Source organism: Prionailurus bengalensis, chromosome A1 (assembly GCF_016509475.1).
Source record: "Prionailurus bengalensis isolate Pbe53 chromosome A1, Fcat_Pben_1.1_paternal_pri, whole genome shotgun sequence".
NCBI lineage: Eukaryota > Metazoa > Chordata > Mammalia > Carnivora > Felidae > Prionailurus > Prionailurus bengalensis.
In genome coordinates, this window is record NC_057343.1 from 103,849,561 (window position 1) to 104,137,918 (window position 288,358).

General features: G+C 38.4%; 1 long non-coding RNA gene across 1 annotated transcript; it reads right to left on the reverse strand.

Moving 5' to 3' along the window:
- Positions 1–56,038: 56,038 nt before the first annotated feature.
- Positions 56,039–231,575, reverse strand: LOC122486892. The gene is made up of 4 exons (XR_006298266.1): positions 231,417–231,575; positions 209,036–209,124; positions 103,887–103,950; positions 56,039–56,327 (listed from the first exon to the last, which is right to left on the reverse strand). It is a non-coding gene; the product is annotated as an uncharacterized LOC122486892 (long non-coding RNA).
- Positions 231,576–288,358: the final 56,783 nt, after the last annotated feature.

A 288,358-nucleotide genomic window follows, 5' to 3' on the forward strand; every position in this document is an offset into this window, starting at 1 on the left:
CATGCAGGCCCCGTGATTGTCAGGGCTCCACCAGGCAGACGGCCTTCGGAACAGCAGCCAGCAGATGGCTGTGCGAGCGGCCAGCCTGCCTCTGCTCTAATGCCTGTGATCCCATTACCTCACTGAATCCGTTACCAGGGTAACTGTTAAATTGCTGTGAAAGGCATGGTAATAAAGTAACCTGTCACATTGGCAATAAAAGGAGCAGAATTTTCCTGTTCACTGAACTTTGCAGCTCATCAATACTCACTTGATGGAGAAATTCACCACTACTCCAGGGTCAGCCGCAGGAATCTTTCCATAAGGCTTCTGAAATGCAAACTAAAGTTCATGTAAACACAAGAAAGATATAATTAAAAGCTGGATTCTTAGCTGCACAGAGCTCACGCTTCTCTTTTCCGTGGAAGGTTATGGAAGCCTGAAGAACATCAGATTCCTCTCTTTGTTGTTGTTTTTTTAATTTAAAGCATGCTAGACAAAAATAACCTTTGCTGGTGAAAGACAGCTGTGATTAATTCAAGACTGGGAAAACAAAGCACAAGGAAAAAAAAATCCCTTGTTCCTAAAATCTGTCTTTTTCAGATCCTATCTTATTGGCTGTTCTCATTAAAGGGTCACGGTACTTAAAAAATGATTTGGATTTGAGTGTCTTAATAGTAAGAATGGAAAGCCTCGCTTTTAACAAACATGAGGAGTTGAAAACAACAATCTCCCCACCTCCTCCCCAGCCCAACAGTTAGGGTCCTTGAGCTGTAACTGTGAAGAGATAAATGCAAGCTGAATGGATGCATATGACTGTGTCCCCACCCCCCGCAGTCCCAGCCCCCGCCCCAACTGCTTCTGCAAATGCCCTTCAAGGGTTTCTGTGTCAAGGATGCCAGCAGTGACACTATCAGGTGTAAGATTTGCTACAATTAAGTGAGGTTCTTTAAGGGAAGAAAAAAGAAAACAGCAAACACTCAGCATTAAAGGAGAAGAAATAAGTAGAAACCCCCATTTATTTCAATTACATTCTGCAGCCGGCCCTATGAACATACATGGAAAGTGGGATATATCTATCTAGCCCTCATTATTAGCCATTTGCAGACTTCACGCTTTTGGCTCCATTTGGTGCTGTCATTAATTAGGCAGTATTAACCTTAGAATGCGTTAGAGCTTGCCTATTGAAATAACTTTGGGCACGCTTTTTTTTTCCCCCTCCCTCCCTCTGACTTGCAAGTGCTTACAGCTTGCTATTAAAAAGCTGACAGTATTTTTTTGACCAGCCGGCAGCAGACATGAACCGTTCTTCTGGTGGTAGCTGCAACCCATGAAAAGAAATGCCTCCAAGCAGGAGTTGTCCTCATTACAGAGTGCTCAGCATGGGATTAGAGCCGAGCATCTCTGGCTGGCCATGTCAGGGGGGCCTTGGATTGGTATCTTGGAAATGATGATGCTTTTCAGAACGAGGGAGCCATGCGCTGCACATGGAAAAGTGGGTGAGATTCCAGCCGGACTCAGGCAAGTGAAGGCTATGGCTTCATGATATCCTAATGGATGTAAAGAATGAAATGTGTTCTGTCCTGTTGAAAATAATTCTCAAACGTGGAGTCACAGCATACACGTATACACACACACATACACACTCACACACATACATAACTTGTAAAATGTGTATTTTACTGCCGATGCTAAAGAGGAGAGAAAGTGGAATTGCACAGGTAACTACTTGTGAACAGCCTCAAGCCGACAAATGGTGAGCTATCATGTAGGTTTTCCATGGGTGTCAGGACAGGAAAGGGCATATTTACTCCAAGGATTATCTAAGTTTGGGAGAATAAGAATATAAATAATTACCAACTCTGAATGAATGAGGCCTGTAGATCAGATTCCATAAATACCAATGGGGCCAGTGCACTGGAAGTCAGAAAATGAAAAATGGCGCCCTGTGGTCAACCGGATAATCTAGTCCCTCTCTGAAGATAATAGTATTTATTGCTCAACTGCCTTCCATTGTTTCTATGTAGCTGAGGGGAGTTCACTGTTGTCAAATATTTTGACTTTCAAGAGAATCCCTAATCAGAAGTTTTATTAGAAAATTCTTATTTTTGGGGAGCCCGAGTGGTTCAGTGGATAAGCGGCCGACTCTTGATTTTGTCTCAGGTCATCATCTAATGGTTCCTGAGTTTGAGCCCCATGTCGGGTTCTGTGCTCACAGCCTCCGACCCTCTGTCTCCTCGGATCTCTGCCCCTTCCCCGGTCATGCTCTCTCTCTCTCTCTCTGTCAAAACTAGTTAAACTTAAAAAAAAAAAAGAAAAAAAAAAAGAAAATTCGTACAGTTGCACAAAGTACCACAGACGTTGCCGTTTTAAACAACAGGAATCTATTTTTTCACAGTTCTGAAGGCTACAAGTTCTAGCTCAAGGTGTCAGCAGAGTTGATATGTTTTGAGGCCTCTCTCCTTGTTTTGCAAATGGCCACCTTCTGTGTTTTCTTCACATAGTTGTTCTGTGTCTGTGTACTAATGTCCTCTTCTTAAAGGATGCCAGTCACATTGGATTAAGGCCCTGATGACTGCATTTTAACTTAATTATCTCTTTAAGGACCCCATCTCCAAATAGAGTCACATTTTGAGGTTCTGAGGGCTAGGGCTTCTATATACGATTTTTGTGGAGGACACAATTCAGTCCAAAACACCAACGTAGGTTCAAACACAACTTCACTGCAAGATGAATCCTGGAAGCCATAATAATTATACAACGCTTACAATGTCAAAGGCACACCTGTGGGCCATTCACACTTAGGAACTTACTGGATTCTTACAGCATCCCTAGGAGGTAGGTAATACTGTGATCTCTTGTTCACAGAGGAGACAGGAAGGGAGAGAGATTAACTCACTGATGCAGGATCTGGTGGAACTAGGATTGAAATCCAAGCAGCCTCTGATGCTTCTAGGTTGTAGTTTCTGCTTAGAGATGTCAGAGCTTTCACGGTGAGAAAATACCCTACCTGGACCCTGTACCTGTAGAGCAGAGACACTGAACTGATGAGAGTCAGAATCCTATTACCCCTAAACATGGCAATCATCCTCATAAGATCAGCCTTACAGAAATGTCCCACAGAGGCACACCTGTTCTCAGACCAATGGGTTTTGTTAGGCTTTTCTGCTGAACTCGCTGGAGTGGAAGTAACAAAGCCGTCTTTATCATCTAGAGAAGGTCCAGGGACGGAAGGAAAGCAAAGTTTGATTAACTTCACGCTCCACTGAAAAATGTATCAGCGTGAGTCTCCGGGTATCTGAGATAATCACCGAGGCAAAGTTGGAAACTTTCTGGAAACACTGTAATTTGTGTTTGTTTTGGCCATTGTTGCTGCTTACCGCCACCATTAGCGGGAGAGAAAAATCTCAGTCTGTTTGTTTTCCAGACCTCTAAAGAAAGGATAATGTGGAGGTCACATCCTATTTGGAAGCTACTCTTAGGACACCAAGACCATAAGATTCGGTGGTAGCCCGAAGGAGTAAAACCGCCCAGGAGCTATCTGTAAAAATCAGAATTCTGTAAGGAAGAAGCTGGGATTTTTCTATGGTAGCTGTGGCTCAACCGGGTGAAGAAACCTTTGGGCATCTTCCTACCTATTCTCTGTGTGTGGGTGTGTGTGATAGCTTTGTGGACGGGTAAAGCAATAGAGCAAAATACAGTTAGTTTTTTTTTTTTTCCCCTCACATTTTTTCTTCCTGTTCCAATGAAATGAAGCAGTTTCTCCACAGGGCCCATTATGCCTAGTTAATTGATTTTCCTAATCAGGCCTTTTGGAAAAACTATTGAGCTCTGTGAACTTTTGGATGTTTTTCTCACTGCAGACTTGAGAGGCACACACCCATTGATCTTTGTATTTTTTGGCGATGTTATTTGAACACAGATTAAAGCAATTTTTTTTTCCTGCCTTCTATTTACATATCACTTTCTTCCCTGAGTAATTTTTCTTCCCTTCTCATGTACTTGCATTAAGACCTACCAGAGGGGGCACCTGGATGGCTCAGTCGGTTAAGCGTCTGACTTTGGCTCAGGTCATGATCTTGAGGTTTGTGACTTTGAGCCCCACGTTGGGCTCTGTGCTGACAGCTCAGAGCCCGGATCCTGCTTCGGATTCTGTGTCTCCCTCTCTCTCCATGCCCCTCCCCTGCTCGTGCTCGTCTCTGTCTCTCTCTCTCTCTCAAAAATAAATAATAAACATTAAAAAAGAAAAAAAAGACCTAACAGGAACTGCAATTCTGGGTAAAGCCTCTGAAACTTAACAGTGAGGCTCTCATGTCTGAAACTGTTATCACAGGTCCAAAAGGGAACACCCTAACAGTAATGCCTGTCAACCTAGAGCAAGCTCTCTTCTCTGAGAAAAGACATTTCATATGCCAAGCAGTTATTTGATCATCCAAATCTACATTTTCTTTAACTTGACTGCAATCATGTCAGAGACCGAAGAGGACGAAGATTACAGAAGACAATTCTGATTTGACATATTAACCTAAGGTATAGGTTATGAGGTTAATGTGTTTTCTAATGCATTTCTTCCCCTCAAATCCTCTTTGAAACAAGGTGCACTAAAACAAAAACAAAAACCCTTATTTACTAGCATTTAATATATATTGGAATGTGCATGGGTGTTCTCCTAGTCTATTATTTTTCCTTACCTCAATATGGTCACAAGGTAGTAAATTAACTCTAGGGCTTTGGAACAGTGATGATGCTAAAACATCTTAGCTGCCAGCTTACATGTTTTCAAAATGGAATAGTTACCCATGCAACTGAATGGCTGAAAAGCATGTTCATGTATGCATACCTGTGTAGTGAAAAGAGTGGAAATGTATTATTATATCATTATTTGGTTATTTCAGGATTATAGATAATTTTTCTTTTAATCTACATTTATTTCTTATTTTCAAGCAATAGATACAGATGTGAATGTAGATGACATCCACATCTGTATTTCCAGCCTCAAAATCTTTAAGCTTTCAGTTGTTTCCATCCCTCATCTAGCTATCCTAACCTGGAAAACTCTAAAGATTCCACGCTGAACTCATTATAGTGTCCAAAGATTCCTGTTTCCCCTATTTCTACTCATATAACCATAATCCTTTCAGCAGCCCAAATCTAAAGGATGTCAAATCTGGTCTCTTGCTTCTCCCAGGAGATCAGTCAAGTCTAATGGGTAGTGTCACCTCAGGATCTATATGTTACAGTCTTCCTTGTATTATCTGCAGGACTAATACCCCATTCTGTGTAATTTCTTATCCAAACTTCCACATGAGCCATCAATTAGCCAACTGGCTATATATTTTTAAAACATATTTTCCCTCTCAAGTTATGATATCTGTAAAAGGTTTTATAAATAGTTCTGTCATAACCTCAATAGGGGTGATTAAACATTATATAAAGTATTTTTCTTAGCTGTGCTAAATAATGATGAATAGTGCCCTCAACCTGTAATTTTTTTTGAGAATTGTAGGCATTTTGAGCAGTAATCTTTATCTAGGATAATTAATTCTTTGTAAAATTTAATTCCATTTAGTGCTAGTTGGCTGTATCTGGTATTCTAAGATTTTTTTTTTTTTTTTGGATTTCACATTCTTCACTAGAACTTTCTATTAAGATATTTGAACAAAAGATTAAAGGAAGTTCATACATACAGTCAAACTTAGTAACCATAGTAATTGAAATTACTTTAATTTTCAGTGGGTTTGATACAGGAAGATAAATTTACTGAGAATCAACCATGGGCATAAAATGGATTATGACATGGCCAATATGGTCCACATGAATTCTTAGGGATATGTTGGTAGAAAAGTATCTGATAAGTCTAAGTTTTATTTATGAAAACCTAAATGAGTCAAATCTTAGCTAGCCTTTTTTTTTAACCTTTAAGCATTTAATAACAAGAGATTTAAAAAAAAATATTTTATATTTGCCACACTCATAATCTTTCTAAAAGAAAAAATTTTAATCATTGAATTATTCAGAGATTGAATGGTTATATAACAATCAAGTAACAGATATTCTGGTGACTTCCTGTGTCTCTAGGGGCTATTAGGCAGGCAAGATGAAATATATCCTCCCTGTGGGATGTGCTTCCAACTTTCCCAAGGAAAATATCAAAGGAACATGTATCTATTTTCCTGCCTAAGAATCTGCTGACATCATCTGAATACAATGAAACCACAAAAGGCAGATCTTCTTCCACACTGATTAAAACTTAGCTAAAAGGAGACTCTGTAATTATTGAATTCCATCCTACCTTAAATTTCCCACACTTTTCAAATTTAGACATAAATATTATTTACAAAACCACGACACTGTTCGGATTCAACTTCTTTCCCCTCCTCTCTCTCTCTCAAACATCCAAACAAAAATCTTTAGATTCTTCAAAATTCAAGCTGGTAATGATTATTGGGTTAAAATCACATTTAGGACGTTTTTTTTTCATTAAGAAATGCTTCCTATTTCTATTTGACAATCCAGAAATCCAGAACGGGTGAATAAAACAAGTTGGAGGGGAAAAAGAAAGCGCAACTCCACAAAACATGCTTGAGGCTTTTGAGAAAATTGCCTTGGTGTCCTTATTTATTAAGAATGTTTTCTTGAAAGAAAAAGGTAGGAAGCCTTAAATGATAATTTGCTCTTCAGGCTATCAGTGAATTCTGCCCAGACTATCTTCCATTAACTTACATTTGAAGTTTCACCTCTCAGGGATGCTGATAACAAAGCTTTTTATTTTCAGAAATAATGTTCTCTCACAGCAACCTAACTTTAAAATTTATGGAGATCCTGGCTGTGTCCAAACAGTTATTTTTCTGTTAACGTCACAAGTTATTGCTTGGCAGCTATGTTTTTTACTGATTTTTTTTTAAAGTTCATTTATTTATTTTTGGGAGAGGGAAAGAGAGGGAGCGTGAGAGAGCTCGTGTGGCGCACAAGTTGGGGAGGGGCAGAGAGAAGGAGAAACAGAATCCCAAGTCGACTCCACACCATCCGCACAGAGCCCCATGCGCAGTCTGAACTCACGAACTGTGAGATCATGGCCTGAGCCGAGGTGAAGAGGTGGGACGCTTAACCAACTGCGCCATGCAGGCGCCTACTTTTGTCTTATTTACATGTAATAAAAGAAGTAGAAGTCCATGGACATGTAGGCATAGAGGGATCTCAACATTTTAAAGGCATCTCACATATCCCTCATATCTAAGGGCAACTGGTGTGGATTCTATATGCTAGTCAAGCAGTTGAAACTTTATTTTTCTACTTTTGCGTCTTATTCAAAAAGGTGCTGAAAATAATCAGGAGCAAGATCTTAGAAGGAACAAAAACGAATAAGGCTTCTAATGGTTTTAAACATAAGTGGTACCAATTTTGTGTGTGGAAACAGCAAATTTATATCTTTAAATCCTGTATATGGAAAAGTATCCATATTCTACATTCACTCTACGGTGTTAATTTATATTTGTATTTTGTGTTTTAGAAAGTCAAGTACGTACAGTGCCTCGGGCATGCAAGCATTTTGATTATTAGTGATTCTAAGGGTTGTTCAGCATATTCAACACGGAGCAGGAAGAAAAAAAAGTCTCAGGTTTTTATTGGCTCTGCTGTTTTACATTCGTTTTTGAATATGAATTCAAGCTCCCTAAAGAAATGAGATGTGTCAAGTAGGACTTTAAACACAGCCTCTTAAAAACATAGGGAATGATTATTTCAGCAAGTTTTAGTTTTTAGCAGCAACATATGCAGTGGCAGCTGGGTACTGGAGCTTGGAGACCAGGGATCCTTTGGAACCCAAGAAGGAAACTGTGACTTGCATGCAAAGTGCAAAAGAATCGCTTTTCCCTCGTTCTGAATTATGCTGAGACTTCAGGGGGATAAAAAAGACAAAGAAACATATTGCAATTTCGGTCTGATGATCTTCTACCGAAAGCTAAGCAAATTAAGATGAAATTAATTCTATGGAAAATATCCCCCACCCCCACTCCTGCAAGTCATAGTGAAAAATCTTTCTTTCCTGCAGTAGGCAGTATAGCGTCTAGCGACATTTCTTTGCTCGTTAAATAGTCTCACTTTTATGGTGTCTTCTCAACATTTTCCAAAAAAAAAAAAAAATTCAAGGCCGTGGTGAAAGATCAAGGAGAAAATTTATTCTTCAGGTGTTGACTCTGTTCTGAAGTCACTCAAGCATTGCTCCACAGCTCTGTGGCAGCCTCAGAACATTTTATTCAATTACAGGCTTCAGCCATGGGGGATCATGTTTTAATCTGTGTATAAACAAAGGGATAAAATAAAAACAGCACATTTACAAATTCTAAAGATGCTGCTTTTATAACCTGGTACCAGGAATTACTGTGATCACAGTACTCGCTTCCCATAGTGAGAAGGAATAGCGCACATCTGCACGTGAAGCCAGGCGTCCCCATCACACGTGACACACAATTAATGCGAAAATCACAATCCTCTAGGAGCAAAAGGGAGAAGTCTGTGAATAACATACAGTCACGTACTTAATGTTAACTTTCATGGATTAAAAGATGCGCCTTTGCATATTACTGCCTTTCCAAAGAACCCGATTCATTCTGTCGCCTGGAAAAAGAATCAGAAAAGCTGTGTTCCACTTCTTAGTCTAGTCCCATTTTAGGTAGGCTTCTGGAATCTAAATGAGAGGCCATAATTCTGCACGTTTTTCTTTTTTTTCAAAAATGAAAATTGCTTTGGGGAAGAGAGGTTGCCACAGTCAGTGTGCTAGTATCTAGATGCAAACTAGAGCCCATAAAATCCCCTCACAATCTAATGACTTGTGGTAACCCACCTGCCAGCTACCTGAGCCATTTAGCACACCTCAATAAAAACTGTATTACTTTAACATCAAACGTGATTAAGGCTTTATGCTGGCATTTAATTAAAGCTCTCTGCATTTTGTTGCCGTTGCCTCTCCTGGAGCATCAGCTTTGCATGTTTTGTTTTGTTTTGTTTTGTTTTGTTTTGTTTTGTTTTGTTTTGTTTTGTTTTGTTTTAAAAAACAACATGCTAACTTAAAACATCCAGGAAAAAGACACTAGAAATGGTATAGCATAGCCTATCAATGATAGTTTTTAAATGTGTAAGGTAAAGAAAAATCTTCTACTGGTTTCTATATCCCTGCAATAAACCAAATGAAGGAGAATTCTTCCTTCCGAAGACTATCAGTCTGCAGTGCTGGCATACGCGTGTTTGACCACAGAAGATTGAAGAGTCTGGTTTTTACATGACCTTTTTTCCCCCCCTCCACCAGGAGTGCTTTATTAATTTAAATTCTCATGAGAAAAAAAAAGTCCATATTACAAGATGGATGCATGATTGGATGACCTTCCTCCCACTATTCCCCTGGACAGGTCAAAAGCTGTAGTAATTCCTGTTATTGTGAAATAATCAATCAACCAGTTCCTTTAGAGTAGGACCACTGTCACTGTGAACTCATATCTCTAACAAAGAAGGGAGAATGCCTTCATGTTGGACAGACTCCTCATCAATGCTTAAATCGGCAATTGGCTTATTGGAAGACATCAGCCACGCTGGAGACAATCTTCCTACCTTTAATAGCCATCCTTTTCGACTAGAACATAGGTGTGCTGGGTTTAGGTCTCACCTACGGTCAGTCAGACCAGTTAGTTGGGCAATATTTGCTAAAGTGTAACAGGCCAGAGAATGAGACCAATGCGTGTCAACAATCCACATGTGAAATGATCTCAACTGTTACTGAGGCTTGCATCTGGTTCCTTCCCAACCGTAGGGAAATGGACTGCCTAGGGAGATTATCCAGAGATACATTTTGATATTTCATGGCCAAGAACTAAGGAGGTGTCCTTCAAACAGCTGTGTTTAAGACAGTTCATCTCAGTATCTATTTCTCTTATATATGTATGAGATACTGCTAATATCTATAGTTGATACATAACATGAATGACATAAATTAGTATAGGCATAAATGAATACTAATGTCTGTGCTGGATAGAGAAAATGAATGATTTGACTTGCGTTATTGATTGGTTTACAAATTATGTTTACTGTCATATAGAAATTGTGACTGCCTTGAACACGGCTAGTTAATTTGCTACATTAATCTGATAGCAACAGAGCTTAATTTCTCTGAGCCCTATCTAAAGTAAATATGCCTGGATTCTCCACCACTGGGGTAGTCCTGAGATGTTCCCACTTTGGCAAAACTATTAATATCTACCTGCCTAAAACATAATCATCGCAATAACACCCAACCCAGATATTTAATTAGTATTTCCAGGTAGAGGAGGGTGTATGACTTGAGCCTTTCAGCATGGCTTCAAAATCTCAGTAATGACTGGTTAAAGAAAACTTGTAATTCAAAAGCACCTATTCAACATCTTGCTAGAAATAAATTTTCCGTATCTGTCTTATCAGCAGATGGAGTTAGGGCAGAGGCATGTTGCTGTGGAAGTATGGTAAGGAACTGACTCAAGTATATAAAAGACCGCTTTTACGAGAAGTTGGATACGGCCTATGAAAATCTTTACTTATAAGTAATCTGAAACTTCTGCCCTCCGCATTGAAAACCTGTCGTACACGCACCACAAAAGATATATGGTCATCAAAAACCAAAACCCATGAACTTTGCTCAGTAAGTACAGATAATGCAATCCAACTTCTCTTGGTTGACGTATGGATAAAAATCGGAAAGCAAACCTTCCGTGAACTTGTAATTAGTTTACCATGCAAAGTGTTGACGAAAGCTTTAGTTCAACACCCTGGATTTCCCCCATGCTTGGCTGAATGAGAACAGTTCCTAGTGGCAATCATGCTGGGTCATGAAACTAATTGTGCTTTGTGAGGGTGAAAATTCTCTGTTTCCGAGCAGGGGACACTGCCGCATGACGGATGAATGTTAGAAATGTGGTATGCTGTGCTCTTTCATCTCTGTCACTGGATATTTATTCTGACTCGGCTTCTAAATTATTCATTTTCTTTAAGCAATCAATATTAATAATCTGATTTGCTCCCTGGCATTTTTAGTCACACTACTGTTTAACTGACTGTAAATAAAGGTCACTTGGAGGCTTCCTGCTGCTGTTCGGAAGGTCCTTGCCTAATTAATTCCCAACACTTTTTTCCCTATGACTGTGATTAGCAGTTGCAATCAAGTTCGGCAATTAGCTGCCTCCTTGCGCCATGATTTGCTCAGTGCAGCCCCCAAGACGAGGCTCCATTTGGTCATTCAGTCATTACTCTCAAAAGAAACCTGAGTAGGGAGGATTTATTTTTCACTTCAAGGTTTACAAATTTGCAGATAATTATAGAGGAGATTATCAAGCCCATCTGCCAGCTGCTTTAGTAATCTCCTTGTTTAGGGTCCTTAAATCCTGAGCACCTTGGGAGCAACATAGCCCGCTGATACTCTGCAACCGGAAAGTGTGGGGTTTCAACCTAGGATCCGCCACTTAGGACTTAGATCTTGAGCAAGTTATTTACTATGTCTGCCAGTGAACTGTCGTATTTCCTCAGGGTTTGTAGTGAAGACTGAAGAACACTAAATTCTAATGAATGGATTCTACGGATATCTATTAGGAAATGGAAGAGTTCTAGGCGGACAGTCGTGAATAAAATGAGTATGTGGTGGGCAGACAGAATGAGTATATAAACAAACAAGCAAACCCATAAATGTTCATAAGGAAAAGGATGGGATACCATGAGAGAGGGGCTTTCCCTTTAGATTGGGTGGTCCAAGAAAGCCTTCCTGAGAAGGACATGAGATTTCATGTGTTCCAAGAGCAGAAAGTGAGTCTGAATGTCCATAGTACAGCTTGCTAGGTGGAAGGCATGGTAGGAGGTGAAGCTGAGGTGGTACCTTCGGCCAGTTAGCTCATTTGGCGAACAGGATAGCAGAGTGGTTAAGTGACTGGGTTCAAATCCCAAATGTGCCACTTATGAAATACATGACACTGATCAAAACATTTAACCTCTTGATGCCTCTTTTTCTAACTCATTGGACTGTTGAAGGCATTCAATATGCTAATCATATATAAAGCATTCAAACAAGGCTTGAAAACAGTAAGTACCCACTGATGTTGAATATTATCATTAGGTGCTGATAATGAGTCTGGATTTCATTAAGTACAGGAATAAGGCTCAGGGGTATTTTCAAATACTTTTAAAAGTCAGGAAGACTACAGTGTGAACAACAGGATTGTAAGGAAAATAAGTAAAAACAAGGATTCTGACTGAAAAGCTACTTCAGACATTCAAATTCTTGACCAAAGTCGACAAAAGTAGACATGAAAAGATCTGCTGTGAAAAGATCTGTCTGTGAAAAGACAGAGGGCAAAGTGTCCTACATACGGTAAGAGCTCCATAAATATTATTTATCATGATTCTGATCATTTACTAGTCCACTGATCGCCCTTTCATGTACCTGCACCAGGTGATGATGGGTACCTGCTTAACCCATAAGTATAAGCATTCATCTAAGTTATTCCTTTCCAGTGATTTTCATGGTGTCAGATAGAGAAGAGCAAATGGGTTATAGGAGTATTCATTTCGGGTAGGTTTCTAAACTATACGGGGAGGCAGCCGAAAAGGAATATTCTGTGTGTTATACCAGGTTGCGGCTGGCAATGTTAGTAGACCAAAACTAGCAGAGTGGAGGTGGGCGAGGGCTTGAGAGGTTCAGGGCTTGACTCATCAAATGTTAGGTCTAAAGTCATGAGACATGGTGATCCAGGTCAGGAATAAGGCAGTAACACCACGGTTAGGGGCAGAGAAGGCCAGGGAACCAGGGTGGGTAGCAAGATGAGCAGCAAGTCAAAGCACTCAAGCTGTACAATTCATTAATTAACTTATCCATTCACTTATCAATTTATGTATCAAATGATTACTATACGTCTATTTGTTCTTCTTGGGGCTGGGGCTTTAAAGAAGGGACAAAAATCTGTGGTTGCATGCAGCTTATATTCCAGAATGGGAAAGCAGATAAATATATGGCAAATATGTCAAATAACTATTAAAAGATGATGAGGAAAACACAGAAAAATTAGATAGAAATGGAGTACTAGTAGCTTTTGATAGCTTTTATATCACCTGGCGAAATAGAAGCTACTAGAAGGTTCTGAGCAGAGGATTGACATGGTTTATCTTTTAAAAGGATCCCTCTGGCTCACAATAAAATGTATGGGGCAAAGGAGATCAGTTAGGGGGCTACTGCAAAACTCTGGAGGAGAGAGGATGGGGACTTGAACACGAATGGCTCAGTTGAGGGGCGGAGAACAAGCTGGAGTCTGGGTATGGTTTGCAGATAGAATGAATTGGATTTACATCAGAGCTAAATGTGAGATGTGACAGAAAGAGGTTAAGTGCCCAGCTCAGAGCAGCTTAGGAGAGTGGACTGTGCCGTCACTTGTGAACTCGGGACGGTCATATCAAAACCAGCCATGTGAGAACATTTACACCATGAAAATTGGAAAACTCAACAAATATAGAGAGCTACACACATACCCACATCTATGTTTATATGCACACATTTATTTACACGAATGCACACACATATATATGCACACACACACACATTTTTTTTTCCCCTTACGAGTTGATTGTGAAACATTTAGCAGCACCTCACTGGGTGATTCAAAATGACTAATGCTTTTGGCCTGAGCAAGGGGAGAGTGGAGTTGCTATCAACCGGGATGGGGCATGCTTTGGGTGGACCCACATTCTTGAGGGGGACATCTGGAGTTAAATTTCAGATATTGAATGGGGATGGAGATTTGAATTTATGAATCCGCAGCATGTACATGGGACTTAAGGTCACGGGCCTGGATGAGATCATCCGAAGGAGGCAATCACCTGGAGAAGTTCAAGGACTGGTCTCTGGAGTACTCAGACATTACCAGACGGCAGATGAGGAGGGGCTAGTAAAAGAGAATGAGAAGGAGGTAACTATGAGGGACGCGTGATTTCCAAGGTGTCTGAATCTGATTATTCAGAAAAACATCATACGTTCCGCCATCATCTTTTACACTCTGCTGGGCGTGAGAAGGCAAATGTACTTTGGGATTTGAGGGTGGTTTTGAAGGTAGTGGTCTTGGTCTGCAGAGAGCACGGGAGACAATCACATCCTGACAGAGACACACACATCCACAGGTTGGCCCTAGTAGGAAATGGGGCGTTTCCGGAGAGCACTTAACTTGTTTAGGAGGGTCTGCATATTATCAGAAGCAATTTCAAGACACAGCAAACTCTTTTTGGTGAAATAGTCTCTCTGAAGTGTCTAAATGGGCCTGCCAAAGAGAACTGCACTTTTCTAAGAAAATCATATCATTAAGCAGCTGAAGGAGGAGCCCATTTTTACTGCTGGCACCGGAGCTCCCTCCTTTCCTGACAGCTGCAAGCCAAAGCAAGTGTGCCCCTGCATGAACAGATTTCCTTTTGCCTTTCTGTTCTGTTGAGCTTGTTCATTTAATCTCACAGGGGATCTGACAGCTTTCTCCAGCTCCTAAAGCATTTCTTTAGCACTCATTGAAAAGCACACTAAGAGAGTAGAAAGACTCTTCTGGGGGCTCACACACAGAGACCTGCTATGGGCTACGCGAGCAAAGTCTGCCCGCTTCCCAAGTATCTACTGCTCAGAATTAGGACTAGAAGTAACAATTCCAGCACTCTGTCTTTATGACAGCTCAGTGAATGAATGCAAATGTTCAGTGTAACGCATTTACTGGACAGTGGATGATTCATATCATTGGGATGTGTTATAGAAAATGTCAAGTGCTTTTAATTTATGGACTGCATCTACAGTTCACGTGGCTATATTCGCTGCTTCTTGACATACAGAACAGGTGATAGGTATCTCCCCTAGTATATTCTTTGTGGATGGGAAAGACAACTTGACAATCTACACAATTTTGCCATCAGATAAGCTCATTTTTGTGCTCACCAGATAATCAAAAGATGCTCTTCACCCAAATGGACGTTTTCACGAGTGACAGTGCAAGGCAGAAGACTTGATAGAGAAGTTACTTCCACAGAGGACTCTGCAACTCAGGGAATTCATCACTGCTTCCTCACAAAGGCTGTCCACAGAGCTCATCTCCAGGGGGCTCCCCCTCTTCTGTCCTAATAGTCTCAGTCACGGACTGCTCAAGTCCGGCCCCTTCAGCTTCTCCTGCTGGCAGGGATGCACCAAGGACTCGCTCCTCCCTACCGACTCACTTGGCCTTCTTCACGAAACCCAAAGCTGTCCCGATGACCATGGGGGAAACAAAAGGCTAACTGAGATTCTGGGTTTTAGGACTAACAGAAGTTCATTGTCCCAGAGAATTTTCTGTGAGGAAGAAAATGCTCTATTTGCACTGCCTAATGAGATAGACACTAGGAACATGCGGCTATTGGGCAAATGAAATGTGCATCGTCTATGTGAGGATCTGAAGTTTTTATTTTACTTTATTACAATTAATTTAAAATTTTAATGACCACATGTGCCTAGTGGTTATTCTACTGGGCAACCAAATAGCTGCAAAGTCTCCTAAGCCTCTATCCTGAGTCTGAAAAGTTGATTTCAATTTTCTTAAAATTGTTTTAATGTTTATTTTTGAGAGAGAGAGAGAGAGAGAGAGAGCAAGCAGGGGAAGGCAGACAGAGAGGGAGATACAGAATACAAAGCAGGCTCCAGGCTCTGAGCTGTCAGCACAGAGCCCGACGCGGGGCTCAAACCCACGAACCGCGAGATCATGACCCGAGCTGAAGTCAGACGCTAACCGACTGAGCCACCTGGGCACCCTGATTTCAATTTTTAAAAAAAATTTTTTAATGTTTATTTATTTTTGACACAGAGAGAGATAGAGCATGAGAGGGGGAGGGGCCGAGAGAGAGGGAGACACAGAATCCGAAGCAGGCTCCAGGATCTGAGCTGTCAGCACAGAGCCCGACACGGGGCTCAAACTCACAGATCACGAAATCATGACCTGAGCCGAAGTCAGACACTCAACTGACTGAGCCACCCAGGCACCCCTCAATTTTTTAAAAAAAATATAACTTATTGTCAAATTGACTTACATACAACGCCCAGTGCTCATCCCAACAAGTGACCTCCTCCTCAATGCCCATCACCCTGACTTCAATTCGTTTTTTAAAAAAAAATTTTTTTAATGTTTATTTACTTTTGAGAGAGAGAGAGACAGAGACAGAGCATGAGTGGGAGAGGGCAGAGAGAAAAGGAGACACAGAATCTGAAGCAGGCTCCAGGCTCTGAGCTGTCAGCACAGAGCCCGATGCAGGGCTCAAACCCATGGACTGCGAGATCATGACCTGAGCTGAAGTCAGACACTTAACCAACTGAGTCACCCAGGCGCCCCTACCCTGATTTCAATTCTTAATGGAAGATCTCAGGATTGAGGTGTCCCCTAAAAATCTCCTTGGACAAGGCCAGGTTTGAAAGAGAAATCTGTGGTCCCATCAGCTGGGCTCTAAGGATTTGGTGTCCACTCCATCTCCAAGCTGCCACACCATTTACACATCATAGTTGTCTTAATATTAGGGGTTTATGACTTGAGGTTACATGACTGTAGGAATCCTCATTCTTACCTTATTTTGGGTCAGTTTACCTCTTGGGGCACAATTCTGTAAAATGACGCCCTCTGGAATCACGCAACTTCGGTGTTACACAAAACATTTGGCAAAACTTTCCTGACTCAAGAGAAAGAACTCTCCTGCTTTTGGGGATTCTTCTGTTGTCTCATGTGGACATCAGTCAGGGAAGGGGAAATGGTGCTAGAGGCAGCATGAGGGTGTGGGATCCAACCTAGACTAGGTCCCCACTTCATTGGGGATGTCACTTTCTAGCCACCTTCTATGTGCACATCCTGTCTCCCAAGAGAAGACCTAGAAGCCAGGTGGATCCTACTGTGTGACTCAGAGATAGCCTTGGCCCATGAGCTCCCAGAAAAGTATATCCCTTGTTCTCTAGTTCAGTCTTTTCCATTTATGACCTAGCTAAGCTTCTCTGGACTTCAAGTTGAGAGAACTAAATAAAATGATGAAATGTAATCATTAAGTACATTATTAGGAGCAGAAAAAAATATCTTCTGGGGTCATAGACTGTCCTATTCTGTTGAGGAGCTGCAGTTGGCTTCACTAGGTCCATGACAGGAGAAGGATGCAGAGGGCAGGATGAAAAAACTGGAAGGGAGCCAGGGTGAACTACACAGCCCTTACTCTCTTCACCTGTTTTGGCCTAGAGACCAGCACTGGTTTATCAAGGGGCTTTTGTGTCTCGTTTTCCCTACAGCTTTCATGGGAACCTTTACACCCTTTCACCTCCTTTGCCTCCCTCTGTCAAACTCTTCAAAACCTTTCTCTGCAGCTGTTCCACTTGGTCCTTCAACTGTTTCAACGCTTTGACCAGATGACATAAAAATGTTCAGGATGAAGACTCAGTTGCTGATGTTGAATACTTAGGCTTCACTGGGCTGAGTAGAAGCTGAATCCTTGGTACAAGGTACAGGATTCATCTGTGGAGCATGAGTTGTAGGTGTCCCTGAAAGAGACGTGCTGCCCAGTCAATGAGATCACAAAATCGTATCCCACTCCAATGGCTAAACTATTTGTATTAAGGATAACATCTACACATTATTATCAAGCATGGCTGAATAGAAGTCACAAAAGTATTCTTCTCCAGGAAGGGCAATGCCATGCCCGAGGACATCCATGCAGATATTTTCTTTGTGCTCGAGGAAAAGTCCATGAACACTTTTGCCAAGATTGGATCACGATGCTCTACAGTGCCCTGATCACACACAAGGAGATAGGGTTTGCGTCAGGGTTTGTGTATGTCTACAGAGAAAAGAGGGATGATAATGGATGATGGAGCCATTTCTATTCCTTCCCACAACCCGGTCCATTCTTTTCTCTTCTCATTATTTTGCTTCCTTTCCCACTTCCTCTACACCTAGCCTCTTCCTTATCGTTTGCCCTATTTTTCCTCCAGGAACTGTGCATCTTCACCATAAACATGTCCACTTTTGATGGCTGACAGAATCTTGTGCTCTGTAATGATGTCACCAATGCAGGCCTAATGAAAAGACTCTGTGGAGAGGCTTCCCACTTCAAGGTACCCACCCAATGGGAAGACATTGTCTCATTTAGCTATTTCCCAGAAACATTGATATAACGGATTTCTAAGCAGCACCTACCTTGTTCTTAGTCTCTGCCCTGGCTGGTTCAGTGTCCATCAAAGCAATGTGTTACTGCCTCTACCTCCAACATATATATACCCCAACCAATGTCTACCCTATTCTATGGACTCTAGCCACTTACACTACTATAAGTATATAAAAAAAAAATACTGTTTTTAGGAGAATATATCTGTCCATGATCCCCTTTAGAGCTGCGATGTCATGGGATGAGAACTGGCCTTGGCCAAGGATGAATTATCATGGCCCTGGCTTTCAATCTAGTTGACGTCCAGTAGTCAGAGAATAACCTGCATACTGCTGGAAGAGGTGGTAAGCCAGTAAATAGCTTGTTCTCCTTCCCCTTCTATCATTGCTAAAACCTTTTTTCTTCTCCTTTTTTCTCTTAGATTCTCCCCATGTGGAAAAGGAAAAGCAGAGAAGGCCTTCTTTTACCACCACCACCCTGGGGCCATAGTGTCCAACAGTCAGCCAAGGTACCCCACACATAATCGCACACAGGTACCACTCACAGAGCTGTCTGTATCTTTTCTGGGGGTGAGATAGAAGGGGAAAGATAGTCTGTGATGAGGGCCATTGAGCAGGAGTCACTTTTTTTTTTAATTTTTTAAAAATTTACTTATTATTGAGAGACAGAGAGAAACAGAGCATGAGCAGGGGAGGGGCAGAGAGAGAGGGAGACCCAGAATCCAAAGGAGGCTCCAGGCCCTGAGCTGGCAGCACAGAGCCCGACATGGGACTCCAACTCACGAATGGTGAGATCATGACCTGAGCCGAAGTCAGATGCTTAACTGACTGAGCCACCCAGGCGCCCCAAGCACGAGTCACTTTCCTTTGGTGTTGGGAAGTTGTTAACAGCCCCACAGAAACACAGCTGAGAGCTCTTCACCTGTACACACGTATCCCTGGACATTCTGAGCTTTCTACTGCTCTAGCGTATGTATGGGGGTGGAAGACAAGTGGTAAACTATTATGTGTTTTTATTAAATGTAGGCTAAGAGGTGGGGAGCAGGGCCCATCTCTTAGCTTAGTGCGGAAGTGGGGTTCTTGGGAAGAAGAAGCTATTCCCCACCATGAGATCCGGAGTCATGGGGTTCTCTCTATCTTTCTGAATGCACGCCCAAACTTCTAGTTTCCATTTTTGTGATAGGTAAAGCTACTTGGTTTCTTACCCTTGCTAGAGTCTACATGGGGAATGTGTGGCCCCATTATGTTCATCTAACCCCAGCTACCTTCTATAGCTGAACAAGAAGGAGGAAAAAGACTGTTGAGCCAGGTCTTGGGATTAGGTCTTTCATGATTTTCTCATTTGATAAGCCCCTAAATTCTTTTTATATTGAGCTTCCAAAATAGATTTTTGGGGGAGGGGATGACAGCATTATGAGAAAAAAAATAAGTATTTAAGACATAGGATGTGATCGAGTGCAAACAATTCCATGAAGCACATGACTGGGAAGGAAAATTTACGAAACTGTATTGGAGAAGGTAAAGTTCCACATTAACGTGGAATTAAATGAATTGTGCATTGTCAGTGTCACTTTAATTTGTGCTGTTTGCATAAAATATTCAAATCAATACATCGTTACATCTGGGCATACAAAAACCATTCACATTGAATCCACTGACACTGACTAGATCTGACTAGATCCAACTTAACTGGTGATGTATATGTGTGTAAAAGCAGAAACAAGTCTGACATGCACACTGCGATACAACAAGAGCATCTGAAACGAAGCAAATGTTCAAGTGAAGTGTCTTCGCGATGATAAAGTTTCATGTAATAAAAATATATTTCATCTCTGCTTCATTTGCAAATTTATTAGACAGAATTTATTTCAATTCCTCAGCCATACTAGCCACATTTTAAGTGCTCAGTAGCCACATGTGGCTGGTGGTTAGCACATTGAACAGCATTAGATCTAGAAGAGAACAGGAAGTCTAGATTGCCTCACTGACGTGTCGGTGGTGGATATGGTGGTGAGATGGGACGGGAAAGATCTTGGAGTTATTCCCCATGTTTTCATTCATGATTTCTGAGAAAGAGAAGGAAAAAAAAGCATCCTCTCTGGCATATACAGCAATGGATGGGCTACTGTCTTATTCCTTGGGTTTCTTCCCTTCTAGGCACTTTCTCATGCCTGATGTGTTTCTGGACTATTCTCAAGGAGAGGAGTGCTATTATTATCATCATTTGATAGGACAACAAAACTAGCTTATCAACAGCGAATCGCTGCACAGCCTTAGGAGCTTACTTAAATTCTCTGAGTTTGTTTATATGTAAAAATACTACGTATTTGTCTTACCCACTTCCCAGGGCTGTGTCGTACGAGGGTAATGCTTTTGTTTGTTTGTTCGTTTATTTTGAGACAGAGAACACAAGAGGGGTAGGGGCAGAGAGAGAGAGAGAAAGTCCCAAGCAGCAGTGGGGTTCAAGCTCACAAACCGTGAGATCATGACCTGAGCTGAAATCAAGAGTTGGATGCTTAACTGACTAAGCCACCCAAGACGCCCCCAGTAACAGTGCTTTTAAACATTCAAGTGTCTCTAATTATTTTGGTAATTATAACAGTATCATTGCACCAAGACAGTTTTTATTTCCTGGATATCTATCTTACCAGAAGAGATGAATTCCATTTATTTTTTTAAAAAATGTCACCTCATTGCATATTTTAAATAAACAGAAAATGGGGAAAATTACTCTGAGACACTCGAGTTAACGCAAATTTTAATACCATGTCAAATTTGCTATAGGTATTTCTTCTTCTTTCGTTTTAAGAAATAATATGCTGTTCAAAGAATAAAAGTCCCACCAATACAGCATGACATTGAACAGGACAGCCTCTGGAGCCAGCTCTGCCACTTGTTAACTGTATGACTTTGAACAAGTTATTAAACTTCTCCGTTTCCTCACTTGAAAAGTGAGCATAATAATAGAGTCTAACTCACATGGTTATTTTGAGAATAAAATGCATTTTAAGTATTTTTAAGGGCCCATGTTAAGTTCTGTATAGATATTAACGATCATTAGTAGCACAAAGGTTTGTAATATGTGTGTGGTCTCGATTTTTTTTTTAACGTTTATTTATTTTTGAGACAGAGAGAGACAGAGCATGAACGGGGGAAGGTCAGAGAGAGAGAGGGAGACACAGAATCAGAAACAGGCTCCAGGCTCTGAGCGGTCAGCACAGAGCCCGACGCGGGGCTCGAACTCACTGACCGCGAGATCGTGACCTGAGCTGAAGTCGGACGCTTAACCAACTGAGCCACCCAGGCGCCCCTAGATTATTCACTTTCCACTGACAGTCATTTTTATGGTTTGTTTGTTTCTTTCTTTCTTTTTTTTTTTTTTTTGTTATTATATCCAGGTAATTCTTGTACATCTTTCCTGGCATACATGTCCAAATCCTATTTATTTTTGTATCACAGAAATTAGTGCCATTCCAGACACAGCAGGTCTTAATGAGTCACTGTTAAAGTGAAATGGCTTTTCATGTGCTTAGATCTTGGCTCCATAACTTGATGGTGAGCTTCTTGAGCCAAGAGTGATGGGTACACTGCAGATTGTCAGGAAGTTACCATGGCCATGGTGGAATGAGGTCATGCCTGTGGCTAGTACAGCATATCTCCATTAGAGGTATTGACGATATCTCCATATCTAACACAGGAGGTTAACACAGTGAATGAGGGGCTTCGGCAGCTGTTCCGGGAGCACAGAGTAGACACGGAGAGGGAGTTTGTTTTAAAAAAGAGCCTGATACTGAAACTCATGCTCATATGCTATTTATCTTCGCCTTCTTTAATGTAGACTTTGACTCTCCAACTCAAAGAAAGGGAAATTACTCAAGTTTTCAGGACAGCTTGGAATTGGCAAGCCTCAGTGTTCAGAAGAAAGAGGGAAGCAGGAAAGGAGAAACTCTCTGCAGTTGCCCAGTGATACCTTGTCATGCCACATCCTCCCTGCCTTGCCTCATTCCACCTGCCTAAAATGCCCTTTCCCCTCCCTCTCTGGCAAACCTCTGAACATCTACAGTGTTAGCTCATACAAGAAACCTCCAAGCCTGGGTTCAGTTCTTTTCACGTCACACTGTACTTTTCATATTGAGTTAAAGAGGAGAAGGAGTCAGCCTCTGGAATTGATGGAGTAGCTCACAAGGAGCCACTTGTCCTCTCCAGAATAACTCGAAGAGCTAGATTAAAACCAACCAGACGAAAGAAACTTCTGTTTGAAGGCACTGAGGAACTCCTGAGGCGGCAAGAACTTCAAGGGTAAAGGTCCTCAGGAGAAGGAAAACTCATTAAGGGGAACGTGACATTTTGCGCCGCTTTTTCCCTTTGGAACATTTGGAGCCTTTGCCAATTTACTGCATTGGTAATAAAACTATACAGAAAAGTAAGTAGATTATAAATACAAAACTCAGGCAACTGGCTACCCTAGAGGGGAAGGCAGGATGTGTTGAAATAGGGCACATGGGTTTGGTTTGGTTTGTTTTCTGTCTCTCTTTTCTTTTTATTTTTTAAGAAACAAGCAGTATCCTATTTCTTAAACTAGACTGTGGTTACATAGCTAATAAGTTTGCTATTTTTCTTCAAATTTATATGCACATAAAGATAGATAGATAGATAGATAGATAGATAGATAGATATAGATAGATATACACATATATATCACATTATTTTGCATGTGTATTTAACATGAAGGAAAAAAAAAAAAAGGAAAGAAACTCCTAACTAAAAGCTCTTATCCACAGAGAACATATTCCAGCCCCCAGCATGATTTTGTACTTCAGCAATTTCCTCAGAGCTGCTAGAAAACCTGCTCTTCTCATCTGTCTCTAGTAACTTCTGCTATTCCCAAGTGGTAATAAAAATCTCCAGGGCTGGAAGCTAAAAAGCTGTTATTCAGAAATAAGAGTGTTAAAGAAAGCTGGGTGTGTGGCCTCATTCTAGGAGAGATTAAAAAAGAATATGAAGGAGGCAACGTTTAGGTTAGGGGGACAGAAGAAAGTGTGAGAAATCAATTTGTCTGCAGACTCACCAGTATATAAAAATTCTTACACCTGTGTATCTTTGTACACATACACATATAAACATGCAATAATGTGCACATCCGTACTGGAGCTGGGCTTTGAAGGTTGGAAAGAATGGATAAGAATAGGGCAAAATGAGATTAGGTAAAGGTGTGGAGATGGTGGCTGAGTTCATGAAGAGATAGAGTTTGTGAGTTCCTGACAGCAACAAGATGGGGACGGGTGGGGAATAAAATGTAAGAGAAAGAAAGAACCAAGGAACCAGTCAAGTTAACATCGCTTTAGGCACAGAAAACCCACAAATAGATTTCTATTGAAAATGAGAAGAGTGGCTGTGATCCCACACCCCAAGTTTCATGGGGCTTCCAGATTTTCAAATGGAGATTTTCCTTTCATGCCCTGCCTTACAACATTTGTAAAGAAAGGCCTGGAAGAAAAGTGTTACCACAAGGCAATTGCCTTTTAAGTGGGCGCACACCTTTGCAGCCTCCAAGCCTCCTTGAACACAAGATGCTTCACCTAAGACACAAGAAACTCTAAGTGCAAACGCGCATGGCGGAGTTGTGGAAATCACCTTGAACAACTGTCAAGAAGGAAGATTGCTTGATCTTACACAAAGGCCTGGGAAAAAGCATACTATCTAATATTTCAGATATTTGTCAGCCATCTATAGGCGATGCTTTTGACAAAATAGATATTCTTGGGGGAAATATGGTAACGGATCTAAGAAATATAAAAATCACCTGAACTGAATAATTTTCTTTTCCTTGAAAAAAAATGGGTGGAGGTGGGCTCCTTGAAATGAAAATATCCCTGAGGATATTATAAAACACGACACTAAAATTAATTGTATGAGGGGCAGACAGGGAAGCAATGAGACTTTCTGATCAGTAGTAAAAATACAAGTGCCTCCAACGTATATGAAGTATCTACACATAAGTCAATGAATACATATAAACACATGTGTGCGTCCAAAGAAGGAGTGTGACATCTAATTTCTTTTTTTTTTTTTTAATTTTTTTTTCAACGTTTATTTATTTTTGGGACAGAGAGAGACAGAGCATGAACGGGTGAGGGGCAGAGAGAGAGGGAGACACAGAATCGGAAACAGGCTCCAGGCTCCGAGCCATCAGCCCAGAGCCCGACGTGGGGCTCGAACTCACGGACCGCGAGATCGTGACCTGGCTGAAGTCGGACGCTTAACCGACTGCGCCACCCAGGCGCCCCTCTAATTTCTAAATAAAGACAGGTCCACATCAGAAAAGCAGTCTCATTATATCTGCTCCATCACACCTTGATAGTATTTTCTACCTGTAGGATATATTATTACACATTATCATATATGCTTTCTCCTTTTTTTCTTAGATACTTTTGGCAAGGTCAAAGATCTAGTATTACCTACTATCAGTAAGGCCTTATTTTGTGAATGATTTCAAGAGGTATTATAAAATTTCTTTAGCAATCCAAAACAAAATTAATTTACATTTGCTTTAATTTTTTAAAGCATTTAAAATATTTGCCATATTCCGTAGGCAAAAACAACAACTCATGGTGTTAAATTATTCCAACAAAGAAAGCCTGCTGCAATTCACTAAACCAGCCTCCCAACCCCCCCAGAAGCAATTCCAACAGCTATTTCCAAAATACATCTTGAATCCATGTGATCCCTTCACTTTTCTTTACAGAGATTGCCACAAACCTAATCCACACCACATTTTCTCTAGCCAGGGCTGGTCAAAACCTGCTAACTAGTCTTCCTGTTTTTGCCTCCTGTTCCCTCCAAAAATACAAATGTGAATGCTTAATAGGTTTCATATAAATTATTTATATTTCTTATATAAAGTAGTTTTAAAAATTCTTCATAGGGGCACCTGGGTGGCTCAGTCGGTTAAGCGTCCGACCTCAGCTCAGGTCACAATCTCACAGTCCGTGAGTTCGAGCCCCGCGTCGGGCTCTGGGCTGATGGCTCAGAGCCTGGAGCCTGCTTCCGATTCTGTGTCTCCCTCTCTCTCTGCCCCTCCCCTGTTCATGCTCTGTCTCTCTCTGTCTCAAAATTAAATAAACGTTAAAAAAAATTTAAAAAAAATTCTTCATATAGTACTGGATGATTGGCTTAAAGTACAAATCAGATCTTAATACTTGTAAGTTCTGAAACCTGGTAGTTATCTCCTGCATTTAAAGTTTATTGATTTATTTTGAGAAAGAGAGAGAGAGAGAGAGCTCTCTATATTTACAATCTATATTTACCTTGTTTTACTTTTAGCCTGTTTACTTGTTACTGCCATGCACACTGAAATGTAAATTCTGTATTGGAAGCTTTTTTGTACCGTGCTCAGTATTGTATTGCAAGCAGCTAGCTGGATTTCTGGTATAAATATGCATTTAATAATTATTTGCAAAGTGAATGAATAAACAATTAAAACTGGTTTATTTCTCTTTCTCCTCAGTATGTTACTTATGCTTAAAACTCTTCAATGACATTTGTGGCGCCTGGGTGGCTCAGTCACTTGAGCATCCAACTCTTGATTTTGACTCAGGTCATGATTTCATGGTTCATGAGTTTGAGCCCTGCATTGGGCTCTGTACCAGTGTGGAGCCTGCTTGGGATTTTCTCTCTCTTCTTCTGTCTCAGCCCCTCTCCTGTGCTCTCTCTCTCTCTCTCTCTCTCTCTCTCAAAATAAATAAATAAACTTAAAAACAACAAACTCTTCAATGACATTCAACTGAGTTTATAATAAAATTTAATTCTTTACCGTCTTCAGTTCCTGTATAATCTATCCATAAACTTTTCTTCAAATTCATCTTCTATCACTCTCTGTTTTACTCACAGTGTTTCAACTATATTGGCCCTGCTTCTCCTTAAACCATATTGGTATATGTATCTGCCTAACACATAATCCTCCCAAAGAGTGGCTTAACAATAACACTTAGTATATCACAACCTCTGTTGATCAGAAATTTGAGGTGGTTTATCTGGGTGTTCAGGCTTGAGATCTCTAATGGTGTTGCAATTAAGATGCTCACTGGGATCTCCGTCACTCGAAGGCTTGACTGGGGCTGGAAGATCCACTAATGCAGCTATTGGAAACAGGCCTCTCGGTCTTCACTGATTGTTGGTAGAAGGCCTATACCCTTACCACGTGGCCTTCTTCATAGAGCATCTTGAGTACTCTCATGCTGTGGCAGGTGGCTTCCCTCAGAGCAAGTGAGGAAAAAGAACAAGACAGACACTACGATGGCTTTTATAATCCAGCCTCAGTAATCAGACTCTGTCATTTCCAAAATATCCTGCTGATAATAAAAGTCAGTCCTTCTCAATGTAGGAAAGGTACTACCAGGAAGCAGAGATAATTGGGGGTCATCCTGGAGGCTGCGTTGCAAAGCCCACCCTTTGTCCTACAGTGATCCACATATTCTCTCCCTGCAAAATATACTCACTGTGCCCCACCCCTACCCAATGTCCCACTCCATTACAGTACCAGCTCAAAATCCAGAATGGTGTGGGGTGGCTAGGGTGGCTCAGTCAGTTAAGTGTTGAAGTCTTTATTTCACATTAAGTCATAATCTCACAGTCATGAGATTGAGTCCCACACTGTGCTTTGCTTTGCACTGACAGTGTGGAGCCTGTTTGGGATTCTCTCTCTCTCCCTTTCTCTCTCCCCCTCTCCTTCTCTCTCTCTCTCAAAATAAATAAATAAACATTAACAAAAAAAACCAGAATTGTGTCATCTAAATAAAGGTTCCAGTGCAGATGAGGCTCCTCAGGTATAATTCCTTAAATGCAGCTCTTCTAGTACAGTTTCTTCTGATCTTAAGATCTATGAACTATAGCAATAAGTTATCTGTCCCCTTATATGCCCAACATACAACGATGGGACACTCGGATAACCCTTTAAAAGGAAGGTAAATTGGAGACACATAGAAGTCACTGAAATCCAGCCAGACCAGTACTGGAAGTTCCCTTATTAAGGATCAGTCTTACTCCTGGTCAGGAATAACTTTGTATGGCTCCTACTTCTGACCTCTGATCTCCTGGTTCCTTTCTCCAACTCATCTTTCCTTTCCTACAAAGGTAGTCTATGTTTGCAGCTGCAAAATTTTCTGAGCCTGCTTCCATCAATAGCACTGGGGGGAGGTTTCTTTTCATTTTTATATTGTCGCTATCCTTTTCAGTCCAAGTTGTCAGTGTTTCTACCAATATAATAATTTTTAAAACTCTATGGTTTACTTGTGAATCACATTGGAATTCAAACCTTTAGATAAAATCCACAACCATAAACTTCTTTAAGATAAACCTTTCTCTACCTTGTCCTTGCCCGGATACTGCTGAGAGACAATACACTAGGTTTCTTAGCAAACCTACTGTTTGACTGAAGGTTCTCTGAGGTGCAGTGTCAGCTCTTTATCTGGTCTTGGCAAATTATCTTTACTGCCACCCCCTTGACTTTATCCTTAGACTATGTTTCCCTAGTAGGACCTTGGGTTTTACCTTTGCCTGGAAACCATTTCTTAATTTTAGCATTGTTTGCCAAATGGAGAAGTTTAGGGTTTAAAAAAATTTTTTTTTAATGTTTATTTATTTTTGACAGAGAGAGACAGAGACAGAGCACAATGTGGGGAGGGGCAGAAAGAGAGGGAGACACAGAATCTGAAGCAGGCTCCAAGCTGTCGACACACAGCTTGATGCGGGGCTCAGACTCATGAACTGTGAGATCACGTGAGCTGAAGTTGGACCCTCACCTGACTGAACCACCCAGATGCCCCCAGGGTTTTTAAATACCTTTTAAAGTCCTGTCTCTTTTTGTTTAACAATTTTTCCTTTACATTTTGCTGTAATCAGGAAAATGTCCAGAAGTTTCCTTAGCGAGATCACTTGATTCATTAACCACATTTTCTACTTTCCACGCAACTGCAGGTAACAGTGTTGCTAAACTCTCTACCAATATCCACCCAGGATCTTTTTTCCTTCATTCTGCTTTAAGCCCTCATGATCAACCTTTCGAAAGCCATCAGGCTTCTACCTAAAGTCTGTTCAAGGTACGCGATCGCTTCTTTTCTCTTCCCATCTTTTCACTGCCTGGTTCCAAAGCATACCTATGTATTTGTTACAGTACCACTACACCTCCATTACCAAACTCATTAGTTATACTAGTTATTGACGGCCATGTAACAAAGGATCCCAAACTTAGTGGTTTAAAACAACAAACACTTATTATTACCTCATGTGGCTCATGAATTTGGGAGTGACTCAGCTGGTAAGTTCTGGCTTGATGTCGCTCGTGAAGTTGCTGTCATGATATTGGTCTGGGCTGCCAGTCCATCTGGAAGCTTACCTGGTGGTAGATGATTCACTTCCACTATGGCTAATGCATATGGCTGTTGGCAGACAGCTTCTGTTACTGACTGACTCTTAGCAGGAAACATTAGCTCCTCGCCACACGGACCCACCCACGTTTACATGAGTGTCCTCACAACTTGGCAACTGGCTTCCCCAAGAATGATTGCTCCAAGGGAGCAAGAAGGAAGCCTCAGTATCTTTTTTTGACCTGGTTTCATAAGTCACACGCCGTTATTTCTGAATCGTTGTGTTGGTTACACAAGTCAGTGCTAGTCATTTTGCCAGGATGCCATACAAAGGCGTGAGAATCAAGAGAAAGGAATCATTGCAGGCTTGCTAGCACAAAGATACTGCCTTTTTCGCTTTTGATTTTATCGTTTTATCTTCTGCTTCTACCCGGGTCACTTTTGCTGTTTTCAGATCTTTGTATGGGTAACACGTAATCCTTTGAGTATCTGATCAAATGTCACCTCCTTAAACCATCCCTCCTTTCCCACCATATCTTGCATGTCCCCATAGTTTCTTTTATATCATGCTATTTTCTTCACATATTTATTATTATTTGAAACAATCATTCAAATGTATTTGATTACTTATTTATCACTACTTTCTGTTTTCGACTACCGGAATGCAAACTTTCTGAGGACAGGAATCCCGTCTATTGTTTTTATTGCTCTATCATCAGTGCTTTGAGTGAGGCTGATACCTAAGATTTATCCAATAAATTTTGTTCAGTGAATAAACAAAGCTATTCTATAAGGGTTATAAATTATTTACTTTCTTTTTAGAATGGTCTATTTCAAGAAAGGATTTCGGTCAGTGTGAAAAAACTATGGAATTATGCAATACAGAAAGACATGTAATTAACCGGAAACAGGTTCTGAGCTGCTTGGGAGTGAAATGTACCACAGTGTTAGACAGATCCTCTGTTTTCAATGGAGATTCTCTGTTTTCAAAATGGAGCCACATAAGAAGGGATTATCTTAGGCAAGCAGGGTTTAAAAGTCCTTACTTTTTTCTAACATGAACACAGGACACATACTAGGGAGCTAAGGCACAGAATTCACAGACTACAAACTCACATAGAACTGCATGTGAAGAAGGACGCAGACATGGCAGAAAGCCAACGGTTTTCAGAAAATGCCAGAAGGCCACCTGAGAGAGTCTTATCGCTTAAGGTGAATGTTTAGCGATTGTAAATGCACAGGAAATCAAAACACTACACACTACCACACAGCCGTGTGATAAGATCGAGGGCCTACTGAAGAGGTACAACAGTAGTGAGCAATACAAGAAATTCAAAATTGTCTACTTATTATCCTCTGACTCTGTATCAGGTAACTTCATCAAATAATGATATCAGATAATTTCATCAACCTAGAGGTGGAAGATTCTGTATGTTCTGAATAGGAATCACAGAAGTACACTTAAAACTAGATTAAGCACACACAGATTTTTTTGATTATTATAATCTGGAAAGACACTATGGTAGCTTCTCACTGAAAAACAAAAGGAAAAAGAAAAGAAAGGAGGGCTGCCCAGGTGGCTCAGTCAACTAAGCCTCAGACTCTTGATCTCGGCTCAGGTCATGATCTCATGGTTTGTGGGACTGAGCCGCACACTGGGCTCTGTGCTGGTGGCATAGAGCCTGCTTGGGATTTTCTTTCTCCTCTCTCTGCCTCACCTTTGCTCATGTGCACAAACTCTCTCTCTCTCTCTCTCTCTCTCTCTCTCTTAAAATAAATAAATAAATAAACTTAGTTTTTGCTTAGAAAAAGAAAAGAAAAAGAAGAAAAGAAACCCTGAGAAAATGGGCCTTGGATTATACAACTTGAGACTTCAGGCCACATATGTGGTATGTCTATTTGCCTTTCTTCTCTGATTCTGCTTCTATATATATATAAAACAGCAAAAAAATAAAAATAAATAAATAAACATTAAAAATTTATATATATATATATAAATTTTTTAATGTTTATTTATTTATTTTTATTTTTTTACTGTTTTTATTTATTTTTGAGGCAGAGAGAGACAGAGCATGAGCGGGGGAGGGGCAGAGACAGAGGGAGACACAGAATCGGAGGCGGGCTCCAGGCTCTGAGCTGTCAGCACAGACCCCAACGTGGGGCTCAAACTCATGGAGTGTGAGATCATGACCTGAGCTGAAGTCGGATGCTCAACCAACTGAGCCACCCAGGCACTCCATGATTCTGCTTCTTTTTAAGTAGTATTATACCCTTTTTCTGCTTCCTCAAAACCCACTACCACTTCTTAAGCATTTTTTTTTCAAATTCCCTATAATTTAGATAATAGGCCAAAGACACCCCCCCCTCCACACACACACATACCAATGTCAGTGATAACACTCGACCAACTAAATTTCACTTTGGAAATTTGGAATTGATACAACAAGCTTCCTTCAGTTTTGAGTTTTGAACTTGTAAGTCACGAGGCTCCAGAGAAGCCATTATCAGCTGAAGGTGAGAAAAAGGAGAAAATACTCACATACAGTGGAAGAGATAATGAAAGACAGGAGTTCTGATTCACCCAGTGATGGTGAATTAATTTGTAGCACGTCCATCTTGTAACAGAAATGACTGCAAAAAAATGGCCAAAATATAACAGTAATCTCTTTGAAATATGATTGAGATATTAAAAGAGCCAGTGCTTAATCGGTCAACATGTCTGGAAGAAGAGAAACTCACTGTAGTAAGCATGACATTCCATAATGCTTTTGCTTCAATCCATTTGCTGATTCATAAGCAGTGTTGCCTGACATACTAATAAATCAAGAGGAAAGTGATGACTGAAAGGTATGGAAGCTGAATGTAGCTGTCTAGTGTCTCATGGACCTGGGGAGTAAATTTTGATGTTTAGGGCTAACAAGGCAGCTCAACGTTGAGGGGCCAATATTTTGAAGAGAAGGGACGCTCAGAGAGGTAAACGTGACATTCTAAGTCGCTTTCCCCAGAAGCATTTGTCATTTGTAAATGAAACAGACTGAGAGTCTGGGGGCCCAAGCAAAAAACAGTTGCTAACAGGCTGAAAACTTTAGTTACCAGTAGTCTCATTGGACTGACAGATAAAAATTGGAGCTAAGAGTCTACCAAAGTCCAAAGATCCTGGTGAAGAGCTCAGCCTTCAGTTGAGATGTCTGAACAACTAGATAGATCAATCCTTAAAAAGGCTAAAATCCAGTCCCAAACCAATTCTAGGTAAGACTGGATAAAGCTGACCTACTCCATTCTAACATTCTGAAGAAGCTAAAGACAATCTTCTCTTATTTCCAAAACCTCTCATTTTTTTCTTAAAAATTCTAGCCTCCAGTCAAAATTTCCAAGGCATATCAAGAGATAGGACCAAGAGAAAGAGCCCACAATAGAAACATAGATACTCCAGACTTTGGGGTTATCTCATATGGACTTTAAAACAACTTATCATAGTTATTTATATGTTTATATATATTAAATGCATATTTATATATTTATAACTATGACAAGTTATTTTAAAGTCCAAAATAAATATGACTTCAAAAAACAAAGGACAAGATGGAAACTTCCCTCTGAGAAAAGGAATCTCTACCAAAGAAATTAAGTGACAATTTTGGACCTGAAAAATACTATAATTAATATACTCTTAATTTCATCTTGGGTATGTACTACTACAATACAGTGTAATTTTATAGTTTAATAACATATTATTGTGGTTCTAATTTGCATTTTTCTTACTGTGAGAATGCAGAGCAAGTAGAAAAGCCACACCTTGTTTGGATATCTACTTTGGAAATGTATCTAGCACGACCTACTAGAGCAGAATGTGCATATAACCTATGTCCAAGGATTTCTACTCCAAAGCATACACCCAACAGAAATGCACAAATATGGGCACCAGAGACATGTTAAAGACTGTATACAGGAGCACATTTTTTGTGATAGTGAAAGATGAAAAACAAGCCAAATTTCCAACCACAGTAGAAAAGATAAACTGTGGCGTATCTGCCAACAGAATACCACATAGTAAGGAAACCAAATGAAGCTACACATAACATTAAGGAGAACTCCCACAAAAATACTACTGGGTGACAGAGGCCAGGAATAAAAGACTACATATAACGCAGTTCCACTTCTAGGACATTCACAATCAGGCAGAAGTAATTTATGATAGTCCACCCCTGGGAAGGACAGCACTGATAAGTGGGAGAGGCAAAAGGAAGCTTCCAGCTATGGGTGCTAGTCTTCTTATTAGTCTGGACGATGATTTCACTGGTGAGTTTATTTTGTGAAAACATAATGAACTGTACACTTAAGACTTTTATACATCAATAAAATAATTTATACAGAGAAGAAGAAAAGAGTGAAGAGAGAAGTAAAGATATAAGCCTATGCAAGACCAACATGATATCCAGAGGTCATCCCAGGTTCCTACTGACTCTCCTGTTCATGCTTTGGTTGCTCTGAAGCCTAGTGTTTTCTTGACCTTTGGTTTTATGAGATCCTTTCCAACAATTTCCCTCTCCTCCGCCCCACATTTTTTTGTAATAAGCTTCCTAAAGAAGCCGTGAAAGTATTCCCTTAACATGGGAACTTTTGGAAGGAACTATGGTAAACAAAGATTTGCTAAGAAAGACTGAACCCACACACTACAAAATAGAGCTATATATATTTTAATTCCATCTACTTAATGACAAGAAGCTATAAACTCTTTGAGCAAGATTTTGACCTACAATCCCAGAATAACACAATTTTCAAGAAACTTTAATGGAAACAAGCATCAAAATGAAATGTGTGTAGAGCAATTTGCTTTTTAAGAGATTAAATAAAGGAAATTTAGTAAAAAAAAATTATACATACTCTGAGCCTTTTCCATTGAGAGACTATTTTAATTAATTCAAAATAAGCAACTGGTCTCTTGCCCAACCTCTAGAAAGAACCTCTGGAAATTCATTTCCAAAAGAACATGATTGTGATTGGAAAAGAGATCAATTAGGTAGAGATTAAAGTGCATTAATATGAACATAGATTACTATGTTCATGACACAAGGTAATTGGCAATGGCCATGAATGGTCCATAGTTCCTAAGAATGTTCAGAATCAAATAATCAACAACATTTGACTCTATTTGGTCCATATGTCTATTTGAAATAGTTTAATTCCAGTGAAGTTTACAATTGATCATGTTTGTCTAAGGAGGTCTAACTTACATAGCTTTATATAGGTGACTTTGTTGGAAACCCCAGTTGATCCTTTTGGATGAGATAATTAGAGCAAGGAAATAACTCCAGCAAGAAACAAAGGCATGTGGAAAACACTGTGAACTTGAAATTCTTGAACATCAGGTCTTTTACTTTGTAAAGGGATTAGACTGCTGAGTTGTAAGAGGCTTATTGCAGCTTGTTATTAATTTAACATTTCAAATTTAACATTTCAAAGCAACTATTCACAAGATTCTATTTAACTGAATATTAATGTGCAAATGTTTAAGGCACCTCCACATAAAATATCTCTATTAACCCTCAAAAAATTGCTGTAAAAAAGGAAGAATAAATGTCATGCTCATTTTTTTTCAGATTACAGTTTGAGAGACTGACTCTTCATATCAGCTCAGGGCGTGATCACCATCAAGAGGTCGAGTCCTGCATCAGGCTCTGTGCTCAGTGTGGAACCGTTTGTGATTCTCTCTCCCCCTCACTCTGCTCCTCCCCCACTCACGTGTGCTCCCTTTTTCTCTTTCTCTCTCTCTCTCAAAACATGTCGAAAAAATTTAAAGTTTGGGTACTTTCCTCTAAGGACAAGGTGTTTGTAATGGGTAGAACTGGACCCAGATGACAGATTTCTTCCCTTCTAATGAAATGTCCTTGTCACAACTTTGTGTTGATGGATATCAGCTAGATATTGTACAAATTCATTTAGATCCATTCTCTTTATAAGAATAGACTTTTCTCTGTGTAGCTTACATATATTATCACCACTGACAAAACAAAACAAAGTTTATATTAATACAAAAGCAAGGAAATTGTTTATTTACACTAACTCCTTTATTACTAGAACTTATAACTTCATGTCAGTAAACTTATGTTCTATATATTTCCATCCAGAAGTAGGACAATTTAATATTTTTCATATCAATACCAAACAGATTTTCTGTTGGATTTATTTTGGTCCCAACTGTGAAACTTCTGTGGATATGCAGAATGACAGGACTCTAGGACACCTGTACACTGAGGATCATGGAGTGAAGGATATTAATTAGAAAGTGAGATGTTGGTCATTCTGTTTTGTAAACCATTAGATCTCTACGCTAAGCTTCCATTTTCTTTTTTTTTTAATGTTTATTTATTTATTTTGAGAGAGAGAGAGTACAAGCAGGGGAGGGGCGGAGAGAGAGACAGGGAGAGAGAGAGAGGGAGAGAATATCCCAAGCAGGCTCCACGCATTCAGCACAGAGCTTGACATGGGGCTCAAATTCGTGAACTGTGAGATGATGACCTGAGCCAAAATCAAGAGTTGGGCACTTTTTAAAACAAAAAAATTTTTTAATGCTTATTTATGTTTAAGAGACAGAGAGAGCCAAAGTGTGAGCAGGGGAGGGGCAGAGAGAGAACAAGACAAAGAATCCAAAGTAGACTCCAGGCTCTGAGCTGCCAACACAGAGCCCGATGTGGGGCTCGAACTCACCAACCATGAGATCATGACCTGAGCTGAAGTCAGCAGCTTAACTGAAGAGTCAGACACTTAACTGACTGAAACACCCAGATGCCCCTAAGCTTCCATTTTCAACTGTTACTTTGTCATTGACTTTCTGAGTTTCTCTTCTCCCTGCTTCTCACTGAGCACTTCCTTCCCTGGTCTGCACTACAGTAGGCACACAAGGACAGGGCACAAGGAACAGGATGTTAAACAACATCAATAATAAATTGAGGGGCGCCTGGGTGGCTCAGTTGGTTAAGTGTCCAACTTTGGCTCAGGTCACGATTTCAGGGTTGGTGAGTTCCAGCCCCACATCAGGCTCTGTGCTGACAGCTCAGAGCCTGGAGCCTGCTTGGGATTCTGTGTCTCCCCCTATCTCTACCCTTCCCCCACTCACACTCTGTCTCTCTCTCTCTCTCAAAAATACACATTAAAAAAATTTTTTTAAATAATAAATTGAAACCTCCTCTTTAATGCAAAGAGACCAATTTTGAAACCAATGTCTTTCTAAAACTTGCTACCCGTTGGACTTCCCCCCCCTCAAGAAGATTTCCGCAACACGAATAGTTCCATATTCTTTTGGCTAAACTTGGTCTATCGTATATTTCAGTTATTTATATCTGTCCCATCTCATTTACTTGATGGCACAGCCACTAATGGCAGAGTTTTGGTTTTGCTCATTTTTATATCTAGCGGAAGGCCTGAGAGAGGAGCTTTAGCACAAGCCCACCTTTAAGCCTACAGCTCAAGGCCTGATGAGGTAGATTTTGTCCTGTCCAAACATTTATTTGCCATCATTGCTCACTTTTTCTCATCTCTTTTTCAGGCATCTGGCTCAGTATTTCTTACTGGTCAATTAGAGTGGCTTGAACTCTTATTATTTAATCCTTCCCAAGCGAAAAGGCTTCTGGGAATTAGGGGTGGGGTTGGGGTGGATGCTGGCAAGACATAAATCATGCATCCAGAAAATTTTAAAGGCTTGGCGTGACCAGGAAATTGTAAGTACGCCATATTCAAGTGGATTTTTTAACCTCCTAAATGTGTTTCTCCTGTTCCTAATCACAAAAGCCAGTGTAAACTATTTAATTCTGCAATTACAGGATGAAGGACTGAAAACAGCACAGCCTCAGGCAAGAACTGAGCACCCTCACACCATACCCTCATTAGTGAGGATGAATGTGCTATCTCTGGGCAACCCGTTATGTATCCTGTATTTGCGTATTAATTAAAAAGAAAGCTTGGTGGTACAGCATGAATCTATATGACAGGAAACCATACAATTCTCTAACTCCAAAAATTTTAAGGTCTAATTAAAAAGGCCTATAGTTTCGTACCATACTACGCTGCACATATGTTCAAGGCTCTCAGGCTCCCATGCTGCCTCTGAAACATGTTTTGTTTCATTCCAGGAAGATTACTGCTGTTACAACACGGGTTTTGGATGGCGTTTGGAGAGCAGAGAGAGGAAGGGAGGTTTCTCAAGAAGAGAAGGGATTTCCATTGTTTCCAGAAAATTGTTAAAATGTGCGTGCGTACGTGTGTGTTTTCTACACATTTCTCACACATTTTCAAAACTCTGTTTCCCACCTCTGATTTTACCCCCCACTTTCTGCCTAGCCTGCTCACTGCTAACATAAACAGATGGGATCCCCCAAATGCGAGGAATGTGATCAGACAGTGACTCCACAGGAAAAATGGAGGGCTTCTTTGCAAATGGCAGATAAAAGTGTTCCTAAACTCAGTTCAGAAAGCAGAGGCAAAGCTTTTTGTTCTCTCTCTCACTCAATCTCTGTGTGTGTGTGTGCGTGTGTGTGTGTGTGTGTGTGTGTCCAAACGACAGAAGCTGACTTAAAACGTAAAACCTGGCAATGTTTGGTTCCTATGATGATGCATAAAAGATTAGGACTTCAAGACTTCTATGCTTGAAGGAGGCTTTGAGACTGTTTTCCACAGGACAATTGGAAAAAGATGGAAAGGTAGTGTGTTTAAAACAGTATATACTGAAGTCGCACTGACACAGAAAGGACCCCCACGATATTGCCTGTTGCCCACTGACTCTCTTTGTACGTTTTCAGCTCCTCGTCATTAATTTGGAAAGGTTTTTATTTTCATATGGTGGCTAGGTGGGCTTCGCGACGCACATGATTTGAGAGATAAAGGAAAAGGGGTCTTCTCTCCTCCAATTTTTATAAAAGAAACATTTCAAAATAAGACAAAGTGTGAAGTATGATCTCCTTATTCTTCCCAGACCCATTACCGCCTTCCGTCAGCACAGGCAATTTTGACTGTGTCAGGATATGAACCATTTTGGCAAAGGAGAGCTAAGTGCTTTTTAGGTTTAAATATTTAAATAAATGAATGGAAATCAGGAAGGCGTATTTTCCAAGTCGGTAAGACCATCTCTCAGAAATGTTGATCTACTCAGAGCTAGAGCCTCATCCATACACCTTAAGCATTCTAGAGTTTATGGCATCTTGTGAGCAAACACAGGTTGCCTTAACGTGTGACTTGTGTAGGTAATGAGAAACTTACCAGTGAAGAAATGGTGGTGGTTTGCATCCATGACCTCCTATGTAGGGACGGCATGGTCCACTCCCCCCACACTGATTCCATCTACCTTCGGGGAGAAGCAAAACTGGCACGGCCAGCCATCCTTGAGGTCCACAGTTTCTGAGAACCAGCTTAGCTTTCCAGTTTACACATGCCCCCAGATGTTAGCTCATAAGAAAGGCATGGATAATTATGTGTTGCAATTTTTGAAGGCCATTCTTTTTTTTTTTAATTTTTTTTAACGTTTTATTTATTTTTGAGACAGAGAGAGACAGAGCATGAATGGGGGAGGGGCAGAGAGAGGGGGAGACACAGAATTGGAAGCAGGCTCCAGGCTCTGAGCCGTCAGCCCAGAGCCCGACGTGGGGCTCGAACTCACGGACCGTGAGATCGTGACCTGAGCTGAAGTTGGACGCTCAACCGACTGAGCCACCCAGGCGCCCCTGAAGGCCATTCTTCATGACATTTAATCTATACCCCTGGTCTCTTCAGTACAATACTGCTTTCAGACCAGTTACATGTGAGATCAGTAAACAGGGATCATTTAGGAGCAGGAATTTTTGGTTCAAAAATAAATATAAGGCTCGAGAGAAAGAGATTCCCCTCCCTCGCCACACACAAAATTATAGCTATTAGTGATCCTTAACCATGCTCAGCTCCAGCTCCTGCACCCCACCTCTGCCTAAGGTGCTTTAATTTGATCTTTGTTGTACACGCTGCTTGAAAGATGAAGCCCTCTGGTGATAGCAATAATCAAGATAAAAGGGAGAGAGAAAACCTGAAACCAGAGTGGGCTCTTATTGTCCCTGCACCTGTGCAAAGAAAAGAACCATGGTTCAAAGTGCACTATTAATCTTTCATATTTCCCTTTCTTTAAAACCCACCCTCCTTCCCTCTCTGGAATTTCTTTGTAAGGAAAACACCCATGTGTTCTCAGGTACCGTTTTGAGGTAAACTATTTTAAATCATAGTCACTAAAAAGAATTTTGCTCCCAGAGAAATGATATGCCGAATGTGAGTAGTCACGCGGGGCCCATTTATACAGAGCCTTCTTAGGATTCAAAACATAAACAATTCTTTAAAAAATATTAAAATTACTTGCTACAGATTCTATGTTATAAAATAAAAGGTGATCAATACCATAACCCCCTTCATTTCCAAGGCATGTGTTGCAATTCTGGAAGAAAAAGAACTCTTAGTAAAAAGTAAAACAATGCAGGGGCGCCTGGGTGGCTCAGTCGGTTAAGCGACCGACTTCAGCTCAGGTCACGATCTCACGGTCCGTGAGTTCGAGCCCCACGTCGGGCTCTGGGCTGACGGCTCAGAGCCTGGAGCCTGCTTCCGATTCTGTGTCTCCGCCCCTCTCTGCCCCTCCCCCATTCATGATCTGTCTCTCTCTGTCTCAAAAATAAATAAACGTTAAAAAAAAAAGTAAAACAATGCCACGCTGAAAAGCACGACAACTATTATTGTCTCGTGACAATTTATCTTTGCTCCTGAAGACTCCAGAGCAACAGGCAGGCCTGATTTGCTTCTGTATCTATTACCACATAACTATAGGGAAGGACTCAACTCAGCCACACAGTCTGTTCTTTTTCTTATGTAAGCTGTTTTATTGCCATCATAATCACAGAGAGTGACCCTCTCTTCCATCTGTTGATTTTTTTGCTTTGCTGAAACAGTGCTTAGGTTTCAAAAATACTGATCTCAAAATCATTAACCTAGAAAGAACCTGGCCTTCATCCACTCCATTTATGGGATGTTAAAGCAGTCTCAAGGGTTTGCTAAAATAAACTAACAGGCTGTAGAGGAAAGGAACACACCATCTGGCCAAGCCAGTGAGGCTGAGAATATACAGTCTAGGTAATTACTTCAGGTGAATCTATTTCAACACATGGCAATGACAAAAAGTTTGGGTATTTCTTTTTCTTCACTCTAATCTTCGCATAGTCTGAACGATGGACTAGTCAGATGGAAGAAAGAGGAATCCAGAGCTAATGTAAAGAAATGATATGTGAGCGGTGGGACCTTGGTGACATATAATTCCTACAGACCTCTACCGTTCAGTGAAGATCGAAATTCTTGTGGTTTATGGACAGACTTGCCAGAGGGACTGTGCATACATACATTTTCATACACTGAATCAATCAGTATACTAAGAAGTCCAGGAGTGTGAAAGGAGACCTGGGTGGAAATCTATTTATGCCCCATTCATTTACATTTCGTAAGCATGGATGGCTTACTCTCTCTCTCGCAGACTTAAGACAAAAGTTGCCCTGAGACTGAGATTTTATCAGTTAAGAAATACTCCTTGAGGGAAAACAGCTTACAAACAGCCACTTTATTTCCATCTTTCAGAATTAGGACAAATCTCTTCATATTGCCTCCATTTTCTCATCTCCCAGCTACTTATGAAGCCAAACTGCTAGGGTTCTGCACCTGTCATTCAACTGCAACAGTAGCTTCTTTTTGCCAAATATAAATTCACACAATTTCACGTTAAATTATTTAACTTCTCTGGATCATCTAACGTCACTGTCTCCTCTTTCTCACAAAATTATCTTATCCTTGATTTCAAGGCACCACAATCCACTTGTTCCTTTCTGCCAGGTTTTTTTTTTCTTTCTATCCTCTTAATATCTATTTTCACAGGACCCAGGTTATGGATTTTCCAAAAGTTAATCATCTTTTTGATGACATTAGAAATCATCACTATGCAAGACAGAAGAGGTTAAGTAAAAGTCTAGTGATTAATCTATCTACCTTCCTCCTTCCCTTCCTCTCTCCTGCCCTCTCCTCCCATCCTTTCCTCTTTCTTTCGCTCTTTCTTTTCCTCCCCTTCCTTCCTTCCTTTCTTCTGTCCTTCCTTCTCTCTCTCTTTTTCTTTCTTTCTTTCTTTCTTTCTTTCTTTCTTTCTTTCTTTCTGAGTATGCTTGACACACAATGTTACATTCAGGTATACAACATAGTGATTGAACAACTCCGTCTGTTATGCTATATTCACCACAAGAGTAGCCGCCACCTAAAAGTCCAGTAATCCTGAATTTAAAAGGACAATATCAGTATGAATGTGGGATAGCTGTAATCACAGAGACCAACCCAGTAACAATGAATACCCAACTTGCGTCCTCTAAAAATCAAGATTTTCAACCATAACGAACTGGGTCTCCTAAGAGAAATGGTTGATTTCACATATAAAGCAGGAAACGTGTCCAAATTGCCCAGAAACCAAACTGAAGAGGCTTTTTGCAACATTAAATAAAATAATGGATCTATGTGGTAATCCCCTGTGATTGCTAATATCAGAAAAACAAGACAAACAGACATTTTGTGCCTCTTCATGGAAATATCTACCACCAAGGGTAAAATATTCTGGTGCCCCCACCCCCAAAATCAAATCTGAGTCTGGAAAAATCCTATAGATCCAACTCATAACTTACAGGAAACAATGAGGAAAGAGAGAATAATGGGGTAAATGACACCATGGGGATGCAATCAGAAGAATACAGATTGTGAGACTCTCCCTAAGACCATAAATTTAGTTTATCAACAAATAAATTTCAAGGGGTAAAAAGGAGAGGAGAGAGAAAGAAACACAAGAGAAAAATCAACTAATTATAACGTATGGACATTATTCAGAACTTGATTTGTAAGAAATTTACAGATAGGCAAGGAAATTGAAACACTGGCTCAAATTTTAGAAATTTCAGAGATTTTTTTGTTTTAGTTGTGATAATGGCGTTGTGATTATATTTTTATGGAGTCCTGTCAACTTTTAAAAGTCTATACTGAGCAATTAATGATGGAAATTATATGTGATCTAGGATTTGCTCCAAAATAATCCAGTAGTGTTAGTGGTGGTGGCAGGGAGGAGGGAAGCAGGGAATGGAAGGACAGAGTTGAAACAAGACTGTCCAGGAACGAATGGGTGTGGAACTTGGGTTAAGAAATCATGGGACTCACTGTACTCATGTCTACTTCTGTGCACATTTTAACCCATAATAAAAAAAATATTTTTTAAACCCATATGCTGATGTTGACAGTATCTGTACTAGTCTTGCCTCTCATCTGCACACAGGAGGTATACATCACTATCCCTTGATACTTAAGGGCTTATAGGAAACTCAGACTTAACGTATATAAAATACAACTCAAATACCACAAGTCCCACTAAAATAATAAAATGACAAGGACAATAAAGGCTGTTTTCTGTTAGTGTTTCCCGTCACAGTAATTTTTTTTTTTTTTAATTTTTTTTTTTTTCAACGTTTATTTATTTTTGGGACAGAGAGAGACAGAGCATGAACGGGGGAGGGGCAGAGAGAGAGGGAGACACAGAATCGGAAACAGGCTCCAGGCTCTGAGCCATCAGCCCAGAGCCCGACGCGGGGCTCGAACTCACGGACCGCGAGATCGTGACCTGGCTGAAGTCGGACGCTTAACCGACTGCGCCACCCAGGCGCCCCCCGTCACAGTAATTTTTGCAGCATACACCCCAATAGCTCAACCTCGGTGGAAGTCTTGAATCTTCCCTCTGCCAAACCTCTTCATCCAGACTATTCCCATGACTCGTTAGTTCTAACTCCAGCAATTATTAGAATGAATTCAAATTAATCTCCTCTGCCCCCTTCACAATCTAAGCTACCATCATCTTTTTAAAAATTTTTATTTATTTTTGAGAGGGGGAGAGAGAGTGGGGGAGGGGTAGAGACAGGGAGACAGGGATCTGAAAGCAGCCTCTGCACTGAGAGCAGAGAGCCCAATGTGGGGCTCAAACTCACATACTGAGATCATGACCTGAAGTCAGAGGTTTAATCGACTGAGCCATCCAGGCACCCGTAGGCTACCATCATCTTTCACAGAGACTAATGCCACCTAGATATTGGTTGTGGTGAAAGAGAAGTAGAGGAATACAAGTAACAAAAAAATGCTCTCATTCTCCATCCCTGGCTCTAAGATAGAACAAGCTCCTTATCTTGGCATTTTTCATGCTGGAGGTGGCAGGTGTTAGAGTCTACGATGTGACCTCCGTTAGCCTCTAATTTGTCCAGTGCTGGACCCATATCACTAATTGCTTGCTTTTCATAAGAGAAGACAAAGACACTGAATCAGACATCAAATGTAATCCTAGCAAACAAGATGGACACGTTTGTGGTTCTACAGTTTGTCTAGGGTCCAAGGTTCCTACACTGTCTCGTCCTTGTTCTCCATCAGAACAGACCCTCACCAGTCCCTTCCCCTAAGGCTTTATATTCTGAGAAGCAAAAATCCTAAGATTATGGTCCCAACTGCTTTATCTCACTTAAAGTTTCATTTAATTGACACTGGATGTGGAAAATATTTATGGCCTGATTTTGTGAACGGGCAAAAAAGCACATCTAATTTCTTGGTTTAAAAGAGCATATTAACAACCCAAGCCTATGTGACATCACGATATTTACAATTAGTACGATTGCGATTTTGCCTTTTTTTTCAAGACAATAATCATAACTATTCATTAGGCAGTTTCTTGTATAAAGAATTAGGTGAAATTATGAGCCATTAATCCATAAAGGGTCATGGTGGGACAGTGGGAAGTCTTAGGACACAGGATTGAAATCTAACTTGAGCATCACTAGTCCCATGCATTTAGACAAGCTACAGAAATGCTCTCTGTCTCTAGTGCTAATTCGGAAAATGAAAATAATAATAAAACCACTCCACAGGTGTATAGTGAGGGTTAAACTAATTAGTAAAAGTAGAATGGTTACAACGGTGCCTGTCATCTAGTGAGCACTCAATAAGAGCGAGTTATTATTAGTTGCAGTACGACCCTAAAAGTATTTAAGACATTTATTAGAGAACAAACATGACAGTCCATAAACCATCTGTGTTACTGTCAAAGAGAAAATAATTGATTAGACCCGAGGTCTGGGCTGGTACAGTAACTCATGTGTTACTAAGTTTCCAGCCTGAAGGTTTTACATAATTGGAGCGGTCTGTGCTTCTTGTCAAAGCAGAACTTGGTGTTGTCTACCTCTCTCAACAGCAGATACAAAGGACCCCCTACCGGGAAGACACGATTTGGAGATTTCAGAGAGAGATAAAGATAGCATAGTTTATATCCCTACAGGGACGTGAATTCCCCTTTTAGGCCACTCTGATCATAATAAAGTGATACTTGCAGAAGCTTCTGATATATAGCAGGTGTAGAATACAATGGGGCATCTTTATTTTCCCATACACTTACATTTCTCAAAGCACAAATGCATAAGGAGCCTGAATAGCCACCTCCCAACAGTTTTCAAAGCATGTTCTGGAGACCACTTCTCTAATGCTTCAACCCCCACTTCAACCCTTACCCCTGCCAGCAAAGATTTCCAAGTTTTTAGCTTGGGAAAACCTGTGTCTTTACGTGTAGGAAAGAGTCCACAGCGCTCAAAAGCATATTAAATGAAGTGGGGGAGAAAGTTGCTTCCATTTTAAGTTATCTGTTTATCTCTTGGCTCCCAGCTTTGTTCTGCGTTGCTGGGAACCACATTTACAAGGCTTCCTTGCCTAAGGGCAGAGCTGCTGGAAATTGGAGGATACCAAGAGGGGAGAACCCAGTATGTTCTCACTCCCCTTCAGTCGGGTCTCCTTCCGGGGCTGTACCTCTACAGTGATTCCAGGCCCATTGGGAAAAAACCCTTCCCTTCATGATCCCAGCGCTAAAACACAGCCCCAGAACGGGTCCAGCTCCTTCTAAGTGGCCTCGGATCTAGAAGTGCCACTTGGTGGTGATGGCACTTTCTGTTGTGGCTAATCTCTGCAATACTCCACAATCCAGGGATGTTTCCTCAGCTCTTCTACAACTTGTGTTAATAAATTCCTCTATTACGGTCCTGTTGTTTTTCTATTTTCCTATCACAACACTGATGATGTTACGAGTATTTCCCAATGTATATAAGTATGAAAAAGTTTTGTGTTGTAAAGCTGTTACCACACTTAATGGGAACAGTCAGAGCTGTTGGGGAGTGTTCAACTCACTCAAAAGGCAAAGCAGATTTGGATAGGTCAGACATTTTGAAAAAAAGAGATACATTTCACTTGGGCCCCCACATGCGCGCGCGCGCGCGCACACACACACACACACACACACACACATCTTTATCTCCCTTGATGAAATTAAGAATTGCTCAGTGGAGTCCACCCCACTTTGTCCTATGTAGTCAGGACCTTTATCTCATTTCAAATAATGGCTTTTCCCAAAGGAAGTGTCTCCTTTCAGGATATCATAATAAGCTAATGGACTGAGTGATCAATGTTGTGTGCGGTGGAACATTAGAAATGTGCCATAAAATATGGAAAACAATTTAGCCACCCTCTAATGCAGGCAATTCTTGTAAAAACTATACACGAAAAACATGTACCCAACCATTTTTTTCATGCCTTATGACAAGATTAGATGCAATAAAAACCTTGTCTTAGCAAATCAGCACGTTAGAGGATGCTGTCAGCAATAACTTTGCAAAGACATGTCCATTACCAAAGAGGGGCATTATCCTAAATTTACTCTCATTGAAGATTGATGTCTGCTATAAGCCACCATCTGTCTCTAGATTCTGTGGTATTACAATGCTGTCACTCCGCACAGTGGGAGCAGTTTGCGGCTTCTTGTTTTCTTTCCACTTTTTTATCGTTTCAAATTGGAAGACAGACAGGCAATTGTCAGAACAAAACAACAAAGTATGACTGACCGTGTGAAGTGTAGGGATCAAGTCCAAAGTACTCTTTCTTCATAAGATGAACAATGCATAAAATGAATTGTTTGAATGTGATTACCTTACAGTGATTTATCCTAGTTATCATCAGCTATTTTATGACAAAAAACTCTATTTCAGCACATTTGGTCAATTTCACAAATTCCCCAAACTAAATACCTCAGTGACATTTTTACCAAGAAAATAAGAATTTTCTTCATTCGAGTGTGTTTTGTTTTGTTTTGATTTTAGGGGTAAAAAAATAGGTGTTCTTTGCCCCAATGCTGCTTATCTACTGAATAGCACAGGTCTCTCCAGTTTTTTGATTCCTTACCAGGAATAAATGTTTGACTATTCAGTTCCAATAAATATTTATAAAATATAAATAAATTCCATACAATGTATACAATGTAAAATGACATAATATAAATAGAAAATAATGGGATAAAAAGAAATGCACATAGGACTTTGATTATTTTGACCCACATTCCTTGAATCATTTCTCCGGACCACTGGATGGAGACCTCACAGCAGTCAGCCTATGTTGAGAATTCAGTTTTGATGCAGAAGTTCCACTTAAATCTTGTCTACTGGAGATAGGCTTGCCAGATAAAATGCTGAACACCTAGTGAAATATTGATGGGATGTACTTATACTAGATAATTAGTCATTATGTATTGCAAGGCAAATTTAATTGGGCATCAGAGTTGTTTGTTTACTAAATCTACAAATTCATCTAATTGTCTAAGGATCTACCTAATACTTTCCCTGCCTCATCTTGTCTACCTCTCTCCCCAGCTTTGTCACCAGGTCTGTGGTTATTGTCTATTAGCAAAGAACTGATAGGTCTAAAGCCATGTACTCTGCTATGACTTCTTTAAATGATATGCAGTGAGTTCTATGTTTTCAGGGTTATCCCACACGGTACCTGTCTAAATAGGACACCACAAAGCCAGTCTTTGTATATCATTTAATTGGTTGTGTGTGTGTACATGTAGGGTTGACTGAGGAGGTTCATTCATTAATCATTTATTCAATGCCGGCATATTTTAGGCAACGGGCCCAGGACTTGTGGTATTAAGGAGCAAAAGACGCGATTCTGTTTCCCTCAGACTAAATGCCAACACCCTAAAAACGATCTATGTGGCTTTACACTTCTGGCCCTGTGGCAGCCATGAAAATGCACCTCCCAGCTCTCAGGATATAACATTCTTCCCCAAATATCTCCATGGTCCATTCCCTCACTTCTTGTAGATCTTATTCTCAAACGCCTTTTGTGTATGTGTGGCAGAGCAGAGTGGGAGAGCTTTCAATTGGCCAACTTTTAAAATTACACTTCTTCCTTATTATCTCTATTACTTTATTTTTCTCCTTAGCATTTACCATGAACATACTCTATGGTTCACTCACAGTCTACGCCTTTCTACCCTATGGATATACAAATTCTGCAAGGGTAGGATTTTTGTTTGGTTTGTTCATAGCTAAAGACCAATGCCTGGAACAGAGTAAATGTCCAATAAAAACCTGTTGAATAAATGAATCTCTGCTCTCAAGAAGTTAGAGGTCTCATGGAGGGGACATAAACCAGGGAGATACCTTACAGGGCCCTCTTGGAGATGGGAGGGTAGAAATATAAGGTAAGGCAATGCTTGTGCCGAATCACGATAATTCAGTTTGGCTCAGGTATCCCTATGCAGGCAGAACTGGGTGTCACGCTCAGCAAACAGAACACAAGGTAACCAAAGGCAGACAGGGAGTGTCAAAAGCAGGAGAATGAAAAGGGGGAGGGGCAAGACTAGGGGAGAGTTTTTCAAAAGGGGAAACAAGAACAAATTGCCTACTAAATAAATTGATGTAGAACACTAGTGTTGGTTTCACGGCTGCTGAAAGTATTCACAGCTAAAATAATCATGATACACATTATCATTTACTTAATAACTACTATGTTCCAGGTTTACTGCTTATACACGTACCATGTGAGACAGAGAAATCATACAGAGAAATCCAAATTTATAGGTGAGGGTATTGCAACTTGGACAATCTCAAGAGGAAATCAGTGGCAAGGGACAGAAGTAGGAAGCAGATCCTGAAACAGCCTGGGAATTTTCCTTTACACTAAGCCTTTTTCCTAGATTCCTACAGTCACCTTATATGTACGTCCCTTGTTCATAGTACCAAGAACACTGTGTAACCTCTTTTTTGCTTGTCCACTGGATATAAAATGACGAAGACTTGAATTTAATTCTATAAAAAGCCAGCTGGTACAATTCACCACAGGTCACCAATCTGGATGAGAATAGCAAAGCATACTTCTGGCTTACCCCTAAAAACAAATTGAGCTTCCAGGATCTGTACTGAGCAGTGTGTTGGCCACTTGCCTAAGATCCTTCCCTAAAACCATGAGTTCTAGATTCAAAAAAGAACTGTGGGCCTTAAAAAGTTTTTCTACATGTTCTTTTCTTAATCCTTTCTTCTTCCACCTCATCCCTTACCTTGAAACTTGGAAGCCATACACGTAGTATATCTTGGCTATGATGGCGTTTCAGAAGGTCACAATCCACTCTCATATTTTACGTCTAAGATTTTTTTCAATCTCCAGGCTAATCTGGAGGTGATATAGCCCTTGTTGACAATGCATGGTCTAGGCAAATACATGTTTCTCATAGTTGGCTTTCTATACTTAAAGACATCTTAGGAATATAAAGTTGCCCTAGCAACTAATTATTGGTACAGTGGACTAGGCTGAAATCAGGAATCCTGAGCTCTTGTCCTGGCTGTGCCTCTAATAAGCTGTGTAATCTCAAGTAATTTACATTTTCTGGTCTTCAGTCAGCTTCATTCTAAAACAAGAGGCTATACTGAATTAATTCCAAAGTCCCTTCCACAGTTGAGAAACTTCATAAACGTCTGTCATGAATCCTGCTTGTTGGCTATTTTTCCCATTTGCTTTTGGAAACTATACAATTCACGGGGTTAAGACAGTATTTATGGTTTCATTTGCTGGTGAGAGATACAAAGTACTTTTCTCTTCTGTGTGACTGCACTTGCATTGTAGGACAGCAATAGTGGACTTCCACCGATGGCTTGGTGAATATCATGAACTTTTATTTCTCTGAGGGCTTCTGCAGTCTCATCAATAGAGGCCTGAATGATAAGGCAACATCAGAGAGACGGAGTTCCTTCACAGTTCTGGGTCAGAGGTACAAATATCTATGGGATCTTAGCTGTGGCACTACATGAATTAAAATGAAGTAATGAATTTGCAGTGTGTTCCATGGCTTTAAGTTACACCTGACCTTCAAATCACATTTAACAGAGTGCAATCACAGATCACAAGTCACAGAGGTTTAAGTAATTGTCTCTTCCATCAAGGAAAACTGATTGAATCAAATTTAGCTTTATATGGTGTTCAGAATTTAGAGAACTCTAGAATGTCCCTGTGAGTTACAGAAATCCATTGAAATGTGATAATGTTAGAGTTTGGAGCATTTCACAAAATTTTAATGTGCACCTATACATACGAGTTTTATTTGTAGATGATATATAACACATAGCTTTATTTACAGATATAGCTCATCTTAGGACATGAGAATCTCAAGAATTAAATGACTGGACAGTGAATCACTATGAAAGCACCAGGGTACCTCTTTGTTCAAGACAACTGTTAGGACTTCCATTTAATGATGAAGTATTTTCGTATTACGAATAATTCTCTGTACTCCATTTATTGGCTTCAAAAATTAGTGTGCTATGGCATGTTTTTGAAGAGTGGGATTCATCTTCATATTTCTCCAGTGCTTTATAACTCTGTTCTCTTCTTCATTCCTTGCTTCAAGAGGAAAGGCCAGTAGCTTTTCACAGTATTCCTTGGAGTGTGTTAGGTTGCTTAGACTTCCCAGAGCAACATATCCACGCAACAAAGAAACCTTTATTTAAATACTTATTATTTAAAAAATACTATTACATAGTTTCATGGTAACAGCCTCTCTCTTTTTTCGTGTGTCTTACCAATGACCCCATCTCATCAAGAGTTAGAGGGGAGGGAGTAAAAGTGAAAAAGGCATCAGAACCTTCATTCTACAACAGGAATATAGAGTGACGCTCACAGGAAGACTGTAGTACTGGAGATTTAAAAAACATATATATAGTACATTATTAATATGCACTGCTCATCACAGAAAACTTAATAGATGACAACATCTTTTAATAATAGTATATTATTCCACTCCCATTCTGCATAGTTGAATTTGGGAAGGAGGGTTATGAGTTATTTAAATGTGACATAAGGACAAAAATTTTCCTAAAAGATTCTTCCTGAATGCAAAGAGATTAGACCAGATATAGGCATTCATCCATTAGACAATATCAACTTTTTGTTCTAATTTCATATATTAGTTTCTATCAAATCTTAACCATTGCTGCTTTTGGAAATCTGTTAACTACTAGGCTTATTTCAAATTCAAAAAACACTATGCTAAATAGCACCTTTGTAGCTTATAAAAATCAATGCAAAACATAGACCAATTATACAAATGTAGTAAAATAACTTGACAGAAAAAAGATGGCACAGGATTGTGTGGTTGTTTGGAAAGTAGCAGGGCTAAGAAGAGGCTTTATTTATTTTAATTTATGTGGTGTAAGGTGGACCTGAGCAAACTCATAAAGGAATTGGTATAGGAGAGGAAAGGTAATTAGGGATTCAAGCGAGAAAACAAGTAATAGTTGGATCAGGTCTCGTTACTAACTGGGATGGAGATGAAATCACGGGTGAAGGTTGAGGGTCGACATTGGAAACAAGATCCAGAGGGGGAAGGCTAGATAGTGAAGACAGGGATTTTCAATAAGTATTCCCAATAATGAGCTGATATTTGGGTTAAAGTCTCAAATTCTCCATAATCACCTAAGTGCTAAAGTAGGATCTACTGGCAGAAGCTACAGGACACAGAGTAAAATGCATCCCAAGGAAGCTCTTGCTAGCAATAGGATCCGTACATGAACAGAAAGAGTGATCTCAGGAGGTACTGGATTCCAGTCCTTGCCACATGTCTAGGAAGCCTACCCGGCAGATGGCTGCAGGGAAGACACAAGAATGGAATGAGGAAGGGACAAGCCAAGCTGCATGAATAAAAGCTTTCAATTACCAGTAGAGACACTCAGAAGGCCCAGTCAAGGGGAACCCAGTCTTCTTGGGATGACCTTCTTCCGTCACTTGGAAAAAGGAGTCAGAAAGTAAGTAGAATGAGGTATTTTAGCTACAGGAATGACAAAGTGGGTACAGTAGCAATTTGTAGGGAAAACACTGAACCTAGAAAGAAAGTGATGGCCTGGAAGAACTGCGTTGGAAGGGTTAGAAGACCAGACATCTCAAGGATGTCAAGATCAATGAGTATTATCTCTCGAAAGGATCTTTCTCCTCCCTGCAACTTGCAAGTCCTACTCCCAACCAGTTACTTCCTAACCTATTTAATCAGGTGTTATTCAAGAACTTCAGGTGGTAAATTCATTGGAAAGTAGCCTGAAATGATTCTGGTCATAAGCCAAGTCAGTTACATTTTATTTTTAGGAAGAAGGCTTTAGGGACAATGATCTCCATAGTAATATCATTAATAGTGTCAATTAGCTAAAAAGATATACTCCCTCCCATCAAAAAAAAAAAAAAAGCTTTGCTACATTCATTTCTTGATAGGTTCTTTAATGCATTTTATCATACTCTGTGAGTCAAAAATTTCAAAAAAAGAAAAAAGAAAACTCAACAATCTCAAGTTATTGCTAAAATAAGGGGACAGTTTTTATAACACCTAAATTGTAAATACATTTTGAACCACTTCTGAGTTTAAGTTCCTTCCCAAATGTCCTGGTACCTAATTTTTCCCTGTAAGACAAACTTATTAAATTGGAATTAGAAGAAATGGATAGAAATAAGCTTGTATTGATAAATTCTTTCATCACTGATAACCATTAAAAAGTATTTTGCATTGGGGCACCTGGGTGGCGCAGTCGGTTAAGCGTCCGACTTCGGCCAGGTCACGATCTCGCGGTCCATGAGTTTGAGCCCCGCGTCAGGCTCTGGGCTGATGGCTCGGAGCCTGGAGCCTGTTTCTGATTCTGTGTCTCCCTCTCTCTCTCTGCCCCTCCCCTGTTCATGCTCTGTCTCTCTCTGTCCCAAAAAAAATAAATAAATGTTGAAAAAAAAAAAGTATTTTGCATTTCAACCGAAGGCAAAAAACCATGAAACAATTGTGTTGAGGAGGTGGCTCCAAGAACACTTCACCAAAGCAGAAAGTGAATCAAAGACTTTCACTGGGAGACTATACTCCCCCAAATAGTTGCCTGCTGAGTTTGAGACGGTTTGTGGAAACAAAACTCAAGATAAAATAGACTCTTGTCCTGTTACATCCATCATTAGTGAGTATTTAGTTAGATATCCACCTAAGAGAGCTAGACTTTTACTCCTACGGAGATAAAATTTGATGATATACAGAACCCGATCAGTCGAATTTTGCAAAATGCCATGGTCCATAAGACCCAATGCTGTAGATAAATCATGGGCCCTATAATAAATGACCCTTGCATCCATAGGCTTATAGATATCAATTGTCACTTTTAAAACAAATGCTTTAGTGGCTGAATGAGATAAGAGGAAAACCGATTTCTGTAATAACAATGTGCTAGTGTGTCAGCACATACTCAAACCATGATTTATAAAAAGTGAAAGTAGGGAGGGGGAAAAGGTGCTACTATGTCTTGAAGAGCTACAGAGATAAGCATACATTTGAATCACAAGGTGCCAGGATTTTACCAAGACTACAACATCATGGTCTTTCCCTGAGAAAATATATATGTCTGCATAAGAAGATGAACATTTTGTAGAAAAAACGAACAGTTGATTCAGGGGCATTTAGTTGTCACCCTTGTTGAGCATCTTTGTTTCTTCTTTTCAAAGCCATTAATCCGGTAAAAATAAGAGCTGACTACATACCTGATCAACTCAATAACAGGAAACTTTCTCTTTCCCTATAGGTAATGGGGGACTTGGGTGGAAGATGAAGACATGGAAACGAAACCGGGGAGCGGTGAATCTAGGTAGCTTTTGTCCTGACCACAATTATCAGATATCACAGAGTGTCCATATTAGTAAATATTGTTTAAATCCAATCACTGCCACAGTTATTTAAAAGAAGGCCCTTCCTACAATAAGGGCCTTTAAAAGAAGGCCCTTCCTACTCTTATTGTAGGACAAATTATCTAATAATTTGTCCAGGGGAAGCACACTTTACTTCTTCAACTAGATTATAAACGCTTCAAGGTTCAACACCTAATTATGCATTTCCCCTCCTGGTCTAGTAGTCTTGTTCATAAAAATAAAATTGCTTGAAAAACTCTTGTAAACAAGATTGGGAAGCCTGCCAAGGAAACCTCTTCCTCCAGATCACTGCTATTTCTTAGGTATCATGTTTTAGTGATAGTAAAAGCCAAGACTCAGCCTTTTATTTTGAATAATTCAGATGAATTCTTTAGTTTCTCAGAACAGATGCTTTACTAAACCCAGACGTAAACTATGAACCAAATTTTTAAGTTCTCAGTATCTTGCTAGTATAGTCCCTTGCCTACTGGGTAGGGTCACAAGAGAAAAACACCATGAGGATCATTATCTCTGACAGTGTAGAGCTGCACACTTCCTACTGAGAAGATTCTTTCTAGCTTCTCTTTATGCTATACTTTCAAGGCTGGCTCTTTGCGGTCCATTAGGATATGTGGCTTCAGAAATTTTGGTGTTAACCCTGCAGGTACAAGACCTTGCAGGTATGTGCAGGGAGTCCACAGCACAGGTAAATCAGATTGATGTTTATTAATGAGAAAGTGTCTCCTCATCTGGATTTAGCACAGAAGCCACAGTTCTTTCTAACATGTGACATACTTTTGTGCACACATAGACTTTACTCTTCTCCAGAATAGTCATTTTTAAGTCTCAGAATTTTTTCTGCATGAAGGGCAGGCTACACTGCAATCTTATTCCTGGATTAAGTCAACCACATTATCTGAATTCAGCACCCATGTGAGCACTTCAATGTGCTGTTTTTAAATGTTTAACTTTTGTGTACATTCTTCCTATATTATGTACAGAATATCATTCTATGATTAACTTAGTTTAAGATGATCCACATATAAAATCTTGACCACCTCTCTGAGACCAGGCTATTTTGGAGTAATGATATTGTTCTGAACTTGAAATCTGCTGAAGTCTAAACAATTTTTTAAAACTTTACTATACATCATTATACAATGTATTATATGATTTAAATGGTGAATTTAACGGTATGTAGAGTATATCTCAGTAAAGTTGTGTAAACAAATCACCTGGCATTATTTCCTCTTTGAGTTTGATATGAATGAGGTTTTCCCAGGTTTTACGCTGGGCTAAAATCCCTGTCTGTTGGTAGATATGCAGTTAGCGCCCCCCATAAATGAGTTTGCTTTTACATACCCCATCTCATCCAGTTTGGGGAATTCCACTGAACCACCTCCAGAAAAACCAAATAAATTTATGAGCTATCTGCAGCAACTCGGGTACCATGGAGAATAAATTAAAAGTTTTCAAATGAACGCCATTTGGCTTTAGTGGTGAGCAATCTTGCTCTATTTTAACTGAGAAACCCACAAAAGAAAATAAGGAAAAAAAAATAGGGTTTTCAAGGAAAGACTATGGATCATGCTGTGTATTAAGATGTACAATCACCTATACAAGAGTAAACCTAGATTAACAGGGAGACAGCACGGAGTTGGTGGACCCAGCTATGGCCCACAGCAAAACATCTGGACAGTAGGAGGTCCTGGGTAGAGTCTGCCAAAGGCATTAAGTGGTGAGTGTCAGGTAGGTCCCAAACTTGGGCTCACAGCAGTACTCTGGGCATTCCGGAAAGAATGGCTACTGACTAACAAGATAGGTTACTGACATAAAGATAAGAGCCCAGGAATAAAAAATGGGAAACCGTGCCAAGTGGATTAAATACCACTAAGAGGCTGACTACAAGGCACATCGACAGACTCCAGCTTCTAATACTGAGACAGAAGGTTCAAGTGAGCTAAGCCACAGGCTGACCTGAAGTTGATTTGCCTACCTAGGCTCCTTCAATTTTCCCTGATTTGTTCCAGAACCCTGGCTGGGGATTCAGGTAGGAGTAAGTGGCCCCAGCTGTAGGGAATAGAGAGACATACCCCCGGGGGCCCAACACATCATTACAGTGTCTGTAGCTGGGATGTGCAACCACTCATTCACAGACTCGGAAAATATTTAGGCTGATTGAGACCTGCTTGCTTCCCTACCCTCCTGGCAACTTGACTCTTATCTCCCCTCCCTTCTCACACATGCATTGTGGAGTCTGGGAGTGGACACTTTCTAAAGCTGATTTTGCCTACAGTAAAATTTGGGTTGGGTCACACTTGTTTGTAACATCCAGATGAATGTGCTATGTTTTGATCACTGGAAAGGAACTTTCTATGACATGGTGTTCACACTTATATCTAAAACCCAATCTTTAAAAGTTACAGAGCCATAACATGGAGCAAATTGTTTGTCCATTTATAGACTAAATTTGAAAAGATCACCCGTCTCTCTCACTCGCTCTCCCCACTAATGTAGGCGAAATGCTGATAATGAACTTCAACCCAGTACTACTTTTAAATCAGTCCTCTTCATGCACATAAACCACAAAATCTCATGCTTGCAAACAATCACATCAACAAGATGAATTCAAAAGTTTCCAATCTTACCAAAATAAGAAAAACACAGAGAAAACTAAAATCACCACAGAGTGAAAATGCTACTTATTTATAGCCTGTGAGTCCCCAAAACCAAAATGAAAATATGTAGGATGAGCTTCCAAAAACAATTCTGCAAGTCAATACAATAAATCAGGCCCAGATGTCACAAACACAATAAATCAATTGAAACTGCCAAACCACTTTTCTCAGCCTACTGGATTTAATTAAAACCACCACTCAGTGCATGAGAGGCCTTCTAATACAGAAGATACTATCACTCAGGCTCAACCATCTACCCAAGCCTGATGTAGGAGATGGAGTTTGTTAAATTTTCATCTACAGGCCTGTTGAACATGGCAGGGTTTAGTTCAATCTATGGCAATGCACTGCAGTCCTTTTGAATGTTTTTTAATGTTTTATTTATTTTTGAGAGAGAGACAGAACACAAGAGGGGGAAGAGCAGAGAGACAGGGAGACACAGAGTCCAAAGCAGGATCAGGGCTCTGTGCTGACAGCAAAGACATGAGGCTCGAACCCACAAACTGTGAGATCATGGCCTGAAGTCGGAAACTTAACCAACCGAGCCACCCAGGTGCCCCTGCAGTCCCTTTTAGAGGCTTTTTCTCAGCCTCCCAACGTGCTCATTAAGAATGCTATCAATCAGCTTTCGCCATTGGAACACAGTAATGTCAGATAAACGCTGCAGAAATACTGACTCTCTGGTCCTCGTTTTTGTGTCAAAAATACAGCACAGTCATTGAAAACAGACAAGCATATTTAATCAAATGTATAAGACAAGTGGTGACTCGGTGCTTGGTGTTCTAGATTCTTCAGTGACGCTTGTGAAGACAACCCAACTGTAGCTCATTGTCTATAAATGTCTGTTCCCAAACAACCAGTAAATGCCACTCAGGAGAAAGAAAGAATGAGGGTGGGGGGTTGGGGGGAAATGAAGCACTCACAAGTGATTATGGATTCACGAGGCTGACAAAGGGCACCGGTTTCCAGGCATCTTCCAGGACTGGAGGTGAGGCATCTCACTGGCCCTTAAATAAAAAAGATCCCTTGAGTTTAGCACAGAAAAGACAGAGAGACACCCAACCAAGAGGTTGTTTTAACTTGAAGGATCACATTATTTATCACGAACAATCTCTAAACTCAGTCAGCAGAAGCCTTCCTGGCACTCTCCTTGTGTATACTTGGCTCTATTTTATAAAGACAGAACAGACTATGTTTGGCATTTTTGCCTTGAGTTATTGACATGTTTTAAATTATGCTGTTTTATGTCCATTCTTAATAGAACAGAAATCTGCTACAAACGATCTTTATTAACAGACCGCCTCAGGTGCTGAGACTCTCGATTTAACAATGTCTCCAAACAGACAGGCAGGGAGCTTGTTAATAGGCTTTTCCAACCCTTTGGCTTCTGTGAGACGTAAGTGGATTATGGAGGTTTGTTTGTCAGGCTATCTTTTTACATCACTGTCTGAATAATTGCCACAAAGGCCTATTGCTTTGGCCTAATTAACAAAATGTACAAAATCCTGAACATAGAACTTTTATTGATTAGCCATCTCCATGGGAAGCTTTTGAACCCCCATGACTTCTGGCCCCAGACAGATGCTACTCATGATGTTACACACTGGACCATAGTCTTTTAATATAACAAGGACTCTTCTTACCACTATGGACTATTCAAAAAGTGCCACAGGAAACCACATGTATTGGTAATAGTTTAAAAATCAGTGTCCTTGGGACGAGATAAATTTTTACGTAAATGTCACCATTTACTATAAAACAATCCTGTCCCATTTTTTTTTTCATAGAAACTGATCCTTGAAGGGGTGGTTTGAATTATGAAAACTGTATGGTTAAGAAGCAAAGTCAGTTTTATCTGAACGAGGAAAAATATGTGGATAAAACATACCTTGAAGGGAAAGTCAAAAACATGGAGTAGGCATGCATTAATTTATTATTCAGTCAGTTTTCATTAACTGAATAATTATTTCAACAAATACTCCAGGGCTTGTGTTCCAGAGGACAGTTTTAGGCACTGGGACTCACCTCGAGGCAAGAAGACAGTATCTTTGCTCTTGCGGAACTTTTAATATCAAGGCTAACAGATGTTTTAAAAGCCCAGGTATGGAGGCTCAACAACTATTTACACCTTAGACTGCGCTTAACTTTTCTTTAAAAAAAGTAAAAAGCCCATGAGATAAAAAATTCTGTTTGATGACATAGCAAGTGAGATCAGCCATGGGAAATTAAGCCCTGGGCATCATTTTATGTAATATTCAGAAGGCACATATGGAAAAAGGAGCTACAAACATTTTTGGGAGTTTGAGAAGACAAAGAACTCAGTCTTTGATCGATTTAAATGGAAAGCAGGACCAATGAAAATTTCTTAATGAAGTTACACATACAGATAGGTTAGAAAGTTTGGCTTAAATTTATGTTTTTTGTTTTTTAAATCACCCAAGTAACTAGGTAATGACTGTGAAGCAACAAACATTAAATTCAAACATTTGAATGAGCTTTGGCTGGGAACTCAGCTAGAGAAACATACGTAGGGTTGAATTAATTTAGAAAGCTTCAAGACCCTAGGAGTCAATTACATGACAGCAGTAATCTCTCTTTTTTTTTTTTTTTTAAACTTGTAGATGATATCTTGTCTAATCTTGGGAATGCATGCTGAATTTCGGAGAAAAATTTACTGTGGACAAGTTTACATGTGAAGTTATAAGCATACACACGTGGGCATTTGTCAACATGAAGGTGAATTTAACAGAAATGAGATGTGCATCAGCCTCTCTGCTCAATGCTAAGTATTAAGATGAGTGTCAGCAGCTATCTTCAAATATATATAAATATATATATGTGTATATATATATGTGTGTGTGTGTGTATATATATATATATATATATGTACACACACATATATTTATATATATATAAATAAAACCCAACATCACAGTAGAGGAGGACCAAAAGGTTAGGGAGGTCAAGATCAATGTGCTAAACAGAATATGACAGCTTCTTGACTATTCTTCAGGTGAGGATAGATAATGCCGGGAAAAGACAACCTCTACTGTATCGGCGGCTCCTTCCAGAAGCCACTGGGAAATTGAAATAAAGGCAGAGATGTTCTTTTAGATCGACGGTAGTAATAATAGTGACATCGACAATTAATAGAAACCATACTTTATTAAGAATTTACCGGGGCGCCTGGGTGGCTCAGTCGGTTAAGCATCCAATTTCGGCTCAGGTCACGATCTCACGGTTTGTGAGTTCGAGCCCCGCGTCGGGCTCTGTGCTGTCAGCTCAGAGCCTGGAGCCTGCTTTGGATTCTGCGTCTCCTCTCTCTGCCCCTCCCCGACTTGTGTTCTGTCTCTCTCTGTCTCTCGAAAATAAATAAATGTAAAAAAAAAAAAATTAAAAAAAAAAAAAAAAGAATTTACCTTGTTCCCCATTTACTTTGTTCGTGGTTTACATTCATGAACGTCATTAATCTTAACACTACAAGAGTGGGTATTACTGTCAGCTCTATTTCACACGTGAGGACACAGAGCAGCAAACTGCTGCAGATCACAAAGGGAAGGAGAGGCAGTGTCAGTATTCAAACCTAGGACCAACTCCGAAGCACCTTCCCTTATCCACCGCGCTCAATCTGCCAGGGCCTTGCCTGATACACGGGCATTTTTTGGTGATTGTGGAGTGGGGGAGGCCGCGATGAATCACTCTGCCCAGCCAGTCGTTCTCCCTGTGTTTCGCAAGAGATCATGTTTAAGGTAAACTGGTTATCACGTGCCTAGACACCAGTGATTTACAATTACTTCTTTATTAAGAAAACGTTCACTGTGTGAGTGGTCTCTCTCTGAAAAAATGCCAACAAAGAGGCCTTGTCAGTTTTTTTGGCAGAGGCACATCTAAACACATAAAAACAAGTTTAAACACTATCATTTATGCATAATTCTTTCTTGGCATCATCTCCCACTTGCCACAATTTGCAGCCAGAAAACACTTATTTCTACTTTTCTTACTCTAGAAATAATCCAGCTTTAAGTGGATCTAATTCCTCCCCAGAAAAGAAACAGCCCTGTCAGGACTTGGTTGTGTGTGCCGTTTGAGACTTCAAGGTTCCCATTTACCGCACAGCTGCACGGATTCTGAAAGCTGGTGCTAAGCCAGAGCTCTGTACCCACTGAGATCTGTAGTCTGGAATGATAAACACACAGCTGCCTGTGGTGAGGGCCACAGGCATAATGGATGGCCACGTCTCAACCAGAGCCAGGCAGCACCAACACAAATCATTAATCCGACTGCTTATACGTTAAATATCACAAAATGTGTACAAAATGGGGAGCTGTCTCCATGGCAGGCAGTGACAGGTGGGGGGAGAGGTGGAAGCAATTTAAGGGAACAGGAGAAAAAAAGTGGCTCTAAGTCTTCTGTAAAATCCCACTACAGAGCTGATTTACTGCCACGCAGCCCTCTTCCGGCAAATAGTTCATAAAGCCTATGACCTGAGTACTTGCCCACGGGACCACAATAACATTTATCTAGCATAAATTAATGCGTTTCAACCACTAATTCAATTTGGCCGTCTCATTCTTTGGGTTTTGGCAAAGCCTAGCCTTGCTATAAAGCCACTTGGTGACTCACACGAATGGCTGTGTTTGCTAAGGACTCACACACCACTAGGAACAAAGCGTGCTATTAGTCGAGCAGTCATAAAAATATACCTCCAGAGCACATTTGGAGCTGTGCTAATTGAAACTTCCTCTTTAGAGGAGCCTGATCAAAACCAGCTGTAGGAGTCAAGCAGCAGCAGATTTCAACATTGCATTCAAAGCCCAGCGGATTCAGAAGGAGCTGCGGGACTCAAAGAAGAGGGCACAGCGGCCTGAACACGCGCTTTAATTGGCTCCTGACACTACACGCTGCAGAGTGAGCTTGTGACCGGAACCTGGCGAGCGCTGGAAAGAAACTTCTCCTCGAGCGAAACTTGGAAAGAGAGCCCCGTCGTGCAGTTCTCATAAAATCCCAGATCTGCCAACCTTCTCAAGGAACATGTGGGAAAACCCACAAAAGGCTAGTAAATTTAAGAAAGTGAAGTGGGATATTGTTCCGAAATGGCAAAAACAAGAGCTTAAGTATCTTCATGGGCAATGCAGCCTTTTAAGAACATCCCATTAGTATTAAAAACAAAAACAAAAAAAAAGCCCAAAACCATCCAACGCACAGAGGAGCAAACGGACAAAATCCAAATAAAAAACAAAAACCTGGATGAAACACGAAAACACAGACCCTACTGAAAGATGAGAATGAGGGCTCTGTCATCCTCTCTGGCTGTACGTGAGTTTCTCATTCCAAGAAATAAGGAGTGCATTCTACCGATGGGTGTAGAAGCAAAATCCCTCCGTAGGTTTGCGGCAGATGTGGAAAAATCACGCACTTTCTGTTAGCTTCACTTGAGGGCAGGTGAGCCACTTGTAAAGGAAGCAGTTGCCGATACATAAATATAAATAGCATATTCCACCCATCAACTATGTGAATTTTATTTAATTTAGATGAGTGGAGTGCCCGGAAATATTAAAAGCAAGTTTTGTTTTATAACACCTTTAAGTAGCATATAAATTAGAAAGGACTGCTGGTCTCTTTAATTTATTTACTCATCAATTTAATGGAGTGTCTAGTCTGGGAGCTATGTCACAGTGATTTGCAAAGATAAAGGGTGGGGAGGTTTATTTATGTAGATGTGGGAAGGATCGTTATGTTTTATGCCACAGAAGGATGAGAGTTAACTCTATGCAATATATGAAATATAATGATTTTTCTAGGCAACATAATTACAGCCCCACCAGTAACAACCATGAAAGTTGAAAATTTGCTTATTTTCACCATCTTTTTGGAATAGATTAAGCGGCTAAGCTCTTTTTTTTTTTTCCTTTTATCACATGTAAAACATATTACACTGACTCACGGGGTATAAAACCTCACAAAAGTAGAAATTAGTTATCTAAGTACGTCCCTGTTCCCTTTTCGTGCATAAAAATTTGTATCCAGCATTTAGCACTCACTGATGTAAAATGTGGCCTCTGGTGTATGTGATATGGTATTCTGAGTTTGTGTAGATATGAGCAGAAGGTAGGTCTGGTGCTTTTTTATTATTCATATGACTTGTCAGATAGTGAATCATTCTCAATGCATAATGCAATTCACAGTTGGAATGCTGTACCCTTGATTTTATTTATCTTGTTTGTCCAAGTACTATAGACATTAGGGAGGCTTCAATTTAGTGCTCTTAAAGCTGATGAAGGAGGCTGAAGAATTTGGAAAATTTTCTAAAGATAAATCAAGATTAAGTGATGAAATGAAGAAAAAAAAAACCTGTAAATAAGCCAAACACAACAATATTCTGATTTAAAATGGGGTCTGAAAAGAAGTTATTGACCCAGCTTATCCCAATTTTCTCACTAAAATATTTTCTTTAAAAGTCAGAAAGGATAAATCCTCATATGTTATCACCACCCTTGAACTTGGAGTTAACTAATACCAGAATCAAGGAGTTTCCAATTACCTAAGAATTAAGACAACACACACACACACACACACACAAAAATGATTTACAGGTTCCATACAATCAGAAACAGTGGAAATAAGTCCCTCAAAAGTAATTTAAAGCCCCTCATTTCTTTCCTATTTCTTCAGCCCTGGCTCAGAAAAATTGTCTCCAGTAACGTCAAGCCAGGCAGCTGTTCTTGGGACCGAGGGTGCTACATTCTGAGGCAGCACTATGCTGTCCCTTCCCTGACCACAAACAGAAAGAGACGGTCCACTGAAACTTACAGAAATGCAGGCAGAAAGTGGGTGGGTTGTCTGGGAAGTGGTGTTACACATTCAGGAATTAAAATACAAATGCAGGGTCAGGACCAAGCAAAGAATTCGTCTCAGATCAGTGGGACTATAGTAGACAAAAAGGTACTGAAGTCTGGGAATTAGGCTAGGAGTTGAACATGCTCTTCTCTCTGAGAGGAGGAACAGACCAGGAGCCATGAGAGTGTGCACGGGGTAAGCCCAGAGAATTCTCTCTTTACTCCAGGACAAATTTTAAAATTTTGTTATGAAGCATATAAAAAAATATTACATGACAAGAAAAAAATTTAGCTTTCTGAACACTCAGAAGAAGAGCAGATCTCTGAGATGATGAGCTACAAGAATTAAAATATTAACTTAGAATATTATTTGGTAGCCTCAGGTGGCAAAGGTGGTTGGTCCCTCATTCCTCCTGGGCTGCACAGCTACAACTATATTTCTCAAACTCCCTTAGAGAGGTGTGGTCAAGACTAAGGTTTCCTCACTGGAAGGTGAGCACACATCCACTTTTTTTTTTCCCTAGTGATTAGAAAGAGTGATAAATAAGAAGGACGAGAATAGAAGTCCAGGGACCAATGAGGGTTAGGAGACCCATGTATTTGTGCAAGGACCCCGAAAGCTACACTCTAGGAGTAAGACTGATTTGGATATAGACAAGCTGTTGCAGAAATGGACACCAGCTTCAAGTCACTTTAATGCAATTTCAGTGACTGAAATGATCGCTAGTTCTAGTAATTGTCTGTCTACTAAAACCAGATGGAAAAATTACATCATATTCATCCTTAACTGATTTTTCCCAAGTGAAGTTCATTGAGGTGAAATGTACATTCAGTTAAATTCTCTCTTTTTAGTTCTATGTTTTTTGATAAACACACTTGAGTAACTGGTCCATGAGAAGGATATAAAAGTTCCCTCGTGTCCCTTTGTGATCAATTCTGTCCACCAACCCCTTGCCCACAGCAACCCATTTGATTTCTGTCATTGTGGTTTTGTTTTTTCTGCAATGTCATGTAAACGGAATCATGCAGTGTGTTGGCTTTTGAGTCTGGGTATTTTCACTTAGCATAATGCATTTGAAATTTATCTCTGTATTTACATAAGTCATTTTTTTTTCAACTTATTGCTAAGTACTATTCCACTGTGTGGATGGAATAATAATTTATCATTCATCAGTTCATGGTCATTTTAATGGTTTCTAATTTCTGGCATTTTAAAATACAGCTAATATATATATCTTACATACCCGTTTATACATATAAATATCTCAAATTTTTGTGTGCATATATATTTTTATTTCTCCTGGATAAATTCCCAGAGGTAGAATTCCATATGGTAAGTATATATTTACCTTTTTAAATTTATTTTTTACAGTTTATTTATTTATTTTGAGAGAGAGATAAAATGTGAACGGGGAAGGGGCAGAAAGGAGAGAGCGAGAATCCCAGCAGGCGCCACACTGCCAGCATGGAGCCCAATGAGGCTTGAACCCATAAACCACGAGATCATGACCTGATCCCAAGTTCTACCCCAACCATCAGAGCCACCCCGGTGCCCTTGTATTTACTTTTCAAAGAAGCTAACTCAGTTTCCCACAGTGGCTGTAACCATTCTTTCCCTCCAACAATGAATGAGAATTCCAGTTACTTCAAGCACTCGCTGCAATTGGTGTGATCAAATTTTTCTGCTTTTGTTTTGTAATTAAAAAAAAGTTAACCACTCTAAATGTACATTGGTATCTCTATGTGGTTTTAATTTTTTACTTCCTCATGACTAATGATGTTGACTTTCTTTTCATAAGCTTATTTCCCATTACTTTATCTTCTTTGGTGTTCAAATCTTTTGTCCATCTTTTTAATGGGTATTTTCCAATTGAGTTGCGAGAATTCTTCATATGTTCTGGATACAAGTCCTTTATCAGATATACATTTTGTAATTATTTTACCTTATTCCATGGCTTGCCTTTTCAGCATGTTTCAAAGAGTACAAATGTTTAATTTTGATCAGGTCCAATCTGTCACTTTTCTCTTTTACAGTTTATGCTTTTTGTGCCGTAAGACATCTTCATCCTAACTCAAGGTCACTAAGACTTCCCTTATGTTTTTTTTTTTTTTTAAGTGATATAGTCTTAAGTTTTATATTCAGGTCTATTCAATTGAAGTCAGCTTTTGTTTATGGTGTGAGGTATGGGTTGACATTCATTTATATGCATATGTCTCAGCTGTTCCAACAACAATTATTGAAAATGGTCATTTCTCCATCAGATTGACTTGCAAACTTTGTTAAAAATCAAGAGACCATATGCGTGTGAGCCTACCTGTAGACTGCTTAGTCTGTTTCATTGATCTGTATGTCTGTCCCTTCTTTTTCCCTCACTGTCATGAGTGCTCTAGGTTTTACAGTTAAGTACTCTCTGTCTTCCACCTGATTTTTTTTTCGCCACTTCGGAGGCAGCTATTCTAGCTTCCTTGCTTTTTCCATGTAAGTCTTATAATCAGCTTTTTGTTTTTTTCACACACACACACAAAGTTTCTTGGTATTATTTTAATTGGATTCCACCGAATCTGAAGAACATTTTGGGGGAGAATTAACTACCGACCAGTTTGACTTTTCTTACCTATGACCACCATTTTGTGCTTCTTAACATACGAATCTTACACAAATTTGTTTGATTGCCACAAAGTATTCAAATTTTGGTGTTATTGTAAAAGGCGCTATTTTACTTAAGTTCAGTTTCTAACTTTTCATTGCTGGTATACTGATAATTGATATTTGTATACTGGGTTTGTCCCCAACGACCTTGCTAAATTCACTCATTAGTTCTAGTTGCTGTATTACAGAGGCTTTGTGATCATGTTACTTGTGAATAGAGACTCTTCTATTTCTTCCTTTCCAAACTAGATGACTTTTATTTCTTTCTCTTGCTTCTTGTGCTAGCTACAATCTCCCGTGGACAGAAATGGTGAGAGTAGACATTCATGCCCTGTTACCAATCTTAAAGGAAAAGAATTCAGTCTTTCACCATTAAGTATGATGTTATCTGCGGGTTCTTTAGTGTTATTTGTTTGTTTTAATCAATGTCCTTTATGTGGTCGGAGAAAGTTCTGTCAATTTCCAGCTTATTGGGAGACTTTTTTAAAACATAATTAATGAATGTCAAATTTTATTAAATACCTTTTGCGCATCTCATGAGAAGATCATGTAATTTTTTTCTTCCTCAGTCTGTTGATAGAGTAAAATTCACTGATTATATTTTAATGTTGATCCAACTTTGCATTTCGGGGATAAATCCCTCTTGGTTATGATGTATTATTTTTTTTCCATATTGCCAGGTTTGATTTGCCAATATTTTTTTGAGAAGTAAATGTTTAAAAATAATTGCTCCTATGCAACATCTGATATTCAGAAAAAGGAACTATGCCCATAAAGAGATAATTCAACTTGGATGAAGACTAAGAAAAACGATAGACGATGGAAACAGACTCAAAAGGACTGGCGTAATTTTTAAAATCTATACATAATGTATTCATTGGAAATGAAAGGATTTGGGATGATGGAGAGAGCTGAAGGTGGTGAATCTGTAGGGTTTCTTTCTATCAGCTCTTTACCCAGTAGGACTTTTGTGCTATCCTGTTACTATCCCTCCAGGGCCGACAGGGCTAGCCTGATTTACATGTGGATGCGGTGGCCAAAGACCATGCTAAGGCACCGTGGGAAAGAGGCAAGTGCATCTCTGGCAAATCTTCTACTTGTGGTTGACTTCTACTCTAGGCTGCTCACTTTATCACATCCTGTCCCCATTAACATAACACACACAAACCAGGTGACAAACGGACGTCAGCCTCCCCAAGGGAGGGTCTCAAGGTTCTCAGATTTGGGGTACCATTTAGGTTCTGCTTTCTTTCCATTCAGAATTGGTTTTGGTGGAAGTAGACGGCTGTCCCTATCAGTACATACTTTGTTAGCACTTGGGCCTTCTAGACATAGGGACTGGAATACTTTTTGTGTACTTTCTCTGAAAGATGATGGAAGATACTAGATGTTTTATTATTATAATGAATCCTCTTTGCCACCACCCCCAAATCAATATCTTTTATAGTTGCAAGTTATTTGCTGAGAGTTGCTTTTCCATTTAATGAGATTCAAATCGAATATCCTTGATTGTAAGAACTCTAGTTGAATGTTTATTTTTTTATTTCTTTTTACATCCTTGCAAACGAAAAGGAAAGGTCTACTATTTACTGGTGAGAAAAAGAATAGGTGTTGCATTCACAAAATTCCCGGAGATGTATGATAAATAAGGTACATTATTATCTATCATGGTAGATAAAATAGAAGTAAAAACAGAAGGAAACAATAAGGAGAACGGTGTGCATAATAACCAAATGACACTTCACTAATCAAGTAGTCTGGATAATCAGTAAGCTAACAACCAAATAATCAGTAGTGGTGTTAAGAGCAGTCATAACACCAAGTATAATATCAGGTATAGCACCTACAGTATCCTATGTGTTTACAGACGTGCCAGTACTAATATTAGACAAAATGGAATTTAGGGTCTGTGACAGTCAAGGAACTGTGTCTCCCAGGTTTCCTTTTAAGAAGACATGCTGCCAGGGCAAGGGGAGAGATAAATGAATGACACCCTGCAGCCGCTGCAACTTGAGATCCCTAAGGGGGCTTGTTCTAAGGTCATGTGTCCTCTGAACGGCTCCCAGCAGCCTGAGTATGATAAAGGTAGTAGAGGAGGACTATTTCTGCCCAGGGTGGGACTTCTGGATTCCATGCAGAATGTCACATTAAGCTATTTCATCATTGACGTCATGCACCTCAGGGAGGATGGGCGCAAGGTGGCTGGTCGACTTAAGGCTGACCGCAGACACAGGAGCTAGCTATAGTCCTCCTCCTTGGCTCTGAATTTCTCAGTCTCCTCACGGTTCTATTTTTACCTCATACTTTGAGGCCCTGTGGCTTTATTACTAATTATCTAGATGATCTTCTAAGTGGATTATTTCTTTGCTTAGTTGGCAGGGCCTCCCTTTTGCATTTTTAATGTCTTGACTCTGTTAGCACAGGCTCTCTGAGAAGTAAGTAGCAAAACAAAATGAAACATGCAAGACAGTTACAGAGGGAAACCTTGTGAAGGAATAAAAGAGGGAAAAGAAGAAGAAGCATGGAATGACTTTCCTATACGATACTGGTCTATCTCCTGGGAAAGGGGATAGAGAAGGAAGGAGGTTTAATTAAGTAGGAAGAGACACTGACAACAGTAAAATTCTGAGCAAGTCTCAATCATGTCAAAAGCGAGTCCTTGACAAAAGGTTGACAGTTAGGATAATTCCACGCTGAGCAGAAATAACTTGTCTCTAGCACTCCCATCGTGCTGCATCACTGGCTAGTAGTAGTTTAGTTTAGTTTAAGTGTATCCAAATGTGGCATCTGACGGCTGCCAGTCAACTATGTTTTCCCTGGCAGCTTCTTTTGAAAGAAGATATGAGCCATATACTTCCTTGAGTGCCATAGTCTATCCTACCCCTTAGACCATACGGATCTATTTCATGAATGTTGAAAGAACAGCAACTGCACGGTTACTGGAGCATCCTTTTCTGAGAAGGAAATTCAGAAGGGGGAGTTAGTGAGACAAACGACAAACCTAAGCCCAGAGGATTTACACAATAATGTCAACAAACCATCAAGGGACATGTACTTTTTATCTTACACAAATTATTTCAGTGACCAGAATAAAGGGAATACAAATGCTACAAGTACTAATAAGCATTAGGTCCAGATGTGTATAACTGAAAAATTTAAAACTATAGAAGCTTACAAAAGATAAAACTTCATCACACACAAACACTTTTTAATGGCTGACATGCCAAGACAACTTTATAGCATCTTCAAGAATCCAGGTTCTAATCTTTCCCCAGCACCATCTTTAGTAAGTGAGTTTCCATTTTCAAGGTCATGTTATGTTTCAGTATGGCTGACAGAGCTCTAATGGTCATGTCTGGTGTACCAAAAAGAAGAAAAGTAAAACAGTACGAGTGCCTTTTCCTTGAAGAACACTTCCTGCAAATCTTATAGCAACACTTCTGTTTAGATCTCCCTACCTAGAACCAGAGCCATCATATACAACTTCAATATTATGCATACATAATTCCAAGAAGACCGTTTCCCAGAGTGATGTGGCAGCCCTACCAGAATTTATTACATGGTCGCATCTAGATAAAAGTGAAAAAGAGATACGCCAGAATATCATCGGACATCTCTTATCAACAACAAAAAAAGGAAAATAAAATTGGAAGAGAGATAGGAAGGTAATTAAGTCTCTGATGCACAAATAAAATCCTTTTCTAAAACTAGCATATCATTGATACAAAACCAAAACTGAACACAGCGGTATAAGAAAAGAAAATTACAGACACATTATCTAATGAAAATGTATACAAGGGTGCCTGGGTAGCTCAGTCAGTTAAGGATCTCACTCTTAATATCAGTTCAGGCTGAGATCTTGTGGTTTTGAGATAGAGTCCTGCATTAGCAACACATGCCCCCCGCCCCGAGATTCTCTCTCTCTCTCTCTCTCTTTCTCTCTCTCTTCTGTGCCCCTCCCCTACCTACACATTCTCTCACGCTCAAAATAAATAAACATTAAAAAAAATAAAATGCATACAAATATTAGAAAAATAATTCTGTCATAACATAAAAAGCAATAAATAATACAGTTTAACCAATCAAGATTTGTCCCAGCAATTCAAGTAAAATTCATGAAATTCATCATATTAAAAGACTAAATGAGATGAAGTGATAATTTCAACAGACACAGATTTTTTTTGTTAAAAATAAAAATTGATGAATCTTTATAGATATTTACAAATTTTAAGTACAGGATTATCAAAAAGTATCTATTAAAAACCCACAAAACACATCACACTTAATGGTTAAACTTGAAAAACATTCTCATTAAAAGACAGACAAAAAAATATACGTCAACCGACACTATCCAACATTTTTGTGAAGTCACTAGCCAATGCAAAAATATTTTTAAAAAGTATCACATTGCATAAGAGAAAATGTCTGGTGATTTGTGGTTAATATGATTACTTTATTGGGGCGCCTGGGTGGCTCAGTCGGTTAAGCGTCTGACTTTGGCTCAGGTCATGATCTTGAGTTATGTAAGTTCAAGTCCCACGTCAGGTTCTGTGCTGACAGCTCAGACTCTGGAGCCTGTGTCTCCCTCCGCTCTCTGCCCCTCCCCCACTCATGCTGTCTCTCTCTCTCAAAAACAAATGAAAACATTAAGAAAAATGATTACATATCAAATCCAAGAAGAAGAAGCTGTAGAGATGAACTGTTAGAACTAAAGATGAGAATTTAGTAATTCTGATGGAATCTAAGACCAACATTGGAAAATCAAAACCATCCCTTTAGGGGTGACTGGATGGCTCAGTTGGTTAAGTGTCTTGATTTTGATCAGGTCATGATCTCATGGGTTCATGAGTTTGAGCCCTGTTTTGGGCTCTGCACTGACAGCACGGAGACTGCTTGGGATTTGGTCTCCCTCTCTCTCTGCCCCTCCACCACTTGCTCTCTACCTCTCTCTCAAAATAAATAAACTTAAAAAAAATCCCTTTATAACCTATTAATACCCAATCTAATAATGTAACAAAGACATGATGCCCTTTATAACAGCAATAAATATATAAAGATAAAAATAAACACACCTAATTACAGATGAAAAATTGTAAGGAAAGTTATAATATATTACTAAAAGAAATAATTTTTTGAAAGCCTGAATTAATGAGATATAACATGTTCATGATAGGAGGACAATGTTTAAAGATGAATACTTTTCCCCAAATTCATTTATAAATTTAAAAAACATTTTCATTTTTAAAAATTTATTTATTTTGAGAGTGAGAGTGTGAGGAGGGGAGGGAGAGGGACAGAGAGAGAGGGAGAGAGAATTCCAAGCAGGGCCCATGCTGTCAGCACAGAGCCCAACATGGGGCTTAAAGCCACAAACCCTGAGATCATGACCTGAGCTGAAATCAAGAGTAGGACGCTTAACCAAATGAGCCACCCAGTTGCCCCAAAAGCATTTTCAAAGAAAATCCCATATATTTCTTTTTTAGTAACATGGCAAGCCAATTTCAAAAATTTAGGTGGAAGAGTAAAAAGCCAAGAAAACTGAGGCCATTTCGTAGAACATTAAGAAGTGCTATTTTCCCCAGAAGATATCAAGACTTATCAAAAAATCATAGCAGTTATAATGTTACAGCATAATGACTATTTGATAAGTAAGCTTCCCTGCATTTCCAATTGCTCCTGGGATGGGCATCACATCCATTTGAGAACCTTGGCTATGAAGGATTCCTATCCCAGCACAGGCACACTAGGAAGCATGCACAAGATTTTTACTGCAGCCATAAAATGAACAAGTATATACATCAGAATGGAAAAGTCATCTAAACCTAATGTAGAGTAAAAAAAATTAAGTTGCAACAACATAAGATATACGGCATATTATCATTTATATGAGACTGAGATATGGAAAAATACTGTATGCAATGTAAATTTACAAATATCTGGCATAAGTATAAAAACCCAGATGAAGCATGCCTATACCAACTCCAGAATTTTGGTTACCTCTGGGGAGAGAGAGAGAGAGAGAGAGAGAGAGAGAGAGAGAGAGAGAGGCGCGAATGGGTGAGAGGGTTAGGAGGGCTAGAAAGGTGCCTAATACTGTTTCTTCAAAGTTTTATTGCTTTTAGAAAAAGTGACAGCGACTATGGCAAGGCAGTGATGTTTGTTCAACTGGAGTGGGAGATACTCAAGTATGTTAAATTATTGTATGTTTTAAGTTCTCCCTCCCCACCAAAAAAGAGAGTGGGGAGAGCAAGGTAATCCTGTAGTTTATTATCATATGATAGAACAACCCAAATATAGGAGCACAGTTTCCTTCCCACCAAGGAATTCACTTTTTAATTATAGGCAATAGCTGGCAAATTCGGGGAGCTATTTGGAGGATACAATTTGTTGCATCTCCCTCATTTACTCCTTCCCCTTTGTATGGACTCCAGCTAATCCACAATTCATGTGCTTGCATTCTCTGCAGCTGTGTGCTAATTCTAGACTAAACCCCTCAAATTAGCCATGGATAATAATACACTAATTCAAACTGGAACACAAAGCAATTTTTCCAGAAGCAATGTGAAAAACCTCACTGATTATTAACTGTGTATACTATAACAATTTTAGAGGTTCGTTACTGAAGCTTAAAAGAAAATATACTAAGATAAACATACTCAAAGTTGCTTCTGGAGTAGTGTTGATTCTACTTCTCAGCTTTGGAATATGTACAGATATCACTGTTTCTGGATCTTCCTCTTCCTCTTCCTCTTCCCAAAGAAGTTCCATAACAAAGACATCAAAACAACCACCACCACCAAAGCCACATAAAATAACTAATATATTTAGAAAGAACTCTTATATATTTTTTTTTAAATTTTTTTTTTCAACGTTTATTTATTTTTGGGACAGAGAGAGACAGAGCATGAACGGGGGAGGGGCAGAGAGAGAGGGAGTCACAGAATCGGAAACAGGCTCCAGGCTCTGAGCCATCAGCCCAGAGCCCGACGCGGGGCTCGAACTCACGGACCGCGAGATCGTGACCTGGCTGAAGTCGGACGCTTAACCGACTGCGCCACCCAGGCGCCCCAGAACTCTTATATTTGTACTACAAAATTACCTCCTCTGACTACTTTCTCTCTGTAAAGCTACTTGAAAATTGCATGATCCCAGGTAGATGAAAAAATATTGCCTTCTTTTTAAAATTAAGTAATTCTAAGTTGTATTACTCCTAAGTTATTGAACAATAAAGATAATTGAAAAGACACTGTTCTTCTTAGTCTTAACTAGTTGTATAACTCTGAAAGTCCTTCGATATTTAGAACATTTAGGGCTTATAACTTCATTAAACCAAAATAAAATGATACATAATTTAGCAATATGTTAGAATTAACTACCTAATCATTTTGACACAACAGGCTTAGAATTAACAGAGTTTATGCTAGAGATTATGTTTCATAGAATGGTTTCGAGATTCAGTCAATTGCACATCAAGAAACCTACTGGTGTGTTCCCTAACTGCCCTTAAATAATGAGTACGCGAGACACTTTTTTATTCTCTGAGTTTGCATAATCTGCAAGATAAAAAATGTTAATATGCCATCTCCACTCTTCTCTTTTCCTGTTTAAAAGCAGTTTAGGAAATTCTGACATTGTTCATTATAAAATGATATTCAGAGACTCCCTATTCTAGAAAGAAAGGAGAGGAGTAGGCAGGGGAGGGAGAAAAGGGTAGGTGGGACCACACAGGAGGCTACTGAAGGAGTCCAGGTTAAAAAAAAGACTATAGTTGGCCCCACAGTGTTAGCAGTGAGTGGAGACAAGAGAAGGGAAAAGACTGAGGGATAGGATGCAGATACCCAACAGGTGTGTTTTACAGATGTGGTTGTGTGTGTGTTGGGAGGGCATAAAGAGAGGAAAAAGACAAGTATACAATTATTTCGGGATTTGTTTGCCTACAGTGAGTGGGTAGTTATTTACCAAATGGAAATGATGAGAAAGAAAAGTCTGGGTAAACTGTAGAGAGTTCTGTTTTGGATACATTCATTTGAGATGCCTTTTAAGCAGTCAGGTAGGAATGACAACTGAGCAGTTGGATATTTACATTTGGAGTTACAGGGACAGGTAGGATTTCAGCTCAAGTCATGATCTCATGTTCGTGGGTTCGAGCAGCACGGCCGGCTCTGTGCTGACAGCTCAGAGCCTGGATCCTGCTTCAGATTCTGTGTGTCCCTCTCTCTCTGATCCTCCCCTGATTGTATTCATTCATTCATTCATTCATTCATTCATTCATTCATTCATTCTCTCTTTCTCTCTCAAAAATAAGCCCAAATACCTCTAGATTTGGACATCATGAGTAAAAGGTGGTATTTAAAGACATGACATTCATTAGGTGACCCCGAGAAACCCCACAGAGGGCCAAAAGCTCAATACCTTAGAGAACCATTATGTGACTCATGTATCGTCCACAAAAGAATTGCTAAACTGGAAAGGAATAAGGCACTATGGATACATGGTGTGGCTCATCCATTTAGCAAGAGTCAGTGTCTAAATATGCTAGCTTATTGTGAGTGATTAGAAAAGCATGAATTTTTCATACAATAATATTTATGGCTTCGCAATACAGCCGGATTTTTTTTCCAGTGGATTTTTAATTTTCCTGAATCCCATAAGACCAAAGATCAGTGGTCTCTCTTTTCAAATCAATTTTCAGCAATAATTTAGACAGATCTTGTACTGTTCCTTTTTTTTTTAGCTTGCAGCAGACTCTGTTCCTTTTGAAACTAGATGGTTATTATTCTTCTCTTGTCAAGTGTGCAATAGGTACCGCCACGCATTAGTGAACCACTAAACCTAACCCATTGTATCTTTTTGTCATATTGGCGTTAATGGCAAATGTGAGCAAGAACCATGAGGAGGACAGGCTGTGGGGACAATTTGGATTAATATGCTGAATTGTCTAAAATAAATAGAGACTCCATGTGTACTTTTCATTTCCTGAGCTATGCAACAATTATAGTTATTCCACTCAAATGTCTGTAGCAATGAGATCAGTGACAAAAATAGTGCTTGAAAAACAAGAGAAGAAATGGCAAACATGTTATTTATTTGCTTAAATCTATTATAATGGAGCTGACAGTGTTAGTCTCATTAACAGAGGGACCTTTCTTTCCACAAGCCAGCTGGAATAATAAAGGCAGCTATGTGACATTTAAAATGCAATTGCTCTGCTATCTGTAGATTCTGTTTCTGATGCTTACTGATCAAAGAGGAAAGTGATCTGAGTAGAATGCAAACCATCTTGTTCATCATCTGCATTCTCAACAAAGATAGCATTAGGGTTAAATGCTATAATATGGCAACAAGGATATGCAGAAAAATTATTCATGTCAAAGTGCTTGAACATTTATTTGAAGCATTTATTCAATTGTTCTTTTGCCATGTGACAGTCCAAGAGTTGGTAGAAATACATCTGTTATGTTTTTCTTAAATAGGCAAAAGGAAATTATAATTAGGGGGATACTGCCTTATGCATATAAATATACGACATCTTTTGAAACAAGTTGTTCCAAACAAGCGAGAAGCATGCATATTTCTCCCTTTGAATGGTTAGTAAATGCAAGCTTGTTTTGGTGCCTTTGTTTTAATGACAAAATAATAATCTTGACTAGAAACATGCCTTTAGAGTTTAGGCATCATATGACAAAGTGAGTTTGAAGATAAATGCAAGAATCTGAGTTATGCAAAATTCTTTGCATTAAGGATTTGTTTGAAATCTCAGACCGGCAAATATTACTCAGTGATTTTCAATCTCTCCTTAAATGTTCAAACATGGATTCCAAAATGAAGGGTTTCAGGAGAGAATCCTCAAGCCTTCCATTTTCATGGTCAGATGAAAAATAGCAAATTCAGAAGCAAATAATGGGCTATATAATATATCACTTGGGTGGCCAAGCTTCTCTATACCTCAAAGGTTCAGGCTGGAATTTTAATGGGTTCCAATTTTACTTGACCCAATTCATCCATTTCCACTAGATATGCTTATACTTTACACACTAAAACCATAGAATGAACTGTAAATCATCAGATTATAAAATTTTATTCTGACATTTTTAGGAACTACATTTATTCCACTTTCTGCCTATGTAATGAGGTCTTGCTACTTCCTTTTTTTATTGTAGAGGTGAAGAGCTATGCAATTTTGGCTCATTTGCATAGCACCTAAGTGAAATATAAGTCTAGTTTTTTATTTGAAAATATTCAAGTCTAATACTGTTAGGATGATGAGGACTATATGGTTTTTCAGTCTCCCTCTCCTTCTCCCTCCCCCCCCCCCCACACACACACCAGCAATTATAGTCAGTATTGCTGAAACACAGAGTTATATAAAATATCTCAAAAGTAGGGAAAAAAGAAATGAAAAATATTATGAAATGAGCAGAAAAAGACTAAAAAAAATAAAAGGTGGGGTGCTTGGGTGGCTCAGTTAAGTATCTGCCTTCAGCTCTAGTCATGATCTTACGGTTCATGGGTTCGAGCCCCACGTTGGGCTCTATGCTGACAGCTCAGAGCCTGGAACCTGCTTCAGATTCTGTGTCCTCTCTCTCTGCCCCTCCTCCACTTGTATTCTCTCTCTTTCTCTCTCTCTCTCTTTCTCTCTCTCTCTCTCAACTAAATAAACTTGAAAAAATAAAAGAGAATATCTAAAAACACATGTCTGTCTTATCCTATTTCCATGTCAACAGTAAGTGTGACTATCAGATTATCTTTAGGAAGTGTGCCACATCTCATCACCCCCTATGGACCAATGCCATTAGTCCAGCAAAAGGCCCACATTTTACATTCATAATAAAAAGGAGGAAATCCACAGTGCCAGACAGAAGCAGAAAGAGAACACCATTGGTGGATGTCATGATGAAGGAAGTCTATATGATGGAGGTGACATAGAACGGGGCTTGATTTTGGCAGACTAAGTTAAGATAGAGTGTCTTCTAGACCTAGGGCTGTAGGAGAGTACGGTGTGTACCAGGGGACGGGGGGCAGTAATACCGCTCAGGGCTCATTTAGAATAAGAGTAGATGTGAGAGAAGTCTAGAAAAGCAGTTTGATGGCGGTCAGATTGTGGCGAGGCCATAATGGTCTCAGGAGTATTAGCTAGACAGGGTGGATTTGGTGGAAGATGAGATTTTTTGATCTCCACTGAGATCAATTTGAATACTGAATTTAAATACAGAGATTTATGACAACTCTGAAGAGCATTCTGAATATAAAGGAGATGGTTATACTATGTGTTAGCACATAATGCTGGTTCTCGCTGATTTTAAAGAACAAGCTGAGGAAAAGTTAGAATACTATTATTTTTCTATTCAGATTTAAATTGTAAGGCTGTGGATTAAATAACCTCTCGAGAATCTTTCCATCTCAATGATCTATGAATAGCTATCTTTCTGATCTGGTTCTTCTTGAGTATGTGAAATGTTTCTGATATAGCAGAGATTAAATCTCCTGTGAGCATTTCTCTATTAAAAATCTGCAAGTATAAAGAAAGGGATGCAATATAGAACTGCTACTACAACAAATGACCAGCTACGATTCCAGAGCTTTAGTTTTAAGAGCAATGAAGGGTTATATTATATTCTGTCTACTTTGTTTTAACTTTAGGAATGGATTGTCAATGCAGTGAATTCTTCCATTGCCTGAATATAAAATTCAGTGATATTCAGGTCCTTCTGATTGTAAGGCAAAGATATAGGGGAAATGAAAAACAGAATAAAAACTTGATAAGAAAACAGAAACAAGGCCATTTTCATGAGTGAAGACACAGAGCAGTAGTTGACCAAACATAAAGTATAATGACTAACTTAGCTGAGCGTATCAAAACTGAGAGGTGACTAGACTAAACCATTACAAAACACAATGATACTTTTGCAAACAGGACATGAAAGTTATAAAATCACAGATTCATTTCTCAGATATTAGCACACATGAAGAAAGAAAAAAGCAGTTTGTGTTCCCCCCAAATGAATTTGTAATAATGTTATTAAAATAATACCTATCAATACAGGTCTAACTAAATGGCCAATAGTTTTTAGCTATTATGCAGCTTACTGCTGAGAAGTTGATTAGGTAATTGCTGAGTAGATCTAATTCCATTGTTGATTGAAATAATAAAACTGTTTCCTAAGCCGGTCATTGAGATCATCCCTTACCCAAATTGATTGCAGGATACATTAATTACAGAGTGGTTTGCATTCCAAATCTCCACCCCCACCACATACGCACAATAGAAACAACTGATCTTATAGATATGTTTCTATGATTCATAGAAAACATGCTTTACCTTGAAAGAAACTTTGTCATAATATTTGGGAATATGGGTGGGCTTTGGAGTCCTGCACAACAACCACGGATGTGAAGTTAAGTGAGTTAGTGAACATTACACATTTAGCTCAGCACCCACTACAGATTAAGAGTAGTTGTTATTAGTTATTAGCTCTCATATTTTCCCTAAAGAAAGTTATGTGACAAACAGTTTTGTAAACAGAACTATTAGTTTATAGAAAATCTGATTTTAAGAACTTTATGGTTAGTGGCCAAACTCTGGGAAACCTGGTTGGCTTCTTTACATTTATTTTCCTTCCAACTCCTTTGTAGGATACAAATAAGCAAAATCAACACAGGTCAAGGTCAAAGAATTTAGCTAACATATCTACCCAGTGCAACTACCTACACCCAACAAATATTTCTTCTACCTCTTCATGCAATGAGCATTTGGTTAGTTGTTGTTGGCTTATTTGCAGTGAGGCACTAGTGAATAATGGGTTAAGGTATGGGCATTGGAATTAGTTTACTTGGACTTGAACCTTGTCTTGAACCAGAAAATCACCTAATGCTTCTGGGCTTTAATTTCTGTTTCTTTAAAATAGAGATAAGAAGAATGCCTTAAAGGGTGGTTATGAGGATTAAATAAAATAATACAACTAGAACATTCACAACAGTGCCTTGTCCATAATAATCACTGATAAAATGTTAAGCAATTTTTACTATTACTATAATTTTTCTTCAGAAGATATGTGTTTGGGGTGCCTGGGTGACTCAGTCAGCTAAGTGTCTGACTTCAGCTCAGGTCATGATCTTACAGTTCGTGAATTTGAGCCCTGCATCAGGCTCTGTGCTGACATCTCAGAGTCTGGACCCTGCTTCAGATTTTGTGTCTCCCTCTCTCTCTCTGTGTCCCTCCCCCGGTTGTGTTCTCTCTCTCTCTCAAAAGTAAATAAATAAACATTAAAAAATTTTTTAAAAAGAAAATACATGTTTGTTTGGATATGATGAGATTATGAGTCCATAATATTCATGAACATTCTATTTGACCAAATATGGGCATTTCTTATCCACCAACTAGATTCTTATTAAGGCAAAGGAGAGCTGGGGGACAAGGAAATCTGTAAAATTTTCATTCCTGTAACCCTTTAGAAGGGCTAATGTCGAAGAAATGTTTGAAAATTGGAGCATGAATTAAAAGTATTTTGAGAGGTCTTCGTGTGGTAATTTTGGAAGTCTCATGAAGGCTAGAAATAAATGACCAAACAAAAGATGTGAAATATGTGATCAAACATCCATAATTAAAAAAATATTTTTCCATGGCTGAATTAAAAAAACCTGGCTTTTATTCATATTTTAAGTATTAGAATAAATGTGTACTTGAAAACGTATTTTTTCTAATTTTCCTTTGATTAATGTGAGTTTGTGGGCAGTTGCTTTGCTATATAGATGTCTATGACTATAAGGATGATGAGTCCTCATGTACTGTCAAATGCTCTACCACTGAGCTATATCCCCTCTCTTCTTCACCTGTAATAGGATTTGTTTATTTCAAGTAGAATTTCAACACATTGTTCTTTTCCTTGAAAATACTTTGATGAGGACTTCTGGGGAAGAGAGCAGAGTAGAAGGATCCTAAGCTCTCCTTGTCTCAAGGATACAACCCCATAACAGCCACATGAGTGTAAATAACCCAGAAAATGACCTGAAGATCGGTAGAACAAACTGCATGACAGGGAGGGATGCTGTGGGCACAGAGATAGGAAAGAAAAGGACTCTCACATCAGGCACCCAACATGGGGAGCCTGCATGGAGAAGATGAATATCCCTAATGTTTGGCACTGAAAACCAGAAGGGCCAAGTTTTAAGAGTTCTTACAATCGGTAGGGTTTAAATCCTGGAACATCACAAATCAGTAGGCTCATGGGAGAACCAGGAGGGTGAGAAGAAACAGTCCTCAACCTTAAAAAGACACCATAACAAACAGCCCCATGGAGATAGAACCATAGAAGCAGCAGTTTGAAAAACATCTGGGTGATATGGAAGGAAGATTTGTTTACCAAATTCAGAGCATGTACTTGAGCTGGCAGGTGCCATCTATCTCCCCTTCACCTCAGAATGAACACAGGGACAACTGCAGGAAAAATGACGGTGCCGACAATAGCTACTTAACTTACTAATAGTGCACCTGCCCATGAATTCTCCTGTGGATATGCTTCCTCCAACAGACTGCCAGAAACCCTGCTAACACCAGACAACACAACCCTGCATGCTTCTGTCGATCCACCCCCTCTAACCTGCCTGTGGTCCAGTGGCTGCCATTCTCCTCCCACCAGTGCAGACCTTGCTGGCACCGTGAGTCATGTCCTCCCGTTCTCCTGCAGTTCAGCACTTTACTTCTGGAAGATGCCTGGTCTGACTCAACTGAAGTCCAAGGTGGGACTATACTGGCCCACCAACACCACAGGAATGAAATACTGCCCGCAAGAGTAAGAGACAGCCACTGCAGATGACTAGACTGAAGGCAAAAGCAGCTTGCCACAACAGCAGGTCATATTCAACACACAAGAGACAATATAAGGTGCCAGGTTCTGGTGAACAGGGGACATTGCACTGCAGGGAACTATAGGACCTTTCTTCATAAAGCCACTACTTTTGAGAGCAGGGGACATATCTGATTTTCCTAACACACAGAAACAGACACAGAGAGTTAGACAAAATGAGGTGACAGAGAAATAAGTTTCAAATGAAGGAAAAAGACAAAATCACAGCAAGAAATCTAAATGAAATGCAGATAAGTAATATTCCTGATAGAGAATTTAAAGTAATGATCATAAAAATACTCACTGGATTTGAGAAAAAAGTGGAAGACTTCAGTGAGACCCTTAACAAAGATATAGAAAACATAAAAAAGAACCAGTCAGAAACGAAGTATTCAATAAATGAAATTAAAAATACATTAGATGGAATAATGTAGACTAGACTAGACTAATCAGAAGAATGGATCAGTGACCCAGAGGACAGATTAACAGAAAGCAATCAAGCTGAAGAGGAGAGAGATAAATAACAATAAATGAGAATAGATGAGGGGGACTCAGCGACACCACGAGGTGTAATACTTGCATTATAGGGATCCCAGAAAGAGAAGAGAGAAAAGAGGGCAGAAAATTTACTTTAAAAAATAGCTGAAATTTTCCCTAACCTATAGAAGGAAAGAGAAATGCAAACCCAAGAGGCACAGAGAGACCCCAAAAAAATCAACCCAAGGAAATCCACACCAAAACATGTAGTAATTAAAATGGCAAAAAGAAGTGATAATAAGAGAATTTTTAAAGCAACAAAAGGAAACAGTTACATATAAGGGAAACTCTATAGGGCTATGAGAATATTTTTCAGTAGAAACTTTTCAGAAGGGAGTGGCATGATAGATTCAAAGTGCTGAAAGAAAAAAAAAAGCTGCACCCAAAATACTCTATCCAGCAAAGCTATTGTTCTCAATAAAAGGAGAGAAAAAGAGCTTCCCAGAAGAACAAAAATTAAAAAAATTCACCCCTATAAGAAATGTAAAAGGGAACTCTTTGAGTGAAAAGTAAAGACCATAAGTAGGAGAAAGAAAAGTAAGAAACACAGAAGCAGTAAAAATAAGTGTATCTACAAAAATTAGTCAAGGGATTCATAAAATAAAAGGATGTAAAATATGAAACCATATGCCTAAAACATGGTGGGGGGAGGCAGGAGTAAAGAATGGAGTCAAACTTAAATGCCTATCAATTTAATATAAACTGCTATATGCAGAAGATGTTATATACAAACCTAACGGTAACCACAAATCAAAAACCAGTAACAGATATGCAAAATAAAAAGGAGAAATGAATCCAAATATATCACTAAAGAAAGCCAAAAAACCATGAGAGAGGAAAACAAGCGAAGAAAGGAACAAAGAACAGCTTCAATAACAACCATAAAACAAGTAACAAAACAGCAATAGGTACATAGCTACCAATAACCATTTTGAACATAAATGAACTAAATGCTCCAATCAAAAGACATAGGGTGATGGAACAGATAAAAAAGCAAGACCCATCGATATGCTATCTACAAGAGACTCATTTCAGACCTGAAGATACATGCAGATTGAAAGTGAAGAGAAGTAAAAGTATTTATCATGCAAATGGCAGTGAAAAGAAAGCCAAGGTAGCAATACTTACATCAAACAAAACAGACTTTAAAACAGACTGCAGCAAGGCAGTGACACTATATAATCATAAAGAAAACAATCCAACAAGAAGATATAACAATTGCAAATATTTATGCACCTAAAATGGAGGCACCCAAATACATAAAGTAGGTAATAACAAACATAAAGGAAATAATTGATAGCAATGTAATAATAGTAGGGAACTTGAACCCCCCACTTGAATCGATGAACAGATAATACAAACAAAAAATCAAATAGGAAACAGTGGATTTGAATGACACATTGAACCAGATGGATCTAACAGAAAAATTCTAAACAATCCAACCAAAAACAGCATAATACACATTTGTCTTATGTGCACATGGAATAGTAACCAGAAGAGATCACATATTATGTCACAAAACAAATCTTAACAAATTAAAAAAGATGTAAGTTATACCTAAAAGAGCTAGATAAAAGAATAACAAACAAAAGTAAAAAACACTAGAAGGAAGGAAATAACAAAGACTAGAGCAGAAATAAATGAAATGGAACCTAAAAAGCCAAGAGAACAAATCAATGAAGTCAGGAGCTGGTTCTTTGAAAAGATCAACAAAACTGATAAGCTTTTAGCCAAGTTCATAAAAAAATAAAAAATAATAAAAAAAAAAAGGAGAGAGAGAGGGAGAGGACTCAGACACAATCACAAGTGAAAGGAAAACTAATAACCAACATGAAGAAATACAAAGGATTATAAAAGAATATTATGAAAAACTATATGCCAACAAATTGGAAAACCTAGAAGAAATGGACAAATTCCTAAAACTGAAGCAGGAAGAGATAGAAAATTTGAACACACAGATTACCAGCAATGACATTGAATCTGTAAGAAAAAAAACTCCCAAAAAAACAAAAGTTAAAGACCAGACAACTTTACAGGCAAATTCTACCAAACATTTAAAAAAAGAATTAATACCTATTGTTCCCAAACTATTCTAAAAAATAGAAGAAGGAGGAAAGCTTCCCAATTCATTCCGTGAGGCCAGGATTACCCTGATACCAAAACCAGACAAAGACACTACAAACAAGGAGAAGTTCAGGCCAGTATCTCTGATAAACACAGATGCAAAAATCCTCAACAAAGTATTACCAAAACCAAATCCAAAATACCTTAATAAATCATTCACCAAGATCAAGTGGGATTTATTCCTGGGATGCAAGTGTAGTTTAACATTTGCAAATCAAGCAACATGATATATCATATCAAAAAAAGACAGGATAAAAATCATATGATCATTTCAATAGATGCAGAAAAAGAATTTGACAAAGTACAACATACATTCATGATAAAAACCTTCAATAAAATATAGCTGGAGGGAACATACCTATATGTTCCAAGGCCATATATGAAAACCCACAGCTAAAACCATTCTCAATGGCGAAAAGATGAGAGCTTTTCCCTAAGATCAGGAACAAGATAAGGAAATCCATTCCCACCACTTTTATTCAACATAGTACTGAAAGTCCTAGTCATAGCATCAGACAAGAAAAATAAATAAAAAGCATCCAATTTGGTAAGAAAGAAGTAAAACTTTCAGTATTTTCAGATGATATAACACTATACATAGAGAACCCTAAAGATTCCACCAAAAAAACTACTAGAACTGATAAATGAATTCAGTAAGGTCACAGGGTACAAAATCAACATACAGAAATCCATTGCATTTCTACACATTCATAATGATGTAGCGGAAACAGAAAATAGAAAACAATGCCACCCACAACTGCACAAAAAATTGTAGGAGTAAACCAAAGAAGCATAAGACCTATGCTACAAAAACTATAACATATTAATGAAAGATATTTTAGACAACACAAACAAATGGAAAGATATTCCATGCTCATAGATTCTGAGAGTATTGTTAAAATGTCAATACCTCACAAAGCAATCTATAGATTTAATGCAATTTCTATCAAAATACCAACAGTGGTAGTCACAGAACAAGAGCAAACAATCCTAAAATTTGGTTGGAACCACAAAGACCCCAAATAGCTGAAACAATCTTAAAAAAGAAGAACAATACCAGAGGTATCACAATCCTAGATTTCAAGATGTACTACAAAGCTATAGTAATCAAAACAGTAGGACACTAGCATAAAAAGAGACACATAGATCAACAGAACAGAATAGAGATCACAGAAATAAGCCCATGACTATATCATCAATCAGTCTTCAACAAAAGAGGCAAGAATATGCAATGGGAAAAATAGAGTCTCTTCAATAAATGGTATTGGGAAAAGTGGACAGCTACATGCAAAAGAATGAAACCGGACCCCTTTCTTACACCATACACAAAAATAAACTCAAAACGGACTAAGGACCTAAATGTGAGACCTCAAACCGTAAAAATCCTAGAAGAGAGCACAGGCATGATTTCTCTGACACCAACCATTTTTTCTACCTGTCACCTGAGGTAAGGAAACTAAAAACAGAAATAAACTAATGAGACAAGATTTTAAAAAAAAAAGAAAGAAAGCTTCTGCACAGCCAAGGGAGTAATCAACAAAACTAAAAGACAACCTACTAAATGGGAGAAGATAATTGCAAATGACATATCCAATAAAAATGATTAATATCCAAAATATATCAAGAACTATGCAACTCAACACTGAGAAAACAAATAATCCAATTTAAAAATAGGCAGAAACCATGAACAGACGTTCCTCCAAATAAGATATACAGATGGCCAACAGACATATGAAGAGATGCTCAACAACAGTCATTATCAGGGAAATGCCAATCAAAATCAAAATGAGATACCATCTCACACCTGTCAGAATGGCCAATGTAAAAAAACTCAAGAAACAACAGGTGTTGGCAAGGATGTGGAGAAAAAGGAATCTTCATACACTGATATTTGGAATGCTCGTTGGCATTACCACTGTGGAAAACAGTATGGAGGTTCCTAAAAAATTACAAATCGAACTATCCCATAGCCCAGTAAGCTCACCACTAGGTATTGACACAAAGAATATGAATATTTGAAGGGATATGTGCACTCCTATATTTATTGCAGCATTACTTAAAATAGCCAAATTATGGAAGCCCAAGCATTCACCGGTAGACAAATGGATAAAGAAAAGGTGGCATATGCATACAATGGAATATTACTCAGACATAAAAAGGAATGAAATATTGTCTTTTGCAACATGGATAGATCTAGAGTGTACAATGCTTAGTGAAATAAGTCAGTCAGAAAAAGACAAATTCCATATGATTTCACTCGTGGATTTTAAGAAACAAACAAATGAACAAAGGAAATAACAGACAAACCAAAAAACACTCTTTAACTCTAGGAAACAAACTGACAGTTACTTAAAGGGAGGTGGGAATGATGGGTAAAAACAGTGGAGGGGATTAAGAGTATGCTAATCACAACGACCAGTGAGTAATGTACAGAACAGTTGAATCACACTTGAAATTAATATAACACTATATGTGAACTGTATTGGAATTAGAATTTAAAAAAATATAATACTTTAATGAAAATACAAGAGAGAAGTGTACAAGAATAAAATACTCCTCAGTAGCAGGCTTTAAAATTTCTCAAGTTATTTTCTGATTTGACAACTAAATCAAACAACCAATAGTCTCACTTTCCCCCATCTAAACAATTTTACAGAGACTACCTTGCAAATGTCCCAAGAGATAGGCCTACTCACAGTGAAAAATGTACTCAGCAGGAAATTCACTTAATGAAAATGATTATTCTTCTATGTAATGGACATTTCATTGTCAGTAAAGTGTAATATTATTCTGTTGAAAGCTTTACATATGCAGCCAGCTCCAAAGACACACTTAGCTTAACCTGCATATCTCACTTTCCAGTTTTATCATTTGTCTTTTTGCATATCAGTGAAATCATTTCATGCTTGGTATGTGGACTGCTTTATGCTAGTGTCATTTGCTTTTATTGGGGAGGAAAACCTCCATAGTCTGTATGGATACATGGATTCATGAATATATTTTACATAGTATCCTAGGATAGAAGGTGGTAGCTCTTCTTCCTCATGGAGAGTGTATAGCTAGAGATTATTTTTCTACTTTCAGTAAAGCAGAAGACTTGCTATATATCCACTTTTCACAATAGCAACACTTCAACTTGGTCAGGATCTGCAGTCAGCTGGGGTCAAAGACAAGACACCATAGTGTATTTGGATGGCTGACTGAAAGCTTTCCCTTAACACAAACAGAAAATCTCTGTGTAGGTTTCAGATTCTATAATGTCACAATCAGTCGTGGATTTAGCATTAGTGGCCTGTTTTCTCTTTAAAACATAAATACCTTTTGAACCTAAAATTATGTCACCTCCACTTTGAGATGATATTCTTCCAAAGTAGGAATTTCTCACTTCATCAATGTCAGGGGCACTAAAATGCGGGAGGAGGCCAACAAAGGACGAAGATGTGTCAAAGACCCTGGAACTCTGAAAATAAACCTAGAATTCTTCCAAACTAAAGCATTAAGCAGATGATGTACACTTAAAATCATATTAATGAATGGATCATTTGTTCCTGTATAAAAATAGACCAAGGAAATACAGGAAATATATTAATATGCAAATGATGCTACACAAATCAGTATTTTTATATCAACCCCATCTAATCTCATGGGAAGGTACTTACATGTTCAAAGCACAAATATGTTGTATGTCCTCAATAAGCACATATTCTGCTATAATCTAGATATATCTACATCTCATATTCATGTAATTACATTTAATATTTAGTGTGCCTATCATAATAGCTAGATACATACACAGATAAACAGATGGATAAATGATAGATAGATAGGCAGATGGATGGATGGATGGATGGATGGATAGACAGACAGATAGATAGATGTAGATGTAGATGACATATATATGGGCTATATAGGCCCAGATACAAAAAAACATGTTATTAAAAATGTAATATCTTTTGAAGAAATTGCATTATCAGCTGTACCCCAAGAAGAGGGTAGGTTTCATATGCAATTATTCCCAAGTTCATAGGCTACCATTTGGAACACTGGGTAATCCAGAAGATTTTACAACTTACTGAAGTTGTATATAGGAGACAGGTTCCATTTTCTAAGACAGAGCTGCCCAAATGCATTTCACCACAGAATTACTTTCAACACAGAATGCATTGCTAGAATGCTAAAGGAGTTGAGATATGATCTCCCTTTGGATTAAAACTGAGAGCAAAATAATGATCTGAGAGATAAATTTATTTCTGTGAGAAATGGCCCAAAGTATTTTTATTTTGATAACATCAAATAATATTACCAATATATGCTGACATAAGAGAGTTTACATAATAGAGGTCAGATCTAACCAACAAGATTAGAAAGTAAATGTTTCCTAAGTCATTAATATGTGATTGACTATCATCTGTCACGGGCTTTCTTGTCCAATTTCCTGGCATTTGGGGGCTCAATACTAACTGTGTAAAGGCATATTTTACTACAATATATAAAAATACAGTTAGTATTGTTCTTAAATTTATTCACAAATAGTAACTATTATTTTTTATGAAATGCTATATTATGGAAAATTCAACCAATACAATTAAAAAATAAATCCTCAGGGGCGCCCGGGTGGCTCAGTCAGTTAAGCACCCAACTTCAGGGCAGGTCATGATCTCACAGTTCGTGAGTCCTAGATCTGTGTCGGGCTCTGTGCTGACATCTGAGAGCCTGGGGCCTGTTTCACATTCTGTGTCTCCCCCTCTCTGCCCCTCCTATCCTCATGCTCTGTCCCTCTCTCTCAATAATAAAAAAACGTTAAAAAATTTTTTAAATAAATGAAATAAATCCTCAAACTATGCCATCCAGTAGTAACTATTAGCCCTGAATAAACTTTATTTAGTTATCTCTATGCATTTACACATGAAATGCTAGGAAGGTAGGGATAGGAAGACAAAAAGGGTTATATAAAAATGATACCATGCCAAAAATAATGTTACCATGCTTTATTTGGTAATTCTTATTAAGATGTAATTTATGTTAAAAAAAATTTGTTTTTTTAAATTTATTTATTGTTTAATTTACATCCAACTTAGTTAGCATATGGTGCAATAATGATTTCAGGAGTAGATTCCTTAATGGCTCTTACCCATTTAGCCCATCCCCACTCCCACAACCCATCCAGCAACACTCTGTTCTCTCTATGAGTCTTTCATGTTTTGTCCCCCTCCCTGTTTTTATATTATTTTTGCTTCCCTTCCCTTCCCTTATGCTCATCTGTTTTGTATCTTAAAGTCCTCTTATGAGTGAAGTCATATGATATTTGTCATTCTCTGACTAATTTCACTTAGCATAATACCCTCTAGTTTCATCCACATAGTTGCAAATGGCAAGATTTCATTCTTTTTGATTGCGGAGTAATACCTCTTAATTTTTGTCAAGCTTATTTATTTATTTTGAGGGAGTGAGAGCATGAGTGGGGGAGGGACAGAGAATGAGGGACAGAGGATCTGAAGGACGTTCTGTGCTGACAGCAGCGAGTCCGATGTGGGGCTTGAACTCATGAACTGTGAAATCATGACCTGAGCCGAAGTCAGATGCTTAACCAACTGAGCCACCCAGGCACCCCAAGCCCTTAATTCTTTTTTGGTTTATCTATAAGTTTAACTTTACACCCATGCCATGTCATCTTGTTTACTGTTGCTTTATAGTAAGTCTTTTTTTTTAAATCAAAATATATATTTTTTTCAGGGATTGAATTTAGTGATTTGTCACTTACATATAATATCCAGGGCTCATCCCAACAAGTGTCCTTCTTAATATCCCTTATCCCATTAGCTTTTCCTCCTCACCCAACACCCCACCATCAACACTCAGTTTGTTTTCTGTATTTAAGAGTCTCTTGTGGTTTGTCTCCCTCTCCGTTTTTATATTCTTTTTGCTTTCCTTTCTTATGTTCATCTATTTAATCTTAAGTTCCACATATGAGTAACATCATATATTTGTCTTATTCTAACTTATTTCACGTAGCATAATACACGTTGTTGTAGATGGCAAGATTTCATTCTTTTTGATCCCTGAGTAATATTCCATTGAATATATATACCATCTCTTCTTTTTTTTTTTTTTTTTAATTTTTTTTTCAACGTTTATTTATTTTTGGGACTGAGAGAGACAGAGCATGAACGGGGGAGGGGCAGAGAGAGAGGGAGACACAGAATCGGAAACAGGCTCCAGGCTCTGAGCCATCAGCCCAGAGCCCGACGCGGGGCTCGAACTCACGGACTGCGAGATCGTGACCTGGCTGAAGTCGGACGCTCAACCGACTGCGCCACCCAGGCGCCCCTACCATCTCTTCTTAATCCACTCATCAGTTGATGGACATTTGGGCTCTTTCCATACTTTGGCTATTGTCAATAGTGCTGCTATAAACATTGGGGTGCATGTGTCCCTTTGAAAAAGCATTTTTTTGTATCCTTGGCATAAATACTTACTAGTGCAATTGCTGGGTCATAGGGTAGTTCTATTTTTAATTTTTTGAGGAACATCCATACTGTTTTCCATAGTGGCTGCACAAATTTCTATTCCCACTAGCAGTGCAAAAGTGTTCCCCTTTCTCTGCGTCCTCACCAACTGTTGTTGCCTGAGGTGTTAATATTAGCCATTCTGACAGCTGTGAGGTGGTATTTCATTGTGGTTTTCATTTGTATTTCCTGGAAGATGAGTGATGTTGAGCATCTTTTCATGGGTCTGTCAGCCATCTTGATGTCTTCTTTGGAAAAGTGTTTATTCATGTCTATTTCCCATTTCTTCACTGTATTATTTGTTTTTTGGGTGTTGAGTTTGATGAGTTCTTTATAGATTTTGGATACTAACCCTTTCTGGCCTGCCAAGTTTCAAAAGAGAGATCAGTCACGAGTCTTATAGGTCTCCCTTTATATGTGAGGGCACGTTTACCCCTTGCTGCTTTCAGAATTTTCTCTTTATCCTTGTATTTTGCCAGTTTCACTATGATATGTCGTGCAGAAGATCGATTCAAGTTACGTCTGAAGGGAGTTCTCTGTGCCTCTTGGATTTCAATGCCTTTTTCCTTCCCCAGTTCAGGGAAGTTCTCAGCTATTATTTCTTCAAGTACCCCTTCAGCACCTTTCCCTCTCTCTTCCTCCTCTGGGATACCAATTATGTGTATATTATTTCTTTTTAGTGTATCACTTAGTTCTCTAATTTTCCCCTCATACTCCTGGATTTTTTTTTATCTCTCTTTTTCTCAGCTTCCTCTTTTTCCATAACTTTACCTTCTAGTTCACCTATTCTCTCCTCTGCCTCTTCAATCCGAGCCGTGGTGGTTTCCATTTTGTTTTGCATTTCGTTTAAAGCGTTTTTCAGCTCCTCGTGACTGTTCCTTAGTCCCTTGATCTCTGTAGCAAGAGATTCTCTGCTGTCCTGTATACTGTTTTCAAGCCCAGCGATTAATTTTATGACTATTATTCTAAATTCACTTTCTGTTATATTATTTAAATCCTTTTTGATCAGCTCATTAGCTGTTGTTATTTCCTGGAGATTCTTCTGAGGGGAATTCTTCCGCTTGGTCATTTTGGATAGTCCCTGGCGTGGTGAGGACCTGCAGGGCACTTCCCCTGTGCTGTGGTGTATAACTGGAGTTGGTGGGCGGGGCCGCAGTCCGACCTGATGTCTGCCCCCAGCCCACCGCTGGGGCCACAGTCAGACTGGTGTGTGCCTTCTCTTCCCCTCTCCTAGGGCCGGGATTCACTGTGGGGTGGCGTGGCCCGTCTGGGCTACTTGCACACTGCCAGGCTTGTGATGCTGGGGATCTGGCGTATTAGCTGGGGTGGGTAGGCAAGGTGCACGGGGGCAGGAGGGGCAGGCTTAGCTCGCTTCTCCTTAGGTGATCCACTTCAGGAGGGGCCCTGGGGCAGTGGGAGGGAGTCAGATCTGCTGCCGGAGGTTTGGCTCCGCAGAAGCACAGAGTTGGGTGTTTGTGCGAAGCGAGCAAGTTCCCTGGCAGGAACTGGTTCCCTTTGGGATTTTGGCTGGGGGATGGGCGGGGGAGATGGCGCTGGCGAGCGCCTTTGTTCCCCACCAAACTGAGCTCTGTTGTCCGGGGGCTCAGCAGCTCTCCCTCCCTTTGTCCTCCAGCCTTCCCGCTTTCTGAGCAGAGCTGTTCACTTATGACCTCCCAGACGGTAAGTCGCGCTTGCTGTGGGAACACAGTCCGTCAGGCCCCTCCGCTTTTGCAAGCCAGACTCGGGGGCTCTGCTTGGCCGGCGAGCCGCCCCTCCGCCCCGGCTCCCTCCCACCAGTCGGTGGAGCGCGCACCGCCTCGCTGCCCTTCCTACCCTCTTCCGTAGGCCTCTCGTCTGCGCTTGGCTCCAGCGACTCCGTTCTGCTAATCCTCTGGCGGTTTTCTGGGTTATTTGGGCAGGTGTAGGTGGAATCTAAGTGATCAGCAGGATGCGTGGTGAGCCCAGCGTCCTCCTACGCCACCATCTTCCCTCCTCCTGGATACTAACCCTTTATCTGATATGTCGTTTGCAAATATCTTGTTTCATTCCGTTGGTTGCCTTTTAGTTTTGATGATTGTTTCCTTCGCTGTGCAAAAGCTTTTTTCTTGATGAGATCCCAATAGTTCATTTTTGCTTTTGTTTCCCTTGCTTCTGGAGACATGTCAAGTAAGAAGTTGCTGCGGCTGAGGTCAAAGGGGTTGATGCTCGTTTTCTCCTCTAGGATTTTGATGGCTTCCTGCCTTATGTTTAGATCTTTCATCCACTTTGACTTTATTTTTGTGTATGGTGTAAGAAAGTGGTCCAGGTTCATTCTTCTGCATGTCGCTGTCCAGCTTTCCCAACCTCACATGCTGAAGGGACTGTCTTTTTTCCATTGGATATTCTTTCCAGCTTGGTCAAAGATTAGTTCACCATAAGTTTGTGGGTCCATTTTGGGGTTCTCTATTCTGTTCCATTGATCTACGTATCTATTTTTGTGCCAGTACCATACTGTCTTGATGATTACAGTTTTGTAAAACAGCTCTAAGTCTGGAATTGTGATGCCTCCAGCTGTGGTTTTGTTTTTCAGGATTGCTTTGGCTACTTGGGGTCTTTCCCGGTGTCGTACAGATTTTAGGATTGTTTGTTCTAGCTCTGTGAAGCATTCTGGTTATTTTGATAAGGATTGTATTGAATATGTAGACTGCTTTGGGAAGTACTGACATTTTAACAGTATTTGTTTTTCCAATCCAGTAGCATGGAATGTTTTACCATTTTTTTTTTGTCTTCTTCAATTTCTTTCATAAGCTTTCTATAGTTTTCAGTGTATAGACTTTTCACCTCTTCAGTTAGGTTTATTCCTAGATATTTTATGGGTTTGGTGCAATTATGAATGGGATGGATTCCTTAATTAATCTTTCTGCTGCTTCAATATTGGTGTACAGAAATGCAACTGATTTTTGTACATTGATTTTATATCTTACTGCTTTGCTGAATTCATGTATGAGTTCTAGCAATATTTTGGTGGAGTCTTTTGGGTTTTCAACATATAGTATCATGTCATCTGTGAAGAGTGAAAGTGTGACTTCCTCCTTGCCAATTTGGATGCCTTTTATTTGTGTTGTCTGACTGCTGAGGCTAGGACTTCCAACACTGGTGAGAGAGAATAACAGTGGTGAGAGTGGACATCCTTGTCATGTTCCTGACCTTAGGGGGAAAGCCCTCAGTTTTTCCCCATTGAGGAGAATATTAGCAGTGGGTCTTTTGTACACATATGGCCTATAATCTTGAGGTATGACCCTTCTATCCCTACCTTTTCGAGGGTTTTTATCAAGAAAGGATGCTGTATTTTGTCAAATGCTTTTTCTGCATGTATTAAGAGGATCAAATGGTTCTTATCCTTTCTTTCCTTAATGTGATTTATAACATTGATTGATTTGCAGATAATGAACCAGCCCTGCACTCCAGGAATAAATCCCATTTGATTGTAGTGAATAATTTTTTTAATGTATTGTTGCATCTGGTTGGCTAGTACCTTGTTGAGAATTTTTGCATCTGTGTTGCATTGGTATATAGTTCTACTTTTTAGTGGGGTCTTTCTCTGGTTTTGGAATCAAGGTAATTCTGGACTCAGAATGAGTTTGTAAGTTTTCCTTCCATTTCTATTCTTTTTGGAACAGCTTCAAAAGAATAGGTGTTAACTCTTCTTTAAATGTTTGGTAGACATTTTCCCCTGGAAAGCCATTTGGCCCTGGACTCTTGTTTGTTGGGAGACTTTTGGTTACTGATTCAATTTATTTACTGCCTATGGGTCTGTTTGAATTTTCTATTTCTTCCTGTTTCAATTTTGGTAGTTTATACTTTTCTAGGAATCTGTCCATTTCTTAAAGATTGCCCAATTTGTTGGCATATAATTGCCCATAATATTCTCTTATTATTGTTTGTATTTGTGTAGTGTTGGTTGTGATCTCTTATCTTTCATTCATGATTTCATTTATTTGGGCCCTTTCCTTTTTCTTTTTGATCAATCTGGCTAGGAATTTATCAGTTTTCTTAATTCTTTCAAAGAATCAGCTCCTGGTTTCACTGATCTGTTCTACTGTTTTGTTTGGTTTTGGTTTTGGTTTTGGTTCTGTTTTTTCATTGATTTCTGCTCTAAGTTTTATTATTTCCCTTCTTCTCCTGGCTTACGGCTTCAGTTTGCTGTTCTTTTTCCAGCTCTTTTAGGTGTAAGGTTAGGTTTTGTATTTGAGACTTCTTCCTTCTTTAGGAAGGACTGGATTGCTATATACTTCCCTCTTATGACTGCCTTTGGCGTGTCTCAGAAGTTTTGGGTTGTTGTCTTTTCATTTTCATTGGCTTCCACATACTTTTTAATTTCCTCCTAAATTCTTAATTAACCCATTCATCCTTTAGTAGGATATTCTTTTATCTCCAGGTATTCATGGTCTTTCCAAATTTTTTCTTGTGGTTGAGTTCGAGCTTTATAGAGTTATGGTTTGAAAATATGAAAGGTATGATCTCCATCATTTTGTACTTGTTGAGGACTGATTTGTGACCCAGTATGTAATCTATTCTGGAGAATATTCCATGTGCACTCGAGAAGAATGTGTATTGTGCTGCTTTAGGATGAAATGTTCTGGATATACCTGTTAAGTCCATCTGGTCCAGTGTGTCATTCAGAGCTATTGTTTGTTTGTTGATTTTCTGCTTAGATGATCTGTCCATTGTTGTAAGTAGGGTGTTGAAGTCCCCTACTATTATGGTATTATTATCAATGAGTTTCTTTATGTTTGTGATTAATTGATTTATATATTTGGGTTCTATCACGTTGGGGGCATAAATATTTACAATGGTTAGATCTTCTTGGTGAATAGATCCCTTAATTATAAGACCCTTCTTCATCTCTTGTTACAGTCTTTATTTTAAAATCTAGTTTGTCTGATATAAGTATGGTTACACCAGCTTTATTTTGACAACCACTAGCATAATAGATGGTTCTCCATCCCCTTACTTTCAATCCATAAGTGTCTGTAGGTCTAAAATGAGTCTATTGTGAGCAGTATATAGATGGGCCTTGTTTTCTAAAAAAACTTTTTCTTAACGTTTATTTTTGAGAGAGAGACAGATAGAGCACGAGTGGGGGAGGAGCAGAGAGAAAGAGGGAGACACAGAATCTGAAGTAGGCTCCAGGCTCTGAGCTGTCAGTACAGAGCCCAATGTGGTGCTTGAACTCCCAAGCTGCAAGATCATGACCTGAGCTGAAGTCCAAGGCTTAACTGACTGAGCCACCCAGGTGCCCTGAGGGGCCTTATTTTTGTATCCATTCTGATACTCTTTTGACTGGAGCATTTAGTCCACTGACATTTAGATTGAGTACTACAAGATATGAATTTAGTGCCATTGTGTTGCCTGTTGAGTTGGTGTTTCTGAAGATGTTCTCTAGCCCTTTCTAGTCTTTGTTGCTTTTGGTCTTTTTGTTTTCTTTTCTCTTTTCTCCATTAAAAGGGTCCCCCATAAAATTCCTTGAACTCCTTTAATTTTTGTCTGGGAAACTCTTTATCTCTCCTATTTTGAATGACAGCCTTGCTGGATAAAGAATTCTGAGCTGCATACTTTTCTGATTTAGCAAGTTGAATATATCCTGCCACTTCTGTGGATAGGTCTGCTGCGAAACTTATCTGTCTTCTCTTACAGGTTAAGGACTTTTTTTCCTTTGCTGCTTTCATAATTCCTTCCTTGGCTGTGTACTTTGTGAATTTGGCTATGATTTGCCTTGGTGATGGTTGGTTTTTGTTGAATCTAAAGGCAGTTTTCTGTGCTTCTTGGATTTTGATGTCAGTATCCTTCCACAGATTAGGAAAGTTTTCTGCTATAATTTGTTCACATAAAACTTCTGACCCTTTTTCTCTCTCTTCATCTTCTTCTGGGACTCCTATGATTTGGATATTAAACCTCTTTAGTAAGTCACTCAGTCCATCTCCACTCATTTAGGTCTTCTCTAATTTCTTTCAGCATTATTTTGTAGCTGTCCATTACAGGTATTACATATATTTTGTTAAATTTGTCCCTTGGTATTTCATAGTTTTGATGCTACTATAAACTTTATTTTTCTATAATTTTATTTTCCTTTACTACTGATATTAGTTTTCTATTGCTGATGTAACATATTACCATAACCCTGGTGATGTGAGACAACATTTATTGTATCTTAAATCCATAGGTGGGAAGTTCAACACTGTCTCACAAGGTATAAGTTAGACTGCCTTCCTTTTTGGAAATTCTAGGGAGAGTACATCTTATTGCCTTTTTCGGCTTTTGGAGGTTGCTTGCATTCTTTTCTTGTCTCTCCTCTTCATCATCAAAGACAGTAAGGTTGCATCTCTTTGACTTTTCTTTGATCCTCACATCTCTCTGACCATAATGAGAAAAGACCCTCTACTTTTAAGGATTTAGATCTTAATCCGAGTTAGAGAGGGATTAGAGTGGGCTCACCCAGATAATTCAGGATAAACTTCCATCACTTCTGCAACCGTTGCTTTTGTCATATACATATTCTCAAGTTCCAAGGATTAGGGTGTAGACATCATGGAGGGGGTATATTCTGCCTACCACAGATATAAGATGGAGATGTAATTGATTTTTGAATTTTGAACTTGCACCCTAAGATGTTGCTAAACCCATCTCTTACTTCCATAGCTTTTTTTCTTTTATGGATTCCTTAGGATTTTCTACATAGACAATCACACCATCCTCAAATAAACAATTTTCCTTCTTACTTTCAAATATGTATAGCTTCTCTCTCGTTTTCTGGTCTTGTAGCACTGGCTAGGATTTCTAATATAATGGTGAGTAGAAATGGTAAGAATAGACATCTGAGACTCATTTCCATTTTTCAGAATAAAGTGTTAAGTACTTCAACATCAAGTATGATGGTAGCTCTAGGTCTATAGACTCCCTTAATCAGTTTAGAAAATCCTCTTCTATTTATAGTTTGTTGGTATTTATGCCCTGAATAGATGTTGACTTTTATGTACATTTCCTTTTTTACAAAATAAGGATATTTAAATTCACCTTAGAACAGAGATTATGGTAAGATGATATATGTAAAAGAGTCTAACTTCTTTGTTAGGCAAATAAGGCATAGATGTGTATATTGTTCGTGCCATATGATGTAAAGTAAAATTGTATCTGTTATAAAAATTGTAGACAGAGAGACAGCAAAACACACATATTTTCCTAGTTCTTATGCTAAATGAAGGATTGTTGCAGTGGGAAAAATATACTGGCCTTAACATGTGAAAGGCTCTAAGAGAGACACTCAACCTCTATTTATCATCTGCTTACAGAATAATAGAAGGGAAGTACAGTGTAGGGTATACCTAAACCACTGTGCAACAGTGGAGTATCCTGGGTAAGAAAATATCATTGTTCACAGGGAACACACCCATACTTCAATGTTTGTTATCGTTTTCTTTTGATCTAACCCAGTAACTATCCCATCCCCTTGCTAAGCTATTGGAAAAGGTGTAAAAAGTAAATATCTCCTCCCAGGACACCCCAATCTGTCTCTGACATTTATAGTATGCGCTCCATATTAATCCCTTTTTTTCCCCTCTTCACCTACTCCCAGAAGGTCAGAATCTCAAAGTCTACCAATCTCTCTTCATTTTTCCAGTACAACTGCAGGAACACATAGCCAAGAAGCAGTGAATGTATGTATAATCACCTTGCTCATATTATTAGTGTAATGTCTACAAAAAGCTGAGTAAACAGAGCCAATCTAAAAACCAAAGTTATTTGATTGGCACATTTTGTACAGTAACAAATGAATACGGCGATTCACAGCAATTAATGAAAACGACCTGGTTGCTATCCTTTTTTGGTAATGTTCCACACATGGAGCTCATTATTTCATTTTCCCAGTAAAAAGAATGGAGTAATGAAGGCCAAGATTTCATGGAGTTATTAACTTGAGTTTAAGTTAATTAGGCATTTGGTGTTTATCATTTGACAGATTTCCTTTATCCTTACTCCCTTAATTTGACCTCTTATAATTTCTTTTCACATGAAGCACTTCTTTCAAATGAAAACATCTCAGGCAGAGAAGAGATAAGTAGGGTGGGAAATGGAACATTATTTCAGAGTCTCTAGATGCCAACAGTCTAAGTTTGCAGCCACTGTGACGGTGAAAGTTCATACAGGCTATGATGGTTAATTTTATGTGTCAACTTGACTGGCCTAAGGGCTACACAGACAACTGGTAAAACATTATTTCGGAGTGTGTCTATAAGGGTGATCCCAGAAGAAATTAGCAATTGAATCAGGGACTGTGTGAAGAAGATTTTCCTCACCAATTTAGATGGGCATCATCCAATCCATTATGGGCCCCAAGAGAACAAAAAGGTTGAGGAAGGGAGAATTTGTTCTCTGCATGAGCTGCAACATAGGTCTTCTGCCCTCGGACATTGATGCTTCTGGTTCTCAGCCTTCAGACTATGAGCAGCATTTATACCATTGGTCCTCCCAATTCTCAGGCTTTTGGACTCAGATAGGAAGTTACATCAGTATTTCCCTGGTTCTCAGGCCTTCAAACTAGCACTGAAATAAATGATCAGCTTGCCTGGTTTATCAGCTTTCCTGCTTCTCCAGCTTGTAGAGGACAGACTGTGGGACTTTTTGGCCTTCCTAATTGTATGAGCCAATTCTTCATAATAAATATCCTCATATATATATACATATATATATACATATATATACATATATACATATATACATATATGTACATATATACATATATATACATATATATACATATATATACATATATACACATATATATGTATATATATGTATATATATGTATATATACACACATATATATACATATGTGTACATATATATACATATACATACACACATATACACACACATTGCACATTCACACACAGAAAAAGAGAGCGAGAGCAAGAGCGAGAGAGAGATCCTACTGGTTGTGTTTCTCTGGACAATCCTAATGAATACACAAGCAGAATGAACATTACTGTTTAGGAGATACCAATAAAACAAGAGAATCATCCCAAATTATAATTCTCTAGCTGTGTATCTCCTGAAAGCTTCTGGTAGGTGAAAAAATTGTTTGTAAATAGATTGAATTTAAACACTTTCTTTATGAATTCTGTTTGATCAAGGATTAGGGAAACATTGCAAAGTTCTTTCCTTCCTTTCTCCCTCCCTCCCTCCCTCCCTTGTTTGTTTCTTTCCTTCCTTCCTTCCTTCCTTCCTTCCTTCCTTCCTTCCTTCCTTCTTCCCTTTCCTTTCTTTCTTCCTTCCTTCAGCAGTTTATTATTTTGATATTAAGAAGGGTTTATATCATTCTAGTGGCTGTCTTTATGCTAATGCCCTAGTATAATACCTCAGTACCCTCTATTAATTCTAACTAAAGCTGACAAATAGAGCATTAATAATTACCAAAGCATCAGTCGCAGAATTTTTAAAATTGTGATAACTGTTAAGTAGTCAAAAGTTTTTCTGAACAGAAGCCAACTTTGGAAATTTTTTTTTTTTTTTTTTTTTACCATTTTCGAAGGTAATCACTGAGTAGTCATAATTACTATCTCTTGCTTTCATGATGGATTTTATGAGATGTTTATACATTGTAACAAACTATGTTAAAAATTATACCATCCTCCCTTTTTTACACTTAACTGCCTAAATATATTTCTTAGAAAAAGAATAACCTAGGCACGCCCGGGTGGCTTACTCAGTTAAGTGTCTGCCTTCAGCTCAGGTCATCAATTCACAGTTTGTGAGTTCAAGCCCCACATCAGGCTTTTGGCTCTCAGCATAGACCCTGCTTTGGATTCTCTGCCTCCCTCACTCTCTGCCCCTGCCCTGCTCGCAAGCTCTTTCTCCCTCAAAAATAATAAACAAACCTAAAAACAAAAAGAAAGAGAACAACCTAATTTCAGGTATCCCTTCACACATCAAAAGAAATATTCCTACCTGCCCACATGCTTTTGTATGTGTGGCTCATGTGACAGTATTCACTGTGGTAGAGTCACTCCCTCAAACAGTATGTCCTACTTGTTTCATACAGGAGTGTAAAATAATTTTCTATATTCAAAGCATCACTTTCTATTGACTGTCTTGAGCCATCACTGTAAAACAGCATTTTGTGATCTTAATGAATTAAATCATAATTGAGAGCACAACAATTCTAATTTCACAATCCTTTTACGGTGAATCTAATTAATAGCATTTAAAGGTCCTTAGGCTTGTATTATGCTTTTATTATCGCAATACTCCCAGAGAGCAATAGTAAGCCCCAAAGCTTTCGAAATACGACAGAGGTTTCCACCGACCTCCAAGTGCCTTAACACTTGTAATTTCACATGCAAGGTAATTGCTTTAATGCTCTTTGCTGGTACCTTTGCTATCATTTACATACTGTGGCCTCTTCTAGATATGTTTGTCCTACGACACCCACGAAATCAGACAGCCACAGTGCCATGTAAGAAAGAAGTAAGTCTGAAGGTCAAGTGCATGCCAACGTGAGACTGGTCATAGAGGGTGGAATTTCATGTGCCAGGCACTGAGATCTTAGGCTAAAGAACTATTTGGAGATGATCGCAAAGACAATGAAGAGAAAGGTCTTGCCCAACAAGGGCAGAAAATTCTGAATGTTACGTTTCTTTTCTGCTCTGCGACAGCACTGAACCTCCTCAGAGTGCCCCTGGCAGTGTAGCCACAATTGTGCCTGTTCATTGCAGTCCTGACCAGTCGTCAGAAGGGATTCAGGAGTAACTGGATGTGAAACTAAAAGTAACTAACTGAGGAAGATAACCAGGAAAATCCTCAATGACAGTCTCTCATACTGTGGTTTAAAGTAGCATTTTCCAAAATGGATATCACAGAATTTATTCCTCAGCGAAGTGTCAGGAAGGGAGCTGTTTCTGACCAAATGGTCAAACCTATTTGAGAACCATAACACATTGTGAAATAATAAGAAATGTATATACTGGTCTCTGTTCCTGGTTCCTGACACAGAGATCCCCAAACCCTTGGAAATAGGGACACTGGGAAAATCTTTTGATTTAATATTTAGCCTTTGATCTTGGTTACTGGTGCAGAGATCCTAAGACTTTTATAATTTCCTGAATAATGAGAGCATCTGACACTGAGCTCCTAAGTCCCTTGGAATTTCCTGAGGTGACTCTTCGATGAGGGCTGGTCGCCAGCAAGACCAAAGCAGGATAAAAATCTTGGCACTTTCAGACCCACCCCTATTCTTCAGAAGGGGGCTGGAAATGGAGATAATAATTCATCTTGCCTATATGCCGGGGCTTCCATAAAATCCCAATAGTAAGAAGTTAGGGGAGCTTCCAGGTTAGTGAACACACTCATGGGCCAGGAGGGTGGTGTACTCCAGCCTCATGGGAACAGAAGCTCCTGCACTCAGAGCCCTTCTAGACTTCAACCTGTGTATCCCTTCACCTAGCTGTTCATCTATATTCTTGATTCTATTCTTTATTATGTAATAAAACGGTAAATGTAAGGAAGTGTTTCTCTAGTTGAATAATCTGTTCTGGCAAATATTCGAATCCAACAAGGGGGGGGTGGTCATAGGAACCTCCAATTTGCAGCCACGTTGGACACAAGTTGTCTGGATCTGTTACTTGTGATTGGCACCTAAAGTGGGGAGCATAATTCTGTGACTGAACCCTTAAGCCGTAGGGTTTGTGATAACTCAGGTTAGTTTCAGAATTAAATATCATTGCAGGACACCCAACTGACGCTGTGGAGAATTGCTTGGTGTAGGGGGATACCTCATACACCTGGTGTTAAAACTATGTGTATGTGAGTAAATGAGAAAAGGGGAGTTTTTCCTAGACACATCACTCGCACGTCGTGAATTCACAATGTAAATTTCTCCATGAATACTTATGCTGAAGAAATCAATATTGTCAATTAAACCTATTAACTAGTGTTCAATTTATTTAACCACACAATGTATTTTTTCCCTTTGTTACATTTTTAACCTCCAACAGGAACTAATATTATGCAGAACACACTCTGTAACAGGCTGGTCTGAACATCTTTCAAATTTATAACTTATTTTCGTTTTGTAGAAGCAACAGGTCCCTTTGGAGGTGTGGTGGGTATAAATTAAATCTATCAACCTTTCAGGTTGGTCACTGGAGTGCCTGAAGGAGTGTTTCTACAAGTACCAACCAAATTAAAAAAAAAAAAAACAGCAACAGAATTTTGATCCCTCTCAAGTCCACCTAGCAGATCTTAGGGGTACATATGGTTAAGCAGCAGTCTTGTACACCTTCCTTGAAAAGCATACTATGTATGTCAAAGTTAGCATCTGAGCTATGCTGGATTTTGACTACAGTGAAGGTTAAGATTTAATGATAACAATGAACAGATAGTGGGAATTATGACAAAAATTGTTTTCCTCAAATTATCTCAGAAAATCCTTTCAACAACTCAGTGAAGGGAACAGGACAGTGATATCATTCCATCTTTTTAAGAAACTGATATTCTATTTTCTTTTCTGACCCTAAGGGCCCTGTGTCAGTTGTATTTGTGCATGTTGAATATATGATGTGTATAATAGAATAATCCTGTGTATAGAATAATTCTGTGCCACAAGAACCCAAGAGAGGTCTCACTGTCTTTATCAGGCATGACCCTAACATTTCATGATGTAATGGATAATACTACCATTCGATGTCATTTTCTAAGACATAAAGTGGAAATTATATTGGCTTTCATTGTTTGCTCCTTTGGAAATACATATAATCCCATCCAAACATGTTATTGCCTTTCTCTGCCTTTTTGGCCACTATTGATATTTAAGATAACTCATGTAATTTTGTCCTTTCAAAAAAAAGTGTTAAAATTTTGGGGTAAAATTGGTTTGTTTAGGTTTTTGGAGTTTTGTTTTGATTTTGGTTTGTTTAGTGTTCTCCCCAGAAATCAGCAGAGCACTGCATACAGGGGAGGTATTCCATGAAAGCTATGATTTCATTAGGGTCCTGGGGCTCACGACTCTCTCTTAGGCATCATGGAATTTGCAGAATTCTATCGAAAACTGCCAAAAGATTGAACAGTTTTCATTTAATTCAGTGGCTCAACCTTTTCAATAAGGTTCTTATTGAAGTAAAACACAGATAAGAATACAAATATAAGCATGAAGCTCCATTCATTTTTATAACGTAGACATACAAGATAATCAACATCTAAAACTACAATATTATCAATATAAATCCCTTTATGCCCCTACCAGTCACTGTCCCCACCAAGTAAACCACTATCCTGACTTCTAACACCACAGATTTATATAAGGGAATCATAATTTATATTCTCTTTTATGTCTGGCTTCTTTCACTCAACACTGTTGGTTTTTTTTAATTCATCTATGGTATACGTATCAGTAGTTTGTTTATTTTCAGTGCTGCGTCACAATTATAATTTAAGTATCCACTCCACTAGATATGAATATTCAAATTGCTTACAGTTTTTGGCTTTTATAAACAGTGGTGCTATAAACAGTTTTGTACATTTCTTTTGGGTATCTACCCTCCAGTGAAATCCCCAGGTCTTAGGGTATACAGAAGGCTGTCTGAAGTAAATACCATCAAATTCTTTTCCAGAGTGATTTTATCAATTTACTCACCAGCCATGTAAGATACTTCAAATTGCTACACATGCTCATCAACACTTGATACTGTTGCTTTACAAACTTTGGCCAATACGTTATGTGTCTGCTGGATTACTGTCATTTTACACTGAATTCTCATTTTTGAGATATACTTGAGATGCAATAAAATGTACCTATTTAAAATGATACCAAATTTGCTAAATGTGTCCATCTGTGTAATCTCCGTATCAATAAAAATAGCAAACATTTCCACATCACTCCCAGAACATTCCCTTGGGCCTCTTTTCAGTCAATTCCTTTACCACCAGCCCCCAGCAATTTCTGTCAGTATAGGATTTCTGTCAGGATAGGATAGTGTTGCTTGATGTTGGACATTCTATAAATGCAACCATATGGTATGTACTATTTTGTGTATACTTCTTTTATTAAAACCAATGTTTTCTAGTTGATCCAGTTTTTTTTATTTGTATCAGTAATTCATTTCTTTTTATTGCTGAGTTGTATTCCATTATATAGATATGTAATACAATTTGTTTATCCATTAACCTTTTGATGAGTAAAGTTGCCTCACAGTCTGGTTTGCTAAGAATAATGCTGCTGTGAGCACTCACATACAAGTCATTGTGTGGTCATCTTCACTAAGTGTGTCAGAGGACAATTGAAACAACATAAGTGTCCATTAGTAGATGAATGGATAAAGAAGATATGGTATATGTATACAATGGAATATTACTTAGCCATGAAAAGAATGAAATCTTGACATCTACAACTTACAGGGTATGAGACTAAGTAAAGTAAGTCAGACAGAGAAAGACAAATACCGTACGATTTCATTTATATGCACGATCTAAAAAAAAACGCAAGTAACAAACACACAAACAAAAAGCAGAAACAGACCCATCAGTGCAGAGAACAATATGGTTGCCAGAAGACAGATGGATGGACGGATGAGCAAAAAAAATTGAAAGGAATTGGGAGGTATGGACTTCCACTTATGGAATCAATAAGTCATGGTGATAAAAGGTACATGATAGGGAATATAGCCAATGGTATTGTAATAGTTTGTGTGGTGACAGATGGTAGCTACAACTTGTGATGGGCATAACATATAGAGTTATTGAATCACTATGTTGTATACCTGAAACTAATGTAACATTCTGTGTCAACTATACTTCAATAAATAAAAAATAAAATAAAATAAAATAAAATAAAATAAAATAAAATAAAATAAAAATAAAATAAAACACCTATGAGTGAAAGGAGGTTTGGAAGGAAATATTCAGGTATCTCTCTGTTTTCAATTATTCAATTCAATTATTCTCCTTTCAGTTATATATGATTAATTAAAAATACCACTATTCAACACTCCTTCCTACAAAGGGGATATAATATTTTATTAATAATAAACTTACATATTACCATTTCATGGGTGAAATAGCTTCTTCTCCATTCTCACTTTCGTGTTTTCTGTGCAGACTGATTCCTAAATGGAAAATATTATCTATGAGTATTCATAGTGATAAGTTAGTTACAAAGAAGAACTCAATATAAGTGAAAATAATAAAACCTCTATGATTGAGAAATGACATAATATTTATGTCATGCTATGTTATTTCTGAACAAATAGGCAAAGTGAGATCTTCATTCACGCAATATATCCCCAAATCATAACCACATATTATGAGGTAAATTGTTACTTTTTATTAACTCATTGTATGAAAGTTAACATAAGAGTTCTTGAACGATAAATAAACATTAAAATCTTAGTTTTAAATGAGGGGACAAAGGTTGTTTAAATATATCAAAGACCTTATTTATTATGGTAACCAATAATGGAATGTACGTTATAATTCTATAAATTTCAGATGACAAATGCTGTGGAAAAAACTGGCATTGTAAGAATATTCCAACACTTGTCTATAAATTAGGACCAGTAAAAATGTAGAATTTCTGAGCATCTTTGCAGTGTGCATTATTTTTTATTTCATTTTAATTACTTTCCATTACTAGGGCAGGGAAGAAAACAATTACTGTCCACATCCTTACTCATTAAAGTGTTGGGTAGAAAAGAATCCAATAAACGTCTGCTTTTTTCAATTGTCTTAGTTGTGAGGTTTTTCCAATTTGTGCTGTGCCATCTTTGAATAATTACAAATTCTATTCAACTGGGGAGATAGGTGAATTAAAAGAGAAGTAAAGAAAAATTTTGACTTATCATAGTTAAAATTTTAATATTTTTTTTCTTAGAAAGGGATATTTATTAAACATCATTGAACTCCAAACAAAGGTAAATCAATAATAAATATTTCAAATGTGACTCACATCCTTCTATGAATATTTTGATTTTTCCTTGTACTCAGGAGAAAATAAATCTCTAAAGGTTACATTTGTTCAAACTCCCAAATATGTTACTAGATCTTGAGTCTATACTGCTTCATATCTTGCAGTTGTTATTAACTCTCTTTTTATGTTGTCTAAATTGTTCTCATAAAGAAGTGACATTCCTAAGTATTTTATTCCTTTGGTCTAGGCATACTACCCCTCAAATCTTTTGTCAAAAAAAAAATATATATCATTTTGAAAACAAGAAGAAAGAAAAGAAAATCCAGTCAGAGAAAGACAGATATCATATGCATTCATGCATATGTGGAATTAGAGAAACTTAACAGAAGACCACAGGGGAAGGGAAGGAAAAATCAGTTACAGACAGAGAGGGAGGCAAACCATAAGAGACTCTTAAATACAAAAAACAAACTGAGGGTAGATGGGGGTGGAGGGATGGGGGGGGATGGAAAAAATGGGTGATGGGCATTGAGGACGACACACATTGGGAAGAGCACTGGGTGTTGTATGTAAGAGATGAATCATGGAAATCTACTGTGAAGCCAAGACTACAATGTTTGTTAGCTAACTTGACAATAAATTATAAAATAAAATAAAATAAAAATAAGTACAAAAATAAAAATAAAAATTGTTTGGGTAAAAAAAAAAGAAAAAGAAAATCCTGATACCCACATCTAATTAGGAAGTCACAATAAACTTCACTCAGAAATATCTCACATGAAAATCTCACACATGCAATTTCTAAAGAGTATTTTGGGAGACATGCACAATGTCCTGAAACTATTACAATCTGCAAAAAATAGAAAGAATAACTTGTTTTTTTCAAATTAAATGAAAAGAAATGCTTTGGCTGATGTTAGGGAAATGAAAGAAGTATTTTGTCATTGCGACTCAGGTCTTTTTAGAAGGCAACATTACCTTTTTCTAGTGGAAGAAATAATGGGGGTTACATTTACCAAGAACTTAACTGTCCACTCTTATTAGCATAAACCTAGTGTATCCATTTGAAAGGATATTTCTAAGAATGTCAAATTTACAAAGTTTAAACAAGTCTTAGTGATTTTTACCACACAGATGAAAATTTTAGTAGTTTAGTCAGGACAGAAATTAAATTCAGGGGTATAGAGTTAAGATAATTATATGTGATTCTAAAAATTTATAAAGGTATAAAAACAGCCTGTTATTTCTAGTTCTATGGCTGAAGAAAGTTCCCCTTTCCTCCGCTTCTTCAAATCTCACCACCAACAAAAACCAACTAATAGATAAAAGAAAACATTCCATCATAAGGGAAACCAGAAAACTGTCATGGCTCAAAGAAGACATTTTTGACATCACTTAAATACTGTTAAATGATAAAATGAGAGATCAGGGACAATGTACAGATTTTACCATAGTTAAGATGGCATACAAAATTATGATGATTACGAGATCCAGAGTTGTCTAGAAAGTTGGAAAAAAAAAATCCCTGCAGAGATCCAGTTTGAGATCTCAAAAAGGTGGATAAAGACCCAAAAAGGAAAAAAGAAAAAGAAAAAGAAAAAGAAAAAGAAAAAGAAAGTGTATACGAAAATGTCAAAAACAAAAGAGAGGCAGTAGATTCCTTTAGATTCCTCTCAATCTTCTAGCCACTACGTGCCCAGTTTGACCCCACATGATATCCATTAACAGCAATTCAATTCAAAGATAAGTAATATCATCCAAGAAGTTCACATACCATAGCATCACACGATCCCAATATAACATAGAATTTATTTAGGAAAATTTTATAAGCAGAGAAATAGTAGGGTGAGTATAGTCCTCCATACTTTCATTTTTCTGTAATATAGGACAAAAATGCTCCGTATGCATCAAAGCCAAACTTCTAGGATACAGGTCCAGCTAGGTCAGCCTGTGGGATATGCAACTGAGGACTCCAAGAGTGAGCCCAATACCATGTTGCCTATTGACAGGTAAGCCTAACCTGAGGAATTGGGAACACCTGGTTTCTCTAAACCAGGGAAACGTTCTCTGAAGGGGACCAAATAGTATACATTTTATACAGAAATATGGGCCATATATTCTCTGTGTAGCTACTCTACTCTGCTACAGCAATACAAAAGCAGCCATGGATAGTATATATATAAAAAAAAAATGAGCACGGCTGTGTTACAATAAACTTTACTTATGGACACTGAAATTTGAATTGCATTTAACTTTCATGTTTCATAAATTATTCTTCTTTGGATTTTTCAATCCATATAAAAATGCAAAACAATTCTTAGCTCACATGCCATTCAAAAACAGGAAGCAGGCTGGATGTGGCCCTCAGGTTGTAGCACTTACTGATCCCTACACAAAGCAACAAGAAATATATCAAATGATGTGTAGGCCCTGGAACAATGCTAGGGAATATGAATACCAAAGTTTAGAATATGCAAACCAAGAGCTCTGGAAACAATCTTACATACCAGGAATACTGACATTAGCTCAATAAATACCTTGGCTCTCAGCAGAACAGTTCAGTCCACTGAACCAGCTCTCAGCTAAGCTACCCAAAGGGGGAAGGCCACCGGGGCCATGTAGTTGTGTCTTTCATTAAGTAACCACAAAAGCTCTAACAGAAAAGCCACACATTAAAGCATGCTTTTTATAGAAGATTGGAAGCATTAGAAAAGGCCACGTGAAGAAAAGACACTATAAAAAGAATTACCCAAAGAAAAATAGGTAATGTCAGAATCAGAAATGATAGGTAGTATAATCACTTTAAATTTTTAAAATGGCACAAGATTTACCAATGTTCAAATAAGGGAATACAAAAGGCAGAAAGGGTTGGAAATTCCTAGTTCTTAGGGTAAACAAATGGAAATGAACAATAAAAATATAATGGTTCTGAAAGTCATGTTAAGACCATAATATAAAAATGAACATAACTGAAAACAAAGTCAAAAGTGCCGTGGATAGGCCGAAGTGAATCACATAAATACAACATCAGAAAACACAACATGAATGTAACTATGGAGAAACATGGATACAACAGATGATACTAAAGTACAGATGCTCCCTGACTTCACAATGGTTTGACTTATAATTTTTCGAATTTACGATGGTGTGAAAGTGATATGCATTCAATAGAAACTGTGTTTCAAATTTTGAGTTTTGATTGTTTCCCAGGCTAGCAATAACTGGTATGATATTCTCTTATGATGGGGGGCAGAGGGAGAGAGCCACAGCTCCCGGCCAGCCATGTGATCAAGAAGGTAAACAACAAATACCCTTATAGAGCCAACAAATACCCCATAGAGCCATTCTGTTTTTCTACCTTCAGCACAGTCTTTAACAAATTACGTGTGATATTCGAACTTTAATACAAAATAAGTTTATGTTAAATAATTCTGCTCCACTGTGGTCTATCCTAAGTGTTCTGAGCAAGTTTAAGGTAGAGTAGGCTAAGCGATGATGTTTGGTAGTTGTATTAAATGCATTTCCAATTTAACAGTATGTTCAACTCCTAATGCGTTTATCAGTATGTAATCCTATCATAAGTCAAGGAAAATCTGTATATATAATTTGTGTTCCTGAGAACAGCAAACAGCACAAAATTCAAGTAAGTACACAGTTAAACTGTACTGATATATGGCAGGCTTGAATCTGAGTCCCAGAGTGTTCCCAGGAAAAATGGATACAGAGGGATTGATATAAATGTATGAATTCTGGTAAATTCCTCAGTCTTTAAGGATAAAGAGGAGTGCCTAGGTGGCTTAGTCGATTAAGTGTCTGACTTTGGCTCAAGGTTCATGAGTTCTAGCCCCACATTGGGCTCTCTGCTGACAGCTCAGAGCCTGAAGCGGGCTTCAGATTCTGTGTCTCCCTCCCTCTCTGCCTTACTCTCTCTCTCTCTCTCTCTCTCTCTCTCTCTCTTAAAAATAAACATTAAAAAAAAAATTTTAATCCCATAAAAATACAAGAAGAATCACATAGGTACACATGAATGAATGAAAGAGTAAGTATCATTCAAAGGGGATGTCAGGTAGTCTTTAGAGGGCTCCAAAGAAATATTCAGTTCCAGAAAAAGTATACCAATATCATTTCTAAGAAACATTGTTTTCCCAAATTTATATGCAGGAAGTTATCCTTTATGTTCAAAATTAAAGACAGAGCTTCTCACTCTTGCATAGTAAAGTTTAGCCAAACAAGAAATAACACAAAATAAAGAGCTGAGGAAAATAGAAACTAGAGAAAAAGAATGGTTAGTGAGAGTTGAATACATTTATGCCAACACTAAAGATTAAAAAACTAATTTTAATTATATAATCTAATGTGAATGTTATACTTGTTAGAAATGTTAAAATGATAATATAATTAAAAGTGGAAAAAAGAGAAGCTAAAAGGGCAAATGTGGGAGGAAGTATGAGTGATATTTTCCTCATATTTCTTAGCAGGGAGTCAAATATTTTTCAATCTTGAAATATATTGTTAAAAATAACTCTTTTTAGACATGCAACTATCAAAATATTACTTATCAAGTACAATTTCTCAGTATTACTGAGCGTGTTCCATGAAAGGGAGGAAGTAAATAATGAAAAAAGAGATTACAAGACCAAGAAACAAGAGATGTGGAATGGATAGCTGTCAGATGGGACCATTCAATCCTTCAAACTCCCATCTTCCTAGAGGCACAGCTGAGAACACTCGCTTCTGTAGCCAGGATCCAGCAGGCAGTAGCTTTCACAGGAAGCTTCACTTCCAAGGCAAGAAATGTAACAAACCCAGCTTTGTTTAATTTTGTTGTTGTCGTTTGTTTGTGGGGTTTGTTTTAGTTTTCTTCTGGAATGGGTGGTCAAATATGTTGAGATTGTAGTAATACTTGTCAAATAACATTTCCAACATCTCAGATAAGACTGACGGAAGTGGTGGCAGTGACGTCTTAAGATCTTTGATATGGTTCTGCATATTACACGTTGAATATGAGTCACAAACGTAGCCCTCTGGCTCTCCCACTTGCTGTGTAAGCTACACAATATTTTTTACTAAACTGGACATTTTCACTAAAAATAAGAGACCCTAGGGGCACCTAGGTGGCTCAGTTGGTTAAGTGACAGACTCTTCGATCTCCACTCATGTCATGATCTCGCGGTTCGTGGGTTCAGGCCCCACATCGGGCACTGCATTGACAGTGTGGAGCCTGCTTGGGATTCCCAGTCTCCCTCTCTCTTTGCCCCTCACACGTTTACGCTTTCTCTCTCTCTCTCTCTCTCTCTCTCTCTCTCAAAAAATAAATTTAAAAAAACTAAAAAATTTTTAAATAAAAATAATGGACCTAAATTTTGTTATTCTCAACTTAAAAGCTATCGATTTCTTCAGTTAAAGTCAAATAATATTAAGCTTAATTTTAAGTGATGATGCTATGACTCTGTCTTAAACTATTCCTATATTTTATACAGCTTGTGTGTGAACAAAGGGAGATGAAGTTGATGGTCACCAAGACTAATTGTTGAGTGATGGGTGGTGAGATCTGCAGTAATATTTGTTTTCTTGTCTGGAACTTTCCATTTTGCTTCACTTTTTTTTGTTTTTGTTTTTCTTTTTTTTTTTTAAACAGTGATATGTGAATTTTTTTTTTAATGTTTATTTTTGAGAGAGAGAGAGAGAGAGACAGAGTGTGAGCTGAGGAGGGGCAGAGAGAGAGGAAGACATAGAATCTGAAGCAGGCTCCAGGCTCTGAGCTGTCAGCAGAGAGCCCGACATGGGGCTCGAACCCTTGAACCGTGAGATCATGACCTGAGCCGAAGTCGGACGCTTAACCAACCGAGCCACCCAGGCACCTCCACTTTTTTTTCCTTTTAAATATATGAGTGGGTATTTTTTTTAAAGGCCATAATATAATTATACTAAAAACTGGTATAATAAGTGGCTTCATTCAAAATATTGCATATTTAAGGAAAATTTTCCCTGTGTAGGCAACTGATATGTAAGCGTACATTGGTGTGTTTATGAATGTGTTTGTGTGCATGTATTATTTAAGGATCGTTGGGAACTAGTCCAGTATTAAAATTTTTTTTCTATTCTTTATTATGTATTCATACCTCATTTGTTACCTGAAAATAATTGAGAAATGTAGAGGCCAGAATTTCATAAAACTATTACTAATTACGACAAAAATTAATAGCTCTGTATACATACGTATTTGTATAGGACATAGATGGCATCTCAGAAAGAAAATAAGACAATTTAACATTCATTGTTAGAATGTGCCAAAGCCTTCCTCTTCACACAAAAAAATGAGAAATAAGAGAAAATACATACACTTATTTTCTTTTCAGATCCACAAAGTCATGAATATCTACAGAAGCTGATCTCCTGTAGTAATATGCAATGCTAAGTGCTCCATAGCTGGGAACAACCTGAAAGAGATTGCACTCTACATAATTATGCAAATAGATTTTTTAAGAAAAAGAAAAAAGCAGAAATGACAATATGCTAATATGGCAGCAGCATTGAATACGATGAGGATTATTAAAATACGAAGTGTTTGTTCATGCCCATAGCCTTTTTTCACTTAATATTTTTTCCTGGCACACATATCTCCAAAGGAAATATTCAAGAAAGAAAGCCCTCAAATCATAATTACCATAATTATACTTTTTCATCTTAAAATCCTCTCCACACCCCTAGAATAAATATTATATGTGGTATATAGTATCATAATTAAAGTAAATGTTCAAAGAAATGATGCTTTCATTGCTGTTTGCTACATATTCTATCTAATGAGCCAGAACTACACGGTGTATATGCGTGGTATGCGTCTATTTGTTATTATTATTAGCATGGTGGCTTTGACTAATCTTAATTAAAAATCTGCATAAAATGTTTCTATCCCATTGTATGGAATACACCAGAAATAGACAACAAAAATTAATATTGGAAGCGGTGAATAATTTAGACTACTTGACAGAGAAATGTTTTAAAAGAAAGCTTTCAAATGGAGATAAGCCTTGTAAAAGAACATCAGAGATTAGCAGTAGCAGGCAAGCTCTTTGCTCAGCCGTGTGAATGTATTGTTTAATTATGGATCAAGTTTAGTCTTTAGCTCCTTGACCACCATGGATTATTCCTTCCATTTTCTTCTATGGGATCATGCTGAGCCGGGTGATACATAGATAAAAACCTGATGTTATTCACTACACTATATTCTCTAAAGAACATCAGAAATGGGCGAGAGGCAGGGGAAGGGGGTGCAGAGAGGCCTTTAAAAGGCTTTGATTTTGAGCAAAAAGAGAAATTCAATTCTTATTATTCTAAAACAAAATAAAACTCACTCAGAGCAAAAGGTTTAAGAACCAAAGATAACATTCTTTTGTGGGGTTAAGTCTATTAAAAAAAAAAAGTGATCAAAATACACAAATGAAATTGTTCTTTTGCTGCCAACATTCACGGTTCAAAAAAATAGCTGAATATGGTATCTGTATAATGGTAACTAAGTGGCAAATCACCCCTCCGTCTCTGAAATAGCGAGCGGTAATGAAAAGGGGAAGTGGGAAGTTATTTCTGTATTTTCGTCTTTTCAGAATGGCATGACCAAAATAATAGCCAGCTTCTTCTTCGACAAAGCAAAAATATTTTATTTCTGAACTTCAGAATCTGTTTTTAAATAATAATAAGTGAATGATGATTATCTACCCTTTTTCTTCTTCCAGAAGGAGGCAATCTTACATGACTGAAGGATATTTAACACGGGAGCGAGGAAATCTGGGTGTTACCTCCCACTTCGCCACTAACTAGCTATGTCTGGTGGTCAATTTCTTGGGGTTTCCATTCCACACCTATAAAATGAAGCGCTTAACTAAGGTACCGGGGAAACCAAAAATATCACAATTCTAAGATTGCCTGTACTTGTTTGCAATTCATTTCCCATTCTCTTAACCTTTAGGCCTCTCACTTCATTAAAAGTGCTCTTGAGAAAGACACACAATAACGTCCCCATTGCTAGATACAATAATCCATGCTCAGTCCTTGTCACCTGACATGTCTCTATTCTCTTTCCACCTGTAAAGCTGTAAATTCTATTTTCATTATAGCAGCCAGGATGATCTTTCTCCTCCTCCTTCCTCTTTCTTTTCTTCTTCTTGTACCTCTTTCACAATTTCTAACATTTTTTTTCCCCTAAACTTTTTGTATTATTTTCAACCAGCACTCCATAGATAGGGCCTTTCCCACTGAGGGAATCTGAGTCAGGTCAAATGGAGATGAATCCTTTCAAATGAGCATTTGCAGAGGGCTATCAGGTAAGTCAAAGATAACAATTCTGTAGTGATAGGGATTTCAGTGCAGCTCCACAGCAATTCTGTCCCTCCAGGGGCTGCTAGACCCTGGTTTTCACAGCTTTCACGGCTGCAAGGCTAATAATTTTCAAGGCTTCCATGCAGCTGGGAAGAAGGATACAAGGCATATCCATACACACACCATTATCATCCTGCTCATACCAAGATTCACTCAACGATTTTTCTTGAATAAATGCTCCTTGACCGTTAACAGGATTTTGGTTCATTTGAAGAGCTCAGAAAAATGTTGATCTGGGCCATTTTGGACTATTGTTGGTGCTTTTATAGAGCAAAGGATTTTCAGAGGTTCTTAATTTGCCTTTTGGAAGTGCTTCCCTACAACTAATTTTTGGTCCCCCCAAACCTGATTTTAGCTCAGGTTTTCCAGATTGCTGAAATGCTGCAGAGAACGCCAAGCAGAAAAAAAATAACAAAAGAAGCACATCTTGATGCATCCTATTCAAGCAAGTGAAACATCAAAGATAAAGTCCTAAACGAAGCCAGAGAGAAAAAAAGAAACTTTACAAAAAGTAACATTTTTCATCAGAAACTACGGTTGACCCGTAAACAACATGGAGTAGGGGTGCCCACTCCCCCCAACATACAGTCACTGATCCACAGACAACTTCCAACTCCCCAAAAGCTTAACTACCAAAAGCCAAATGACTGGAAGCCTCAGTGATAACATAAACAGTGGATTAACACATATTTTGTATGTTACAGGTGTTATATACTGTATTCTTTTTAAAAAATTTTTTTATGTTTATTTATTTTTGAAGGAGAGAACGAGAAACAGAGTGTGAGCAGGGGAGGGGCAGAGAGAGAGGGAGACACAGAATCGGAAGCACGCTCCAGGCTCCCAGCCGTCAGCACAGAGCCTGACGCGGGGCTCGAACTCACAAACCACGAGATCATGACCTGAGCCGAAGTCGGACGCTTAAATGACTGAGCCACCCAGGCGCCCCTATATACTGTATTCTTATAATAAAATAAGAGGGAAGAAAATGTTATTAAGAAAATCATAAGGGAGAGAAAATACATTTGTAGTACTTTGCATGTAAGTATTCACAGCTCAAACCCACATGGTTTAAGGGGCAGCTATATACTAGCCAGAAGATGACCCTGACCACATCTTTAAGGCAGGAAAAAAATCAAAAAGGTCACCTTTGCATTCTAGTCCCAGTGAAAATACCTGAAACACAAAGGTTAAATAAAATGCCATCGAATATGCCATCACTTATGAATTTTTTCACAGCCTTTTTTTAAAAAAGTAAATTATTTATTTTTAGATACATTCACCAAATAGTCGTAAAACAAAATACAGAGAAATCCGATGTACCCTTTAACAAATTTCTCCGAATGGTAACATTTTGCCAAACTCTACTACCAGTGAGATACAGACATGATATAGTCAACGTTTAAAAAGCTACATTTCCAAAAGGATTCCTTATAATTCTGTTCATAGCCACAGCCACCTCCTCCCACCATCCCTAACTCCGACAACAATTTATTCTCCATTTCTATCATTCTGTCATTGTAAGAATGTTACATCAACTGAATCAAAACACCTTTCAAGATGGACTCTTTAAACTGAGCACAATTACCTCAAAATTCATCCAAGTTGTTTCATATCAATAGCTTTTTCTTTTTTTTTTTTTTAATTACCGGGTAACATTTCATGCTATAGATGCATCATAGTTAATTTAACCAATCATCTGTTGAAAGACATCTGGGCTGTTTTCAGTAGGGGCTATTTTGAATAAAGCTGTTAAGAGTATTTGTCTACAGGTTTTGGTGAGAGCACAGATTTCACTTCTCTGTGACAAATGCCCAAGAGAATGGCTGCTGCTGCATTGTATGGGAGTTCCAAGTATACTATTACAGGGAACATCAAACTGTTTTCCAGATGGATTACAATCTTACATTTCCACTGACATTGTACGACTGACCTAGTTTCTCTAAATTTTACCAACATTTAGGGTTGCCATTATATTTATTTTTGCCATTGTCCTATTCTGTTTGGTCAAGTGGAGGGATGAGCTGGGTCACTAGGTTAAGGGTTGGGATCTCCAGGATCTTCTTTTGTTGGGTGGTGAATGGGAAGTCATGAAACATCTTGCCATTATGCGTTTCCTCCAGTTCTGGAGTCTTTAATCAGTTCTCCCTCCTCTTGTCTATATGAGTTTCCTACTGAGGCTGTAACAAACTACTGGAAATATGGTGGACTACAGTAACACAAATCTACTTTCCTATAGTTCTGCAGGTCAGACACCCAAAACTGTGTTTCATTTGGCTAAAATCCAAGTGTAGGCTGGGCTGGTTCCTTCTGGAAGCTCTCGGGGAGACTGCCTTTTCCAGTTTCCAGGGGCTGCCTGTATTCCTTGGCTTGTGGCCCCTTTCTCCATATTCAAAGTCAGTAGCACAGTATCTTCAAACTCTCTCTGCTTCCATCATGAGATAGCTGTCCTTTCCTAACTCTGACCCTCAGGCCTTACTCTTAGGAGGATCCTTGTAAGGGACCCTTCTAGATAATCCAGGACAATCTCCTCATCTCCGAATCTGTCATTTAATCCCATCTGTAAAATCCCTTTTGCCATGCAAGGTAACATTCGGATCCCAAGCATTAGGATGTAGACATCTTTGGGGGACATAATTCAGCCTACCATACTACTTTTCAGAGTTGTCTGGTTGTCTCTCATGTTCTTCCTAGGGTATGTTATTGACTTAGCGGGAAGGGAGGAGAAAGAGACAAGTGTTATTGGCCCAAGGTTTGTGTCCCTCTTAAATTCATATGCTGACATCCTAACCTCCAATGTGATGATATTAGGAGGTGGAGATTTCGAAGTGATTAATTTAAGTAATGAAGTTATCAGGGCTCTGTCCTCTTGAATGAGATTTACACTCTTATAAAAGAGACCCCACAGAGCTCTCTCACCCCTTTTTACCATGTGGGGACACAGGAAGAAGATGGCCATCTGCCACCTGGAAGAGTGAGGGTCCTCATCAGAATCTGAATATGCTGGCACCCTGATCTCCAACTTGGAGCCTCCAGAACGGTGAGAAATAAATTTCCGTAGTTTATAAACCACCTCGTCTACTATGCTTCGTTACAGCAGTCTGAATTAAGACAACAAATATAGGCCATCTTGCTCGGACTAGCAGTATACTATTATTTTTGTCTCTAGCTTTGTGTCATATTCAAATTTTAAAAGTGCCCTTTTCTGTTTGTTTTTAATTCAAATCATCACTCAAAATACTGAACAAGACAAGGCCAAAGACAAGGCTATAGAGTCCTATAGCACCGTTTAGGAATGTCTCATTTTGGTCCTACCGGAATATGGTTGGGATCATGAATCCATTGTTTGCATCATCACCAAGTTTACCCTTCTCCATCTTCCCTTTAAGTATATAAAAGAAATTTTGTAGGATGCTCTACTGAAATCACAATGATGATAACGTTGCTCTCACGAACAGATTAGGGAATGCTCTAAATAAATTGTGCTCGTTTTGAGTACACTTTCCTTATTTAGTAGACTCTAAACATCATTTTTCAATTGAAATCACTCCAGGTTCTCTACCTCATAAGATGTTATAGAATTATGGCAGAAATACTCGTATCACTGCTCTGATATACTCCAAATCCGTCTCTTTCCCTTTTTCAAACTTTGGATCAGAACACTCTGACTGCATCTTTGAAACCTCTATACTTGGATCCCGACCATTGTTAATGACAGTTCTAACATTAGATTTGCAGAGCCTTGCCTCTTGGGATGTCATTCTTCTTGGTCTGATAGAGAGATGTTATTGAGAAGTAAGCAAGTCCCTTAATTTGGCATTTCATGTAGGTATTGAAATCTCTCCTATAAAACTCCCATTTCTTTTTTCTTTTTTTTCTTTTTTTTTTTTTCAACGTTTATTTATTTTTGGGACAGAGAGAGACAGAGCATGAACGGGGGAGGGGCAGAGAGAGAGGAGACACAGAACCGGAAACAGGCTCCAGGCTCCGAGCCATCAGCCCAGAGCCCGACGCGGGGCTCGAACTCACGGGCCGCAAGATCGTGACCTGGCTGAAGTCGGATGCTTAACCGACTGCGCCACCCAGGCGCCCCTAAAACTCCCATTTATCCTCTGACTTTTCCATGTTCAAAATCACTGTTACCACCAGAGCACTTCAGCCACCCATCTCCTTGCATGGGTGTTATACTCAATAGGTGACCATCATGTGCTCGGCGCAGGGCATGCAAAGGCGAAAACATCGATTATCTAGTAACACTTCAGTCATCGGTTAGCAGTGTACCACTTCCAGCAGTGATCCTATCCCTTCTCTGTTCACAGGGTTCCTGGACATGGCTTCCACAGCCTTTTCTTATCCTTAGCAGTTCCTCAGGCTTCCATAACCCTGGCCTCTAACCTGATCCTGCTCTTGTAAGTCTACGCAGCTCTTTTATTTTCATTCCTTGCTATGTGCCCCTCTTTCTACCTCTTCCACATGTTCGTTTATAGTCCCTGCTCTTGGGAAACCTTCTTGGGCAGCTAAATCAGTTCCCTGGGAAATGTTTTCTTCTCCATTTGAATGGAGACTGTACAAACTGAAGTTCATTTTCCTACCACACTCCTTGGACAACATTCCCTGTTAAGGCTCACACGAAAGACAAATCTGATTTTTTTTTTAAGTGCTTTTGAAATCTGTTTTTTAAATACCTTAGTCCCATGTCTGGTTAAACAGTCAGTGTTTGTTTCCACCTAATCACTTCCCATCATGAATACTTTCTTGCTTTTTGATCAGAATTAGCCTCACAGAAGCAGCATCTTAATTTCTTCATTTGTCTTAAGAAATGTAAAAAGAATACTTTAGGTGCTCCTTCTTCAGCACAATTAGATTCCCAGATGGTTGAAACTTATGACTTTACCTTAATAGGTTTTCCCTTTCTTCTGCTGTTTATAGTAAAAATCATGTTTAAGGACAATCTTGATTATTTTCTCAAAATGCCTTTCCTAAACAAAGACATTGAAACCATTCTTCCACCAGTTCCTTCCCTAAATATTATAAAATTTCCACAAATACAAAGAGCCATGTCATTTTTTTTTTTTGGCTCTACTTACAACAAACCAGCTGTCTACAGAGCTATCAGCAGGGTTTATTTTTCTTGGCCTACATGCAAACCTCTAGTTATTAATATGGGTGTGAGTTCTCCTTGCTGACAATTTAAGATAAAGTAAATTGGAAGTGACATAAAGGAGCGTGTGTGTGTTAATGTGCGTCACTGAGGTTCTTTCCTGACATCCTGAAAGGTCTCCTCTGGATGGCCCGCACCAGCAGCCACCGCAAGTAACCTCATGCTATTAAAGGGTGGGCATTCTCATTGATTTGTAAAAGTGACAGATGCAGCCTGTGATTGTAAATTAGCAATGTGAAGTTAGTCCCGAGAGATCCCCAGGCAGGCTCCCCCAACTTCCCACCTCCCAGCAATTATTTGGCTATTTCTCAAGCTTTTTAACATTTCCTCCGACCTGCTGCAGTGAGTCCTTTGGGGTTTGGCTTATCTTTTTCTTCCCTTTTTCTCCTTACTTTATAGTCCTTCAAACCAAAATAGTTTAACCATGGAAAATTATGTCAACATTACAATTGTTCATATCTTCACCTTCTGGATCTCTGGATGATAATATTGTTTTTGGACACTGTCCATATCACAGTGCTTCACAAACTTCACTGTGCATAGAAATCACCTAGAGTGCTTATTAAAAATGCAGATTTCTAAGCCCCCTGCCCAGAGATTGTGATTCGGCAGGTCTGGCAGGCAGCCTGTGGTTGTCTATTTACTGTGCTCTCCAGGTGACCTTTATGCAGGTGGTCTGCGGACTGCCTTTGAGAAGCCTAAGATTTAATCCTTAATCTCTTCTCAAGCTGAAATTATGTGTTTCTTTCTATTTTTAACTAGTTTATATTTTCCGTAGGCAATGATTTTACGAGCGAAGACTGTGGTTCTGCAGGGTTGAAATGAACTCTTCTGAGACCTGAAGCATTCTACAGCGTCACAGGGAGGAGACAAGGGCGCAGGAGGCATGGGCGCTGGGCACAGGCTCTGCACTAAATGCTCTCTCATGTTGTGTCTATGGGGGGCTTGTTTAGAAGGCACCTCAGCCCACCCTTGATAAGAGCAACATTTCACTCTTGAGAGATTCGTCGTGTAGACATTTTATATCAAATTAGATACTACCTCTACGGAGCCACATTTTTTAAAAAAGAGCATGTTCGTATAAAATATTGAAACACCATTAAATTTATAAGGCAACTAATGCTATAGCACCTTAATCAAAAGCAAAATACCACATGATGAAATGTCATGACTTCAAAATGCGTAGGAACAAACTTTGGCCCAGACTAAATGTCAGCAGTAAAATACTTGGTAATGAAATGAGCAAGACCAAAGGTCAGGCTTCCATAAAAATCCCATTCTAGCTCCAGCTTCGTTTTAAATCATTGCAGATTATGTACGGTAAGCTGTCTATATTTCCAAGTGAGATGTCCTTCCCATGAACTTCAGGCTGGGTATTGCTCAGGAGAGTGGAAGGTTCCAGCCTAGGAAGCTGTACTTTGCAGTGCTTTTCTTCTTCCTCTGCTTTTCAAGTTGTAGAAGCCTGTCTTGGTGACTTCTTTTTATTTATTATATATATATATATATATATATATATATATATATATATATAATATTATATATTATATTATATTATATTATATTATATATTATATATATTATATTATATTATATTATATTTATTATATTGTATTTACTTATTTAAATTTATATATTTTATTTATTTTTCAAGATTATTTATTTCGAGAGAGAGGCCTGAGCAGGGGAAGGGCAGAGAAAGAATCCCAAGCAGGCTTCATGCTGTCAGCACAGAGCCCAACATGGAACTTGATCCCATGAACTGTGAGATCATGACTTCAGCCGAAATCAAGTCATATGCTTAACCGACTGAGCCACCCAGGTGTCCCCAGATCTCGTTTTAGATGAGCCTGTAATATTCTATAGAATAAATGAGTGATTTATGGCCTCCCACATCCTGGTTTGACCCAGAACATCTTACCTTATACTCTGTTGCAGAAAAATTGTAACTGTTTTTTTAGTATTCTTTTTTACCCTCAAGAATGCCCAAATTATGGTCAATCAGTAAAAGTCTTAAGGTAAATGATTAGGTTAGATCATGATGTCGTTTTGTTTGGAATCATCCACTGCTGTGATTCTCCACCTGAACATGGATCGGAATCACTTACTTATTAAAACAAAGTGAGGAGCCCATCTCCAGATATTTTGATGTGGGTGGGACCCGAGAATTCACATTTCTTTTAATTCCCAGATGATGCTTGTGCTGCTGGTCCAGGGACCATACTGTAAGGACCAATGACCTACTGGCCTTTCATTTTACTCACAGTAAAAGCCAAAATCCTTAAAATGGCCTAAAAACTCAGATGATCTGGCTGACAGCTACCTTTTGGACATTCCACCTGCTAATCTGCTTTCTCCCTTCCAGCCACACCGTTATCCCTGCTGCAGCAGGAATAAGCAGGCAGTCCCTCCTGCCTGGAGGGGTCTACCAGCTCCTTCCATGGTCTATTTCCTCAATTCCAGTAAGTATTTATTCATGCTCTCAGTAAAGTTCCCGGGACCACCCTCATCAAAATTACAACCCAACCGCCCAGCTCTTTTAGCTTACTCAAAAGTTCCTTTTTTTTTTTATTAAAAAAAATTTTGTTTTTAATTTTAAAGAGAGAGACAGAGCGTGCACACGTGAGAGGCGGAGAAGGGCAAGAGGAGAGGGAGAGGGAGGGGGGAGAGAGAGAGAGAGAGAGAGAGAGAGAGAGAGAGAGAGAGAGAGAGAGAGTCTTGAGCAGGCTCTATATAGCACAGAATCCAACACAGATCTCAATCCCATGACCCCGGGATCACGACCAGAGCCAAAATCAAGAGTAGGACGTTCAGGGGCACCTGGGTGACTCAGTCAGTTAAGTGTCCCACTTTGGCTCAGGTAATGATCTCATGGTTCGTGGGTTCGAGCCCCGCGTCGGGCTCTGTGCTGACAGCTCACAGCCTGGAGCCTGCTTCGGATTCTGTGTCTCCCTCTCCCTCTGCCCCTCTCTCACTCGTACTGTCTTTCTCTCTCTCTCAAAAATACATAAATGTTAAAAATAAATAAATAAACATTTTTTAAAAATCTGAAAAAATAACAGTGGGACGTTCAACCGACTGAGCCACCCAGGCACCCTCAAGTGTTTTTTTTGTTTGTTTTGTTTTTTGTTTTTGTTCTTGTTTTTTCACAGAACGTAGCGATTTGTAACATTTCACTCCATTAACTGTCTACAATGCCACCTCAATGTAAGCTCTGTGAAGGAACATCCTCTGCTTTGTGTAATGATCTGGAACACCTTGATGAGAGCCTGGCATATGATAGGCATTTTAATACAGGTTCACGAAAGAAGGAATGCATCATCAATTTTGGTTGTGCCTTTTTACATAAATTAGTAAAGCATGTGACGGCTAGCAGACTACCACGGAATCCTAAGGTACTGTAAACACATAGATAAATAGATGCATACAATTTTAGGATCAGAATTTAATGCTCAAACTTTGGACTTGTGACTGTCTCACGTCCAACCTTTTTACTCATCAAGTTTGTGAAGCGTTATGAAATCTCTGTGCTGTAAAACCTTTGGGCTGTTCAATTAGCACATAAATGTCACGCATCCTTAACTTTATTTTAACACATCTGTGGGTCAGTCCTTCTCCAACTATCTTCCTGGCTCTTTCACCTCTTACCACCACAGTTTCAAAAGTCCAACATTATCTGTTTCTATGGAAACTATTAGAAATGTAACACGTGTGATACATAAGAAAAAGAGGTAAGAGGAAGAATTGATCCAGAAGTGTCACCTGCATTATGCGCTGTTTCAAACCTCTGCAAGAAGTGATTTTGCAAACAATACTCTTTCTGAAGGGCAATGTTAGAAGGCTGGAAAGATCACTGTTTCATCTGAGTTGATGGTTCACAAGTTCATGATGAATTACACTTCATTCTCTTGCAAGATTCTTTGTCATCACTGTATTTTAAAAACCTGTCTTTTGATTGTCTTCTAAATACCGCTTCCTTTTTATCTCAAAGTCTGTGTTGTGGTGGACGCCCTCATTATCCCACCATCACACCCAACCTGCCCTCAGCCGAAAAGTTAACCCTCCATTTCTGTCGCTCTCCTGTTGTATACCTACTTGTACAGCAGAAATTATGGGCTGGATTTTTTGAAACCAGTCAGTTAATTTGGCAACCGCTTTAAAGCGTATCATTTTTCTATCCCTTCCATCAAAAACATGTCACTGGAGCTCCTCTTCATGTTTCAGAGGAAAGAAAATATTCTTGCGAGAAACTGTATCCAATCAGAGAAAATAAGCTCAGTAATTACAGGCATATAGGCTTCCTAGAGGAAAGACACATTTTTTCTTTAATAGTTCAGCTGCTGTCATCAATTATTCAAAGCCCAATTTAGATGTTGTTGTTCTTTAAACTCTACTGGTTAACCGATTTGGGATTAATGTGTTAGCACTGGCCATAAGCTACCTCACCCTGCATTCACTTGTAAACTGCTCTCTGCTCTGTGGAACCCAGTTCCCCTGGCTCTTAATTAACTACTCTGACCATCCTGTAAGGCTAAGCACACTGATTAGCCCCACAAGCGGAGCGGCCAACACATTGATGGCTCATTTTTATTTGACACGGAGGTTTAGGGGTCTGGTTCAGGGGTCTCGGTGGTATTTTTTTTCCCTCCCAAACCCAGTTTGTAACAGAATGTTTTCTAAATGACTATTTCTCCTGGAAGAGTAGAAATACAAATATGTCAAAGCTGTCAAAACTGTTGACTCCTAAGATAATCACTCAATGGGAAGAAAGCACATTAAAAATAAAATGGAGAGAACCCAAGAAATTCAAGTGACCCATGGTCACTGCACTATCTTGTCACATTTCATGATTTCAGACCTGTAACGACCTATGCAGGATCTCTGAATTGTCCTGGGTGCCTATCTCTAAAAACTTCCTTATTGTTCCCTTTTTTTTTTTTTTTTGTCCTCAGCTTGGAAGCTGTCTGTTGTCTTACCTTAGCCATTCCCTACAGTCGCTTTGCTACATTCCCAAAGGACAAACAAATTATTTGACTATAGTAATACTTTCTAATTTTTCCATCCACCACTAAAAGGAATTATTTTAACACATTTTAGAGGCCAGAACAGTGCCTAACACTATATACTGCACAATAAATTTTCAATGAGTGGATAAAGAGTTCTTTACATCTTTGTTCTCTCTTTGAAGTTCCTTGTGACAATAGAGCAAATTGAGTATGACTTTTGGGAATAAACCAGAAAAAATAATTAAGTTACTTCAATATCAATTATCGTGTGATTCTACATAATGCTGACTTGTTGTGGCGGTATAAAATTATTTATTTCAGTGATCCTTCTGATCAAAACAATCTTGTCAAAGAAATCATGAAGAAAACAAATTACAGGGAATTAAACCAAGTCCCTGCTGTCCAGATGTTTTCTGTAACATGTCCAGAGACATCACTCCATATTTTCCAGAGCAATTTGGGACTCACTGGCCTTCACTCTCTGAAAAGGTCAGCACGTCTATGGGTTTTCAGTCCCCTTTCATCCTCTGTCTGGCTTCATTTACCAACATTCTTCTTTGAGCCTCTCATGGTCTCATACGAGTCCTTGACTGTTTTGTTTTGGGGGGTGCTGGCAATAAAGAGGTATTCACTACGTGGGAAGATGTGGGTGATTTGTTAGAAATTAAAACATCTTTGAGAGTTTGAGGAGAAAAAAAATGATACGTCTCTTTCTCTCCCTTTATTTGCTCCTTCCACCAACCAGGGTGATATCCTGTCCTGGGAACAAAGGACTGCTTTGTGCTCATCTGATTATTTTTTGTTTCTTATCTCCAGGTTTGAGATTCACCAAGTAATTGTAGGGTAGTTTTGTTCAGATGATTATCATTACTGTATCTTCAATTTAAGACTCCAAAATTTTCTTCAAAACATGACTAAGATCAACTTTAGTCTTACGATCAGTCTTTCTAAAGGACCATTAGAACATTAATGACATGTTGAGAAACACACATTTTCTGTTGATTGGCCTCCCAAAGAAGCACATGAGTATCCAAACTTCTGTGCTTATCACTTCTAAGACTTTTACTCTTTCCCTTGTTAAACCAATAAAAGGCATGAAAGCTAAGGTCTTTGGGTTTTGGATTTTTTTTAATGACAGTTTATCTAAGACAATAGATTTTGGTAGATCTATTGTCTTAGAATTAAAGAATTAGAGCCCAACACATGTAAGTATTAACAAACTTTACAGAATTCCTGGATGGGTATCTTACTTCACTTTGTAAGTTAGTGCTCGGGAGCCAAACAACTCCTATATAAGGAACTAAGCAGACATAGACGGTAATCTTAACACAATGATAGACACAGAATCAAAATTGATAGGAAATTGAGAGATGTACCACATCTACAGATAAACTCTGATCACTAATTATTAGGTGGTTAATAAAATAAGAATTCTGTTCTTCTCGCTATTTTAAAAAATAAAATCCCCTTAATCTATGCACTGCTTAACTCTAGCTATTTTTAACTCAAAAGGCTCAATATCGACTACATATGTTGTAGCATTATTCTTAGCTCTCCATATGAACTAATTAATTTGATCCTTAAAATACCGTATGAGATATACATGTAGCCTTTTAAAGATAAGAAAACTTAGTCACAAAGACTATAAATAAGTTGCCCAAGATCACACTGAACCGTGACCCAAACCCAGACAGGCCTGATCTAGAGTATGTGATCCTAACCCCTACACCTCCCTTAACCATCAGTAGTGAATATATTAGTCTCACATTATCATTATAACAAGTTACCCACAAGTTAGGTGGCTTAAACAATATTGATTAATTATCTTACAGTTCTAGAGATCAGAAGTTCAAAATGGCTTTCACAGGCTAAAATCATGATATTGGCAAGTCTGCATTCCTTTGTGGCTCTAGAGGAGAAGCTGGTTCCTTGCCTTTTCCAGCTTCAAATGGTCATGTGCCTTCTTTGGGTTGTTGGCCCGTTCCTGTATCTTCAAAGTCCGCAGGGTAGCACCTTTAAGAATCTTTCTCTGTTTCAGTCATCATACCAGCTTCTTCTATAACTGATTCTCTTTCCTCCCTCAGAAGAGGGAGGACCCGTTTAACTACATTGGGCCCACTCAGAAAATCCAGAAAAATCTCCCCATTACAAAATATTTCATTTAATCACAACTGAGAAGTCCCTAGTACCCTGCAATGTAACATATTCACAGGTTCTGGGGATTAGGACATGGACATCTTTGAGGGGGTATTATTCATTCTACACTGTGCATCACAATTAATGTTCAAGAGGAGAACTTGAATTGTATGTGGGAATGAGAAGTGATTGTTGTGACCTTTGATCCCATTCTCCAATACTTTTTCACACCTCAGTTATGAATCATTTCTCAAATTAGACTAAATTAGTACTATCTCTTTGTTTTAAACAGGAAAAAAAAATTGCTTTGAGACCTTCCTAGCATGTATATACTTCATGTTTATGACTGTTATTTTATTTTATTATTTTTTAATGTTTATTTATTTTTGAGAGACAGAGACAGAATGTGAGTGGGGGAGGGGCAGAGAGACAGGGAGACAGAATCTGAGGCAGGTTCCAGGCTCTGAGCTGTCAGCACAGAGCCCCACGTGGGTCCTGAACTCATGAGCTATGAGATCATGACCTGAGCTAAAGTCGGTTGCCCAACCCACTGAGCCACCCACACACCCCTATGACTGCTATTTTAAACAGACTATTCTTGTCTTATTGCTGAGGCTAGGATTTCCAACACAATGTTGAACAACAGTGGTGCGAGTGGACATCCCTGTTCTGTTCCTGACCTTATGGGGAAAGCTCTGTTTTTCCCCATGGAAGATGATATCAGCTGTGGATCTTTCATATATGGCCTTTACGATCTTGAGGTATGTTCCTTCTATACCTACTTTCTTGAGGGTTTTTATCAAGAAAGGGTGCTACATTTTGGCAAATGCTTTTTTAGCATCTATTGAAAGGATCATACGGTACTTATCCTTTCTTTTATTAATGTGATGTATCATGTTGGTTGAATGGTGGATAGTGAACCAGCCAGGAATGCATCCCAGGAATAAATCCCACTTGATTGTGGTGGATAATTTTTTTAATGTATTGTTGGATTTGGTTTGCTAGTATCTTGTTGAGAATTTTTGCATCCACGTTCATCAGGGAGATTGGTCTGTAACTCTCCTTTTGAGTGAGGTCTTTGGTTTTTCAAATCAAGGTAATGCTGGCCTCATAGAATGAATTTGGAAGTTTTCCTTCCATTTCTATTTTTTGGAACAGCTTCAAAAGAAAATGTATTAACACTTCTTTAAATGTTTGGTAGAATTCCCCTGGGAAGCCATCTGGCCCTGGACTCTTGTTTGTTGGGAGATTCTTGATTACTGATTTGATTTCTTCACTGTATGAATCTGTTCAAATTTTCTACCTTTTCCTGTTTCAGTTTCAGTAGTTTGTATGTTTCCAGGAGTTTGTCTATGTCCATGGTATATAACTTCTCCTAACATTCTCTTATTATTGTTTGTATTTCTGTGGTGTTGGTTGTTATCTCTCCTCTTTCATTCATGATTTTATTTATTTGGGTCCCTTCCTTTTTCTTTTTGATAAACCTGGCAAGGGGTTTATCAATTTTGTTAATTCTTTCAAAGAACTAGCTCCTGGATTCATTGATCTGTTCTGCTTATTATATATATATATATATATATATATATATATATATATATATATATTTTTATTTTGATACCATTGATCTCTCCTCTAACCTTTATTATTTCCCTTCTTCTGCTGATTCTGGGCTTTATTTGCTGCTCTTTTTCCAGCTCCTTTAGGTATAAGGCTAGGTTGTGTATCTGAGACCTTTCTTCCTTCTTTAGGAAGGGCTGGATTGCTATATACTTCCCTCTTATGACCACCTTTGCTGTATCCCAGAGGTTTTGGGTTGTCGTGTTTTCATTTTCATTGGCTTCCATGTACTTTTTAATTTCCTCTTCAATTGATTGGTTAACCCATTCATTCTTTAGTAGGATGTTATTTAATTTCCAAGTGTTCTTGGTCTTTCCAATTTTTTTTCTTTTGGTTGATTTCAAGTATCATAGTGTTGTGGTCTGAAAATACGCATAGTATTGTGGAGGGCTGATTTGCGACCCAGTATGTGATCTATTCTAGAGAATGTTCCCTGTGCACTCAAGAAGAAAATGTATTCTGCTGCTTTAGCATGAAATGTTCTGAAGGTATCTGTTAGGTCTATCTGGTCCAGTGTGTCATTCAAAGCCATTGTTTGTTGATTTTCTGCTTAGATGATCTGTCCATTGCTATAAACAGGGTGTTGAAGTCCCCTACTATTATGGTATTATTATCAATGAGCCTCTCTATGTTTATGATTAATTGATTTATATATTTGGGTTCTATCGTGTTGGGGGCATAAATATTTACAATGGTTAGATCTTTTTGGTGAATAGACCCCTTAATTATGATATAATACCCTCTTCATCTCTTGTTACAGTCTTTGTTTTAAAGTCTAGTTTGTCTGATATAAGCATGGCTAGTCCAGCTTTCTTTTGACATCCATGAACATGATAGATGCTAAAAAATGAAAGATATCCAAATCAGCAAGGAAGAAGTCAAACTTTCATCCTTCACAGACGACAAGATACTCTACATGTAAAACCCAAAAGGTTCCACCAAAAAACAGCTAGAAATGATGCATGAATTCAGCAAAGTCACAAAATATAAAATCAATGTGTAGAAATCAGTTGCATTTCTATACACCAATAATGAAGCAGCAGAAAGAGAAATCAAGGAATAAATCCCATTCACAACTGCACCAAAACCCATAAAATACCTAGGAATAAATCTAACCAAAGATGTGAAAAATCTATACACTGAAAACTATAGAAAACTTATGAAAGAAATTGAAGACAACACAAAAAATTGAAAAACATTCCATGTTCATGTATTGGAAGAACAAATATTGTCAAAATATTGACACTACCCAAAGCAATCTACATATTCAATGCAATCCCTATCAAAATAACATCAGCATTCTTCACAGACATAGAACAAACAATCCTAAAATTTGTATGGTATCAGAAAAAAAAAAAAAAACACCCAAATAGCCAAAGGAATCCTGCAAAAGAACACCAAAGCTGGAGGCATCAGAATTCTGGACCTCAAGCTGTATTACAAAGCTTTGATCATCAAGACAGCATGGTAGTGGCACAAAAACAGACACACAGATCAACGGAACAGAATAGAGAATTCAGAAATGGACCCACAAACATATGGCCAACTAATCTCTGACAAAGCAGGAAAGAATATGAAATGGAAACAAGACAGTCTCTTCAGGAAATGGTGCTGGGAAAACTGGACAGCAACACACAGAAGAATGAACCTGGACCACTTTCTTACACCATACACAAAAAGAAACTCAAAATGGATGAAAAACTTAAATGTAAGCAGGAAACCATCAAAATCCTAGAAAACAGTCAACAGTCTCTTTGACCTTGGCACAGCAAATTCTTTAAAATTCTTTTTTTAACGTTTATTTATTATTGAGAGACAGAGCATGAGCATGGGAGGGGCAGAGAGAGGAGGAGACACAGAATCTGAAGGAGGCTCCAGGTTCTGAGCTATTAGCACAGAGCCCGACGAGGGGCTCGAACTCACAAACCCAGCGAGATCATCACCTGAGCTGCAGTCGGACGCTTAACCGACTGAGCCACCCAGGGGCCCCTTGGCACAGCAACTTCTTACTAAACCTATCTCCGGAGGCAAGGGAAACAAAAGCAACAATGAACTATTGGGACTTATCAAGATAAGAGCTCTGTATGGCAAAGGAAAAAATCAACAAAACTAAAAGCTAAGGGTCAGAATGGGAGAAGAAATTTGCAAATGACATATCAGATAAAGGGCTAGTATCCAAAATCTATAAAGAACTTATCAAGCTCAACACCCAAAAAAACAAATAATCCAGTGAAAAAAATGGGCAAAAGACCTGAACAGAGACTTTTCCCAAGAAGGTATCTAGAGGGCTAACAGACAAATATCACCCATCATGAGGCAAGTATAAATCAAAATCATAATGAGATACATCCTCACACCTATCAGAATGGGTAAAATTAGTACCTCGGGAAACAACAGATGTTGGCAAGGATGTGGAAAAAGGGGAAACCTTTGGCACTGTTGGTGGTAATGTAAATAAACTGTTGCTGCCACTCTGGAAAACTGTATGGAGGATCCTCAAAAAATTTAAAAAAGAGCTACCCTATGACCCAGCAATTGCAGTACTAGGTATTTATCCAAGGGATACAGGTGTGCTTTTTAGAAGGGGCACATGCACCCCCATGTTTATAGCTGTGCTATCAACAATAGCCAAATCATGGAAAGAGCCCAAACGTCCAATGAGTGACAAATGGATAAAGAAGATGTGGTATATATACATACATATGTGTGTGTGTGTGTGTGTGTGTGTGTGTGTGTGTGTGTAATGGAGCATTACTTAGTGATCAAAAAGAATGAAATATTGCCATTTGCAACATGGTGGATGGAATTAGGATGTATTATGCTAAGCAAATAAGTCAGTCAAAGAAAAATACCATATGATTTCACTCATATGTGGAATTTAAGAAACAAAACAGATAACATAAGGGAAGGGAAGGGAAGGAAAAATGAGATAAAAACAGAGAGTCAAACCATAAGAGACTCTTAAATACAAAGAACAGACTGATGGTTGCTGGAGAGGTGTTGAATGGATGGATGGGCTAACTAGGTGATGGGCACTGAGAAGGGCATTTGTTGGGATGGGCACTGTGTGTTATATTTAAGCGAAGAATCACAAAATTCTACTCCTGAAACCATTATTACACTATATGTTAACTAACTTGGACTTAAGTAATTTTTTTTTAAAAAAGTAAAAATAAACAGACTATGCTTTACTTGCTTCTAGATACACACAGAGCCTAAGTCAAAAGGCATACAGACAAAGGCCTGACTGTATGTGGAGTGTCTCCAATGTGAGAATAATCTATTACCAGACCAGACTGCATTGATGTAGACCCAGGTGAGGCTGAACTTGTAAACAGCCATGATTACAGATGGCAGGCGGATGGCCTACAACATAGCTCGAGACAGAAATTCCCTCTTTATCTCCTTACCATTTTCTTGTATTAGAGGTAGAAAATTTGAAAGATAAATTTAAGAGATGGAGTAGTGTGCCAAGTACTTAGCAAACCCCCACTGGAGAAACAAACTAAATTCAAATCTAAACCCAATAGGTATTATTAGAGGTTTCCTCCCTCATATGTAAATTAAATATGGTAATTTCTTTCCTGCATGTTTCCCTCTGCAAAGGATGGAATTGTAACAATGATCCAAGCGCGGGAAGTGGCAGGGGGTGATGGAGAGTCGCATTATGAGATACTGTCAGAAACATTTCATCTCTATGGATTCCTGCAAGCATCCTGGGCAAGAAGAACAAAAGAACAGTGGCCAGCTCAAAATCACCAAGTCCTTCTCTTGACAAACATCTAAAACTGTGTACTGTGCTAGGAAAAGACTAACTTTATATATACATACTTACTGTAAGCACCCAGGTCTTTGTTGTGCTTCAAGAACATCTATCTGCTCTGCACACACTTAGCATTTCTTTTTTTTTTTTAATTTTTTTTTCAACGTTTTTTATTTATTTTTGGGACAGAGAGAGACAGAGCATGAACGGGGGAGGGGCAGAGAGAGAGGGAGACACAGAGTCGGAAACAGGCTCCAGGCTCCGAGCCATCAGCCCAGAGCCTGACGCGGGGCTCGAACTCACAGACCGCGAGATCGTGACCTGGCTGAAGTCGGACGCTTAACCGACTGCGCCACCCAGGCGCCCCACACTTAGCATTTCAAAACACTATTAAAAAAAAAACAAACTGGGAGACCAGTCAATCAGATTAAGGAATGGACAATTTGAAGTTTCCCCTGATATTTTAACATTCCTCTTTGGAAAACTGTGCACAGGTGCAATCAGAGCAAACAAAGACAATTCGCTTTTACAATGAAGTAGCTTAATGCTTTCCTTAAAGGTGTAACTTGATTAATTTCTTTTATGAGGCTAAGCAGGATGATCCAAGAAGAAAAATGTCATGTAGCCACAGAGTATTATGATTCATTATAATAAAGGCCAGGATAATAACAACCTAATAATAGAATATGAATAGACTTTAAAGCAACAATTCAACGGAATTTATAGAAAGCAGCAAGCAGCTTTAAAGAAAACAGGATGGGCACTTCTCATGGCAAAACACACATCTTGTTTGTCCCAGGGAAGATGAAATACAAACTGGTGATTTTTTTTTCAACGTTTATTTATTTTTGGGACAGAGAGAGACAGAGTATGAACGGGGGAGGGGCAGAGAGAGAGGGAGACACAGAATCAGAACCAGGCTCCAGGCTCCGAGCCATCAGCCCAGAGCCTGACGCTGGGGCTCGAACTCCGGGACCGCGAGATCGTGACCTGGCTGAAGTCGGACGCTTTAACCGACTGCGCCACCCAGGCGCCCCTAAACTGGTGATCTTTAAGTCTCTATTGTAGCTTTCCATTTACGTCGGTAGGAGAAGCTCCGGGGTAGAGAACACCAGTGCTCCCTCCAAATGGATGCAGCAAGAAGTTACTCCTATCAGCTTTTGTTTAATGTTATAAATCTGACCTACTTGTCAGCATCATGATTCATGACAGCAAACAGAGAGAGTGTGAAGCCCGCATTTCTGTGGGTAGGGAATAGATTATAGAGTATTTAGACAGCCTTCACGCCCAGTCCCAGCCAGTCTTGCTGGACATAAAAGAAACTCCAGAAAATTCTGCAGTTCTACTACAGACTCAGAGTGAGATTCAGGGAGATGAATCATTTCTTGCTGAAGGTAAGTGTCTTGAATATAGCCTCAAAGCCTACACTGGGAACCTTAGGGAAAAATCTTTTTCTTGTGTATGAATAAAAAACTCCCATTAATCCTAAATAAATTAGAGGTATGTGTTGAGGAGCTTCTCTATGTCTTTATCCTCATGGGCTGGTGGAAAACTACCTAAAGGAGGAAGCGTTTGTATGTATGTGTCTTATGCTTGCCGGGTGAGGTTGGTAGCGACTGGTCTGTTCAACAACAAATGGCTCCACTGGTGGTATGAATTCCACTCTTAGTGACCACACGTCATGACTTAGCCCTAAATTTGTTCTCTCTCGTTACTCAACACTTACTGGGCAACTACTGTATACAAGGTACTGTGCTGGGTTTTAGAGATACAAATGTAAAAGATAACCCGAGTTCAAGAAAGTTGGGTCAAAAAAATGTAGATACTCTCCCCGCAAAATGTTATCACATGGTTTTGTAAACATGCTTAGGGAAAAACACAGCATTTCTGAGGCGGTAAGAGTCAGAGGCTGCTTCCTAAAGAACAAAACATATGGATTTGATTTTGTGGGATAATCAAGTGCTTGACATTTTGTAGCAAAGGGGAAAGAAAGAAGTATTTTGCTTAGAAAGAAAAGCGTGAACAAAAAAAAAATCATGGAGCAAAAAACAAAAATGTTATGGTAGAAGACTAGCTAGTAGAGTGTTGGAATAAGGGCTTCTTACTCAAGGAGGGGATCAATCTAAAAGGCTTGTTGGTGAAACTCACTAAAAAATATGCTACACAGACATTTTAAACTTCATTATGTATGTATTGTGTTTTCTGGTGTGTTTAAGTTTAGTTGTGGGTTAGAAACAGAATGTTGATGGAACGTGGCTTGAGGAGGTGATGACAGAGGCAGGAGGAATCCAACGGAATCCGGGAAAAGGGCAGGAAGAGAGTGCGTTGCAGAGGAAGGAATGAAATTGGGGAAAAGATTAGAGATGAAATTCAAAGTTTTTGTCACACACACGTGCACACACACACACACACACACACACACATAATGCCTTGTGTTTATCTCGAATCACTGTGTAAACTCAGTTTCTTTTAGGGAGGAACATAGTGGAGTAGCAGAAAGAAGATAAAGAACTTGAACAGGAGCAGACTGAAAGAGTAGGTCCAGGTAGAGATGTCTAGGACCAAGCTGAGCTTGGACTGAATATAAACTCTGAGCAGAATGTAAGGGTTTCGGAGAGAGCATGGTGGGGCTGGCATTTCATACCATGGCTATAAAATAGACTCCCTAGAAGCACATGTTCACAGAGAGGAAAGTGGAACAGACACCAAGGCAATGCTAATGGGATATGTGTTCATTTTGCTTCACTCAGAAAGTTCACTTCCAGTGACTGTATCTGGAGGGTTGGAGTGGATAGATTTGAACCAGAGATGATGCTGAGTCCTCCTAACACTCTTGGGCTCCCCATGTGTCTTCTCCACTTATCCATTATAAAAGTCATACATGTGTATCAGGCTTTCCTGAGGTGTCCAAAAGTGAGATCACAGTCTGTGAAAAAAAGATTTTGCATCTCTCATAACACGAGGGAAAAGCAGTATAGAAGCTAAATCCCTCATGACATGCGTTCCCATGATTGCCTCCAGTTCCTAAGTTGGTTTCTTATCCTTCCCAAAAATCCACCTCTAAATCTGCTGTATTAAATGACAACCATCTTTTAAGGATACAGTCCCCCCCCTTCCCAAAGGGCCTGATCTTCTAGGTTTCTTCCTTCCCCAGCAAAACAATTCTGTACATCTGGGTTATTTTGTCTACAACAACATGCCTCGCAGAGCTTTAGATAAGGTAATTCAAGGTGGCTGTAAGGACTCCAGGTCTAGTCTCCTTAAGGTCTTCCTGTGAGGATATGAAATCTAGGTGCGTTGTTTTTTGGGGATTTTTTTGAGTGTCCAGTGGATACGTGTTGGAGTACTAGTGTAATTTATTCTTTACTCTTCATACTACACCTATGAGAAATTGGTGTTGGTTAAATAAACCTCATCCGCATGGGGTGATTCAGGTTAGGCTACCTGATGCTGGATCTGGGAATTCAGTCAAGCTTCCAATAGCTCTAATATGACCCTCTCTCATCCACAGACATGATCATCGGCAACTGTGTCCTACGCAACAGAAAGCCAGAGGATTGCCCTGTGTCTATCCCCACAAATGTTTCTGGTCTTGTCACGTACCCCAGTGGCACAGACTCCCTTCTGTTTCTGTAGAACAGATTTATCCACGTGGAGTCTGTGCCAGGCCTTTTCACCCATCCGAGTTTCTTGTTGACAATTGTTAATCCAGTGAAAGCCATACTATAATGGGGGTGAGGGGTCACTGAAACATGTCAAGGTGGAGATAGAAGTTGGCAGTCACAGGAAGGGAGTGAAGGCTACATTCAGGAAAAGAATTTTTAGGATGAGAAAGATTTGAGGACATCAATAGCCTGAGAGAAAATTCTAAGTGGGGAGGAAGAGAAGCAAGACACAGGAGAGATGCTATAAATGATGGTTCAGGAACCCAGAAAAGGCAGGAGAGTTTGGAATGAAAGACTGAAGTGGAAATATCTAAGATTGCTGGTTCCTCTTCCCCTCAAATGGAAGAAATGGATGAGCACAATGAAAACATTTTTATGTTTGTCTATCAGAGTTGTCAGACTAAAAGTCATTTAAGTACAGAAGCCTGCCTTATCCCTCGTAGGGTCGTCAGTCTGTCCCCTTGTTTACACAACTGCAAACTGAAAAAAGGTGAATTGCATGCCATCAAGAAGCCACGCTTCTGTTGGGAAGAGAGAACAGTAAGCAATTACGATAAATTAATATACACAATGTTATAAGTTATTATAGCAATTCTGTAATAATTTTCTAAATATGGTATCTTGCTCTTGTACTTAAATAGGAAAGGACTGAGAAGTCTCTTACAAACGTGACACCTTTTTACAAGAAAGAAAACGTTTAGCATAAAGGGATAAGAACTAACCTAGAATTGTGGCAGAGTGGAAAACCTATTTTGTAAGATTATAGAATTAGAAGTGTTTTGTTTCTGCTTTTATTTGGATCACTGCATATCGACTTCATGAATTTAAGGGCGGTATGAACCAGAAAAAAAAAAAAAAAAAACACTGCTAGAATGATTTTGAACCAAACTAATCAGTTTCAGAAATGTAGAGCTGAAATTGATTCTAGCATTTAACACAATGCTAAATAAGGCCGTTATACAAAAATCCCAATGTTGAATCCGTGTAATACCAACTGGTATTGGAGGGCACGAAGGAAGGAAAGAACTTTAGCTCTCACATTGAAACACATAGTTGAACCTTATTAATAGACATTATAAACGACCTATTTCTTCTCTCTCTCTCTCTCTCTCTGTCTCTTCCCCCACCTAATGCATTCCACCCTCACACATACACAGAGAGCAAGAGGATTTCATACAATTGCTCCCACAGAAAGAGACTGTGAGATATCTCCCACAGAAGTCTGCATTCAGTTCTAACTGGCTGGGGAAGCTGGATTCCATTCCTAGCTCCAACAGGACTTTGACTCCACATTACCACACTGAGGAGTTGCCACAATAAATATTATCTTTAAAACCCCTGAAAGCTCCATAGAGAAATATCTTATAATTACTCAGTGACATGTTACTTAAATTGGCAAACCAGGACAGCAGCAATGCCATAAGGTGTGTAACAAAATAACAAAATGACAAATGATGGCCAAGAATGACCCTGGAACATTTCTGGGCATGAATCCTTGTTGATCACAGAACTTACTTGATAGGCAACCACTTGACAGGTTTTGAGACAAAATAAAGATAACAGTTCCTATTTTAACTAGAAAATATATGTTTCTCATCTGTTTCTCAGATAGAAACAATGTCTATTATTTCCCAAGAGAATTATGACTTTGTTCAGAGCAGAAATTGTCTAGCTGGGTGACCTTGTGACCTGCTTATAGCCAATAAGATCTGAACAGAACGTAGCTGAAAACAGTGGCATCCCAGTAACCTTTCTTTGTAAAAGAGGCAGACCAGGCAGGTTGTATTCTTCACGGTTTCTTTCTGTCTCACTTTGCAGAGGTAATGGCTGGATCTGCAGCAGACATTTTGTGACCACGAGACAAGCATAGATAAGAAAATGAACATTCTGAGATGACAAAGCAGAAAGGAAAAAAGATCCTAATGGCATCCTTGAGCAAGGGAACCAACGCTACCATCCAGGAACTCTGGATATCTTGTTGTATAAATAAAATACATCCCAATGTTTAAGCGGTTTTTTATGAACATATTCTTTTTTGCAGCCAAATATATTCCTGATACACCACGGGTTTTCCCTGATTAGATTTTCCTTACCATCTGACCACACTCTTGCCTTGTTTTTCTCTGGCACTTGGTTTGACAGAGAAGTTCAACCTAACATCCTGAAAACAGCCTGCCCCAAATCTCTATCTGTTTCCTTGCCAACTGTAATTACTACATTCTTTGGCCTACTGCTTGCCTCCTGCTTCTGTCCTAGCAGCCAATCTCATCCCCCTTACCCTCTGCCTACTCCACAAGTTTGGGTATGCTTCAATGATCCCAGCTTCATATTATCTCCAGCTCCCACACAACTCTCATCACAGAAAAAGGTACTCCTTTCCAACGTCTACCATCTTGGAACCTAATTCAACCCTATACCATGACTTATCTCACTTCATCAATATTTACTGAGCCCATGCTGCACGTACATGTTGAGAACATAAAATGTACTCATTAAATGCGTGGACACTAAAGGTAGAGCAACTGGGTTCCAATCCTATGACACCAGACAGTTATTTAAACTCTCAAAGCATCGGTTCCCCATCTGTAAAGTAGGGACAATAATATCAGATACATTCCTTAGGATTTTCTGAGAATTCAGTGAGTCCATTCATGTAAAAGTACTTAGCGCAGTGTGTGACTCATCACAAGAACTCAGCACACAATTTATGGACCATGGCATTTGCAAAGTTGTGTAACCTACACTTCTGCAATAAGGAACTTAATATCCATATGGGGGAAGTGCTAGGAAGCTAGTTAGCAAATCTCAATAATAATTACAGTTTAAGGTGGACTATTTGTGTTAGTAAAGGAAATAAAAACAAAAAACATTTTTATTTTGGGTGATAAAGACCCCAGGAAAGGGAGATTATGAATGCAGTCTCGAAAGTAATGTATATAGGCCTTCACTTTCCCTTCTCTCATGCAGCTTTCTTCAAGTATTCCTTGGCCACAAAACCCCCCTCAGCTGAATCTGACTCCCTTTACTTAGATAATGTGAGTGTCGCTCTAAATAGCATGGGGATGGAGAGACGATATGAGCCAATGGAGCCATCTATGAAGGTCAGACACAGAGCACTGGGGCAGAACTCTGTCTTCTGTTCTGGCTGGTTTCATGGGCCTCTGGATATCGCCAGCTCTCTGCAGCCCTTCAGGATAAGGCTCTTTCCTCTTCCAGTCACTACACAGAGGTCCAGCTGACATACTCGATGGTAGAGATGGGATATTTTGGTGTGAGTCATCGAGGGTAGGAGGCACAGAAGAGCTGAGCTGCTCTAAACCTTCCAAGTGTTGCTCAAGTGCTACGTGACCAAGAGCTGGGTGGAAGCTGAGTCCGGGGGGGGATTCATGCTGCAGGGGGGCTCCACGAGCCTCCAGCTGATCCTGGAAGGCTGGAGCCACAGTGTAGTGCTCCCTCAGTCTACCCTGGTGCTCTGACTCAGCATGCATGTGACAGGGAGCCCTTCTCCGGTGTTATTTTGAGAGACAGAAATCCTTCTGTGTTATGTTTTAGTTTCATGCTTCAATGTTTTAGCTCAACCATTTTAATACATGGCCTCCAGCCAGGGAGCACAATAGATTAAGACTTGTTCCAGCGCGCATTATAGGCTTCTTTCTTTTCTATCATTAATTCCCCCATTATGGATACAGCTCTCTCTCTATGTATATACACACATTATATATACACACACATACACACAGTGTGTATGCATGCGTGTGTGTGTGTATATATATATATATATATACACATACACACACGTCATATGTATATACACATTGTTATATATACACACATACATTATATATGCACTCACACATTATATATACACACATTTATATATATACACATATACATACATTATATATATACAAATTATATATACATACATACATTATATACACATACACACATTATATGTATATATATACATGCATACATTATATAAACACACATATACATGCAATTATATATACAGAGACACATTATATATACACACATTACATATATACACACATGCATTTTATAAACACACATATATACATACATTATATGTATACACATACACTATGTACACACACATATATATACACATTATATATATACACACAGAACATTGTATACACACATACATACATATACATTATATGTATGTGTATAACATACACACACATTATATATATATACACATACATTATATGCACACAAACATATATATATATATATACATATTATCTATATACACACACACGCATTATATATATACCTACACATTATATATACACACATTTTACCTACATACACACATATTATCTATATACACATTATATATACACACATTTTATTTGTATACACACATATTATATATATACACACATATTATGTATATACACACATTACGTATGTATACACACATACATTATACATACACATGCATATATACACACATTAATATATATACATTTATATGTATATACACCTACATCATATATATTCACACACACTATAAACATACATACACATTATGTACATATACACACACATATATACACACTTTTTATATTTATATACATATACACACACATATTGTGTGTGTATGTGTGTATATATATACACACACACACTCACACTTTATATATACATATACACACACACTCACATTATATATATATATACAAACTTTATACACACATATACATGATATATGCACACATTGTATAAATACACATGTTATATATACACAGACATTATATGTATGGATACACATTTTATCCATATCATATCCATATATACCCACAAACACACACATATTATATATATACCCAAACAGTATGCGTGTATATACACATACATATACACATTTGATATGTGTATTGGCTAAATATTGGCAATATATACATATACATACTTTAATGTAAATACCCAAAATATACACATATGTTAGGGAAATGGCATAATGACCTTCCACATACTCATTATCTAGCTTCACAATTATAATCAAATAAAGCAGTTTTTAAAAAGTCACCCAAAATACATGTATCTTATTAGGCTAGTAGCCAGGACAACTTTCTCTATATTTATATAACTATTTAAATATCTATGTAAATAGTGCTTATGAATATTACAAATATTTATACAAATATATATTTACATTAAGTGCCCTAGTGGCACTTTACAGAAGTGAAACCTTTATTTTAAGGTCATTTTCTGTCTTCTCCATCATCTAGGATCAGGTAGGAACTCTCTGGTTAGAGGCAACACACACACAGACACACACACACACACACACACATAAATTTCACCCTGGCAAGACAGCAGATTATGATTCCATTCTTATTCGATTGCTCACATAGCTTTAATATCTGCCTGTATGCACTGGTTTATCCTACTCTTAAATCTCCTGACCTCTTCTATCATGCTCCTTTCACCTCTTCCACCCACACTGTTGTTGGGACTCAAGAACTGAGAAACCATGTTTTCCCTGCATCAGAGCCTCAGGGCTGCACTGAGTAACTGTGAAGTCTGTTCCCTGCAGCCTTCACGTTCCCTCTGCTCTTTTCCCTGCTCTCTGCCACCTCCTTGGATTAGTTAACTCTGTACTTCCACCCCCACAAGATTGAATGCAGGGGCATGACCTATTCATTGACAAATCACCTAGAACAAAATGCACAGATATAGCAGCTAATCTGTGTGCTAAAACGCCTGGTTCCAAGATTGACGATCCCTGCTGCCCACATTCCTACAGCAAGAGCATCCTCTCTAGACACAAAATCATAATTGCTCCCTGTTACCTGGTGTATCAGATTGACATGCCTCAACTTGGTTATAGAGACCTTTTGCCCAAACTCTGGCCTTTCTCATGTATGGTATTACTTCTCTCACATAGAATCTACGATCAGCTAAAACTAAGCTATCCCCTGTTCCTCACCCAGAACATGCCCCTTCCTCTGGCCTTAGCACATTGTGTTCCTGCCCTCCTTGTCCCTACCAAGAGCCTTTGAGCTCCTTCCAAATACCACCGCCCCCCCCCCCCCCCCCGCAGAAACAAGTAACCGCTCACCCAACCCCCATTCTCTGCTCAGGAGGGGTCTGGCCTCACACACTTCCTTCAACTCCCACTTCTCTTGCTTCAGCAAAGATGTTGCTCAGGAAGGACTCGCCTTCCTCACGTAGGTTGTTTACTTGCTTTACTGGACCCAGACCCTCGAAGGTTGTTGCTGTTCCATCGTGCCAGCTGAGACTAGTGCAACGTTCTTCGTCAGGAACACACTAGATAAATGTCAGTGATCAAAATGCAGCAATAAAGATTTTGTTTTTATGAGAGCAACTTCTCCCACAAAAGGAGGCTGGACGTCCTGACCTCCAACTTGTTGTTATTGTTGTTTTAAAACATACAGCACGGTAACATATTCCTAAGCTTGTTTTCCTCAATGGTTCATACCACTTGGACTAATGGAAAAAAATTTCATCATTGAGGTGCTTGTGGCAATTGTGATCTACTAGCAAGTGCTAAAACAAACAAAAAAAAACAATAATCAAAATCTCTATGGCTATAGGATGCTTCTTGAAATAAAAATATCTGCCCTTTCTTTATGATGGGAAAAAAAAACAGAACAGAAAAATACCTCTGTGCTGGCAAGGGGCAAGTTCAGGCATCTAATGGATCTTTTTGTCAGCTGTCATTTGTTTCTACCGAGTGTTACATACCCTTTAGTGGAGATGAATACTGCTCATGTCTACAGAAAGACCCAGGGTGGCTTGGGGTGGGTTGTAGGCATTTCAAAGTCATTCTTCTTCTATATCTCTGCCTGTGTTGTTCAAGTGCCTATTTTCAATTTGCAGTTGTGCTGGGAAAACGTTTTGATTCTTGATTTAGAATGTGCACTCCCAGAAGGTTCCAAGAAGGTTTCAGGCAGAGAGATAAAGCCTGTCTCTTTATGCTTCTTTGCAGCATGTGCTCTGTGGCAATAATACATACCCCACACTGTGCTTAAATCCCTGGTTTTATGAAAGTCAGTCCAATTCCTATTTGGTGGGTCTTTTGACATGCAAGTACCGTTCCCTGAGGAAGCAAGCCAGTTGCTATGCTTTCTCTCTTCCTTTCTTTGTTTCCCACACTACACACGATTCCTAGGAAACCTGTAGCGTGAAAGGCACAGGAAAAACTGAAACTGCCATGAAAAAGTCAGCTGTAAACATATATCCGACGCTGTGGTCTACAGTAAAAAGACCCCCCCCTTTTTTTTATGAAGATAATAAAGCTGGGGTTCTGTGCTTTGAGCAAGGGTGATATCAACATGCAGGCACCAGCCATCTGAGTACCAAATTACCCAAGCCAACAAGGGCCCGCAAACTCCTCTTCCCAGGTAATATAATCTGCAAATAAATCAAGTCCAAGAAAGCTGAGTGAAAGTTCAAATACATTATAAGCTAAGACTGTTAAGCCAAGAACATACAATCAGACTCTGTCTGTAGCCAGAGGGGTTTGATCTCACCTCAGAAACAGCCTTCCATCTAACAAAATACTAAAAAGGCTTCCAAAAATTCTACCGCTCTTGCCAAAATGTGTCTTTCATCGCGTTAGCGAAGTGCTGTAAGCTCCTTGGAGAGGAGATTCTATATTTATGTAGAATGTTGTCATCTAGATGCTGGTATTTACTAGATTTTATTTCATAACATTTTTTTTTTCCAATCAGACTAGCTGGATTGAATTTCAAAATTGAGCTTTCCTTTTGGTGGTGGTAGTAGGGAATGGGGAGGTTGAAGAGCATCAAATCAAAATCTAATGAAGTTTCTAATGATCAAATAAATAATCACTTGACATTTATTGCCATGCTTGGCAATCTGCAGAAATGGAATGGAGCAGAGATGCCTAAAGCCCCATTTCCCATAGATTTACATTATGCTACCACACAGAATTAAGCTGACATAAGCTCTTTAAGACCCACTAAAGCAGCAGATTTTACACAACTTGTTTAGATTTTTTTTTTCCTTCTCCACGATCCCATATTCCCTGAATAACTCTTTCTATCCATTTTCTATTCCTTGTTCTTTTGAGAGGCCTGCTGGAGCCTTCCCTTCATGTCATTTCAGGCTATAACCCTGCAGTTTGAGTTTATCTTAGCTGTAAAATGCAACAGTAATTTATATGCTCCCTTACTCCAGCCTCCTCTGAGGCAAGGGCTGCCAGCTGTCTACCCAGCAGTTTAAAGAAAGAGTGGTAATGAGCGAGAGTGCGGCGGGGGAGGGGGCAGCACCACATCAGAGTGCTTTATTTCTGCTTCCTTAGTGAGCACTGGGTCCACAGAAATGGCATTTTCTGGGGCTGACTGACAGCGGTGTAACCTCCTTCCTCCCCTCCAGCCCCACCTCCCCCCGCCTGCCTCACATCAGCCTTATGGGGACAAGTTTTCTTGTTTCTTCCTTTCATTTCTGAGTCAAGGAGAACAGAGCCAAAAGATGAGACAAAGCCTGATGTGGCATGGGGTGTGAGCTTCGAGTACAAACCTTGCCCCTCTCTACCAAGAATATGCTCTTGGAGCTTTAAGACAAAGCTCCCCAGTAGCTTAATGCACTCCACACCGTTAGGTTTTAGCTGGATGTGGGTATATTTTTTTGATGTGACTCACTTGAGGTTTCTTTTTGAAAATATTCCAGCAGTAGGCTTATTTGCCTTGTATGTTTCACAAAAAATAGAGCAGAGACATTTTTGTCTCAAACTCAAAATCTACTCCCCCTACCCATTCTGTCTCTCCAATTTTCTGAGTGGGGGTGGGATTAAAACATGCCCCCTTTCCCGGATGGTAGCACACAACAGGTTCAGGGAGTGCAACTCAGCACGAAGCAGGCACAAAGGATTTTCCCCTTATACTGCTGAAATCATATGGTTCCCTTTTGCCAGTCCATTGAAAAAAAAAAACCCCACTCAACAAAAGAGAAAGAAAAGGTTTGAAACTCTCTGGATATATGTACAGTATTAAAGCTGCCACTGTGCAGAAGACAGAGATATGCCCTGGCATATCTGATTCCTTTTCCATGATATTTCTGAATGTGTTGACTATTAACATCACCAAGGAAGACCCGGTCACTTTAGGGTTCACACCCCTCACAACTCGCTTTAACGTTGTGTAATCTCAATTTTTGTCCAAAACGGATATATCTCAGCTTTGGCAAAGCAAAAGCTAGGAGCTGTGTTGAACAAGGCTGAGCTCCGGATCAGTGGAATGCAATATGAAGGAAGTCGTGAGGCAGTACTTAACTCTTGCAGGTGCTGGCCCCTTCTTGATTCAGACACCACAGAAGGTCTTTTTGTATTATTTGTCTTTCTTTAGTTAAGTCCACTGGCCGCAATTGTACTTTCTACTGAGAAATGATTCACCAGTCTGACAAAGGCTACAATATCTTTGTTGTGTGTGTGGCTCTCATTATTTATTCTTCAATAGCTAGAAAGTGTAGGAAAGATTTCCATGTTTAGAAAACAGAAATTTCCCTGAGGTTTCAAAGTGACAATGGGAATAGCTTCTTTCTGACTGTTTCACATAATAGCTTTGTGATGTTTCATTATAACTACAATTTGGTGGCGGGGGGGGGCGGAATTTAAAGAGGGAAAACAAGAGAAAGCTAACTGGAGGTTATTCTCTTTCTCTAAGAATCCTTCTATACTTTCAGCAAAAGATACGTTGGGAGTCGTGCCAACCTTTCTTATTTCTCTTCCAGATGGTACTAGATTTACGAAGAAGGAAAGTAGATCAGAAAGGCTGATGTATTTCTGGTGTTTTCTAAATACGTAACTCAACACCTATTTTACTATTAAGGAATCACAATTTGCCTGTACTTACTTGTTCTCAGGCCTCTGAATTCTCAGAAGCTACCCTTACTAAGAAGTTCTCCAAGAAATGAACACTTTGGAAAGCCCAAAGGGATATGCCCTATCCTACTTGCATATTGGCCTGGAATCAGAGCAGCTTTCTAAATCCAAAGCAATATGAAATACAGCGACTAGAAAAAGGGTAGGGCAAAGAGAATGAAGACAGGCTAGATCCATCAGCTTTGTGAAAATTCTGAGCATAAGCCAGTAATCATAGAGCAATCACACCTCCTACTTCTTTTGATATTGGCAGAGGTTTGGAGGAGTAAAATGGTAACAATGGTGGGGAATCCTTTCTCATTTAAACTAAGGAAGCAGATGAATCTTGAAATTGATGTACATGATGATATATTGCAAGGGGCATTTTAAGAATGCAGTGTTTTGAAACCTGGGATTGACTGTTGATCCTTCTAAGTCAGCATTTGCTTTCAGTGATATTCAACTAGGGCTGATTTACTTGAAAGAAATGATCTTTATACAGAATTAACTGTGCTTTCAGTATGTAAAAAGTTTAATCCACTTTCATATAATACACTCGGATACACTATAGATTAAAGTATCCTAATTAAAGAAAGCCAAAACAAACATAAAATCTTCAACTCCCTATAAAGGTAGAGATAAGCACAATCACTACTTTCTAGCAGAAGGACCTTGTGATAAGAGCAGAAGTAAAAAAAAAAAAAAAAAAAGGAAAGGATGCAGGATAAAAGAGTAGAAATGATTTTAAAAGACGTCAGGAGGAGACTCTGCTGGAGAGTGACGAGCAGAAGGCATGAATTTATCGTCTCTGAAGCATGTTCTCTCCTTTGGTTCTGAGCAGAATCCCTAGAGAAACTGAATAGATGAATCAAAGTAAATGGCATCAATCCTAGAAAATAATACATAAAGAATTATGGTGTAGAGGTTGGGCAATAATCAAGATGACTCATTCATACATCTTTTTTTTTTTTCAAATTTAACATCCTTTGCACTAACCGTGGTTTGCAATTAATTTTAGGGCTTCAGAAGAAACTCCACAAAAATGTATAACATGGTATGAGCCAAGTCTTTGTGCATTTCCAATAGAAAATACCTCTTTAGATTAACAAGTCACTTTTAGCACATTCTCGCTATATTTAGTAGGGAATTATCCATTGTGATTGCTGGCAGAGTAAATGCTAGCATCTAGACCCAAATTTTACATCACTGGAGATGTTATCACCCTTCGTTAAGTCAGTTAAGTACTAATTTGACCTGATGAAGTGGCATTCATCGACAAGGTTCTTTAAAAAATTCTTTAATTTTAGTTTTCTAAACTAAATACATACGATCAGACTATTTACACACATACAGACATACACAGACAGCCTCACTTCGACTGTAAGTGGTCTTCTCTAAGATGGAAATTTCATTTTGCACCTGAGCTAACTGAACAGCCACATGGATCAAGTGTTTTTCCTCCACACAGAAATGTAGCAGGTAATAAAGCTGTCTTTGTAGTAAACCCAAAATTCACTATGTAAAAAGCACTAATTTGGTGACTATGTTAAACACACATTTATATAAAATAGTTCCGGGCCTGGAGGAGCTTATAACTAGTGAGGAGGGGAAAAAAGCTTACAGAATTTGGAAAATTGCCAGCTACAGTCAGCAATAAGTGCCAAGTGAGTGGTACAGAGAATAAAGGCTCTCAGGTTTCAGAGAGGGAAGCATTGTTTTCTATTCAGGGTGGCCTGGGAAGCAGTTGTATAGCTGAAAAGTTATGGGTTTAAGCTTGGAGAAGGAAAGAGCTAGGTACACAAGAATAATAGGAAAGATTGCCAAGCAGGATATATGGGGATGAGAATAGAGAATGTTATAGATAAGAGCAGGGGTATGAACACGGAAGAAAACAATCCGTTAAAGCGAATGGATGAACAAATTTTTATTAAGATACTACAGGTACCAAGCACTGTCTTATGTACTGGGGATTTTAATGTGATGAACTTTTTGACACCAGGGATGCTTTATAACAAAGGCCGACCCTCTTGGGCAGCATGATGTAAGAGTCCTCTGTTCCACCCTGGCTGTGTATAAACTATAGCTGGTAATACAACTCATCATATTTCACAAAATAATAAAAACACAGCCACATAAATCATAGGGACCAAATAAATGCAATACAAATTCACTGAGCACCTATGCTGGGTAGCTACAGAACTGAGAACATAACTGGTGCCTAGAATGAGAAGGCAGTCGAATAAGCAGGCTCAGAGCATGGGCTTTGAAAACTTTTGACCTGGCTTCTTGCTCTTTGGCTTACTAATTTGTAACCTTGGATAATTTAACTTCTTTCAACCTCAATTTTCTCATCTTTAAAAGAAGAATAACAATAACACCTACCTCCTGGAGCTCTTGTGAGAAATTTAAAACAACATTCATGGAAAGAACACATAAGTGCTCAAAAAAATGCTAGCTGTTATTAACAAGGCTCCATGAACCTAAACTCATTCTTGGCAATCCACTCCCTCCTATTCTCTCTGTTTTATGGACTGGGCAGGCTGATTGCCATTTTGCTTTCCTGCTTAGAATGAGTAGGGGCTGGGAAGGTAGAGAAAATCAGGTTAATAGTAGCAAAATACAACAAGAGTGGCTAAAGTTACTTGACAACACAGTGTGACAGTCACTGATGTGAGCACCTTCCATGTATGAAATCATAATAATGAATACATTATTCAAGTAAAATATGTACTTGTACAAACTGTCAGTCTAATATGCTGCTATATGTCATTCTAAAAATTTTTAACCCAATACTGCCGCAGAAAAAGTTTGGCTGTGTGCAGAAAAAAAAGGGGGGGGGCAAGGAAACAAGAGTGGAATATACCTGTTTTATAAAGCTATGTTCTTTCTTTTTGTGGGTGCCAGGTAAAAAAAAGAAAAGAAATTGAAACACACATCCTCATTGTAAGACAAATACTGTGTGCATGACAACCTCAGCCAGTAGTTTACATGCAACAGACACAGAGGACATATAAACCGACAGAGATACCCAGAGCCCTAGTTTAACACTGGGCATTCTCCGCATTGCAATATGTAGTTAGCTGTGAATTAAACAAACATGAGACGTTTCATTTTTGTAAGCAACTGTGCCATTCTTAAACTTTAAACGCTTGATGTATGTAATATTTACCTTCCTCAACAAGTGATCGGAAATAAAAAAGCTTCATTAAGTGCACGACTGCTGATCAAAACTGCACAATTTTTTTTCCAAATGAAAGTTTTTTGCAAAATGGAAATTAACACATTGGAGAAAATATTTCATCCTATCAGTAAATGTATGGTTTTTAGCAAGCGTTTTCTGGATTACCATAATACTTTTGCTCAGACATAATGTAGCATTTTAGAGGTTTGAAATTATTCTTTTTTTTTTAACTTCCTAAGTTTGGACTCAAAACCCATACTAGTATAACTATTGTGCAAAACTTCAGGACACAATTTCCTATCTCTTGAACTAGGACTAATGAAACCATCTGAAATACCTCTAGACCTCAAATACTATTTACCAAACAACCATACAACAAGCTGAAAGCAAATGAATAGGAAATATATCATTAGTAATTTTTGTTTTGTTTTTAAAGAATATAGAGAGCTTTAAAAACAAGAGCAAAATAACAAGGTTGGGTCAACACCAACACCCTAAATCACAAAAGCCTATTTTAGGGGCGCCTGGGCAGCTCAGTTGGTTAAGTGTCCAACTTTAGCTCAGGTGATGATCTCATGGTTCGTGGGTTCAAGGCCCGTGTTGGGCTCTGTGCTGACAGTTCAGAGTCTGGAGCCTGCTTCGGATTCTGTGTCTCCCTCTCTCTCTGACCCTCCCCTGCTCATGCTCTGTCTCTCCCTCTCTCAAAAATAAATGAATGTTTAAAAAAAATTGTTTTTAAAGCCTGTTTTGTGATAAGCGGAAGTTAGAGAGTAATTCTAATTCAACGGTTAGGTCATGTAAAGCGGCTTTGGAAAGTACACTTGCTGAATGATCTAAGCCTTACAGGCCCCAACACATTCTGTGCTGAACCATTTACTCCTGGCAGCAAAGAAATGCAGTCTCCATTTTCAACAGGGAATGTTCTTTCTTGGCCAGAACTTAAAGTCCAGGGTCCAAAGCAGAGATAAATCAATAAAACTCTCGGCACTAGAATTTTCTTGTTAGAGGAAAAAAAAAAAGTGGAGAAAAATGAGGTTCGGGATTTTATTTCTTTTCTTCTTATAATTCTCTTTTGTCTTTTCTAGGCTATTCTTTGCTTTTCTTCTTGTTTCTGTTTTCTCAAATTTCCATGTTCAACACCATATCCAAAGCCCCTCCAATTTCATTAATTTCTGCTTCATCATATTCTTCTTCAAATTCTCCTTTGAGTCCCTTCCCCTTCTAGATTCTCAGATCCATCTGGGGACCTAATGGATGTCTGTATGTGTGTATGCATTTACATACGCATATACAGATTTGCAATTAACAATAACTTTGAACGGCAGGAGTTGGGTCAGGATAACCAAGTGAGAGGGAGGTCATGTTTTTGGTGTCTCAAAGCCATAGTCTACTGATGAGGAACCAGAGATCCAGAGATTTCCATCAGTTCTAAGTCATCTGGGGGCTAACGGCAAAGCCCTAAACTGATCCCGGGCCTCTTGACCGCAAGGGACCTGTCTGCTATTCGATGCTTCAGAACCTTTTCAAAAACATGAAGACACTTTAGTAGAAAGTACAAAATTAGTTTTCAATGCTGTACTTCTTCCAATACCAATTCACACGTACCATGAATGCCTAAAGATAACTGAATTTACAAAGTTTGATGCTTAGAAGAAAAACAAAGTAAAGGAAATGAATACTTCAGAAGGAGTCAGATTATATTGCCCTTGGATTCTTACTTAGCCTTAGGTTCAAGAAGTGAAGTCAGGCAAAGCAGAGGAACCACTTGGTTTAGAATTCCTCTGAATTCCTTTAGTCCCTTAGGCTAGTTAAAGGGAAATGATCTGACTGTTCTGCATCTGCTAGTGATTGAGGGCAAATGGGAAGCATTGTGCAAGTTCCCGTTCAAGAAATATAGCGCACATGGCTATTGTGAAAGCAAGCACTGCAAATCACAGCGGACCCAGTCTGACTAATGAATGCGAGACACCTCCAACATATGGGGAACTACTGCCTGAACAGAAACAGAAGGAATTACCAAAAATGTGCCAGAGAGAAAAAAACAAAAATAATTTATTGCCAAGATATGTGTGCGCTTGTTCCTATGTTATCCTCAATATTTAGTCTGCTCTAAAGTAGAGCAGAGTTGTATTCCCAATGAAATGCTCTTGAGAATTCCTCTCACCTTCCCCCTCCCGCCTCCCACCTCCCACCTCCCACCCCCACCCCAGGTTTCAGTTCTCTAAACATTCTTCCCAGGCAGCCCATGTGATGACATAATAGAAGTCTGATTATCTAGGGAAACTTTACAGGCATTTAAACCCACATTACTGGCATGTAGTGCTGGAAAGGTTCCCATTTGGATTTGTAATGGGCTGTGATTAAGTAAAAATAAAATTTGTGTGTACCAAGGGGTGCAACGCATTACAAAAGGAGGAAAAGTAAGGCCAAGCTATTTGCACTTACCAGAGTAGATTAAAGTATAAATTACGGCAAAATGGTATTTACCCCTTCCTGGCATGCCCATTTTAATAATGCTTGCTCCTGACCTTTGTGAACTAGAAAGTCGGAGAACATAAGTATGTAGGCGGCAGTGGTATTTGTTTTGGTCCAGCAGGATTTCTTGGATCCAAAGGTTGAATGGGAATCTTCTTTCTTAGCCAAATTTGTCCTAAGCCAGAAATATCTCAGGCTCAACTCAAACTTAACTTCAAACTTAGGTTTGCCAGAAGAGTTAGAAAGAGCTGGAGCGAGCCAGAGAGAGAGACTGAGAGACAGACAAACAGACCTCCTTCAAGAAAAACATGTTTAATCTAAAAAGAATGAAAACAAAGATTGCAGCTTTTGCATTTTTCACATGCTAGATAAAAATAACATATTAACTTAAAATTTATTTTGGTATTCTCCCATTCACATGACTCTTCTCAAACCACCAAGTACCCAACATACCCATACTGCCCTCCTAATGTCCAAAGACAGACCAACTTCAATTTTTATTCTATCAGTGTATCATTTTTTTCTCTGTGATTAACCCTAAAACAGGTTTTTGTTTGGGAAAAAAAAAATTGGCTCATCTTCACCTGTGAACCTAGGAACCTCGGAGACTTGACTTTCTTCGTATAATACTGTTGCCAGATTATATGTTAGATCATTTAATGAATAATGTTAAAATCACTTTTTTTTCTGGAAAAAAGCTTACACTCTAATGTAAACCCAAGACAATAATAAATATTTGAATATTGACCATTCCGAAAATACTGTTTACAAAATGAACAAAATGGATTAACCTTAAAGAGGGGGCAGAACTCTAGAGTGTTCTGGAATGCTTTGCATTTTTTCCCTAAACAATTTGAAAAACTGTGTCAATTAAGTGAAGAAAGAGTAATAATACAGGGATTTGTTACATTCATGTTCATGTCACATTCAAGAGCCTGTGAAATTATTTTGCACGGAAATCTAAAATGCTAGACTAATTCTTGGCATAACTCAAAAGCGAGCACTTACTTGTTCACACTCTTTGCTCTCTTCCAAATAAAATAAGAACAGCTTTGGAGATGCTTCTTCAAGCAAAATAGCTTTTGGAGAAAAAATATCTTCAATTTAGTTTAGCTGTAGTACTTAGATTAGTTTGTGGATATCTGGGTCTATTAATAAAAGTATATTCAGGGCACCTGGGTGGCTCAGTTGGTTAAGCATCCGACTCTCGGTTTCAACTGAGGTCATGATCTCACAGTTCATGGGTTTGAGCCCTGCATTGGGATTTGCACTGACCAGGCAGAACCTGCTTGGGATTCTCTCTCTTTGTGCCTCCCCCATTTGCACTGTCTTTGTCTCTCTCAAAATAAACAAACTTAAAAAAAAAAAGAGTACATTCTTATGAAATAGATATTTCATTTTGGAAAAAAAGAAAAATGTGACATACATGTTTGTCTTGTTTTTAAGAGAATGTGTAACAGAACGACCCTCTTCCTTGCAATTTACAATCTCCAGTATGTGAGTAGTGAAAAGAATCTCTCCGGCCCAGAAGAACCCAATTGTACTGTATCCAATAAGTTTCAAAACTAGTTAACCGTTAATACTTAATAAGAGTTAACTTGTAGTTAATAGTAAGACAAATAGGGTTTTTGTCACAATGCCCAAGGAGGCTGGAAAGACAGTTCCCAGGCTTCAGATCTTGCTACTTTTAGGAGAGGAACATCGCCAAACATAGGAAGGATAGTCAAATGGTTCACGCCAACCAGCAGACATACCAAATGTCAACTACAGTCTATGCTTTGGCTTCATCAACATTAATATATTCCATCTTAAACATCCCAATAACATGCTAGTGCTTAACACAAATATACTCTTCCTCTCTCCAGAGAGGAACAATCAAAATTCTCAGTGGCTAATGTATCCAGCACTCTTCCTCCAGTTCTATCACTATATAATGACAGACTCTCAACTGAGAGCTCAATTGTGATATTAATCATCTCCAACTATCCTGCATAAAAGTGTAGGGAAATAAGAGAAGAGAAGGTAGGGGGTAAGTGGAGAGCGACAGGAGTAAAGACAAAAATCTATGTTTCTGAAATTTTCGGGGCCCTAATAAGTCCCCTCTTCCACTATTCATTCTATACTCATCTTCCTTCAGTAGCACCTCAGCTAATTTGGAATTTTTTGCCTGGTGAGGTTGTTTAAAACTTCATTCATTCATAAGAAATCTGCCTGCATTGGATATTATTTAACTTCTATAGAAGAGGCAATCCCTGCCCAAGGGGATATTTCTCTGTTACCGTTGCTTAGCTGTTATCCTATTTTTCTTGATAACTAGAAAAAAGAACCCCAAATATAGAAACCACCCCCCCTTTTCGCTCATTTAGTCAGTGGCATGAGGCACCTATAATGGTCAGAAGCAGCCTCAGTTTCTAATCGGATGGAACCATTATTATGTCTTCTGGAGGAATCATTCAAACATTAAGTCCTAATACCTCCAAATCAGTAGAGTCTAGGGAAAAGATGATGCAGTACAAAAATTTGGGAAGTGTATCAATGACTGCTTCTTCTGTCTCTTTGTGGCCCAGACCCATGTTCTCTGGCTATGGGAGAATGGTCACAAAATATCAGCCACTGGTTTGCTATATACCAGATCCTATAGAACAGACGCCAATCTTACAAGGTCCTCCAGCAATTGCAAAAATTAAGGCTTCTAAAGATCTATCATCTTTTTATAAGGCCAGATACTTCATATATTATGATAAAAAAGGCATTAATAAGTCCATAGGTGGGGTCATTGGTAGAAGCATGGTAGACAATGAAAGGGAATCGAAATACAGAGAGTAATCTATTCTAGAAGAAGGGGATATATCTGAACTATTGGCATACGGCTGACTGACTCATGTAAGGTATAGGACCATATCCAGTCGCAGGGTTGGTCACTCTTGCTAGTGAACTGGTTCCCTATGAGTGATGGTAATCAGATTAATCTCCATGGGAATAAATATCTGTTGGTGAGCTTATGTGGAATGTTATTCCTAACACCATGGCCCCATTGTTCATGACCTTTCAAGAAGGCACTGAGGTGACTTCTCTGCCAGGGAAGGAAACTGACTGATAGAGTAGTGATGGTGATGTATGGATGTCACTATCTACCTGATTGTTGAAATTCTCTTCCACACCAGAGCTCATCATGATCACTCACATGGAAAATGTATTTTCAAACTCAGAAAATCAGGGTGATAAGTCTTACGCAATCTTCTTTTTCACAAAGCCATACGTCTCCCACCCTAAATTCTTCTTCCATAATTACACAATTAGCTGCTACTTATCTCTCAGTGAAGTGATGTCTGTAGCTTCAGACATCTCTTTACCAAACAAAATAATGAGACTCACTACTTGGAATTATGGCCACAGGGAGAATGACCTTTCCCAGGGTTCTTTAGACTTCCATGGCTACCAAAGTCACAACAACCTGCCTCTGGCTGACAGCATGTAGTGCAACATTTTCTCTTATCCCCTTTAGGTCCTGGAAACTACCTATAAAGCAGTAGGTACTGACTGGAATAGGGATGGCAATCTTAGAGAAGTGTGCCCACTGGGAATGCTCACAAAACTAATCTGTGCTTTTAAGCCGGGTCTCTGTATGTCACTGCAATTTGTAATAAACTGTTGCCAGCCTTCTGACTTTACAGCTTCCTGGAAAGTTCAAAACGGATACCTCAGATTACAGGGGAAGCTGTTATCTGATGACCAGGCATCCAGTCTACACGTGTGACCAGGGCAAAACAAGGAGCAGTTTCTCAAAAGGAGAAGAGGTGTAGGTGAAGAGACATGGCTTTGTTCTCAAATACTTGGGTGTCCGTGGTAATTCTCCTGCTGTGTCTTTCCACCAGTTCAGACAGCTTCCTAATCTGCTATAAACACTTCTGTACCATCAAGTCACTGGTTCAAAGGAGACAGTGCCCTTGTTACTTGCCTTGTAGCCCAGACCAGCAGGAAGCCTTTCCCTGACTCTGTTCCTCTCTCAAGTATAAAGTGTTCCCAAACATCAAACAGGTCTACCAAACATTCTATTGTTTGCTTGTTTGTTTGAAAGGCAGGGGGTGTAAGATATGCCAACTAACTTCAACTTTAAAAAGGCAATTTTGACATAAACAGAGTCCAGAAACATCAATGAGGTCCCAGAGCTCTGTAGTTATTTTAATGGAATTTATTTTCTACTCTCTGGCAGTCATGTGATCTTTTATGGCCTCTAGAATACTCAGTACTTTCTAAGTCCTGTAGACATATCACTACAGCTGTTGCAGCCTTGATGCAGTTGATGAATCTAAATAGCTGTCTATCAGGTAAAAGCCACGGCTTCTGATGTTCTTTCCTTATTGGCATACATTTTAAAAAAGGAAGAAGGATTTTCCAGCTCAACAGCTGCATAACAGTTACCGGAGCCTGGGCTGATCTGCCCACATATACAATAGCAGCTGCAATGGAATATATCACTTAATTAAGCTCACAATATTCACCGTCATTGTCCCAGACCCATGTGTCTTCTGCACAGGTCCATCATGTGAGTTAAATAGACTTCTGATCAAAATCGTCACTCAGGCATCTTTCAAGGAAACCACGTGCAACACTTAGGCCAAGACACAGCCTAGTCCATGATGTATTTCACATGTACTTTCCAAATACTTTACCCTGATAGAAATCACAGTCCTCCTTCCCTCAGCCCACCCCCTCAGCACCCCTTCTCAAACATATTTTCCAAAATTTTGCTGATATACAGAAGGGCAATCTCACAACTTTTTTACATTTTTTAAAATTTATTTTCTTATTATTTTTTAATGTAATTTATTGCCAAATTGGCTAACATACAGTGTGTAAGGTGTGCTCTTGTTTTGGGGGAGGTCACAGAGGCTAATCTGAACCATGGGAGTGGTTCATCGCTTACATACAACACCCAGTGCTCATGCCAACAGGTGCCCTCCTCAATGCACGTCACCCGTCTTCCCCTCTCCCCTGCCCCCCCATCAACCCTCAGTTTGTTGTCTGTATTTAAGAGTCTTACGGTTTGCCTCACAACTGTTTTTTTAAGTGCTTATTTATGTTGAGAAATAGAGAGAGAGCATGAGCAGGAGAGTGGCAGAGAGAGAGGGAAAGAAAATCCCAAGCAGGCTCCACGCCGTCAGCACAGAGCCTGACGTGGGGCTCCAACTCATGAGCCATGAGATTATGACCTGAGCCGAAAGCAAAAGTCAGACGTTTAACTAAAAGAGCCACCCGGGTGCCCCCTCACAATTGTGTTCACGTGCAAGCTTTCTTCTCCCAAATGTGACACTCTAATTGGCGTTACAAATTTCAAACCCTCTAGAGCATTCTGTGTGATATGACTTTTGATATAGGTCTGGAGGCAATGAGGACAGGTGGAGATGGAGCTTGACAAGTCCTGGTTTCCACTTCAAAGGTGAGGACCTAGGTAAGGTCAATTCAAGGGCTTTAGGCACAAAAGGGACAGCTTGAGCAAGGTGAGGGGAGTAGCAGGGGAGAGTTACTGCTTCTTCTGACAAGGGATCATCAGTGGGATATGAGAGCTTGGGGTACCCAATATTCCCCTCATATGCTTTTGTTTCATTATTTAGGTTATATCGCATCTCGTCATTCAATCAAAAGTAGCATTTCAGAGAGAAGAGAAGAGTTAGGCAATTTATCATTTATATCACTGAGGCAAAGGGTAAGAAAGAAACAGTACAAGTGATTAGTGTCAGAAAACTCAGTTCTACTGAATGGAAAATTATTCATCTACTCATCAGATAATTCTTCTAAAAACCTTTATGTAGTGGGAGAAAGCCTCCTTTACGGTTCTGTTTCTATTTATGTAGCAACTGTAGAAATATATAACATATTCACAACATGGAAGCTAAGTGCTGCTGACTTTTCCCCCCTTGTATGGCAAATTAAGTTGAAAAAGGATCCTAACTGTAAGAACTATTTCATGCGGTGGAAGAATGCAGAATGTAAATTCATTGGAAAATAAGGTTTAAAAATAAAATTCCAAATTAAATAGCCATTTTATAATGACACTAGGTGACTCTAGGGCATGCTTTACTGGGCTATTAATACATGCCTCAAGCAGTTGAAGGCACCCAAGGCGTGCATTAATAGACACTAAAACACGCCCTGTCATGCTTTAATGCTAAATTAATTAAGCACTAACGTGACCTGTATGAAGGTCTTTCTTGGTCCAGCAATTACTGAATGGAAAGAGATAAAGGTATTTTCAGACACTGCTTGGCCAAACAATGGTTAGTTTGCATACATAAATAGAATAATGTTTTTATAAACTACAGTTTGGGTTTTTTTTTGTTCCCCAAATAATTTCAAAGTTATGTTGAGGACAAAAAAGGAATTTTTAGCTCATTTAGGCCATACTCCTATCTTTTGTTTAAAGTATTCCCTTTGAGCTTACAGATACAAATGCACATCTGATGACTTTGGTTTCATATATTTTTCATTTGAATCTCATTCGATCAGTGAGTCATAAAAATAAAAAGTCAACAAAAGCATATTCAAAAGACACATGGACTTGCTATAGGAAGCAAGTTTACAGTCAACACAATTTCTCACTGAGCTTACAAATTCTATTAATTATTGCTTTTATTGAATTCCTTTAATGCTGACTTTTCCAAATTTAACTTCAGAATTACTACTAGTGAGAAAAAGCTCTTAAAACATTTAAATTATAATTGCTTTGTAAATACAGATGCCACCCTTCCTGTGAAAAGAAGATAGGAAAATTATATATCAAGAAATACATTTAGCATATGATATGGTATAGTTCAGCTTTCCTCCAGATTTTGAACAAGGACTTTTGTCTATTTTATACACTGATGTATCTCAAGTGCACAGAAAAATATCTGGTACACAGTAGACAGATCTCAGTGGGCATTTGTTGTGTGAATGAATAAATGAAAGAATGCTTGCTCTACACCATAAAGTATATTAAGGAAACCAAAGCAAAAACATGTGGTTCTTGCTCTCAAGTTGCTCACAACCTCTCAAGGAAAGAAAAGAATCCTTTTTTTTTTTTTTTTTGAGAGAGAGAGAGAGAGAGACAGAGAGAGACACAGCATGAGCAGGAAAGACAGAGAAAATCTTAAGCAGGCTCCATGCCTAATGCAGAGCCTGATGTGGGGCTCAATCCCACCACCATGAAATCAAGACCTGAGCAGAAATCAGGAGTCGAACATTTAACCGATTGAGCCCCCCAGGCACCCTGAAAAGAACACTTTTGTAACTAGCAATGATGTCATTTTGTTTTTTTACTTTTTTTTTTTTTACTTTTTTTTTCAACGTTTATTTATTTTTGGGACAGAGAGAGACAGAGCATGAACGGGGGAGGGGCAGAGAGAGAGGGAGACACAGAATCGGAAACAGGCTCCAGGCTCTGAGCCATTAGCCCAGAGCCCGACGCGGGGCTCGAACTCCTGGACCGCGAGATCGTGACCTGGCTGAAGTCGGACGCTTAACCGACTGCGCCATCCAGGCGCCCCTACTTTTATTTTTAAAAAATCATTTTGAAGGCTATTTGGGAAGGGTTCACAGTGACCATTTTGAAACTACTACATCTGTTCACCAAGCTGGATGAGTAGCTGCTTCAGGCACAGAAAAAATCACAAAGGAACAAATGTATGGAAGTTCATTGTAACAGCAATGTCAGGACTGGAATGTGGGGGCAGGGGAGACAGGAAATGCAGAGGAAGACAGACTAGAAGCTTGGACGTGGATGGTCGAAGACCCTGAACACTTACCAAGAGTTTTTTAAAAAGAAGAGAGCAGTCAACTTGTACTCAATGTTGTTTAGGAGTTCAATTAAGAAAATATAAGAAAACATCCATATTACCTATTAGGGGTTTCTTGATGATCATTGCAAACATGTGTTGAAACAAATGATGGCCGAAGAAGCCAGATGAGAGTGAATTAAGAATAAATGTAATGGCAAAGATAATTTTTTTTTATACATTTTTTTTTCAACATTTATTTATTTTGGGGACAGAGAGAGACAGAGCATGAACGGGGGAGGGGCAGAGAGAGAGGGAGACACAGAATCGGAAACAGGCTCCAGGCTCTGAGCCATCAGCCCAGAGCCTGACGCGGGGCTCGAACTCACGGACCGCGAGATCGTGACCTGGCTGAAGTCGGACGCTTAACTGACTGCGCCACCCAGGCGCCCCGGCAAAGATAATTTTTAAGAAGGCAAAAGATGGAAGTCCATTCCCTCATAATTAAAATCACAAAACTATACCAGCCAACTCAGTGTGGTATGAGAATTAAAATAAAACTGAATTAAGTGCCAAGAAACAGACACACATATATAACAAAAAATGTGATATGACGGAAATGGCATTCCAAATCACTTGGAAAGAATGGACAATTCAGTAAGTGATGCTGGAATAATATAAAGCCACAACCATAGCTCACTCTACAAACACAAACACATATACACACAGATCATAGAGCAATTAAAAGGCTAAGGCTAACAACTGAAACTTTTAGAGTAAAATATATTTATTATATCAGTAAAGAAATGCATTCTCAAATAAGACATATAAAGTATAAGTCCATAGAAAAGACTGCTATTTTACATTACAAATTAAAATTCAAAAATCCCTCATGACAAAAGACACTATCAGCCAAGGTTAAAGAAAAGTCATAGACTGGAAAAGTTACTTGACCAATAACTAATCATTTGACTAACTCTAACTGACTTAGAGCTAGTACTCAGAATATATAAATAAATTCTATAAATCAATATGAAGAATCCAGCAGAAAAGCAGGAGTGACATGAAAAGGTAGTTTATATAAGAAGAACCATGGATATGACAATGATCATAGTCACTCATCCTTGCTGATCCTCAGTACAAATTAAAACAAAGAAACACCATTTCATATTGATCCAACTGGCAAAACTGAATGTGTCCGATTGCTGATGGGAATGTACAGCTACATCTGAGAGAAATCTGACAATACCCATTGGATTAAAAGATGCACAAACCATAGTTCTCATCAATTATACTTCCACATATATTCATTGTGGAAAATCCAACACATGTACACAATGAATCATACGTAAGGAGGATAATTTTAGCACGTATTTGAAGAAAAAAATTGGGAAGAATCACTTATTTACGGAGAAATGAAGAATAAGTAACTGCTGGTGCTTATGCAAAGGGGAATACTTTAAAGTAATTAAAATATATGAATATGGAGAAACCCAAAATGTAACAATGAATGAACAGAGTAACTCATCAAAGACTATGGGCAGGATGAAAGTATTTATGGAAAATTATAAATGCAAACAAAGCCCCTATACTTCTATGACTGCACATATGATAAAAGTATAGAATCACACTGGAGTATAAGACACTGTAAATTCCAACACTGTTATTGCAATAACACTGTATAAGCAATAACACTGTTATTGCTATAAGAGGCAAGAGTAATAGGAATGTAGAAATACAGCTGAGACGGCCATTTATGAATTAAACCTCTCAAAATGACAACATCTCTTAAATCTACAGAATGAGTACATGAGAGGTTGTCACAACATTTTTGGGTTAAATAATTCAGAAATATAAATTAAAAATTAAAAATACATAATTAGAATTTAAAGTAATAAGTGGTATATTGGATGTCAGCAAAATATTTATAAGTCAACAATTTATGATGTATTTTACATTAGGGCTATTTTTAAGTTCCTTGAGGGAAAAGGCCACTCTCTTAGATTAGAGTAGATTGTACTTTTGGGCAGGTATGTGTGAATTCATGGCAGACCTGGCAAGACAAGGGTACATGATCAATAGATAATTAGGGGAATGATTCAATCACATTATTCACGCATTTAACAATCACTTATTGGGCATGCACCATGTTCTCAGCAATAATCTGGATGCCGAAGGTCTAAAGAGACAAAAATCCTTGTCTTCATGGAACTTACATATTAATAGGTGGAGACAGAAAGTAAATATAATAAATAAGTAAAAGAAAAAAGAATATGTACAAGCAGAAGAAAGAAGAGTTGGACAAGTGGTCAGGTCTACCAGTGTTAGGGAGTACTGGTGGAAGAAGGTGTGGTATTAAAGAAAGGGTGGCAAAGTTACACTTGCTAAGAAGCTGACTTTTGAGCAAAAACTTAAAAAGTTGAGTAGGGAAGACACAGGGAGGACAGGGAAGGGAAAACAGTCAGTGCCAAAGCCCTGAGGCACAAATGTATCTGGTAAATTCAAGGAACAGTAAGGAAGCCAATGTGGCCGAAGCAAAGTGGAATAGAGGGCAAAAACCAGGAGATGGTGTGAAAGAAAAAACAGATCCAGCAAATGTAGGTCTTCGCAGGCTGTTGTAGAGATTTAGGTTTAGTTTGGACGATTCTGAACAGAAGAATGATGACTTTCATTTAAAAAGACATACTGGCTGCTGTGTTGAGTAAAAAAAGTATGGAGAGGACAAAATCAGGGAAGTCAGTTAGGAGGCTAGTCTAACAATCCAGGCAAAAGATGATAATGGCTCAGATAAATAGAGAGACAAACGGTGAACATATTTTGAAGTTAGAACCAAGAAAATTTGCTGAGGAAATACATGTGGGAAGTAAAGCAAGACAAAAGTCATGAATGACTACAAGTTTTGTGGCCTGTGCAACAGAAAGAAGGGGCAAATTTATTCAGTTGGGGTTGAGCAGGTGGAGCATATTTGTGAAAAAAGAAAAGCAGTTCAGAGTGTGGCACAAAAAAGTTTATAATTATACCAAGAAGAAGGAGCTGGTTAGGGGAAGGGAATCCAAGAGTATGTGTTGCTTGGAAGCCAAAAGAAAGTCCGTCAAGATAGAAAAAATGATTCAGTGATCTCTGTTCCACAGATGTGGGTAAAAGCCTGATTGGACTGGATTTAAGAAGTTAAGTGGTAAAGAAGAATTGGAGAGGCTTCACATAGAGAACTATTTCAAAGAGTTGTCACTTTTTGTTGTTGTTTTAATTTTTAAAAAATTTTTACGAGGAGAAGCTGAGAAATGGAGTGATAGTTGCGGGGGAGGAGGTCTGGGAATCCACCCTCAAGTGACCTCTACTTGCTGAAGTGGGCTCAGGACAAGAAGATTTTAAAGATGAGGGACACTGGTTGAGGGAACATATTTGATAGGAAGGATGGGAGGAGAGAGATGGAGAGGAGGAGAAAGGGAAAGAGAAAAAGAGACAGGAGAATGGGAACCCAAGTGAAGTGTCCAGCATTGGATAAGAGCAGGCTATCTGCTCTACCACAGTAGGAGGAAAGGCAAAATGTGTAGGTGCAGATTCTGGTAAGAATCTGGTAGACGGAAGGACGGAACTTAGGCAAGTCCTTTTTCAAGTGCTTTAATTTTCTTAATGAAAAAGGGTATGAAATCCTCAACTGTGAATAAGAACAGGAAAAAATGTTAAAGATTTGAAATGAGAGGCAATTATGTGAATTATTTGCTTAGGAGACTGTGTGCGTGAATGAACTATGGAAATGTAAGACTGCTGGGCATTTTTAGAGATCAATTTTTGAGTTCATAATCATGAATTTAAAGTGAAACTGCAGTTACGACTTATCCTCCAGTCGTGTTCAGTTGTACGGGTGGTATTTATTTATTTAGGGCTGGTTTTGATAGGAGGTTAAGATGAAACAAAATACCGGAAATAGAATTGTAGATGTTTTCAAGAAAGTAGTTACAATGATTGTAGAATTTAAGTTGCCTAAGTAAGAAAGAGAAGATGAGACGAGTGTGGGATATTGAAAAGATGAGAGGACTGTAGGTCGTAGGCAGTGGTAGTTGGTATTTCTCAAGTTGGAGGATTAGGCATAGAGAAAGAATGAACTGGAAAGATGGGAGGTGTCAATCAGGGAGTGGATACGTGAAATTATTAGCAATCATTTGAAGAGGAATTAGTTACTAGCAATAACATGGCTAAGATACCAATGTGAGAATCATTACCATGTAGACTGAATATGAAACTACGCCAATAAGGTACCCAAGAACAGCAGAGAGAAAAAAAGAAGTATAAAAAAATTTTGTTTCCTTTCACGTTGCCCTCTGAGGAAGACAAAGCTCCTCCACCCCTCCAACACTGTTTCTAAGGTCTCTCTGTTCACATTTTCCTCTTTTTGATCAAGGCTGCAAGATAGAAGAAGAGGACGCTTCAATACCCAAGAGAAGGTAGAGCTACAAAGCTAAAAGACGGAAGTCAGAAGACTACTATTACCCTGTTTGCACTTTTTCCTTCCCGTCCCTTCACTTTCGATGCCACAACTATGCTTTCAGAATGCATCATTAATTTTATAGCTACTGTAAAGGGCTGGCAAAATTGGGCTTGACCCATAAAGTGTCCCTTTATAGGTGTCTTTTCAAGCACATGTATGTTAAGGTGGCCATACAAAGAAAACTTTGGAATTTGTGTACTGGGAAGAGACAACTGCTGTATCCTTTGAAGAAACACGATTTTATTTGGGGGCCTTCAGACAAGCTCTTTTGAAATGACACAACATTTCATGCTAGCTGATGAATCCTCATTCTTTTCTACACAGATATTGGTACCCTGAAGCTTCTGAAAAGAAAGATTATAGTACTGTCTGATATGACCACTACATTGGTGCACAAGCTTTAACCTTCCAATTTAAACTTTAGTTATAACTCCACTTTCTACAAGCATAGAAATGTCGGGTGCTGGGTTTTTGTTCACCTCTCTAGCATGCTCATTGAAGAGGCACTTGGGTACATTTTGTTCAAAGTCAATGGGACTTCCATCAGTGAAAGATTTCAGCAGTGTCGACAAAATGAACATTTGGTCTGATGTAGCGTGCTGTGACCCACAGCTGTAACAACCAGCTGCGTCTGCTCAAACTTCAGCCATCAGCCAGCTCCATCGTGTAATGGAATCTTAGTCACAGAATGGCTACATAACAATGGGTTTCACAAGGTCATTTTAGAAAGGAAAACTATGGTTAGTATGAACAGTTGCTAAAAATACAAGGTTATAAGTATAACAAACACAAGAGATACCACTGATGTTTCACATAGTCTGAATGCATAAAGCATAAAAAAGTAACCTTGCCTTGCAGTTTAGTCAAATACTATTTTTAATACACAATATATAATTTTAATACATAAACTATGTACTAGTAAAACAGAATCACTAAGGAGCCAAGCAATAAAGATTAGGAATATAAGAAAATAATGATATTCATATAGATTCGGCTGGCTGGCATCTCAGTTTCACAAAGTGGATGAGATTTGGTACCTAAGGAAACTTCTAAGGATATCACCAAACAAGGCAAAATTTCGCAATATTCTGGCAGTGAAGATTTAATTCATGTTAGAAAATATGATTATGGAATCAGTGAACATTAAACATATAGTATTTATATTTCTAACATAATAAATATAATAAAGGATGAAGTAACTATGTTAATAACAAAAAAATGTTCTGATGAATAATGGGTAACCCTGAAAGAGAAATGAATAGTACAAATTATTCAATACACAAAGGAGAGAGTGCTCTGATTCTAAATTACTAGTCTTGGTTTTTATGAAAAATATCCCAGAACCAGGGATACAATTCTCCACTGAAGGACCACACATGATCAACCTGGATAAACACAGCCTGTTGAAAACTGACCACAGCCAATTTGTTCATTTTCCTTTTTTTTTTCCAAATTTTTAAAAGTCTATTTATTTTTGAGAGAGAGAGAGAGAGAGAGACAGAGAGCCAACAGGGGAGGGGAAGCGAGAGAGATAGGGAGACACAGAATCTGAAGCAGGCTCCAGGCTCTGAGCTGTCGGCACAGAGCCCGAAGTGGGGCTCAAACTCATGAACTATGAGATCACGACCTGAGCTGAAGTCAGACTCTTAACTAAGCCACCCAGCTGTCCTGTTCATTTTCCATTATTATGTCCTTTTTGGCAGACAGCAGATTCTATACTGGTAAGGGATAGGTAGGTGGTATAGGCCTCCTCCCCCACCACCTGGAGGCCAGGTGGAGGAACACAAGGAAAGCAAGCCTCAGTCCAAATTTGGTATTTATGCGAATACTTATTAGCGTAAACACACACACCAAAACCCAACAAACAGTGATGTGATGGCAAGTTCCGGAGGCTCAATAACATTTTTAGACTCTCGGATAGCAACTCTCAGGAAAGATTCACTGGAGGCAGATTTGTTATGCTTATTGCTGATGGAGTAGATCAATGTGTTCTGCAGGAAATCCAGATGGTCCTGATCTCTTTGGATTATGTTATGGCAGAGGGCAGGAGAGTTAACAGCCCTAGAGCAAATCGACAACTGCATACTGTTTGCCTCCTCCATGTAAATACAAAGTGTAACTCTGCTTTGTGATTGGAATAGATAAAAGTATTCACCAAATTATTACCCTCAGACCATGGACATGAGGTCATGTTTAATTGCTCCAGGAAAACAACACATCTGGAATAGCAGCTGCAACTACAGACACCATTTAGCTGAGTTCTGTAGCTTACGTTCATCTTTCAGGACCCAGGAGGTTTTTTTTTAGCGGTCAAACCAGTGAATTAAATGGAAATGAGACCTCCATCCTTTATCCCTTAAATCTGTGCTGTTCCATAAGATGACCAGGAAGTATATGTAGCTATTTATATTTAATTAAATTGAAATTAAATAAAATTACAAATTCATTTCCATAGTCACACTAACCACATTTCAAGTGTTCAGTAACCATTTCCCTCATTACAAAAAGTTCTGTTGGACAACACTGCCTTAAATCCTTAAAGATACCACTACTTTAATTCATTCCTTCATTCTGGGATGTTTATTTTTTATTCACTATTTTGATAGGGGTAGGGGAGTAAAATTTCACAGGTTCCTATTTAGATTTCCCCAATATTAGGGGTCCTATTATGTCATATGTCACAGTAGGCCAAGAACTCAATGTGAGTATTAAGCCAACTATATCATATGTCAACCTCAATTGAATATTTGCCATTGGATAGGGCAGCTGACCCAGTAGACCCACGGGAGGCCAGGCACTGGTCAAGAATGCTTTTATTACTTGGCTCCTAAATGCGTCCACTCTTACAAGTGAGCCGAGATACTCCATTTTTCAGGGTCTTGATGTCAACTTGGACAACAGGCCCAACCCTCCTAGAAATATTTGGGTTTTCCCCTTTCCTCCATGTATCGCCACCGAAGTAAATGAATGAAGATTGCTTTAAGAAAGGATTGAGGGGGGGCGCCTGGGTGGCGCAGTCGGTTAAGCGTCCGACTTCAGCCAGGTCACGATCTCACAGTCCGTGAGTTCGAGCCCCGCGTCGGGCTCTGGGCTGATGGCTCAGAGCCTGGAGCCTGTTTCCGATTCTGTGTCTCCCTCTCTCTCTGCCCCTCCGCCGTTCGTGCTCTGTCTCTCTCTGTCCCAAAAATAAATAAATGTTGAAAAAAAAATTTAAAAAAAAAAAAGAAAGGATTGAGGGGATCACCACAGTATATATGTGTTACAGTGTTACAGCATCCTTTCATAGGTTCCCTGTCTGCAAACCTGTTTGATTCAGAAACTGAACAAGGGAACACAATTCCTTATTGAGACAAGAGCCCTCAGCCTCTGGGTCATCCATCTTTGCTTTCTTCTGATGGTTCAAGCTGAGTAGTACCCATGTTGGCTATGTATGTATCTTGTTTCTAGGGATGCTCTGTGGCATCTCTGTATTCTCTACAAGTCAGGTCCCCTGGCTGTCACTCCCAACTCTGCGACTAATAATGATAATTTGCATCTACTTGGTTTCTGCATGTAAGAATTGTCCCTTGGCCTTTACTGTTTTAGGGTCCTATCTGTTCTGTAATGCCTGTTCCTACTATCAGTCTCGGCTAACAAAAGAGAGCCACTTTTTACTGATATGTGTGCTCCTCTCATATGTGCATTCCTTATAGACTTTTCCTGAAACACAATCATCTGATAGATCTTTCAGCTTCGCATACCACATCTACTCTAGTACACCTACCTTCTGGAGTCTTTCATTTCCTTTCTCCACCATCTGTCAAGATAATTCTGGCATTTCAATGGCATTTAATATGGGCCATCACTTTCCCACACTTTTATGAACTATGCTAGTCACTAGTTTACCACCCATCTCCTGGGATCTTCCTCAGGATATTTAAATCCCACGTATCTCAGAAGAGTGGTCTCATGTGAACTCTCTGCTACCCAATCTTCTGATCTTGCCTCCTTAACCAAAGACTTAAAATTTAGTCTCTTCCATTATATGTTGGCTAATTATGAGAGTTCCTTCGGGGTACTGTCCCTTTCTTTCCTTATTAGACTCGCATGACCCCAGCTGAAAGTGACTTAACCCAAGTTATAAGCCTATTAACCAAGAGGCAGTCAGGAGACAGATCCTGAGGCTGGTGTTATCCTCAAGGAAGGGGGAGAGTGCTGGGGATTGTTCTCACCCACAGAGAGGTTCCTTGTCCAAAGGACTGCCCTCATCCTGCACCAAAAATTGGTTAGATAAGGAATATCTACAAAAGGATCATCAGAGTTGCAGAGCTCCCTGTAGTTTTCTGAAGTCTCAGGGATAGTTGACTTGCAGTTAAACTTCTCTGTACAATCCTCCCTCCCTTATGCTCTCACTGATGCTGTTCCCCAGAGCACTCTCCAATAACCTTCCCGCATGCATGTTTTTGTCTCAGACTCTGGTTCCCAGGGAAACCTGAGCTAAGAAAGTGTATGATTTTGATTTGTACTCTTATCGTCCATTGGGTGCCCCTTTCATAAAATACCACCCAAACTACAGGCAAAAAATGCTGAAATTCATTTGCAAGAAGTAACATTCGGGTGTGTAAAACAGTGAAAGTGAGAAAAAGAGTTATATGATGTTTCAGAGGAGACGGACACCAACAGCGTGTGTTTATTTGCAGAAGATGAAGGAGGGGGTTGTAGGCAGATAGTGCAGAAATTGAAGAGAAGAAGACGGGAAGAGATTGGGCATGAAAAGGTTTGTGTAAAAGAACAATAGTAAATCTGGTGAGAATGCCGTGGGAAGCATGATTAGAGGAGGAGCACCCTATGAGAGGTCACTCAGGTGGCAACATGGTAAGAGACTGACAGTCAGGAAAGCTTCTAGGTGTTGCACCACACCTAGATGAGAGCTGATGGAACACCTGGTGCTTTATACTCTTGGCTCAGCCACATCACACCTCATTAATGGTGTATCTATTCCCTTTCTTCCCTCAGAAAAACATTAAAAACTCGAGATGAAAGCATGTCATTCTAAAACATATTTGGCTCAAAGAAAAAGATGCTTCCCAGGACTACAAAAGATCTTTCTTTAATGAAACTTTAATTAAACTTTGCTTTAATTTGGATCACAATGAAGAAAATAAGGGACTTTTCATCTTGCCCCAAGTGGAAAGTGCCAATGTCTCCCATGAATAAAATGCTGGCACGTAAATCTATTGCAATCTTTTAGCAATTTTAGCCCCAGTGAAAACTACCATAACAACAAAACCAAATGTTTCCAATTTCATCTACAAATACATGTATCTTTATGATGGATGCAAGTACCAGAACTGTATTTTTGCATGCCCTCTAACATCACAAGAGCAATGGTAATTAGAGAGACCAAAGGCAGGGAAATAAAATTTGGAGGAAGGTACAGCTCCATCATTTAGGGTTCATGAAATAATTGGCATCATTTAGCCACTCTCAAAAGCAGTAACCAAGTGGCAATATACAATTAGCATGAACTAGTACCATGCAGAACAGTTCTTAGGTGATAAATATTTTAAGTTATCTATGAAGAACATTTATTTTTAAAATGTCAACTTCAGAAATGACTCAAGCCCAGCATTTGAATGTGTCATGTATAGAATCTGGTCTGTTTCATACAGAGTGTTCTAGCTGTCACCCCTGGTGTCTGTTACCTCTCCACTGAGAAGAATTCCGTATGTCTCAGATCTGCCCTTGACCACAGACACTTGCCAAGAAGAGGCAGGACATGTGCCCTCACTTGTACAGAGTTGAAGAAAGTTCATCATTTTTTTCTGAAAAAGTACTTAAACGCTCAGCATTGTGCCCGGTGTGTGAATTACAAAGTGGAAAAAGAAACGAAGCCTGTCCTGAGAACTGAGAAGTGTTGTTAACGGGTTTTCCCCAAGCACACCGTTCTTAATCATTTTGCTACAGCAGGACAAAAACTGGGAAAGGACTGCTTTCACAGCTAGGGCAGACATCTGCAAACCATAGTGACTGAGCCAATGCCAGCCCTCTGTTTTTGTAAATAAAGTTTTATGGGAACATAGTCATACTCCTGTGTTGATGCATTATGGCTTCTTTTATGCTACAAAGGCAAAGTTGAGTGGCTGTGACAGAGATAGCCTGGCTTACAAAGCCCAAAATATTTACTGTCTGGGCTTTTACAAAACAAGTTTTCAAATCCTTGATCTAGACGAAGGAACACACATTTGAAAATAGATCCTCCCTCTCTGCCCAGTACCCCGTATAGGTAGCAAAGCCACATAATAGCCAAAGCGGTTACTAAAAGGCCTAGTGCATGTGGCTTATAATTTAGCTTGAATTTATGAATGCTTTTGCTCTAGAGTAATTCCTTTAAATGCATATCCCATTTCTTTGGTTTGGTTGTTATATATATATGCCGAATGTATAATTATAACTTAGAGTGAGATTAGTGCACAATCACCTTACTGTCACCATGCTATTAATTTTCTACACATTCTATTAACTCCCTAATGGTAGCCACGTTGGTTCTCTCCTATGCCCTAAGTAATTTGTTGAGCTTCAATATAATGAGAATCTGGCTGAATGGGAGAAAAAGGAGTTTCTAATATAAGAGCAGACTTAAGGCAAGTTTTGAGTGTTTTCGCTGAGAATTCAGGAGCCATTCTGTAAAGTGTAGACTAAGTTCCTAGAACATCCTAAGACAACTTCTTCACTTGGAATGTTTTCCACTCTTTCCCTAGTTAAGAGGTAGGATCAATGAATTCCTGGTCCACAGACCCAGAGCCGCTAGGTAAGGGAAAGAGAGGACACTGAAACATCAGATGTGCAGTCAAGACTGAAGGATCACTCCTCAGAGATGATGTATCTCAAGATGCCTACAGCTCATAAAGGAGTGACAGAGGATCTCATAGGACAGAGAGTCAAGTCCCAATGGCAAGTGAGTTTATCCATCAATGCCACTTTTTACCAGGATATTATTTTGAGGGATTAGTCAGGAAAATGTAGAATGTGTGGATGCCATACTTGAGTTGTAGGAATGACAGCAGAGGAATGAGGAACCAAAGAGATGAGTTCTATCTTATGGATGTCCAGGGACTTAGATGGCTACTAGAAGCAGTCCTGCCCTGGAAGCCATTATACACACACACACACACACACACACACACACACACACACCTCTTCCCCTCTTCCCTATGAATTTAGACACCCCCACAGACAGAACGAAGGGAGGGAGGAAATCATGCTGGTGATGAATACAAGCCCTGAAAAGCTTTCTAAAATTCTGAATTGACTGGATTTAGATGTATGTTTAGATGAGTCTGAATGAGCGTAAGCTTACCCTGAATTGACAAAATTATATTTTCCACCATCAACTAAAGTGACCTCAAGAGCTAAATTACATTAGAGAAACTTTGAAAGGTATGCTATTGCGCATACGTTTGTGACTGAGAAATTCATGCCGGCCCAGAGATAACATCCTTAAAGTTCTCTACTTTTTTCACTCTTGGCCCATTATGAGTGGCTCTAACACATGCTAAGTCTGACAGAAGATCTTGTAATGCTGCAGTGGGGAAGTGTTGGCTGAATCATGGTCACAGTACCCCTGCCCAACCTGCTAGGGTCCTGCAGTTAAGGGGCTCTTCACTGAACATGGGCAAGTAAATACACTCAAATGTGACCCAGCCTAATCCTTTTTTAAGCTTCTAAGACCCCAAAGGCCCGCAACATCAAGAAAACTCAAAGTAGCTTGTTAAAGGTATGCAGTGGAATATATATTTTTTGACAAAGCAAATGTCAAGATGTCTTTTCTCCCATCCAACAGTTTTGTGCTTTCTTCTACAGTAGCCCTCATTGAGCTGCTTTTAAAAACTGTCCGTCTTCTGCCCATCCCACCTTCAGTAAAATACAAACTCCTTGAAGATATAAGGAGAAGCAGTTTCTTTCATTGATGTAGTCTCAGTCTCAAGCCAACTCCTAGAATCATGCACAAAAAAACAAATAACTCTTTGTGACCCCCCACCACCATGAATCTCCCAAAGCACAGTAAATATAGTTTCTTCTTCTCTCTCTCTCCTTCCCTTCCTCTCCCTCTTTTTCCTTCTGTCTCTCTCCCTCTTTGTGATTTTTCCCCCAAAGGACTGCATAGTCCCAACATGGAACCCACTATTTTAATCATCATAGTGACATAAAAATATTGTCTTCCAGTGGGGAAAATAAGCAAATTCCTATTCCTACATCCTGGGGTGAGTGACATAAAATGGTGTGGCTGACAAAGCACACAATTCTGAGAAAGAAGGAGCAGCTTTTCTTCACAGGGTAAGAGCTATCACACCAAAACACAGGAGGCAAAGCCTGAGAACAGGCTATAGCTTCCAAAGAAGTTAAGAAACTAATACTTGGTAGATGGGCAATTCAAGGATTCTCGTGACCCTTGCAAGACTGGGCAAAGCGTGAGGTACCTGTAGCCTTTGGGTTGGTCTCCTCTGGCTAAGAGCGGCCTATGCTGTTCAGTGTGCATCCAGGTAGGTAGTTTATGTGACTTATCACATGAGCAAGGATAGGAAGCAACGAGAGGTGGCATACTTCCTACAACCTGTGAAGCTGTCACTACATGAGTTGTCATTGGCATCGGTGGCATTTGAGAAACTGAGCTCCCATTTCATTATAATAGTTAGGATAACAGACTCCAGCCTGAGTAGAAGCTGTGGTCCCATGGAACATACTTTCCATCTGTTTCTGTTTTTCTGTACAGGAAGGGACGTCCTTTGCTAATATGTGCTTCCAGCGAAGAGAGTTCTTGTTTGTTAAAGTGTCCTCTGATGCGCTCACAGCATGCTGTGAACTGGCTTATAAAAAGTGTCCTGTCAGTCTTAATACAGCCTCATAGGTCCTTATAACCCAGTGGCTCTGATATATAACGGCCTGTGCAGGAAAGGGTTAACTGAGCACGCTTTGGTTGCTTTACTCTGTCTATTCCTCCTCATGAAAGAGACCTGTTTTCAGGACTGGCCCTTGGCCAGCTTCTGGGAAATGCGGCGTGAGCCTTGGAACATTCTGCCTTATAACCGTGCTTTTAAGTTGTGTACCTGAGAGCGTGGGCCAGGCTGCACCGATTTGAAATTTGTGCTAACAGTGTGATTGCTGGTGAATACTTTGTCTTTGCTGAAGTTAGTCATGGAGATGTTGCACGCCTACGTGACCGACTTCCCAGGAAAATGCTAAACACCAAGGTGAGTCTTTCAAGTGAGCATCCTTGCTTGGCATCACTTTATTTTGCTACATTTTCACCTAAATTTAACACCCAACTTGACATTACTTGAATATTCTCCATCATCTCCGTTATTTACTTCAGCTTTGGAATTACAAATAGAGTTTCCTAGATTTTTATTTTTAGTCCTTAGTTTAGGATAAAATTTTCCCTCTAAAGCCACTGAATCCGACTGAGAGATCTCCTCTTCCTTTGGGTCTGCTCAGTTCCTCGTCATCAACCTTTTTTTCCCCCCCCTTGGGACTTTCACCTGCTCTGGCCCTGCCAATGAGCCTGTGAGCCTTAGGAGATTAACTTGCCTGTGACCTGTTAATGTGCTCATTCATCCCTGCAGCAAGTTTGACTGTCAAACCAGCACTCTAAATGTGTTCTTTTTCTATTTCTACTCACTGTATAGTTCACTTATTGTCAACGGGCTATAGTTTTTGTTCTCAAGATATCTGCTTTTATACCATATAGAGACAAAGAGACAAACAAAAACTAACCACAACATTCTAAAAACCTAAATATATTTCAGAGGAAGGTTTCTGTATTTTTCCTGAGACCGTGGCTACTTCATACTCAAAATAAAATCCGGTGTATTTTCTTCCAATATCGCAATATTTTTGGGTCTCAAAACAATATTGTATTCATCAAGGCACTTTTGCTTGTAGCAGTAAAAAAAAATCCTACTTAGTAACTGTGTTAGTTTTCTATTGCTGCTGTAACACAATTCCACAAACTCAGCAGCTTAAATGAATGTGTTTATCACGCATCTCTGCATGTCAGAAGGTTGGGTTGTCTTGACTGGTTTTTCTGCTCTAGGGTCTCCATATGCCAGACTCAAAGTGTCAGCCACCTGGGCTCTAACTGGATGCCTCTGGAGGAGAATCACTTCAAGGCTGAGTCAGACTGTTGGCAGAATATTCCTTTTGGTTGTAGGACTGAGGTGCTTGGTGTGTGTGTATGTGTGTGTGTGTGTGTGTGTGTGTATGTGTGTGTCTGTCTGTGTGTGTGTGTCTGTGTGTGTGTGTGTGTGACATCTCAGCTGATGGACATTCTTACCTCCTAGAGGCCTCTCGATCTGGTTCTTACATCCGGGCATTTCAGCAACTGAATCCTTCTCACTTTTTAATCCCTCTGACTTTCCCCTTCTGCTACATGAATCTTCTAACTGCAGCTAAAGAAGTTTCTCTGCTTTTAGGAGCTCCTGTGATTAAATTAAGTTCACATATAAAATTCAGGATATGCTCCATATTTTAAGGTCTGTACTCTCTCTTTTTTTTAAGTTTACTTTGAGAGATAAAGACGGAGACGGAGCTTGTGAGTACATGTGAGCAGTAGAGGGGCAGAGAGAGGGGGAAAGAGAGAGAATCCCAAGCAGGCTCTGCACTGTCAGTGCAGACCCTGACATGGAGCTTGAACTTACAAACCGTGAAATCATGACTTGAGACAAAATTAAGAGTCAAACACTTAACCTACTGAACCAACCAAGCACCCCTTAAGGTCTGTACTCTAAAAACATCTGCAAAGCCCTTCTGTCACATAATATGTTCACAGCTCGGGGAATCAGGATGTGGGCATCTTGAAGAGTCATTAGTTTACCTATGATGGTGAATATAACTCAACCCATGTAACTGAAAAAGTATACTGAGTAGAGTAACCTTTAGGGACAGCTAAATCTATCACCTCGAAAATATCCACAAGACTCTGTGACTCTCCATTGTGGTAACACTATTCTTTGATTTGGCCTCATTCCTAGGTCTTCCCCACGGAGTGGGGAAGTTGGCCACCATAAAATCTCAGCTTACACAAGTTTAGTTAAGAGGTACATGTGGTGAGTGTTTGTGAGATGAACATGGGCGTCTTGTTTTTAGAGGTACTCCCAGCAGGATGTGATTTCCTATCAAAGGAGTTTGAAACATCTAACTCATCACCATAGGCCTAGCAGCAACAGACCTGGATACCTGATATTAGAGCTATAATTCTCTACAAGGACAGGAGTTGGAAGAATATAGAAAGTGGTACACGTGTAGCTGGAAATAAAACAGAGCGCAGGTACGATATTAAAAATGATCCATCTTGTCATTTACCCTCCACACAACCTAGGAAGCGAATGCTTTTGACAAGCATGTAGTCTCAGTTCTTGCACTGATACCAAATGATCAAAGTAATAATATATTTCTTTCAAGTTCAAAGTTGGGTAGATTTCATCTTAGTCATGGCGTTCATTGTATTTTAAAATCTCAACTAACTTTAAAGAAAAGGATGTGACTTAGCATATATTTTGGCTCCCCATAACAGAAAACATAACAAGCAAAGTCAACAGCAAGTGTAAGTTGTAGTATCTAATACAACAAAATGTATGGAAGTAGAGTAATTCCAGGGCTGGGTAAGTAAATGTATATTCAAAGACACAGGTTCTCCTATGTCTTATTTAATTCTCCAGAGTAGGAACGTGTCTTAGTTTTGTTCTGTTCAAGGTCCTCAGATGGTTACCTCAGTTCCAGGAATCACACGCAGGTAACAATGTCAAGACCAAATAATTTAAAAAAGGACATATCGCTCTCCTGTGGCTCTTTAACAAATGAGAAAAATCTTTCCAGGATTACCCTAACATTTCATTGGCCGGAATTATGTCATATGACCATACCTTGATCAATCAATTGTCAAGAGAAAGTAGGCCAGTAATTGGCTACGACCAATCAAGATTCTCCCCCAGGCCAAAGCTGCTTTTCCAGAAGTCCACTGACACTCACAGAATGGTGAACAAAGCCTGCCGTTTGTCAACAAGGAAAAGTAAGGAAATGACCACTGGAGAGGTGACACGTGTGCCTCTTCAGAGTGTGAGAAATAGGGATGCTTTCAAATGTCCCAGGGATAATAAAATATTGAAAAGCATTAGATTGGCAACACAGAGCAGCCAGTATTAGCCTATCAACGATCACCCAGCATTTTTAAACGTATTGGAAGAATGAATGCCTTTCTTTGCAATCAGATGACAAAGACTTAGTTTAAACAAACTCAAAGAATGAAGCAGATCAAATGTGGCCTTGGAGGAATAATGGTCATCCTAATGACATCCTAATGGCATGACGAAATGTGTGGCTACACAAGATCCCAACAGCAAAGGTATTATTGCCTCACATGTTCTGCCAAGATCCACAGGGAGAATGAACTGCATATCAGTGTCAGAATGCATGTGCTTGGGTCTTTATAAAAGGGAGAATAGTAAAATACATGTATTCTTCTCATGGCAGAGTGTGGTTTAGTCTTCTAGGCTGAAATTTGTGTTCCACACATTTTTAGAGTCTGTATAAATTTTTTTGGTTCAAGAGCCCTTCCAAGTAATGCTCTCTACATGTATAAGCACGTTCTCTATTGCTAAATACTTAGGAACTACGAGACCATAAATTCCAGAAGCACAGAGGTGGCATTTGTGTCATTCAGTATCTTAATTCAGAGCCTCGATCAGTGCCTGACCCTTATTGAAGAGAGGGAGGGAGAGGAGGGAAGGAAGGAAGGAAAAAAGGAAGGAAGGAAGGAAGGAAGGAAGGAAGGAAGGAAGGAAGGAAAGAAGGGAAGAAGGACGGAGGAAAGGAAGGAAGGGAAGAATAAGGGGAGGGGAAAGAAGGGAAGGGGAGAAAAGAGAAGAGAAGAAAAGGGAAGAGGAGAAGGAAAGCAAAAGAAATTCTGTTGCTCAGAGTGGACAGAAAACAAGCATACCGATTTACAGATGATTTAACAAGCGTATCTCTGATGGGGAATGTTTTAACTTGTCCTTTTAACAACCAGTGAGGAAGATATTCTCAAGACTAACATTCATTTGACCATAACTGATAAATGAGTTATCTGATTGCAGATAATTTCAGAAAATAGTTGAAGCTTTATTTTCATTACAATGGCACAATTTTTAGATTTGCATCTCTGCATATATCCCTGACTCAAGGTTTTTTAAGGTAAAAGTCATTGGGCATAAAAAACAAAAATACCCTCAGTGTTATACTTTCTTCACTGTGAACCACCATTATTTTCCATGTGCTCTGCGTGAATTACATTCAATAAAAGTTGTGATTTAAAAAAAAAACCCATAAGGCATATGTAAGTTCCAACCAACATAATAAAATCAATGAAATTCCAAGCATGTCTGCGGCTGCGTCCTGAATTCATCTCATCTCCCAAGTGATACAATACAAATGAAATGGAACACTTCACCCCATTCTACAAATTCCCTCTGCAGCTTTTAGAGCAGGATGAGTTATGGTGCAGCTGAAAGACTCACCAGCCCAGTGCTTTGTGCAGTGCTTGTTTTGTTACATGTGACACATTGGGTCTGGGAGAGTCTAGACTAAATTATGGTCTGCTCTAGGTTGGAAGCAGCAAGCATTTTACATAGATCAGTCCTTCTTTGGGATGGGGTGGGGGTGGGGGTGGGGCAGACTGTGAATCTTTTCAGGAGCAGAAGCATCCTACCAGGACTGAGGCTGAGACCACACTGTGCCTGTTGACACGCTGGGCACGTTGCCCGCATCCATTCCATAAATGTTCTCTTGGCCCCCTTCCTCGCAAGCTGAATGCTGGAAGTGACAGGTGCATGAGTAGACCAGGCTGGCTCAGTGTCTGACTGTTTGAACGGCTGGGACTTTCTGTCTGACAGGATTTACCCAGTCATGATGGATGGTGGCTGGAGCACAGGAAAGAGAAAGGGAAGTGGGAAAGGAAACTAACTGTATTACACCATGGGGGTCTGTAAAATGCCCACCTATGAAACGATCTGAGGAGCTCAATATCTGACAAGAGTTGAGGGAATTAAGAGTAATTTGATTACAGGTGCTCAACTGGCATTCATTTTCCTCTTATTATCTGAGAACCCTCCCTCGAGAGAGAACACTAACCTTCAAAAGGAGCAGATGAATGGCTCTATTAAAAGCACTGTAGTTTGTTCATGGCTCTGTAGCATCTGACCATTTTATGAACCCAGTGGAATTGTAAATAGGAAACAGAAGAGAGGAAATGTCTTCCTCAAACAGTGTACAGATGACTCTATCTGTCTTTAGCGATTTGTAACCCTGAAAGAGAGTTCGTACATGGAGAGAATGATGTAGGATAGTGATATCTGCTCCCACCCCCTCTAACCCCTATCTTGAATATATCCCTTAAAGGTCAGACATTTCAAATATCATGTTTTGTCAGACTGTGATGCTTTCTTATTAAAAATAAGTAGATAAATTACCTAAGGTAGATGTGCTTGGTTTTAAATAATTTGTGCTGATATTTTATATATATCCTTGGTTCATTTTAATTTCAGTTAAAAATTAACCCTTAGATTTTTTATCCCTTCTTTCAAGTACAATTTCTGTAATAGTAACATTTATGAATGAAACATATTTTACCCAAATAATTCATAAGTACATAAACCCCACTGGTTTACCTCTTACGAACCCATACGGCAATACCAACTTTCCTTCCACTAGTAAAAAGCAAGATGAATAAAAGTGATCTAAAGCCATGTCTCCGATGTGAGTATTACTCTTGTCTCATTTAATCTTTACTTAGAAAAATAAACTAAATGGTTCATTGGTGTCATGACTTGTTTATTAGCTTACTTCTGGTTGTCACTGAAGAAGATAACACTAATATCTACATCTTGCCAATGGGACTAAGACCTTGGATACTAATCTGTCACATATATAGAAGAATTCTCAAAGATTCAGAAACTCAGGAACAATAATTCATGGGAGATATAAATAACTGTGTGAGCTCATTTATTCTTTTAAAGAAATCTGAGCTGGGGATAAAAACGAATGCATTAAAATCCTGATAATAGGAATCTCAAAGAAAGTTTCTCTCTTTTGACAAAATATGTTAACTGAACATAAACTATAAAACATCATTTAAATATACAAATTACAAAATCTGCTGTCAAAGTGTATTTTACACACACCAAAAATATTAACACCAAAAGGTAGCAACTGTATCAAAAAAATTTCAGCTTGAGTCTATTTAGTAATTTTACTACTCTAAAAACAACTTTTGAAACTTCCTGGAACTTCTTAAGAGTTTGTAATATTTCCTTCAAAACATTATGGAAATATCCAAAAGCCATTTTTTCGTGAGTTTCAGTACTGCCTCGGCCTCTGTGCTCAGAGTCTAGAGTCTAGACTCCAGACTCTGTGCAGCTCAGAGTGTAGATTCTAGACTCTAGACTCTGTGCCGCTCAGAGTCTAGAGTCTGCTTTGGATTCTGTGTCTCCCTCTCTCTCTGCCCCTCTCTCCCTCGCACTCTGTCTCTCTCTCCTCTCGCTCGCTCTCTCTCAAAAATAAACATGAAAAATTTTAAAAAAATAATCTGTGTTCATAACATGAATTCCAAAAGTTATTTTCATCATTTATTAAAATTGCAAACTGTGTAATAACTTTTAAATAATCATTACTTGTCCTATTTGTATGACATGCACATGAGTTTTCATGGTAACAAATATATACAGTTAGGCCTTTATGATTCATGCTAATACGAGATTATAAGTGGATAATTATTTAATTCAATAGGTCACATAATCTTAAAACTTATAAATGTTAGATTATTTTTCCAAGCTACTTAAAAATTTACTACCGTAAAAGTCTACCATAGCAATTTACTATGAACCAAATGGTGGGATTAACAGTATGTTTTCTTTACTGTAAATACTTCTAATAAAAGTTGACTAACATTTAGTGATTATGTACTGTTGTGTCCAGCACGAGAGAAAGGTTTTCATCTCATTATCATATTTACTTCTCATACTATACAATCACTGCCTTCATTTTACAGGAGAGAAAAGCAAGGCTTAAAGAGATTAAGAAACTTGCCCAAGGATTTAGGAGACTGTTTAACAACCATAAAGGCCTTTATCCTCACTGTACAACTGACCGTTCTCTGTTTCTCATGGGAAACAAATGAAATCAATGCATTGTGACTGGTCTTCTCTTCTAAAGAAAGTCACACAAAGATCTGCATCTTCCTTAGACGAGTGAAAATTTTCATTTTCCTGATTGTGAGTGGAACTTCTAAACCTTACAATTTTTTACAGAGGAAAAAAATCTGTTCAAAAAAGGTGAAGGTTTGTAGTTTAAGATTTTTACTAAAAATGAGAGTGACTTATCTACTAGACCTGCCTCAAATGAGGAAAAAGGAGTAATTTGTTGGCATTACTGACATTCAATTCTGTCCCAGGCAAGGTTACAAAAGGGCCAGCATACCCTCTACCTTGAAAGCAAGTGACCTTCCACAGGCAATATTCTGCATGTCCCCAACCCCTAAAAGGCTGGTGACACGTATACAATTTAAATGACTTCTCATAAGTACGGAGCTGAACCTAGAGCAGAAATACTAGAATGTTGTGGCACCTGTGAGGCTCAGTAGGTTAAGCATCTGACTTTGGCTCAGGTCATGATCTCATGGTTCAGGAGTTCGAGTCCTGCAACAGGCTCTGTGCTGACAGCTCAGAACTTGGAGCCTGCTTCGGATTTGTGTCTCCCTTGCTCTCGGTCCCTCCCCCACTCACTTGCACACATGTGCTCTCTCTCTCTCTCAAAAATAAACATTAAAAAATCATATATATATAAAAGGAAAAACCTGAATCTTCAATCTTGTAGTGTTTTGGTGGGGGGGAGGGGATGGCAAATAAAGTCTTGGTATTCAAAAAATGTCTAACTCTTTTGCTCATTTAAAGGAAAGGAAGTTCAATCTTGCCTCCCAAATGGAATCATTTCCACCTTTGTCCAGAACCTAAAAATCCAAGCTCATCAACAAGTTGAAGGGCATACCTGGAGGTGAACTTGTAGAATCTGACTCCAGGCTGACATTCTCCATGCCTGTGCTCCCATAACTTTTCTCTGACAGTACAGTGAGATAGCCATTATTGTTTCCATTTCTGAGTAACAGGTGACATTTAGAAACATCAAATAACCTGCTGTTTTTACCCACTTATTAAATGAGGATACATGGATTCCAGCCCAGCTATTCAGAGTCCAATCTACCACAGAGTCTCTGGTTAGCCATCCGGTAATAGAGAATTGACACTTGTTTGGTTTTCATTATATATCAAGCTCTGTGCTGTATGTTTTACATAGGTTATTGGTACCTGTTTAAAACGAACAAATAAACCTTGGGAATTATTATAAATCCATTTTACACATAAGGAAACTGAAAATCAAACAAGAAATTTTTCAAGGTCACCCAAATAAAGTCATGAGGCCACAATACAAAAACATTACAGAAGATAACATTGAGCATTGTCTGCTTACCCAAAATTTCAGCTTTGCTCTACAACTCACCACAGCTCCTGGCATATACTTGCAAAATGAAAAACAAAACAAAACAAAATTTATACAAAAATGAAAGGCTAATATAAGAGTAAAGGCCCACAACAATAAAACGTTCAAGACTAAGGAAGTAAATTTTTTTTAAAAAAACTATAAAGATCTACAGGATTTTCAAGAATAATAAAATTCAAGGAAATGTAACAGTATCCCAAACAATGGATAAAATTATGACCACTCGGATATGTCCCTTGGAAAATTTCAGTCAGGCAAAACAACTTGAGTTTGGAAATTAATTTTATCTACATTTTAGTGCCTTGCTCTGAAAGGAAAGTCAATAAGCAGAATATTATTCTGGGCTATTACACACACAGATACCAAGTAAATGTGCACTCAAATTTATGTATACATCCCGTTATATTTTGTTTACTATTTACATGAAACATCTAAATTTACATGATCAGTGAATAATTGAAGAGTGCATATTGTGGCAGAGATATTTGCTGCTCACCAAATATCCATGAGCTCTTTAAGATTCCCTAGATCTCAAGCAGTATGTGCACTCATGTGACTAGATTCAGCCAAAGAACTCTGAACAGAATGGATGGGCGCCACTTGTAAGTCAAAGCATGGAAGAGAAGGTACGATTTCTTCATGTACTCTCTTTTCCTGCCACAGCCACTGGTAATGTTCCAGATGACAGACTTTTAGTCAAAGCCTGAAAAACTAGTTTGGACTTAGATTCTATTTTTTTTTAATGTTTATTTGTTTACTTTGAGAGAGAGAGAAAGCATGAGCCAGGGAAGGACAGAGGGAGGGAGAGGGTGAGGGTGCAGGAGAGGGAGAGGGAGAGGGAGAGAGGGAGAGAGAGAGAGAGAGAGAGAGAGAGAGAATCCCAAACAGACTCCATGCTATCAGCACTGAGACTAACATGGGGCTCTGTCTCACAAACCATGAGATCAGGACCTGAGCCAAAATCAAGAGTTGGATGCTTAACAGAATGAGCCACCCAGGCATCCCTTGACTTAGATTCTAATAGAAAATGCAAGCTCTGCTGAAAAGCACAAAGTTCTTCATACTATTTTTCCATATCCTTGAAGTGACTCATTGACTATATAAGGTAATTCCACCCAGGTAGTCATTTTCACCAGTAGTTTTCTGTCAGAATTAACTACTTAAAAAGGGAGATGCTTAGGCTGACTTGAGATTTGGTGAATTGGTAAGGCCATGATTTCGGACTCATGGAGAAGGAAAGATAATCCTAGCATACCACTTTGCCATTCCATGAACAAAATTTACATAGTTATAATAATGTAAAAACTGTTTTTTCCGTTTTTAGAATATATAGCCAAGACATATGAGACATGATTACAGATGACCATGTGAATGTTGTCAACTTTGAAAATGTAGAAGATAGATATCTTAAGTAGAGACAGGAGGTAAAAGGGAAGGTAATATATTCATGTTACAGTGTGGAGAGTAAATAAATAAGTAATGCCTGAATTTGTACATCAAGAGGCAGAGTAGACTGTACAGAAAGATACAAATGGGACCAACAAAACATGTACCCATCACAGTAGGGTAAGTGGAGACATAGAGAACTTTAAGTCAGGTTGAAATTCTCCCATTCCATTTTGGAAAGTCATTTTATTTTTTAACTAAGAAATTGAAGTTTGGGGCTCCTGGGTGGCTTAGCTGGTTAAGCGTTTGGCTTCGGCTCAGGTCATGATCTCACGGTTCGTGGGTTGGAGCCGGTTGAGCGTCTGGCTTCAGCCCAGGTCATGATCTCATGGTTCGTGAGTTCAAGCCCCATGTCAGGCTCTGTGCTAACAGCTCAGAGCCTGGAGCCTGCTTTGGATTCTGTGTCTCCTTCCCTCTCTGCCTCCCTCCGCTCATGCTCTCTTTCTCAAAAATAAATGAACATTAAAAAATTAAAAAAAAAAACTTAAGTTGCATCTTGCATTTCATTTGAAATTCTGGAAGTAACCTGAAGCACTAAGTACAGAAGTGGTTTAGATTACTGATGGGAAAGAGACATGAGCTGAGGAATGACAAGACAGGGATTGTTATTTTTCATTCATGGTCCTTTCATATAATTTGGGATTTTCCACATATAGCAAGTATATTTTGATTAAACGACAAACAAAATTACAAATATAAACGCTACCATGTATGCTTCACATCTCAACAGGAGAATGAATCAGATACTGTGCAACAGATATGAGTAAATTAAATGGTTTTTCACGGGCTACCTCTGTGAGCGAGGTCCCCAGAGCTGTGAGAATGTAGCCCAGACAAGGTGACGCCAATAGTTAGAGAAACAGAAAAGACTATATAGTTCCTTAACTTCCCAAATCGTCCTCTTGTTATACACAAATACACTTAAATCTCACAAATTCTTGGTTGTACGTGGTAAGGAAGAAAACTACATTATTCAAAATTGTGTAATTGCCTTGGTTTGGGCTCCCCAGGGTACAGAGCCTGAAACAGCTTATCCGGGAAGCAGGATTGTCAGGGGGTGGATGGGGGCGGGTACAGAAAGGAGGAAAGGCTGCCACTAACATGCACTACTGAGACAGCCCTGGCGGACGACAAGGGCTCAGTTCCAGCAGATCTTCCCAGGAAGTGAACCAAACGCTTTCCAGAATATTTGGCCTCAAATTCAGGGAGCTGCACAATTTGTCCCCAGATGACCTTTCTGTTGATTGAGGGATGTCGTGAGGCACTAACTTCCTCGCACCTCAGGGATGAGCTTGCACACCCAGGGCTGTGGCCTGCATGCTCAGGTAACTACAGAGAAAACCCTAGGTCAGAAATCATGAGGACAGATGCTGAATGTTTGGTGGGACTTTGTCAGGGCACTGAAGGGTCCACCGTAGCTCTGGCTGAAATGAGAGGTTCAAGAGGGGATGTAATATGACATAGGGTAACAGAGGCATCTACTAAAGCACCGTAGTAAATAAAAGCACTTGCCTTTGGCATGATTTAGAATGATTTATAGCCAATTCTGCCACATCTCTATTCCAGAATACATGTCACAAAATAAATTGTCAGACATTTAAGTTGCTCTTATATTTAAGTAGTCCATTATAAAAAGGGGGTGGCATCACTTTTATGTTTGTCTACTAGTAATTGGAAATCTCTTGAGATATTACTTTTCTATGTATATTGTGAACTGAATTTCCCTTGCATGCCCACTATAGACATATGGCTATCCTGAAGATAAGCGCACAAATTTCACAAGCTCATATTTCTTTTGTGACACTCTACTCTTCCCACAGGCTATGTTAGTCTAGTAATAAAGCAAATAGTGCTTTACTAAATGTTATTCACACTGATTATGTAGTTATCCACTAACTGGCCTTTGACACACATTCTCATACCTTTTATACTCATTGCATAGAATGTCATACACACACACATCACATATTTTATGGGCCAGTTTAATATGCTCACATAAGTGGATGTTCATATGGAAGTTAAACCTATCTACAAACAGACCATAAAGCTATACTGCACTCATACAGGGTGTTGTTTTAAGCTTTTAGGAATTTTGTGTGTGTGTGAAGTCTGGGAGTGAATATGTTCTTCTTTACTAGAAATAAATTCCTATTATAGAAAATACAATTTCAAAGAATATTTCTAATATTTAAAAAAAGTACTTTCCATGCACATAGCAAGGGCAGGAGGGAGGCTATAATTACTGTGCTTTAGAAACGTAATTAACAAATAATGAAAGCCTGCTCTTCTGAATACATGAGACCATCAGTCATCAGAGTCTTTGCCATGATTTCTTTTTTTCCTTCCTCACTAGGGCTGACAGAAGGGCCAGGTTTGTCCAACTCAGCTTCTTTTCCTATGACCAATAGCAAAGCCAGTGTCAGATGAGCTGGACCCTAAGCTCCTTTCCAGATTTAACATTCTGTCCTTCCATTCTTTATTGATGAGGTGGTTGGCTAGAGTCAGAGTCAAAAATCTATCCGGACCAAATACAGAAAAATCAGTAGCCTATCCAGTAACTGCATTTGCTGCCTCACTAGCATCGCATCACCAACAGCACAGACTTACTGGATACAAAATGGAAACATCCAAAACTTACTTTTACTTATTTTTATTTGAAGTATTGTTGACATACAATGTTATAGGAGTTGCACGTGTACAACATAGTGATCTGACGATTCTATGCACACCACAATGTTCCCCAAGGTAAGCATAGTTAACGTCCATCACCCTATGATGTTATTACAATATTATTGACTATATTCCCTTGATAGGTCATTTGTTCTGCCACAGATCCATCAAGACTCTGTATCCAGTATCATTTTGGCAAATACAAGTTTCAAGCAGAGTAGTATCATATACTTATCTATCCTATGAAATGTGATACTTTCGACTATGAAGTTTGAGCTTTCTTAGTGTTTTAAATTATCACTTATATTTTTAAAATATTTATGGGGTGCCTGGGTGGCTCAGTTGGTTGAGCGACGGACTTCGGCTCAGGTCATGATCTCACGGTGTGTGAGTTGGAGCCCCGCGTCAAGCTCTGTGCTGACAGCTCAGAGCCTGGAGCCTGCTTCTGATTCTGTGTCTGCCTCTCTCTCTGCCCCTCCCCCACTCATGCTCTGTCTCTCTGTCTCAGAAATAAATAAACATAAAAAAATTAAAAAATAAAATATTTATTAAATACTGTGTAATGTAAATTGCCACAGATTAACTGTGGACTAATGTGAAAATTAGAGAAGTAAATAAGAGAAAGAAATCTAGTGAGAAAGAAAGAAAGAAAGAAAGAAAGAAAGAAAGAAAGAAAGAAAGAAAACAGACTCATCAACCAAAATTTCACTGCAAATTGCCCAAGGGCTTAGGAAATACTACAATGTCCTACTAATGTGAGAAAAGATAAAGAGAGTCAGGGAGTCAGGAAAAGAAGTGGATAAAAACCCAGGAAGGTGGACACTGAAGAGAGATTTCAGAACTACAAAAAGAAATACTTTCTGTTTCTGTAGATTACAACGATGGGTTCATTCTAGATAAAATATGCACACTGAATGAACTACACTTTACCAAACCATCATTTCTCTGTAAAGGCTATTATCATTAGAATTGACATATCTTACCAAAACTGACCTAGAGAAATGGTACCCACATTTAAATTCAGTTTCTAGAAAGAGGACAAAGAACAGGCTAGGAGAAATGGACCAGGGAAAATTCTGCCATGTCATGGGAAATGGCCCCAAAGGGCACTATGATCTCCCAGAAACGGGCAATGTTTCATGTGGCCTTGGGGTTTCATCTGTCACTTCAGAGAACACACGTCACCAGTCTCTGCTGGGCAATCACTCACCCGGACCCCAGCGGCCAGAACTGCCAGAAGCACAGTGAGGGGGTGTGCTGCCCACCTACCCCTGCTGCATCATGTGTAGGACAACATGGCCGCCGTCTGAGGCATCCACGCAGCCGCATACTCTTTACAAGTACTTTCCTACTTGCTGTCAGCGACTATAAACTTAATGATAGCACCTGCTGCCCTCGCGCTTAGTTAATTCAGAGTGATCTGCCTGAACAACAATAACAACAACAACAACAAAATCAGAAAAGCCTCTGTTCTTCAGTAATAAATTATCAGTCTTTACTTTGGCCTGAAGGGTCTTTGATTCATGTCATATTCCACTTACACTAAGCACTGATGACAGTGGACACATTTAGTTTCTCTAAGTAGTGTTGGGGCTGGGGAAAAGGAAATGGCTACTAAGGTTAAATAAAATGAGAAGATCAATTGTCTGCCTGAATATTGACAGCTGGGGAACTAGTCATCCTTGACCTCACACTGGAGGTATTTATTCACTGAGGAGTAAAAGCACGAGCTAATAAAATTTTCGCAAGAGTTACTGGCAGAGTGAAAAAAAGGAAAAAAAATAAAACATCAGTTATTTTTAAAAAATAATTTAAAGAAATACAATAGAGCATAGGTAGTCTTTTCAACAAATTGTGCCGAAACAAGTGGACATCCACAAGCAAAAAAATGAACCTAGATATAGACCTTACATCCTTCACAAAGATGAACTCAAAGTGCATCATAGATTGAAATGTACCACGCAAAACCATAAAATTACCAGATGAAAACACACGAGAAAATCGAGATAACCTTGGGTTTAGCAATGATTTTTTACGTAAAACACTAAAAGCAAATTCCATGAAAAAATAACTGATAAGTGGAACTTAATGAAAATGAAAACTGTGGCCCCAAATTTTCTGACGCTGTCAAGAAAATGAAAAGACAAATGCCAGAGTAGGAGAAAATACTTTCAAGAGACGCTTGTAATAAACGGTAGCTATCCAAAAAAACACAATTCATAAAGCTCAACAATAAGAAAGTAAACAACCCGATTAAAGAATGGGTCAAAGACTTTTAACAGACCTCACCAAAGAAGATATAAAGATGGCAAATAAGCATATGAAAAGATGTTCCATGGGAATGCAACCTGGTGCAGCCACTCTGGAAAACAGTATGGGGGTTCCTCAAAAAACTAAAAATAAAACGACCCTACGACCCAGCAATTGCACTACTAGGCATTTATCCACGGGCTACAGGTGTACTGTTTTGAAGGGACATATGCACCCCCATGTTTATAGTAGGACTATCAACAATAGTATGGACAGAGCCCAAATGTCCACAGATGGATGAATAGATAAAGAAGATGTGTATGTATATATAATGGACTATTATTCAGCAATCAAAAAGAATGAAATCTTGCCATATGCAGCTATGTGGATGGAACTGGAGGGTATAATGCTAAGTAAAATTAGTCAGAGAAAGACAAAAATCATATGACTTCACTCATATGAAGACTTTAAGAGACAAAACAGATGAACAGGGGCACCTGGGTGGCTCAGTTGGTTAAGTGTCCAACTTTGGCTCAGGTCATGATCTCATGGTTCACGAGTTCAAGCCCCCATGTAGGGCTTTGTGCTCACAGCTCAGAGCCTGGACCCTGCTTCAGTTTCTGTGTCTCCCTCTCTCCTGCCCCTCCCCTACTCACAGTCTGTCTCTCTTTCAAAAGTAAATAAACATTAAAAAAACAAACAAACAAACAAAAAAACAGATGAACATAAGGGAAGGGAAACAAAAATAATGTAAAAACAGGGAGGAGGTCAAAACAGAAGAGACTCATACATATGGAGAACAAACTGAGGGATGCTGGAGGGGTTGTAGGAGGGGAGATGGGCTAAATGGGTAAGGGGCATTAAGGAATCTACTCCTGAAATCATTGTTTTGCTATATGCTAACTAATTTGGATGTAAATTTTAAAAAAATTTAAAAATAAAATTAAAAAAAAAAAAGAAAAGATGTTTCATGACATGTGTCATCAGGGAAGTGCAAATTAAAACAATGAGATACTGGGGCACCTGGGTGACTCAGTAGGTTAAGCATCTGACTTTGGCTCAGGTCATGATCTCATGGTCTATGAGTAGAAACCCTGTGTCGGGCTCTGTGCTGAGCCTGCTTCGGATTCTGTGCGTCTCCCTCTCCCTCTGCCCCTCCCTCGTTTGTGCTATGTTTCTCTCTCTCTCTGTCTCTCAGTCTCTCTCCTAAAAATTAACATTAGAAAAAAAGTAAAATAAAAACAAAAAAACAATGAGATACCACCATACATCTATTAGAATAGCCCAAATGCAGAATACTGACAACACCAAATGCTGGAGAGAATGTGGAACAAGGAAAACTCTCACTTAGTTGTGTTGGGAATGCAAACTGATACAGCCACTTTGGAAGACAGTTTGGTGGTTTGTCATAAACTAAATTTACTCTTGCCATATAATCCAGCAATCATGCTTCTTGGTATCTATTCAAAGAGACTGAAAACTTAAGTCTACTCAAAAGGCTGTGCACTGATGTTTATAGCAGCTTTGGTCATAACTGTCAAAAGCAACCAAGATGTCCTTTAGTAGATCAATGGACTGATAAACTGTGGTTCATCTGGACAATGGAATATTTTTTAAAAAGAAGAGGAAGAAGAAGAGGAGGAGGAGGAGGAGGAGGAGGAGGAGGAGGAGGAGGAGAAGGAAAAATGAGTTATCAGGCCATGAAAAGACATAGAGGAAAATTAAATGCATATTACTAAATGAAAGACGCCAGTTTGAAAAGGCTACATATTATATGATATGTGATTCCAACTATATGATATTCTGGAAAAGGCAAACCCATGGCAACAGTAAAAATACCAGCAGTAGCAAAGGGTTGGAGGGTAATGTGGGAAAGGAGGAGTGAATAAGCATAGCATAGAAGATTTTTAGAGCCGTGGCACTCTTTTGTATGAGATTATAATAGTGGACATATGTCATTATAAATCTGTCCAAACACAGAGAATATACAACACCTAGAGAGGACCTTCATGTAACCTATGGATTCTGGCTGATAATGATGTGTCAACGGAAGTTCACTGATATAAAAGTATACCAGTCTGGTGGAGGATTTTTAAAAAAATTATATGTTGTTTCAGATTTCGGCTACTTTCCAAATAACTTTCTATAAGCTAAATATATTTATTTGCAGTTACCATGCTATCTTATCTCAGTATATTTGGAGATAATAGGTACTATAGCAAGAATAAAAAAAATATATAATTAAATGTAGGTACTATTTTCATTTCTGCCAAAATAATCACTGAATGGAATCTTCAGCAAAAGTTGCACTAGAACTATCAGATTGAATCCATGTGCTGGTCTCTGGTTTCAAATTTGAGTTGTTCTCATATAAAAAGGCCATTCATAAATTCACACTAGGCACATGATAGCCTTGCACAGGGTCTATAGTGTGTAGTAGGATATTTCCCAGAATCCCTCTGCTCTCTTTTAACAGTGACTCATTACAAACTTTACGAAAACTCATCAGACAATAAGGAAAGGAGGTCTGACCCATTCTTTATTTTATCCTTTCTTACTCAATTTTATAGAGACACAATTTGCATAAAACATAATTCAACCATTTATAGTGCATAGTTTGATGATCTTTTACCACCGCAATCTCGAAAGAGAACATTTTATCCCTCCTGAAAGTTTCCTTTTGCCCTATCCCACCTAATCCTTCCCCACCCTCACCCCCAGCACCAGCTCCCAGGCAACCCACTGATCTCCTTTCTGCCAGTGCATTTTCATTTTGCCTGTCCTAGAATTTCATTGAAATGGAATCATATAGCACATGTTCTTCATGCCTGGCTTCTTTTATTCATAATATTTCTGAGATTTATCCATCTTGTTCCTTTACCAGTAGTTCATTCTTTTTTACTGCTCAATAGCATTCCACTGTATGGATATATTATCGCATATTTATCCATTCACTTGTTGATAAATACTTGGACTCTTTATTGATTTTTGATATTATGAATAAAGTTACTATGAACATTTCCCATGGGTAAATACCTAGGATTGCAAATGTTAGGTCATATAGCTATGTCTTTTTAAAAAATAACTGGCAAATGACACAAAATGTTTATAACACAGGAGTGTATGACAGTTCCATTTGTCATACAATGCCTCAAATATTTAGTATTGTCAATCTTTTTATCGTTAGACATTTTAGTGAATTTATATAGTAATGTTTAACTTTGATTTTAATTTTGACTTCCTTGATGACTGATACTGTTAAAAATCTTTTTGGGTGCTTATTGGCCATTCTTATGTATTCTTTTGTGAATTATTTCAAATAATTTGTTCAAATTTTTTGCCTGTTTTTAAATTAGACTATTCTTATGATCTATTGCAATGGCTTTAAAAAATATGCTCTAGGTGCAAGTCTTTGTTAGATATATGTTTTAAGAATATATTCTTCCATTTTATGGCTTTTCTATGTATTTCTTTAATGATATCCTGTAATGAAGAGAAGTTTTTAATTTTGATGAATTCTAATTTCTCCATTTTTTCTTTAATGATTTTTTTGCCTTCTGCAATGACACAAAGATTTTGTTATAGGATATCGTACAGATTTGGGTTCTGAGGTTATATCTAAAATCTATTTGAGTTTCTTTTTTTTTCCATGTGGAAATCAAACTGATTCAGCACAATTTTCTAAAAATGATCAAACTTTTACATTTGAATTACCTTGGTGTATATATTAAAAATTAGTTGACATACTGTTATAGTGAATTTCTAGACCTTATATAGTTGGGTATTGCTTTTATACCCAGTCTGATTATCAATGACTTTATTTTTATTTATTTTTTTTTTAAGTTTTTTTATTTTATTTTTTGGGACAGAGAGAGACAGAGCATGAACGGGGGAGGGGCAGAGAGAGAGGGAGACACAGAATCGGAAACAGGCTCCAGGCTCCGAGCCATCAGCCCAGAGCCTGACGCGGGGCTCGAACTCACGGACCGCGAGATCGTGACCTGGCTGAAGTTGGACGCTTAACCGACTGCGCCACCCAGGCGCCCCTATCAATGACTTTAAATAAGAGATTTTGGACATGTACATTTAATATAATTACTGACATGCTTGTGTTTAAGTCAGCCATTTTGCTATTTATTAAAAAATATTTTCCTTATTAGTTCTTTGATCCTTTTATTCCTCTTTTCCTGCCTTGTTTTAGAAAACTTGACTCCTTTTTCCTTTTCTATTTTCTCTATACAATTTGCCTATTTGCTGTATCTCTAGGTTTTATTTAGTAAGTGGCTGTTCAACAGTTTACAGTGCACATCTTTAACTTATCACAGTATACTTTCTAAGAATATTATACTAATTCAGATATTATTTAAGAATCTTACAACATTAGGCTTCCCTTTCCCTTCATCTGTAGTATAAAGTCATGCAATTAGCATATGCCAGTACAAGTCAATAACATGTTTATTTGCAAAAATTTAGAATCACTTTTCAAAATTGTCTTTGTCTCCATCCATATAAAAAGGCCTCATCTCCAAAAGAAAAGGGAAGAACATATGTTAAAAAGATACATTATTTAAAACTACATAGTAACTGGTCACATATTTTCTTACATTGGAAAATAATCTTTACTTACATCTCTGGACAAAAACTTATTTATTGATTTATACTAAATTTGTCCAAGATATTATAGAAGATACAAAGATAAATCAGATATAATCCCTGCTTTCAAATAACTTATGTCCAATTGTGAATGGGAAAAGATGTTATTTTTAAAAGGCTACATAATATGATTCAGTATAATAAACTCATGAAAGGTACAAAATGCTGTGGTAGTTCAAGTAATGAACTAAAAAAAGGGAGATAAGGCTAGAAAGGACCACTGGGTACCCTCTGGGGAAACTACGAATCATTTTAATCACATACATACTATGATGAGAATTTTCTTTCAAATATAAAACTGATTAACACATCCAATGACTTAGACAAATTATGAGGCTTCATCAATCTCGAGGAGAGAGTCAATGGAAAGCTGAACAAAGATAGTAAAGAAAACAAGATAAAAATGTAAAGGATCAAAAAACTGATTTGAAGAAAGAAATAACATAGAATGGCTACAAAATGATAGTACCCTAATATAAAGTGAAGTAATAGAGAAGAAGGAAATTTTCACAGAAAGGTGATAGTGGGAACCATGGGGATATAACGAGTTTAAGACGCCATTGAGGCACCTGTGTGAAAACTGGTCAGGCAGCAGTTGAATATCCAGGACGGAATTTGAGGGAAAGTTGGATTTTATATGTAATTTTACCTAGAGGTCTGCAGAGGGATGACAGCTGAAGTTGTCAGATGAGATGAGATATTTAATGGCGAAAATGTAAGAAGAGAGTAGGCCAAGACAAACTTTGATGACAGGAACAATAACTTCAGGATAGAAGAAAAGAAAGAGAAGCTTAAGAAGAAGACATATGAGAAATCATTAAAGAGATAGGAAGACATCCAGAATAATGATTTTAAAGGAAGTAGCGTGGGGGGAGAGATCTAAAAGAGGGAAAGGGGTCCAGCAGTAATATGAAGTCAAAAGAATGAGAATTAAGAAAAACCCTTGATTTGGAGACTGACAGACCACTTGTAAATGAGAGCAATTTGAGTGAACGTATTGCACAGTGTTAGAAAAATGAGACTATCTATAACCCCAGAATAACTTTTTATAAACACAACCACCACCACCAACAAAAAGAAACAAAAAGAACGGTAAGCTTACCTGAATATTCAACCAGTCACAGAGAAAAGAAATATCGGTTGGTGAAGGGACGGAGAGGGAAGTTGAGAGCCAAGGTTTCCAAAGGAAGAGAAGAGAAGTGGAAGGGAGGGTTTCGAACTGAAAACGCCATCTTTGTGCACTAAGAGGAAAGAATATAAGGAGTAAAGACAAAAGACAATTAAGTGTGACAAGAGAGAAAGCTTATACAATTCTTGTCTGTTCTCCTTCTATCATGTAAAACAGGAATGTGAAGAGTGGGGATAACAAAAATGACCTAAGAGGAGTAGAGTGGTTATCACAGCTGTGAGGATAAGGACCCACAGCAGACTTGACTGTCAGGCAACGGTTAAGAGCATGCAAAGGTCAGAGGGCATAAAAATAATTAGAATTCCATTTGGGGTAAAAATTTTAGAGCTCTACCTTACAAATCTATCTACCTGGCTGAAGCTTTGCTAAAATGACGCTAACTCTCACCCTGTAAATAAAGATACTCGACTATCCTTTACCGGAGAAAACTAGATACCAAAGTGCTATTTTGCTAAAGTCATTCTAAAATTTCTTGCCTTTTAATCCTTACCTCATTCAAAATAAATATTTTCTTTTATTTTAATTATTGTTTTCCCTCATGCAAATGAAATCATCTGGAATATAAAAAAGAAGTCACTATAATAATAAAAGAGTTAAATTGATACAGATAACGTTATTTCTCTGTGTTTAAGAAAACCTTAATTTCATGGGTTATACAAAGTCTTTGTCCTGTAAAAACGTAGAATTTACTTCCCAGTAAAATTTATGTTTTACAAGAAATCAAAAAATATGTATTAAGCCTTCTGAATAAATGCTTCCCAGAGATAGTTAACCTACCGAACCTGTGAATAAACATTTCTTTGGTAGCACATGGCGGTATTCACACAACAATTGGGTTCCAAAATATGTTTCTTCAGTGTTATATAAAAACATCCAGTTTGTGTAATGAACAACAATAGTGCCAGTAATCAAAGAAAATCAGGATTGTCAACAATGAGAAATAATGTCTCCTAGCAACCAAGTTTCAATTACTCTTTGTTTGCTAACAAGCACGGAGATATTTTATGCTGGTAGCTTTATTCCAGAGAGTAAAGGATTATCAAAGACCGTAAGAGAGAGTTCCTATTTTAACCAGCTCTGGTTTCCAATCAAACATCTTGCAATTAATTTTATTAGTGTTTTAGACGTAATTTACTTTGAATAAGCCATAACTATGATTTGTTATTGTCATGTTCTAAAAGAAACTGTAATGTGGAATAATTATTTGTTTAAATAATGGAATCATTGGCATACAGATGATACTCCAACAAAGTAAAAATTTATTATCATTAATAATAAGATTAAACAAAATCATATTCCAGAATAGATCCCAGGAGGACCCTTTAGCTATTTTAGTTGAACTAGAAATAATACTACTAATTAAGATATAACACCGACTGTCATAGCAGTAGTCACAAAGACCATTTACTAGTGCCTAATAAAAACCTCCTACTGCAACACAGATACACTGTGAAAGTACACCCTTAAATGAAATCAATCTGCACTGTGAACATTACCTATCAAACTTTGAAAACAATTTTATTCAAGGCATCTGTACTAATCCCTTTATATTATTTAAACTGGGGAAATGACCACTGAAACTGACCTGTTTCAGCTGTATTCCCTCTGCATTTGGTGGGTGGGATTTTTACCTCTTACAGCTTTACATACAAGGCAGACCGAAGAGGGTAGTGTGTGAGAGGGACTATGGCTGCAGTGCTGGTACAACAATTATTTCTCTCACTATTGGATTTCTGCAATCCATTTCATCTGAACCTTTTAGAGGGGAGAGGCTCATGGAAAATACCTCCCCCTCCCCACCACACACACACACACACACACACACACACACACACACACACACACAAACTAGAGGCCAAGAAGATAAGTAGTCAAAATCCACATCAAAGCAGCCACAGCTATAGTTCTGTAAACTCAAAAAAATGTTTTCAGACTGGTCATTTGGGGATCCATTTCTGTTAAATAATATCTCACTTTTTACTGAGTGATATTGGTATTAGGTAGGAAAGGATACTCTATCTTTTCAATTTGTTTCTAGCGCCATTTAGTGCTTTTCAAATAAGCTTTTGTAAATGTTTTGAAATAATCTATTTGTCTATTATTTGTATTATTGTTTAACTAAAGGTGAAGAATGAGGGATCTTATTTAAACTTATCTTAGTAGGAGTGCCAGGGTGGTTTAGTTAGTTGAGCAGGTGACTTCTGATTTCTGCTCAGGTCATGATCCAAGGGTCATGGGATAAGCCCCATATTGAGCTTGAGATTCTCTCTCTCTCTCTCTCTCTCTCTCTCTCCCCCTCTGCCCTTCTCCCCTACTCATGCTCTGTCTCTCTAAAGTAAAAATAAATTAAACTTACCTCAATAAATAAAAGTATCTATGTAAATGAATAAAATTATCAAACTGAAATGCAATTATTTCTGCTTAAGTGTTTTTTTCAGTTTATCTTAATTATAAGAAATTTGTAAGCCTTTTTTTCTTTCTCTGATTGCTTCCTTTGGCTAAAATATCAAAACCTCTCCAAAATAGGAGGCTTTCAAATATAAATACTTTCATTCATGTCTTAGTATCTTTGGTTTTTAGCTTCTTATTACTTAGCAAACGAGCAACAAATCAGAGATCATACGACAGTATTTTAGCCTATGTTTAGCACTAAGCTGCACACATGCCAAGACAGAACTATTGCATATAGAGTCACATAAGTACACATATAAGTGAGATGACCTGTAGAAAACGATGAGATTATCTATGCACTAGGAAGTCAACTGTTTTTTTTTTTAATTATTATTATGGACTATAATGAATAGTATCATGCAGCATAAATGATGTCGAACCAAACACATTTTCTGGCAAGCAAAATTATTTTCTATAGTCAGTAAACAAGCTTTAATTAATCAGAAAACAAGGATTTCAGGAAAATGCTCTTTTCAGAAGAAAGTCATCATTTACCGTGTTTCTCCAAATGCTGCTGTTGCAGGGGTTACAGAAAAAAGATCAGCTACAGTCTGCTTTTGAACAATGGGTTAGAGTGAGATCCTCAGCGTGCAAATGCATCATCTTTCAGAGGCACTTCCATAGCCACCATTTTTACGGTTTTAATATGAAGCTTTGCAAAAATATCTGCCAGCTGACCATGACCAATATAAAATGATTTGTCTCCCTATCCTTGAAACAGTAAACAAATGTGAAAAGGAACTTTTTTTTTCAATACTTGCATGCAACAGGAAAACACTACTCCTAAGAATAAGAATCAAGAGACTTGTATTTCAAACCCAGTGGAATTGAGTCTTAAGTAAATTGTGTAACTTTTGAGGATCTCGATTTTCATACTGGTAAAGTGTGTGTGTGTGTGTGTGTGTGTGTGTGTGTGTACGCACGGGTGTTTATTTAGAACTAGATTTTCAAAGAATGCCTTTTAATTTCTCACGGAGATGGAAACAGTGTCTGAAGACAGGGGGACAGGGAGGGAAGCAACCGTGACAGTGAAGACTGAGTATCCTGCTGGCAAAAGTGGGGAGTTCATAAACATGTCCCTGAGGAAGACACAAGGGCCTTCATTCACAGACTTTTCTTTTCACAGGGGATTGTGGCAAACACAGAAGTCACTGGTGTAGATACTCCACTGGCCTGAAAATTTCTTTACTTTTACTCTCAGTATACACTGAAAAGCTCCTACAGGCACAGATTTATACATGGATATGTGCATAGGCCAGAGTGTAAGACAAAGTTCTGCTGGGGAACAAGTACATAGTGGAGACTCAGCACATCAGGCCTCTTTCCAGAGCCCCACTGTTGTGCTTTTGAGCCATTACCAATGCCTTTCAGCAATGCTGTCGACAGAGCTCAGATAGGGTCCTGAACTCTAGAGAATGAATGAGATATGCCAAATGAAGCATAATTACTTGATTGACGTCATTCAGCTTTCAACTCACATTTAATGGGGGAGCTTCTACTGCTTGAAACAGTGGGCCGTTTGTAACACATTATGCAAATGATAAGACTAATCTTTTGCATTATACATAAGAGCTGCTTATTGTGCATTAACTAATTTATCTGACTACGCAGGGGCTATGAATGCTGATTTTTATTAAGCTCTTCATTAAGTGAAAACGTAGGCATGGCAAGTGCATATATTAGCCTGTGCCTGTTTTGCGTGGATGAACAAGTACACACACACACACACACACACACACACACACACACACATCTAGTTACCAAATGACATTCTTTTGGTGGTAGGAAACATCAAGCATGATATTTCTTTTCAGTCAAATCAGGAAGACGAGAAAGTGAGAATTAAAGAATCAGAAGGAAGACTCTAGTGTTGTTAATATTCATCACACTTACTTTTATCATGGTCAGGAAATTGCTTTTTAAAAAGACAGAATGTGTAGGTTGCAGTCAATAGTTTAAATCTTACCTAAGAACCCTTAGGATGCTAGTGACTATTATTGTGATTATCATAAAAAGCAAAGGAAGAACAAGTGAACCCAAAGCGTAATTAGAGCAGTCACTTCAGTTTTAAGGTAAGTTTATTCATTTGAGAACAAAAGGAAAAAGAGCAAAATAATATTTTATTAAGTAAACACGAACCCATTTGGTTACGATCTAGGCACAGGCGTGTGTAGACAGACACGTGAATAATGCCTTAGGTAATGCTCCGATAAGAAGCACATTTCATTCAGGCACACGTTTGAAACCAACCCAGACTCTCCACACAGAGCCTGCTCTTCTCAGCGAGAATTTGTGGAGTTTCACAAGAGATCCCCAAAACACCACACCTTTGATTTTCTTGACTAAATTTAGAGAGATTTCATTTATTTTAATCGGCAATGTGTACTGGAAAAACTATTTGCAATTTATTACAAGTATTTTGAGTTTATTACTTTAAAAATATTTTAACAGTGCAGTGAACAGCTCACTAATGGGTGAGTTCCTGATTACATCTATAACTAATTTTCAAGGCAAAAAGGCTAGCAGAAATGAAATGAGCCTCTTACTTTGAAGACACTAAATACCAACAATGACCAGTTCAACAGATGCAGAAGGGCAGAGAAGCCCAGTACACCCTTCTGACTTCAAAATTGAGTTCCCAGTTTTAGTTCATTAAAATTAATGACCGGTCACTGTGTATCATGCATGAGAACAGCTCATTCCTTTATCAGCCAGGTAAACTAAAACACATATTACTAGACACGACACAAAACCAGCCCTGGGATTTGGCCATGAGCCCAACCTAACTGCAGAATGTTTATTAAATTATTAAAATTTATGGGTTGATAGCACTCTCAAGCAATTTATTATAGCTGTAAACCATTTTTAAGTTTTGAAAACACAATAAAGTTGATTTAATAATCCCCCTAATCTTATACACAACTTCCTCCAGAATTTTCTTCAATTACGGCTCATAAATTACAATTTATTGTGTATTAGAGAAACACTAAAAAACAAATACTTCATGAGAATTTCATCAGATTCATTTATTCTGAAACATTTGCCAGGAAGCATAACAAATTCACATGTGACCCCTGCACTCACAGAGCTGAAGTTCAAATCAAAGCCACAATAGAGAGTTCCTTTGCCAAAGATAATAACGAAAATCTTCCCTGAACTTGAGCCAGGAACTTGACTTTAATGAATGCAAGGGTGAAGGGGTCAGGAAAGGGAGAGAGAGGCAGTTCCAGGGAAATTCTCTCTACTCTAAAAACAGCTTGAATTGCAAAGCACAGATGGTCACATCACCTCTTTGTAGGACTTTGTTAGAGAACGAGCAAGTGAAAAGAGGGACCGCAAAGCGACAGTAATTAGGAGCACACATTGTGTTCTTCTCAGGGGCAGCAGGTCATCAGTGTAGGCAAATTCACTTAGATTTAATGACTTTTAAGTGAACATGTCATACTTTTAAAAAACCAGAAATGACAGTAGTTTAGGAAGAACAATCCCTCACAGTGGAATAATTTTGAATGTGTTTCACATTTCACAGTGACTTGAGTAGGGCAGAATTGTCTGCTGGATCCAGTTGGTCCTGTGGCTTCTATAACTGTGTTTTCAAAACTGAAATGGAATTTTGGGGGAAGTCTTAGGGCCTCTGTTAATGGAACACAAGGAAAATATATGCATAAGAGTTTGCATGTATTGGGAAGGAGAGGCACTACTCTGTCCAGAGGACAAGCAACGTGATGTGAGAAGAACTACTGCATCTACATTCCTTAGAAGTTTCAGGTTTGGGCCCTTTTGCTGACTTTAGGAGGCTGGAGGATGAAACTCTTACTCAAGCAAGCCTATCACTGATATCAATTATAATAAATCTACAGCGGGTTGTTTCCTTGACTTGTAGAACCAGACACTACACGGAGCTGGCTCTGGGAAAACCTCCAGGGACAGAGGATTTCTTCTAAAATGGTATTTCCTTCTACGTGGGAGTTCCACAGAATCTATTTGCTTCAAATGAGCAAGACCCTTCATGGGACTCAAGGACAATGAGGAATGAGAGATGACACAATCAATGACTTAGTCATATGAAAGAGGCCTTAACATGATGAAGACTGTAGTTGGCTCTCAGTGTCAGTTTAAAGTCAGAACTCCATGGAAGAATACGGTGGGCTCTCATTTCCCTCTTTTCCTCTTATTTATTCTGCCCTCGGAGCCTGGGACTCTAAACACTTGACTATGGTAAATGTCATCAGAAGCGCCTTCTCTGATCTATCTCTCACAGGTGCACCTGGTTGTATGAAATGATTTTCCTCACCATCTTGGCCACACATTGTGTCAATCAAATTTCTGTCCCTGAAATACTGAGCCACTTAAGTCTACGGAACTGAGCTGAAAGATCCTGGAGACCAAAGATCGAAGGTACGATTTTTCTAGGGAACTTGATGTCTATGAGTAAAGGCAGATGATCCACAGGGGGAAAAGCACAGAATGGAGTTATGGAGACAAGCAGGGTAAGAAAATATGAGGCCATAGGGAGAGTTAAAAAGTAGTTGCCTTCATGTTCCCTATGACTTATATCACTTCTTATGAGGCCTACCTATATTTCTAACCCTTGAATCCTTTATATTCTCCTGCTCTATCAACCCCATTTACATTTGAGCTAGTGTACTAGGCTTCTGTTCTTTAAATATCAATGGCACTGGGTACACAAATGGGGAAATAAAGTACTCTGTCCTCACTCTACTTGCAACTTTGCCATAAGCACTGACACCAGAGCAAACTCTGTGCACAACCAACACGGGCAGGAAACATGCCGACCTCTCGCTTCTGTGTTCACTCGCCCAAGAGGTACCAGGTAACAATGCTGCACTCAGTATCAGTGACTTCCTGGACTCTCGATGGCTTATGTCCTGCCCACCTTTACCCCTGACAGGAGAACACGAAGAACAGCTCCACAGTCCCCATCTCCAAGTTCTTCAGGTCATTTTTGCACGTGGAGCTGAGTCATAAGTTAGAAGTGGTCTACTTGGAAATATTGTGTCGTATGTATTTTATCCAAGAAGATCGTATGTAGGGATTGCCCATAAGTCAGGGCAATACGTTGTGGATCATGTTCCAGAAGATTCATAAGTGACCATGAAGTATTTTCAAATAGGTATAACGATATAAATGTGACAGTAATAATCGCCAGTTTGAATTTGGGTCACTTCCTCTATGGCCAAAAGATCATACATGTACCAGCTATGATGGAGTAACAAAGGCCAGATATATCTTCTCACAGGAACAACTGAAAGACTAGAGCAAATATACCATGAGTGGGTTTCAGACAGTGGATCCTAGGAAACAGAGGGCAAAAAAATCATGGAGGAAAGGGAAAGAGCAGATCCTTACAATGCTCCAGCTTACCGCCTGAAGAAAGTGTCCCAGGTATGCAAAGGGACAGGACACCCAAACAGAGCTCTGTGGTCACTGTGAATAGAGAAAAAGTTGAAAATACAGGGAGTATCTATGGGATAGAATTTTCAGAGAAAGTACCAGAGTCAAGAGAACCACAAAGAAAGTTCCAGACATTTGCACTGGTTTTATCTGCCGTCTTTTACTGAGGCCTAAAAACTGCATTAATATAAGAAAATACCTGAGGTTGGGGAAAGAAACACTAAAAAGGAGCAGGTGGAAAAGTCCCAGACATCACACAAGGCCAGGAGAAGGTCATGCTCCCAGGAGCCACAGAAGAAGTCCTCAGTAATACTTGGCACATCAGGGGGAACACCCAGAAGGTTACAGTCTCACTACTAGGGAAAATTAGCCCTAGCATAAAAGCCACCTAACAAAGCTTAAAAACAACTCCAGAAAGAATAGAACTGTTTCTCAGTAACCTAACTGCATCCCAGAACACAGTTCAAGAATATTTAAAGGAATTACCCAATACAGTAAAACTAAAACACCTGATATCCAATAAAAAAAAAAAAACTAAACATGTAAAAAAGGAAAGAATAGAATAAAAATAAATCAATTCAAGTGATACAATTATCAGACAAGGGCATTAAAATAATTACAAACATATTCTATATGTTCAAAAATATAGAGCAAGAAATCATGTATACATTAAGATCATAAAATATCATGATATAAATAAGAAACTATTTAAACATCTTTAAAAAAACTTCCATATATAATATACAATATATTGTATATGATTAAGAACAGATTAGACACTGCATAACAAGATAGATCAGTGAATGTAAAACAGCAATAAAAACTTTAAAAATAAAACACAGAAAAAAAGATCGGAAAAAATGATCATAATGTCAGTGAGCTCTGAGAAAACTCAAGTAGCCTAATACTTGTACAAGTGGAATCCTGAAAAAGAGAGAAAACTGAGATAGGATAAAATATTTGGAGTAATGGCTGAAATTTGCCAAGTCTGTTAAAAATATAAACCAAAGGTGGCTTGGGTGACTCAGTTGGTTCAGTGTCCAACTCTTTATTTTGGCTCAGGTCATGATCCCAGAGTCATGGGATAGAGCCCCACGGAGGGCTCTGAGCTGAGCATGAATCCTGCTTCAGATTCTCTCAGGGTTCCTGGGTGGCTCAGTGGGTTAAGCATCTGACTCTTGGTTTTGGCTCAGATCATGATCTCACAGTTCATGAGTTTGAGCCTCATGTCGGGGTCTGCACTGGGAGCCTAGAGCCTGCTTGGGATTCTCTCTCTTTCCCTCTCTCTCTGGCCCTTCTCTGCTTGTACACATACTCTCTCTCTAAATAAGTAAATAAATAAACTTTAAAAAAAAGATTCTGTCTCTCTACCTCTGTCCCTCCTCTACTCGTGCTTGTGAATGCATGCACATACTCTGTGTCTTTAAAAAAAAGTCTCTCTCTCTCTCTCTCCTCTCCCTTTTCCTCTCTCTCTCTCTCTCTCTCTCTCTCTCTCTATCTAAACCAACAGATCCAGGAAACACAATAAAGAAGTACAAAATACATAAAGAAAACAGAAAACTACACTGGGGCAGAGCATCATTAATGTGCTTAAAACATACTAGTATAAAGGGAAAATCTTTAAAAGCTGCCTAAGAACCCATCACTTACATAGAAACAAAGATAAGAGTAACAGCCAGCTTCCATCAGAAACAACACAAGTCAGAAGATCATAGAGCAACATCCATAAGAACAACGAAAGAAAAATTGGCAACATAAGCTTCTATATCCAGTGATAATATCTCTCAAAAACAAAAGTGAAATAAGAATTTTTGCAGACATAAAAAAAAACTGATAAAACTGATCACACACAGACTTGTATTACAATAAATATTGAAGAAAATAATATCAGGCAGAAGGAACAATAACATCAAGTTGGAAACGTGGATTGATAGGGAGAGCACCAGACATGGTAAGTAAGTGGTTGTAAAAAAGTATTTTTCTTAGTTTTAAAATATCTTTTATTTATTTATTTTTAAAGTTTATTGGGGGGAGTGGACAGTGTGGGCATGCACACACACACATTTGCACACATGTCGAGGTGGGGCAAAGAGAGAGAGAAAGAGAGAGAATCCCAAGCAGGCGCCATGCCTAGTGAGGAGCCATTCTCGGGGCTCAATTTCACAAACCATGAGATCATGAACTGAGCTGAAATCAAGAGTTGGACATTTAACAAACTGAGCCACTCAGGCACCCCTAAAATATCTTTTAAAAATAAAATATCTTTGGGGTGCCTGGGTGGCTCAGTCGGTTGAGCATCTGACTTCAGCTCAGGTCATGATCTCATGGTTCATGAGTTAGAGCCCGGTGTGGGCTCTGTGCTGACAGCTCGGAGCCTGGAGCCTGCTTCGAATTCTGTGTCTCCCTCTCTCTCTGCCCCTCACCCGCTTGTGCTGTCTCTCTCTGCCTCTCAAAAATAAATAAATGCAAAAAATTTTTTTAAGAAATAAAGTATCTTTTAAAAATTTCAAGTAAAAATTATAAAAATGTATGGTGGGGTTTAAAGCATATGTAGAAAGAAAATGAATAACAAAAGCAGAAAGTCTGAGAGAGTAGAAAGACAATATACTGTTTTAATACTCTTACAGGGCAATTGAAGGGGGTAATATTACTTGTAGACATGTGATAAATGTGTACACTAGAAAATTTAAAGCAAACATAGACATATACGCACACACAAGAGTTAGAGTTAATAAGTCAATAAGGAAAGAAAATGGAATCAGAAGAAAAATGCAGCCCAAAAGCAGGTGTGAAAAGCAAAAGAGAACAAAGAAGGCCTAGGACAAACAGAACACATATAGCAACATTACAGATTGAAAACCAACCATTTCGATGACCATATTAAATGTAAATAGTCTGAGTTCACCAGTGAAAAGGTAAAAACTGACAGATCAGATAAAAGCAAGATCCAACTAAATATCCTATAGATATTAAAATAATAAAGAAACATGCTGACGGTCTTTATGCCACTAAATTTGACAATTTACATAAATTGGGTATACTTTTCAAAAAAACAAGCTACTAAAACTCACTCAAGAAAAAATAGATAAACCTGAAAATCCCATATTTATTAAGGAAATTAAATTTGGAGCTGAAAATATTTCCCCAAAGACACCAGGTGAGTTAGGTGATGAGTTCTAAAAACACTTAAAGAAGGACTACTGACTCTTCACAAATCCTTCAAGACAATAAAAGAAAGTGCTTCTCAGCTCACTCGATGAAGCCAGCATTATTCTGATACCCAGATCAGAAAGAAAAAAACATAAGAAAACTTTGGATCAACACTCTCATGAACACAGAGAGGAGAAATCAAAACACACTTTTAGCACATATATTTCAACGATACATAAATAAGGGAATATATCACGACTGTGATTTTTATCACAGCATGCAATGTTGGTTTAACACTGGCAAATTAGTCAAGGTAACGCGCCCTATTAACAGACTAAAAACAAACCCCACAACTAACTTCACACTTAATGTTAAATCAGAAACACGGCAAGGATTATCGGTCTCATTATTTCTATTCAACATCGAACGGGATGATTCTTAATCCGTGCATTAGGGCAAGAACAAGGGAAAATATAAGGCACATCCATTGGAAATATAGATGTATGCACACACATGGATACACACATACACACAAAACACATTTCACAAGTCAATAACAGGAACCGATATTTAATGATTACAGTTACCTGATTGTTCAAAATAGGTAAAACGATAGACACTAATGATAGACGAGTGGCTGCCAGAGACTGGGAGAGGAAGGAATGTGCAGGAAGGAAAGGAGAGGGACAGGTAACAAGCACAGAAGTTCTTTGGAGGTGACGAAATATTTTAAAGTGAGATCGTCACAGTGGTAGCACAACTTTCAAGTATACTGAAAGCACTGAAATGTACACTGAATTCTATGCTGTGTAAATTATATCTTAAGCTGGTATAAAATAGACGTTATACAAACTCACGATTAAATAAATTATATTAACAGCAAAGATAAAAATACTCAAAACGTATCACTTCCTTGTTATTTTGCCTGGTTTTTTTTGAAATATTATTTATGATCTTGAGGCGATTCATACCTATTTTATCTGTAGGATAGGTAAGCAGTATAACAGTATTCTACTGCACACATCTTCTAAGCTCTGAATTCAGTCACCATGTTGGCAGATTGAAATTGGACACTGTCAAAAACCGACACCACAAAAATGGGCAACCGCTACAAATTTGAGCCTGCATCCTCCAGACAGCTGGTTGTTAATCATTCACAAGTACCTCACTGCCTCTTTTACTCCATCCTCTCCAGACCAGTGCCACGTGGACCAGAGAAGGTAGCCAGGAGTGACAAAATCCTGAGGAGAAATGCATGAGACAATACATTTGTTTGCCCTTGTAATGAGAAAATGATGTTCCTGGAAGGAAAGGAAAGAAGCTTGATAAATACCTGACTTGCACATGATTTGGGAAACATCTTGTCTCAGGCTGGAAGCTATAGTCCAAGCGTACATTGTTGGTAGATCATGTGGTGTTTATTTCTCTTAAGTGGTTTGCTCATAAAAAATACCAGGCAAATAAGAACTACAACTTTTCTACTTGTATAGATACGCACCTATGTACCTCACTACTTCCTCCTCTGTAGCAAACACACCAGGTAATTAGGGCTACCATTACCTTTTTTTCTTTACCTCAATGTTGCATTGGGTAAATGGTTGTATTTGTTAACTTTGAGCCTTTAATATAAATAACAACACTTACGAAAAGGTTTTCTGAGTCTGTAGGAAAAAAAAATTAAGGTACTGACTTCTATTACTGGAAGAGTTTATTATAATAATCATAATATCTATTTGCGTATACTGGAAAGGATGAGGAAATTTAAAAATGAGTATAAAATATCTGGCTCCATCGGTTACTAACAGTGAAAACACTTAGTGTGCTAGCTATTTATGCCTTCTGGTTCTCATCTTCCCCATCTGTAAACTGGGGTGAATAATGGTTCCTGCCTTTTAGCACTGGAGATTAAATGAGATGATCTCTTGTAAAAAAAAAATTTGCAGTATACTTCCTGGCACTTAATAAGCACTTAATAAATGTTTGCTCTTTATATATTTTGCTGTCAAGATTTAAATAGGCAATCATAATATTTACTGTGGAAATTCTTGGTGGATTTCATTCCAGGAGTGCATATCATATTTATTTCCTAAGATTCATTATATTAGTTTTCCCCGTGCAATTTCTTTGCACGTCTTACGCATGTGTAGGCAGTATATTCAGACACAAGACCCTTGCATAACTAGGGGATTATTTGTACTTTAAGGCTTACTGAAAGAGACGGCTGTCCTATGAGGTGTATTTCCTCGAACACTGGAAAATGGCAAAGGAAGCAGCTCTTCCTCTAGCAGGGTTGCCTTTTATCTTCAACTCGTCGGTGATAATTGCAATGTAATGCGTTACAGATGCTTGCTAGGTAATTTACTCAGCTGCCACCACCTGGGGAGATTAGACGGGATTTCCCCTCCTGACACTGGGCCCCGGGAATTTATAGTCTTTGCTCTTTCTCTTCTCTGGTGGTATCACTCTTCTCCCCCAGGCTTTACTAGGAAGTCAGCCATTTTAAAGTATACAAGTAGTTTGCCTGCATGAGGAAATACCAGCAAACAAACTCTATACAGGCTGGGTAAACTTTAAGGCATGGTCCCTATTTTACCAGCCCGGCTAAACCTGAAATATTATCAGGCTCTCCGGGACCCACCCAACTTTCAAGCCGTGCCCTTATCTTTTCGTGTGCCATAGACACGTTGGAAGTGTTAGGGGCTGAAGTGTGTCCCTGCAAAGATGTATGGTGAAGTCCTAAGCTCCAGGATATCAGAATGTGACCTTTTTTGGAGATACCATCTTTACAGAGGTGATGAAGACGAGGTCATTACAGCGGGTTCTAATCCAAAATGACTAGAGTATAAAAAGGGGAAATTTGGAGACAGACATGCACACAGGAAAAACACCACATGAGGATGAAGACAGAGATTGGAGAGGTTCATCTAGAAGTCAAGGAAGGCTAAAGATTGCCAGGGAACCAGGAGAAGCTAAGAGACAGGCATGGAACAATCTCCCTTACAGTCTGCAATAGAAATCAGCCTTTCCAACACCTTGATGTTGGACTTCTAGCCTCCAGAACAGAGATAATAAATTTCTGCTGTTTAAGCCACCAAGTTTGTGATACTTGGTTACAGCAGCCCTAGCAAACGACTTTGAAAGCCTATGAAAGGCTGTGGACCCCTTCTCGAAATACCTTTTTAAATGCATAAAATAATGTACATAGGATAACAAAGGAAATCAAACATGACAATATTTGTTTTAACTTTTTTTCAAAAACAACTCTGGAATGTACGCATATATGTATTGATCTATTAATGTGTTAAATACAAGATCTAGTGGTGGGTCAAAAAACAGTGCAATTCTGAAGCATGGTTAAGTGTAAATGGTATATTAAGGTCTGCAACAAACCTTATATGAAAATACCTGTGATTTCTATTGGTTATAGGGTGCTATTATTACTGTTGTTTACTGTCCATAGTCGTAATTGAAAGAAACGGTAAATTCCAATTAGGGATTAGTGAAAGTTAGGTCAAGTCCACTGACCACCCGAATTCCTTCCACAGACATCTCCAGGGTCATGGACTCCAGGGGAACAACTTCAGCTTTAGAGGCTTGGTCTCACTGAATCTTTCCTTATTTATAACATCCGGTCACTTTGTTCATTTTTACTTGTTCACTCATGTCTAGTTCCAGGCTATATCTTTCCTGGGTACTTCAGCGATAAGATTCTCTTCTCTCTGACGTCCTCTTTACTCAATACCGCACAAAGCTTATTCTCTTGGACCTGACATTGATCTTAAGGTTGTTAGCAAAGACTGAGGGTTGCTGGAGCCATGTCGGGTGGGGTGATGGGCTAAACAGGTGATGGGCATTGAGGAGGGCACTTGTTGAGAGGAGCACTGGGTGTTGTATTTAAGTGATGAATCACTAAATTCTACTCCTGAAACCATTATTACACTCTATGTTAACTTTGACTTATATTTAAAAAAATAAATAAATAAATATTTTACAACGGACAATTCACATTACAGTCCCACTCAGGGCAATCTCTGAAACAAGAAGAATGGAAATCTTCCCAGTGGACAGAGAATTACTATTATGATAAGTATCATTATTATGGTTATAATTTCCAGTTTGCCTCTGATGGCTAAATACCACCAGTTGGTCTATGCTATTCCAGAATCCTTTAGTATTTTATATGAATATTGGGGAGCCTCATTTCATAGCAACATCTCTTGCTATCATCTATGGCCTATAGAAGACATCTACCACTGAACTTCCCAACCATTCTGGTACCTATTTACTAGTGAATTCTTTAACACTTTACAGGTAACAGTGTCCTTGCAGCCTGCCTGGGGATTATAGGCAGCTGTCAGGTCATTGGACTTATGTAGTAAATCCAGCCATGTATGTCCTGCTGTCCAATAATGTCCTCTTTATTACCATGTCAAGACATTCGAGCAGTCCTACCTTTTACTCTAGGCCATCAGTGTTTTAAACACCACAGGGTCTTCTAACAGGATGTTATCACTGGCTCCAATGATCCTTCCATAATGTTTAATCCAGACAATGTTGCCACATCAGCAAACTCTACAGTTTGGTCTCATATCCCACCTTCCCTGCCCCAGCACTCTCAAGATTCTCCCCTGGCATTTTTAGCTGCTTCTGCCATTATAAATTATATATCCAGTTCTCTCAGGCTGAATAATCCCTTCCTTTGAGTATTCAGGACAGTTCTCCCGTGCTTGAACACTTTTGAGGCATGATTATTCTTATTGCTTTAAAAGCAAAGAGGAGAGATGGGGACATCTCTTGAGAAGACAAGTGCCATATTACAAAGTATTTGATTCAGGTGAGAGCTTTGCAAAATCACTAGGCAGTGGGGGACAGGTGTCCTCTATCAAGAAAAGGCCACTTTTACCAGCACAGAGGGTTTAGGGGAATCAGAAGATTTCATACTTTTTTAAATGCATCCTCTCTTCATGTCGCCAACTCCAGTCTCAGAATCTCAACACCTTCGTATTTGGTCTCTATCTTTTTTCACAAAAGCTGTAATATCAGCACCCTTTTTAAATCTAGAACTTTCACAATCAAATCTGAGTGCAGATTTTCAGCCTACCCTTTGGCTATAGTCAATAAAGGTCTTTGTAAATACTGCCATGGATCACTTTTAAGTTTTCACGTTGTAATCGGAGCTGATAGTTGGCTGATCTGTATTCTTCCATTAGAGCACCTGTGTCCATTAACAAAAGCCATATTGTCAAGAATCAAGCTCTAGAGCTATTGCATACATCAGTGCACCCCCTTCACTTATACCCTATGTCACACCACTACAGAGATTTTCATGCTCCAGGACCACAGGCTCTCTCCTCCTACCACTTAATACTAGCGGTGTCCTGGCTTGCAATTAATTCAGTTCTAGAATCCTATTCTGTAAGACAGCTTTCTAGAATCAACTTTCCAAAGTTGGGACCCATGTCACTGACCCTCGGCCAAGGAGTTTAAAGCAAGTTATTTATCTGGAAGGTGATCTTATAATCCACCAGTAGGGAGATACAAAGTAAGACAAAGAAGCCAATCGGCGAGTGTTATTGAGCATGCTATCATCAGAGCCACTTGAGGCTCAGGTACACTCTAGTTTGTAGAATTCTGTATAGAACGTGCCTCAAAGTTATCCCAGCGTAGGGGTGAGGAAGATGGGCTATTTATGCATGAACACATGCAGTCATTGGATGAGAGCTACTGTCAGGAGTGTTCATGGTAACCCCGCAGCATTGTCTATCTACCTACATTTAGGCAAAGTCCCAGGTGTTTTCCATGACACTTTATTACCCATATGGAAGCAGTAGGCATAGGACACTGACAATGTATGCTCCAAGCAAGGGTATTGGTGAAGCAAGAATCACGAAGAGGTGAAAGAGAAAAGTCCTTCAGAACAAGATAAATGTATCCTCTTTACATGGGACAGTCGTTTCTCACATGACTTATCCCAGTAGACAGAGCTTTGAGCCACACACCTATTCAGTGACTTGATGTAGAGGGAGAACTGGTCTGAGGTGAAGATAGGCGTAGATGCAAAGACAGTGGCAAATCGCTCGGTCGGGGCCTGAAAGGAACAAGATTGTAAAGCTAAGGCAAGGAGTACGGGTAAGAAGAATATGAGTGCATCTATGGGAACAGAAGCTAAGTGCAGCCCTGTGTGTCCTGTCAAGTCTCTTCTCACCAGGGGACATCCACCCAAAGAAGGTTCTGTATAATGGAGGACTCCTCCAGTGGATATCAGCCACCCCAGTGTTGGCACAAGAGTTCTTGAAGACAAAAATCATAACGGCAGAGGTGGAGGCTATACACATATCCAGGATAGTGGGCACCACTCATCAATGCTGATGTAGCTGCTGCCACTGTCGAACGTCTTGCATATCGGCAGGAGACCAACACTGAACCTTTGATGTAGTTCCATCCCTTGAGGAGACTAACTAGACTCTTGGTGGCAAATTGTTTAGAACAAACCTATTCCACCTAGGAGACAACAAGGATTCATATATACCTCTGAAAGGAGTTTTCCTTCTCTGCCCACAGTAGCCCAGCCGACAGAACTGTCCAAGAGGTCACAGAGTGTCTTGATTTAACAACATAGGATCCCACCTAACATCACTTTAGACATCCTAGACTATAAACACAGGTGAGAAAGGGATCAGTACAGCCAAGGACAACATTCCGCTCCCCACGTCTTACAGAGTTTTACACAGTATTTAGGTAGTTGATTGATACTTATTAAAGGGGGAAAAAAAGCATTTTGAAAAAAATCTCTCACCAAGGATACTTAAAAGTATATTTCATGGCCTCTGTATGAAGTAACTATACATTAACGCGAGTGACAAACACACAAAATCTTTAGATAATATTTTCCAAGAATAAAAAGAAGGATTAACGAATTCACTTTAAATTTTCAGATACATGAATTAGAGCAACTGAGTTTTAACACAAAGGGAGAAGAAAGGAATTTATTTTGAAAATTTATGCCTTAAAGGACATGATGAGGACTTTATTTTTTTCTTTTTCGTTTTTTTTTATATATGAAATTTATTGTCAAATTGGTTTCCATACAACACCCAGTGCTCATCCCAAAAGGTGCCCTCCTTAATACCCATCACCCAACTTCTCCTCCCTCCCACCCCCCATCAACCCTCAGTTTGTTCTCAGTTTTTAACAGTCTCCTATGCTTTGGCTCTCTCCCACTCTAACCTCTTTTTTTTTTCCTTCCCCTCCCCCATGGGTTTCTGTTAAGTTTCTCAGGATCCACATAAGAGTGAAACCATATGGTATCTGTCTTTCTCTGTATGGCTTATTTCACTTAGCATCACACTCTCCAGTTCCATCCACGTTGCTACAAAAGGCCATATTTCATTTTTTTCTCATTGCCACGTAGTATTCCATTGTGTATATAAACCGCAATTTCTTTACATGATGAGGACTTTAATATCACCTTCTTAATTTTGTATTAGCTGGATAATTTGTAAAAGTGTGAGCCAATGCTAAGTTCAAGCAGAGTCAAGTTTAGGTACGCCAAACTGGATTATATTATAAAGTCTTACTAGTTTTCAAATTTTTTAAAGAAAGCAATCAAGAAGACTTTGGAACTCCTAAGAATTGTACCTATTGAAGCAAAGTAATGTATAACTTCAAACCATTTTGCTACACATAGAAATTTAAGGAGTTCATGAAACACTAGATATTATGAGCTACATTTTTTAAAATATTTATTTCTTTATTCTGAGAGAGAGACAGCATGAGCGGGGAGGGGGAAGAGAGAGAGAGAAAGAGGAGAGAGAGACCGACCCCCAAGCAGGCTCCACGCTGTCAGTACAGAGCCCAATGTGAAGCTCTATTTCACAAATCGTGAGATCGTCATATGAGCCAAAATTGAGTCGGACACTTAACCGAATGAGCCACCCAGGTGTTCCTGAACTACATTTTATCAGAAGAAAGTTCTGTTATGTCAGTTTATAAAGGCAGTGCTTGTTGATGACCCTCAAAGACATTTACAAGAATCTGATCATATTAACTTATTAGAGCAATATAATTTCCATTATTTTAAATTCTATAATAAAACTGATTAGCTTTAGTAGTATGGCTGTAACAAGCATTTTTCTCGTAGGTTGGCCAACCTTCAACTGCTGTGTTGCTGCAGGGACACAAATGAGCATGTCTGCATGTCATGATCGCATGGCTAAAAATGGAAACACACATGGACAAAGGGGCAATGCAGATGCTAACTTTCTAAATGATCCAAAAGTCATTTGGTAAATTGATTATTTGCAGTTTGGTATGGACACATCTTAAAGCATGGCTCTATAAACAGAAGTACATGTGTAAGCAATAATATATAAACAATATACTAAAGATACTGCCAGTGAAAACAGTATAAATGCATACAGTTGGAACACTGCCAGGCAGTTAGGACTCTATGATTTCTAAATCTCCCTTCTGAGAGTCTTCCCTTATTTTTTTATCCAGCCTGGATCCCATGTCAGTTCTACCCTTTCTTACCTCTCTGTCTCTTGGCTGGACCCAACTAGCCAAATCTCAGCCCGGGTGAATCCTTCAACTACATTCTCTGCACTGACACCAGGATTGCTGGAAAAAATATCACATGATCTGATAGATTACCATGAGTACAATTTGATGGCCTTTGACATCCAATTGGGTCTCACTGCTACCAGATTTCCTTCAGTTTCCACACTCAACTCTCTTTCTTTCCTCGTACTGGCTTTTTCAAACAGTCTCCATTCTCCTCAAATCCCTATGGCATCTCCTCCATCTCTACTGTAAGCACAAAGCTCTGCCTCTACTTTAGAGAAATTAGAAAGTAGAGCAGTAGGGTGAAGGGAGGGTAAGAGGTGGACAGGACGGTCCCTCAGTTTTCTTTGCCCAATTTATAAAATCAGGTCTTCATTTACAATCTCCTTTCATTCCCACCCACCCATTCCTTTGGAGGAAATCCTCCTGACTCATGTCCTAATGGTGAGAATAGAGATTAGACTTATTTATCAATGTGTTAACGAGAACTAACTTCTTGTTCTTTCACCCAGCTGTTATACTTCTAGAAAGGTATTCCAAGAAAAAAAAGGATCATACTATAATACAATTATTATGTTTTTTAGTAGCAAATATTAAAACCTTTCTGCACGTCCTTTTAATACACAATTAGTTAAATATAAAGTAAAATATAGACTTAAATTAAATAGAGTTAAATAAAATACAAAGTGAGTTAAACATAGAGTAAAATATGCTCGCTTGTTTTGCAAGTGTAATTTGTTCCAGAAGCATGCTTGTAATCCAAAGCACTTGTATACCAAAGTGAACTTCAAGAACCATTGGCTCAGTAGTGATCATGTGACATTTGGCATCACATACGACTCATATTGCAAGACACCGGTCATTTATCAAGTTAAAATTGATTAAAAATGTTTGCTTGTCTTGTGGAACACTCACAGAACAGGTTACTTGTAACCCAAAGTTTTATTGTATCTACTGTAGACTGAACGTTTGTGTCCACCCAAAATTTATTCATTGAGAAACCTCATCCCCATTGGGATGGTAATTGGAGGTGAGGCCTTTGGGAGATGATTATGTCAAGAGGGTAGAGTCCTCATGGATGGTGTTGGAACATTTAGGACAAGAGGCCAGAGAGAGCTCCCTTGTTTCTATTGCTGTATAAGGAAACTGAGGAAACAACTGTCTATGAGCCAGGAAGTGGCCATTCACCAGATGGCCGGCAACTTGCCCTTGGACTTCCAGCCTCCAGAACTGCAACAAATAAATTTCTATTCTTTAAGCCTGGGTAGTCTATGATATTTTTGTTATAGCAGCCCAAATGAACTAACACAATATCCTACAATGGCGTACAATGAGTATTGTGAAGATTATTAATATTATAAAGACTTTAAAAGTCTGACACTGCTCTTTGGTCTTAACATGAAGAGAAGTCTGTCTGTGATACATCATTCAAAGGTGAAAAATCTTTTCATATACCAGTATTAACATTATAGTTCCATAGTTGTTGAAAATATAAACAACTTTCAAAGGCAGTTTTCCTGGGTTAAGTTTGGAAATCGAGGGGTACTTTATTTATTGATTTATTTATTTATTATTTTTATTTATTTATTTATTTTTTAGAGACAGTGGGAGAGTATGTGAGCAGGGGAGGGGCAGAGGGAGAGGGAGAGAGGGAGTCCCAAGCAGGCTCAGCACTGTCAGCATGGAGCCCAACGTGGGGCTCAATATCACCATCATGAGATCATGACCTCAGCTGAAATCAAGAGTCAGTTGTTCAACCTCCTAGCCACTCAGAGACACCCTGAGGGACACTTTTAGATTCTAATTTCTACATGTTTGTATTTAAATTTTCTTAAGAAGGCAGATTTACATTTATAACCGGAAAAAAAAATGTTTTTTTCCCAATCGTAAAAGTCTATGGATAAAATTCTACTCCAGGGCTATGGTGGAATCTTTCAGCAACATTAGTTTACAAATTAGGCCATTTCTTTTCAAATTCACTGTTGGTTGCTTACTCTTTACCATTAACATCTAGACGTGCTCTAGTCTCTTTCATATTATCCTTCTCCCATATGCTACACCTAACAAGAACCCTTCATCTCACATCACCTTCACAGCCTGACATCTTGACTTAATTGTTTCTAGGTCCTCACTCTTTTATTTAACAGTTTACAGTGATGTGCTTCAGCTTCTAGCACACCACAGACTTCACTCCCACCAAAATCAGCTAAGGCCTATTTGTGGACAAATCCAACAGATAATTTTCTGTTGTCTTATGTGAACTTCCTGTGGTGTTTGCCACTGTTAACTGTTTCCCTAAATTTCTTTTTTCTATTAAATTCCACAACCCTACATTCTTTTGCTTTTTCTCTACCAGTAGAGCTGCTACTTATCATTAACTTTCAAGGATTACTTTCAGGTGCTTGCTCCTTGAATGAATTTTGTCTTCAACTCAACTACTTTTAGCCTTGAGGAGAGAAAAATAGATGGAGAATCTATTCTAGAATTAAAGAAAATCTGTGTTTGCATTGTGGCTCCCTCACATGTTTATTAGGGGACCTACAGAAAGCAGCTCATCCTTTTGGCTCTTGCTTTCTCTGTAAAAAAAAATGGGAAGTAGCTTTCTTGTAAGGTTGTTGTTAGCATTAAACACTCACAACTATGAACACCACATAATAAATATTTAATAGCTGGTAGCTGCTATTACTCTGATTTTATAATCTCTCCAGGGAAATTTCTACTCTCCAACTATGACATATAAATGAATAACCACCACCTCTTTTCCCTCCATCCCAAACTCTCTCCTAAATTTCTAATCCAAACTGATGACTCAACAGTTCTACTAGATACCTCATGTCATAAAAATCAACACCCAAATATGATCTCCACTAGCTCTCTGCCACTCCTCTTAAAACTCTGTGTTTCTCTTTTGGAATGCATGGTGTCACCGCCACTCAGTTCAAAACTGAAACCTGAAAGCCATTGTTCCTATTCCCCGTTTCGTCTCTTTACATAACTGGTCACTAAATCTTATTCGTCCTTCCTCCGAAATATTTTCTGAGTTCACCCTCATAGGCCTTTGCACCATCTTAGTTTATGACATCATCAACCCTTACAAATGGTGATAGCAAGAGGCTTTTAATTGATCTTTCTACGTCCAGGTTCACATTTTTCTTTCTCCTGGCCCTTTCCATCTTCTCCTCACAGACTGTAGCTAGTAACTGTCCTTATGTGCTTAACATCTTCCCACAACCCTCCTACATTTTGACCTCATCTGTTACCACTACTGTCATTCCAGCCTCCTCACGGCCAACCCCATCCATGCCTCATCCATACCAAACATGGTTACATTTCTCTAATGAGTTGTATAGCTCCAACCGGTGATGAACTACTTCCTCTCTTCAGTCTTCTCGCTGGACTTTTTCCTTGGCTGAACTGTATCTGCCCTTGAGATCTTACCTCCTGAGGAAAAATCCATTCCCAAATCTTAGCTAGTTTCCCCTCAACATCATTTGCTCCCATAGTAACATATACACCTCTACGAAAGCACTTATTTCAGGAAATAAAATTTTGTTTTCATGCCTACTTTTTTCTCTGAACCAGTATTTCCCAATTCACATCTGTTTCTCCTCTGAAGCAATTTTTTTTCAAACAAGTGTGAAATGAGATCAGCTAGGAAGCTTATTAATAATTATCTTTATTCCTGAATCCTACTTCTGGCTTAATGTTGCAAAGGAATCACATCCTTTCTTACCCCACAAAACCAAATAAGAGTAGCATAATAATTAAAAAATGGCATAACTACATTATAAGTTAACAAGGACAGAAAAACAATAGAGAGGAAAATGGAAGATGAGTTTATTTGAACCAATTTTTGGAAAATGGGAAGCAAATGGTGGAGTGATAACTATCTTAGCACAGTGGAAGAAATTAAAATTTTAGCGCCAGGAAAAGGAGAACATGGACTATAAATGACCCAATTTTCCCTAAATACTGCTGAAAAGTTTAGCACTTTGAACTCAGTCTAATGACTGAGCTGAAAACAGAATATTTGAAAACCTACATTAAAAGTAGTTGAGGGGCACCTGGGTGGCTTAGTCAGTGAGACATCTGACTTGATTTCAGCTCAGGTCATGATTTCATGGTCCACAGGCTGGAGCCCCATGAGATTATAGCATGTGAAAATGGGAAGCTTGAGATTCAGGCTGAGCATGTACCTTACAAAGAGGTTTTGGCACGTGGCTGAAAATAAGAATTAAATAAATGTGTACATATTATTTTACAGAGAGAATTATGAGAAAATAGTAGGGTAGAAAATACCAGGAACCTGTCTCCCCACCTAGACAACAATTGCACTGGCAGAATCTACCTAATGCAACTATTTTAGAACTCTGGAGTCCATAGGTGCCTTGCAACTGTGAAGGCAAAGCTTAAGGGACAAACTGCAGTTAATTTCAGCCTCAGCTCAGCAGTGGTTACCTATCCACCACCAGTCCTGTGGCAGGCAACTTGGCCTGTGTTCACTCCACTCCCCAAACCCTTGGGCTGAAGCAAGTTCTAGGAGATGTAAATTGGTGGCACCTCCCCCCATCCCTTCATTTTACTTTTCCTCATCTTAGAAGCCAGATATTAATGACTAGGACATTGAAAAGCAATTGCATAAACTGGAAATCAAAAGATCACTGTGCATAGTCTGGGAAAGGCACAGTGTCAGAAAAAAAAAAAAAAAAGACCTGAAGTTTGCACCTCAGATTGATTCAAAACAAAGAGAAAAACAATCAACAAACAAAAATCAATGCCCAGGGAAGGGGAGAATCTGATTATCAGAGATAACCACATGATTAGATGCAAATGTCCAGTTATTGACCAAAAGGCAAAATGAAAACAAACAAACAAAAGATATACAAAGAGATGGGAAAGTATGGCCCATTCAAAGGAAAAAAATAAACCAAAGGAAATCATCCATACCAGAGAGAGGACCTGCTGTAAGAAGACTTTACAATAACTACTATAAAGATCTTCAGAGAACTAAAGAAAGATGTGGGGAGAGCAAAGAAAATGATGAAGGAACAAAACTGAAGTATCAATAAAGAGTGAGAAAAAAAGAAACAGGAAATTCTAGAATTACAAAATACAATAACTGAAATAAAAATTTTACTAAAGGGATTCAAAGGCCGATTTAAGCAGGCAGAAGAAAGAATCAGTGAATGTGAAGATAGGAGAATTAAAATTATTGAATCTGAGGAACAGAAAGGACAAGATTTAAGAAAAGTGAATAGAGCCTAAGGGACATGTAGGATACTATCAAGGAGACCAACACAAGCACTGTGAGAGTCTCAGAAAGAGATGAGAGAAAGGGTCAGAGAAATTATTTAAAGAAATGATAACCAAAATTTTCCCAGGTTTGACGAAGACACAAATATAAATACCTTCCCCAAATTCAAGAGGTTCAACAAGTTTAATTTCCTTTTAAGCTATAATAAATGTCCTCAGAGAGTCAGAAGAAAATGGCATTAATAAAAAAGTAACAGCAAAAAAATACACAAAGAAAAGGGAGTCAGGTTCTCAACAGCAACACCAAAGCTAGATGATAGTAGAGCTGTGCTTTCAAAATTTTGAGAGAAAATTCTTTTTGTCCTACGATTCTATGCCAACCTTTCAATCAAGTGTGAAGGTAGACTAAAGATGCACTTAAACATACAAGGCATTCTTTGTCAGGACGTTGCTGAAAAATATACTTCAGTAATATAGGTATACACACCAAGAAAGAGAAAACTCTCCCTCTTCAAAGCAAGAGTTTGGCTCAGCTTGAGTCAGGAACGCTCTACTCCCATCACCCACGAGAAATGGGGGCAGGGTCATGCATGGCACAGAATTTAGCGCAGAATCCATCACATGGATTTTGGGACTGAGCGTATAAAAGAAAAAGCAGTTCTTTGTGGTCTCATCAGTCATGGCCACATCATTTTTAAGCAAAGAATCTGAATCCCAAAATGGCAATTACCTTGCTCAAGGTGATACAATTTGACAGTGGTGAAACCAGGCCTGGAACTCAGATTCTTTAATTTCTTAATTCGGTCTTCGTTCACATTGCTAGTATTGGAACAAGAAACTCCGCCATGTTGGGATTTGCAGCTACCGGTTAACACTAGCCTCACCTGCTGCTAGGTGAGATACTAAGGAACTAAAAGAGTACAAATTCAGATACAACTAATATTTGCAGGGCTCCATAGTTTGACTCTTTCACATACATATCACCTATAAGCTGATTATACCTTGGGTGACATCCAGGACCATATCAGGTATACACAAGAGATGATGTCATTAAAACTTCATGTTTACAGTGCTTACTTTACCATTAGAAGAATATAAAAGGAAAAAACACCAAGGACCAGAACAGCTTCACTGAGCTCCAGAGAGTAAGTCAAAATCTGATCTAAGTTGTGAAGTGTGGGTAAGTTTAGTGTAGCGATATAGAGGAGAGGGAGGGCATTTGAGGCAAGGAAATGTTCTTGAGCAACAGGACAAAGATGGGGATGAGTGTATTTTGGGGCTGGGGTGGGCGGAAATTTCGTGAATTATAATTGGATGAAGCAAAGAGATTCTGTTGTCAATTTCTGGCTTAAGAGGAACAATTTAAAGTTATAAAATGGGTTACACGCACACTTTAGAATTCTTGGTGTTTAGCTAAATCATACTGCATTCAAGTCAGGGTGATACATGGTTTTGCCAGCTCCTTGCGGTTTTTCTACAGTTTTGAACAGAAGAAAAGGTCAAAGTTTTCTAAAAGCTCCAAGATGTTATTGGAAACATACGGCAACATAAATGGCTGGAGCTACAAAGCATGTTGCCCTTTTCAACCTATTTATGGGTTAAAAATAGCAGAATCTGATTTTCAGACGAAGCAATAATCTTTACCATGAAAGTAAGGAGGAGTAAGCATATCCTTATATGCCAGCTGTGTAAATTATTTCTGTTAAGATAGACCTTCAGTCTTGGACAAGACGGGAAAAAATCGATATTAATCCACTCATACTTGTAATGGAAGGATGTGGTCATATAAAGTAATACTGGCTAGTGCAGGACCACAGTCTGAATTTGAAGACAGATGCTATATGTTTGCTATGGAAACAATAGACCGTAACATTGTATTTGATATGGAAAAATCAATCACAGTGTTACCAGCTAGAAACTGCTCCGCTTCGAGGCAAGAATACAAAGGACTCCAAGCCGTTGTTAAACAGAAGAGGTTTCATGATTATTTAATCACCAGAAGGGCCAAACCAATTAAAATATCATCTGTCAATACTTTTTTTCTAGGATTTGATTTCAGGAATAATAAATGTTTTCTCAACATCATTGTCTTGACCTAAATGATGACATGGAGAAAGAAAAACCATCAGGATCAGGTTCACATTTTCCAGCAGGAAGTGGTTTCAGATTTTATTTGGAAATAGAAAAGGCCAGTGTTCCTTAAGGCATTTTTTTCTGGAATCTATCAGGTAAAACTCAGGCTTTACAAAGGTCTGGCAGTGTGAATCTGAATCATCAAATAACAACCAGAATGCACACAGCCTTCAGGCTTCAGGGATCTGGTATGAATTCATCTCCGGCTGTGACCACACACATGTGGTGAAATGGTACTCTACTGGCAGGATTCAGACATTTAATTCCCAATTGCTCATGCAGAAGCAATTGCGTAGTTTCAGTGTGACTGGAAAATAGGTGGCTTAAGCAGGGAGAGGTGGGAGCTGGGAAGATACATTGAGGCAGGGAATATCTTCCTGAGGAGTCTAACCTTAAAATCTAAGGAGGCTAAATAGATCCTCCCAAGACTTTCAAGTAAGGAAATTATACAATCAAATCTATGTTTTAGAAAAATAGCCGTGGTGGCAGTATGGAGGATAAATTATAGTGGGAAGGTTCTGGATACAGGAACCATGTTGGAGACTATAACAATTTCTACAGAATTTGACTTTAAGTAAGAGCAGTAAGTAAGAGAGGAAAAGGCCAAGTTGAGGGTATGGAAAAGAATAGATTAGAACGTCAGAGAGGAAGGAATTGAAAATGATGTTGAAGTTTTTTTTTTTCTGTGGGAGCCTGGTTAGATATTGAGATCTTTAAGAGATTTGGGGGAGACACAATGCATTTCAAGGCTAATACACTTTAGGGCTAATTCATTTTCTCTGTCCCTCTCATTCTCTTGATTCCGATTTTCCTCTTAACTTGAACATGGCTGAGAACAAGTGTACTGTGCTCCTCAAAACACTTCCAGCTCTGCAGAAAATAAGAGAATTGTCCAGGTCTAGAACTACTGCCTGATCCTCTCCTATACCAAAGATATATAAACCTTAAACCTTACACTTGAAATGAGAGTTCGCTCTAAATTCAATACTATTTGTCAGTCTCTTTCATATAATGTCTTCCCTTCAAACTTTTCACAAGACGCATTTCAAACATTTCCTACCATGGAATATAAGAAATTTCTGTGAGCACTTTAACGCTTTATCTTCTAAAACCTAATACACCTTATAAATAGAGTTTGCAAAAATTAATTGGGCCATCTTTAATCTCCCCAAATCCATCTAGAGTTGCACTAAAACATATCACAGAGTAATTAATTACAGTGCATTGCCCATGCAGAGTTCCATGTCTTACACACAATAAGATGTAGATAGTCAATAAAAAGTATTGAAGGAAAAGTGAAATATTTTTATACAGTTGCATAATGTTAAGCAAGTTACTTCACACCTCTTGCCTAAACTTCCTTGTCTACAGACAAGTAACAATATCATCTATCTCAGTGGTAATTACAAGCTTACATGAGATAACACATATCAACTGTTTAACATAGCACATGTCATGTAGCAAATTCTTAATAAATAGTGAATTTTACTATCCCCTAAAATAATGCTTCCAGTAGAAAGGCAATGTGAGACACACAGGTAATTTTAAACTTTCTAGTAGCTACGTTGAAAAAAAATTCAGTCATGTAAGACTATTTTAATAATATACTTCACCCAATATATCAAATAAATTATAAAAACATGTAATCAATATAAAAAGTGATTGAGATATTTTATATTCTATTTTTCATAATACATCTATAAAATCCAGTGTTCATTTCACACTTACAGTGTATCTCAATTCAGACTGAGCACATTTCTTTTTTTCTTTTTTTTTAATTTTTGTTAATGCTTATTTATTTCTGAGAGAGAGAGAGAAAGAGAGAGCATGAGTAGGGGATGAGAGGGGCAGAGAGAGGGAGACAGAGAATCTGAAGCAGTCTCTAGTCTCTGAGCTGTCACACAGAGCCCAACGTGGGGCTCAAACTCACAAACCATGAGATCCTGACCCGAGCTGAAGTCAAGTGCTTAACTGACTGAGCCACCTAGGCACCCCTAGATTGAGCACATTTCAAGTCTTCAATTACTACAGGTGGTTAATGGCCATTGATTTAGATGCTCATTAACTATGGATGCAAGTGATATGTAACTGGCTGAATAACATCTTTATAAATGGGTGCAAAACCTCAAAAAAAATGAGAAAAAGGGGGGAAAAACCTCTAGGGAATGGATCAGGATAGAGTACTGAAGATCTTACTATTTTATTATTAATTGGCCTTTAATACATACTGTATTTCAAGTAAGCTAACAGTGAGATAAAACTATTTGAATTTAGAAAAAATGATCATCACCTCTTTTTAAAAAGTATGGGAAGTCTGCCCTTGCTTTAGATAAAAGCCTATTTTGAAACTGGTAAACTCACAGAGAATTCTACAGTAAGTGTGATTCTCACAGAGGCAAAAAGACCCACACAGTGTTTAAAACGTTCTTAAAATATTTTAAAGAATGTTTCCATTCTCACTGTGCTAAAAGCACAAAAGCTCTCCTGGGGCCCACCCTAGGCTTGCCAGCTCAATGTACCATCTCTGGCAGTTAAAAAAAAAAAAAAAAAAGAAGAGAAAATCCCTCCACCTTCTCCTCTTTCTTACATGAGCTGATTTCACAAGATCTTTACATGCTTTATTTACTATTCATTTTCATCCTTGGGAAAGAAACTTGAAATATTTATTCACAAGGTATTATTCTTTTAAAATGTTTCCTAAGCCAAGGGCTTGGTAAATGGCAGAAAAAAGTGTCTGCAACAGTCAGCGTAAGTATTATCCCTGAAATTGCATTTTAAAATATTTTAATAATTAAAAGAGTTTTCTGCAAAACCAGGCAAAGAACTAAGAGAATAAAAAGGCTCAAAGATCCAGGGTAAGTAAGCCTGTCAGACTGCATGCGTGTGCATGTGCTTAATTCTTACGTAAAGCCCAACAACATTAATCATGTCTGTAAAATGATAACCAAAACGACAGCTCTCGCTCTGCAGTCAGCTGTACAAGGAAGCATTTTCTAGCCATAACCCACCACTCTGAGCAAACAACTGACGGGCAGCAGTCCTTTTGTCAGATTCTGACAAGTGAATCAATAAAAAGACACAGCAAAAGTTCAATCAGAACAGACACCACTAATACGGCCGGCCTTGTGGGACCCACATAAGCGTGGAACTGCTTTTCCATGTTAATTTCTCTTCACTACCCCTTGGGGTTATCACCTTCTCTGGCCCCTGTTAATTAAAAACTGCCTCCTTCTAAAGTTCCTTGGCAGGCATTTCCCTCATGTCAGCCTATTCTGCTGACTGCTAAAAGAAATGGGGGAAGGAGTGTTCCAAAGCACAGAACACCAGCGTGCCAAACCTCTGCTCTGGTCCTCCCACAAGAATGTATATAATCAAATCCTTTGAACGGAATTTCTTATCATTGTTAACTAACAAAAAACACATATGAAAATTAACACACCACACACAAATTAAAAATAACACTGTATCGGGGCGCCTGGGTGGCGCAGTCGGTTAAGCGTCCGACTTCAGCCAGGTCACGATCTCGCGGTCCGGGAGTTCGAGCCCCGCGTCAGGCTCTGGGCTGATGGCTCAGAGCCTGGAGCCTGTTTCCGATTCTGTGTCTCCCTCTCTCTCTGCCCCTCCCCCGTTCATGCTCTGTCTCTCTCTGTCCCAAAAATAAATAAACATTGAAAAAAAAATTAAAAAAAAAATAACACTGTATCAAACAGTGAACTAAGTAGCTGGATAGGCAAATTAATAATACATCAGGAGACAATCAGGTTATCATTGTTTGGATTAGCCTTGTTTTGAACTGGTTGATTTAAACATTTCAATTGCATGCACATTTCTATTTGATTCCACTTAGCACTCGGTTCTTGCATTCTTTCTTTTCCTAGAAGAGAGACAAATTTATCTCTACCTGTTTACTAATCTTCAATAATACCAGGATTGACCCTAACAACCAGGTTACTTTGTGTCTGTGCCAAAACCTCTAAGAAAAAAATGTTTAAATTTAAAAAATGGTAGCAAGGTCCTTTCAGCCATGTTAATGACAAACATAAATTACCTATGTGACTAGGCAGTCATATTATTCCAAACTGGTTTGATTAAACATGCTTTCATTAATTTTACACACACACAAAATATGGGCAATACATTCAAACAATACAGAAGCACATATAGTAAAAAGCGAAAATCTATTGGTTCACCAAGACATGCCCAATCGCATTCCCATCATTAACTATTAGTATAATTTAGATTTTCCCATGCATTTACAAACACACATACAAATATGTGATATCGTCTTGTTACTTATACAATACAGTCATAATGTATACCTCTTCTCTACTTGCATTTTGACCTAATGATGTGTCCTGGAGCTGTTTCCACGTCAATTGATCTTTCTCTGTTAAGCTGCTAAACAGTATTTCACAATATGTATTCACTAAAATCAAAAACCATTCATGTAATGGATGTACAAGTTTCCTTTTATTTTTCATTTTAGAAAAAACATATGTTAATAAAATATTTATACATGTCTTTTTAGGTAAAATGCCAGGTAATTTTTACAAAAGTAGAAGTGCTGGGCAAAAATGTTCATATTTTAAAATTTGATGAATACTGCAAATTGTTCTCCAGAAAGACTTCAGCCACTCCACTTCCACTAACAGTGTATAAGGTCATCAGTTTCACTATACCTTCACTGACACTGGATATTACCATTTGTTTTAATATTCTACTGGTTGTGATTTATAGGACTTTACTTAGGATCTATACTCTCACTTTTAAAAAGAATATATATATATATATATATATACACACATATATACACACACACACATATATACACACACACATATATACACACACACATATATATACACACACACACATATATATACACATATATATATATACACACACATATATGTATATATATTATTGTTAAATAATCTCTACACCCAACAAGGGCTCAAACTCACAACCCTGGCAGCAAGACTCACATGTGGTACCAACTGAGCCAGGCAGGTGCCCAGGATCTGTGCATTTATTTATTTATTTATTTATTCAGAGCACAAGCAGGGAAGAGGGGCAAGAGAAAGGAAAAACCAGAATCTTTTTTTTTAAGTTTATTTATTTATTTTTTGAGAGGGAGCAAGCATGAGTGAGAGAGGGGCACAGAGAGAGAGGGAGAGAGAGAGAATCCAAGCAGCCTCTGCACGCACTCTAAGCACAGAGCCCAGTGTAGTGTTTGAACCCACAAACCACCAGATTGTGACCTGAACTGAAACTAAGACTCAGATACCCAACTCACTGAGCCACCCAGGCAACCCAGAAAAAGCAATTAGCCAGGCTCCACACTCAGCACAGAGTCCAATTCAGGGTTCATCCCACTACCCTGGGATCATGACCTGAGCCAAAATCAAGAGTCAGACTGAGCCACTCAGTCACCCCATGAATCTGTGCTTTTAAACTCAGTTATACCATATGATCTCTGCCAGACACATAAGCTTTTGTTATCAAAACCTATAATAAATTGCATCCACCATCTGAACAGCACAAGAATATAACGAGCCATCACTTTTCTCTCTTGCTTCCGGTCTTCTTTGTAATCAACCACTGTTCTAGAATGTTTATCCTACATTGTTATTGCATTTTTTTATTACTTATCAATATTTAAAAATTTTTTTTCAACGTTTATTTATTTTTGGGACAGAGAGAGACAGAGCATGAACGGGGGAGGGGCAGAAAGAGAGGGAGACACAGAATCGGAAACAGGCTCCAGGCTCTGAGCCATCAGCCCAGAGCCTGACGCGGGGCTCGAACTCCCGGACTGCGAGATCGTGACCTGGCTGAAGTCGGACGCTTAACCGACTGCACCACCCAGGCGCCCCTACTTATCAATATTTTAAAAACAGAGTCCTATGTTTTCTGTTTATTAATTTACCATTCTTTGATTTCTATTACCTGAATAATAGTAATAACAATACTAATATTTAAAATTACTATTAAGATTTTGTTGCAGTATTTTTGAATTTTTTATGCAGAAAGACATCATGACTGGTAAGCTCACTGAATCTCTGGATGCCCAAATGAGACTTTATTTTAATCTCACAATTAAATATACATCAGACCACATATAGAGTTAAGATACCTTTCGGGGGGTGGACATAAGGTGGCACACTAGGAAGCTTCAGGCTCTCATCCTCTCCTAGGAACATCAAATAAGTAGTTCCAGACTAACTAAAATAGCTTTGTAGGAGGTCCGAAAAAAAGAGTTAAAAATCTGCAGCAACCAAGCAAACAACCAATGAAGAAAAAGCCACACTCAAAATGGTAGGAAATTTCATGGTGTTTTTGCTTGCCCTTACTACTCTCCCTCCCTTCGGTGGCATGACAAAGTCAGGGGGAAATTGCCCAATTCCAAGCTCCTTCCCTTGGGATGGAAGGAAAAAAGCAGAACTTGTGTGCAACATTGTGGCCTTTCTGTGAGATCCAAGAAGGAGTAGCTTCTAAACTGCTGGACTAAGAGCTCAGAGAGGAATGGCAGCATAGGACGGATGCCAGGTTGAAAGCCATGGGAGGCTGTGGCAGGCACCATGGCACATGAAACTGCAGGGAGACTGAAGACCTGCAGATGCCTGGGGCAAGAAATTATGAGCAGAGAAATGCACTAGAACATTTAAGTCCCCAAGAAGATGGAATGAGACTCCTGGGGAAATTAAAACATTGAAAAGCAGACATCTGTATGGAATATTTCGAAGAATATACACACACAGGCCCAAAGAAGATGCAGGCTCAGAAAAGGTCTGAGAAGACCTTAAGTCTTCATGCTGGGCTGATTAGTGAGGCTTTTCCCCTGCACATAGCCAGTTTGCATACGCTCAAAGAGGTAGCTGTGGTTTCCAAGGTTTACTTTTCAACAAAAGATTGCAAGGCATACAAACAAGGAAATGCGGCCAATCCAAAGGAACAAAATTAATCTCTGAAAACAAAACTAAACAAACATAGACCTCTGATTAGACAAAAATTTAAAACAAATGTCTTAAGTATATTAATTAAACTAAAAGAGAATACAAGCAATAATTTATACAAAATCAGAATGATTTATGAACGAAAGGAAAATAGTAAGAAAAAGTTATGTGTGTATGTGTGTATAAGAATTACAAAATTTCTGGAGCCGAAAAATACAACTGAAGTGAAAAAATTCACTAGAGAGGTTCAGTAGTAGATTTAATCAGACTGAAGAATGAGTGAATATGAAGATGAGTCACTGAAAACGACTGAGTATGAGAAGCAAAAAAAAACCCGACAAATTATAAAGAAAAATGGACAGCATGCAAGGGACTTTTGGGACACTAAAAAGTAGGCCAAGATAGCATAATAGGAGTCCCAGAAGGAGAAATGAGGGACAAAAGGGCAGAGAGCTTACTGGAAGAAATAATGGCTTAAAATTTCACAAATTTGGTGGGGGAGAGGGGTGCAGAGAATGGATATACAAATACAAGAAACTCAGTGAATTTCAAGTAGGATAAATTCAAAGTAACCTACACTGAGACACATAATCAAACTGTTGAAAGTCGAGGACAAAGAATCTTGAAAGCTGCCAGAGAAAGTCAATACAATAGAGTAACCTGAAGCCATATGAAAATATAAATTTCTCTAATAAAAGTAAATACATAAACAAACATAGTATTATCATTTTCGCTCATAACTCTATTTGTAATTTTCTATAGGATTTAAAAGGTAAATGTTTAAAGTAACTATAAATCAATGTTAATAGACACACAATATGTAAAGATGTAATTTGTGACATTAATAATATAAAAAGGGGCTGAGATGTAAAGGAGCTTTGGCATGAGATTGATATTAAATTTGTATCAGTTTAAAACAGATGATTATAACTCTAAGATAATTGTATGTGATACTCACAGTCAACACAAATAAAATATCTACAGAATACACAAAAGGAAATGAGAAGGGACTTAAAGAGTATCATCACAAAAAATCAGCTAAACACAAAGAAAGGCAGTAAGGGAGAAAATGAAGGACAAAAAAGCTGTAAGAAACACAAAAAACCATTTTCCAAACGCCAGTAGTATATCCTTCCCTTTCAGTAATTACATTAAATGTAAATGTAATTTTCACTTAATCAAAAGACACATATTGGCTGAATAAATTATAAAACAACAACAGAATTCAACTATATACTGTGTATAAGAGACTCACTTTAGATCTAAGGACATGCATAGCTTGACAGTAAAAGGAACGTTATGCCTTGCAAATAGTAACTAAAACAGAGCCTAGGCTAGTTATCCTAATGACAGACAAAATAGACTTTAAGTCAAAAACTGTTACAAAACACAGAGGAGGACCTTCCCTAATGATAAAAGGATCAATTCACCAAGATGTTACAAGTATAAACACAAATGCTGTAAATGTATAAAGCAAATACTGACAGAACTGAACAAAGAAATAAAAAGATCTAGAGTAAGAGTGGAATTTTCACTAGCCCACTTTCAATAATGCACAGAACACCAGACAGAAGATTAATATGGAAATAAAGGACTTAACATTATAAACCAATTAAACCTAACAGACATATACAGAACGTTATACCCATCAGCATCAGAATACGCATTATTTGCTCGAGTGGATATGGAACATTCTCCACGACAGACCATATGTTAGGTCACAAGTCTTAATAAATAGAAAGGGTTCAAATCATAAAATGTGTATTTTCATAATAAAATTAAACTAGAAATCAATAGAAGGAAAACTGCAAGATCCCCAACTATATGAAAATTATATGACACATTCTTAAACAACCAAAGGGTCAAAGAAGAAATCTCAAGGAAAACTACAAAATATTTTGGGACAAATGAAAATAAAACACAACATACTAAAATCTGTGTGATGCTATGAAAGTGCTAAGAGGGAAATTTACATCTCTAAATATTTACATTAAAAAAGAAGAAAGAGCGGCGCCTGGGTGGCACAGTCGGTTGAGCGTCCGACTTCAGCCAGGTCACGATCTCGCGGTCCGGGAGTTCGAGCCCCGCATCAGGCTCTGGGCTGATGGCTCAGAGCCTGGAGCCTGTTTCCGATTCTGTGTCTCCCTCTCTCTCTGACCCTCCCCCGTTCATGCTCTGTCTCTCTCTGTCTCAAAAATAAATAAACGTTGGAAAAAAAAAAAAAAGAAGAAAGATGTCCAGTCAACAACCCAATTTTACAACTTAAAAATGTAGAGGAGGAAGAAAATAATCTAAACCCAAACCTCAAAAAGCAAAAACTAAACCCAAAGCTAGCAGAAAGAAGCAAACAACACAGATTAGACTAGAAATAAACAATACCTTTCTTGAACTTATTCTAGGATATGTGCCATTATTTTCTCTATATGGTATTTTATAAAAAGTATCTGATAATCATGTTGGTTTCTGTTTCTTTGAAAGTAAACTTAATTTCCCTTTCTTGTTTTCTGAAAGCATTTAGGATTTTTTATTTATTGATGGAGTTCTAAAAACTTCCAGGATATGTTTGATTTTTTTTTTTGTTATTGTACAAATTTTGCTAAACCACCCAGTGAGCCCTTTTAAGAGAAAGCTCCTAAGTTTTTTGTTTTGTTTTGTTTTTTATCTTTGAAAATGTTTCCTTTATTTTTACATTGGATTATGCTTCAAGGTACTGTTTATCCTTTTAAAACTACTGTTACAAGGAACCTGGCACTCACGGTTTCCATCATTTTGTCTTCTGGCTGGGTGTCTGGGGAGAATTCCTGCACTTCATCTTCTGCATTACTAATAGAGTCTTCAATAATATCAATTATTTTATTCAGCCCTTCTGTTGAATTATATTTGCATTCCTATGTTTGTTTTCCAACAAATGTATTCATTGATTTTTTTCTATTTTGCAAATTCCTGCTCTCGTTTTTAAATGGCATATTCTCTTGAATCTTTTTGAGTGTACTTATTAGAATGTTCAGTTTTTCTTTCTTGAATTTTGTCTGTTTGCTCTGCACTAATTTGCTCTCCTTGTTTATCTTGGTGTTTTGATTCCAGGTTGTTGATTTTCCTCAAATATCTGGGACATATTTTTATATATGGGAAAGATGTTTGAAGCTAATTTGTATAATACCTGGTGTGGATTTTCTCTGCAAATGTTTAAAGTTTTATTTCCCCAGTATGCCTCTGCTATGATCAGGACAGTATTCTGGTCTGGTCTGGTCTGCAAATGCTTTCAACATGGTTTGACTTACTGATTGCTAACATTCACTGTAAAGTCAAGGGGCCTGTAACAAGCAGACAATTTTTCTCCCCTACATTCCCCACGCCCTGCCCCCGCCCAGCTGCCAAAATAAGGAGAAATTTCCTCTGACATTGAGGAAATTGAGTCTATTTTGCTTTTCAAAGGAAGTGCTTGGTTTTTGCTTGCTTGTTTTTTCCTACTTCAAGTCTTCATTGACAGTCTGGAGTTACCTCAAACTGTAACTACTTCTCTTGTAAAATTGAACGCCAACACCAGGCATTCTTCCCAGCTAGGAAAGTCACACCCTAAAGTGTGTGGCTCTCAAATTTCATCCTGAAGTCAAATATTCGATGTAGGACTGCAGATATGGGCTGGGCATGGTTTTCCTCAATACCTTAAGACATTTAAATAATTATTCTGACAAGTGTCCTAGAGAAGCTTTTGCTCCCTGCATTTATTCTTTTACCTTGATCTTCCCCCAGTCTCTCCTGTAGTTTTCTTTTGAGGATACTTTCAGCTGTAATTTTCTTATCATTCTGATCTCATTTGTTTAATGAGTCTGGTCCACTGACAGCCCTGCCTGGAAAATAAATTCCAGGGCTGAAGAGAATTTATTCCTTTTTTATTTGTCACTTGCAGGAATTTAGAAGTAATAATGGAGATAAATGCATAGGCTAGGTTCAAGATCCTGACAAACTGGCTTTTAAGGAAGATGCTATGAATCGGGAGAGAAAAACTAATGGATGCAAAAATTATGTACAGCTCCAAACATATATGTGTCTGGCCAAATGCCTTACAAACTTTATTGAATAGCAGAGTACTTTATTTGGTGTGGGTGTGTGATCATGATCGGGACAAAATATCTAGAATAATTGCTCTCTTGCCCAATAAAAAAATATTTCCAAAAAATTTCTCTAATTAAACTACAGTTCTTTGATGAGATACAGATTGAAAGAGAAGAGCTTAGTTCAAATTAATACCTTATCAGCACTGGCAATAAAAACGTGGAAGACTTGGGGCGCCTGGGTGGCGCAGTCGGTTAAGCGTCCGACTTCAGCCAGGTCACGATCTCGCGGTCCGTGAGTTCCAGCCCCGAGTCAGGCTCTGGGCTGATGGCTCAGAGCCTGGAGCCTGTTTCCGATTCTGTGTCTCCCTCTCTCTCTGCCCCTCCCCCGTTCATGCTCTGTCTCTCTCTGTCCCAAAAATAAATAAATGTTGAAAAAAAAATTAATAAAAAAAACGTGGAAGACTTAAAATATATTATTGCAATTCAGATAGGAAGGAAAGCAACTTTATTTTGATACAATGTAGCTTGCATGTGAACCCCGATTTCTGGTCTGTGGAGGGAAGGCAGTAGGGTGTTTGCATGTCTGAATGTGGACGGACTATGAATCTCACCTGTTAAAAGCAACCTGCTCACTTCAGATTTATTAAGTCATTTCACTCTTGTGGTAAATATCCAGCCTATCAAGATTTCTACTCATTCTGCTCCCTCTCTTCCAGGACATAGCTTTGTGCAAGAAGAATTCATGTATTCATTCATATAGCCACTCAACTAGTATCAATTGAAACCTGTTATATGCTAGGTACTAGAGCTATAAACATGAAGGAGACCTGGTACATCCTTGCCCTCACAGTCTTACACTCTAGTTGAGACACATACACACACACATAATATGCACATAAATCTATAACTTTAGATTATAATAAGCAACCTGTAAACAATAAAGCAGGATAAAGGGATGGCACGGATGGTAGAGGAGGCTATTTTAGGAAAAATGATGTGGGTAGCATCTTTAAGAAGAGAACCTTGGAGCTTTGAAGAAAAATCTGAACGAAGATTGGAGATGTGAGTGAAAGAACAAAGCTGTGAAGATCTGAACAAAGAGCGTTTTCAGCAGAAAGAACAGCCTGCCAAGGTCTGAGTAGGAATAACCTTCTCATGTTTGAAGAAGAGTAAGAAAACTACAGGGCTAGAGTAGACTCAGGAGAGGAGTAGCAAATGGGGCTAGAGAACTTACCAGGAGCTAAATCATACAGAGCTGAAAGTAACGTGAGCAGTGAAGGACAGCTTCAGGTTTCAAGCTGTCCTGACTTTTCTGTGTTCCAGGGATGCAGTTTATGCCAAGGCTCTTAGCTCCTCTCCCTCTGGAACAATGTCACACAGATTACACATGGTAACAGGCTCCCAACACCCCTTCTCACCTGCACTGCTGATCATCTGAAACTCAAACACGTCTGCCGTATCTTCACAGACTCTGTTCTGGGAAGACTTTACTTCAGCTCTTGGTGACCAGCTAGGGATTTCTTCCTCTTCCCTGATGACCATAAATAGTTTTTTCTTATCTCCTCTCTACTGGAGCTGGAACAAAGAAGATTTACTGGTCATCTTGGACCCTCTTGTTCTGAAGGCCATTTGCCCTCCTTTGAAGACTCCCTTAGTGTCGTTGGGAGCCATACAATTTTGGGTCCTCAGATGGTTACAGTCAGGAAGCAGACCTTGATCCCTTTCTGCCTGAGAAGCTCAAAACCCCTTTTCCTCAACTCATCCCCTGCCCGACTGCCTGTGAGGATATCAACTCCAAGGAAAGGTAGAGTTGAGATCTCTCAAAGATCCTAAGCTCTGTCTGATCCTGATGACTCGCCTAACTTTTCCTCTTAGCATCTTATTCCAGAAAGGAAAAAAACACAAAGTGCTCTCATGTCATGTCCTGCTTCTTTAATACTGTATATTTAATTTTCATAAGCTCTATGTTCTTAGTATAGGAGACTTTGGTTCTTGATATCAAAGATGATTTTGATATTTTATTTTTGGAATGTAGAAAGTTCCAAATTCCTGATTCTTATGGCTGAGAAGTATGAATTTCAAGACTTCTTTTTCTTTGTTTGTATGTTTTACCTCCCATACTAAAAGAGGGAATAAGAAGAGTCCCCTGAAATTCAAAGCTGGGATAGAGAAATGACTGGCTTTTGTTTTCAACTGTGCCTGTTATTGTTTTGAGGACACTGTGTAGAGAAAGCTGTCACTGATCCATGAATGATGGGGGAGAAACACGTAATCTAAACATTAGTCAGGCACATGTCTAAACTTCCTAGTGGGTGTTTTTCTCTCAGTGGATAGGAAGATAAGACAGAAAGAGCCAGTCAGATAATAGCAGAAACAGCAAAAGGAAGGAGGGGGATAAAACTCCAATTTTTTTAGCATTTTACCAACAAAGATCCTAGTGGATAGTTGTCACTGTCTTTGTGTCTTAGTTGAAAACTGAGGTTCAAAGATGTGTAAACAACTTGCTCAAAGTCACACAGGAAATAAATGAGAAGGTTATGATCAAAGCCCTTTGTCTTTCTGTGTGCTGTATCACAGTATGCATCAAATTAAACCATTTTTGTTGCGTACTTGGGACAGTATTGGAAACAGGTGGTAGCTTAATGTAAATATTTCAGGTTCTAAGGGGATTTCTTAAAATAATATAAGTACTGTTTTTATTTATAAAATTTATCAGTTGGAAGATATCTGTGAAAAATCGTAATATTTGCCTATTGGTAACAGCCAAAATTGGATAGCTCACCTTCACATACACATCGTGTATGTGAATTTCGTATGCTTTCTCATCGAATTTCGTATGCTTAAGTATACTGACTTCTCACGCTTACTGAATCAGAGAGCTCTCATGCAGCCTTGTCCTCAGCCCTAGATCTGATATCCAAGTGTTCCTTTACAGGATATCACTGTGGACTTGGCAGGTCTTAGCAGCCAAGCACAACGGTGCTGGGAATCACTGTCTTCCCCAGAACGTCTACAGTGCCTCAAGAAGCAAAGAAATTAGGAAGGGTGGGTCCTTTCAGGCAGAGTTTATGTTGACCAAACACAACATCCAAATCCAAAGGGCATGAGAAATCTGGAAATAGGAATTAGGGTTAAGCTAGGAAATGGGCAGAAACTTGATTCAAAGCCAACTTCATTATTCCCAAGGATGGGCTCTGACTAAGCTAACTATAAGTTCTGATTTCATATTTTTTGCCTGTTACCCCAGGACGATTGTTAAGGGTGCCCCTTTTGCTCTCAGTATGTTCTGGTTTAGGGAAGTCTCAGTTGCATCCGGTTTATCAGAAAATTATATGGTCACCGTAACCCTGTTGAGGGCCAGAAGCCATGCTGAAGCATCTGCAACTATCCTAATTGATCTGGTTACAGGTTAAATAGGCAAACTCAATGAGATGATTTAAGGTGCATGACCATGTTGGACTCCCAGATAATATTATAACTGACTAGTTGGATAGAAGTAAAAACAGGCAAACAATAACACAATTATTTGAATCCATTATATAGAAGTTAGGTTATTCCCTACTCAGCCGTCACTCCGTTTCTCTCATTGATTCAATTATTTGTATGCATAGCTGTCTCTACTACTAAATTAAATGGTTCTTGAGGTCAGTGCTGCTGCCTTACTCATCTTTGTCTCTCTTAATTCCTAGCATGAAAGTTTAAACATTGCAGGTATTCAATAACAATTACAAAAATGTATCATAATTATGATAAAATAGCTAGGGTTGGTCTTATCCCTTTGTATTCATACAGAAAAATAATGAGCAACTATAACTACTGTTTGAGAGATGCTATTATTGACTTTATTTTACAGATTAGGAAATTGAGACTCAGAGACTTTATGTGATTTTGCTCACAACAACCCAGATATTTACTAACAGGTCTATGATCCCCAAATATCCTGTTGGAGACTTAAACTTTTATCTAGTGCACTGCCAATAAACATCGAGATATTCATGGTCTGACTTTTTCTTTCTGTTTTGGAAAATATTATGATGAATTTCATACATTCTCAACTTACTAGCTCAACAGTATCTATACCATCTCTATCCATGAAATTTCTGCCAGGCTCTCTTCATTAAAGCACTGTGTCTTCAAAAGCATTGTAGAATAAACACAACAATAAATCATTCATTCATGATTGTGTGCTGCTTTACAAGGTAAAAAAGAACATTAGTTGATTTCAATATTTCACAGCAATATATGAGAGTACATGGAGTACTCTCCCTAGGTATTTCTCCGAATATCAGTCTCTTGAAGTTGATACAGATACAACACTCACTTCTTATGGACTCTTTGATATCTGTGGGTTATTAAATCCTTATTACTGGATGATACACTTACTGAATCAATCATTTAACAAGAACAACAAAAACACAGTTTGGCTCATGAATAAAATAACACAGCGAAGGTGTACTTTTATAAAGAATTACACTAGCTATTTGATTCTAAAACATATGTGTATACAGTGGATTTAAAAGAACAGTTATAACCACCACTGAATGTAGATATTATTGAATCAGTATAATCTTATTCTAATTTTTGGTCATGAAATAATAAATGAATGAATAAATACATAAAAAATAATATATAAATAAATCTTCAGTTGGCTACGCTGTGGAAGTTTGAAAAATACATTGCTGTAACTACTGTCTCTTTGAAAATTATATCACACAATAAACAACCCTATTTCATAACAAAACCTTAGAGGCCTTGTGTTGTACGTAAACCTATGTAAGTATCTGGATGTCTAGTATGAATCACTCAATGACCCTTGTTGATTAACAGCATCTTTTTTTAAACATATATTCAATTAGATTTAAATAACATTGGATCAGTCAGCCAATTCATTGTATTTTCACAAGTGTACAGTCAATTTAGTAAAATTAAGTAATCAGTCAATGTCAAAAAATTCAGGGACTAGCTTATTTTTCAAACTCTACCCAATTTCTGAGTCCCTCACAGACACAGTCAAAACTCAGTCTGATTATTAATTTAGTTGGAAAAATTCTCAGGAAATCTACCTTTCTAGAAAACTCATTTTCAAGTACATCTTGGATGCAATTTTATTTAACATTTCTAGACCAGCTGGCATTAAAATTTAACATCACAATTTTATTAAAGAAATCATACCACAAATTTCTCTTTGTTTTAAATATGGATTTCTACTCCCTTAAATATTTAATGACGATCTAAAAAAATCAAAGATTAAAAGGAAACACTTTAAAAAACAAAATATCACAGAGATCAAGTCAAACCTTTGATGTTCTACTTTACATGTCTCTCCAAGAAGAGTAAATTATGTTTGACATGAAGAAATATAGAAAAGACTATTTTCACCAAAAAAAAAAAAAAAACCCTTTACCTATAGGAAAGTACAGGGGCACCTGGGTGGCGCAGTCAGTTAAGCGTCCGACTTCAGCCAGGTCACGATCTCGCGGTCCGTGAGTTCGAGCCCCGCATCAGGCTCTGGGCTGATGGCTCAGAGCCTGGAGCCTGTTTCCGATTCTGTGTCTCCCTCTCTCTCTGCCCCTCCCCCGTTCATGCTCTGTCTCTCTCTGTCCCAAAAATAAATAAAAATGTTGAAAAAAAAATTTAGGAAAGTAAAGCATGTTTATTATCCTTTAGGTGTTTAGAATTATTACAATGCCAAATAGGAATGTGTTACCTTTGCTGAAGTTTCTTATTTTTAGGTGGAATGGGAAAACAGAATTCATTTGTCCTTCTGACAACTAGCTTCTTTGTCTCGTTTCTGTTTATTTCTTTGGCAGCTAAAACACCTTGAAATTACCTTCTCTAGCATAGAAGAATTATATACATATATATATATTTTTCTATTTCTAGCTGTTAGAGTGATTAGAATTTTAATTAGCAAAGGAGAGCTCAGAACGGAAAATGAATGAAAAAAAAAAAAGCACACAAAAGATCCCAAATTGGTAGAGAAACAAAGGAGGAACCAAAGCTGCCTCACAGCTTAATTGTTACATCTGTGATTTGCCTCTTCCTGGATTCACCCTGTGACTTAGGACAGTGCTGTCCTATAGCCCCACGCCAGCACAAGATGGCCCAGGCACTACTAAACGTTATCCCTAGTTGTCGCTAAAAGTAAAGCAAGGCTCTTAAGGCACAGGAACAGCTCTGTTTCACTGTCAATGTCCGCCTCTTTAATTTATTCTCAGAATCCTACTGAGGATCATAAGTCCAACCACAAAAGATGGAATCCACCAAGTATTCAAGGAATAAACACTCTTCGGTTGGTGAGAACACTCTCAAATTTCAGAGGAATTCATTCCTTCATATGTAGTGTGATGCACAGCAGGCACCTTTCATCAAGAAGGCACTCAGGAAATATAGAAGATACATTAGTTGTTAAATATGCCATTAATTGGCTACGAGTCAGAATATTTCTGAAAACTCCAAAATAAACCAAAGTCGCCTCAATTTACATTACAGTAGTTATGTCTAACACCTACATTACTATAGTAGTCCTGTGTGTATGTCTATGTAAGTATACATATCACCCAATTATGGTATGAAAGTACCTATGGATTGCCATACAATATCAGGGTCCTATGGCTTTAGAGTAACCTGATATAGCTTTGGTCCTGAATTGTTAGAGCTGGCTATGTGACCTTGGGAAGCTATTTAAATTCTCAGTCTCAGTCTATCACCTATTTAAAGTAGCGAACATTAAATATATGCCATGGAGATAGTGTGAAGGATGTGTGAGACAATGAACATATAGCGGTGGTGGTGGTAGTAAATGTAAACAAATAACTCGTAGTAGATTATAAGTAATATGATTTAACTGTTAGGCAGGAAAATAGGGCTAAACACTTATACTGAGCTGTGAAATAAAGGAAAGATATCGGCGGGCAAAAAATGGGAGCTGGTGATTTCAGAAACAAGCAAAAATACAGAAGAGTAGTGCATACCTTGAGGGTAATGAATAATCTAAGAAATGCAAGAATCATGAGAATCAGTGGTTGGAAAAGAAATGGGATATACCAGGCTGGAATGATGCCAGGATACTTGGGAGTGCAGGCTGTGGGAGAAAGAATGTTTTGAGAAAAGGGGATGACATGAATAGTCTTACGTCCCAGCAATAAAATCACCTATCAATGTGTATTATGGACCGAACGCAGGAAAAACCCGTTAATAGTCAAAATAAGAGAAAATGAAGCTCTGCTGTTGGTGAGTGGCACTAAAAAGGTGACAACAGTGGGGGGAGCTACAACCAGAAAATAAGGACTTGACATCACACTGGGTAATGGACAAGGAGAAGAGGGAAGTTAATAATGGTAACATTTCAACTCCAGGAGAATTGAAAAAGTGTGCTGTTGGGGTGCCTGAGTGGCTCAGTTGGAGGAGTGTCCAACTTCAGGTCAGGTCATGATCTCACGGTTTGTGAGTTCCAGCCCCGCTTCAGGCTCTGTGCTGACAGCTCAGAGCCTGAAGCCTGCTTCAGATTCTGTGTCTTCCTCTCTCTCTGCCCTTCCCCCACTCGCACTCGCTCTCTTTCTCTCAAAAATAAACATTAAAAAAATTAAAAAGAAAACAAAAATGTGCTGTTATTTGTAGACATAGGGGTTATTGTGGTTTTTGAAAGAGAATGAGAAACATTTAAGGGAAGGACCAAAAGTCTTTGAGTTCACATTTGCAGAATGGAGAGATACCAAAATCATGTGATGAATACTGTTCCAAACAAGCTGCTGCCAGATAGGATATAGGTTCCTCTTTGAAACTTAATTAGCTCATTCGTGCCATTTAAATCTCATCTTATTAGATTCATTTTTAATTGATTATAAGGACCACTCAAGGCACTGAGAGAATCTGCCTTAATTTTCAAGTTGCATAATGTGTAATATTTCGTTATTTTTAAGATAACAATAAGCTATTAGTATTCCTTTTACTAAACTTACAATTTAATATGAGAAAATTAGTTTTTACATTCACAGGATTAACTTGGAATTGATGTATTTGGGATGTTGCAAAATACCACGTATCTATCCCCCATCACAGAATATTGACTTAATAATAAATGTGTTACACTCAAAAGTCAGTTCACAACTGCCTATTCAAAATTATGTAATCTTTTAACTATTATGGTAACAGTGATTTAAATTCCATTTTACATACAATTTGTGTTTCAGTTGAAACCCAAGCTAAAGAGTTAAAACCAGAAGGCTCTCAACAAACGGATCATTGTCCAGGCTCTAGTAAATGTGCTATTGGTGTAACAAATTGGTTTGCTGACCTTTTGTCTAGTAACATAACGCATGACATATTTGTAATTTATGGAAATCAATCCATAGAGAATTTTTGGTTTCATGTAATTATAGACCAGTGCAAGATCTAAATAAAGGTGAAGAAAAGGTCCATAGGAAAGTAATGGTACACTGTTGATAAAAACTAAAAAGCAAAGTTCAAAGCACTGATCCATGCAATGCATCTTTAAATACTGGTAAGAGGCCAATAATTACAGTTAAAGTCAGTTACCAGCTGTGTTTTACTGCATACACTTTAAGGCACCATTGAAACTGCAACCCTATACTCAAGAACATAGGGAGGAGGGGGGAATCACAAGACCAAATCTATCACCTAGTTACAAACTGTAATGGTGCTGGGCAATTTCCATCTGGTTTCTTAAGTGCTATTTTTAACAGGTAGTCACCAACCCATTTAGACTCTCCCTTTCCAGCAGTAAGCCCAACCTCCACCTGACTGAATAGGGCAAGCTCTGCTTTCAACAGATCTCAGCTCAAAGCCTGGCTCTGTCACATAATAAAAATGCCACGTTGGGCAAACTACTCAAATTCTCTGTGTGTACATTAGGATTTTGAGGTGTTCTGAGGATTAAATGTGGTGGTGAGTTTAAAGTGCTTTGAATGGTACCTAATACATACTAGGCTCTCAAGAAACATTAGCATGTTTACCATCATCATCATCATCATCATCATCATCACCATCATCATCTGTTTTAGAGGGAGCAATAGAAAGCGAATTGATCTATTCATAACCCTCCTCTTTCCTGTTTCCCATTTGATAAAGTTTTCCTGCAGTGAGTCACCTCCCCTGCACTTCTAGGCCAATTCCCCAATGCCACAGGCAGTCGCCTGTAGTATGGCTACAAGAGCCTTGCTATACTTTTTCTACTTCCTAAGAAATGTCTGCCTCTCTCCACATATAGACCATCAACTTAGGTCTAGAAAACTCTTCCTTCTCTGTGCTTGGCTAACTCTTGTAACTCATTTCTCAGCCTAGACACTCATCCAGGAATCCTTCATTGATGCCACCAGTCAAGATTAGACACCCTCTCTATCCGCTCCCAGGGCATCTGCTCCTTCCTTTTCCTCCAGCCCTTAACCATTCTTTGGTGTCCCTGCTTGCTGCCTTTCCTTCATGTTCCCAGGTGAGTTCTCTGAGTGCAGAGACCTTGTTTATTTTCCTTACTGTTATCCCCTCAGCATCTAGTAAAAGGCCTAGCACACAGAAGGTGCTCCAGAGATACTTTTCGTGACTGTTCTTACAGGATTTCTGTGTCTCTTAAACATTATTAAAAGGTTTGCCACAGTTCAGCATATATTATGTGCCCAGCTTTTCTGTCCCAATACCAGAATTTAGTGTGGACTTAAGCACAAAGTATCCTCATGTTTTCTAATTCTCAGTATTCTTTCTGTCAGCAATTTGGCAGCGATTTCTGCAACATATTCTGCATATAATTCCTCTATCTCAGTGGCCATAACTTTACCCTTTTTTCATTCTATTAAAAAAAGCATATGAAGATACATATCAATAAAATTAATTCCATTATTAGGGATAATCTAATCTGAATGTGAATAAGGGATATCTTAGTACGTGGTATGGACTGAATGTTTGTATCCTCTCTTTTCAAATTCACATGTTGAAGCCCTAACCCCCAATGTAATGGTATTTGGAGGTGGGGCCTTTGGGAAATAGTTAGGTTTAGATGAAGTCATGAGAGTAGATCCCCATGCTAGAGACCTCTTCTTGTAAGAAGAGGAAGAGAGACGAGAGCTCTCTCTCTTCCAACCACTGGGAGGACAGGTGGCCACCTACAAGCCTGGAAGACAGTTTTCACCAGGAAGTTAAGCTGCCAGCACCTTGATTTTGGATTTCCAGCCTCCAAAACTACAAAAAAAGAAAATATCTGTTGTTTAAGCCATCCAGTCTCGAGTATTTTGTTATAGCAGCCTGAGCTGGTTAATACAGCATATACTTAGGAGAGCTTGAAACAAAAAAAATTCTCACCCCCACTACATGTAATCAAAGTTGTTCAAAACTCCATTCCGGGTCATCTTTATTCTGGGACTTGAGTTGATGGATCATGCACTACATGCAAATTTCTGACTATTGCTGTAAATGGAAAGAACTCTGAAGGATCCCCCACTGACAGTAAATGAGCCAGCCCCAAAGTGACATCATCAATTCCACTCACAAATTATTGACCATAAATAATTATCAGTCACATTACTTCTTCCAATCACATGAGAGTCAAGAAGTACAATCTTACTATATGCTTGCAAAGCTGATGGATTAATTTTGGTGCCAATCAAAATTAATGACTGCTATATGATCAGACTTAAATATTTTAACTATTATAGCATTTTATAACCATTCTTTGGAAAAAAAACCCAATGATTTATCAATATGTTATGACCCTAAAAATGCTATATATTTTTCCCTTCCCTAAATTTATAATTCTGGGTTAAAACTAACTGTGCTTATCAAATTTTTCTGAGCAAAATAGCAAATTAAAGTAGGTGGCAGGGAGGAAGGATGGAAGGATGGAAGGAAGGAAAGAAAGGAAAGAAAGGAAGGAGAGACAGGGAAGGAAGAAATACAAAGCCAGAAAAATAGCCTCAAGAAGTAACCAACATTTCTACTCAGAGTTTAAGACGAGTGCTTCCCAGGAAAATTGTCAGGCACATCTAAGTTTAATAATGCTATCATACTTCGGATTGCTTCTACAATTGGAGCTCCATGTTCTTCCTACAATTATCTCTTAGAGATGGCAGACTCAAACTGACAGTTTTACCAAAAGATGTAGGTAGGTTTGGGAGAAAACAAAGAATAGTGTAGATCCTTGGGGCAAGCAATAAAGGGAAGTCATTTAACCCCCTTAGGCATGAATGGACAAGAGGAACGAACAGCTAAATTAGGGAGAACAGCTGTATAAAGAGTTCCACCTAATAAAAACCACAGGCCTTAGTAAAGAAATGCTTACAATTTCTACAGACTCTATAAAGAGGAAATTAGATGAATATCCTTACTTTATTTTCATCCCAAACCAATCACCAGTCAATAATCCCACTGGTCAACTTACAGCTAGAGTACAAGGAAGCAGGCTTTTATAGTCTGTGTAGTTCAGCCTTCCAGAGCAAAATACAGAGTGGAAAAATAGTAGTAAGTAGATCAGAAGAGGCAACCAGACATTATACACAGCTTATAAATCTTAGCTGTATCTCAGTTACCAAAGAGGAGGGTACTCCCTTCACCTTCACCAACTCCCAAAGATAATTCATTTGGCATGGAAATGTGATGTCACATGGATCCCCCAAAATATTTTCCTTGAGAACAACAGGCTTCCTTTCAGGTAAAATCTATCCTGATTTCATAGCATTGCCTCTTGAGAGAGACTTCAGTTTTCTAGATACATGTGACACTTGATGTTGCCATTTTCAGTGATAGGGGTGATGTTTTTGCCAGTAAACATTCTTACCAAAATAGGCAAATGTGCTATTATTCCTCATCTTTGCCAATAAGAGAGAACAGGAAGTTTGCCAACTCCCACCTGAAAAATCTAGATCTGTATAAACTTACCTCACTGAATTGGGCTTAAAGGCATGAGCCAACCGGGAGAGCCTAGGCAGTCATCAACTAACTCAATTGCAAATAAAGGTAACAATGGTTGGAAGGAATTCAGTACCAGGATGTTGCTGCAGAAACAGATATCAAATAAGCGGTCATTGCACAGATACAAACCTAAGCCCCACCTCTAATGAAAGTGATTACAGACGCTAGGGGCAGTCAGGCAGAGCTCTCTGAATGACAAGTCCTTTAAATTGTTGGGAAGAAGAGAGAAAATATCTTAAGACCAAGTGGTATCAACTTTGATTTTTAAAAAACTGCCTTCCATGTTGCTAGTTCTACCCCACGTTTCTTAGCTGGGGAAACAGATGCAGACAGATCTAACACACCCTCTAAGCATATCAATTAGGAGAAGTGGTGGGCTGATAAGCCCATGTGGAAATACACAAAGATACCACCAGTTTGCTTTTCCAAGAAGATAGAAAATCTTTACGATTTTTTACTACAGTTGAGAAAGAAATGTGGAAAACTAGAACTTATGCATTTTATGTCAATACATAGCACAAGTTTTGAAACCTGGCCATATTGTAGAATCACCATGAAAATCTTCAAAAATGCCCATGTCCTGGCTCAGCTTCCAGAGATTCTGATGAAAATGGTGTCACGTACAATCAGCCACTGGTATTTTTTGAAAGCTTTCCAGGTGAAGCTAAGAACATTCAAGCTTGCAAATCACTACATGCAGGAATAGAATTCTATCAAGTTCATGAAACTGTTCTTTAGATATTTGCTAAGAAGGCAAAGAGGAAGACAAATCTGTTCAATAAGCAAGAGCCATGTCAAGACTTGAAAAGATCTTTTATTTATTTTTTTAATGTTTGTTTATTTTTGAGAGAGAGAAACAGAATGTGAGCAGGGGAGGGGCAGAGAAAGAGGGAGACACAGAATCGGAAGCAGGCTCCAGGCTCTGAGCTGTCAGCACAGAGCCCAACGTGGGGCTCGAACCACGAACCGTGATAACATGACCTGAGCTGAAGTCGGACGCTTACCGACTGAGCCACCCAGGCACCGGAAAAGATCTTTTAAAGAGGTGAATTCTGAGAAAGTTTCACAATGATTTGTAGAAGGCAATAAAGGATAATGTTTTAGAGCATGTACTTTAGAATTAGAACAACTTGACGTTGCCTTTCATCTTTGCTATTCACTAGGTTGGTAATTTCAGAAACTGTCCACATCTGTGAAAATGAATATAATATTATCTACCTTGTGGAGTGTCTATGAGCTTGTGTGTGATCATTAAACGCAGTCAAGTATGTAAATCGTCATCACACAGCCTCTGCTCATTAACTGACATTTCCTTTTCACATCCAACCATATTCCAAGCCCAGCTCCTTTACAGAGACACCTGCATAATACTGACAGCCACCTACAATCAAAAACATAAAGTGCTAAAATAACCCAAGGGGCTTTATCGCAAGAGCTAAGATATAAAATTTGTGATCTAAACAGAAAATTACAGCTGAAACCAAGCTATCATTTTCAAGATGCACTCATTAATTCAAAAGCAAGCTTAGTCATCAGCTTACATATTCCTAAAATCTATCACTTTGGTCTAGACTGAACTGTATATAAAGAAAAATTAAGAGAATTTACTGCAATCCTATAATGTTAAAATAAGCCCATCCTGAAAGAAACACAGGAGAAATACAAACCTCATATAACATATTGAAAGATTATCCCTGATCTCATTTTCACAACTTGAGTAGTTCAAAAAATTCTCAAGAGCAATCTCTTCCAAAGAAAAACATTCATGTTATAACCCTCCTTCCACACACGAAACCCAAAGAGGTGGGGTCAAACTTTATTAAAACTCTGAGCTGTGTGGAGATGGTTGCATATAACTTGAGCCCTGCATATCCAATGAACCGGTTTTGTTATGTCAATAAAAGATCTCCTTGGCCATCGTCTTTCCAAAGTTACAACCGGAATGGGAGGCATGCTATCCATGACTCCAGCCTCTAAAAATATTTCCTTACAGAACAGTCTCTCTGTAAGACAGATCAGTTTGCTTCAGTCCCCCCCTGCTCTATGCCTCACGTGGGAGTACTTGCAAATAGAGCGCCTGGAGGGATCAACACAGTTTTCTAAAGCAAACATAACACAAGTGCTATTCATGGGTTACACACTCCACAGCTGTAATATGAAATGTGTAGGAGCAGCCCCTAATGGCATTCAAATCATGTACTAACAGTTCTCAAGTGTCAGGTGTTTTTCATTTTCTAGCAAGGGGAAGAGATATTCACGTGCTGATTTCCTACACTGAACAGCTTTGTAACCCCCGCAGAGTGAAGGCGCACTGTGTTTCTGAGACTCTATTATGTCAGATGAATGCCACAGTTAGATCCCGGAAAGGACATGTGATCCGAGTTTAGATTCTTTTTTTTTCCCCCTGCCATCTCTCAGCATTTCAGTGGCACGGATTTTGTGTATATGCATGGAAGAAAACTTATAGAGCATGTATCAATGTTAAATTTCACATAAAAGAATGAGCACACATAGTTTTCTATCTGGGTATAATTTAATACTTCTGGATACACTTTGATCTTATTGAAGGTTTGCATTTTCAAAATGGCCTCTTGCAGTGCCCCAGATGGCTGCCTGTCAAACCCAAGCATCAAGCTCACTATAAATAGTGTGGGTTCTCATTGCAACAATGAAATTCACATTATACATGCAGAGGGAATTAAGATACATTTTATTTATTTAGCCTTTTTTTCCCCTTTACTTCAAACATGACTTGGTCATAGAACTTAACAAAGAATATTATAACATACGTTAAGAACACAAAAAGGCACATTTATTATACATGTTGGATCAAAAATTTCAACTTAGATGAGAATGTATGAGAGACTGGAGTATTTACCACTAGAATATTATCTAAATATGTGGAATTCACTGAAATCTGAAACATATTTCAGCAAACACGTCTTCCATTACATTTGAAGCTGCATATTTCAAAGTTATTCACTCCATTTGTTCCAAATTCATCTATATTAACCTCATTAGGACTGTGTTTTGTAAACAAAAATCTTGACGTGCAAGAAGACTTACAGTCTCTTTAAAGCCATTTATCTAGATTTCAGAAGGTGACTGGAACTTGAGGTTAAAACAGAGTTCCTTTTCATGTTAAATTGTACACATCTCCTTTAAGAGTAAATGAACACATCGTTTCATTGTCTGAACACAACAAATGGATATATACGTACTAAAAACTACATACGAATACCTGGTATTCAATTAAACATTTACGAAAGAAAGAATTTAACAGGATTTTTGAAAAATTGCTGAGGCGACCATGTGAAAAGTAGCTATAGAGAGATGCTAGGTCCATAATTTTAGTTAAAAAATATTTATTCAGGGGTGCCTGGGTGGCTCAGTTGGTTAAGCGTCCAGCTCTCGGTTTCGGCTCCGGTCATGATCTCACAGTTCATGAGTTCGAGCCCTGCGTCGGGCTCCGCACTGGTGGTATGGAGCCTGCTTGGGATTCCTTCTCTGTCCCTCTCTCTCTGCCCCTCCCCTGCTTGTGCTCTTTCTCTCAAAATAAATAAAATAAAACTTAAAAAAAAAATTTATTCGGATGGCATTAAGAACACACTTTCCAGGGTAAATGAAGAAAAAATGTGGGGTTTTTTTCCCCTCTATAATCATTGTCACTGTCTTGTAGTCCTGTTTTCTAGGCCCAAGCAAGCTGGATTCCTGAGGAGGAGCCTGGGGACACACATATTAAATAATCAACAACTCTATAAATGATAGCTACATACATACCTGCGTCTTATAAACAGCTTTGGTCACAGAGGGAGTAAGAATCTAAACAAGAGGGAAAAATAATATCTAAGTGCATTTAGGTATCTTCATATAAGTAAAATCTAGAGTCTGTGAAGACAGAAACAGTGAATTTGGTGAGGACTGGCATAGAATATGCCTGACATTTAAGTAAGAACATGGATGCCAGTATGTGGAGACACAGTGGAGGGTCCTATTCACTGTTCTGTCCCCACTCCAGAATATTCACCCCTGGCCCTCAGGAATGGAGAGGACACAGGATATGATAGAATCACCAAGCCCTGCCCTTTCGCAACTTTGAAATCTCGAGCAAGTTAACTAACCTCTCCAACTGTTTCTTGCCACGAAAAAATAATTAAGATACATGCCTACATTTGCCACCTGATTGTGAAGACTGACATGGTGTATCCAATGTGTCTATCATGTAGGAGTTGAAAAAAAATACATAGATATTATAAATTTAATAAATCTGCCTTCTGACAGTTACCTTACACATTAACACAGGATATATCAGAAAGGAGGTCATCAAAGGCACCATTAAGATAAATTTGCATGTAACATTATCAAAAAACAGTGACTTGCTGCACAAAATAACACATTAACACGCGGGGGATCGGTCAGAAATGAACACTGTTCAAAGGGGATGAATTTTATTCACCAGAAATTCCTCATGAGGAAATCTGGATATGGAAGCAGTAAGACCACCACACGCTTCCTTCTCTGAGAGCAACATGGACATACAAGGGTGATTTAGCAGAGCTCTTAGGTCTGCAGACCATCACCAGGTTCTAGTCACGATCTGATCGCACTACGTACACTAATGTGCACACTGCCATGTATCATACTCTAGGACAATGTGCAATCATTTCCATCTGTACTGTGAGTCACTTACATCCACCACCATCACCATCAAAATTCTCCAAGTGCTGGGGGCGCCTGGGTGGCGCAGTCGGTTGGGTGTCCGACTTCAGCCAGGTCACGATCTCGCGGTCCCGGAGTTCGAGCCCCGCGTCGGGCTCTGGGCTGATGGCTCAGGGCCTGGAGCCTGTTTCCGATTCTGTGTCTCCCTCTCTCTCTGCCCCTCCCCCGTTCATGCTCTGTCTCTCTCTGTCCCAAAAATAAATAAACGTTCAAAAAAAAAAAAAAATTCTCCAAGTGCTTTCCAAAGGGAACTGCTGAGTCGGCATGTCTTATTAGGACTAATGTCAATACAGAACTAGTTAATGTATTAGGGATAATCTAACTGGTTCCGAGAAAACACATGAAGGATTGCTCTGGGAATAAAAAGAAGTCAAAATCTTTGGGGCTTAAAGTCCTTAATTTCCTTATCCCACCCAACCAGAACCTATACTGGAATTTAAGTAGGAGTGTATTTGATAAATTCATTTTCTGTCAAAAAAAAAAAAAGAGAGAGAGAGAGAGTTTAAAAACCATCTGCCTGGTCCCACATTTCATGCTACAGATGCTGAAACTGACTCTGGTGGCTGGGTGGTATCCTCGAACTCGTGGGGACAGTAAGTGGCCGACATGATCCCATCCCGGTTTCACATACTGAATTCAATCCTCCTTTATCTATACCACGCTGTGTTTCACCTGTTCCCTCCCTATCAAAGCAAATATGTACATTTCCCTTAATAGGCACTGAAGTTATCCTGACAGGCACCCAAGCTTAAAGACTGAACTTCAATTCACCAAAGTTTTCTAACATTTCTCAGTAGTTTATTTTTACCCCACATGTCAGACATGGATTAAACAAAAAGTAAATAAAGACTAGGAATGGCAGCTTTCTAAGGCGTGTTACTGCTCCTCCCTCCTCTTTCCCACCCCTCAGACTCAAAGAGATGAAAACAGTATGAGTATTCAAGAAGCAAAATGGTATCTGTTGGTTTTCTGCTGGCTTGCTTAATGCTAGTCAAGGAAGAAGGCCCTTTTGGAAGAGGGTTATGTCCAAGAAACTTCGGGCTCACAATTCAAAGATGACTTCACACAAAGAACTTCTTCATTATTTAGGAGGTTCATGGAAGTGGTAAGACAGCCAGACGCTTGGACTGCTGGCCCCAGACAGGAGTCCTTCCACCCAGGCTCAGGGTCTTATTCCATAATATGCCTATTGAGTGCTTCCCACCTACTATCTCTTCTCTTTGATTTCCTTCCCTTAACAGATGGTTCTTATGTGCACTCTAAATTTTCTCTGCGTGCCATCTCAGTCTCTGGCTTAGGTTTCAAACTTACAACACACGAAACTAAAGACCTAGCTGTCTGGCTTAAATATTTCAGACATAAACATATTTTCCTTTCCTACGTATGTGTGTTCTGAGCACTAGAGACAGCTTTCTACTTTCTCTCTTTTGCCCATTTCATTATCCGTACTAACAAATACAGTCACAGGGCCTGTCAAAGGATGACGGAGCAGTTCATAATATCATGCGTATTTGAAGGGGGGAGATGAAAGGGAACTCTGAAAGGAAAACACCTCTTCCCAAATGTGTCGCTACCTTTCTCTCCTTACCCGTATGTCTCCAGGCCCCGTGCATCTCTGTGGCAGAGGCTCTCTCCACACATCCTGTTCTTTCTATGCCTGGACGACCCCTCAACCAAAACTTACCACAGTTTATCAGAACTAGTGCAACAGCTTCCTGCTTCCTCTGCTTCTTTTCTCTCTTTTAACAGTCATTTCTAAATAGCTCCATCATCTCTGTGAAGCTCAGTCTGACCTACCTTCCAGGCCAAACACAAATGGTGCCTTCTTCCCAATGGGTTCCTTTTACCTAAAAGTACTGCTCATTCTTTTGGGTGCCCACAGCAATCTGTATTTCTACTCTGGCAATTGTGGGAGGTGGAATGAAAGCCATCTCAGACTTACTGCCTAAAAAAAAAGCCTCCCTGATAGGCAATGGCCACATCCCGGGTATAGTCTTTGTTATGGATTGAACTGTGCCCGCCCCACCCTCCAATCATGGTTTGAAGTTTTCATCCCCAGTAGCTCAGAATGTGACCTTACTTGGAAACAGGGTTTTTAAAGACCTAATTAAGTACAGATGAGGTCATTAGAGTGGGCCCTAATGCAGTATGAGGGATGTACTTATGAGGGTAAATTGGAACACAGAGACAGAAATGCATAAAGGGAAAATGATGTGAAAAAAGTTCAAGAAGAAAATTATCTGCATGCCAAGGACAGAAGTCTGGAACAGATGCTGGCCACAAGGCCCTCAGGATGAACCAACTGGCCTACACTCTGATTCCAGACTTCTAGCATCCAGAACTGTGAGACAATAAATTCCTATTTTTAAACCATCCGGTCTGTGATGCTTTGTTACTGCAGCCCTAGCAAACTAATACAGCCCTCACTCTTGCAGCCTCAGAAGCTACATTTTTTCAGGGTCTTTCACACATTCAGACTTAGGGATACCAATTCACATTAAAAACAAAACAAAACCAAGAGACTAATGTCTAAAGCCAAAATGTTAATTCACTTATTACACTAATAACTACAGTTGCTGATAGGATCACACACTTTCATCCTCTGGCCAGCACATGCTCTTTGAGCAATCATATCACTTGGAACACCTAATCCTAATCACTGAATTGTACAGTGAACATAAACTGAGAGCGAGCGAAATTAGCAACAGGATTCCGGAGTTCAAGACATCAAGTTACCACGCTCACAGTATCTATTCAAATGACATGCATGCTGGCAGGACCAATCAAATTAAATCCTTAAACTAGGTTATCTTTAACTTTACCCAGTGTTTCAAAGGGTGCAACAGCTAACAACGTAGGAAATAATACTGGCTTTCTTCCTAGCCCCCACTTCTCCTTTGGTCTTTTCTGATTTTGTTTTGGGGTCTAGGCATTCCCCTGCACCAGGATCATAACCATGCAATCTCACTCTTCAGTGACAGGCTCAATAATACACACAGGTCAACCCTCCCATGGTCCTTCCCAGGCTCCCTGGGAAAGTGAGCACCTACTGAAAGTGAGGTCCTCCAGATAAAGGGAAGGATTGGAAGCAATGTATTCTTTGCTCTCTCTCTCTCCTGAATGTGAACATGAAGCATGCCATCCTCGTTATTCATGGGAACCTGTTAAAATATACTAATACTGTGGGGCACCTGGGTGGTTCAGTCCCTTAAGTGTCTCTTATTTTTTGTAATGTTTATATTTATTTTTGAGACAGACAGAGACAGAGCATGAGTGCAGGAGGGGCGGTGAGAGAGGGAGACATGGAATCCAAAACAGGCTCCAGGTTCTGAGCTGTCAGCACAGAGCCCGACACGGGGCTCCAACTCCTCAACTGTGAAATCGTGACCTGAGCCAAAGTCAGAAGCTAAACCAACTGAGCCACCCAGGCGCCCCTGAGTGTCTGTCTCCTGATTTTGGTTTGATCTCATGGTGCGTGAGTTCAAGCTCTACATCAGGCTATGCACTAACAGAGTGGAGCCTGCTTGGGATTCTCTCTCTCCCCACCCCCCACCCTCACACTCTGCCACTCCCCCATGCACTCCCTCTCAAAAATAAACTTTAAAAATAAATAAATAAAATATACTGATATTACAATAGGCAAAGATTATAAATAGAAAGGATCTGAGTCCCTGATGTCATCAGGACTTTTTTTTTTTATACTTTCTGTAACAATTGCAATTTATATTTTCTTTCTTTGGTTTGATAGCATAAGCAGCAGTTTTATAGGTCAGGAAACCATTCTTTTTATGGGTATTTTGCTGAACCTTGATCTCATCTGTTTTGTGGGGATTTGTAGTGGAAATCTCACTAGGGAAACTGCTATGTAGCAGAAAACCTAGTGGAGATTCCACAGAAAAAGGCAAGCAAGTTAAACTCAGGGAGCGTGCATCCTAATTGAGAAGATACATGAAAACACATGAACCTATAAACAAAATACTGGATTGCAATTTATGGTATGGAGAAAATAAACAGGGTGCTGCTATAAAGAATGAGGACAGATCTTCTCTAGGTAGGGTGGCCATGAAAGCCTCTTAGAAGAACTTTAAGCTGAAATCCTACATTTATAGAAACCACTGCATGGTGGCCCCCATGTGCCACTCACAGAGTTTTTGCTTTTTATTATGTATCATTTACAGAATGGAGTGGATATCTGTCATTAATGTAGACGACCTGAATTATGAAGTCATCTATTCATTTTAATGTTTGAGAAGCTCCTCTTTTTATGAAGCCTAATGGTGGAAGCCACGATCACAGAACCCCAAAACTTTACTTATTTACTTACTCATATACATTTATATCCAAATTAGTTACCATAGAGTGCAGTAATGATTTCAGGAGTGAAATCCAGTGATTCATCCCCTGCAAATAACACCCAGTACTCATCCCAGCAAGTGCCCTCCTTAATGCCCATCAACCATTTAGCCCATTCCCCCACCCAGAGCCCCTCCAGCAACCCTGTTTGTTCTCTGTATTTAAGAGTCTCTTATGGTTTGTCCCCTTCCCTGTTTTTATATATATATTTTTGCTTCCCTTCCTTTATGTTCATCTGTTTTGTATCTTAAATTCCTCATGAGTGACATTATATTTGTCTTTCTCTAACAGACTAATTTGACTTAGCATAATACACTCCAGTTCCATCCACGTTGTTGCAAACAGCAAGATTTCACTCTTTTTGAAGGCTGAGTAATACTCCATTGTGTGTGTGTGTGTGTGTGTGTATACATGTGTGTGTGTATATATATATATATATACATATATATACATACATATATACATATATATACACATATACACATATATATACATATATATACATGTGTGTGTGTATATATATATATACACACACACACACATACACACCACATCTTCTTTATCCATTCATCAGTTAATGGACATTTGGGCTCTTCCCATACTTTGGCTCTTGTTGGTAGTGCTGCTATAAAATATAAACATTGAGGTGCATGTGTCCCTTCGAAACAGCACACCTGTATCCCGTGGATAAATGCCTAGTAGTGCAATTGCTGGGTCGTAGGGTAGTTCTATTTTTAGTTTTTTGAGGAAGGAACCTCCATACTGTTTTCCAGAGTGGCTACACCGGGCTGCATTCCCACCAGCAATGAAAAAGGGTTCCTCTTTCTCCACATCCTTGCCAACATCTTTTATTGTCTAAGTTGTTAATTTTTCCATTCTGATAGGTGTGAGGTGGCATCTCAGAGTGAACCCCAAAACTTTAGAAGACCACTTTCCCAAGTAGCCCTGCCAAGTGACTCAGAATCCACAAATCAGAGGCACACACTTTGGCGTAGAAGCTTATACATGAACAAGTTCTCTCTGGTAGTGGGAGCTTCTCCCATGTTGGGACAGAAAGGGGTGTGGTTCCTTGATGACAAGAACAAAGTGTTAAGGGAAATATCCAGTCCTATTTCACACCAGGCCACCTGTGTGGTGTTTGAGGCATTATTTCCAAATATTTCATCTCTATTCTGGTTCTTCAGTTCCACCAAGGTTTCTAAGAGCTCCATAACATCCTTTAAGAAGATTCCTTTCCTCTTTAAAAGCTGGTTTCCTGTGGCATGTGGGTGGCTCAGTCCATTAGGCGTCTGACTCTGGATTTTGGCTCAGGCCATGATCTCATGGTTCGTTAGCGAGTACAAGCCCCACATGGATTCTCCTGGGAGAATCTCCTCTCTTTCTCTGTCTGTCCTGCTTGTGCACTCTCTCTCTCTCAAAATAAATAAATATATTTTTTTTTTAAAGTTGGATTTTGCTGCTTGCATTTAAGAGCCCTGTTTGACACATACGTCTCATGTCATATACCCAAGGATATCCAATGTCAAATTCATGAGGACACTGGATTTTTGTTATTATTTTTTATCAACTAGTCACACTGCCTGACATACTTGGGTTCTTCAGAGCTTATCGGATAAATGATTTCTTGTATTTCAGTTTCCCTTTTAACCTGAGGGATAAAATATAAAGAGGGTTGGATACATATTCTTTACCTTCTAAATACGGTTTTAATTGCTTCACATGAACCTCACAGAGTTAAACAGAATTACCCTTAAATAAGCCTTTTTATTGTACCACAAAATCATATTTGGCAAAGTATCTTGGTCTCCTTGGAGAACACTATTGATATGTGTGTGTGTCTAAGAAAGAAATCTCTCCTGCATTCTTTGGTTCCCAGTGTGGAAAATTGTGAGCCACTGCTGTGTATTATCCGATGACCATTCCTCTTTTCTTTAGCTTAGGCACAGAGAGCTACAAATAGCACCCAAGGAATAGTAACCTACGGTATAAAAAAACAATAAGATAGCATCCCTGACTTGAGAGTTCAGAAGCTAAGTTTAAAGTGAGAATCATCAATGATATGAAATACATGACACTAACTTGCATCCAGCAATAGAATCTTCAAGTAATAAGTGCCAAGTTGGGGGCGCTCTACCTGTAAGCATTTGACATATATTATCTCAATTCTCACAACAGCCACACATAGGCATTAATATGGACATTTTACTATTGAATAGAGTTTCAGAGAAGCTGAGGATCTTGCCTAAGGTTATATTGTCAGAAGGTTGCTGAACAAGGATTTGAAAAATGGATTTATTGGAATCCGTTCTCCACTACCACACTGCTTCCTTCGAGGACGGTAGGTAAAACTGACATTTCTCTCACTAAAGCTCTCCCTTTCACAGACAGGGAAATAAAGCTGAGCGGGCCAGAGCCATATCCCTGTCTTAGAACAATGCCATATACACGGAAGAGAACATAATGAATGGCTTGCTGGATGATGATTACTGTTTTTATCATTTTAGTGTTCAAATTAATTACATATGTTTACAGCTGCTATTCCTATTCAGTTGTTTCTCAAGCCCCAAGCACAGCCCTCAATCATAAGATCCTGATAAGAAAATAATTGAGTACCATAACATACCACAGTGCAAATATTACTATTTCGCAGCCATTAGACTAAACAAATTGTAAGGTAATAAATATCAGAATGATGCACACAGTAAAATTAATTACTGGGCAAATGTGACAGAAGAGGCCATGGTATTCAAAGCCAAGTGAAAAGTAAAAAGTCAGCTATGAAAGTGACTTCAAATACAAAAACCTTTAGCAAGTGGCTAGCATTGGTCAATTCAGAGCAGTCAGTTCAGAGCATCCATCAAAGCAAAACCAACCTGAACAAGACGAAGTGAGAGGCTGGCTGAGGACAAAAGGAACCCCTCTTTCCAGAAGTTTCCTTTATGCTTTTTACCACCCAGTCCCCCCAAAGGCAATCATTTTCAAATCTACAGATTTGGTTTGTCTGTTCTTAGACTTCACATAAATAATTACACATTATGAATACATAATGTGTTATTTTTATCAGATACAAAACAGACTGTATCCATCAGGCCTATCATGAGATGGATCTCACATTCTACAATTCAGAATTCCTAGAGCTTTTATGGTACTGGGAAAACCTGATTACAGCTTGACATCCAGCCAATAGCATGACTATCAGGGTGCCACAGAGACCCCAAGAGCATTCTGTGTTGGAACCAGAGTGTCACGTTGTCTGCAGGAGATGGCCCCTCTTGGATTTAAGCAACTGGTGACAAAATCAGAACGTGGCTCCTCAAAACCTAACTGCTGGGTTCAAATTCCACCTTTCTCCTCTTAGCAGACTGACCCTGGGCAGCTGTTTTAACTTTTCTATTTGCCCCTCCAGTTCCAATCTCCATCCACTCCTTTTTACCCTGAGAAAATTGATCTTCATGCAAATGTGTACTCTGGGTTGACACTGGGTTCAGCCAGTAGGGACTGCAGGATTGCAGAAGATAGGAAGTAAGGTCCAGGTATTTATTCTTCTAGCTGCCTACAGTAGGGTTTGCCTTAGCTGACTGGCTCTGCTGAAATCACTCTCAAGACACCTCCTCTCCCTGGGCTTCTCTCCGGTAAGAGCCCCTCTTCAGTTATTCTAGGGCCAGGATACTGCACTATTCTTTGTGATTCCCCTACTCTCCTTTCACATTTTGCAAATACTTTAAAGCAAACAAAATTAAACTAACAGGAAATGAAAAAAAAAAAGAGTAAAAAAACCCCAAATGAATAAACTCAAATTATCCCAATTGGAGGGTGCTCTCTGTGTCCAATTTCTTCATCTGAAACACTTTGGAATTCCTACTTCGCTTATGAACGTGAAATGAGTTAGTACACATGGTGCTTAGAATAGCATCATCGGGTGGGAAGTACATGCTCGGTGAGTGTTGAGGTGGAAGAAAACTGGAGAACGTCGCACTGCTTGCACCTGCCTGACACTATTAAGGCAGACAGTCCTCCCTGCTGGCACATTACCTCAGAAGCAGAGCCACACCTTCAGTGCTGGTCTGGAAACAGTTCCTCTTGATACGGTAGCAAAGGGAGAGTAATCTTCTCCCCAGTATGATGCTCAGTTTTGGCTACCTACGGCTAGGTAGACCCTTACTTTCACTCTCAAGCACAGTGACTCCTTCCAAAGATACTCACTGTGCTGAATGTGACTGAGTCTGAGGACCTCACTAGGGTCAGCTGTACGACATGTCACCAAATAGTGCTATGTCCGGCCTGGCTAGCTGCATTGACTCCAGACCATTATTCAAGCTCCGTATTGGTTTGCTACGGCTGCCATAATGAACTACCCAGACTGGGTGGCTTAAATAGCAGAAATGTATTTTCTCACACCCAAGATCAAGGAGTTGACAGGTTTGGCTTCCCTGGAGGCCTTGCTCCTTGGCTTGCATAAGGCTGCCTTCTCCTCATGCCTTCACTTGACCTTTTCTATCTGTATGCAAACTTCCTCTTCTTATAAGGACACCAATCACATTGGATTAGTCCCTAACCTAATGGACCTAGTTCTGACTTAATTACCTTTTTAAACACCCTATCTCCAAATAGGGCCATGCTCTAAGGTACTGAGGGTTTGGACTTCAACATATGAATTTGAGGGGGGCACACACAACTCAGCCCATAAGCTCTCTCTCCGCCCATGGTAATTTCTACCATGTAGAAATTGTACCATGTAGTGTGGAGGGGCTATTTATTTTTGCCATCTGACCTTACTTGGGGAGATCTCAATCTATCAGGAATGTTCCAGTTATTGCTACTACTACAAAAAATAAAAGTGAAGTGAGGAAGCATGTGGTTCCCTTTTCAGCAAGTGGCTTCTCCATTCCCTACACACAGTTTTTTTGCCACCAAGCAACAAGGGCAATACGTAAAGGTCCAAGGACAACTGGTGCTTTATATTTACACAAGTAAAAGGATCACTCAAATTCTTCTTCTTGAGGGGGCACCTGGGTGGCTCAGTCAATTAAGCATCCACCTCTTGATTTTGGCTCAGATCACGATCTCACAGTTCATGAGATCAAGCCCCCTCTAGGGCTCTGCGCTGGGTGTCAACCTGCTTAAGATTCTCTGTCTCACGCTCCCTCTGCTCACTCTCTCTTGCTCTCTCAAAATCTTCTGGATCCTGGGAGATCCTCCAAAACCGTGTGTGGTTGGGTGCCTCCAGGATGGAGGCAGACAGACTAGCAACTCCTGAAAAGCAGCTTTTCTGTCTTCTAACTAAAACAATGATAAATAAATAAATAAATAAATAAATAAATAAATAAATAAATAGTAACAAGAAAAATACAAACAAAAAAACCCCACAAGAAACAAAACAAACAAAAAAAGGATGTAATTTCCTTTACCAGTCATCCCAGGCCACCACAATTACAAGACTGATTAAACACTGAAGCTGACGACAAATTGTAGAATTACCAACCCACTAGCTATTTTTAAACATAACAGAAAACCATTCACCTTCAGTAGTTAACTATTGGTATGCCTGGAAGCAGGAGCCTGAACCAGATGACCTCTTGAGATGACTTTGTTGTCCAGTGATGTCATGAAATTAAATGGCTAGCAGCCTGGAGGAATACAAAGTAAGTCCAACTCTAATCCTTAGGATGACATGGCGAGAGCAGGTGCACCTGTATTAATCAGCATGTGGCAAAGATGCTTATGCCTGCTAATGAGATGACAGTGCTGTGTTGTGCAAACTGTCAGGGTGAAGGCATCCCTGCCTGGCACCTATGCCCTTGGGCACTTGTCCAATCACCATGCGAACAGCAGCCGCTGAGCAGGACAGGCTGTAGAGATAGAATTCATGTGCATAAAATCTCTCTCTACGACCATTACTTCCACTCACTGACACACTAACTCTGCTAAACACACTAACAGGGAAAATTCTAGTTCACACTGAAATAACATTAAAAAATGGGGACTTGCTTCTGTAGCCACAGAAGGGCTTCACTATAATAGCCAAGAGAAAAAGAAATTAATGCTCATGCCATCTCTCCCCTGTGGTGTTCTATGACTTACAAAGCTTGGGCTGAGAGTTTTAAAATATTGCGTATTAAATCTTGCTGAACATTAGGAATAAAGTAATGGGAAGAGAATACTGTATTTTATATCTATGATTTCCTTTCATAGAACACTGTCTTACCATTTTAGGAAAAAAGGGCAGAATAATCCCATAATGAAACTATTTATTACACCATTCTATTTTCATAAGAACCTTGTTCTCATTGCTTCTTATATAACAAGAACTAAATAAAATGCTAGTTAAAATATATATTTTGCTTCCATATATAAACAGATGAAACCATTCAATTCAATGAAGTAGGATGGAGCATTAACCTTAGGAGAACAAGGGTTCATGACTAAGGATTGATGGAATGATTCTGTGTTTTATCAAATCACTTAAGCCAAAATGGAGTGTAAGTTAATTGGCTATTTCAAAGCAGTGCAAAGACAGTTTCATGGTTTAAAAAGCATCCGTTTCCATTATCATCACTGTGATAAGTATAAAGCCATTTTACATTGTTTCTACATGCTTTTATTGTATAGAAAGGGAAATGCATTATATTATGTCAAGATAGGTGGATTTTTTTCAGCATTGCTTCTTTGTGAAAATACACAACTTAGGATAAATATTCCAAAAAATTAAAAAATTAAGCACTAGAGAATCATACAGATGGAATGATGTTGCTCTACTTTCAGTGTAGAAAAAAATGTGTTCCACAATATTTGTGTTCCATAATTCTTCTCTCTTTTTGCCCCATCCTCTCCAATGCTGGGCAGACATTATGCATTTATTCAAGAACAGATAGTGCCTGTTCTGTGCAAGGTTCCTGTTAGGTCATGGAGCTATTGAAGGGAATGATAGCAACAAAGTCCCTGATATTCGGGAGTTTACACATTCTTCATATTATATGAAAAAACAACTCAACAATTACTTTGATAAAATATTTTCAGGCACTACAAAGTGCAATAAAAATAAAACAGAGTAGGAGAGTCAGGGTGAAGATCCTAACACAGTGGTCAAGGGAGGTCTAAGAAGGTGACATTGGAGCTGACGTTGAATGAAATAAGGAAACAAAAAGATTTAGAAACAGCCATAGATGGAGGGAAAGCATGGAGACAGGTCTAGAGATTCCTTGCTGATATGTCCAAGGCAGAGGAAAAAGATCAGCGAGGTGAGAGCAGAGGAGAGGGCAGCTGCTTTTAAGAATATATACTAGTAGCTGAGACATGACACTTCTGCTTACATCTTATCAGTCAGAACTTGGTCACACAGCCAAATCCAGTTGTAAAAAAACGATGGACAACAAGGCTTTGTGGGTAGCCATGTGCCCAGCTAAAATTTGGGATTCTATTACTAAAAAAGCAGGAACTCTGATAGTGGGCATAGGAAATACTGGTATCTGTTGTATACTTCTAATTTTGTCAGGATTAGAGGTACTTTTCTCATTATTTTTTTTTTGTTTAAAGGTATTAATTTTTACAAAGAACTAATTTCAGAGTGTTCATTAATTACAATCTGTTTCTGTTTTCCAAACCTATTCATTTCTGACCTTAGTACTGTTACTTTCTTCCTTTAAGTGTCCTTTGGTTTTGGTTTTATTTCAACCTGATACCTAGTCATTTCTTAATATGTTACACAGACACTTGAGTAACTTCCTATTATTCCTTTGGAGGCAATATTGTAAGCAAATCAATGGTAACCAATTTCATTACGTTATTCTGTCCTGTGTATCCCTACTTATTTGATCTGATCAGTTGCTTTCAGTTACTTATATTTTTTGCTACTTTTTATTTTTCCCAGAATTTAACCAATTTCCTCCTCATCTTCAGTTGTGTCATATCTTCTTTCAACCTATGTATCATTTATTTTATCATTTTTAGTTCCAGACTTATTTTTTTTCAATTTATTCCACTTCTTGGAAATTGTTCTGTTCCTATTTACTTGCATTAGGCATAATTGTGTTCTTACTCTGCCTTTTGAATGCCAAATTTTGATCCCCAATTTTTCTTATAACATCTTTTCTGGGTGTCCAATTATTTTTTGAGCTAAGCAAAAAGCCACTTTGAGTAGCAAGCAGTGGGAGTTTCTTGCCTTCAGCAATTTTCTCACCAACAAAGATATAAATTTCTTTCTGACTAAAGACAGATATTTAGCAAGATGCTTTGGGTTCGTGTATATGTGAGTGTCTTGATTTAGCCATTACTCATCCTTCAAGCTGACCAAAATCAGTAGCCTCAGGGATGCTTGTCACCACTTTTTCCTCCTTAAAACACCTGGGTCTCTGCTCAGCCCCAAGTTCCTTAACATTCCATATGGTTCCCCAGGTTTTAGGGAGCCTCGTACTTCTATTCCTCATACCTAAACATTGTTCTAAGCATGGGGTTGTAGGTTTAAGCTCTCAGGGTTTGCCCCCAATTTGAAGAACTCTTCATTCTGCAGAAAATCTATATAGACAGCTATCCACCCCATGTTATCTATCATACTAGTCCGATTACTAAAGTATTTTCTTCATATATTGCTGTTTGGAGTTATAGGCCGTTCTTATTTTCCTGGGAGATTGATTCACCTTTTCTATTTTTCAATCTCTTATAATTGGGTTTGGCTTCAGAAAGAAGGGTAATTGGATCAAAGATAATTGTACACTGACATCCCAGACTGGGAGCCCTAAATATTTTTTTCTTAATGGGGATGTGTTACACTGAGTGTAAAAATGGAGAAGCCATGATTATCTATGGCAGAGGACATATATCACATCATAAGTAAAAACAGGGGCATGGTGTGCTGGAGTTTGAAGGCAAATCTTGATCTAATTTAACAAAATAATGACAAATAGTTCAACACGAAGAAAAGACAACTCTTTTTTTCATGGGAGGAAATTCTGTACAATTGAAAATAAGGAAATTTATCATTATTATATTCCAATACCCTAAAGATCATTTAGTGACCCAGCTATTAACATACAGTCCTGCGGCAAAAATTTCACAGCTACTTAGGGCTTCCAATAAATTCAATTAAGGATAAGCAGCTGCCTTAAACTACATTTGCATTTCATTTACATAAATCTAATGCTTTAGACAGGTCATCTGATTTTGTTTTTACTCTGATATCATTGTTATCATTTGTGATAGTAGGTCTTACCAAGGGTGAAAAGGAATACATAATCATTTTTATCTGAGCACAGAGAGATCATTTATAAGCTTTGCCCCCCATTATCATCAGTGAGAATTAAAGATTTAAATAGCCATGACTAAAGTACAGATTGTATCCCTCTGTTTCTGAACTCATTATGACCTATAGAAGTGTGTGTACTGACACGACATAATTATGAGGAACAACATCATTATAATACAAGGAACGCTAACTGGGGTGCTGCTTCTTTTATTCTTTAGCAACTCTCTCTCCAATTTCAAATGAAAAAGGTCTTGCTTCAACTAAATTATTAATGTTGTAATAATCTGTCATTAGAATCAATAACTGCTTTATTATTCATAGTGCATATAGTGCTAAAATGGACCCTCTCTGAAATAAATTTAGTGCCTTGTCACAATACAATATGATTTTACAATATTGCTAATGTGCACAAAGCATTCAAATATAGAATATCGACATGTCAGAGATTTATGACAAATGGGAGGAGAAGATGAATCTAGGTTAAGCTTTCATGTCACTTGACTGAGGTCAAAAAAATCAATACTATTCATAATGTATCTTTCAGGCACAGTTAAATGAAAAACCTTCAGAGCACAGACTTTTTCAATCCTTTACCTCAGCAATAGAAATATTCCAGAATTGGGATTAAAAGAGAAAAATGAATGAAAACTAATTGGTAGGAAAGTAAGGCAATCACATTTTGGCAATCACACTCAGGAGCAGGGAGCTGGATATATACCCAATGTGCTTTGCCCATTCTGTTCTTTACTTTTATCTGCAGGTATGTTTAATACTTATGAAATCTGGGGCGCCTGGGTGGCGCAGTCGGTTAAGCATCCGGCTTCAGCCAGGTCACGATCTCGCGGTCTGTGAGTTCGAGCCCCGCGTCAGGCTCTGGGCTGATGGCTCAGAGCCTGGAGCCTGTTTCCGATTCTGTGTCTCCCTCTCTCTCTGCCCCTCCCCCATTCATGCTCTGTCTCTCTCTGTCCCAAAAATAAATAAACGTTAAAAAAAAAATTAAAAAAAATACTTATGAAATCTAAGAATGATGCAGGTAATACGCACACCTCTCTTCTCAACTTCAGCTTTTATGGATTTTGTAACATGAAAATAGGCAGAAACTGCTTTTTTATTTTTTTTAATTTACTGTTTCCTAATTCTGTCCAAGCAACATGACTTTTAGGCACACATTGACCACAGTGCTTGATACCACTAATCATTTCCATCCCTAATAACTAGAGTAGATCAAATATCTACTTTCCCATGTCACTCAGAGGTTTAGAAACGGGCAAGTCTCCACGGCTGGTCATTGATACACAAGGAAAAGTCAGTTGGGAATTTTGGGGAGAAGACTCTTCCTTCTTCGAAAGAAGACCCAGAAGAAACAATGTCATTCTTCCTCCTCTAAATTTTATCTAGTGACTTAGGGAACTGCTCCAAACATCTTGAAACTCTGAGGGAAGTCAGCTGATTTGCAAAGGATGCAGAGCAAGAGATAAAAGAACCTGATTACTTCATAAAGGGTCTTCAAATTAGTTGGATGATCACCTTACCTTTAAACTATTGTTATTTAAGATAAATATCCGATTTTAAGCCAGTCGAAGCACAGTTCTATGTTATAGTCAAAAACTATTCTGACTGATGCTATCATTCATCATTAGAAATTAAAGATTATTGTTCATATTTTCATATTTTTCTTTGGTGTGAAGAGACTATAGTCTGTAACTTTCTCATCCATGGAATTAAAATGACTAATAAACCTGATCCCAAAAACACTGAATCCATTTTTGCTCAGAGAAATGATAGCAGTCCAGATTTATGGATTCAACATACACTTGGATATTTCTACAAAGCCTGTTTTTTTATTTCTGAAAGGTTTTCAAGTGTTGGGATAATTTCAAATAATTCTACTAATCGGTTGGTCCAAAGCAATGGTTCTCCTTATGTACTTTCAATAAACATTCAATCACTGCATAGTAAGAAAGGCAGACACAAAATTTGACAAGTGCAGTGAAAGACATTATCCCCAGGATATTCTGGGAACATGAAAGACAGGTACTACCTAATCTAGCCTGAAAAAAAAAAAGGAAGTATCAGAAAAGGTTTTCTGGAAAACATTAGCCCGAGCTCAATCTGGAACAATGATCAGGGGCTTGCTAGATGAAAGAAAGATATAATGTGAGGGTATAAAGAACAGAAAAGCAAACAGACCAATAAAATGGAAAGGCCTGTGTGTTAGAATTATGAGTCCAGGGACTGAGGCAAGAAGTGACAAAAGATGAGGCTAAAGCAAACAGCGTAATATTGTGGTTAAAAGCAAGGGTTTAAGAATCACAAGTTTCTGAATGTCAATCACTCAATCAATAACTACCAAGTTCCAATTATATGTCCAGCTCTGTGATAGACATTAGTAATACAATAACAAGCTTTATTTTCATAGAGGGTACATTCTAGAGAATTAGAGTGACAAAATAAAACAAAGAGATAAAAATCTTTCTAAATAGGATGGTCAGGGTGGATCTCCTGGGGAAGGTGACAGGTTGAACTTACCAGCTCAAAAGAACACAGCTTTGTTAAGAAATGAGAAAGGCCATCTCAGAAGGCCTTGCGTGTATACCATCCAGTCACAAACCCTTCTTTCCACCAAAGGAAAACTATCTTCCAACAAGAAGGGAAATCATTTCCTTGCTTTTCTTTGTAATTGTATCACCCAAGTATGGAACACAAGTACTATAGTTTAATTTTGCCCGTATTTTCTTTTCAGTTTATATAACTCAAGTTTCTTCTCATTTATTGGTTCACCCTCCATCCAATACTTTTTCTTGCATTTATCTATCAAATAATCTTGGTCATTTAATCTATGAAGTCACCCACCAGGAGAGAAAACGAAATTTTTATCAATCTCCTTTTGGACAGCTCTTCAGGGCATATTATCTCCTCTTTTAGAGATTTCAGAAATAATATTCTTAGAGGACCCACTCTTAACTTCCACAAGGAAAGATTTTCCTTTAGCTTATTACCTTTTTCAGGGTGGAACGCCTTATGTGACTAACAAACTGGGTAAGAAAAATTTGCAAGAGTTGACTCAACTTCTTTCTTTCCTCTTAAGAGCAACTGGTCAGGGAGAGTGTCATTTTCTATTTCTTCTGGGCATCTTCCAATAAGCAGGGGGTAGACAGTGGAGTTGGTAGAGATGTCTGCCCTCGTCCAGCCTAACTCTGACTAGAAGTTCCCGTAAATCCACATGGCTAACTTCTAGCCTGGTCCTCCATTGGGCCTCGCCTACTAACAAGAGTGGAATTTGGGCTCACTGCAATCATTAGCTTCATTTCTAAAATTGTTCGAAGCTCTGCAAAGCACAACTGGTGATCATTTTATCCTAAGATTCACTGTGTAAGCATGTGCAAATCATCATGAATAATAACTTATTTAAGTAACAAGCACATTTCTAAAAAAAGTGAGTTGAGGGATGCCTGTTGGCTCATTAAGTTGAATGTCCAACTCTTGATTTCAGCTCAGGTCATGATCCCAGGGTTGTGGGAATGAGTCCCACATCGAGCTCTGTGCTGAGCACGAAGCCTGCTTAGGGTTTTCCCTCTCTCTCTCTCTCTGACCGCCCCCCCACTCACAAGCACTCAAACTCTTTCTTAAATAATAAATAAATAAATAAGCTGAAATACAGACTCTGTAATTTGAATCATTTAATCTTTTTTTTTTAACTTTTTTTTTTTTAACGTTTATTTATTTTTGGGACAGAGAGAGACAGAGCATGAACGGGGGAGGGGCAGAGAGAGAGGGAGACACAGAATCGGAAACAGGCTCCAGGCTCTGAGCCATCAGCCCAGAGCCTGACATGGGGCTTGAACTCCCGGACCGTGAGATCGTGACCTGGCTGAAGTCGGACGCTTAACCGACTACGCCACCCAGGCGCCCCTTGAATCATTTAATCTTTAAATGGTATTAAGACTGAGCATCACTTTTTTAAAGTAATCCTTTGGTGAACTTAATTATTTGTTACATTTAAGTATGTTCCATACCTTCAGTATCATCTTATCAGGTTTGTTTGCTGAAATATTTACAGAGGTTTCATAAACACAAAGTCAGATACTCAGAATGAACTCTTAAATGACAACACTGAGTTCAGGCAATGAGTATTGCATACAAGGTTTTGGCAGGAATTCCACAGAATTTTGGAAACTTAAAATGTAGAACATTGTATGGGGCACCTGGGTGGCTCAGTCGGTTAAGTGTCCAACTTTGGCTCAGGTCATGATCTCATGGTTTGTGGGTTCGAGCCTCATGTGGGGCCCTGTGCTGACAGCTCAGAGCCTGGGGCCTGCTTCAGATTTTGTCTCCATCTCTCTCTGCCCCTCCCCCACTCATGCTCTGTCTCTCAAAAATAAATGTTAAAAAAAAATGTAGAACAGTGTATGGATAAGATACACCATTAAGGTAAGATATCTCCCACATCCACATTTCTACTTGAATGAAGAACTCTCCGGTGAGATAGATATCTCAATCTAATGTTAATGGGCAGAAAAGGGAAATATTTGGTCATTTTCCATGGTATAGTTATAAGAAGAAGCTTTATCAAAAATTTTTCAGGTATACTAAAATATGCTAAAGTTAAGCCAGAAAAGTCTCTGTAACCCCACAAAATAAATTCAGAATAAGTTTACCTTCAGAGAAGTCCTATTATTACCTGCTCTTTTATTTCAGAGTTTTTAGATACTGACTTCAGAATTTTATTTCCACAAATAGTGATTTGTTTTACTTAATTTATGACAATAAAAAAACAAAAGTTCTTTTTAACTAAAAACCATTATGTCATCTATCATTTCATGACTTATCATATATAACTGTGATGAATATTGTCACTCATAAATTTATAAGTAATAAGAAGTTATTTTACTTTTAAATGAATTTATTGAAAATCTATGTTTCATAGTTGCAACGTAATCCCCTTGCTGGTAATTATAATTTAGAAAGTTCAAATCTAACTCTGTATATCATTACTTCTGCCAAAAATGCTTTGGTAAATCTTTGCTCTTTGACCTGAATACCTATAGTTAATCTTTAGAAGTCTTTAGCAGCCTCGTAGGTTAAAAGCCTAATATCTCATCTTCATTTATAGATCTACTTCTCTGTTCTTAAGTGTGACTATTTTACTTAACAAATAAAATCCTATTCCTTTAATGAAAAAAAGGGGATCTTATTTTTTTCAGTATCATAGTTCATCTTAATAGTTAGAAAAGTGATAGTATTAATCGTGTATCTTTATCCGAAAGAGACAAAAAGGCCCTATAGATTTCTTCTATATGATTATTACAAAGTAAAAAATGAAATAGGAAGACACAAATGCATTAGTGATTTTTCAGTGAAAAAAGCATTAGAAAGATGAGTAAAAGAGCTTTATTCAGTGCAATGCTATTTTTAGGCAACATGTCAATTGCATAACAGAAATATTATCACCATGTCAACCAGCTTTCAAATTGCCCCTTGACCAGATAAAATAAATGGTTTGCATGGCAACCAGGTTGCTAAGCATAATTTATACGGATTCATAGATTCTTGGACATTTTTTAGCCAATTTGAATTAAATGTATTTTTTACTTCAATATGAAAATAAGAACTGACACATTCCTTTGAAAGGTCATGAGGAAAACTATAATGATGTCTATAGTGATAGAAAGAAGAAGGGAGACAGGAGGGAGAGGGAGAGAGGGAGGGAGGTGAAAGGAGAAAGAGAGAGAGAAAGAGAGTGAGAGAGAGAGTGAGAGAGTGAGAGAGAGAGTGAGAGAGTGAGAGAGTGAGAGAGTGAGAGAGAGAGAGAGAGAGAGAGAGAGAGAGAGACATCCTAGAGTGGATTTGAAAAGAAATAATTATGGACATTATTTTGTATACATTACTGGTGCCATGAACATGATCCTGGCATTCAAACTTTTTTTCCCACTAGTAAGAATGAATTTTTCCAACAGAGAAATCAATGATTATAACTGAGAGATTTAAATACTCATCTTTCAAAAACTGATGGAACAAGTAGATAGGAAATAGTAAATACAGAGAAGACACACAATCAATAAACTTGACCTAACTAACATTTACAGAATATTCCCTCCTAAAACAGCCAAATACACATTCTATTCAAATGCATTAACATTTGCCAACAGAGACCATATTCTGGACCAGAAACCAAGTTGCAAGAAATTACAAAGGATTCAAATCATACTATAAAGGAATTGAAAGTCAATAATGCATAGATTTCTGGAAAATTCCCCAGTATTTGAAAATACTCAAACAATAATAAAATAATCTATGGGTCAAATAAGAAATCAAAATGGAAATAAGATTTTCAATTCAATAAATATAAGTACATAAATACAAAAACATAAAATATCAAAATGGAAATGTGTGGGAAGGTGCTACACCAGCACTTAGGGATAAAAGTAAAGCCCTAACTGCCTACATTAGAATAAAAAGAAAGTTTTTATGTCAATGATCTCAGCTTCAAACTTAAGAGACTTAAGAAAAGAAAGCAAATAATTCTCAAAATAAGCAGAAGGAAGCAAATAATAGAGGTCAGATCAATGAACTGGAAAACAAAAGACAACAGAGAAAATCAATGAAACCAAAAGTTGATTCATTGAGAAAACACAACTGATAAGCTTCTTGCCAGAACAGCCTGGGAAAAGAGAGACAAGGCAAGACACCACTTATCAATATCAGAAATGAGAGAGTTGACACGAACTGTGACTATTTAAAAACTGTTTCCTCTTTTCACTTAATTTTCCTTACATTTCTCTGCTCTACCCCCAAAGTCTTTTCTTCGAGCCTTTATTCCTCCAACTGTTTTTAAATTAGCCTTCATACTTTCATTTCGGCTTCCATTTTTAAAAATCAGATTTCTATGAACTAAGATTTTTTTTTTCCTTTTCCTTCTTGAATATTGTTTTTGTGCTTAGATCTCTTATTTTGTACAGAAAATCGCCTTTTCTGTCTCTGCACTCCTTCACTGACAGTTTACATTCTGCAAATATGGCTGCAGGTGTGTTTTTTCCCTTCAGTTGAAAAAAGCTTTCACCATCAGCCCGCAAAAACATTCTTACTGGTTTAAATAACTGAAGGTTAATTTTGCACTAAAGTGCCACTTACTCCGTAGTCTTTGTCTAAATTCTACAGCCAAGAGCACTCTGTTTCAGTATGCTTACTAACCTGTATCTGACCTTCAGTGTATTTGGCAATTACTCCTCAGGTTCATGGTCTGGGATTACTTACATCTCCTAACTTCACTGACAGTGGAGTCCAAGTTTCTGATTTGTGTTCACCTTGCTGTTTTTGGATAATGTTTAAGTGAGGAAATCATTCTAAAATCTATTACTTCATATATTTTAAACTATGTTTTAATAAGAAATGTATAAAGCACATTAGTATTATAACAATAACATAGTTTGTTTATTTTGGAAGTATTAATGTAGACTTATAAAGATTTTAGAGATAAAAAAAGCTAATTGGCATTTCAAAAAAACTTTTGATGATAGTATGATACACTATCACACTAATAAATACAATTAATATAAATAGTCCTGAGAGCTAATTTTATTGTCATATCATTCACTCCAATATGTAGTCTTAAATAGATACATTTATCATCCTATCAGAAAATTAACATAGGAAGGGTATGGTTGTCTTGACCCTCAACACAACCTAAAGAGAAGATAAATAGAAATTATACGGTACTATTTAAAGAATGTATAAAATTTTAGACATAAAGCTTTACTCTAGAAAGCAATTAAGAATTTTATACCTAAAATATTTACATTCTAGAAAACAATTGAGAATTTAACCACGATCTTTTATCAAATATGAGTTTGTTTTGCCATTCCTTATTTGGGGAAAGTGGGGTTAAACCCATGGGTTTTCTGGCCTGGTCAGAGAATGCACAACAACAGACATTAGCTTTTAGAATTACATCTTTTTCTACTTCTACTTCAGCCTCAGCTAAAATATCAAACCAAACACATACTCCTGTGAGCTCCAGGAAATTCATTATTACACATACTTTAATCATCTCAGTACATAAAAGAATGCTTTTAAAATTTGTATGAAACCACAAAAGACCCTGAATAACCAAAGAAATCTTGAAAAAAAAGAAAAAAGCTAGAGGCAACATGCTCCCTGATTTCAAACTATATTACAAAGGTATAGGAATCAAAATAGTATTGTATTGGCATGAAAACGGACACATAGATCAATGGATCAGAACAGAGAGCCCAGAAATAAACCCACATATATAGGGTCAATTACTTTATGACAAAAAGCTAAGAATATATAATGGAAAAAGATAGTCTCTTAAAAAAGGATGTTAAGAAAACTGGACAACCATTTGCAAAAGAAACAGGACCACTATCCTACACCATATACAAAACTTAACTCAAAATGGATTAAAGATGTAAAGGTAATACCTGAACCCATAACATTCCTAGAAGAAAACATAGACAGTAATCTCCTTAACATGGGTCTTGGCAATAATTTTTTGGAGCTGACTCCAAAAACAAAGACAAAAAAAATGCAAAAATTAGTAAGTAGGACTCTATCAAACTAAAAAGCTTCTGCACAGCAAAGGAAATCATCAACAAAATGAAAAGGCAATCTACTGAATGGGAGAAAATATTTGCAAAACATACATCTAATTAGGAATTTACATCAAAAATACATAAAGAACTCATACAACTCAACAGCAAACAAGTAATCTGATTTAAAAATGGGCAATCTTACTAGATATTTTTTTCAAAGAAGAATACAGATGGCCAACAGACATATGACAAGATGCTCAACATCGCTAATCATGAGACAAATACAAATCAAAACCACAATGAAATATCATCTTACAATTGTTAGAATGGCTATAATCAAAACTATAAGAAATAACAAATGTTGGTGAGGATGTGAAGAAAAATCCTCATGCACTGTTGGTGGGGATGTAAAATGGTACAACCACTATGGAAAAAAGTATGGAGGTTCCTCAAAAAGTCAAAAATAAAACTACCTTATGATCCAGTAATTCCACTTCTGGTTAGAAAATAAAATCTACCTTACTTGAAAATATATATATACCCCATGTTGACTGCAGCACTATTGATAATAGCCATGACACTGGAACAAACTAAGGGTTGGTCCATCAATAGATGAATGGATAAAAAAAGTGTAGTACATGTAAATAATGGGATATTCAGCCATTAAAATAGAATGCAATCTTGCCATGGGCAACAATGTGAACGGACTTTGAGGACATTATGCTTACTGAAAGTCAGAAAGAGAAGGATAAATACCATGTGATCTCACTTATATGGGGAATCTAAGAGAAAACAAAACAAAACAAACAAAGAAAACAAAAAAAACCCAAACTCATAAATACAGAGAACAGAGAGTGTTTGCCAGAAGTGGGGATAGCATGGTGGATGAAATGAGTGAAGGGGTCAAAAGGTACAAAATTAGTTATGAGTTATGAAATGAATAAGTTATGAAATGTAATGTGCACCACAGTGACTATAGTCGATAATAGTATATTACATAATTAAATGTCACTAAGAGAATAAATCCTAAAAATTCTCATGACAAGAAGAAAAATATTATAATATAAATACGTATGGTGGCAGACGTTAAGTAGACTTACTGTGGTGATCCTATCAATATACATACAAGTATCAAATCATGATGTTGTATACCTGAAACTAATGTAATCTTATAGATCGATTATACCTCAATAAAAAATAATACTTTTAGTATCAAATCGTTTCCAAGATTATTTTTTAAATAAAAGAGTATTTTTTCATAAAATGTTGAAACTTGTGTAGTGAATACTGTTTTATAAGTATAAATTACTTAGGCACATTTAGAAGGTCATGTCAGTTTACTGTTGTAATGGAGTTGCTCTGATACTCAACTAGAGTGCTGGATTATATTTGTTCTTTCTGTATAAATCACTAAGAATACATTCTAAAAAGTATTTTGGTTTTAAATAAATAATGTAGGCACAAGATGCAAAAGAAGGAAAAGAAAATCAGTTCAACTGAACCTCTCAGTCATTTCATCTACCTTCCTAGAGACAACTCACTATTTTCAATGTCTCATAGAGGTTCCAGAGGTTATCCATGCATATAAACTATATACACACACATACACACTTCCTTTTAAACACAAATGGTAAAAGCTATATACAGTCTTCTGTACATTTCCTATTTAACAATATTTTGACAATTACTCTAGAACAAACAGAAATGCCTTATAGTGCTGAACAGATGCAAAGTATTTTACGGCATGAGTGTCATTACTCATATAATTAGTCCATTTAGATTGTTCACTGCAATGATTTCTCATCATTTGTTAGTACTAGCATTGTTGACATTAATATTCTTCTACATTTCACACATGTATGAGTATATTTTAAAGGTAAGCTACAAGTAAAAATGGAAAAAAAGTTTATAAATTTTGATAGATATTATGAAAAGGCTTTCATAGAAATATAGAGGATATATCAAATTTGACTTGAGACCAGTGCAAGAGTGCTTATTTACCTCAAACTCTCATCAATTTGTTTTCAAATATACTGAACTTACTGGAACTAAAAGTTGAAAACAATGTATCTCTTTTATATTTTTAACTTGAATGTCACTTTTCTTTTAAAAATAGAAAAATATAGTTTCCAGTGACTGCTCCTTTACCTTTCGCTTACATGGGCCATACCCACCTCAAACTCATAGATACCCCACCAACAATATCTATGCTCTTTTTTATTTTTCATCACCTTCACATAATCTTACACAGAAATATATACATATATATGTATATGGAAATATATATATACATATATATGTATATATTTCCATACCTAAACATATGCCAGCATGTATACATATATATTTCTGTCACTGTTGTTTTATAAAATTGTGATCATACTATTTATTTGTCTGTTTTGCTTTTCTTACCCAATTATAACTCAAAGACAAAGAGCCTAGATTTAATTTATATTTTTGCTAGCTATATAAAATATAAATTTTTCAATTATTCCCCTAACATTTACTGTTTCTACATTTTAGCTTGATAATGAACAACATACAAGTTCATAAATTTTATGTAGTAAAACAATTTTATTCATTACAATTTTGTAATATATTAATTCACTTATATTGGCATCTGTGCCTTAACTCTCTATTTTGTTTACCTGAATTACATATTCGTTTTTCTATACCACTTTTATGTCAATATCAGAGACCTTAGAAAGTATTCTAAGTTTTGGTAAGGAAAGTCCTTCCTCCTGTTCTTTTCCTATATTACTTGGCTCTTTTGGGGGTATGTATTATTTCATATATATTCTATAATTGTATCTAGTTACCAAAAATCCCTATTAAGATTCTAGTAAGAATTGTTTTAAATATATACGATAATTTTGGAAAAGTTCAATCTTACACTGTGACTTTTAATCAAAAACAGGGTTATGCAGTTCCATTTGTTCAGACCATGTTTTATGTTCAACGCACATCATAATTTTAATCATAAAGGCCCCATGATCCCCTTATCAAATTCATCCCAATCAATTCTATATCATGGTATAATTACAGATAAAATATTTTATTTATAGTTTCTATGTTCTAATTGCAAGTAGAAACTAAGTATTAAGTTCTGCATATTTACCTTGTAGCTAGTCACTTTATTATATTATTTGTTAATACTAAATCAAAACAAAATCAAAAACAACCTCCACAAAAATGCTTCAGTTTTGATGTGTAGCAATGTGTCTAAGGAACTCACTTTGCCAAAGAACATATGAGCTTAGAAGTCTTTTCTCCTCTGGCTGAATGCAGCATTGCAGAAAACCTCGATAAAACTATGAAGTAAGAAATGTGTGTGCTTCAAGCAAGTAAATTTGTAAGAGTATTTTTATACAGCAACATATAAATAACACAATGATCAATTTACACTTTTAGTAATTATAATTAACACTTATAATAATTTATAATTATAATTATAATAATGTTAATTAATTACGATTAACAGACACCCATAGTGTCTACTTATGGAAAGTTCCTGGTGTTTCCCTTGTGTCTTGATAAGCACACCAAAAAAGTCATTTTTTAAATATTCTATGAACATTTGAGAAAAGATTTTGAAGATACAGACTTCATTGTATGCCAGTTATATGTACTATGTTTATTGTATTATTAAGATTTTCCCTATGTTTGTATATCTTTTTATCCACTTAGTTTAGTGGACTAAGGGGCTAACTTAAAATCTGCTACTTGATATAGGTTCCTACCTTTGTTTCATTTGATTTATGATATTTCATAAAGTGCTAGTTGGTGCAAAGACATTTATAACTGAAAAGCTTTACTTTATCTTTCTTCTTATCACTACAAGGTTTCCTTTTTCTATTTTAATGTCATTTGTTCCAAATTGCCAAATGTGTTGTCTATTTAAATGTGATTTGTATCTTTTTAAGTATTCCTAGAATGTCTTTATACATAGTCTTGCATTTATATTTCTGAGTTACTTTGAGATCAGTCTCTGATGTGTGTGTAAATGCTCTGACTATATGTTTATGTGTATATACATGTATGTGTGTGTGTATATCTTTGCAATCAATTTTTCTTTTAACGAAAGAATTTAGCTGATTTACACTTAGTTGATATAAAAAGTAGGTTTGATCTTCCAATTATCAACTTATTATCTTATATTCTTCTCTTTTTTATTGTATTCAGAAACAATCTACTGATAAATGACATAATTTCTTATAGACTCTTTGTGTATGCTTGATCTGTAAAAGATAAACTTGGAATCAATATTTTTTTCATGATTCTGACATCCACTCCTAAACTAATCAAATGTAATTCTTCTGGGGTGCCTGGGTGGCTCAGTCAGTTGAGCAACCGACTTTGGCTCAGGTCATCATCTCATGGTCAGGCTCTGTACTGACAGCTCAGAGCCTGGAGCCCACTTCCGATTCTGTGTCTCCCTCTCTCTGCCCTCCCCCACTCATGCTCTGTCTCTCTGTGTTGCAGAAATAAATAAACATTAAAAAAAATTTATTTAATGTAATTCTTCTTTTACCCTGAGAGAAAAGAGGATTACTAAATTCAAGCAGATTCCACAACATTTTCTAAAGGAGAAATTAATGACAATAATATAAACTCAAGAATATATAAATATAAGTACTTTCTTTTTTATAACATGTTGGTAATTCCATTTATGGAACACTAGGTCACTGACATTCCCAAAAAACAAGCCACCCACTCTAAATAACTTCGACTTCACAGAGAAGGAAACATGTTTTCCTTCTTATCTCTTAGTATTTAATCAGTCTATTTCTATACCTTTTAAAACTTTCTTTGCATACTAACAATGCTCCACATTTTCAAACTCAAGGTCATCTTTCTTTATCTCCAGAAAGTTTTCCATTACTCCCCTATTTAGACATCAAAAGAATCTTGATTTTTAATCTATATTATTTCATATGCAATTATATTTGTTAATTTCTTCACTGATGTAACAGATACTTTAAAATTTTTACTCCGTGCTCAGAATTGTACTACAACTTGAGGACAGCAAGATAAAACATAACATAGTTACTGGTCTTGAAGAGCTCATGTCAAATAGAACTTGTTAAATAAGTTTAACTCCATCGCAAAAATCCCATTTTAAAGTATATGTCAAATGGAAGTCAGTTAAAACATTTTCTAATAAAAGTTTTCTTGGCACTGCTAATAACACTGCTCTGGTTACATTTCACATTAGAGAAAGTGGGAAGAAAATATCAGCAAAAAATTCTTAAGCTCTTTAAGATTGAAAAAAAAAAACGCTGAATTTCCAATGTTTTTTTTTAAACAAAATCAATGAGTATTCATCTTCATTCTTCTTTTCATACCAAAAAGAATTTAAACTTTTAATGTTTTCACTGCAGCAAGAGCTCAGCCTTCTCTCACTTCTGTAAGAGTTGCCTGATGGGCACCTCAGGTCATCAGCCAAAAGTTTGTTGGATCAAGCCCCATGTGCGGCTCCACGCTGACACACAAGCCTGCTTGAGATTCTCTCTGCCCCTCTCTCATATGCACTCTGTCTCTCTCTAAATAAACCAAAGGACTTAAAAAAAAAAAAAAGTTGCTTGAGCGACTGGAAGTGACAAAGACAGAAAGGCAGTACCTGTATGCATAAGAGATGACTGACATCAAAGGAGCAGTGTCACTGATGTCAATAATTCCTTTCATTTTTGCCAGGAAATTGGAAGAAAGCCATGATATACATGATAGTTCAGTCATTCATACACTGGGTAACCATTCATCTCGGTTTGCCCAAATAATCTGTTAATGTCTGTTGTCCCCGCACAATTATTAGTAGTGTTCCATTTTGTTCTCAAAAGTGCCCCCATCTGGGAAACAAATTACATTGTTGCCCCATTAATATAGGGGTATATTAAATCTAGACTATATAGATGTGACATTCATTCAGTATGCGAACCTAAAGACTGAATAGCTTTTTAAAGAAATAATTTCTCAATCACAAAGAGAAATTCTGAAGCTCAAATCATCCACCAACTCCTAGCATTTAATGAGAAGAAGATAAAAATCATGAAAATTCCAAGCCAATTACACGCTAGTCCAATTCATCCTTATCTCAGTTGGACAATCCTGGATTCCATGCAATCCAGTGATAGCCCAGATGAGAGGTGGTTAATGATGGAGATGTTCAATAGGAAAGTAAAAGTAAAATCACTCTATTAATTAAACCAACAATTCTAGCCATAACAAACGATATTTCAGAAGCACTCACATTTGATCCCCACCAAAGAAAAAATGACTGTTGTTGACAATGCTGTGAAGTGGAACCCAGCCATTTTTTTTTTTTAAATCCTAACAGTTGATACCAAGAGTGACAACCAATTCCAGGTACTACAGAATAAAGCCCAAATCTTTAACTTGTTTCCACTGTTCTATTTAACTTTCGAATCCAATATAAACCCTCTTTTCCAGTTAGGATTCTTCACAGGCCACCCTCAAATGCCACTGCATTTATCAGCTTTCACTAGGCTATGCCACATAAGGAATGATTTCAAAATCTTAGTAGCTTAAAACAACAAATGTTTATTTCTAGCTTGTTACATGTAAGCTGCAGCTTGACTGTGGCTCTTCTCTGGGCCAGGGGTCAGATAATACGATTTACCTATTTTTTCAGAGAAAAGCCAGAGATCAAACTCAACTCATTACATTTGAAATTTTTGCTCGGGTGAAACATATGTCACATATGTCATAGTCTATGAGGCAAAATAAATCATACAGGTAAGCTTCATATCAGCAGGGCAGAGAGATGTAATCCCACCACAAGATTAAGGTAGAGGCGTATTCCACAAAAATCATAAAATGTATCACAGTAATGCTCAAACATTATTTCAGCAATTTTTTTTGCCATCCTACTTGCTTACAAATAATGGTGTTCCTAATCATTTTATTACCAAATTCTCCCACCTTTCAATTCCCACTTATGATTCTGTAAGCCTATTCCTGACGGTTTCTGTTCACCATATTTCTACTTCATCTACTCTTCTGTGCACTTATATTTATCACTTATTTTTTCATAAAACTATGGCTTGTATCATAATATTTCTTTCATGTCCTTATACCTTGTGTTAAGAACAAACACCATACCCTCTTTTGATTAACTTATGCACTATGCATTTATAAGATACAACATAAACACTTGTGGAATGAATTATCCACTACATTTCCCCCTTTTAACTTCATTAGAGGTTCTGAAGGGTAAAAGGCCAGGTATCGAAACTACATTCACATTCTTTCAATATTGATGTCGTTTATTTATTCAACAGACATTTACTTAAACATATACCATAATAGGTACAATCTCACATAAGAAGATACTACTACTGAGTCAACAATAATGCTCTATCAGTGCTGATATTCAGAGTTTGGTTTAAAATTAAAAAAAAAAACATAGGATTTGGAGGTTTGCCTACTATACCTCTGAGAAAGTAACTTAATGTCTCTGAGTCTTATGTATGAAATATGAATAATGCCTACCTGTAAAGAATTATACAGTATATGTAATGTGCCTAGGACAATACTTGGCCCAAAACAGGTGCTCAAAAAATAGTAGTATCCTTATTTCTAATACTGGTAGTGATTTCTATGAATCTTTACTCATTCTCCATTTTATCATTTGTATAATGCTAACTGGGGTTTATATCAGCCTGCACCTATGAAACAGTATCCATTAATCCTATTCAGCACAAGTACAACTTGTGCTGACAGCCTCAAATGACAGAGGTCAAGTCAAGTGAAAAAGGTTTTGTTTACATAAAAGCTAGTAGTGTCATTGTAAAAATAATCTCAGGAGGTAAGAATGAAGGCAAGTAATAACAGCTTAGAGAAGAACAGGAATTCACAGAATTGTATGTATACAAAAACAGGAAAGTTATTATCAAACCTTTTATTTTTTTTTATTTTTTTTATTTTTTTAATTTTTTTAATTTTTTTTCAACGTTTATTTATTTTTGGGACAGAGAGAGACAGAGCATGAACGGGGGAGGGGCAGAGAGAGAGGGAGACACAGAATCGGAAACAGGCTCCAGGCTCCGAGCCATCAGCCCAGAGCCTGATGTGGGGCTCGAACTCACGGACCGCGAGATCGTGACCTGGCTGAAGTCGGACGCTTAACCGACTGCGCCACCCAGGCGCCCCTCAAACCTTTTAAAATAACTATTTCATTACTTTACTAAGATGGACCATTTAGCACATGTCTTCTTGAAGAGTTTCATGGCACCAAGAAAATAAATAATTTCTATGCAAAATGAGGGACCAAAAAAGCCTAATCTATAAATAATTATGGGAAATATATAGAAACAATGTTCACATTTACAAACTCCTTAAGATGTGTACCTCAGCTAGCTCTGTCCACGGGGATCAATCTCTTCCACAAAAAAAAAAAAATTCAATTCCTTGTAACTAACATTAGAACACTAGAATTATCTACAAATGACAATTTACCATGTCCAACTTACGTATCTCTAAGTCCATAAGAAAGTTTTATCACTTTGTGAGTATGAATAACTGAAATATATGGGGAGAAACAGTACATCAATTGATTAATACTGCTACCACCATAAAAATATTTTTTTCCTATCCTTGCCTTATCCCTAGCACCCTGCATTTCCTCTGCCTTGTCTTCACAGGCAATGAAGGAAAAGTCTGAGAGTAGCTCCCTAATACAGTGTGTGTGTGTGTGTGTGTGTGTGTGTGTGTGTGTGTGTGTGGTGTGTGTTCATATTCGCAGGCTGTTATCAGAGACTCTTGGACAAAAATTATTTGGGGAAAGCCTGAGATTCAGGCATCATGTTAAAATAACATATTGTTCTCATAGAAACAGAAGTTTTTAATAAGCCATGACCAATATTCTAAATCAAGTTGTGCCAGGAATTTTGTACTCCTTCAGTAAAGGTTAAGACAGTATTACATCTGCAAAACATTTACTTTAAAACTCTTTTCCTGTAGAAATCACGATACTTGCTTTTTATGTTTTGTAAAAGCCCAGGACTCTCTAAGTTAGTAAAAGAATTGTGATTTAATATCACCATGATCTCACATTATCTGCCTTGAGCAGAGAAGTCTAAAGGTAGATACCTTTCTTAAAAGGTTTTCAAGATTTAATTATTCCTCATATCTTCATCCACAACAGGTTTCTAGAGCTATGGAAACAATTTTAGAAAAGGACCATAGCCAAGTAATATGATAAAAGTCTATAACAGGTTTATAAAATAAAAGGCATTACACAAAGATTCGGCACCCTTTGGTGAGTGAAACTTCTTCACAGCAGCTTGAGGTTATTTATGTTGGCATATTAGTAAAAATTTCTAGGTTACATGCACAGAAATAAAAATAAGATTTAAACAAAGCGGCAAGTCATTCTAGAGAGACTAGGATTAACCCCATTTCACTAGCATATTTGTGGTGAGTAAGACACTGTGGTGTCGTACTCTAAAGTAAAGTAAAGTAAAGTAAAGTAAAGTAAAGTAAAGTAAAGTAAAGTAAAGTAAAGTAAAGTAATGTAAAGTATGGCTAAGAAAAACTCTACTTATTTTATGATATTTTTTTTCTGGCATCTTTTTAATTATTCAGTCCATATTAAACATCTTGAAGAAAACTGATAATAGAGTTCCAATAAGAAATTATCATTGTTTCTGACTTTCAAAACAATAAGATAGTCCTAGAGCATCCATTGGTACAATGCTCCGATGTGTCTCTTTAATGATAGTCAATTTGACACAGAGGAGTATCATACTACTAATGCCCAAGCAAGTGTGAAAGCACTGCTAAATATTATTGCTCACCAGCCCCCATTCAGCAGTAAGGATAACAGTCCCCTGTTATCGGTGGTTAAATTATGCCCATTTATCTCATCAGCTGGAAGCCTGTATTCATATAAAAATTCAAAATTAAACCCTAAAATGCCAAAAAGTTGATTGATAAGGTTAAAACTAAGTATCATAATTAACTGAAGGAAAATGTGGTAATAAGTAACTAATTACCCATATCAATGCATGAGATTAGTCCTGAAGATGTCAGAAATTTTAGTTAAGTTACTAAAATGATTCTGATCTTCCAATTCCAATATGTGAAAGTGAGGGTTTTGCCCCATACCCCCAATCAATTTTCTTACATCAGCGGGGTGTCCTATAATTCAACTCAATTCTAACACTATCTGTGATGATCCCACAGGTTAAGGGCTCAATTATAAAAGACTGCCCTCCCCACACACGAAATACCAGCCACAAGTTCATACGGTCTGGTCTACCTGTGCTTCTGACCAAATGATTATAGGCTGGAGACCCCAAAAACCCCCTTCTTGGGTTCAGTTAACTTGCTGGAGTGGCTCCAAGAACTCAGGGCAACATTTTACTTATTATATCACCAGTTTATTATAAAATGACGTAACTCAGAAACAGCCAGACAGAAGAGATATATAGGTCAAGATATGGGGAAAGAGGATGGAGCCCCCATGCCCTCTCCAGGTGTACCATTTTCCCTGTACCTCCACATGTTCACCAACCCAAAAACTCTCCACAGCCTGCCCTTTCAGATTTTTATGGAGGCTGCATTACATAGGCATGACTAATTAAATCACTGGCCATTGGTAATGGGTGCAACCTCCAACTCTTCTCCCCCCTCCCATCCACCATCCCAGTTCAGTAAGTTGGAACTTTCAGTTGGTTTCACACGGTTTGTTTTCCTGGCAATCAGCCAACATCCTGAGGTACCGTTCAAAAGTCACCTTGTTAAGATAACAAAAGATACCTTTGCTGCTCTCATCACTTAGGAAATTCCAAAGGTTTCAGGAACTCTGTGCCAGAAATGAAGACAAACACCAAATACTGATTTCTTTTTATAAATCACAAAATCACAGTTTCTAACATCAATAGTTCTGTATTTACATCAGTTTAGGTGTTAATTAAAAGAATTTTCTTTGCCAAAATAGATTTTATTAATATAGTTTTTATTTTATTTTTTAATATAGTTTTTAAAAGTTTACTTATTTACTTTTGAGAGACAGAAAGAGAGAGAGTGGGAGAGAGGAAGATAGAGAGGGAGAGAGAGGAAAGGAGAGAGAGGGAGAGAGAGGAAGGAAGAGAGAGAATCCCAAGCAGGATCCATGCTACCAGTGCAGAGCCCAATGTGGGGCTCAAACTCACAACCATGAGATCATGACCAGAGCTGAAATCAAGAGTCTGAAGCTTAACTGACTGAGCCACCCAGGTGCCCCTAGTTTTTTTCTTTCTAATCAAATTGGCATCCCATTTCAAATCCAATGACTCAATAGAACTTATATGGACTTAGTAAAGGCAAAATGTTTCATCATTCATTCGCTCAGCATATACTTAATGAATGCTTATATACATCATTGTATTCATTTCCTGTTGTCACTATAAAACAAATTATGACAAATTTAGGAGCTTAAAACAAAAGAAATTTATTCTATTATAGTTCTGCATATCGGAAGTTCAAAATAACTCTTAAGGAATGAAAAGCAAGGTTTTAGTAGGCTGGTTTCTTCTGGAGAATCCAGAGGAGAATGTGTTTGTTGTCTCTTCCAATTTTTTTTAAGTTTATTTTTGAGAGAGAGAGAAAGTGTGTGAACGAGCACACAAGTGGGGGAGGGGCAGAGAGAGAGAGAATCCGAAGCAGGCTCCGCACTGTCAGCATGGACCCAGATGTGGGGCTCAAACTCAGAAACCCTGAGATCATCACCTGAGGTGAAATCAAGAGTCAGACTTGAACCAACTAAGTCACCCAAGTGCCACTGTCTCTTCCACTTTTAAAGGCTACTCACATTCTGTGGCTCCTGGTCATGTCACTCATATCTCTGCTTCAATTTTCACATCATCTTCTCTACTGTAGTCAAATCGCCCTTTGTCTCCCCCTTATAAGGATAGTTGGATCAACTCATTATAGCATCAACTCAAGAACAAAATCATCTAAAATATGTAACGATGGTCAGCTCAAAAGTCCCAGATCTCACCACCTAAATCAACTATGGTTAAGACTCAAGCTATGACAAATTCCTGGCCAAATTCCTCCCAATCTGTGGACCTTTGTAAACAGATGACAAATTACCTGGTTCCCAAACACAATGTTGGGTAGGCATAGAATAACAGTTATAGACAATTGCATTCTAAGACAGAGAAAACAGAATAAATAAAGGAATCAATGTTCCCAACCAATTTCAGACTTCGGATTGGAAGAATAAATATTGCTAAAATGTCCATACTATCTAAGCAATCTATAGATTTAATGCAATCGCTACCAAGATACAACAGCATTTTTCACAGAACTAGAACAAATAATGCCAAAATTTGTATGGAACTACAGAAAACCTCAAATAGGGGGTCTTGAAAACAATCTTGAAAAAGAAAAACAAAGCTAGAGGTATCACAATTCCAGATTTCAAGTTATACAACAAAGCTATATTAATCAAAACAGTATGGTACAGGCATTACAAAAAAGACACATAGATCAATGGAAAAGTATAGAAAACACAAAAACAAACTCACAATTACCTGGTCAATCTTCAGCAAAAGAGGCAAGAATATGTAATGGGAAAATATACTCTTCAACAAATGGTGTTGGAAAAATCATCTACATGAAAAAGAATGAAACTGGACCACTTTTTCACACCCTACACAAAAATAAACTCAAAATGGATTAAAGACCTAAATGTGAGACCTGAAACCAAATATCCTAGAAGAGAGCACAGGCAGTAATTTCTCTGACATCAGCCATAGCAACACATTTCTAGCTACATCACCTGAGGCAAAGGAAATAAAAGCAAAAATGCACTATTGGGACTACATTAAAATAAAAAGCTTTTGCACAGCAAGGGAAACAATCAACAAAACTAAAAGACAACCTACTGAATATATGATATTTGCAAATTATATATCCAATAAAGGGTTACTATCCAAAATACATAAAGAACTTATACAGCTCAACACCCAAAAAACAAATAATTCAATTAAAAAACAGACAAAAGACATAAGCACACATTTCTGCAAAAAACAGACAAAAGACATAAACACACAGATGACCAACAGACACATGAAAAGATGCTCAACATCACTCCTTATCAGGGAAACGCAAATCCCAGCCACAATGAGATATCCCCTCACATCTGTCAGATTGGCTAACTCTAAAACATAAGAAGCAATAAGCATTGGCAATGATGTGGAGAAAAAGGAAACTTTTAGCACTCTTGGTGGGAAAGTAAATTGGTACAGCCAGTCTGGGAAACTGTGGAGGAGCCTCAAAAAATAAATACAGAACTATACTTGAATCAGTAATCACACTACTGTGTATACACAAAAAATATATATATAATAAAAACACTAATTGAAAGGGATATATGCCCTCTTAGGTTTACTTCAGCATTATTTAAAATAGCCAAATTATGGAAGCAGCCCAAGTATCCATCAGCAGATAAATGGATAAAAACGAGGTGGTATATGTATACAGTGGAAAATTATTCTGCCATGAAAAAGAATGAAATCTTGAAAGAGGAGAGAAGATGGCGGCATAGGAGGACGCTGGGCTCACCGCGTTCTGCGGATCACTTAGATTCCACCCACACCTGCCTAAATAACCCAGAAAACCACCAGAAGACTAGCAGAACGGATTCTCCGGAGACAAGCGTAGACGAGAGGCCCATGGAAGATGGGCCCTTCCCGAAGCGGATCTCTGAAGGAAAAGCGAGCTGAGCCTGCCCCACCCGCCCCTGTGCACCTTGCTGATCCACCCCAGCTAATACACCAGATCCCCAGCACCACAAGCCTGGCAGTGTGCAAGTAGCCCAGATGGGCCACGCCACCCCACAGTGAATCCCGCCCCTAGGAGAGGGGAAGAGAAGGTACACACCAGTCTGACTGTGGCCCCAGCGGTGGGCTGGGGGCAGACATCGGGTCTGAATGCAGCCCCTCCTACCAAGGCAAGTTATTCAAGACAGCACAGGGGAAGTGCCCCGCAGTCCCGCACCACTCCAGGGACTATCCAAAATGACTAAACGGAAGAATTCCCCTCAGAAAAACCTCCAGGAAATAACGACAGTTAACGAACTGATCAAAAACGATTTAAACAATATAACAGAAAGTGAATTTAGAATAATGGTCATAAAATTAATCACTGGGCTTGAAAACAGTATAAAAGACAGCAGGGAATCTATTGCTACGGAGATCAAGGGACTAAGGAACAGCCAGGAGGAGCTAAAAAATGCTATTAATGAGCTGCAAAATAAAATGGAGATGACCACAGCTCGGATTGAAGAGGCAGAGGAGAGAATAGGTGAACTAGAAGATAAAATTATGGAAAAAGAAGAAGCTGAGAAAAAGAGAGATTAAAAAAATCCAGGAGTATGAGGGGAGAATTAGAGAACTAAGTAATGCGATAAAACGCAATAATATATGCATAATTGGGATCCCAGAGGAGGAAGAGAGAGAAAGGTGCTGAAGGTGTACCTGAAGAAATAATAGCTGAGAACTTCCCTGATCTGGGGAAGGAAAAAGGCATTGAAATCCAAGAGGCACAGAGAACTCCCTTCAAACGTAACTTGAATCGATCTTCTGCATGACATATCATAGTGAAACTGGCAAAATACAAGGATAATGAGAAAATTCTGAAAGCGGCTATGGATAAACGTGCTGTGACATATAAAGGGAGACTGATAAGACTAGTGACGGATCTCTCTACTGAAACTTGGCAGGCCAGAATGGAATGGCAGGAAATCTTCAATGTGATAAACAGAAAAAATATGCAGCCGAGAATCCTTTATCCAGCAAGTCTGTCATTCAGAATAGAAGGAGAGATAAAGGTCTTCCCAAACAAACAAAAACTGAAGGAATTCGTCACCACTAAACCAGCCCTACAAGAGATCCTAAGGGGGATCCTGTGAGACAAGTACCAGAGACATCACTACAAGGATGAAACCTACAGACATCACAATGACTCTAAACCCATATCTTTCTATTATAACACTGAATGTAAATGGACTAAATGTGCCAACCAAAAGACATAGGGTATCAGAATGGATAAAAAAACAAGACCCATCTATTTTCTGTCTACAAGAGACTCATTTTAGACCTGAAGACACTCTCAGATTGAAAGTGAGGAGATGGAGAACTATTTATCATGCTACTGGAAGTCAAATGAAAGCTGGAGTAGCCATACTTATATCAGACACACTGGAGTTTAAATTAAAGGCTGTAACAAGAGATGAAGAAGGGCATTATATAATAATTGCAGGGTCTATCCATCAAGAATAACTAACAATTATAAATGTCTATGCACCGAATACGGAAGCCCCCAAATATATAAAACAATTACTCACAAACATAAGCAACCTTATTGACAAGAATGTGGTAATTGCAGGGGACTTTAATACCCCACTTACCACAATGGATAGATTATCTAGACACACGGTCAATAAAGAAACAAGGGCCCTGAATGATACATTGGATCAGATGGACTTGACAGATATATTTAGAACTCTGCATCCCAAAGCAACAAAATATACTTTCTTCTCCAGTCCACATGGAACATTCTCCAAGATAGATCACATACTGGGTCACAAAACAGCCCTTCATAATACACAAGAATTGAGATCATACCATGCATACTTTCGGACCACAATGCTATGAAGCCTGAAATCAACCACAGGAAAAAGTCTGGAAAACCTCCAAAAGCATGGAGGTTAAACAATACCCTACTAAATTAATGGGTCAACGAGGCAATTAGAGAAGAAATTGAAAAATATATGGAAACAAACGAAAATGAAAACACAACAATCCAAACGCTTTGGGATGCAGTGAAGGCAGTCCTGAGAGGAAAATACATTGCAATCCAGGCCTATCTCAAGAAACAAGAAAAATCCCAAATATAAAATCTAATAGCACACCTAAAGGAACTAGAAGCAGAACAGCAAAGACAGCCTAAACCCAGCAGAAGAAGAGAAATAATAAAGATCAGAGAAGAAATAACAATATAGAATCTAAAAAAAACTGTAGAGCAGATCAATGAAACCAAGAGCTGGTTTTTTGAAAAAATAAACAAAATTGATAAACCTCTAGCCAGGCTTCTCAAAAAGAAAAGGGAGAGGACCCAAATAGATAAAATCATGAATGAAAATGGAATTATTACAACAAATCCCTCAGAAATACAAGCAATTATCAGGGAATACTATGAAAAATTATAGTATTTTCAAACTGGACAACCTGGAAGAAATGGACAAATTCCTAAACACCCACACACTCCCAAAACTCAAACAGGAAGAAATAGAAAGCTTGAACACACCCATAACTAGTGAAGAAATTGAATCAGTTATCAAAAATCTCCCAACAAATAAGAGTCCAGGACCAGATGGCTTCCCTGGGGAATTCTAGCAGATGTTTAAAGCAGAGATAATACCTATCCTTCTCCAGCTGTTCCAAAAAATAGAAAGGGAAGGAAAACTTCCAGACTCATTCTATGAAGCCAGTATTACTTTGATTCCTAAACCAGACAGAGACCCAGTAAAAAAAGAGAACTACAGGCCAATATCCCTGAGGAATATGGATGCAAAAATTCTCAATAAGATACTAGCAAATCGAATTCAACAGCTTATAAAAAGAATTATTCACCATGATCAAGTGGGATTCATTCCTGGGCTGCAGGGCTGGTTCAACATTCACAAATCAATCAACGTGATACATCACATTAATAAAAGAAAAGATAAGAACCATAAGATCCTGTCAATCGATGCAGAAAAAGCATTTGACAAAATTCAGCATCCTTTCCTAATAAAAAGCCTCAAGAAAGTCCGGATAGAAGGAACATACTTAAACATCATAAAAGCGATTTATGAAAAGCCCACAGCTAATATCATCCTCAATGGGGAAAAACTGAGAGCTTTCCCCCTGAGGTCAGGAACACGACAGGGATGTCCACTCTCACCGCTGTGGTTTAACATAGTGTTGGAAGTTCTAGCATCAGCAGTCAGACAACAAAAGGAAATCAAAGGCATCAAAACTGGCAAAGATAAAGTCAAGCTTTGACTTTTTGCAGATGACATGATATTATACATGGAAAATCCGATAGACTCCACCAAAAGTCTGCTAGAACTGATACATGAATTCAGCAAAGTTGCAGGATACAAAATCAATGTACAGAAATCAGTTGCATTCTTATATACAATAATGAGGCAACAGAAAGACAAATAAAGAAACTGATCCCATTCACAATTGCACCAAGAAACATAAAATACCTAGGAATAAATCTAACCAAAGATGTACAAGACCTGTATGCTGAAAACTATAGAAGGCTTATGAAGGAAATTGAAGAAGATATAAAGAAATGGAAAAACATTCCGTGCTCATGGGTTGCAAGAATAAATATTGTTACAATGTCAATACTACCCAAAGCTATCTACACATTCAATGCAATCCCAATCAAAATTGCACCAGCATTCTTCTCGAAACTAGAACAAGCAATCCTAAAATTCATATGGAACCACAAAAGGCTCCGAATAGCCAAAGTAATTTTGAAGACCAAAGCAGGAGGCATCACAATCCCAGACTTTAGCCTCTACTACAAAGCTGTCATCATCAAGACAGCATGGTATTGGCACCAAAACAGACACATAGACCAATGGAATAGAATAGAAACCCCAGAACTAGACCCACAAACGTATGGCCAACTCATCTTTGACAAAGCAGGAAAGAACATCCAATGGAAAAAAGACAGCCTCTTTAACAAATGGTGCTGGGAGAACTGGACAGCAACATGCAGAAGGTTGAAACTAGACCACTTTCTCACACCATTCACAAAAATAAACTCAAAATGGATAAAGGACCTGAATGTGAGACAGGAAACCATCAAAACCCTAGAGGAGAAAGCAGGAAAAGACCTCTCTGACCTCAGCCGCAGCAATTTCTTACTTGACACATCCCCAAAGGCAAGGGAATTAAAAGCAAAAATGAACTATTGGGACCTCATGAAGATAAAAAGCTTCTGCACAGCAAAGGAAACAATCAACAAAACTAAAAGGCAACCGACAGAATGGGAAAAGATATTTGCAAATGACATAATGGACAAAGGGCTAGTATCCAAAATCTATAAAGAGCTCACCAAACTCCACACCCGAAAAACAAATAATCCAGTGAAGAAATGGGCAGAAAACATGAACAGACACTTCTCTAAAGAAGACATCTGGATGGCCAACAAGCACATGAAAAGATGCTCAATGTCGCTCCTCATCAGGGAAATACAAATCAAAACCACACTCAGGTATCACCTCACACCAGTCAGAGTGGCCAAAATGAACAAATCAGGAGACTATAGACGCTGGAGAGGAGTGGAGAAACAGGAACCCTCTTGCACTGTTGGTGGGAATGCAAACTGGTGCAGCCTCTCTGGAAAACAGTGTGGAGGTTCCTCAAAAAATTAAAAATAGACCTACCCTATGACCCACCAATAGCAATGCTAGGAATTTACCCAAGGGATACAGTACTGATGCATAGGGGCACTTGTACCCCAATGTTTATAGCAGCACTCTCAATAGCCAAATTGTGGAAAAAGCCTAAATGTCCACCAACTGATGAATGGATAAAGAAATTGTGGTTTATATACACAATGGAATATTACGTGGCAATGAGAAAAAATGAAATATGGCCTTTTGTAGCAACATGGATGGAACTGGAGAGTGTCATGCTAAGTGAAATAAGCCATACAGAGAAAGACAGATACCCTATGTTTTCATTCTTATGTGGATCCTGAGAAACTTAACAGAAACCCATTGGGGAGGCGAAGGGAAAAAAAAAAGAAAGAAAAAAGAGGTTAGAGTGGGAGAGAGCCAAAGCATAAGAGACTCTTAAAAAATTGAGAACACACTGAGGGTTGATGGGGGGTGGGAGGGAGAGGAGGGTAGGTGAAGGTTATTGAAGAGGGCACCTTTTGGGATGAGCACTGGGTGTTGTATGGAAACTAATTTGACAATAAATTTCATATATTAAAAAAAAGAATGAAATCTTGCCATTTGCAAAGACATGGATGGAGCTAGAGAGCATTACGTTAAGCAAAGTAAGTCAGAGGAAGACAATGACTTCACTCATCTGTGGAAGTGAAGAAACAAACAAACAAACAAATTAAAAAAAACAAAAAAAGGAAAAGAAAAAGACAAAGAGACAAACCAAGAAACAGACTCTTAGCTATAGACAACAAACAGATGGTTACCCAAAGGGGAGGGCGGGTGGGGGGATGGGTCAAAGAGACGAAGGGGATTAAGAGCATACTTATCTTGATGAACACTGAGTAATATCTGGAACTATTAAATTACTATATTGTAGACCTGAAACTAATACAACACTGTATGTTAACCACACGAATTAAAATTAAAAACTTCATAAAAATGAAAAATAAGTCTATAAATAAAATGAAGTGAACAACAACCCCAACAAAATCCATCTGGGCAAACTCCAATAGGTTTCAAAGCCCAGAAATAACGTACGGCTCAAGGCTTCCTCTGGGCCAAATGCTCTGCCCGTGCAGTCATCCTTCCCTTCTCCTAAATGGTAGTGCATAT